This window comes from Anomaloglossus baeobatrachus, chromosome 4 (assembly GCF_048569485.1).
Source record: "Anomaloglossus baeobatrachus isolate aAnoBae1 chromosome 4, aAnoBae1.hap1, whole genome shotgun sequence".
Taxonomy (NCBI): domain Eukaryota; kingdom Metazoa; phylum Chordata; class Amphibia; order Anura; family Aromobatidae; genus Anomaloglossus; species Anomaloglossus baeobatrachus.
In genome coordinates, this window is record NC_134356.1 from 572,664,290 (window position 1) to 572,931,880 (window position 267,591).

The following is a 267,591-nucleotide window of genomic DNA, read 5'->3' on the forward strand; positions in this document are numbered from 1 at the left end:
GTCTCCAGCGTTGCTGGCGACCTTCAACTTGGTGAAGGACTCCTCCCCCTTCCCTTACCACTCCATGTCTGCATTAGTCTCTGTGATCCCCAAGCCAGGGAAAGACCCCAAGCTGTGTGCAAGTTACCGACCAATCTCTCTTCTAAACATCGACCTGAAGATGTATGCCAAGATGTTAGCGAAATGATTAAACCCCCTGCTCCCCAAATTAATCCACCCGAATCAAGCCGACTTCATCACTGGCAGAGAGGCCCCAATACCACCATTAAAACTATAGATATCATTAACTACGTGAATATCAATAAGTCGCCCCTTATGGTGTTGTCGCTGGACGCAGAGAAGGCCTTGAATGGGATTTCCTGGCCCTCCATCTCTCAAACTCTGCGTAACATTGGACTGGGCCCCGGATTTTCCTCAAAAGTGCTGGCCTTGTATCGCTCCTCCTCGGCCAAAATAAAGGTCAATGGTACACGGACTCCTTCTTCATTGGTGACGGAACGCGTCAGGACTGCCCGTTCTCCCCCCTCCTCTATGTGTTAGTAATGGAACACCTGCTGCACGCGATCCGTGAGGGTCTGGCTGTTATTGGCATCAGGGTGGCGAGAGTAGAATACAAATGTTCGGCTTTCGCTGATGACCTATTGGTTTAGATCTCCAGCCCGCTTGCTTCCCAGCCGCCCCTGATGTCCATTATCCAGCGATTCTAGGATTGGTCCAATTTTAAGCTCAGCTTGGATAAATCTGAGGCTTTAAGCATAGCCCTCCCTCAATAGGTAATAGGGCTGGTGCAATCGGCTTTCCCCTTGCACTGGCCCCTCAACAAGGTTATATGGTATTTAGGTACCCACATTCCGTGTGACCTCGCAAGACTGTTCATACTAAACTTCCATCTGCGGTTGCTAAGGCTTGAGGGGAGCTTGGCAGCCTGGGATAGGACAGAATTTGCCTGGTTCGGTAGAATCAGTATCCTCAAGATGACGGTTCTTCCCAGACAGCTTTACCTCCTACAGACTATCCCGTTGTATATTCCCGCCCCCTTTTGGACTAAAATGCAGCGTGCCCTTAGGGGCTTTTTGTGGGCTTCTAAGAAGCCTAGACTTCGTCTTGAGGTACTGACTCGACCGAAAATGGACGGCGGAACTGGATTACCTCATTGTAGATGCTGCTACTTTGCGACAGCACATACAAGTCTGTTAGACTTAACTCATTGCCAGGCCTCCAAGTTGTGGGTGGTTAGCCTATGATACATGTCCCTTATCGGTAGTCACAATCCCATGGACTTGGCCCTCCCTTGCTCGGAAAAACATCCCCTTATTTTCAGTTAAGCAAACTTTACAAATCATTCACACTCCATCAGTCAGGGAAGTTCTGGTGGACCCTAATGGGCCTTTACAACCTCTGGTGGACTCCTGTCGTTTTCCACTGGGTATCTCCATACGCTCGTTCTTATTTACCTTGAAAAGAACCCCGCTCCGCGTGCATCGGATTGCTCCAAAAACTGCGCTTCTCCCTTTGTAGTCCATCATAGGGAACCGCCTGGCCTTATCTCGGCACACCCTCAAATATATGCAACTTCAACATTACTTTCAAACAATCGCAGATAAATCTGCCCTTGGGCACCCCCTCACATGATTCGAGGAGCTCTGTGTTGCCCCCTCAGTGCTTCCTCATACTATTTCAGTCCTCTACGCCAGGTTGCCAGCGGAGGGGCTGGGGACACCCCCATCTTTCTGTAGGGCTTGGGAACACAAACTCAATACCACGTTCACAAAAGAGCAGTGGGACAGGTGTTTCTTCCTGTCCCACAAATCTATAATAGAGACGAAAGCTCAAGCGACGAGTTTCAAGATAGTCTCAAGATGATATCGTGTTCCTGCGGCCCTGAATGGATGGTTTCCAGCGGTGTCTAATTTGTGTTGGCGCTGTGGAATGGGGGACGGGACTATGACCCATATTTGGTGGTCATGTCCGATATTGGGAGCCTTCTGGGAGGGGGTGCTCAAGGTGGTCAAGGCTGTCTTGGATGTTTCTGTGCCAGTTTCTCCCGAAGCGATGCTTCTGTTCATGTTCGCATTGTCTAAGACTGCTTATAAAAAAAAATCTTTACTGTGACATTTACTTCAAGCAGCTAAAACAATAATTCCCTGTCACTGGAGATCAATGGACCCTCCTCTCTTGAGAAGTGGTTTGCCGAGGTATCTTTTATGCCATCGAATGTAGATCTTGATGGCCCAGTCTCATATGGAGCAACAGTCGGTGGCAACCAAATGGTTTCATTGGGAGGCTGTTCTCTCCTCCCACTGTTCCAAACAGTTTTGAGATAGGTTTTGGTGTGGGAAGCGCCCCTGTGTGCTTAGGCTCCCCGTACATACTCCTCTCGGGGGACTTGTTTTCAGAGCCCTAATAATCCGCTTTGCTCTTCTTTTACTGTATCTAGTGGGAATGCCCTTCTTTCTTTTACTGCTTTCCGTACCTCTTATAACCACTATAGTGACCTACTTGGCTTTTCTTTTCTCACATCTCTTTTAACAATGTATAAGCTGGCACTCAAATTTGCACGTTGAATGATTTACAATGAGTTCTTGTTTGGAGTTGTCCTGCTAAACTTTGAAAACCAATAAAAATGGAATAGTCAAAGCACTTGTTACAGTGTGAAACGGCCGTCGTCCGCTTGCCGCTCCCCTGTCCCCCACATGCTGTAATGCACATTCTTTGAACAAAGCTGAAAAACCTCATGGTGAGATGCTGCCTTTCTTCCTTTACTTGGATTCTTCAGAGCAGTGACTGCGCTGCAGGCTGAGCACCACCTGGAGTTGCTAATCTAATCCATTGACGGCTATATACCAGGTCTGTAAGTACGGCTCCACTCCACAGCCTTTGCGCTGCAGCGCCCGATTTTTTTTCTTCCTTTTTTTGTGTAATAAAAATGTTTTGGGGGGAAAAAGAAACAAAAAAAAAACAAAATGATCATACATTATCCTCTAATTTTGTTCTGCAGTGTGAGTAATCTACTGTAGAGACAGGAGAATGAGAAAGGCTGTACTTCACAAATCTATGACGTTTTTCAACATGGGTAATATAGCCCATCCAAAAGTTAACAAAATTTGTTTAGTGGCTCTAACCTCTGGGCAGTTAAGGGAATCTGTCGCCACGTTTTGCCACCTAATCTGAAAGGAGCATAATGTAGGGACAGAAACTCTGATTCCAGCAATGAGTCACTTGCTGCAGTTTTGATAAAATCACTTTTATTAGTAAGAAACCTCTAGAGGACTAGTAAACCTGCCGCCATGTAGTCCTCCATAATAATGAGCGCTGTATAAGCCACCAAGAACCACTGATTGGCAGCTTTCTGTCTACATTCTGCATAGGCAGAAAGCTGCCAATCAGTGACATGGGTGTAGTTATACAGAGAACTGAAAGATCTACAGTTTAAAAAAAAAAAAAAAATCCACAAAAACAGCCCAGTAAGTGACACACCGCTAGAATCAGGATCTCTGCCCCTACGGTATGCTGCTCGCAGATTAGGTGGCAAAAACCTGGTGACAGATTTCCTTTAAGGGCTAGGACACACGGCAAGTAAAACGGACCGAGTCAAATGTGATTTTTAAAAATCACATTCCACCTGGACCCATACTACTCTATGGGGCAGTTCCCATCTGTGATTATTTTCTCGGCTCTAATTGAACCGGAGAAAACAGTCACAGCATGTTGTTGGTGGAATCCGATTCATACACAGCACGCTGCGGGTGGAATCCGATCCGTATTCACTCGCACCCATGCAAGTCTATGAGTGCAAGTGAAACATCGGACTGCACTCGGATGACACCGGAGTGCAGTGCGATAATTGCATCAGCTGGCAAATCACTCTCTCCCTTTCCTCTGCAGCGGTGATCTGATAGCAGGGTCGGATCACAGTGGCATGAGACTCTGCTTACACTCGCAGCACAGTGGGATCTAGCATATCTCATCCGATGTACTCACACTGGATACCATACCCTCATATGTTCCCAGCCTAAAAAGGCATAAAATTCCATAGTATAATGTTCTTAGAATTTCTCCCATCACACAACAGTGGTTGCAGGTGATTATTTATGTTGTCCGTCACGACTCCTGTGCAACTAATCAGGGAGTAAGAAGATTTTGAGACATAGATCGGTATTAATTTATAAAACCACACGTTTTAAAGAAGCAGTTTTCTCAATAGTGAAGTAGCAACACACTTGGCACACAATATACACACAGACTAGAATTATAGTTGAACAACTCTATAAAAAACAACTTTATTGAAAATTAGCAGTGACAAACAGACAGAAGTTGTATTGTCTTGGTTTCCTGACAAGGGGGAAGCCGCTATCATTTGCTAGTGGATTATAATACAGCTGGGTCACCTGAATCTAAACCAAATCAGATTAGTATGGACTCCTCGGACACAGACAGAACCTCACTGGGTCGGAACACACACAACACAAAGAGTTCAGTGATTGAAGAAAGAAAGTTACCATCATGCAGCAATTGTGTGGAAAGTCATTGGAAAAAAATATCATCATTTCCTAGTGGTTGTACAGAATACGAGATTCATGGATAAATATACGCACTGCTCCAAGTTATCTGCCTAGAATCATTTATTTAGAAATTCATGTTCATCAACGATATAAACTGTTCCCTTTACTATAAAAGTACTAGCGAGGAGCAAGGCCCCTTTCACATTGTGTTTCAGTGGCTCCGTTGGGGCATCCGTCCGAAATCCCACCCCTCCCCCCACAAAACGTGTTTCGGACGTATGTGCCGAGCAAGAGCGCAACAGAGCAAGCTGATGTTCTGTCTTGCACCATTTTCAGGTGTATATGCCTTCTACAGACTACGTTCGGGTGTCCGCCTCCAAAAAAGCATATACACCCAAAGATGGTGCAAGACAGAGCATACGCGTGCGCTGTCTGCTCCATTATACTCAATGGCCCTGTCAGCGCATACGTCCGAAACACGTTTTGTGGGGGGAGGGGTGGGATTTCGGACGGATGCCCCGACGAAGCCACTGAAACGCAATGTGAAAGGAGCCTAAGAAGAACTAAAAACATGCCCGTCCGGCTTCCACTTTATTGTTTATCTTCTCCACCATAGAGCTCTTGATTAAAGGGCAGATCTGTCACGTGGCCAAAAAGGGAAAACCTACTGTATAACACCATCTCCGGCAGCAAGTGTGCGTTATACATACAGGCCAGCCATCATACTAAACCCGTCTGCCCAATAACGCTGCTCAGATCTCAAATACAAGAAGTGAGACCAGAGGGTCTGCCCGATGGGCACATGATTGATTCTGCAGGAAAATAGGGTGGGCACTGGCTACCAATTTCAGCCGCATTGGATGGATTCACCCTAAGGGTATGTTCACACAATACTGCAATTTTATGAAATTGTGATAAAATCATGCATCTTTTTGCAGCGATTTTGGAAAATTGCATGGAAACCCCCGCTCCCCCGACAAACATTATGTGAACATACCCCGGCTCTTCACTTGCTGACCCATATATAACAACGCTTGACAGGTCCTATTGTAACTGGGTAATTTTAGGCTGCTTTCATACTGAGTGTTGTCCCCTGTTCAGTGGTCCTATGGGGGCTTACGTCCGAACCCCCTAAAAATGGGATTCGGATGTACGCACCGAAGGGGCCATTGACTATAATGGTGCAGACTGAGTGCTCTGTTATACACTACTTTCGTGCATATACATCTACTGGAGTATGTGCTGGACGCAGTCTACTACAGCTGGGTGCCGACCTCCAGTAGGTATATACACCCGAAAATGGTGCATAACAGCACACAGCAACTCAGTCTGCACCAACATAGTCAATGGCCCAGTCCAAATCCGGTTACAGAGTTACATAAGTTGAAAAAAGCCCTAGGTCCATCTAGTTGAACCTTCCTCCACCAATTATACATTTTGTCACTAAATCATTTATAACAATATGACAATGTTGTGTACTGAGGAAATCATCCAGCCCTTTTTTAAAAGCTGTTATAGTATCTGCCATTACTACCTCTTGTGGTAGGGCATTCCACAGTCTGACTGCTCTAACTGTAAAGAACCCTTTTCTATTTCGCTGCCAGAATCGCTTTTCTTCCACTCATAGTGAATGCCCCCTGGTGCTTAGTATTGGAAGGAATAAGTCATGTGCAAGTCCTTTATATTGACCACACATGTATTTATACATATAAATGAGATCTCCTCTGAGACGCCTTTTTTCTAAGCTAAACATATCTAACTTTTCCAACCTCTCATCATATGTGAGGCCTCCATTCCTTGTAATAGTCTAGTTACCCGCCTTTGAACTGACTCTAACTTCTGAATGTCCTTTTTAAAATGTGGAGTCCAAAACTGAATCCCATATTCCAGATGTGGCCTTACAAGTGATTTATAGAGAGGTAACAATACGTCGGGATCATGGGATCTAATGTCTCTTTTCATACACCCTAAAATCTTGTTTGCTTTTGCAGCTGCTGCCTGACATTTTTGCAGCCATAAGCCCCGACAGGACCACTGAATAGGGAACAGAGCGCAGCGTGAAAGCACCCTCACTGAACTTACCTGTAAGGGTCTTAATGTTATGGCTGATCAGCATATGCACAGATTTTGTCCCATCATATTGCGTTTGCAGTCACGGAATTAGATGTATACAACAGCTTGTGCCTGATGTATCAATACACTATAATGCTAATATCACTATTATAGCACATGTTCTGAAGTCATTAAGAAATCAATGCATCGTACTAGTCATTTAAAGGCACTACTATATAAGAAAAGTGTTGTATTCGGGCGTTCCTAGATACAGTAGGGCTGCATTCACATGAGTGCACTGGATAGATAAGGAATTGGGAAATGTTAAAGGGAACCTGTCACCAGTTTTTTCCCTATTAAACCAAAAGGGTCACCTTCTGCAGCTCCTGGGCTGCATTCTATGAAGGTGCACCTTGTTGCTGGCCCCCCTTGCAGACCCCAATAAAATCTCACCATTTCCTATGCAAATGACTTGTGTTGGCCAGATGGGTGGGCTCATTTTCGGCTAGTGTCCTTCCCTCTGGCCTTGCTCGCCCTCCCAGTCATGATTTACATTGATGACGACGCCCCAGTCCTCGTCCACGCTGCTGGCGAAATCTTGCGCAGGCGCAGTTCGCTGTGCCCCTATCGCGGGCCTGAGCAGAAGGTTTCCCTCGCGCACACCGGTGATGTATTTGCGCAGGCGCGAGATCATGGGTGGCGCTGTGCATAACCTCACCAGCGTCATCCTCATACCCGCCCATAATCTCACGCCTGCTCAAATACATCCGAGACTTCGCCAGCAGCGTGAAAACGACAGGTGCATCGTCACCCATGTAAATCATGACAGGGGGACGGCGAGCAAGGCCAGAGGGAAGGACACGAGCCCGAAATGAGCCCGCCCATTTAGCCAACACAAGTCATTTGCATAGGAAACTGTGAGATTTTATAAAGTTCTTTTTGGGGTCTGCAAGGGGGGCCAGCAACAAGGTGCACCTTCATAGAATGCAGCCCAGGAGCTGCAGAAGGTGACACTTTTGGTTTCATAGCGAAAAAACTGGTGACAGGTTCCCTTTAATATCTACTTCTCCAGTGATTTTCATCAGTTTCTCACTTCTAACATTCACAGTCCAAGTCCAAACCGGCCACCAGTCTCTTGACCTGGACTCAACAACCTCAAAAGGCACCTATGACGATGGAGAGTTCGGGTCGGGACCCCACAGCCGGTCCAGATCCATCACTTGGACTGTGAACGTTAGACATGTGAAACCCGCCTTACTTGGCGGATAATACAGAACAAATAATGGTGTAAATGTAGATAAAAAAAATGAAAACGGAAGCATTTGTGGCATACTTGTCTGGAAACCAAATGAGCTGTATGGATACAAAGGTATAGACTGCATTTTAAAGGGGGCTTCCTTAGCAAAAGTCATCAATATCTGAGCTTTGGAGATGTGACCACCAGGACTCTAATCTTTATCCAGGGATTGCATAGCTTTTCATACATACATACAGCTGTGCCGGCCGCCCTATCCAAGCCCTGCCGATCAGGGCCAAATCTCAAAGAGGGGCTATTAATGGCAATACAAATATAAAACAAAAACAGGCCAATGTAAATAGTTTCCTACACTAACAATCGTTCTGTGCTATAAGGGACATGACATGCTCATGTGAATGAGGCCCATCAGGAACAGTAATGCAAATGACGGAGAAGAATTAGCATACATGACATGTATTCAATAGGTTGCCTGTTTTAGACAAGCCCCTTCTATAAGTCCTAATATGCAGGGGCTCTTCTGTATTAGCTACATCTGCAGATCTCCCCGCTGGGAACCTGTGGGGGTTCAACCCACCCACTAACCCTAAGAGGAGTCTTTTCTGCAAAGTGCAGACAGTCTGCCCCATTGTGGAGGCTCGATCTTAGGGATCAGCAGCAATATTCATACAGACGCTTATTACTGCACTAATGTCTGGATTTCTGCACAGTTTTCCAGAATGTACAGTGACTATAATGAGAACTCCTCCCCTTGAAGTTTTTCGCGCACCAGCACTGAATCGCAACGCATTTTATAGACTGATCTATATGGATTTTTTGCATTTGTTGGTCAAACGACTACTATGTCTTTCCTTTTTTAGGTTTAGAAAGTCATCTTTGCATATATTTATATATATTTCATTTATTTATTTATAAATATTTAGCCTTCGTGATTTTTTTTTTTGTTAGAAACATTTACCTTTCATTTAGTGAAAAATATTAAAAATATTGCTTTCATTTTAAACACTTAGCTACAAAAAAATCCTATAAATACAACCTATATTTTTCTCTGCCACCGTCCCCCACATATTAATGGGGGACATAAAAATGCATTTTTTATATTTAACTTTTTTTATGGCATGTTCTCCAAAGATCAGAAAAACATTTGGAGGATATTCATTTTTTTCTCTCATTTTAAAATTTTTACAACATAGATTAACCCTGTAACCCTGGAGAGGCCACTGGAGCCCCAGTTACAGAGGATAACAGCCATGATTATGTGACAAATGTCACAATTAGGACTTTCTAGGTGTAGTTTAAAGGGAACCGGACACCAGGTTTTGCCCGTATAAAGTATGGTCTCCACCAATAAGACCTCTTTATCCGTATTCTAGAATGCAGAAAAGAAAACAACAAAAAGTCCCCAATCCCCTTTGTTGATCCCAAAAAAATATTTTTTTTATTATACCTACAGATGGTGTGGTGTGATTCGATGGACGTCACTGGTCTTAATCCGGCGTCTATTCTCTTCTTATGATGCCCGCAGATGATGTGTTCTACATTATCCACACGTGTCCCCCAATAGTGGTCCTGGGCAAGCGCACTTCTATGAGTCCTGTCGAGGGCAGTGCAAAGTACTGCATGGCTTCACAAAGGCCAAAGAGCGCCGATGACCTAGAATTAAGGCTTGACGCATGGGCATTAAAGTACTTTGTTCTGACCTTATCAGATCAGAAAGAAGTGCGTTTGAGCAGGACTGTGATTAGGGGACACTATGTGAATGACAAGCTGAGGACGGCCATCGTAAGAAGAGGGGAGGCACCGGAATAAGACCAAACACCCTCATTGGACCGGACCATGCCATCTGTAGGTGTAATTTTTATTTATATAGCGCCAATATATTCCACAGCACTTTACAATTTACAGGGAATATATACAGACAATATGAGACATATCAGAATAACACAATTCAACAGATACCAAGAGGGGTGAGGTCCCTGCTCGCAAGCTTACAACCTATGACTAATAAAAGCTATTTTTGGGGATCTGCAAAGAGGATTAAGATCTTTTTATTACAACACACTAGTCTGCTACAAAAGAGGCCTTCATGGTGGTGGCCGTGCTTTGTATTGGGAAAACCTGGTGACAAGGTCCCTTTAAGCCATCCGACATTCACAGTCCAAATGCAAACCACGATATTCTGACCTGCCGGGGTCTACAGTCTACAACTCAACAGCCACATAAATGTCTACGAAGCTGTCAAGTTCAGGTTAGGAGACCCGTGGCAGGTCTGGTCTGAACAAAGCAGTCCGTACTTGGAGGACCATGAATGTTGGACTTGGGGAACCAGTCTTCGACCTGGAGTAGAAGCACAATCTAGAGTAAATAACGTAATCGGAGGCAACTGACGGGTAACAAAGTCATATGGTTACCACATCACTACAGAAAAGGAAGTGAGTAGTTATAGTCACTGTATATGACTGGAGAACCCCTTTAAGGTCAACTCCTGGTCCTCAAATATTAACAGTCTCAAATAAGAGTTCCTCTTTTTGCTTGCAGTTGCACATTAAAAAAATGGTTAATGTGCATGGGTCTCATTTTTTATTCTTAGACAGGTTTGATATTTGAGGTCCACTGTAACTGTTTTTTTTTTTTTAAAAGGCAGCTAAAAAAGGGACACAGTAAAGAGAAGATCTAAAAAACATAAAAATACAAGAATAACCAATTAGCAATGGGCATTGGAAAAACTGGGGCTGTATTGAAGTAAGTGCTAAAAACACAAAATAAAACTTATAATTAGAAAAACTTGCAAGAACAGTAGTAAAAATACCAAGCATGACTCTTCTTGTGTGGTATCTGTCCAGCACACGGCAACCTTACAATCTGGAGATAAAAGTCAGGGAAATTCAAGGTAAAAACAGTCAAAAGTACAACAGCTTTTTCAAAAAGGTTCTTGGGGGTTCAGTCCTCTATGTCAGTCACAAGGCTCGCTCCACATCTACCTTGTCCTGCAGGTTAATCATCCTCTTCTCCTTCATCTTCAAGGTCTCGTTTTCTTTTTTGACCTTTTTCTGCTTTGAGACGAGAAAGGGACATGAGTGGATCACAGACTACAGGCATGGGCTTCCAATCTCGAATTGAAGAGGACCCATCACCATTGGCCAGTTTTTGCTCTTATTTTTTCCTCACTTTTCCCCTAAGTATTTAAATTTTTTGCTTTTTATTCATAAATCATAAGTTTTAGAGATAATGGTCTAATTTTTATGATCTTTAAAAGGGGGCTTGGCTCACAGAGTAATTATACAAAGCAGCAAAGAGATATGCCCAAAAACAATCTTGCGAGACACAACCGCTTAGTAAAGACCATACAAATTAGAACTAAATGGAAAAAGACCAGATCTCTGAAAATACGAAAAAAAAAAAACAACACACAAGAAAACACGAACATCAAAACACAAAAATATCAACAATATATCCTCTTTAAAGCGACTGTGTAAGCAAAGGAAATAAAAAAGTAAAAAAAAAAAAAAAAAAAAGCCTGCATGGTCCGTGTTCATTATTGTAGTTCAGCTCTATTAATCTGCATGTTCCCAGTGAGAACAGGGGTTTGGGGAGGGGAGAAGACCATGTTTTTTTTCAACCTCTTACAGCCCATTAAAGATTCCATAAGGCTTATTAAATGCTCCATATTAAAAAATTTGGAGCAAATGTGCCCCTAACAGTTTTTGGCGTTTCTTATTTTTTTTTATTTTTATAGCTCAAATGATTTAAAAAAATAAATAAAAAATAAATAATAATAATAATAATATTATTTATTTTTCTTATTATTATTACATTATTATGAAAAATAAATATATATATATATATATATATATATATATATATATATATATATATATATATATATATATATATATATATATATATATATATTAGCAGGTTTATTATTATTTTATAAACGTGTAATCATAGTATCATAGTATCATAGTTTTTAAGGTTGAAGGGAGACTCTAAGTCCATCTAGTTCAACCCGTAGCCTAACATGTTGATCCAGAGGAAGGCAAAAAAAACCCAATGTGGCAAACAAGTTCCAATGGGGAAAAAATTTCCTTCCTGACTCCACATCCGGCAATCAGACTAGTTCCCTGGATCAATACCCTGTCATAAAATCTAATATACATAACTGGTTATATTAAATTTTTCAAGAAAGGCGTCCAGGCTCTGCTTAAATGTTAGTAGTGAATCACTCATTACAACATCATGCGGCAGAGAGTTCCACAGTCTCACTGCTCGTACAGTAAAGAATCCTCGTCTGTGGTTATGATTAAACCTTCTTTCCTCAAGACGTAGCAGATGCCCCCGTGTTCCAGTCGCAGGCCTAGGTGTAAATAGATCTTTGGAAAGGTCTCTGTACTGTCCCCTCATATATTTATACATTGTGATTAGATCTCCCCTAAGCCTTCGTTTTTCCAGACTAAATAACCCCAAGTTTAATAACCTGTCTTCGTATTGCAGCCCCCCCATCATAATCATAATAAATAATAATAATAAATAATAATAAACCTGCCACAATTAGGTCAATGAATTACAAGCACTACAGAAAAAGAAAAAAAAAAATACTGCCTATACCATCTGTAACTGAGGGATTAGCCACATACCATCCTGGTCAGCTTCATCCTCTTCTTCTCTAGAAGCTTCCTCATCCTCCTTTAGGAGAAAAAAAACAAAAAAAAACACAGATTAATGCTGGATTTCTGGGCTTTTTCAATAATGTTTAACCCCTAAAACGTGTGTGCGTTGAAAATGCAACTAACTGAAAGCACTGGGGGCAAAGCTCATGTATGTCAGTGTAATTCTCATGGTATTGTGAGGAAGACTGTAGAAGAGAACATTATTGCAGTGCTACACTAGTGTGCCAAATATGTATTACAGCAATGCTGACCAAACCCGCAGGATCAGCAGACAGTATAATCACTACGAAGGCCTCCCCATACAGATTGTGGCGGGAAAGAGGGAAGAGAAAAAGAGGGGGAAAGCAAGCAGGAGCAGCGGGGGGGAAAGCAAGCAGGAGCAGCGGGGGGGGGGGGGAAGCAAGCAGGAGCAGCGAGGGGGGGGGGAAGCAAGCAGGAGCAGCGAGGGGGGGAAAGCAAGCAGGAGCAGCGAGGGGGGGAAAGCAAGCAGGAGCAGCGAGGGGGGGAAAGCAAGCAGGAGCAGCGAGGGGGGGAAAGCAAGCAGGAGCAGCGAGGGGGGGAAAGCAAGCAGGAGCAGCGAGGGGGGGAAAGCAAGCAGGAGCAGCGAGGGGGGGAAAGCAAGCAGGAGCAGCGAGAGGGGGAAAGCAAGCAGGAGCAGCGAGGGGGGGAAAGCAAGCAGGAGCAGCGAGGGGGGGAAAGCAAGCAGGAGCAGCGAGGGGGGGGAAGGCAAGCAGGAGCAGCGAGGGGGGGAAGGCAAGCAGGAGCAGCGAGGGGGGGAAAGCAAGCAGGAGCAGCGAGGGGGGGAAAGCAAGCAGGAGCAGCGAGGGGGGGGAAAGCAAGCAGGAGCAGCGAGGGGGGGAAAGCAAGCAGGAGCAGCGAGGGGGGGAAAGCAAGCAGGAGCAGCGAGGGGGGGAAAGCAAGCAGGAGCAGTGAGGGGGGGAAAGCAAGCAGGAGCAGCGAGGGGGGGAAAGCAAGCAGGAGCAGCGAGGGGGGGAAAGCAAGCAGGAGCAGCGAGGGGGGGAAAGCAAGCAGGAGCAGCGAGGGGGGGAAAGCAAGCAGGAGCAGCGAGGGGGAAAGAGGAGACAGATAACAGTGTGTTCTGTTTGAAGAGAGCTCCTTGCTGATTCTTCACTATTCTTTTATTTTTAGGCAGCAGTATTGAGAATTATCAGGCAAAAACACAGATTGCTGAAGTCTGTGACGTTTGTTGTAAAACATTATTAATAATAATAAATATTATGAAAACGGTAATATCACAGCAAGAAGGATATAAATTTAAAGTAGCACCTCCTCTTCGCCGCTCACGTCCTCTTCTTCTGCCTCCTCTTCATCGTCCTCTTCCTCACCCTCTTCACCCGGGGGAGCGTCGTCATCATAGTCTTCCTCTGTGTGAGGGGGGGCAGCCTCAGTCACCAACAGACTGGAGATGTGTGCAATATTGTCTCCAGTCTGTGAGCCACAGACAGAGGAGTAACAAAACATCAGCCAATACAGGGCATGTGATGGGCGTCTATGACGTGACGACATCACGTACATTACAGGCTTTAGGTCCATGGGAAAGCTGATGACTAAAAATATATGCAGTAATGAGACTGATGATGGGTCGGGTTAGTGCTCAGCAGAGTACAGGAGTCGCTTACAGCAGTCTGTATTCTGTGATGACACGGTCGTCACAATGTAACTGGCTCCGCTCATTCAGAGCACACAAACTACTGTAATTGGCGCCTGTATCTGGGTAGGAGCCTGGAGGTGGATTTCATTTCCCTAATTCGCTCTATATTTCTAGAGTATAACAATTTGTCCTGGCCACACAGGTGTATGGTGGGCGACAGCCGCAGCACAGACATCAGAGCGTGCACCAAATCCCGGCACCTCTGCGTCCATCACACGAGCAGGACACAGTTATACACCTAGCAAATAAATCATCCTAATGACTGTGAACTTGAAAACTGAAGAACGCAAAGAAAAATTGTTCAACTGTTACTAAACAAAGAAAAATTATTTGCTAAAACTAGACTAGTTTATTAACTGCCCTGCTACACACACCGCAGACACAGGCCGCTCCGCCACACAAGGACACACACACACACACACACACACACACACACACACAGGCCGCCCCGCCACAGAAGGAGACACACACACACACACAGGCCACTCCGCTACAAACACGCATACCCCCCCACTGGTCGCCTCGCCACATAAACAGGCAGACAAGCACACAATGGCTGCCCTGCTACACACACTGCAGACACAGGCCGCCCCGCCACACAAGGACACACACACACACACACACACACACACACACACACACACACGGGCCGCCCCACCACACACACACAGGAGACACAAGCCGCCCTGCCACAGAAGGAGACACACACCCACACACACACACACACAGGCCGCCCCGCAAACAGGTAGACACACAGAAAAAGGCTGCCCTGAAAACACACGGGCTGCCCCGCCCCACACCCACAGGCCGACCAGTCCCACACACACGGGCTATCCCACCACACAGACACAGGATGCCCGGCCCCACACAAACGGAGAGACACAGGCCACCACGCCGCACACATGGGCTGCCCTGCCATACACAGGGGCAGACACACAAACCCCAGGGGTGGGCCGCCTGCCACACACACACACACACACACACACACACACACACACACACACACACACACACACACACACACATCCCTCCACCACCATACGCTTTTTAATCCACATTTACTTTCATTGCCAACTACCTATTTTTTTTTTTTTTTGTGTCATCCTGAAGATTACTAAATTGTGGCACACCCTATGAACTATGTGGCAGAGGGGTAGGTGAGAAGTCTGGGTTTTTATAGGTTTCTTGTTGTATATGGAAGGCATTTTGTCATGATTTCCTAATTTCACAGGCGTGATGGTACAACTATGTTAAACATTGAATACAAAATAGTTTTAATACTTTCTATATAATTGTGATCTAATAGGAGAAACCACCAAATTACAAAGAGAATCGCAAGATAAAAAAAATAACATGTTAAATAAGAATACGGCGAGCGTAATGATGGTTTCCAAGGGAACTGGTAAAATGTGAGAATATTTTTATACCAACACACTATAGGGGCTGTCAAGATACAGTTGGATCGCCTTCACGACTCCCCCGCAGACTATTATATTATCTGCATCGCCTTTAATAATGCATCTTCCCCTGCCATCATGTGCACTCCCATATCATACGCACTCAGTCAATTACTCCCTCAGTACTAGCTAACTAGTCACTTCCGCCATCACTAAATACACCTCTGAACATCACTAATGGTAAGATCACTCTGCAATTGTTTTTAGATTTTTGCTGCCAAGATTAATATCTATGATGAGAGCTCTATAGTCAGCAGATCCCGCCCCGGTCAGGAGCGACTGCATATAACCCAAATATATCTCTCCAGATCACCCCGACTGCGGCTGAGAACCTGAAAGTATCAATAATTAGTGAGGCCCTCCCAGGGGATGACAAGTGATCAGTGGGAATCTCCTGATGGCATTCACCAGTGTCCACTAGCGCTCCAGTATGGGGACCGGACCAAAAACATCTAAGGGAACATGTCATCAGAAAATGACCTATTGTTTATATCAGGTTCTTAAGCGTAGCTTTTTTTTTTTTTAATCATGATTACTATTGTAACAAAAAAATATAAAATATACTATTATATCCTTTTATAGGACAACACTGAAGATCTGACACAGATACAATGTAAGGTAGTTGGTGTACAGCTTGTGTAATAGTGTACATTTGGTGTGCTCTCTAAAGATCTCAACACACAGTCATCATTAATGTCTACACTGTTGGCAACAAAAGTGAGTACACCCCTAAGTGAAATTGGCCAAATTGTGCCCAATTAGCCATGTTCTCTCACCGGTATCATGTGACTCGTTAGGGTATGTGCCCACGATCAGCGGGTCCTGATCAGTCCAGTCGGGGGCGCACATCTCCTCCGCAGGAGAAAGCAGGAGACCGCAGCAGGGTTCTGTGCGCTGCAGTCTCCTGCTTGTGTTCTCTTTACGGAGGACGCAGGCAATTCCGCAGAAAACAATTGACATGCTGCTGTCGGGAAAGCCGCTCCGCAGGTCAGTGTTTGCTTCGGAAAAAACAAGCATAGTGGGCACGAGATTGATAGAAATCCCGTCCACTGTGCTTGTACTGTAGACCACAGCGGTTCGGACACAGCTGACGTATGCTGCATCCAAAACGCTGCAAATACTGATCGTGGGCACGCACCCTTAAGCTATGTGCCCACGGGAGCTTGCTTCTGCGGATTTATCTGGATTTTCCAGATAAATCCGCAGGTTTCAGCAAGTACAGACATTCCCCATGTTATCCTATGGGACATGGGGAGTGCTGTGTCCACGCTGCGGAATGTGCGGCTGCGGAATATGCTGCGGATGTCCCGCAGCCGCACGTAACTGCATGTCAATTATTCCTGCGGAATTACCTGAGGAAATCCCGGCCCTCCACTATGGAGATAGAGGCCGGAAAGTCCGCAGGTAAATCGCATGAAAGTCTGCAGGTTTACCGCACCTATTCCGCTGTACTACTGCAGCTAAACATAGCTGCGGATGCCGGCGGGCAGCTGCGGTAAACCTGTGGGCGTACCTGCGGATACATCCGCAGGTACGAGCTCCCGTGGGCACATAGCCTTAGTGTTACAAGGTCTCAGGTAGAATGGGGAGCAGATGTGTTACATTTGGTGTTATCGCTCGCACACTCTCTCATACTGGTCACTGGAAGTTCAACATGGCTCCTCATGGCAAATAATTCTCTGAGGGTCTGAATAAAAAGAATTGTTGCTCTACTGTCTGTCGGAAAGACTGTTGTGGTCTTACCGGGAGATGCAGGGTCTTGCCATGCCTGTGTACCCGATTCTCGGGGAACCGCCTCAGATCTTGATGTGGTTGGGACGCAGGACACAGTCACTGCAGGCACTGATGGTATTCTGGGGTCCCCGGGACACCAGGTCCCTAGTCAGCTGTTGCCAGGAGACATGGGACAATGTGTCTCCTGGTTCATGTATGTGGTGGTAGGAACTTTCCTCTTTGCCCTTTTCGCCCCTCCTTCTGTCTCTGAGTAGAGTGTGGAGATTGGCCATTACGTCAGCGGTGTCAGGTGAGCCATGACAGGATGTTAACACCTGCCATATCCTCTTGTTCAGCACTGATTATTCAGTTGTCCTTCAGTGGTACGGGGTGTGTGTATGTGTGTGTGTGTGTGTGTGTATGTGTGTATGTGTGTATGTGTGTATGTGTGTATGTGTGTATGTGTGTATGTGTGTATGTGTGTGTGTGTGTGTGTGTGTGTGTGTGTGTGTGTGTGTGTGTGTGTGTGTGTGTGTGTGTGTGTGTGTGTGTGTGTGTGTGTGTGTGTGTGTGTGTGTGTTTAATCTCTGTCTCTGGTTAACTGTGCCTCTGGTTCTAGGTCCACGACTTTTGCTCCCTAACCTTCCTTGTTTATTAGTTAGATTCTCCACTGCTTTACCTTTATAGTTTACGGGTGTGTCTTACCCAACTCCCAACTGTGGCCAGTGTACCCAGTAACCCTGCTATTGGCATTTGGGAAGGGCTCCGCAAAAGTCCACCAACATTTAGTGGGGGAGGCGAAAAGTACTCTGGGCCTCTAGGCTGTGCTTAAGCGTGACAGCTTACACCAAGTGTTTCTGGCATACTGCTGTTGCTGGCCTACAGTCCGGTCATCTCATCACTACTCAAGCGTCACATCTACATAATCATTGGAGAGGCTATAAGAAGATTGCCAACACCCTGAAACTGAGCTGCAGCACGGTAACCAAGACCATACAGCGGTTTAACAAGACCACTCAGAACAGGCCTTGCCATGGCCGACCAAAGAAGTTGAGTGCAGGTCCTCAGAGTCATATCCAGAGGCTATCTTTTTAGAATTAACATATGAGTGCTCCCTGCATCGCTAGTGCTCGGACCATACACCACACACTGCATCAAATTGGTCTGCATCTCTGTTGTCCCAGAAGAAAGCCTGTTCTAAAGATGAAGCACAGGAAAGCTCACAGTTTGTTGAAGACAGGTAGACTATGCCATGGAATAGAGGAATAATCTTATTTATTTCAGATGGTGTCAAGCGTGTGTGGCAGCAATCAGGTGAGGAGTACACAGAAAAGTGTGCCTTGTCTACAGTAAACCATGGTGGTGGGAGTGTCATGGTTTGGGGCTGCACGAGTGCTGTGGGGAGCTACAGTTCATTAAGGGAACCATGAATGCCAACACATACTGTGACCTACTGAAGCAGAGCATGAACTCCTTCCTTTGGACCTGGGCCGCGGGGCATTATTCCAACAGATTGACCTCAAACACAGCTCCAAGATATCCACTACCATGCAGAAACAGACTAAATATGTTGGACTGGCCAAGAATGTCTCCAGACCTAAACCCTATTGGCCATCTGTGGGGCCTCCTCAAACAGAAGGTGGAGGAGCACAAGGTCCCTAACATCCACCAGCTCTGTGATGTCATCATGGAAGATGAAGAAGATCCAGCGGCTCATGTGAAGCTCTGGGGAACTCCAAGCCCAAGAGAGTTAAGACAGTGCTTGAAAATAATGGAGGCCACACAATATATTGGCACTTGGGCACAATTTGGCCATTTACACTTAGGGGTGTACTCATTTTTGTTATCAATGGTATAGACATTAATTGCTGTGTGTTGAGTCACTTAAAGGACACACCAAATTTACACTGTTATACAAGCTGTACACTGACTACTGGACATTGTATCAGTGTCAGATCTTCAGTGTTATCCCATGAAAAGATATAATAAAATATTTCTAAAAATGTGAGGGGTGTACTCACTTTTGTGAGATACTATGTGTCTGACTATAATGTAGATGACAGGTGATGTCACAGCTCCTCCTTGTTTCACAATGACATTTACACTGGCTACAATGCAATGGCCTAGGGTCTGAGTCAGTGTAGTGCTGCTAATATTCATGTGAATTTCCTGAAAGAAAGATCAAGAATAATGAACCTAGACTAGCCCCAGTGGGGAAAATTGCACATTTTTACTTTAACTTCAGATTGTGATTATGAAGGGGAAAAAAAAATAAATATATAATATATACACACACTATAATAAATATATTATATATATATATATATATATATATATATATATATATACACATACATATACACACACATATACATATATATACACGTATACATACATACATACATACACACACACACACACACACACATACATACATACATACACATATATATATATACACATATAAAAAAAAAAAAAAAAGACAAAATATGTGTTCCTAAGGGCTAACAGGCGGGTAGTTGCTGCCTACCTGCCTGTTGTGCCCAGCGCTGTTTTTCCGGCACAGAGTGGTAACAGAGCGTTCATTCCGGTGATACAGTGGCTTCATCAGCAGAGCGGCAGCTTCTTTTCTGCTCTGCTCTATAGATGGGGCGAGACTGCCAACCTTATACTGATTGACAGCCCGCTCCCCACTGCCTAAGTGGGGGAGCCACCTGTCAGTCAGCATGACGTCGGCAGTCCCACCCAGTCTACAGAGCAGAGTGGAAGAGAAGCTGCCGCTCTGTTGACGTGACATCAGAGGAAGCAGCTCAATTGCCAGTAGGAGCCGTCTGTGATGGCAAAGAACGGCACCGGGCCCAACAGGCAGGTAGCCAACTACCTGTTAGTGCTTGAGCAAATTTCTGGATATACCCTTTAAACATTAGGTTATTTTCTAATGACAGATTCCCTTGAATAGCTCAACTATCCAGATCCTTGTAAAATAAGGGCAGCTTTGAGGATGCGGAGTAATAAAGGAGTGATCCAGCACTTCTCACTGCTGCGTTGAGGTGAGAGGCGCTGCCGTCATGTGGTTGAAGGCCACCTGAACCTGACCAATATTAGCAGGTCTCCCGTATGGCTGGCAGTCATCAGGCCCCTTTCCCATTAATTAAACTCAGACTTGTACACAATACATTCTGATTATTAGGAATCATCCACTGATGCCATGTCAGAGGAGTATCCAGATACTGAAGACACAGGCCCTGGACAAGGTGCCTAATCAGCAGTCCTTATAATGGGTCTTATATTACCAGTGGAAAGCCAAGAGATAAAATACATTTACATAAAGACTTGGGCAAGAGGAATTCCCCATTACTCACCATCCTCATCATCATCATCTTCATCATCTAGATCCTCCACGTAGGCTTCTGCATCAGAGTCGGGCGCTTCTTTCTCATCGCGGTCATACCCATCTAAATACGTGAGCTGGGGTAGGAGCTTGAAGACATTTTCTCGGTAGTCACAGAGGTTGGTGACTTCGCAGTTAAACAGGTCTAGGCTCTTGAGGGTCTCTAATTTTTTCTGCAAATGAAAACAACTGTCAGCGAAGAGGATCTGGCTCCAAGAAATGTTCTTATAACGCAACGTGAGGCGATCAGAGCGGCTCTGGATCCATGGACTCACCAGCGGCTCTATTGTGCTCAGGTCCTTTATTCTGTTCCCGCTTAGGTTGAGGTGTGTGAGGTTTGGACACTTTTCGGACAGGATTTCCAGTCCACCAGAGATGTTGTTATCACTCAATTCCAACTACAGATAGAAGAAATCAAGGTTCGGTCAGCTTCACAGGAAGCCATGGAGAAGACGACTAGCAGAATGTTCTAAAGACTACGCCATCTTCTCAACTACTACCATTCATTCCTATGTGCAAGCAGTAAAAATGGAGAGCAGAATTTCTTGTGGCCGTCCTGCTAATATCATATATCTCCAGTGATCGGAGAGACTACAGGGTGTTCTGCAAATTATCGGAGTAGAAGTGAAGACTATTCTGCTGGTGGCCTCCAGAGGGCAGCAGAGGGGAAGACGTTACTAGCGCTGTCAAGACAGTACGAGACTTAAAGCTTCAAGAAACACCAGTCTGTGGCTTCAGGCTTCTGCGCTGAGGGAATGTTCCCACGGGACCTTTCTGCCGAGGAATCTGACTAGAAATGGTGCGGATGTGCAAAAGTGTAAAATCTGAAGTGACGTCCACAGCACTAATGGAAAATGCTGCAGATTTCAGAGGCAGAAGTCTCATTCACTGCGATTACTGGAATGTGCACAGCGGTGAACGGCATATTCACAATGTGGGCATGTACTCGAAGATATGCATCTACTGTGGAATGTCTGCTGTGAAACATTGTGCAGAAGTGTGGAAAGGATGCAGCGTCGGCAAACATTTCACCTTTGGCATTGCGAGTGCGACATCAATGCATAGTAGTAGTCGTGTGAGAATACAGATTTTATTAAATGTTTTTCACAATTTTTTTTAACCCCTTAACGACCGCGGGCAGTAAAATTATGTCCTTGCGGTCATAATGTTACTGCCCGCGGTCCTCCGGCAGCAGCATGCCGCGACCGGCGCACATCTCAGCTGATTTTCACAGCTGAGATGTGTGCCTGCTAGGCACGAGCAGAATCGTTATCTGCTCGTGCCGATTAACCCCTTAAATGGTGCTGTCAATATGTGACAGCGCCATTATAAGCACGATCGCGGTAAAGTTTTACTTACCGCCCGATACCGGAAGTCACGTGACGCTATCACGTGACTTCCGATAGTTGTCATGGTAGCACAGGGTCATGTGATGACTCCTGTACTACACATGACTTGCTTTCACTTTCACTGTGCCAGCGGCACAGCAAAAGAGAAAGAGAGCGTATCTGCTGTTTACAGCCTTGTAGCTGTGATTAGCAGATACAGCAGAGCGATCGGATTGCTGATCGCAATAGCCCCCTAGGGGGACTAGTAAAATAAAAGTTAAAAAAAAAGTTTTAAAAAATTAAAAAAAAAAAAAAAACCTAAAAGTTCAAATCACCCCCCATTCGCCCCATTGAAAATTAAAGGGTTAAAAAAAATAAAAAAATATACACACTTTTGGTATCGCCGCGTTCAGAAACGCCCGATCTATCAAAATATAAAATCAATTAATCTGGTCAGTATACGGCGTAGCGGTAAAAAAATTCCAAACGCCAAAATGACGTTTTTTTGTCGCCACAACTTTTGCGTAAAATGCAATAAGAGGCGATCAAAACATAGCATCTGCGCAAACATGGTACTGATAAAAACGTCAGCTCGAGACGCAAAAAAATAAGCCGTCACTGAGCCATAGATCCCGAAAAATGAGAACGCTACGGGTCATGGAATATGGCGTAAAACGTGCGCCACTTTTTTCGGACAAACTTCCGATTTTTTTTTAACCCCTTATATAAAAGTAAACCTATACATGTTTGGTGTCTATGAACTCGCACTGACCTGAGGCATCACACCCACACATCTGTTTTACCATATAGTGAACACAGTGAATAAAATATCTCAAAAACCATAGTGCTATCGCACTTTTTTTGCAATTTTTCTGCATTTGGAATTTTTTTGCCGTTTTTCAGTACACTATATGGTAAAACTGATGGTTTCATTTAAAATTACAGCTCATTCCGCAAAAAATGAGCCCTCACATGACCATATTGACTGAAAAATAAAAAAAACTTACGTCTCTCAGAAAAAGAATGGCGAAAAAAAACGGAAAGCGAAAAATCGGCCGGTCGTGAAGGGGTTAAACTCAATTTTAATATATTTGTTTTAATTTCAGAATTCAATAAAATACATGAAAATAAGCAACTTTGTAATATACATTATCAGAGATATCTGCTTCTTTCTCTGCCAGGACAGGTCATTATTAGTTATGAGCGGGCACTACCATGCTCGGGTGCACTGCAGTCGGACGCTCGGATAGGTGCGACTCCTGCACGGAGTATGATGGAAGTCAGTGGAGAACTCAAGCATTTTTCAGGAAGATATTCCAGAAAAATGCTCATGTTTCCCATTGGCTTCCATAATACTCAGGTACTCGAATCGCACCCATCTGAGCGTCCGACTGCTCGTTCCGAGTACAGAGCACCAGAGCATGGTAGTGCCCGCTCATCACTAGTCATTATCAATTCATGGCTAACATCTGTATCGAGTGCAGACAGATTTTGCCATAAATGACGGTTGCTGCCCATAACATTACAATGGAGGGTTAGGAGGAGAATCTAGAAGCAGACACTAACAAGTTCTCCTGAAAAGGCATATATATGTAAACACTTTATTTTAAAGGGAACCTGTCCGGTGTGATACCAATGTGATATGACTGAAGAATGTGTGATTAGATAGGGATCATAATCATAAGATAGGAGTGATCCCAGATATTATTTGATCCATCAATAATTCAGTATCAAAGAAGATGTCCTTTGGAGGGCCAAAATGATGACCAAGGAATACATGTCTTGAAGCAGTTGAAGATAAAGGAAGTAACATTTACAGTTCCACTTACAGGAAACTTGTGGTTAGCTAAAGACAGGTTGAAGGAAGCTTGCATATGAAATTTACGGCTCATTGCAATATTTCGCTAACACTTTGGCTGACCACAGTTGACCAGTTGACCACTGGCTAAATGTGCAGGAAATGTGCAGGAAGCTACTGGTGCCCACAGCAGCTTGTGGTCAAGTTACATGAACATGACTCAGCTGTCATATGCTGGTGACCATGTAAACCCAACCTACAATATTTTCCTATAAAAAATACACCGAACTCGCTTAATGTTAGGGAAATACCTTCCAGGACATTGAAGTGTACGTACGCACTGTTCCTGTGATGCCATGCCATGTTGATTCCTTATCATTAACTCGAGTCCCTCCGATGTGAAAGGATTGCTACAACATAACGGTAATGTTGATGCATATTTCTGTTATTGTATAAGTTTCTATGACTATAGTTCTTATGCCTATGTACCATTGACTATATATATATTCATGTGCTATTAAAATAAATAGTATCTTGCTATAAAGAATATTAGTATTCGTGCCTGATTAGGATATCAGTGAGCGCTTCGTAAGTACGGGCTTTCAGCCCCCTTTTTTAGTAGAATTTAGCAAGACATAAATTGGCGTAGTCGGCAGGATTACTTCTATAAGAAGTAATTAATGAATTTTTGTAATTTAGAAATTAAAAACATATATTTGGCAAATTTCCAGATATATTTTTTCAATCTTTTTGCATAGTGTCAAAATGTTCAGAAAACGTAAGGATAATGTTAAGGAGGTTGTTGTGGAGATCCCGAGCTGGATTGAGGCTCCCTACAATCTTATAGCACATGAATTGGTCAATTGTGGATTGGCAGAACAATGGCAGAATAAGCATAAGGGTTGTGTACCTACTGATGTTGTGAATGTACTCAGTAGTGCCCCTGTGAAAACAGGTGATGTAGTGTCTTGTGGATTGGTAGAACAATGGCAGGACAAGCTTATGGGTAGTGAAGCTACTGATGTTGTGAATGTACTCAGTGGTGCCCCTGTGAAAACAGGTGATGTAGTGTCTTTAGCACGGCACAAACAATGGCAGGACAAGCTTAAGGGTAGTGAAGCTACTGATGTTGTGAATGTACTCAGTGGTGCCCCTGTGAAAACAGGTGATGTAGTGTCTTTAGCACGGCACAAACAATGGCAGGATAAGCTTAAGGGTAGTGAAGCTACTGATGTTGTGAATGTATTCGGTGGTGTCCCTGTGAAAGCAGGTGATGTAGTGTCTTTAGGACGGCGCATCTGGATTTTGGCAAGTGCATATAGTGTAATGCATGAGCGTAATCTAAAGATGCAGAAGAAAAGTTCCCAGATGGAACAAAAGATGATAGAATTAGGTTGCCTGAAAACAGTTCGGGAATGTAATACCAGACTGTTGAAGGATAAATTGGAACATTATCAGAATGTGGCACAAAAAGCTGCCATAAAAATTGCTCAAAATAAGTACAAGAAAAGAAGAGGAAAGGTAAATAAAACCAAAGTACATAAAAGTATCGTCTCAGCTTCTATAAACTGGGATCCCGATACTTGGGATGGGGATGTGTGGGATTCATCTTCATCATCTGATGAGGAGGATTACCATAAAGGGAAGATTCAGGCTAACCCAGTAAGGAGGCGCCTAGAGAGGACAGAGAATGAGATCATCCGGGAACATGTCCGGGATGGTCAGGGGAATCTGCAATATGACGAAGATGGTAATGCCATCATAAATGAGAGAACGATTCCTCATGTAAAAAATCGAGTAACCATTGAAGATTACTCTCAGGGAGAAGTTGATAGCATTTTAACACAGTTTAGACAAAAACCAGGAGAAGGAGAAATTCCCTGGTTGGTCAGGGTGCACGATCTCGGAGGAGGTGGAGTGCACTTTGACGCCGGAGACGTGGCAAAATTTGTCACCATGTCTCGTGACCCAGTAATTCAGAGATCAATAAAAAATTATTTTGTTGATCATAATGAGCATGGTACTCAAAACTTAATCATGATCTTAGCCCATGCTTTTCTGGACAAATATCCATCAGAAGCAGACTTTCCTATCAATGATAAACCTTGGTATACCTTAAAAGATGGTATGGAAAGGCTGAAGGAAGAAGCAATGAGGAATGCTCTTCCTCTTTTGGGAATGGATGATGATTATCTCCAGTACCCATTGACAGCCAGCATAAGAAATAGGCTGGTTAAACATGCCCCTCCAGCATACAAAAAGCCAAACAATCCTGATTGTAAAGAGAAATCAGTAGGAGAGGCCCCATGGGTGTCTCACAAAGACATGTTCCAGGCTTTGCTTAAAGCCGGGATCAATAAGGAAAGGATTGATGGAAAGGAGACAGGAGAATTATGGAAGTTGTACAAACACAAAGTTCTATCCACAAAGAAAGTGACCACTACAAATGTGGAAGGGGGTTCAAAAACCCCCAAGGTAAAGAAATCAGAGGGAAAAGGGGAAAAACCCCCAAAGAACGTGTCTTGGGAAGATTTTCAGTCAGCTTATCCATGGGAAGAACTGGCTGCAGCCGTGGCCACAAAGGTCACGGAAGGAAGGGCTAATACACAGACTGAAGTCTGTGTAAATGAAAGTTCAGAAGGAAGTGATTTACCATAGGTAGCCAGCCAAGCCCCCCTAATGATAAAAAGGGACGAACGTCCCTACGTCAATCTTAGCATACATTGGAAAGGGGGAAATGTTCAAAGAGTCCCAGCTTTGATTGACACGGGGGCGGAGGCTACATTAATTCATGGAAACCCAGAAAAAATAAAAGGACCTCGAGTAAAAATTGCTGGACTAGGTGGTCAAGTGATCACTGGGGTTCAGACACAGGTAGCTTTGAAGATAGGTAATTTACCTATCAAGGAGTATACGGTACTGGTAGTACCTATACCAGAATATATTTTGGGAATTGATATCCTAAAATGGATGACTCTTAATCTAACCGAAGGAAAATTCTCCTTTGGGGTTATGTCTTGTCATAAGGAAATGCAGATCTCACATTATATCAATGATATAATGATACAAGGACAAGATGAGCAAAGTGTGAAAGATCAATTGACAAAACTGGTTGCTCATATGTGGAGTAAAGGATGGGAAATCAGTGATGCCAAGGTTCAAGGACCGTCTCAGGTGGTTACATGTCTAGGGATTCAGTGGAACAAGGGGCACAGAGAGATCTTGCCCAATGCCAGACAGAAAATTATTAATTTTCCGGTCCCTAAATCCAAACAGGAGACTCAGTCTTGTATTGGATTGTTTGATTTTTGGAGACAACATATCCCTCATTTGGGACAAATGTTGGCTCATTTGTACAAAGTAATGAGGAAAAAATATGAGTTCCCATGGGGAGAGGAACAGCAAAATGTGTCTGAGATGGTCAGGGAAGTGTGGAAAGACATTGAAGGGATTATTCAATCTACCAAGACCACTGTATTTCATGTCGATGCTCATGTCCCTACTAACTCACTTGAACGTTTGTTTAATTCAGAAGCAGATAAAGCAGCAGCCATCAGACAAGTCAGTCCAACAGTTGACAAGGCAAGGTACAGCTGTTTGGGCACACCAGAAAGAGCGACACCTTATTCAGCAGGTTTAGACCTCAGCACATTGGAAACGGTCGTGGTACCCCCAGGTAAGGTAAAACCAATTTCAACAGGATTGGGTTGCCATACACCAAAGGATCATTATGGTCAAATAGCCACTCGTTCTAGCTTAGCGTTAAAAGGAGCCATAGTGGTGGGAGGGGTAATAGAGGCAGATCATCAGGGAGAAATCAAGGTACTGATGTTAAATGTGGGAAATGAACCTTTGATATTGATGAAACACCAGAGGGTGGCTCAGATGTTGATAATTCCAATAAACTTGTCTGAGATAAGAGAAGGAACTGCCCCAGCAGAATTAACAATACGGGGTACTAAAGGTTTTGGATCCTCTAATATTACAAATGTAGGAGCAAAAATATGGATTCAAAACCTCCAAGGACCGCCCTCAGAGACAGCGGTAATAGCGGTCAGAAAAGATCGTACTCTCCTGATAATGAGACCAGGAGTGGGGAAGTGGGAATATGTCCCACAAGAAAAATGTTATTTACGAGAATAATAGTGTATCTTTATTTGCAGATGGTGTTGTAAATAAGCGGAATCCATGGTATCGGTTACTGGGAAGAGCTCGATAGTGAGGAGATGGAGAAATTCCTGTGTCTGATGTTTGCCTCTTTGGTCGTTGGATGGACAAGTCTACATCAGGAGGAACCTGTGGCGAATAAATTTCTGATGCACCATCACATTTTCAACACACAGATTGCTGGATCTGTACACATTCTTCGGTTACAGCCACCAGTATCCCTCATCTGGATGTCCCGGTATCGATGGAGGAAATCTTAAAGTAGAAAAGTTGTTCTGATCATCTTGCTGATAAAGACACTCGAAGTGTTCGTCTATAGAATACTACAGTACCCATTTCCATAGTGGGATGGATCAATCTTCCATGGTGGCAAGGCAATTTGAATGCAACAGTCACCAATTTGCAATATCTGGCTTTTAAGGGAGGAATTTGGGTACCAAGAAATAAGACTGGACTGACTAACCTGGGATTCATCCCTATAGAGAATATAAAAATAAGTTTTGGGACAGCTATAAATACTGTAGATGCTTTTAAACCCAGCTTAGTGGAAAGGACAATTCATGATATGTTATGGCCTTATGCCAATATGTTCATAAATGGGTCTAGTGAAACTTGTAGTAACATATCGGGAAATGTAATGTGTAATGATTCCTTTGAATATCGAGCAAATGCCAAAACACATGATATTCAAGGGAGCTTTTCAGATAATATTGCTTTTAGTTTTAATATACATAGTAGTGAAAGTGATTTATATTTGTGATTCAACGTTTATCTAAACAAACCAAGAAAACAAAATTTGTGGGAAACAATATTTCTTGATCATGGTATGGTATATTCTGAGTGATCTTCTTCTAGTGGAATACTGATGATGGAAAATAATCCCTGGGATCAAGGACCGATTGTGATACCAATGTGATATGACTGAAGAATGTGTGATTAGATAGGGATCATAATCATAAGATAGGAGTGATCCCAGATATTATTTGATCCATCAATAATTCAGTATCAAAGAAGATGTCCTTTGGAGGGCCAAAATGATGACCAAGGAATACATGTCTTGAAGCAGTTGAAGATAAAGGAAGTAACATTTACAGTTCCACTTACAGGAAACTTGTGGTTAGCTAAAGACAGGTTGAAGGAAGCTTGCATATGAAATTTACGGCTCATTGCAATATTTCGCTAACACTTTGGCTGACCACAGTTGACCAGTTGACCACTGGCTAAATGTGCAGGAAATGTGCAGGAAGCTACTGGTGCCCACAGCAGCTTGTGGTCAAGTTACATGAACATGACTCAGCTGTCATATGCTGGTGACCATGTAAACCCAACCTACAATATTTTCCTATAAAAAATACACCGAACTCGCTTAATGTTAGGGAAATACCTTCCAGGACATTGAAGTGTACGTACGCACTGTTCCTGTGATGCCATGCCATGTTGATTCCTTATCATTAACTCGAGTCCCTCCGATGTGAAAGGATTGCTACAACATAACGGTAATGTTGATGCATATTTCTGTTATTGTATAAGTTTCTATGACTATAGTTCTTATGCCTATGTACCATTGACTATATATATATTCATGTGCTATTAAAATAAATAGTATCTTGCTATAAAGAATATTAGTATTCGTGCCTGATTAGGATATCAGTGAGCGCTTCGTAAGTACGGGCTTTCAGCCCCCTTTTTTAGTAGAATTTAGCAAGACATCCGGTCCAATATGCACCCGGAACCACGAGCAGTTCTGGGTGCATATTGCTAATCCAGACGCCACACATACCGCACTCTTGATGGTGGTCGGAGGAGGATGGATGTGCACTGCGCATAACTGGGAGTCCCAGGACTTCTGATCATGCGCACTAAACTGATGCCGGGTGTAAGCGTCCCGCCTACAGTGCGCATTATCGGAAGTGGCGGGGACTCTGGATCATGCCCAGTGCGCATCCATCCTCCGCCGGCCACCATCAAGAGTGAGGTATGTGCGGCATCGCTGAGCATTCATTAGCATGTTAGTATGCCCAGAGTGTCTGCTTAATGGGAATGTGTCACCAGGCACCCCCCCCAGACAGAACTGCTCAGTTGTGGAGCTGCACAGCTCCATCACCAGAATACTGGCTGCAGCTGAGTACTGCACATTTGTACCTATTGATTAGAATAAAGGACACATATGCAGTAACCAGCCATGGAAACTATAGAATTGATGAAGTTGTGCCCCACAATAGAGTAGTTCTGGCCGGCGGTGACACCAGGTACAGCTGATCGGTGGGAGACTGTGTGTCATACCTCCGCCGTTCAAATGTTCATGACCCACCCACCCATTATTTTATATATATATATATATATATATATATATATATATATATATATATATATATATATATATATATATATATATATATATACACACACATACATACATACATACATACATACATACATACATACATACATACGAAACACGCTCTTCGCTTTGGTGACGTGAACACCCAGCCTATAACCGCGCATCAATATACAAATAGGAAACACACAAAGCACATTCTACTTTTACCTTTTTCAATTTGATTAACTTTGGTAAATTTGCGACAGAGCTGAGGCAGACATTGATTGTGCTCAGAAATTCCAGTTCTTCAAATTCATCAGTCAAACCCTCGATTTTTCCATCTTTTGACCGGCAGTTATCCAGAACAAGCTCCTTTACCTGGAGAAAAACAAAGTCGTGGGGGTTACACTGCCGTCTGCGAGGACAGGGTGCATGCTACAGGCCAGTCCAACCCACACCCTGCAAAGCAGGACAAGCAATGGCCCACGGGGGAAAATATATGCAAAAAGTATGAGAAGTGATGGATCCCAGTGCCAGCTATAGCTAAGCTATATGTCCGTGTGAGAATTTATAGGAATTTTTCTGGCTTATGATATTGATGACTTATCTAAAGGATGGGTGTCCATATCAGATTGATGGGTGAGCCGGGTCTCCGATCCTACCAATCAGCTGTTGGCACCTCCTGCGCTACCAGATCTAAACAGTGTTTGCTGCTGGAACAGCACGGCTCCGTACACTGAGCGGGGGCCATCCTCTGGGGCTGCAGCCCGGCTGCTATGCAAGTGAGTAGGAGCAGAGCCGGTACATTGTAAGATCCTAACTTGCAGATAGACAGCACCAAACGTCTCCCAATGGCACACGCTGTGTGATAGATGTGGTGCATCCCTATAGACATGTTAGGCCACTTTCTCCTCTTTCTTATTTCCCCTCCAGTGATAAATCTGGCACACTTTACTATTCCTATGTATTTTTTCACACCATCTAGTAGGGTAGGAAAAACAAAACACTTAAAGGGAACCTGTCAGGTGCAATATGCACTAAGAACCACGAGCAGTTCTGGGTGCATATTGCTAATCCCTGCCTAACCGTCCCTGTATACACTAGCATAGATAAAAAGATCTTTAGAAAAAGTATTTCTAAAGATCTTTTATGATATGCGAATGAGCGCAGGGACTAGTCACAAGGGTGTTAGTTCCTGCACTCATTTTGCTTTCTTAGCATGGTAGCATGCAGCATCATTAGTGGTTCGCTGTGACCACTAATCAGAAGTTCCGGCAGTTCGGGTCATGCGCAGTAGGCCTCTCTGAAGCCGGGACATGTACACCCAGCTTTATAGTGATCATGACTGGAAGTGCCAGGACTTCTGATCAGCAGTAACAGTGAACACAGGCACACATGCCACCACTGCTGATGCTGCATTGAATAGCATGTGGGTGTGCTACCATGCTAATAGGGTGGGACGAGCGCAGAAACTAGTCCCTGGCCTCATTAGCATATCATAAAGGATCTTTAGAAATACTTTTTCTAAAGAGCTCTTTATGTATGCTACTATATACAGGGACAGTTAGGCAGGGATTAGTAATATGCACCAAGAACTGCTCGTAGCTCTATGTGCATATTGCACCTGACATGTTCCCTTTAATAGAATTGATGTACACTATGTTGAATTCTCGTGCCTCCTCTTTAGGCCTAAGACACATGGCATGAAAATCGGACCGAGTGGAGTGAGATAAAACATCACATTCCACTCAGACCAATATTAGCCTGTGTGTCAGCACACATGAGCGATTATTTTCTCAGCCCTAATGGGACCGAGAAAACAATTGCAGAATGCTGCGGGTGTAATGCGATCATTGCTTCTCTCGCACCCATTCAAGTCTACGGGGCGAGAGAAAGATCATACTGCACTCACAGTACACCGGTGTACCATAAGTGCAGAGCGAGAATGGCAATAGCCGGCTACGGAGGAGAGAGGGAGAGAAATCCCTCAATCGCCTCCGCAGCACCAGCCCGCCCCCCGCAACTGAGGTCTGCTCGCACAGTCGGACCTCAGTCGCAGTGACACTCGGCTGCTGCTGTGCTGCTAGCATGAGCCGAGTGTCATGTGAGGATCGCATTAGTCCCCGCGTGGCCCCGGCCTTATTGTCGTCCGTTGTGTTATTCCCAGCATGGTGCTTTAGGGAGGATCCTTGACCCAGAGATTTTACCTTTCGAGTGGAATCTGCATGTTATGACCCAATGCACTTGACATAACTAGTGATGAGTGAGCACTACAATGCTTGGGGGGGGTCGGTACTCATAACGAGCTGTCAGACGCTTGGATAGGTGCGACTCGTGTACCGAGTATAATGGAAGTCTATGGGAAGATTTTCCAGAAAAATGCTTGAGTTCCCCATTCTGTTCCATTATACTTAGATACATGAGTGACATGCATCCAACTGCTGGTTGCTAGTACCGAGCACCCGAGCATGGTAGTGCCCGCTCATCACTAATAAGGTATCAGTCTGTCCCAGATTGCTCTTCTCAGGTTCTGTTCACTAGATGCAGATGTGAATGCAGCCAACAGATCACAATCCAGTCCCAAATCCACAGGTTACGCACTCGGCCCTGCTCCTTCGTGCACACCGCCATAATCTGGACTGTGGACCTTTACGTCAGAAACACAAGCACATGTCCCGGCAGCACGCTGCGCTCCCCTGATTAGACGGAAAATGCATCCTAAAATATTAAACAGCCTCATCTGTAAGCAGAGTGCCCCAGAGAAACCCACATGAGCGCTCTCTTATCAATGTCAAGACGCTGCAGGAGAAAAACATCATGGCGTCCAAAAGGAATCCAGAAAACTGCTCAAAAGACAATTCCCTTGTGTGGCATGATTACCAGAATAAGTCCCTAGTCTCAGGAGCGGAGGAGACAGCAGCGGCAGCGCTGGGAATGTCATACACAACAGCGCAGCACGAAGAAATAATTGCATTACCAGGGTGCGGTTGGTCTCACGTGGCCTAAGTGCCACACAACAACTGCTGCACCATTTTTCCTTTTTTTTTTCTACAATTGTGCGGCCAATGTCTAATAGTCACACTTGACTTATACCAAAAATGTATCCTGGAAAGTGTCCGACGAGCTGGGTCATCGGTAACAGTGGTGCCATGGAGGCATCATGTCACCTGTAGTGACGGCCACATACATCATGGCAATGAAGCAAGGTGAAACTGTGATCCTGGCGCCATCGTGTAGCCCCAGCCTCACCCATCACAATCCTACCCTTATAAGTGAATTTCATGAAGTTTTCTATTGTAGTCCAATTATTTGGCAGTAGTCAGGTCACTGCGATGTCAGATTATAATAGTCATTGTAAAGCATAAGAGGATTAGTGTCATATATAAGACCCCGGGGAGCGGCCATGCCCTGTACCGAAATGCAGAACGCCCCCCCCCCCCACCCACACACACACATACACACACACAGCCCAGAAGGCCCCCCCACACACACACAGCCCGGGAGGCCGCCCCCCCCCGCACACACACACACAGCCCGGGAGGCCGCCCCCCCCCCCCACACACACACAGCCCGGGAGGCCGCCCCCCCCCCCCGCACACACACACACAGCCCGGGAGGCCGCCCCCCCCCCCCACACACACACAGCCCGGGAGGCCGCCCCCCCCGCGCACACACACACACACACAGCCGGGGAGGCCGGCCGCCCCCCCTTCCCCCACACACACAGCCCGGGAGGCCGCCCCCCCCGCGCACACACACACACACACAGCCGGGGAGGCCGGCCGCCCCCCCTTCCCCCACACACACAGCCCGGGAGGCCGCCCCCCCCCCCCCCCCCACACACACACAGCCCGGGAGGCCCCCCCACACACACACACACACACACACACACAGCCCGGGAGGCCGCCCCCCCCACACACACAGCCCGGGAGGCCGCCCCCCCCCACACACACACACACACAGCCCGGGAGGTTGCACCCCCCCCCCCTCCCCACACACACACACACACACACACACACACACACACACAGCCCGGGAGACACCATACAGTGCCACATTAGCTGTGGGATAGATATGATCAGTGCCTGTCAGACCGTCCTGGTGCCCAGCACTTTGATGGGAAGAATATAAATACGCCCAGCACTACTGTCCTGTTCTAACAGATTTTAGAAAGAAGGATCCAAACAAAATCCCCCAGCAGTAAAGTGAGAGGCGCCCGACAGTCAGATAGTGGCATCACCTTTTTGGTCACCACTAGTGATGAGCGGGCACTACCATACTCGGGTGCTCTGCACTGTTAACGAACAGATAAGCGCGACTCCTGCACAGAGTATAATGGAAGTCAATGGGGAACTCAAGTATTTTTCAAGTTCCTCATTAACTTCCATTATATTCGATATAGGAATTGTGGCCGTCTGACTGCTGATTACGAGTACCGAGCACCCGAACATGGCAGTGCCCGCTCATCACTAGTTATGAATAAATTGAATCCAAAAATGGTAGTGTCCGCTCATCACTAGTTACGTATACAGAGCACCCGAGCATGGCAGTGCCCGCTCATCACTAGTTACGTATACAGAGCACCCGAGCATGGTAGTGCCCGCTCATCACTAGTTACGTATACAGAGCACCCGAGCATGGTAGTGCCCGCTCATCACTAGTTACGTATACAGAGCACCCGAACAAGGTAATGCCCGCTCATCACTAGTTACGTATACAGAGCACCCGAGCATGGTAGTGCCCGCTCATCACTAGTTACGTATACAGAGCACCCGAGCATGGTAGTGCCCGCTCATCACTAGTTACGTATACAGAGCACCCGAGCATGGTAGTGCCCGCTCATCACTAGTTACGTATACAGAGCACCCGAGCATGGTAGTGCCCGCTCATCACTAGTTACGTATACAGAGCACCCGAGCATGGTAGTGCCCGCTCATCACTAGTTACGTATACAGAGCACCCGAGCATGGTAGTGCCCGCTCATCACTAGTTACGTATACAGAGCACCCGAGCATGGTAGTGCCCGGTCATCACTAGTTACGTATACAGAGCACCCGAGCATGGTAGTGCCCGGTCATCACTAGTTACGTATACAGAGCACCCGAGCATGGTAGTGCCCGGTCATCACTAGTTACGTATACAGAGCACCCGAGCATGGTAGTGCCCGGTCATCACTAGTTACGTATACAGAGCACCCGAGCATGGTAGTGCCCGGTCATCACTAGTTACGTATACAGAGCACCCGAGCATGGTAGTGCTCGCTCATCACTAGTTACGTATACAGAGCACCCGAGCATGGTAGTGCCCGGTCATCACTAGTTACGTATACAGAGCACCTGAGCATGGTAGTGCCCGCTCATCACTAGTTACAAATACAGAGCACTTGAGCAGCTCATCACTGGTCACCACATCTGCAGGGCACATTTACATTGTATGAACCAGTCAGAGGACCATCAATCCGGCCCTGGACCAGAGGAGCGTCATTATAAAATGCAATTATCTCAGCAGTATAAAAAAAAAAAAAAAAAAAAGACACCTAGGTTGAGTGCCCTCCACCACCACCTACCAAGGTGGGGTGCAGACATCTGTGAAACAAGGGGCGATCTCGCCCAGCCGCCCGGTTACTGAGTGAACCGCTTCAGTAAATAAGGCCCTAACTCCGGTCAGAGGATGTCTGCCTCCCGATGTGAGATCGGTCCTTGTTTATCTGTTGTGTGAGACCGGACTGACAGCAATAGAGGGGTGGGACTGAACTATAGGAAAAGAACATCACTCTTCTGCCCCCCCCCCCCCAAATGCCCAAACCCCTGCCCTCTTCCCTCTCACTCTGGCATCTGCCCCCACCCCAGGCCTCACCCTGCCCACCCCTACCCCTCACACCCATGCTTTCCCCAACCCTGCCCTCACACCCCGACCCCTACTCCCACCCTCACACCCCTGCCCCCGCACTCCCATGTGCCCCACACACCCCTGCCCCCGCACTCCCATGTGCCCCACACACCCCTGCCCCCGCACTCCCATGTGCCCCACACACCCCTGCCCCCGCACTCCCATGTGCCCCACACACCCCTGCCCCCCGCACATGGCGCCCTATACGGCGGTGCAGGTAGGTTCTCATTAGGAGCTCATCTTTCTCTTTGATGTATAAAGTCCCTGTAATCCGCCGGTAGTGTCTGTGTCCTCGGTGCCTGCACCACAATAACCATCGAGCACATCCGGACAGAGAGCTGCCCCTACAAGCCGATCTTATCGTCTACGAGCAGATATCGGCCGATCACCACAACGATGAGCGTGAAGGAGCAATAAACGACCAGCGCGGTGTAGCAGCCGATGTGCTCGCACAGCCCCGCAGGGCCCGGACACTGTGTGCAGCCGGCGGTGGTCCCAGTCCCGGGGCCTGCGCTCCGCCCCCGCCCGCTCCCCCCGGCGGCGCCCTTACATCGGCCGGGGTCCGGTTCCGCAGCTCCAGATGAATCCGCTTCTTCATGTCCATTTTTGCGGCCGCTGCTGCTTTGTCTTCAATGGAGTTGCTCCCGTCCTGGTGACGTCAGAGTCACGTGTTATCGAGTGGTCACCTGACTTCCTTGCTCCACCCTCGTTCCCATTCAGTCAGTGAGGTCGTGCTGGGCTTGTACAGTGTAATGGAGCCGGGGAGGAAGGAGTGCCGCGGCTGGAGCCGACCTCATCGTGTAGCAATGATAGGGGACTGCGGCTAGAGCAGAATTTACTGTACAGGACAGAAGAGGAGATGGCTTACGCCAATAGCGTACCTGGTTTTGCTACGCTGTTTCCGTAAGTCCTTATGTTCTATAGGACTTACGCAAATACCGTAGCGCCTGTGTACTTGGCTGTTTTCGCATCCCTCCTCTGGTGAATAGAAGCGGTTATTCCGGTCCCGGCCATGACAGACAGAGAATGCGAGATATAGCTGTGCGGGCCGCCAGAGGGCGCTCTCTACACATTTACACAAGCGGCACTGACTAATGGCAGCTGCAGAGCGGCTCCCCCTGGTGGCGCCTTCAGGTAAACACTACAGTGCGGGGCCATTATGTTATCGGAGGGAGAGAGGAGTGATTGTGACCCACATCTCTGCAATGCTCCACATTTCCACCATATCCTCTTCTCCAGAGAGTGCGGCTGCTCTGCTCTCCATGTACGGCCCTGGTCACCTATCCAGGCATTGTCAGTAATGTTAGGCTGCTTTCACACATCCGGTTTTTCCTGTGCGGCACAATCCGGCGCTTTGCAGAAAAACCGCAACCGTTTTTTTTTGCCGCCGGTTGCGTTTTTTTTGCATAGACTTGCATTAGTGCCGTATTGTGCCGCATGGGCTTGCGTTCGGTCCGGTTTTTGCCGCATGCGGCAGATTTAGCCGATGCGGCGGCCGGATGGAACGTTGCCTGGCACGGTTTTTTGTCCGGCAAAAAAAAACGCATCACACCGCATCCGGCCGATGCGGCGCGATTTGCAATGCATGCCTATGGATGCCGCATGCGTTTTTTCCCACTGCGCATGCTCAGTAGCCTGCTGCAAGCGGCAAAAACCGGACTGGCCGCATGTAAAAAAACTCATGCAAAGGATGCGGTATTGTCGCCGCATCCGTTGCATAGGTTTTAGAGCCGGATTGGCCGACTCTGCTAAAACCGGAGGTGTGAAAGTAGCCTTAGGAATATACACACGGAATAAGTTATCGCATCAGTTATGGAAATGGGACAAGGGCTGCACTGATTATAATGAGGCCGTCTGTAGGGATGGCATGGCGGACAAACTGGGCAATTACACTGGGCCCCCACCCAAAAAGGGTCCCCTGCTTCTGCAGCCCCTCCATGAAGTGCACAGTGTATAATGCTGCGCATGCTCTGTAGTCCTGGCCGGCCTGTCTCTCTTCTGTCTCATATAAACTGGAGGGTACAGACAGAAAAGGACCCTGGGCAAGAATACTATATGGGCCTTTTGTAATCCAATATCTCATCATAATTAACAATCACACCTACATTGGAAGTGGAAATGGGCCCCTTTACTTCTTGGGCTCCTGTGCGGCTGTACAGGTTGCACCAATTACGTGTCCGCCCCTGCTCATATATATTAAAGGAAACCAATCAGGATTTTTTGTATATAACCTAAAGCCAGTGCTATACTGGCACTAGCAGGCTGATTCTATACATACCTGTAGTGGTCAGGTCGGATGTTTAGGCTTTCAAATCCAAGAAAGTAAAGTTTATAAAACTGTCAGCTTCTTGAGTGACAGCAGCTGCAATGGAACAGATAATATATGGGTGGGTATTCATATGGATTCCGCTCCCCAGCCTGTTGTTCCTCCCTCTCTGTTCTCTATGCTAATGTTACTCTTCATCTTTTTCGTCACTAAGATGGCGTCGGAGTTAGCGCCTGCGCATAACGCTTATCTCCAGCGCCATCTTTGTGAAGATCATGTTACCCCGTTATTCCAGTCTTACGGCTGATAGGGTGGCGTATGCTTCTTTAGCTCTCCTTGTGACCGCGGGAGTGTGCGCAGTCACAACAGGAGTGGAGAACAGCTAATCGTAGCGATTAGCTGGAGAAGAGAACACCGGGCGGCCCCAGGAATCAGGATCTTCACAAAGATGGCGCCGGAGATAAGCGCTATGTGTAGGCGCAAACTCCGACGCCATCTTAGTTATGAAAATGATGAATAGCAACAGCATAGAGAACAGAGAGAGTGAGGAACAACTGGCAGGGGGCGGGAATCCATGTGAATACCCCCCCAGATATTATCTGATCAGTTGCAATTGCCACTCAAGAAGCTGGTGATTTTTTTAAAGTTTACTTTCTTGGATTTGAAAGCCTAAACATCCGAGCTGACCACTACAGGTACAGTTAGGTCCAGAAATATTTGGACAGTGACACAATTTTCACGAGTTGGGCTCTGCATGCCACCACATTGGATTTGAAATGAAACCTCTACAACAGAATTCAAGTGCAGATTGTAACGTTTAATTTGAAGGTTTGAACAAAAATATCTGATAGAAATTGTAGGAATTGTACACATTTATTTACAAAACACTCCACATTTTAGGAGGTCAAAAGTAATTGGACAAATAAACCAAACCCAAACAAAATATTTTTATTCTCAATATTTTGTTGCGAATCCTTTGGAGGCAATCACTGCCTTAAAGGCTACTTTACACACTGCGATATCGGTCCCGATATTGCTAGTGTGGGTACCCGCCCCCATCTGTTGCGCGACACGGGCAAATCAATGCCCGTGTCGCACAACAGCCGTCACACATACATACCTGTCCGGCGACGTCGCTGTGACGGGCGAACCGCCTCCTTTCTAAGGGGGCGGTCCGTGCGGCGTCACAGCGACGTCACTGAACCGCCGCCCAATAGCAGCGGAGGGGCGGAGCTGAGCGGGACGTAACATCCCGCCCACCTCCTTCCTTCTTCATAGCGGCCGGGAGGCAGGTAAGGGGAGCTTCCTCGTTCCTGCGGCGTCACACGCAGCGATGTGTGCTGCCGCAGGAACGAGGAACAACCTCGTTACTGCTGCAGTAACGAGATTTGAGAATGGACCCCCATGTCGCCGATTAGCGATTTTGCACGTTTTTGCAACGATGCAAAATCGCTTATCGGTGTCACACGCAACGGCATCGCTAATGCGGCCGGATGTGCGTCACGAATTCCGTGACCCCAACGACTCCGCATTAGCGATGTCGCAGCGTGTAAAGCCCGCTTAAGTCTGGAACCCATGGACATCACCAAACGCTGGGTTTCCTCCTTCTTAATGCTTTGCCAGGCCTTTACAGCCGCAGCTTTCAGGTCTTGCTTGTTTGTGGGTCTTTCCGTCTTAAGTCTGGATTTGAGCAAGTGAAATGCATGCTCAATTGGGTTAAGATCTGGTGATTGACTTGGCCATTGCAGAATGTGCCACTTTTTTGCACTCATGAACTCCTGGGTAGCTTTGGCTGTATGCCTTGGGGTCATTGTCCATCTGTACTATGAAGCGCCGTCCGATCAACTTTGCGGCATTTGGCTGAATCTGGGCTGAAAGTATATCCCGGTACACTTCAGAATTCATCCGGCTACTCTTGTCTGCTGTTATGTCATCAATAAACACAAGTGAGCCAGTGCTATTGAAAGCCATGCATGCCCATGCCATCACGTTGCCTCCACCATGTTTTACAGAGGATGTGGTGTGCCTTGGATCATGTGCCGTTCCCTTTCTTCTCCAAACTTTTTTCTTCCCATCATTCTGGTACAGGTTGATCTTTGTCTCATCTGTCCATAGAATACTTTTCCAGAACTAAGCTGGCTTCATGAGGTGTTTTTCAGCAAATTTAACTCTGGCCTGTCTATTTTTGGAATTGATGAATGGTTTGCATCTAGATGTGAACCCTTTGTATTTACTTTCATGGAGTCTTCTCTTTACTGTTGACTTAGAGACAGATACACCTACTTCACTGAGAGTGTTCTGGACTTCAGTTGATGTTGTGAACGGGTTCTTCTTCACCAAAGAAAGTATGCGGCGATCATCCACCACTGTTGTCATCCGTGGACGTCCAGGCCTTTTTGAGTTCCCAAGCTCACCAATAAAATTCATTTTTCAGAATGTACCCGACTGTTGATTTTGCTACTCCAAGCATGTCTGCTATCTCTCTGATGGATTTTTTCTTTTTTTTCAGCTTCAGGATGTTCTGCTTCACCTCAATTGAGAGTTCCTTAGACCGCATGTTGTCTGGTCACAGCAACAGCTTCCAAATGCAAAACCACACACCTGTAATCAACCCCAGACCTTTTAACTACTTCATTGATTACAGGTTAACGAGGGAGACGCCTTCAGAGTTAATTGCAGCCCTTAAGCCCACTTTACACGCTTCAATATATCTCACAATCCGTCGTTGGGGTCAAGTTGTAAGTGACGCACATCCGGCATCGTTTGTGAGGTATCTGCGTGTGACATCTACGTGCGATCAGGATTGAACGCAAAACCGTTGATCGCAAACACATCGTATCTTTGTCTAGAATTGAGCGTTTTGTTGCACGAACCTAGTGAATTGTAACGTGTGGACATCCCTCATACGATTTTGGTGTCTGATGCTATGTGCGCAGGTGTGCGCTCTGCACCGCAGCTTAAAAAAGGTCCGCTTCAGAGCGCAGCTGAAAAGCTGCGTTCTGAAGCGCCTCACAATGTCTGTCATTCACTAATCTCTGTCAGTCGGTCACTATCTCTGTCCCTCACTCTCTGTCCATGTCAGTCTATCCCCCTCTCTCATACTCACCGATCCCCGGCTCTGCACGGCGTTCACACTGTTCCGGCGGCTTTTACTGTTTTGAAAAAGCCGGCCGCCCATTAAACAATCTCGTATTCCCTGCTTTCCCCGCCCACCGGCGCCTATGATTGGTTACAGTGAGACACGTCCCCCACGCTGAGTGACAGGTGTCACACTGCACCCAATCACAGCAGCCGGTGGGCGTGTCTATACTGTGTAGTGAAATAAATAATTAAAAAAAACGGCGTGCGGTCCCCCCCAATTTTAAAACCAGCCAGATAAAGCCATACAGCTGAAGGCTGGTATTCTCAGGATGGGGAGCTCCACGTTATGGGGAGCCCCCCAGCCTAACAATATCAGCCAGCAGCCGCCCAGAATTGTCGCATACATTAGATGCGACAGTTCTGGGACTGTACCCGGCTCTTCCCGATTTGCCCTGGTGCGTTGCAAATCGGGGTAATAAGGAGTTATTGGCAGCCCATAGCTGCCAATAAGTCCTAGATTAATCATGTCAGGCGTCTCCCCGAGATACCTTCCATGATTAATCTGTAAATTACAGTAAATAAACACACACACCCGAAAAAATCATTTATTAGAAATAAAAAACACAAACATATACCCTGGTTAACCACTTTAATCAGCCCCAAAAAGCCCTCCATGTCCGGCGTAATCCAGGATGCTCCAGCGTCGCTTCCAGCGCTGCTGCATGGAGGTGACCGGAGCTGCAGCAGACACCGCCGCTCCCGGTCACCTCCACACAGCTAATGAAGACAGCCGTGCGATCAGCTGAGCTGTCACTGAGGTTACCCGCTGTCACTGGATCCAGCGGTGGCCGCGGGTAACCTCAGTGACAGCTCAGCTGATCGCGCTACTCACCTCAGTTGCTGCGTGGAGGTGAGAGGAGCGGCGGTGAGTAGCGCGATCAGCTGAGCTGTCACTGAGGTTACCCGCGGCCACCGCTGGATCCAGTGACAGCGGGTAACCTCAGTGACAGCTCAGCTGATCGCGCGGCTGTCTTCAGTTGCTGTGTGGAGGTGACCGGAGCGGTGGTGTATTCTGCAGCTCCGGTCACCTCCATGCAGCAGCGCTGGAAGCGACGCTGGAGCTTCCTGGATTACGCCGGACATGGAGGGCTTTTTGGGGCTGATTAAAGTGGTTAACCAGGGTATATGTTTGTGTTTTTTATTTCTAATAAGGATTTTTTTCCGGTGTGTGTGTGTTTATTTACTGTAATTTACAGATTAATCATGGAGGGTATCTCATAGACGCCTAACATGATTAATCTAGGACTTATTGGCAGCTATGGGCTGCCAATAACTCCTTATTACCCCGATTTGCCAACGCACCAGGGCAAATCGGGAAGAGCCGGGTACAGTCCCAGAACTGTCGCATCTAATGTATGCGGCAATTCTGGGCGGCTGCTGGCTGATATTGTTAGGCTGGGGGGCTCCCCATAACGTGGAGCTCCCCATCCTGAGACTACCAGCCTTCAGCCGTATGGCTTTATCTGGCTGGTATTAAAATTGGGGGGGACCGCACGCCGTTTTTTTTAATTATTTAATTATTTATTTCACTATACAGTATAGACACGCCCACCGGCTGCTGTGATTGGGTGCAGTGTGATACCTGTCACTCAGCGTGGGGGTGTGTCTCACTGTAACCAATCATAGGCGCCGGTGGGCGGGGAAAGCAGGGAATACGAGATTGTTTAATGGGCGGCCGGCTTTTTCAAAACAGTAAAAGCCGCCGGAGCAGTGTGAATGCCGTGCAGCGCCGGGGATCGGGGATCGGTGAGTATGAGAGACGGCTGCTAACTTCAGTCACTTAGGAGATTAGCGGTCACCGGTGAGTCCTTCACAGGTGACCGCTAATCAGGGCGCGACACAGACAGAGCCGCAGCATGACAATGAAGTCGGGTGAAGTTCACCCGAGTTCATTCTGACAGTGCGGCTCTGTCTGTGTCTGCTGTCATCTGCCATTCAGCTCTGCTACATGGCTGTCTGTGTCTGCTGTCAGCGGCCATGTAGCAGAGTTGAATGGCAGATGACATAGTAAAAACGCATCCCTACACATTACACACGCTTGGCAAGTCAATAAATAAAAAAAAAAAAAAGGTGCCCAATGCATACGTCACAGAACACATGATCTAAAGGATCGCACACAAAATTGATCAATTTAACATAGACTACTAACGCACGTGTGACAGCAAATGAACGACCTACGTGTGATCTCATAAGATCCCGTACGCAACCTGGGCGTGTCACATCGCAAATGCGATTGTACAACTAATTGCAACGTGTAAAGCAGCCCTTAGAGTCCCTTGTCCAATTACTTTTGGTCCCTTGAAAAAGAGGAGTCTATGCATTACAGAGCTATGATTCCTAAACCCTTTCTCCGATTTGGATGTGAAAACTCTCATATTGTAGCTGGGAGTGTGCACTTTCAGCCAATATTATATATATAATTGTATTTCTGAACATGTTTTTGTAAACAGCTAAAATAACAAAACTTGTGTCACTGTCCAAATATTTCTGGACCTAACTGTATGTATAGAATCAGCCTGATAGTGCCAGTATAGCCCTGGCTTTAGTTTATTTACGAAAATCCTGGTGATTGGTTCCCTTTAAGTATGTATGTACATAATACATATAATCCATACAATATATACTGCTCAAAAAAATAAAGGGAACACCAAAATACAAAATCCTTCTTTGAGGGCTCATGCGCACATAACTGCAGAATATTCTGCAGCGATTTGACAGTACATGTGCGCTTCAAATCACTGCAGAAACACTGCATAATAGATGCAGTGTTTCAGCAGAATAAATCCCAATTTCATGCTCTATGGCTGCTGCCCCCACCATAGACAGAGTGGGAGCTGCATCCAAAACTCACAAATAATTGACATGCTGCTTTTATGAACGCACGGATTTGGGTCAAAATTTTAGCACCCAAATCTCTGCGTTCAAAAAAAGCAACGTGCGGACGTCTCATGCACAATCTACATAGATCGTGCAGGGGACGCAGGACGTATGCATTTACGCTGCAGTGCAATACGCAGCGTAAATGCATGAAATTACGCAACGTGCGAATGAGCCCTAAGTGTTCCCTTTATTTTTTTGAGCAGTATACATTGAGGGTGTGGATATATATTTATATTTATATATATATATATATATATGACATATAGTTATACATACTGAGTGTATATACAGTACAGACCAAAAGTTTGGACACCGTCTCATTCAAAGAGTTTTCTTTATTTTCAGGACTCTGAAAATTGTAGATTCACATTGTAGGCATCAAAACTATGAATTAACACATGTGGAATTAAATACTTAAAAATGTGTGAAACAACTGAAAATATGTCTTATATTCTAGGTTCTTCAAAGTAGTCACCTTTTGCTTTGATTACTGCTTTGCACACTCTTGGCATTCTCTTGATGAGCTTCCAAAGGTAGTCACCGGAAATGGTTTTCCAACAGTCTTGAAGGAGTTCCCAGAGATGCTTAGCACTTGTTGGTCCTTTTGCCTTCACTCTGCGGTCCTGCTCACCCCAAACCATCTCGATTGGGTTCAGGTCTGGTGACTGTGGAGACCGGGTCATCTGGCGTAGCACCCCATCACTCTCCTTCTTAGTCAAATCAAATAGCCCTTACACAGCCTGGAGGTGTTTGGGGTCATTGTCCTGTTGAAAAATAAATGATGGTCCAACTAAACGCAAACCGGATGGAATAGCATGCCGCTGCAAGATGCTGTGGTAGCCATGCTGGTTCAGTGTGCCTTCAATTTTGAATAAATCCCCAACTGTGTCACCAGCAAAGCACCCCACACCATCACACCTCCTCCTCCATGTTCCACGGTGGGAACCAGGCATGTAGAATCCATCCGTTCACCTTTTCTACAAAGACACGGTGGTTGGATCTAAAGATCTAAAATTTGGACTCATCAGACCAAAGCACAGATTTCCACTGGTCTAATGTCCATTCCTTGTGTTCTTTAGCCCAAACAAGTCTCTTCTGCTTGTTGCCTGTCCTTAGCAGTGGTTTCCTAGCAGTTATTTTACCATGAAGGCCTCCTGCGCAAAGTCTCCTCTTAATAGTTGTTCTAGAGATGAGAAGTTGTGTCCAAACTTTTGGTCTGTATTATATATTCACTGTATATAGTCTGTGTGTATACATGTATACTCTATGTATGCAGTATATTGTAATTATATGTTTAAACTGTTATGTGTGTGTGTATATATATATATATATACTGTATGTGTACGTGTATACAGTAAATAGTGTGTTTATGTACAAAATATACATAAAATGTGTGTGCATGTATAGTGTATATATGTTTTTGTCCAATATATAGTACTGTAATTATAGTGTCACTATTAAGGCCCAACTGAAAATATGTGTTTTACATTCGGGCCAGTCCACACTGTTCCTATAGTTCTGCCTGAGGAGCCATAGACTGCAATGGCAGGAATGAGCTCCATTTGTGTTTTTTGTCTTTTTTTTTCTGAATGTGTCCCTCTGTTTTGACAGCCACAGAAACATGGTCTGCTATATGTCTGTGGCCATCTGAACAGACGGACAATTTCAGAAGAAAAAACACAAATTGAGACTTTAAGGCTGCTTTCACACATCCGGTTTTTGCTCTGCGGCACAACACGGCACTCTGCAGAAAAACCGCAACCGTTTTTTTGCCGCCGGTTGCGTTTTTTTTTGCATAGACTTACATTAGTGCCGTATTGTGCCGCATGGGCTTGCGTTCGGTCCGTTTTTTGCCGCATGCGGCTGATTTAGCCGATGCCGCGGCCGGATGGAACGTTGCCTGCAACGTTTTTTGCTCCGGAAAAAAAAAACGCATCCGGCCGCTGCGGCGCATTTTCAATGCATGCCTATGGACGCCGGATGCGGAAAAAAAAAAGCATCCGGCCTCCGCATGCGGTTTCTTCCACTGCGCATGCTCAGTAGCGTGCCGCAACCGGAAAAAAACGGACCGGCCGCATGTAAAAACTTCTGCAAAGGATGCGGTGTTTTCGCTGCATCCGTTGCATAGGTTTCACAGCCGGATTGAGCCGCAGTGCTCAAACCGGATGTGTGAAAGTAGCCTAAGAAAAAAAAAATAACAGATGGTGAATTTCAGGAGAAAAAAAATCAACACAAATGGAAATCATTTGAACCCATTTGTATCATTGCAGTCTGTCGCTGTCGGGGATTTGTTGGAATTCGATTTAAGGGGGATTCAGCCAGAACCCCCGGACGCATTGCAGAAGCACAGTGTGAACAGCGCTTTATATACTATTGTATGGAATAGTGCAGTCTAATATATTAATACAAAGTATACCAGCCAGTCGCAAACCCCGATGAGAAGACACATTTTTTTTAATCCATTACATGTCACTTTCATCTGCCTTTTTGCCGTAGGTTTTTCCTATTGAAATGAACAGGAATCAAAAACGCAGGTGACATATTTTTTTTAAAAAAACCTAAAGAAACACATAAAAAACGTGCATACTGTGCGCAGCATTTTTCTTGCTAACACTCTGGTTTTTTATGTAGAACACTCCACAGCAAAGTGGTGCATCTAAACAGACCATAGAAATGATAAATCCCCCGCGGCTCCAGCTCCGATGCTCTGGGAGTCTCTGGCACTTGGCTGCAGGGATCTTGTGGCTGCGTCTTCTGTTATAGCTGCAGTGAATAATGACCGGCAGTGACAGCGGAGCATCGGCACTGAAGCCGCAGGGGATATAGCAGGTGAGTTTGGGGGACATATAGGACTTTTTTTTACAACCCTTTACTCTGCTGAACAAAAAGATGTCAATTCTGTTAATGTTTTCTATTCTTTGATTATAAGGCTATGTGCACACGTTGCAGACATTCTACAACCAAATCTGCATCCACAGACAGTAAAAACGCTGCTACAAAAGTGCACATTTTTTCCACAATTTGCCGTTTTTGATGTGGGTTTTTTTAATGCTTTTTTTTCCATTGCTTTCAATAGTAAAAACACGAAACAATTGAAATGCTGTAGATTTTTTCTCCAACGAAATCTGCAAGGAAAAAATCCTGAACATGTGCACAGCAAGTCAGCATTCTTATAGACATTACTGGCATAAGGATTTCCTTGCAGATTTGTGAAAATCTGCAAGAAAGCACGTGGCAAAAATGCACCGTGTGCATACAGTCTTAAGGCCGCTTTACCGTTACCGATATCGCTAGTGTGCGTACCCGCCCCCATCGGTTGTGCGACACGGGCAAATCGCTGCCCGTGGCGCACAACATCGCTCAGATCCGTCACACTACTTACCTGCCTAGTGACGTCGCTGTGACCGGCGAACCACCTCCCTTCTAAGGGTGAGGTTCGTTCGGCATCACAGCGACGTCACTAAGTGGACGCCCAATAGAAGCGGAAGGGCGGAGATGAGCAGGACGTAACATCCCGCCCACCTCCTTCCTTCCGCATTGCAGGCGGCCGCAGGTAAGGAGATGTTTCTCGTTCCTGCGGTGTCACACATAGCGATGTGTGCTGCCGCAGGAACAACGAACTACATCGTACCTGCAGCAGCAACAATAATTGAGCATAGGGGGTGATGTCACCGATTAGCAATTTTGCATGTTTTTGCGACGATGCAAAATCGCTCATAGGTGTCACACGCAACAACATCGCTAAAGCGGCCAGATGTGCGTCACAAATTCCGTGACCCCAACGAGATCGCTTGAGCGATGTTGTAGCATGTAAAGCGGCCTTTAGTGTTGTTCGTGGAATATTTCAGGATTTGGGACCCTACATTTCACCCATGATTCTTCCAATGTGTCTAAACCCAGCCCTGGCCATCTGGGTGCTATTTGTAGGACAAAAAAAAGTTCTGTATAATAATCAGTAGGACCGTCTGGTTCTGTTTTCATATTGGATGCAGCCAATCACTTATTCAGTTTGTTTTTAAAGGGACTCTGTCACCAGGTTTTTGTTATCTAATCTGAGTTAAGCATAATGTGGAGGCAGAGATCAGTGTAGTTTTGAGAAAATTACTGTTTCATCAGCAGTAGATTATCATTAGAGGACTACTTGGCGTACTGCTAGGTAGTCCAGCATATTCATGAGCTCTGTATAACTGCTACCTTGTCTTTCCAAAAATAAGGCACTGAATTATACTTTTTTTTGCCTCGAAAAAAGCTCTAGGGCTTATTTTTGGAGTAAAGGCCGCTTTACACGCTGCGACATCGCTCAAGTGAACTCGTTGGGGTTACGGAATTTGTGACGCACATCCGCTCGCTTTAGCGATGCCGTTGCGTGTAACACCTTTGAGCAATTTTGCATCGTTGCAAAAACGTGCAAAATCGCTCATCGGTGACATGGGGGTCCATTCTTGAATATCGTTGCTGCAGCAGTAACGATGTTGTTCCTCGTTCCTGCAGCAGCACACATCGCTATGTGTGACACCGCAGGAACGAGGAACCTCTCCTTACCTGCCTCCCGCCCGCAATGCGGAAGGAAGAAGGTGGGCGGGATGTTCGTCCCGCTCATCTCTGCCCCTCCGCTTTTATTGGGCGGAGGTTCAGTGACGCAGCTGTGACGTCGCTGTGACGCTAAACGAACTGCCCCCCTTAGAAAGGAGGCGGGTCGCCGGTCACAGCGACGTCGCAGGGCAGGTAAGTAGTGTGACGGGTCTGGGCGATGTTGTGCACCACGGGCAGCGATTTGCCCATGTCGCACAACAGATGGGGGCGGGTACCCACACTAGCGATATCGGTCACGATATCGCAGTGTGTAAAGCGGCCTTTAGACTAATTCTTGGAGAAACATGGTTGGGGTTAAGTTTATCCCCCCAAAAAAGCAGACCTCCTCCCCCACACCCTTCCAAGGAGGGTCATACTTACCAGATCCCGGACGTCTGAGTGCTCCTAGGTCCTCCCTGTGATCTCCGGCGGGTGCTCCCCGCAGGTATGCTGCACGATGTTCTCCACTTCTTCTGGTCGACACACATCAGATCGCTCACACACACTTATACACACACATCAGATATTACACACTGACTCACCACATCCAGTGATCCAGAATGCCTCAGGGAAAGATGGGAGGAAGTCACGTGTCGTAGGTCCTGTAAGCTTTCCATCCGCAGGACCTTGCGCTCCACCACACTGCGTCTCAGGATCGGTATCACTGGATGTGGTGAGTGTGTGTGCGAGCTGATGTTTGTGTGTATGTGAGATCTGATGTGTGTGGGTGTGCGTTCCACTGCCGGCTCTCCCGCTCATTGTCTGGTGAGCTTGATTGCAGGATCTTCTTTCTTCTCTCTTTTGGGGGTGTCCGCTGTTTATAATGAAGTGGCCTGCAGTATTCTTTAACTTTTTTAGCTGCACGGACACTTCATTATTGAACCGTGACTAGGGCTTATTTTCGGGGTAGGGCTTATATTTAACCCCTTTAACCTCAGACGATTTTCCGTTTTTTCGCTCCCCTTTCGAGAGCTGTAACATTTTTTTATGTTTCTGTCAATCTTGCCATACGAGGGCTTATTTTTTGCGGGGCAAGTTCTATTTTTAAATGAAACCATACATTTTACCAAATATGTACTGGAAAATGGCACACTTTTTGCACCATTTTCCGTGATCCGTAGCGTTCTCATTTTTCGGCATTTATGGCTCAGTGATGGCTTTTTGCATCTTGAACTGACGTTTTTAATGGTACCATTTTGGCACTGATGCTACATTTTGATCGCCTGTTATCGCATTTTGCGGAAAATTTGCAGCGACCAAAATACATAGTTTTGCCGTTTGGAATTTTTTTGCTGCTACACCGTTTACCGATCAGATTAATTGATTTTATATTTTGATAGATTGGGCATTTCTGAACGCGGCGATACCAAATATATGTATATTTTTTTATTTTTTTAACCCTTTAATTTTCAGTGAGTCGAATGGGGGATGAACGTTTTGGTTGTTTTTTTTAAACTTTTTTTTTAAGTTGTTTTTTTATAATTTTACTAGTACCCCTAGGGGACTATAAGGATCAGCAGTCTGATCGCTCATTCTTTCTTGTCGATCAGAGCAGTATTGCTCTGATCTGCACAAAAGCAGCTCTCCTCTCACACACGGCCTACTGCCGGCTGTAAGAGGAACTTACTCATGATAGCTACAGGAGTCATCACATGACCCTGTGCTAGCATAGCAACCATCGGATCCACATGATCACATCACGTGACTTCCGATGGAGCCGGGTAAGTGAATGCTTACCGTGGCCCGCTGTTACATCGCAACATTTTCACAGCTCGCTGTAAGGGGTTAACAGGCACAAGTGGGTAGTGAATCCACTCATGCCTGATAGCTGTACATGTCAGCTCTTCAAATCAGCTGACATGTGCAGAGATGGCTGCCGGTGGTAGCAGGTGGGGATTAACCTGACACGATCCATGACATACCCAGTATGTCATGTGTCGTGAAGAGGTTCAGCCTGCTCAGAAAAGCAAAGAACAGGCGTTTTTAATTACCAAGAGACTGCAAAGAGGGCTTCTACCTTTCTTGCTCTCAGTCCACACACTGGGAGATTGTATAAAGGGAGTGTACAGCTCCTTTCAGGGTGTGCTGGTGCTGTGTGGTGGCCATTGTTATGGTGGTTCTGTGTCAGTGGGGCTTTGGGGCCTGAAGCCATGGGGGCTTTGCCTTGCAGCATGGTGTTGAGGCACCAGGTCACCTGCCTTGCTGGTGCATCACCACTGCAGCAGTGGTTGGAGCATGGCGCCGCACCTTTAAGGCATAGATTAGAGATCCATTCAGAGGTTCGCCGTGACATGGCAGTGGCTGTATATAGTCTAATCAGAATGTTAAACCAAGAACCTCATGTTCTTAATAATAAACCATTACCTCAATTGCCACAGCACCTGGGCAATCTGGATGAGCTTGTTTCAGCGCCAGAATTGGTGCATCTAATGGATGTGCCAATTCTGGGGCTATGAGCTGCTAATTTTAGGCTGGGAAGGGCCAAGCAACCATGGACCTTCACACCCTAATAATACCAGCCCCCAGCTGTATGCTGTATGCTGTACCTTGGCGGGTTATGAAGAAAATGAAGGATACCACGCCGCGTTTTATTTTTTTTATTTACATAATTTTTTAAAATATAGCATTTTTAATGCCCAAGCAAGGTAAAGCTGACAGCTGAGGGTTGTAGCCTGCAGCTGCTGCTTTACATGTGATGGAAATGAAAATTAGGGTAGGAGCCCACAATTTTTTCCTTTATTTATTTATTTGGCTAAATAGCTGTACATCCTATCTGTCTATCTAGCGTATATCTATTTATATATCATTCTACCATCTATGTATCCTATTTCCATATTTCTATTTTTTCACATCTTACACATAAAATGATATTATTTTCAGTATCATCCGTTTTTTTCCTCATACATGTCACGTGGATGCCATCCTTGTGCTGTCCGTATTTGATCCGTGCTGCCAGTAAAACAGAACTTGACTGTATCATACAGACATGCACGTGTTTCACATGGACATGGAGGTGTGAAGATCCCTTTTGATTCTAATTAGTATGCACGTGAACATGTCTCCAGTACATGTGAAAGCGGACACCACACGTACCGGAGACATGGACCTATGAAGGGGGTCTTATACAGCAAATTAATGCTATAAAAATAAACGTCCAAAAAGAGTGACAGAATTGCAGATTATTTTTTCACTATTTCTGCTTGCTTGATTTTATTCTCTCCATTTCTCAGTACAATATGTATAAAATGAATTATGTCAATAAAAACTTCAATTTGTCCCACAAGCCCTCATATGGCTATGTCAATGGAAAAATAAAGTTACGACTCCTTGAAGAACAGGAAAAAATGTACGGTAAGTGCAAAAATTAAAATTGTCATTAAGGAGTAAAAAATCATGCACCATTTTCCTTCTATAGCCTCACACATCCCACATGTCCATGTGCTCCACACTAAGACATGTTCGTATTTCTCCAGCAGCACGGATGTCACACGGCCCGCACACTGATATGATCCATATGACATCAGTGTGACACCTACCGGAGAAAACACGTTTCTTTGAAATACAATGATTTTTTGTATACTCACCTGTCTTCAGCGCTGCTGTCACCTGCTTCCAGGCCCTCTCATTATGATCATGCGTATTCACTGCAGATCCGGAAGCAGCAGCGGAGACAATAGCATTGGAGACAGTATGGTTCCTGCTGTCCGTGTGCTATGCGGATGTCACACAGCTAGCACACACGGACACACACATACTCACCCACACCACGGACCATGCAAAACGTGTGTGTTTTGCATGGAATTGTGAAAAAAGCCTAAGGCTATGTGCACACAGTGAGATTTTTGTGCAGTTTATTGCCCAAATCTGCATGCCTATCTTTATGTCAGCAAAGGTAAAGTTTCCTTGCAAATTTGATGCAGAAAATAATCTGCAGCATGTCAATTGTGGGTGCGTTTTATTCCTGTGTTTCTTTGTCGCTCCTAATTGGGAGACCCAGACAATTGGGTGTATAGCTACTGCCTCCGGAGGCCACACAAAGCACTACACTTAAAAGTGTAAAGCCCCTCCCCTTCTGCCTATACACCCCCCGTGGGATCACGGGCTCCTCAGTTTTCATGCTTTGTGCGAAGGAGGTCAGACATCCACGCATAGCTCCACTGTTTAGTCAGCAGCAGCTGCTGACTATGTCGGATGGAAGAAAAGAGGGCCCATACTAGGGCCCCCAGCATGCTCCCTTCTCACCCCACTTTTGTCGGCGGTGTTTGTTAAGGTTGAGGTACCCATTGCGGGTACGGAGGCTGGAGCCCACATGCTGTTTCCTTCCCCATCCCCCTTAGGGCTCTGGGTGAAGTGGGATTTTACCGGTCTCCAGGCACTGAGACCGTGCTCCATCCACAGCCCCTGGGGATTCTGCTGGATATGGAGCTGAGTATCGTCAGGGACAGGGCCCTGCTACGTCAAGGTACTCTGTGTCCCCGTACAGACCGCGCGCAGACACACTGCAGCATTGCTGGGTGTGTTAGTGCGCCGGGGACAACAGCGCTGCGCGCTTGTGCCATTACTAGCTACAGCTCTGCTGAGAGAGTCAATGTATTGGGAACTGCCGCGCCGGCCGCTGCTGTCAGTTCACGCTGCGGCGCGGCTGGGACTTGTGGTGCGCCGGGGACTTCCGCGCTGGCCGTGCATATATGACGGCCGCGCTTATTACTCGAGTCCCCGGCTTTTGCGGCCTAGTTTCGTTTCGTTCCCGCCCCCAGGCCTGCCAGTCAGGGGAAGGGCGGGACGCTGTACAGAACGTCAGCGCCGAGGGCTGGAGTCTACTTTACATACTCCAGCCCTCACACTGGGCACAGTGGGACGCCAGTTTCCCGCACTTTGTCTGAGGCACGCCCACGGTCCGCCCCTCTTCACAGAACGCCGGCAGCCATTCCTGTGTGCAGTCTGAGCTGGAGAGGGGAGACAAGTTCTGGGAGACCCAGACACGGGATTCTGGCGACCACACACCCGCGTTTGAGCGGGCGGTAAGCGGCACCTCGGGTGCTGACCCCACTAGTGCCGAAGTGTACATTTGTATTTTTATGCTTACATGCTATACATTGCACTGTACGGTCGCTGGTGTTTTTGGCTATATACCCTCCTAGATTGCTCAGAGGAGACAATAGCATGTCATCCGCAAAAAGCAAGGGTGCCAAGGCACAGGCTTTCTATGCTGCTTGTACCGCATGTGAGGCTACTCTACCGGCAGGTTCCACTGACCCCCATTGTGTGCAGTGCTCGACCCCTGTGGCACTTGCTCGGCCGGGGCCTCTGCTAGAGGTGACCCAGGGAGAACCACCTGTGAATACTGTCCAGGTGACGGGGACGGAGTTTGCAGTTTTTGCTGATAGATTGTCTGTGACTATGACTAAAATTCTAGAAACTTTGCAGTCTAGACCAGTAACTCAGACCATGGGCACTGTTGAATCATTGCTCCCTGGTCCCCCTCGGTTGGAACAGCTCCGGGCTCCGGGGGTGTCCCATACATCCCAGGGTGAAGGCTCTGACACGGACGACAGTCCCAGACAGCCTAAGCGAGCTCGCTATGAGCGGCCCTCGACTTCATCACACTGGTCAGGGTCCCAGCAGGAGGACTCTCTGTATGATGAGGCGGAGGTAGCTGATCAGGATTCTGATCCTGAGACCGCTCTCAATCTGGATACTCCTGATGGTGACGCCATAGTGAATGATCTTATAGCGTCCATCAATAGAATGTTGGATATTTCTCCCCCAGCTCCTCCAGTGGAGGAGTCAGCTTCACAGCAGGATAAATTCCATTTCAGGTATCCCAAGCGTAAATTAAGTACTTTTCTGGACCACTCTGACTTTAGAGAGGCAGTCCAGAAACACCACGCTTATCCAGATAAGCGTTTCTCCAAACGGCTTAAGGATACACGTTATCCCTTTCCCCCTGACGTGGTCAAGGGCTGGACCCAGTGTCCCAAGGTGGATCCTCCAATCTCCAGGCTTGCGGCTAGATCCATAGTTGCAGTGGAAGATGGGGCTGCACTTAAAGATGCCACTGACAGACAGATGGAGCTCTGGTTGAAATCCATCTATGAAGCTATCGGCGCGTCGTTTGCTCCAGCATTCGCAGCCGTATGGGCACTCCAAGCTATTTCAGCTGGTCTTACACAGATTGACACGGTCACACGTACATCTGTTCCGCAGGTGGCATCCTTAACCTCTCAAATGTCTGCATTTGCGTCTTACGCGATTAATGCTGTCCTGGACTCTACGAGCCGTACAGCAGTGGCGTCCGCCAACTCCGTGGTTTTACGCAGAGCCTTGTGGTTAAGGGAATGGAAGGCAGATTCTGCTTCCAAAAAGTGCTTAACCAGTTTGCCATTTTCTGGTGACCGACTGTTTGGTGAGCGTTTGGATGAAATCATTAAACAGTCCAAGGGTAAGGATTCATCCTTACCTCAGCCCAGACAAAACAAACCCCAACAGAGGAGGGGACAGTCGGGGTTTCGGTCCTTTCGAGGCTCGGGCAGGTCCCAATTCTCCTCGTCCAAAAGGACTCAAAAGGATCAGAGGAGCTCAGATTCTTGGCGGGCTCAGTCACACCCAAAAAAGACAGCCGGAAGACCCGCTACCAAGGGGGCTTCCTCATGACTTTCGGCCTCCTCTCTCCGCATCCTCGGTCGGTGGCAGGCTCTCCCGCTTTGGCGACATTTGGCTGCCACAGGTCAAAGACCGTTGGGTGAGAGACATTCTGTCTCACGGGTACAGGATAGAGTTCAGTTCTCGTCCTCCAACTCGATTCTTCAGAACTTCACCTCCCGACCGAGCCGATGCTCTTCTGCAAGCGGTGTGCACTCTAAAGGCAGAAGGAGTGGTGACCCCTGTTCCTCTTCAGGAGCAAGGTCATGGTTTTTACTCCAATTTGTTTGTGGTGCCAAAAAAGGACGGGTCTTTCCGTCCCGTTCTGGATCTAAAACTGCTCAACAAGCACGTGAAAACCAGGCGGTTCCGGATGGAATCCCTCCGCTCCGTCATCGCCTCAATGTCTCAAGGAGATTTCCTAGCATCAATAGACATCAAGGATGCTTATCTCCACGTGCCGATTGCTCCAGAGCACCAGCGTTTTCTACGCTTCGTTATAGGAGACGAACACCTTCAGTTCGTAGCTCTGCCTTTCGGGCTGGCGACAGCCCCACGGGTCTTCACCAAGGTCATGGCAGCAGTAGTAGCAGTCCTGCACTCTCAAGGTCACTCTGTGATCCCGTATTTGGACGATCTACTTGTCAAGGCACCCTCTCAAGAGGCATGCCAACACAGCCTGAACGTTGCGCTGGAGACTCTCCAGAGTTTCGGGTGGATCATCAACTTTTCAAAGTCAAATCTGACCCCGACCCAATCGCTAACATACCTTGGCATGGAGTTTCATACTCTCTCAGCGATAGTGAAGCTTCTGCTGGACAAACAGCGTTCATTACAGACAGGGGTGCAATCTCTCCTTCAAGGCCAGTCACACCCCTTGAGACGCCTCATGCACTTCCTAGGGAAGATGGTAGCAACAATGGAGGCAGTCCCTTTCGCGCAGTTTCATCTGCGTCCACTACAATGGGACATTCTCCGCCAATGGGACGGGAAGTCGACGTCCCTCGACAGGAACGTCTCCCTTTCTCAGGCGGCCAAGGAATCTCTTCGGTGGTGGCTTCTTCCCACCTCATTGTCAAAAGGAAAGACCTTTCTACCCCCATCCTGGGCGGTGGTTACGACAGACGCGAGTCTTTCAGGGTGGGGAGCAGTTTTTCTCCACCACAGGGCTCAAGGTACGTGGACTCAGCAAGAGTCCACCCTTCAGATCAATGTTCTGGAAATCAGAGCAGTGTATCTTGCCCTACAAGCCTTCCAGCAGTGGCTGGAAGGCAAGCAGATCCGAATTCAGTCGGACAACTCCACAGCGGTGGCATACATCAACCACCAAGGAGGAACACGCAGTCGGCAAGCCTTCTGGGAAGTCCGGCGGATTCTGACGTGGGTGGAAGACATGGCATCCACCATATCCGCAGTTCACATCCCAGGCGTGGAAAACTGGGAAGCAGACTTCCTCAGTCGCCAGGGTATGGACGCAGGGGAATGGTCTCTTCACCCGGACGTGTTTCAGGAGATCTGTCGCCGCTGGGGGATGCCGGACGTCGACCTAATGGCGTCCCGGCACAACAACAAGGTCCCGGCTTTCATGGCACGGTCTCACGATCACCGAGCTCTGGCGGCGGACGCCTTAGTTCAAGATTGGTCGCAGTTCCGGCTACCTTATGTGTTCCCACCTCTGGCACTGTTGCCCAGAGTGCTGCGCAAGATCAGGTCCGACTGCCGCCGCGCCATCCTCGTCGCTCCAGACTGGCCGAGGAGGTCGTGGTACCCGGATCTGTGGCACCTCACGGTAGGCCAACCGTGGGCACTACCAGACCGACCAGACTTGTTGTCCCAAGGGCCGTTTTTCCATCGGAATTCTGCGGCCCTGAACCTGACTGTGGCCATTGAGTCCTGGATCCTAGCGTCTTCAGGATTATCTCAAGAGGTCATTGCCACCATGAGACAGGCTAGAAAACCATCCTCCGCCAAGATCTACCACAGGACGTGGAAGATATTCTTATCTTGGTGCTCTGCTCAGGGAGTTTCTCCCTGGCCATTTGCATTGCCTACTCTTCTTTCCTTCCTGCAATCCGGTTTGGAAAAGGTTTGTCGCTAGGCTCCCTTAAAGGACAAGTCTCAGCGCTATCTGTATTTTTTCAGAAACGCCTAGCACGACTTCCTCAGGTACGCACGTTCCTGCAAGGGGTTTGTCATATCGTCCCTCCTTACAAGCGGCCGTTAGAGCCCTGGGATCTGAACAGGGTTCTAATTGCTCTCCAGAAGCCGCCTTTCGAGCCTATGAGGGATGTTTCCCTTTCTCGCCTTTCACAGAAAGTGGCCTTTCTAGTAGCGGTCACGTCTCTTCGGAGAGTGTCCGAGCTAGCAGCGCTTTCATGCAAATCTCCCTTCCTGGTGTTTCACCAGGACAAGGTGGTTCTGCGCCCGATTCCGGAGTTTCTCCCTAAGGTGGTATCCCCCTTTCATCTCAATCAGGATATCGTCTTACCTTCTTTGTGTCCTCATCCAGTTCATCAATGTGAAAAGGATTTGCATTTGTTGGATCTGGTGAGAGCACTCAGAATCTACATTTCCCGCACGGCGCCTCTGCGCCGCTCGGATGCACTCTTTGTCCTTGTCGCTGGTCAGCGTAAAGGGTCGCAAGCTTCCAAACCCACCCTGGCTCGGTGGATCAAGGAACCAATTCTTGAAGCCTACCGTTCTGCTGGGATTCCGGTTCCCTCAGGGCTGAAGGCCCATTCTACCAGAGCCGTGGGTGCATCCTGGGCATTACGGCACCAGGCTACGGCTCAGCAGGTGTGCCAGGCGGCTACCTGGTCGAGTCTGCACACTTTTACCAAGCATTATCAGGTGCATACCTACGCTTCGGCGGACGCCAGCCTAGGTAGACAAGTCCTTCAGGCGGCGGTTGCCCACCTGTAGGAAAGGGCTGTTTTTACGGCCCTATCACGAGGTGTTATTTTACCCACCCAGGGACTGCTTTTGGACGTCCCAATTGTCTGGGTCTCCCAATTAGGAGCGACAAAGAAGAAGGGAATTTTATTTACTTACCGTAAATTCCTTTTCTTCTAGCTCCAATTGGGAGACCCAGCTCCCGCCCTGTTTTCTTAGGGATTTTTGTTTTTTCGGGTACACATGTTGTTCATGTTGAATGGTTTCAGTTCTCCGATGTTTCTTCGGATCGAATTTGTTTTTAAACCAGTTATTGGCTTTCCTCCTTCTTGCTCTTGCACTAAAACTGAGGAGCCCGTGATCCCACGGGGGGTGTATAGGCAGAAGGGGAGGGGCTTTACACTTTTAAGTGTAGTGCTTTGTGTGGCCTCCGGAGGCAGTAGCTATACACCCAATTGTCTGGGTCTCCCAATTGGAGCTAGAAGAAAAGGAATTTACGGTAAGTAAACAAAATTCCCTTCTTTTTAGCCCTTCCACCAATTGACTTCATTTAGAAAAACACATTCATTTTTTGGTGTGTTTTTCTGACAGAAGGTGCAGAAAATGTCTGCATCAAATCTGCAACGTGCATATATAGCCTAAAGGGTACTTTACATGCTGCGACATCGCTAGCGATCTCGTTAGCAATGTGAAATTCTAGATCGCAAGTGCGATCTTTCGAGGTCGCACATAGGTCATTTTACGCATGTGCGATCTCTAGAATTTCACATCGCTAACATGATCGCTAGCGATGTCGCAGCGTGTAAAGTACCCTTAAGGCTGCTTTCACACATCCGGTTTTAGCAGTGCGGCTAAATCCGGCTCTAAAACCTATGCAACGGATGCGGCGAAAAAAACGCATCCTTTGCATAAGTTTTTACATGTGGCCCGTCCGTTTTTTGCCGGTTGCAGCACGCTACTGAGCATGCACAGTGCAAAAACCCGCATGCGATGGTCAGACGCGTTTTTTGCCGCATCTGGCGTCCATAGGCATGCATTGGAAAAAGCACTGCATCGGCAGGATGCGGCGCAATGCTTTTTTTTTTTTTTGCCGGACAAAAAAAACGTGCCAGGCAACGTTCCATCCGGCCGCCGCATGGGCTAAATATGCCGCATCCGGCAAAACCCGGACCGAACGCAAGGCCATGCGGCACAATCTGGCACTAATGAAAGTCTATGCGGAAAAAAACGCAAACGGCGTAAAAAAAAAAAAGTTTTTGTTTTTTCTGCAAAGAGCCGGATTGTGCCGCACAGCAAAAACCGGATGTGTGAAAGCAGCCTACGACTGCATTCACGCATCATACGTCACTGACTGTTCGCGGGTCTTCATACCTGAACTCAACAGCCTCATAGGCATATACCAGGCTATCAGTTTCGGATCAGTAGACCCCTATCAATCTGTGTATTGACACGGATGTATGAATCCGGCCACATGGACAGATTTTTCTTACTTTTCATACTTTGCGGGTTTTTGCCTGTCTTTTGGTTGTACAGTAAATGCGCTATAGTTTGTTGGTGCTATACTATGAGGCTGCAGATTGTCAGCAGCTTTTGTTAGATCCTAAATATTTTTTTAATGGAACCTGTCAGGTGACTCACGCCCAACCCAAGAGCAGCATGGTTCGCGGCCTGCCTGCGCAGAGCGTTTCAGAGAAAACATACGGTACTTTGAAATTCTGGTCATAGCAGGAGATGAGGCTAGTCCAACGCCACCCTGGACGGCTCTTCACAGCTCTGCTGGAGGTGATGGACAGGTCTGTATACACATGGGGGAGAGACCTGTCAATCACATACAGCAGCGCTGAGAAGGGCCAGCCGGGGAAACGCCGGACTAGTCTGGATCCTCAAAGTACATTTACTCTGGAACGCAATAATGCAGCCAGGCTGCTGCAGTTTGGGAGGAATGAATCACCTGACAGGTTCTCTTTAAATGTCCAAATATTCTTTATTTAGTGTGGTAAATGAACTTTTGGTCTCAGGATTCGTTGGGTGTTTTGCTGTCATGGCCAGACTTCTTGTGCGCATTCATCAGCTTGTCATGCACACAATCATTGCATTGTCCTCCAGTAATTAATTATGGAGATTACTCCTATATAACAGAATCCCCGTCACCTCCAAGCATATACTCCCAATTGCACAGGAGACAGAGGAGAGGGACGCCATTTCTTTTGTGAGTGATTTTATTCTTCACTAATTTGAGGTCAGTTTTAGTCATACGGTAATAGCAATATGTCAACTTACGAGAGTTAATCAGAATTTGAAATATTTGTATATCTGGTAGCTGGTTCTATACCAACGGGTTTGGTACTTATGCAGCCACACAGGGGGCATCAGCCAACCCTCTTGGTGTATGCTACAGCTGCAGGCTTATGCTGTTGAAACTGTTCTGTTTTCAGATGGCGTTGTGTTAATTATTAGAGCTTGTTAATATGTATGGTTCCTCTTTAGTCTGTGCTGTGTGTGAACTCTCTCTTTTGTTTGTTACATAGTTACATAGGTTGAAAAAAGACCTAGGTCCATCTAGTTTAGCCTTCCTCCATCAATTCTATATTTTGTCCCTAAAGGGGGCTTTACACGCAACGACATCGCTAATGCGAAGTCGTTGGGGTCACGGAATTCGTGATGCACATCCGGCCGCATTAGCGATGCCGTTGCGTGTGACACCTATGAGCGATTTTGCATCGTCGCAAAAACGTGCAAAATCGCTTATCGGTGACATGGGGGTCCATTCTCAATTATCGTTACTGCAGCAGTAACGAAGTTGTTCCTCGCTCCTGCGGCAGCACACATCGCTCCGTGTGACGCCGCAGGAACGAGGAAGCTCTCCTTACCTGCCTCCCGGCCGCTATGCGGAAAGAAGGAGGTGGGCGGGATGTTACGTCCCGCTCATCTCCGCCCCTCCACTTCTATTGGGCGGCGGTTCAGTGACGTCGCTGTGACGCTAAACGAACCGCCCCCTTAGAAAGGAGGCGGTTTGCCGGTTACAGCGACGTCGAAGGGCAGGTAAGTATGTGACAGGTCTGGGCGATGTTGTTCGGCACGGGCAGCGATTTGCCCGTGTCGCCCAACAGATGGGGCGGGTACCCACGCTAGCCATATCGGTACCGATATCGCAGCGTGTAAAGCGGCCTTAAGTCACTTATAACCAACAATGTTGTGTGTACTGAGGAAATCATCCAGCCCTTTTTTAAAAGCTGCTATAGTATCTGCCATTACTACCTCTTGTGGTAGGGCATTCCACAGTCTGACCGCTCTAACTGTAAAGAACCCTTTCCTATTTAGCTGCTGGAATCGCTTTTCTTCCACTCGCAGTCAGTGCCCCCTGGTCCTTAGTATTGTCTTTGGAAGAAATAAGTCATGTGCCAGTCCTTTATATTGACCACACATGTATTTATACATATAAATGATATCTCCTCTGAGACGTCTTTTTTCTAAGCTAAACATATCTAACTTTTTCAGCCTCTCATCATCATTGTCTCAGAGTACTTTCCTTTAATCCTCAATGTTTTGAAGATGCAGATAATGGTTGCTGTATGTCCCAAGTATAACAATTTACTCTCTCACAATGTCAGTGCTGATGATTCTGCTGAAAGCTGAAATCTGCAACAGATATATGACCAGCACAACAATAATTATATAGCGTAGTAGTTTCATTTAGACATTGTGAAGCTCCTTAGGCATGGACCTGTTATTTGGTTGTGTTAACCCCTTCCTGATGTTGGACATACCATGTATGCCCTGTTGGTCAGTCAGTGTATTCCCGACCAAGGAAGTAAGGGGTAATCATGTGGGCACAGGAGCTGTGCCTGTCTGCTTAACCTCCTAAATGCTGCGATTGATATGTCCCCTCCGATCGGTGCCCCTGCGATGTGATCATAAGGGTCCTATGGTTTCCATGGTGACCTCAGGTGGTCATGATGACCTCAGGTTGTCATGATGACCTCAAAGTCAACAAGCTACAGAAAGCCTCTGGGATCATGCCAAGAGCATGATCCCAGATGCTTTTGTCAGTGCTGCACCAACAGTATAATGATGCATTGTGTGCTGCCCCTGCAGCAGTCGAACTGCTCGTATCCGGGGTTGCAGTGGCTCGAGGGTCTCCGGACCCGGAGGCCTGCGGCCACTTCAAATGTAAAGGGGGGTTATTTACAAGGGATAGTTCGTGACGTCACCCGTGGTTTGCTGTAAGGGGAGTATCGCTGCTGCCGGAGGGAGTACCCAGGGGAGATGGATTGGGGCAGCCAGATGGTGATCCCTCCACGGGTAGGGAGACCCCGGGACTCTGGAGATAGGTGGCGGATAGCATTGTGCAGGCTATGCAGGCAGGCAGGATGCAAGGTGTGCAGTGTACCCACTCAGGTTGTGTAGACGTTGGTGCAATCATTAAGCAGACTCTGACACATAAGTAAACCAAGTCTCTGGGTGCCGCTGCCACTCGGGGAGCTCGTCCGAGTATCCGTCCCCACTGGTACTGCTTAGTGGTCCGGAGCCTGCCTCCATGCACAAATATGTAGATTTTCCTAAGTGACCCTTTTGCTTGAAGCTGTCAGGGTCCCGCTCCCTATAGTGCTATAGTGGAGCTGTGCTTTCGATGGCTGACACTTGGGATTTCTGTAGGCCGCATAAGCTGGAAGGCCCTACCCCCCGTGTTGTGTTGGTGCCTTCGATCTCTGAGCTCTTGGGGAAAGTTCATAAAGAGACTATCCTCCACAGGTGAATTATCAGGTTGCGTGAAGCTACTCCCTGATCTAGGGTCCTGTACCCCGCCGTGCTCGGTACCGGTCCGGTTACTGGACTTTCCGGTGCCGACCATTCTCCAAAACTAAGTCCGTACACCCTTTTAAAATACCCTGCGACTGGGTCTCCGACTCCTCTGGTCCCAGACCACCGTCTGCGACCCAACCAAGGTCACACAGGGAGCTACAACTCCCTCAGCTCCTCACTCTCAGAGGGCTACTCTAAACTGACTTCCTCGCTCCCACCAGTCTGCCTGACCCCTAGGCGGGTGGCCCTTTTCCAGCTAGACCACCCACTGGTGTGTCTGACAGGGTGTGGTGTGAGGTGTGGTTAGGATTTGAGTGCTGAAGGAAGCAATACCAGTGTGTAGGAACCAAGAACCATGGAGGGTGAGTTCTGCACCATAAGAGACAGGGGTGCAGTTCCCTGTGACACCCTGATGAAGTCAGGAGTGTCACATTGCAATACGTTATAGCTACTATCATGGGAATAAAAGATAAACTAAACTACAACTAAATGAAAAAAAAAAGGAAAAAAACAAACAAAACAGTAAAAGTATATTAAAAAAAAAAACCCAGAAAATTAAGAGCAAAAAAATTAGAAAAAAAATTAGACCAATAAATATGTATGTTTATGTAAAGGAAAAACAACAAAACACATATTTGGTATCGCTACGCCCCGAACGACCCGATCTATAAAATTGTCACACTAGTTAACCCCATCAGTGAACACTGTAAGCAAAACAAAAAAAAAACACCCAGCAAAAACTGCATTTTTCATCATATAGCTGACAAAAAAAAGAGTAGAATAAAATGCGAATAAAAAGGCATATATAAATAAAAATGGCACAGCTGAAAACATCATCTTGTCCTGCAAGAAAAAAGCCCCCATACAGCTCCATGAGCGAAAAAATAAAAAAGCTATAGCTCTCAATACAGCAATGCAAAAAAAAAAATCTATTTTTTTTCTATAAAATTGTTTTTATGGTGTAAGAGCGGCAAAACGTAAAAAAAGCTCTATATAAATGTGATATCGCTGTATTCGTACTGTCCCGAAGAATAAAACTGGCTTAGCACTTTTATGTCACGGTGAACGGCATAAAAAAACAAACAAACAAAAAAATGACTGAAATGGTGTTTCTTTTTGATTCTGCCTCACAAAAAAATGGAATAGAAAGCGATCAAAAAATATGTCCCGAACATGGTACCAATAAAAACTCCAACTCATCCCACTAAAAACAATCCCTGGCATGACTGTCTGCAGGGAAAAAAAAACTATAGCTAAAAATAAGTGTTTTTTTAATGTGATAGTAGCCAATCCTAAAAAAAAGATATAAATCTGGTATGTCTGTAATCGTACTGACCTGAGGAATAAAAAAACCTAATCACTTATACTGCAAGGTGTATGGCGTAAAAAATAAATAAAGCCAATTCTGCAACTGTTGAGTTGTGCATTCTGCCTCCCAAAGATCGCAGTACAGTGCAGTTCACATTTATGCAGCGCTCTACGCTAAGCGCTTATAACAAGGACAATGTGTAAATCTCAGAAAAACGTGATTAAGACAAAATTACCAACATAAAATTCACTGTAATTAAGCAGAGGGAGTCACTTTGAACTCCCATCTGGCCTGAGCACCAGAGGTGTCCGTCTTTTTATCCGTATTATTAGGCGCACACAAAAGTGCAGTTGTCAATAGTATTGTGCACTTTTGAAAAGATGGACACTGCTGAGCAGAGGCCAAACAGAATCTGGAGTAACTCTGCTGCCTTATTATAGTAAATGGATATGTTGGGGGGTTTCAAGTGATGGCAAGGAGATGACAAGTCAATGAGAGCCTTGTTCTTGCTCTGATAGACCTGTATTGAGAACTTGTGATATAAATTTTGACCTCCGGCCAGTCAGAAGTTGCAGTCAAAAGAAAGTACTGCAGGACCAGAGCGACGCCGAAAAAGACTGAATATTCCAGAGGGTGAGTATAAGACTAGGGACACAGATCCTAGATTAAAAGCACCACTCCAGTGGTAAAAAAAAAACAAAAAAAACCCGCTGGAGTGGTGCTTTAAGGGTCTGACTCGCCCACTGAAAAATCCTCCGGATCTCCTTCATGGGCACTCATAGTGGCAGAATTAGCAGCCGCTATGAAGCCTGTGAATGCAGGAGAACCCGATGCTGAACAGCAGCCCAACAAGACATTGATGTTGCCACTGTCAGGATTTTAACATTATCTGTATCCTGGCGAAATTTCTAGAAATTTTGAGCGCAGATTTGGCAGGAATGGATTACTGCAGGCGCTATGTTGCTTGTCAAAAGCAATGGTCACAAACGGCAGAAACCCCGTACATGACCACATTTTGGAAAGTTCACCTCTTGAGTAATGATGGGCGGACCCAGACTGTAAAGCTCCAGATCTGCACAGTTTCAAACATACCTGACTGCTGGGCCCAGACCTGGAATTCTCAGGGAATTACGGCTAATGATGATCAAGGTACGGCACTTGGGAAATAAAAAAAAAATATTTAAAAACTAAAGAAAATAAGAATGAAGCAAGTGCTTCATACTAACCGAGGCTCTGGCACGGCTGTACCTGCTTCCTGGCCACTGATTCACTTCTGGGCACACTCAATACCTTCCTTACATATGCATTGCTTTCACTGCCCACCGGTGTCTGGTTGCAGTTAGATGCGCCCCCACCCTGAGTGATAGTGTGTCTGACGCTTCCAATCACAGACGCTGTGTGCGTCTATATCATACAGTAAAAATAAATAAAAAAATTTGGCATAGGATCCCACCATATTACGATGCCTAGCACAGATAAAGCATATGACTAGAGGATGCAGCCCGCAGCTCTGTACTTATCTTGGCTGTGTATCAAAATAAGAGGAACCACATGCAACTTTTATTTATTATTATTATTATTTAAATAAATAATTTAAAAATCGGCATGCGGTCCCCCAATTTTGATACCCAGCCAAGATAAAGCCCGACAGCTGGGGGCTGTTATTGTCAGGCTGAGGAGACTCATGCTTCTTGGGTTCCCCCAGCCTAAAAATAGCAGCCTGCAGCCGCCCAAGATTCCCGCATCCATTAGATACAAAAATCCCAACACTTTACCCAGCACTTCCAGATTGCCCTGGTGCAGTGGCAAACGGGGTATTAAGGGGTTAATGTCAGCTCACAGCTTCCACCAAGTCCTACATTAGTGATGGCAGGCGTCTATGAGACACCCCTGTAAGTGAAAGTAAATAAACAAACACCGAAAAAATCCTTTATTTGAAATAAAATACAAAGATCCACCCTCATTCACCACATTATTAACCCCAAAACACCCCTGAGGATCCGACATAATCCACACGAGGTCCCACTTCGATTCCAGCTCTGCTACACCTGAAGACATAGCGCGCGATCATGGAACATGACCGCGTGCTGCGGACTTCAGCCAGAGACTCAGTAACAGCGATGAGCGGTGACATCACTCAGGTTAGTTGCGGGCAAACTGGAGGTTCCCACGGCCCTCCACCTATGACCACAGGTAACTTGACCCTAGGTGACCTCACCTCAGGTGGGTTCACTGAGTTTAATGAAGTCACCTGAGGTCATGTTACCTGAGGTATTTATTGGAATAATATATTTTTTAAAACTTATTTTCTTTATTTTGCGATTTTATTTTTATTTTTTTTTATTAATAGAAAACCAGATATCCCTGACTTTTTGTGAGTAATGTATCATCGAGGTTGGTAGCCTCAGTAATGTAAGCCTTGAAGCAGGCTCCAGCATGTATAGTGCTGAGAGAGTTAACAGGTCGTGTCAGGGCTTACGAGCAGTCAGAAAAATGGGTGGGACTGGCTGCTCACATATCCCCACCCTGGGGCGTGGAACGGCAGGTAAAATGGAGACAACTTGTGCATTCAGGGTTTGTGTGGGGAGGTGTGCAGATTCCAGAGTTGCTTTTCCTTGCTAAGGAAGGAGAGCTGGACATTTATCTGAGAGGCTGAACCCACACTTTTGTGCGAACAATTTGCTTTATATTTTCACTTTGCGCCGAAAAAGGTTGTTTTTGGTTTCGTTATCCTGAATGGTTTATTAAGTCTTAAGGCCACTTCACACATAATGAGATCGCTAACGACATCGTTGCTACGTCACAGTTTCTGTGACGAAACAACAACTTCACCAGCGATCTCGTTATGATTGACACGTACCAACGATCCGCCCCCTGCTGTGAGATCGTTGGTCGTTGCTGAATCTCCCGGGCCATTTTTGGCTCGTTGGAGTCCTGCTGGGCAGGATGGATCTGTTTGTTTGACACCCACCAACAATCTTGTTAACGACCTAGAAGAGAACTTATTATTAAAGTGTGACACGTAGGCATGTCGTTGCGTCACCTTTTCCGCGTCCCCCCCCCTCCCCCCCGCTGCATCGTTACTAAAGTCGTTGGGAAAATGACTGAGTGACATCTCACCAACGATCTCACCAACGACTTAACAACGACCCGGAAACTGTGACGTAGTAACGATCTCGTTATGTGTGACTGGACCTTTAAAATAAACGCCCTGACATTTACTGAAACTGCTCCCTGTGCTTACCTCAAACCGCAACCGAGTGAGCACTTACACTACAACAACTTATTACCTAGGTGACCGACGGTATAGCAACAGTGACCGAATATGCATAATGTTTACGAGTCTCTTTTTTTTATTGATCTTGTAAGCACTGCTTGGAAGCTGACTGGATCATTCTAGTGCACAGTTATCTCTTAATCCCAACCAGTTTCAGTGTAGTACTTACAAGTTAGACAGCAGTGGTGGTCGGTCTCCTAGGCAGCAAGCTGGGAACTATAAAAAACAAAAACGGTTACTATCTCAAGAATGGCTACAAGGCATAATAAAGAGAAAATTGCAAAAGTGCATGTCTTTACAAGGACTATCCATCAACACTCTTCTATGGAGTTGGGAATAACCCTTTAAAGGGGAATTGTTAACTTAAACATTTATGGTATGTCTGAAAGATCCAACACCTATGTCCAGAATGGGGGTCCCATGTTTGCTTAAGGCTATGTGCGCGCGCTGATTTTTTTGTTGCAGAAATTTTTTGCACCAAAAGCTGCACTTTGTGGCAGAAAAACACATGGGATTTTGGTGCATTTCTTGGTGCGTTTTTGTACTATGCGTTTTTTTTAGTGACATCATTGGCTGGAAGAGCTAAAAATCAAACCAACAATTGACATGCTGTTTCTTTTTTCTGCACCCAAAACTGAAAAAAAAGAAGCAACGTGCGCACAGCAGTTCAGAATTATTGTTGACTTTGCTGGGATAAGGATCGACGCAACAAAATGCACCCAAAAAAAAACGCATACAAAAACTCTGCTTGCGCACAAGGCCTAATTGTTTGCATAAAAGTGAAGGAAGACAGCCGCACACATGCCTGGCAGACTTTTTATTTATCCTCTGGCTATACTGTTTGTGGCTGCTGGATGTGAAAGATTTGGGGACCCTTCTTTTGGAGGTAGGGATGAACTCAGGGATAAGGCCACGATTTATCAGAAATTTTTGGTATATCATGTGACCATGCAACAAATGTCTAATGTGGAAATATTATACAAGGATAAGGCTGCACATCAAACTTAGATAATGGTATAATGCCTCAAGCATATGGAAAAATATTGGAAGATACAATGAAAAATGCTACCTGCTAACTTGAACATGTGAATAATGAATTGCATACCTGCCATGAATATTAGGAAAAAGGAGATATTTAGCAATTGCATTGATCAATGTAACTGAGCCCCAAAACCTCGTCAAGGTATATCTCTATATTGGGGTCCCTAGCTCTGTGACCCTAACTGTGTGTCATCTCATTGCAATTAAAAACTGCTGTGGGTGGAGAGGGGTAACCAAGGAGTGTCTTATATAGGAGATGGAAAAAACATGGCCGAAAGGGGCGGAGCTGTGTTCACATTCAGAAAAAAAACTACATATAACTGAATAGGATAACTGAAGTGAGCACTAATATATATATTCTGAGTGCAAGCCAAAAAATACATACTATACAAGGATAAGGCTGCACATCAAACTTAGATAATGGTATAATGCCTCAAGCATATGGATTTTTCCATCTCCTATATAAGACAGTCCTTGGTTACCCCTCTCCACCCACAGCAGTTTTTAATTGCAATGAGATGACACACAGTTAGGGTCACAGAGCTAGGGACCCCAATATAGAGATATACCTTGACAAGGTTTTGGGGCTCAGTTACATTGATCAATGCGATTGCTAAATATCTCCTTTTTCCTAATATTCATGGCAGGTATGCAATTCATTATTCACATGTTCAAGTTAGCAAGTAGCATTTTTCATTGTATCTTCCAATATTTTTCCATATGCTTGAGGCATTGTACCATTATCTAAGTTTGATGTGCAGCCTTATCCTTGTATAGTATGTAATTTTTTGGCTTGCACTCACAATATATATATTAGTGCTCACTTCAGTTATCCTATTCAGTTATAATGTGGAAATATATCTTTAAATGGAAATAGTCAGCTGTTTCATGTTGCCCAAACCTCAGGCAGCATGAATCAGAACCTGGCTCCACAATTACAACCAGGTAATTTTTTCTTTGAAATGCGCTGGCGTTTCAGAGAAGATATAATTTACAGATCCAGTAAGACACTAGTCTAGCACCAACCCCCGTAGACCTATCTCCACACTGCTCTGGGTAATTGACAGGTCTCTCCCATGTGTGTACATAGGACCACATCCAATTTTGAGATCAAAATTGTTAATTCAAATTAATGGGTGAGAGGGAGAACAAACCGCACCCAGATTCATGTTGCACCTTAGTGTTCTCGCTTTTCACTTACAGGTCGCTTGAAGAAACTTGAGAAACCGCCATTTATTTTTCTGCATACAAGACAAAAGGATGACACATGGAAAATAACATTGAACACATTGAGCAAAGAACGAATGAAAATTCAATCCAGAACACTGGTGAAACCGTCTGCTAATATTCATCCCATGAAGTGTGTTACTGTTTAGAGTTCAGCAAAGTGGTGTTAATGCTATTATTAATTCCTTAAACCACAATTTTCTCTGTAGCAATACACGATATAGTTTTCCTTACAAATAGGAGCAGACGTGGCACTTTCTTACCATATGAAATATCTGGGTTTTTGTTCAGACGTGGGATGTGATTGTCATATGCACAACACAGCCAAGTATGCAAGTAACATGCTGACTGCATCCGGGAAGGCAGCTGTCTCTACAAACCGCAGACACGACGGTCTCTATTGTTTTAGTGACTATGCTTCTCTATGAGGACTGTCACAACCAGAGGACACTCAGCTCAATCCACAGATGTAACTGACAAGAGATACAACATGTTCTGCTGAATCTCTGCTACCAATAGCAATAATATATATAATAAGTAGTGATGCGCGAACCTGCAGATATTCGGGATCGGTGGGTCCAACAGAATTTAAAAAAAAAAACCCGGTTTGGGACCAGAATTACTCCTAGATATCTGTCCGGAGGCTGATCCCCATATACAGTCATATGAAAAAGTTTGTGCACCCCTATTAATGTTAACCTTTTTTCTTTATAACAATTTGGTTTTTGCAACAGCTATTTCAGTTTCATATATCTAATAACTGATGGACTGAGTAATATTTCTGGATTGAAATGAGGTTTATTGTACTAACAGAAAATGTGCAATCCGCATTTAAACAAAATTTGACCGGTGCAAAAGTATGGGCACCCTTATCAATTACTTGATTTGAACACTCCTGACTACTTTTTACTGACTTAATAAACCACTAAATTGGTTTTGTAACCTCATTGAGCTTTGAACTTCATAGGCAGGTGTCATGAGAAAAGGTATTTAAGGTGGCCACTTGCAAGTTGTTCTATTTGAATCTCCTATGAAGAGTGGCATCATGGGCTCCTCAAAACAACTCTCAAATGATCTGAAAACAAAGATTATTCAACATAGTTGTTCAGGGGAAGGATACAAAAAGTTGTCTCAGAGATTTAAAGTCTCAATTTCCACTGTGAGGAACATAGTAAGGAAATGGAAGAACACAGGTACAGTTCTTGTTAAGCCCAGAAGTGGCAGGCCAAGAAAAATATGAAAAAGGCAAACAAGAAGAATGGTGAGAACAGTCAAGGACAATCCACAGACCACCTCCAAAGACCTGCAGCATCATATTGCTGCAGATGGTGTCAATGTGCATCGGTTAACAATACAGCGCACGTTGCACAAGGAGAAAAGCTGTATGGGAGAGTGATGCGAAAGAAGCCATTTCTGCAAGCACGCCACAAACAGAGTCGCCTGAGGTATGCAAAAGCATATTTGGACAAGCCAGTTACATTTTGGAAGAAGGTCCTGTGGACTGATGAAACAAAGATTGAGTTGTTTGGTCATACAAAAAGGTGTTGTGCATGGAGGCAAAAAACCACGGCATTCCAAGAAAAGCACTTGCTACCCACAGTAAAATTTGGTGGAGGTTCCATCATGCTTTGGGGCTGTGTGGCCAATGCCGGCACCGGGAATCTTGTTAAAGTTGAGGGTCGCATGGATTCAACTCAGTATCAGCAGATTCTTGACAATAATGTGCAAAAATCAGTGACGAAGTTGAAGTTACGCAGGGGATTGATATTTCAGCAAGACAATGATCCAAAACACCGCTCCAAATCTACTCAGGCATTTATGCAGAGGAACAATTACAATGTTCTGGAATGGCCATCCCAGTCCCCAGACCTGAATATCATTGAAAATCTGTGGGATGATTTGAAGCGTGTTGTCCATGCTCGGCGACCATCAAACTTAACTGAACTGGAATTGTTTTGTAAACAGGAATGGTCAAATATACCTTCATCCAGGATCCAGGAACTCATTAAAAGCTACAGGAAGCGACTAGAGGCTGTTATTTTTGCAAAAGGAGGATCTACAAAATATTAATGTCACTTTTATGTTGAGGTGCCCATACTTTTGCACCGGTCAAATTTTGTTTAAATGCGGATTGCACATTTTCTGTTAGTACAATAAACCTCATTTCAATCCAGAAATATTACTCAGTCCATCAGTTATTAGATATATGAAACTGAAATCGCTGTTGCAAAAACCCAAATTGTTATAAAGAAAAACGTTAACATTAATAGGGGTGCCCAAACTTTTTCATATGACTGTAAGTCTATGGGGACCCGAATATTGTGCTTTAAAATAGTGGTAGAAAGAACTAGGGGGTTAGAGCAGACACGTTATACTTACCGAGTCTCCCATGCGGCAGTAACACTACTTCCGGGGCCGTGCAGGAGACTCGGTAAGTATAACATTCCTGCTCTAATCCCCTTACCTCTTTCTACCACCATTTTAAAGAACCATATTTGGGTCCACATGGACTTATAAGGGGATAGGCTTCCGGGCAGATATCCAGGATTAATTCCGGTCCCGGGGTAAGCCTGAACTTACTGTAATGACTGGTGGGTCTGCATCCACTGTGTCATGGGCCAGGCTTACCCTGGAGGGGCATAATGAAGTGCTACCTGGTGAGTATAGACTTGAGCCACAGGTAGTCACCAGGTGCTATTCGAGGTCAGTCACCGGGCCTGCAGCAGCTGACCAGTCACACGGGGTGCAAGAGATGTACAAGGCAAAACCCAGAGACATAGAGAGTCCAAGGATGGGACAAACAGCACAGGTACTGGAAACATAGGTGAGAACCGGAGAGGTGAGGACAAACGGGAGACAAGCCAGGAGAGGTCAGGATAAAAAAGAAGCAAGTCAGGGCACAAAAAGGAGAGACAAAATGATGAGATCAAACAGACAGAGCCCTGAGGAGAATACACAAAGACCTACTTGTTATGCTCGTAGGGTGAGCAGGGAAGTTAGCAGACCCACTGGGCCACATCACGCAGAAAACCCAGATTGCGGAAACACACCTGGTTTTCACCAGAGCGTCTAATGGTGAGGGTGTTATGCTGCAGATGTGAGACTAGGTGCCATTCGGGAAGACTGGTGCTGCGGCAGCTGGCCCCAGGGGTACGGGAGGGACAGTCTCTGGTGATGGGTAACAGCAGTAGCCGGTGTCAAGGTTGCAGCTGGGATGAATGGATGCGGCAGCAGCAGCTGGTAAGGATACTTTCTGGCAGCAGATATCGTGGTTGGCGGCCAAGTGTGGCAGCTTTTAGCAGCAGCGGCAGACTTGGGATAACAGCAGTAGTGTATCAGCAGTACACTAAAACACAAACACAAATCAGCAGCAGCATATAGCACACCAGCATCAGTGCTAAGGATCTGAGAATTAGCACCATATCTGACTCGTTGCCAAGGCACCTCCCTGGTGTCTTAAGTACCTGCAACCTCTCAGCTGACCTGAGAGGCACTTCCGGGTTAGGTTATGCTGGCCCTTTAAGAAAAGGGGTGTGGCCAAACATGCACTGTTTGGGTGGAACCAGGAAGCCTGTGAGGTGCACACAGGCTCTAGGAGGCAGCAGCATAGACCGGGGATGGGACAGCCACCGTAGGACATCCGAATAGGTGAGGTAACCGATGTCCCCACCTAGGGAGGAAGGCAGGACTGCGCAGGGATGCCAGTATCAGCGTTACACTACTTAAGATCAGGCACCTGTGAGGAGGGAGGAACTGTCTGATATATCGAGTCCTGGAAGGGGATAGGCCAGGGAATAAACACTCTGCAAGACACAGGGAACACAAATTCCTGCAGAGTTTTGACGTGCCTCACTATACCCAGGAGACTCACCAGCAACAGGTGGATGCAACAGAGATGGGAGAGTTGCATGAGTGTTATGGTTGCCGAGGGGCGGCGAGCATCCGGAGGTGGACCCACTGGGCCATGCAACAGACTCCCCCAAAGGAGAAACTAGCAGCAAACTAATATACAGAGATTGTGTGGCGCTCCAACAGATTACTTACAGCAAGATGGGCTGCAGTGTGTACATCGCCCAAGCCAAAAACTAGTACTCTACCAGGATACAGCTAAACCCCCACTAAAGTGGAAGCATCACAGGTGCAGGAGGAGCAAATCACACAGACACATCTCCATGGAATGGAGGGGCGCGATTGCTAGATGATAAAACTGCACACTAGTGGCTTGCATAGAGCGCTGTTCACACATGCAGATAACACAGTCAGAAACCCACAGCCTATTAGGTGACGCCCATACTATTAGATCAGGCATGCATGGACAGATACTCTACAATGCAAGGCACTAGTGTGCAGTTTTATCATCTACCAATAGCGCCCCTCCATTCCATGGAGGTGTGTGTGTGTATGATTTGCTCCTCCTGCACCTGTGATGCTTCCACTTTAGTGGGGGTTTAGCTCTATCCTAGTAGAGTACTATTTTTTGGCCTGGGCGATGTACACACTGCAGCCCATCTTGCTGTAAGTAATACTTAATTTATCGAGAATATTTTCCTCTTTTTGTTGCTATTTTTATATTTTACGCTCCAACAGATGGCCTAAATGCACGACTGCCAGTGACCTGTGGAGATAGTCTCTTACGAACTGGTACAGTCTTTAAAGTCCGAAGCTAGTGTTCTCTGATTCAGCAGCACGGGGATGACAGCACAGACGTAGGATTAGAAGAATCCAGGCCATCAATAAACAAAGAGATAGTGAGGGAATACTTAGCTAACATTAATGAATTCAAATCCCCAGGTCCAGATGAATTACACCCCAGAGTACTGAAGGAGTTAGCAGAGGAAATATTAGAACCACTCTTCATAATTTTTGAAAATTCTTGGAGAACAGGAGAAGTTCCAGAAGACTGGAGAAGAGCAAATGTTGTCCCTATCTTCAAAAAGGGGAAGAAGGTGGACCCAGGGAACTACAGGCCTGTGAGCCTGACTTCCATACCAGGAAAGATCTTTGAACAAATTATTAAACAACATTTATGCAAGTACCTGGATGAGAATGAAGTGAAATCATTGATAAAGATGTTGAACAACACTGGGCCAAGGACAGAGCCCTGTGGTACACCACTTGAGACAGTCTTCCAACTGGATGTGCAGTCATTTATGACCACTCTTTGACTGCTATCACTAAGCCAGTTACGAATCCATCTAACAGTTGCCTTGTCCATTCCACACTTGGTCATTTTTTTCAATAAGGATTGTATGAGATACTTTGTCAAATGCTTTACTGAAGTCAAGATATACTATATCTACTGTATTTCCCTGATCCACCCAGTCAGTGATTTTGTCATAGAAGGAAATTAAGATAGTCTGACATGACTTATTAGTTACAAACCCATGCTGGCTCTGGTTAATAGATCAGGGGTCTCAAACTCAGCTGGGTGTATGGGCCGCACACAGAAAAAAAATAATTTGAGGGGCCGCATTCTTTTCAGGACAAAGTGACATTGGTAGTGGTACTATATATATATATATATATATATATATATATATATAACGCACACATTTTTTTTGTAAGTAATACAGTTTTATTTACAATAAGCACTGCATAGTAATTTTGGCCAACATCTTGTAGTAATGTGCCCCATCCTGTTCCCCATTCTGTAAAAATGTGCGCATCCTTGCCCCCTTGTAGCAATTTGCCCCATGCAGGTCCCCTTCTTATAATAATGTGCCCCCATGCAGGTCCCCTTCTTGTGGTAATGTGCCCCCATATGCAGGTCCCCTTCCTATAGTAATGTGCTTCATGCAGGTCCCTTTCTTGTATTAATGTGCCCCATTCATGTCTTCTTGTAGTAATCACACACACACACACACACACAAACCCTGTGCAGCCTCAGCTAACACACACACACACACACACACACAAACCCTGTGCAGCCTCAGCTAACACACACACACACACACCCTGTGCAGCCTCAGCTAACACACACACACACACACCCTGTGCAGCCTCAGCTAACACACACACACACACCCTGTGCAGCCTCAGCTAACAGACACACACACACACACACACCCTGTGCAGCCTCAGCTAACAGACACACACACACACCCTGTGCAGCCTCAGCTAACAGACACACACACACACACACCCTGTGCAGCCTCAGCTAACAGATACACACACCCAAACCCTGTGCAGCCTGAGCTAACAGACACACACAAACCCTGTTGAGCCTCAGCTAACAGATACACACACCCAAACCCTGTGCAGCCTCAGCTAACAGACACACACACACCCTGTGCAGCCTCAGCTAACAGACACACACACACACACCCTGTGCAGCCTCAGCTAACAGACACACACACACACACCCTGTGCAGCCTCAGCTAACAGACACACACACACCCTGTGCAGCCTCAGCTAACACACACAAACCCTGTGCAGCCTCAGCTAACAGACACAGACACACACACACACCCTGTGCAGCCTCAGCTAACACACACACACACACACCCTGTGCAGCCTCAGCTAAGACACACACACACACCCTGTGCAGCCTCAGCTAACAGACACACACACACACAAACCCTGTGCAGCCTCAGCTAACAGACACACACACAAACCCTGTGCAGCCTCAGCTAACAGACACACACACCCTGTGCAGCCTCAGCTAACAGACACACACACACCCTGTGCAGCCTCAGCTAACAGACACACACACACACCCTGTGCAGCCTCAGCTAACAGACACACACACCCTGTGCAGCCTCAGCTGACACACACACACAAACCCTGTGCAGCCTCAGCTAACAGACACACACACACACACCCTGTGCAGCCTCAGCTAACAGACACACACACACCCTGTGCAGCCTCAGCTAACAGACACACACACACACACCCTGTGCAGCCTCAGCTAACAGACACACACACACACCCTGTGCAGCCTCAGCTAACAGACACACACACACACCCTGTGCAGCCTCAGCTGACACACACACACACACCCTGTGCAGCCTCAGCTGACACACACACACACACCCTGTGCAGCCTCAGCTAACAGACACACACACACACACACACAAACCCTGTGCAGCCTCAGCTAACAGACACACACACACACACCCTGTGCAGCCTCAGCCAACAGACACACACACACACAAACCCTGTGCAGCCTCAGCTAACAGACACACACACCCTGTGCAGCCTCAGCTAACAGACACACACACACCCTGTGCAGCCTCAGCTAACAGACACACACACACACACACCCTGTGCAGCCTCAGCTAACACACACACACACACACACCCTGTGCATCCTCAGCCAGCAGCAGAAACACACACACACACACACCCCCTGTGCAGCCTCAGCTGACACACACACACACACACACCCTGTGCAGCCTCAGCCAGCAGCAGAAACACACACACACACACACACACCCTGTGCAGCCTCAGCGGACACACACACACACACACACACCCTGTGCAGCCTCAGCCAGCAGCAGAAACACACACACACACCCTGTGCAGCCTCAGCTGACACACACACACACACACACACACACACACCCTGTGCAGGCTCAGCCAGCGGCAGAAACACACAAAAACATTCTGCTCACCTATCCTCCGTCGGCTCAGCAGCACGCAGGCATGTGGACCCGATAATGATCACAGCTCCTGCCTGTCACTGCTGAACTTTCTGCCGGCGCGTGCAGAGCACTCAGAGCAGTTTTCACTGCACAACAGCCACTGGCCAATCACAGGTAAGCATCTGAGGTCATATGGAGCAGGTGCTTGCCTCTGATTGGCAGGCGGCTGTTATTGTGTTCTGCAGCGAGAACTTTACTGTGCCCGGCAAAGGCAAAACTGTAAACTGAAATAGATAGCTGGAGGCTGCGGCCTCTTGCACCGGTCGCCATCTTTACCGGGTCCACGGGCCAGCGGGCCGCAAGAAGCCACCTGAAGGGCCGCATGCGGCCCGCGGGCCGCGTGTTTGAGACCCCTGATTTAGATGAAGGTATTAAGGGTAAACTGATTAAATTTGCTGATCACAAAGCTAGGAGAAATAGCTAATACTAGAGAAGAGACAGAGAGGATTCAACAAGATCTAAACAAGCTGGAACAATGGGCAGCAACTAATAGAATGGTTTTTAACAGGGAGAAATGCAAAGTCATACATCTTGGCAAGAATAATGAAAAGAGCATATACAGCATGGGAGGAATAGAGCTATCCAACAGCATGTGTGAAAAAGACTTAGGTATACTAATAGATCACATACTGAACATGAGTCAACAGTGTGATGCAGCAGCAAAAAAGGCAAACACCATTCTAGGATGTATTAATAGAAGCATACAGTCTAGATCACGTGAAGTCATTATCCCCTTTTACTCCTCTTTGGTCAGACCTCATCTGGAATATTGTGTACAGTTCTGGGCACCACAATTTAAAAAAGACATCAACAAACTGGAGCAAGTTCAGAGAAGAGTGACCAGAATGGTGACTGGTCTGCAAACCATGTCCTATGAGGAGCGGTTACAGGATTTAGGATTGTTTAGCTTGCAAAAGAGAATACTGAAGCCTGCTTTACATGTTGCAATTTCGCATACGATATCGTATGCGATTTGCAACGCCCCCATCGTATGTGCGGCACGTTCAATTTGTTGAACGTGCCGCACGTACGATTAACCCCCGTCACACGTACTTACCCGTCCATACGACCTCGATGTGGGCGGCGAACGTCCACTTCCTGGAGTGGGAGGGACGTTCGGCGTCACATCGACGTCACGCGGCAGCCGGCCAATAGAAGCGGAGGGGCGGAGCTGAGTGGGACGTAAATATCCCGCCCACCTCCTTCCTTCCGCATTGTGGGCCGGGAGCCGCAGGACACTGGTAAGAGCTGTTCATCGTTCCCGGGGTGTCACACACTGCGATGTGCGCTACCCCGGGTACGATGAACAACCTGACGTTCAATCCATGAGGAATGAACGACGTGCGTGCGATGAACATTTTCCCGTTCAATCGCAATCACACGTACCTGTCACACACTGCAATGTAACTTACAATGCCGGATGTGTGTCACTTACGACGTGACCCCGCCGACACATTGTAATATATATTGCAGCGTGTAAAGCGGGCTTGAAAGGAGACTTAATAGCTGTCTACAAATATCTTAAAGGCTGTCACAATGTAGAGGGATCAGTTTTATTCTCACTTTCACAAGGAAAGACTAGAAGCAATGGGATGAAACTGATGGGGAGGAGACACGGATTAGATATTGGAAAAAACTTTTTGACAGTGAGAGTGATCAATCTGTGGAACAGGCTGCAACGAGAGGTTGAGAGTTCTCCTTCAATGGAAGTCTTTAAAAAGAGTTTGGACGGACTTCTTTCTGGGATGATTTAGTGAATCCTGCTTTGAGCAGGGGGTTGGACTAGATGACCCAGGAGGTCCATTCCAACTCTAATATTCTATGATTCTATGATGGTTCAAATGTGATGGCCCAGATGTGTCAGCACAAAGGAGATGGCGCAGATGTGGCATCACAGCAGTGATGGTTCCGATGGTGGCACAGCAGTGGTGATAGAGAGCAGGGTCTAAGACGAGACAGAGATTAGGAAAACGAGACTGGTGCAAGAATACAACAGTAGGACTAGACTCAGTAACGCACTGGGACCTGAGAACTAGCTACACACTATAGGCAATGTTGCTCAGGTGCCTCCTGTCAGGTGAGGCGGCCTTAAATACCTTTAATGTAACAGATGACCTCAGGAATAGCTTCCCAGTAATGGAACGCAAGCCCTTTAAGAAAGGGGGCGTGGCCACGTGCTCACCCTACGGGCACTCACTGAAGCATTGCGTGCAGCCTGGAAGTAGAAGGAGGCCACAGCGGACTCTGGGGCAGGAGATGAATGGAGCCACCGGGAAAAAGAGAGAGGGAGGACACTGGAGCCAGTGAGCGGGAGCGTGCGGGAATACCATGCTGGGACAGAGCAGATGAGAGAGAGGGGGCGTGGGAGCGGGGACGTGTGAAGATACTTCGCTGGGGCCAGGATCAGGCACTGTAATGTGAAAAGTCAGCAAGCTGTTCAGGCACAGTGTGGTGGCTGCAGTGAGTATGACAGCGCATACAAGTCTTGTGAGTTACACTTGTGACAACCAGTTTATGGTGAAATGATTTTCTTTCCACTTCCAGATTATGGTCCCAACAGTGGTCACTGGAACCTTTAGTAGTTTAGAAATTCTTCTGTAACCAATGCCATCAGTACCGTAATTGAACCAAAGTGGCAGGATTGCTTTCTAATTACTGAGAGATTTCAGCTGGTTTCATGACTATCCATGGCTTTTGGCACTTCTCTTCCTTCATGTGTTCAATACTTTTTCCCTGTATCATTTCTCATTATTGCATATAACTTAATTTATAACATCTATGGTATGATTTCTTTGCCTGTGTGGATCGGATGAGTTTCCAACAATATTTGGTTGAAAATTCATGTCAATAGCACCTTTAGAAATATATTTATTTATAAAATGGATGACATGTTCAAATTTTCTTTCACCTGCTGTATTTAATTTTATTTTAACAGAAACGTATCACATCACATAAGCAGTTTGGTCCACCAGAATGTTATAGAGTAGAAGAAGCTGGAATCATTGATATATAGGTTGGGAAAAAATTCAATGGGTGGTCCTAATCAGTGATTGACAGTTATCTATATATATAATTGCCTTATTCTGTGTGTCTGTCTGTCTTGCTCCAATATGACATCATTACAGTGACAACCGGCGCCACACCGCGCGTGCTAAAGAGCCTGCGACCAACGGCTCAGCTAACTGAACAGCCCGAACTACGGGCCGACAGGACGACGCCCGACACTTTTCCCCGCACCCACACGGAGCCCCGACTCCCTGGTGAGTGATGCACCCCCGGGAGCCCACACCGGCAACCCAGCCGACACATACCCACCGCTCGCCTCCGCCCCCCCGCACACATTACCCCACTCGGCTGGAACCCCCCGCACTCCGCCCTCCGCATGTATACACTTAACACGCACGCACGCACGCACACACACACACCTGGATAGTCACCTGTCTCCAGCCATGCAGTCCCCGGCACTGACATCCTCAGCGCCATGGCCCCGCTCGGCTCCGCCCCCCCGCACTCCGCCCCCGTACACATTACCCCGCAGGATGGGGGCACATGTCAGGATGGTGGCTGCACCACGATGGGGGCACATACCAGCATTGGGCCACATCACAGCATCAGCATATTTTTACTTAACTTTACACTGTTCATGGCCTTCTTTCATTACAAGCCATGGACATCATTAAACATTAGACTCATCTATTAAAACTGTTCCTTCTGTTGTTTATCATTTTAAAACCAATAAACAATTATAAGAATACTAAATTAAACCTAACCCATACATGACCTTATTATTCAATCTGCTAACCTACATACACATTCTAGACTACCCGATACGTTAAAATCGGGCCACCTTCTAGTATACTGTATAACTGATCAGCTCCTCCTGCTCTATAACATGCTGCACATAGTTTGCACTGCATTGGTAACAGATTTCCATAATTTAGTCCTTTCAGGTATACTGTTGTTACATTTCATTTCTTATCCTAGAATCATGAGCACAGACGAGGATGCAAAGTGGCTAGAATGGGTAACTAAACAGTTTGAGACCATTGCTGGAGATGACAAAGAAATTGACCTTGAAGAATTCAAGACAGCTTTGAAAGTTAAAGAGGTTAGTCTGGACCTTTTCAGCTAACGTTATTATTAATTCAGAAATGAGATATAAGATATTTTAACATTAGTTTAAAATATATTCTTCATAAAAAGCAGTGGTCGGATTGCTGGGCACTATATGTGATGTTTGCTCCATGATTTTAGGAAAAATAAGCAATCATTCTGCATTTCTGTCTTTGATAAAAAACAAAAGTTAATGTAGCGCCCCTGAGACTGGGTGCTACAGGGTATTGTGTTGTATGTATTTTTATGTATTTTATAATGCCCGTTCACCCTGGGCAAGAGAAGGTTAAAAGTCTGGTAGGTTTTGTTTTTTGCACCACACAGCCTCACACACAGAGACAGAGGGAACATTCCTTAGGTGGGGCATGTGCAGGAGGGACTTGTAGAGCAATGAGCTTGGTTTCACTTTACTTCAGAATGCTTGGGAGACCAGTGAGAGAGGACACGCAGTGACCAGCCCGCCGGGAGCTCTCTCTCTCAAGGAGGCAGAGCAGAGGAGCCACCAGGTCCAGACCAGTTATACACCCTTTCCTTACCTGAGACCTGGCGCGCGGATGGCTGAGGACCCCTAACCTGAGAAAGCAGATAGCACCAGATAAGAGGCTCCAGGTCCATTAGCCGGCAGAGACTTGGAATGGGAGAGGTGGCTGGCCGGGAAGGAGTTGAGAGCCTGGTACCGGTAGTCGTGTGGCATGGAGGAGAAGAGGGTAACAGAGGGGAGGATTTCGTTGCCCCCTTGGAACCAACGCAGCTTCAGGTGGCAGAGTAGCGGGTCCCAAGAGCTCCAGAAACTAGAAGGGGATCACCACACAAGCGCACAAAAGGAGAAAGCCCACAGGTTGTCTTAAGGTGGTGTCACACACAGCGACGACGACAACGACGTCGCTGCTACGTCACCATTTTCCGTGACGTTGCAGCGACGTCCCGTCGCTGTCACTGTGTGTGACATCCAGCAATGAGCTGGCCCCTGCTGTGAGGTCGTTGCTCGTTGCTGAATGTCCTGCTTCATTTTTTCGTCATCGCTCTCCCGCTGTGAAGCACACATCGCTGTGTGTGACAGCGAGAGAGCGACGAAATGAAGCAAGCAGGAGCCGGCGTCTGGCAGCTGCGGAAAGCTGTAACCACTGTAAACATCGGGTAACCAAGGGAAGACCTTTCCCTGGTTACCCGATATTTACCTTCGTTACCAGCCTCCGCCGCTCTTGCTGCTAGTGCCGGCTCCTGCTCTGTGCACATGTAGCTGCAGTACGCATCGGTTAATTAACCCGATGTGTACTGTAGCTAGGAGAGCAAGGAGCCAGTGCTAAGCAGTGTGCGCGGCTCCCTGCTCTCTGCACTGTGACATGTAGCTGCAGTACACATCGGGTTAATTAACCCGATGTGTACTGTAGCTAGGAGAGCAAGGAGCCAGCGCTAAGCAGTGTGCACGGCTCCCTGCTCTCTGCACTGTGACATGTAGCTGCAGTACACATCGGGTTAATTAACCCGATGTGTACTGTAGCTAGGAGAGCAAGGAGCCAGCGCTAAGCAGTGTGCGCGGCTCCCTGCTCTCTGCACATGTAGCGACGTTATGATCGCTGCTGCGTCGCTGTGTTTGACAGCTAAGCAGCGATCATAACAGCGACTTACAAGGTCGCTGGTACGTCACAGAAAATGGTGACGTAACAGCGATGTCGTTGTCGCTATGTGTGAACCCAGCTTTACCAGACTTTGACCTCTGCCCTGCCTGGGAACGACCGGAGTCAGCACAGTAAAGACCAGCATCCTGGGTGCGACACCAAGACTTGTAAGTAAATAAACCTGAAACCCGCAACCCAGTGACTCTGACTCTGCTTGTCATCGCTTTGTGATCCAGCGATTCCCAGTCCCCCGTTCTCCCTCCCGTGGACCACTCCGCCTGTGGGGAGCGATATCATCCCGGCTGCACCCCGACATCTTCCCTGGCGAGGTACCCTGCAGCGACGGCCTTATCCCTGGCCGCACACCACAGGTGGCGTAGTCGACATCATCCGTTCCACTCCTGGAGGGGGAAAGGTCGGAGGAAGGGTCTGCAGCGGAGGAGGCCGGGACCCGAGTCACCACTGTAACCGGTGACGTCCTCTCCAGGAACAATCCTTGCTAACCCTCTTTTACTGTGCACCTTGGGCCACGGAACCAGGTTAGGCCACGACTTCTACAAACCACTGACCCGGCTGATTTTATATTCATACCCGGAAGGTATGAATATTAAATCATATCTTTCATACATCTACTAAATTAATATAATCTATGAGCAAAATTATTAAGATTTACATTTATTCATCTATTATTTGATTTATACGGAATTTAACCCCTTCAGCCCCCAGCCTGTTTTCACCTTAAAGACCCGGCCATTTTTTGCAATTTTGACCAGTGTCACTTTGACAGGTTATAACTCTGGAACACTTCAACGGATCCTGGCGATTCTGAGATTGTTTTTTCGTGACATATTGTACTTCATGTCAGTGGTAAATTTAGGCCGATATGTTTTGCGTTTATTTGTGAAAATTTCGGAAATTTGGCGAAAATTTTGAAAATTTTGCAATTTTCAAAATTTGAAATTTTATGCCCATAAATCTGAGAGATATGTCACACAAAAAAGTTACTAAATAACATTTCCCACATGTCTACTTTACACCAGCGCAATTTTTGAAAAAAAAAAAAAATTCCGTTAGGAAGTTAGAAGGGTTCAAAGTTCATCACCAATTTCTCATTTTTCCAACAAAATTTACAAAAAAAAATTTTTTAGGTACCACATCACATTTGGAGTGATTTGAGAAACCTAGGCGACAGAAAATACCCAAAAGTGACCCAATTCTAAAATCTGCACCCCTCACTCTGCTCAAAACCACATCCAAGAAGTTTATTAACCCTTTAGGAGCTTCACAGCAACCAAAGCAATGTAGACAAAAAAATGAAAATTTTACTTTTTTAACACAAAAATGTTACTTTAGCCATAAAAATTAGTATTTTCACAAGGGTATCAGGAAAAATGCATCATAAAATGTATCGTGCATTTTCTCCTGAGTACGCAGATACCCCATATGTGGTGGAAATCAAATGTTTGGGCACACAGCAGGACTCGGAAGGCAAGGAGCGCCATTTGAATTTTTGAGTGCAAAATTAGCTGCACTCATTAGCGGACGCCATGTCGGGTTTGAAGACTCCCCGAGGTGCCTAAACAATGGAGCTCCCCCATAAGTTACCCCATTTTGGAAACTAGAGCCCTCAAATATTTTTTCTAGATGTTTTATGTGCACTTTGAACCCCTGGGGGCTTCACAGAAGTTTATAACGTTGAGCCGTGAAAAGAAAAATTTTTTTTTTTACCACAAAACTGTTGCTTCAACCAGGTAGCTTTTTTTATCACAAGGGTATCAGGAAAAAATGCACCATAAAATGTATTGTGCATTTTCTCCTGAGTACGCAGATACCCCATATGTGGTGGAAATCAAATGTTTGGGCGCACGGCAGGACTCGGAAGGCAAGGAGCGCCATTTCACAGCAAAATTGGTTGGAATTATTAGCGGACGCTATGTTGCCTTTGGAGACCCCCTGAAGTGCCTAAACAATGGAGCTCCCCCACAATTGACCCCATTTTGGAAACTAGACCCCTCATGGAATTTATCTAGCTGTTTAGGGAGCACTTTGAACCCCTGGAGGCTTCACAAACGTTTGTAATGTTGAGCCGTGAAAATATTTTATTTTTTTTACCACAAAATTGTTTTTTCAAACAGGTAGCTTTTTTTCCACAAGGGTATCAGGAAAAAATGCACCATAAAATGTATTGTGCAATTTCTCCTGAGTACGACGATACCTCATATGTGGTGGAAATCAATTGTTTGGGCGTACGGCGGGGCTCAGAAGAGAAGGAGCGCCATTTCACAGTAAAATTGATTGGAATTATTAGCAGACGCCATGTTTCATTTGGAGACCCCCTGAGGTGCCTAAACAATGGAGCTCCCCCACATGTGATCCCATTTTGGAAACTAGACCCCCCCCCATACAAAAAAAATTAGTTTGGCGAAATAAAAAATACAGACATCAGTAGAAAAAAAAAAAAAAAATGAGCGCCTGCCAAGACCAGTGCCAAACGTGAGAGCAATGCACGAGTCTCGCATCGCATCATCCACTGCAGTCTGGAAGCGAGCAACTGCGCTGGATAATGCGATGCGAGAGGGCGGGGCGGCAGATGAGAAAGGGCGCAGCGGATGGAGGAGCGGCAGAGGATGGGAAAGGGCGCAGCGGATGGATGATGGGAAATGGCGCAGCGGATGGATGGGAAATGGCGCAGCGGATGGAGGAGCGGCAGAGGATGGGGGGGGGGGTGAGATGGGGATACCTACCTTACAGGATGGATCTAGGCAGCAGGATCACAGCAGACAGAAGAGGCAGCAGACAGAAGAGGCAGCAGATGAAGGAGGCAACAGATCGAGGAGGGTGAGAGGGGGCAGTAGATGGAAAATGGGAGAGAGCAGGCAGCAGATCGGGGAGGGGGGCAGAGTCTGATGGGAGAGAGAGATGGCACATGTAGGGGAAGGGAGGGGGGCTTGCAGCACATGTAGGGGGAGGGAGGGGGGCTTGCAGCACATGTAGGGGGAGGGAGGGGGGCTTGCAGCACATGTAGGGGGAGGGAGGGGGGCTTGCAGCACATGTAGGGGGAGGGAGGGGGGCTTGCAGCACATGTAGGGGGAGGGTGGCTGGCTTGCAGCACATGTAGGGGGAGGGTGGCTTGCAGCACATGTGCTGCAAGCCAGCCACCCTCCCCCCACATGTGCTGCAAGCCAGCCACCCTCCCCCCACATGTGCTGCAAGCCCCCCTCCCTCCCCCTACATGTGCTGCAAGCCCCCCTCCCTCCCCCTACATGTGCTGCAAGCCCCCCTCCCTCCCCCTACATGTGCTGCAAGCCCCCCTCCCTCCCCCCACATGTGCTGCAAGCCAGCCACCCTCCCCCCACATGTGCTGCAAGCCAGCCACCCTCCCCCCACATGTGCTGCAAGCCCCCCTCCCTCCCCCTACATGTGCTGCAAGCCCCCCTCCCTCCCCCTACATGTGCTGCAAGCCCCCCTCCCTCCCCCTACATGTGCTGCAAGCCCCCCTCCCTCCCCCTACATGTGCTGCAAGCCCCCCTCCCTCCCCCTACATGTGCTGCAAGCCCCCCTCCCTCCCCCCACATGTGCTGCAAGCCAGCCACCCTCCCCCCACATGTGCTGCAAGCCAGCCACCCTCCCCCCACATGTGCTGCAAGCCCCCCTCCCTCCCCCTACATGTGCTGCAAGCCCCCCTCCCTCCCCCTACATGTGCTGCAAGCCCCCCTCCCTCCCCCTACATGTGCTGCAAGCCCCCCTCCCTCCCCCCACATGTGCTGCAAGCCAGCCACCCTCCCCCCACATGTGCTGCAAGCCAGCCACCCTCCCCCCACATGTGCTGCAAGCCCCCCTCCCTCCCCCTACATGTGCTGCAAGCCCCCCTCCCTCCCCCTACATGTGCTGCAAGCCCCCCTCCCTCCCCCTACATGTGCTGCAAGCCCCCCTCCCTCCCCCCACATGTGCTGCAAGCCCCCCTCCCTCCCCCCACATGTGCTGCAAGCCCCCCTCCCTCCCCCCACATGTGCTGCAAGCCAGCCACCCTCCCCCCACATGTGCTGCAAGCCAGCCACCCTCCCCCCACGTGGGGGGAGGGTGGCTTGCAGCACATGGAGGGATAGGTGGTGTGGCGATGGAGAAGGGGCAGCCGATGAAGGAGGCGGCGGCCGCCGCCGATCGGGGGCAGCAGCGGCTGAAAAAGGTGGGTGCGACGGCGGCGGGGACAGTGGCGAGCATGGCGGCGGGGACGGCGGTGGATCGGGAGCGGCGGCGGGGACGGCGGTGGATCGGGAGCGGCGGCGGGGACGGCGGTGGATCGGGAGCATGGCGGCGGTGGATCGGGAGCATGGCGGCGGGGACGGCGGTGGATCGGGAGCGGCGGCGGAGACAGCGGTGCAGCGGGAGCATGGCGGCGGGGACGGCGGTGGATCGGGAGCGGCGGCGGAGACAGCGGTGCAGCGGGAGCATGGCGGCGGGGACGTCGGTGGATCGGGAGCGGCGGCGGAGACAGCGGTGCAGCGGGAGCATGGCGGCGGGGACGTCGGTGGATCGGGAGCGGCGGCGGAGACAGCGGTGCAGCGGGAGCATGGCGGTGGGGACGGCGGTGGATCGGGAGCGGCGGCGGAGACAGCGGTGCAGCGGGAGCATGGCGGCGGGGACGGCGGTGCAGCGGGAGCATGGCGGCGGGGACGGCGGTGCAGCGGGAGCATGGCGGCGGGGACGGCGGTGGATCGGGAGCGGCGGCGGAGACAGCGGTGCAGCGGGAGCATGGCGGCGGGGACGGCGGTGGATCGGGAGCGGCGGCGGAGACAGCGGTGCAGCGGGAGCATGGCGGCGGGGACGGCGGTGGAGCGGGAGCATGGCGGCGGAGACAGCGGTGCATCGGGAGCATGGCGGCGGGGACAGCGGTGAAGCGGCAGCAGCGGCGGGGCGATCGGAGACAGCGGCGGGGACAGCGGTGAAGCGGGAGCAGCGGCGGGGGCGATCGGAGACAGCGGCGGTGAAGCGGGAGCAGCGGCGGGGCGATCGGAGACAGCGGCGGTGAAGCGGGAGCAGCGGCGGGGACAGGGGCGGGCGGCGGGGCGATCGGGGACAGGGGCGGGCGGCGGGGACAACAACTTACCGCTCTCCTCGGCTTCCAGGGACGGTCACAGGCCGCAGATCCACATTGATTGGAGAGAGCGGTCACAAGACCGGTCTCTCCAATCAGAGCTGGGGGCGGGTGAAGCATCGATCACCCAGCTCCAGCCAATGGCCAGTGCTACAGCAGCACTGATCAGGGCTGGATTTCAATGTTCCAGCCATTTTCAATGGCTGGAACATTACAGTGGCTGTAATTGGCTGAGCGGCGTTCGTCAGCCAATCACAGCCTCTGTAGGTTCGGGGAGGAGGCACCACCCCTCCTGACGTCAGGCAGAGGTCCCCTCCTTCCCGAATCCACCGTTTAAGTAAATAAATTTCACTCCCCGGGGCTCCGGGACCGCGATTTCGCCAGGACGTACTGAGTACGTCATGGGTCCTTTAGCACCATGTCACCATGACGTACTCAGTACGTCCAAGGTCGTTAAGGGGTTAATCCTTATCTACTGTGGGATTTTTTTATACACAGGTTTATCTAGTTCTATATATTGTTCTAATTTTTGTTATATTACTGCTGTTATTCCCATTAGTTTAATTTAAGTAATTTGAATTCGTCTTATTTTCATTTTTTTTTTCTTCTCTTTCAATTGAATACCCATTACATACTAAAGTGAAACCCACATGCATGTTAATCATTCTAATTAGTATGTCACTTCCTTGTTTGGATTTCCTGTTCATTAGTTTAAAGGGGTTTCTCATTTTGATTACTACATTCTATGAGTAAGGACTTATTAGTCTGAAACGCGTAAGCGAATCACCCATGGACTGCTTGGTTTTAACCCCTTGTCATTTTTAATAGATTTCAAATAAATTTCTACTATTTTATTATACACCAGATGAGCTGCTGGATTTCCTTTGCTTGTGTTTATATGGGGAGCAGTATCTGGCCAAATACCAGCCCTCCGAACGTTTGTTGCTGTTTTCTATGTGTCTGTGCATTATATGTGTCTGTGTGTGAGTGTGATATGTGTGTATTTTCTCTCTGCTCTATTTCCTCTTTCTCTCCTAGTGACATCACTTCCTTGCAAAATGCAGGGTAGTGATGAACATTATGTTCCAAAAAACGCAAAATACCGTGGGAATAACACAGGAAAACGCAATGAAACGCACATATTTTGCTACCTGCGTTATTCCCTGCGGTATTTCATGATTACATTACAGTCAATGGGGTAAAATACCGCAGGTACTTGCGGAAAAGAAGGTTTTTCTGGGGAAGGACTGCAGCAAGGTTATGAACATTTTCTGCAGCAAAACATGCAGCAAAACCGCGGTAAAAACCACAGCGTGCGCACAGGGCCTTAAGGGGGCTTTACACGCTACGATATCGTTAATGTTTTATCGTCGGGGTCACATTAGTGACGCACATCCGGCGTCATTAACGATATCGCAGCTTGTGACACTTACCAGCGTCCTTAAAAGACCTCAAAAATGGTGAAAATCGTTCACCATGGAGAGGTCGTCCCAAACTCAAAAATCGGTAAGGGTTGTTTATCCATGTTGTTCATCGCTCATGCGGCAGCATACATCGCTGTGTGTGACACCGCAAGAGCGAGGAACGTCTCCTTACCTGCCGCAGGCCGCAATGCGGAAGGAAGGTGGTGGGCGGGATGTTACGTCCCGCTCATCTCCGCCCCTCCGCTTTGATTGGCCAGCCGCTTAGTGACGTTGCGGTGACGTCGCGGTGACGCCGAACGTCCCTCCCCCTTAAGGGAGGGATTGTTCGGCAGTCACAGCGACGACCAGGTAAGTGCATGTGACGCTGCCGTAGCGATAATGTTCGCTTCGGCAGCGATCACACGATATTGCATGTGCGACGGGGGTGGGTACTTACACGCTCGATATCGGTAGAAATTGCTAGCGATATCGTAGCGTGTAGAGCCCGCTTTAGGCCCAAAGGACGCTTTACACGCAACAACATCGCTAACGAGATATCGCTGGAGTCACGGAATTCGTGACGCACATCTGGCCTCGTTAGCGACGTCATTGCGTGTGACACCTACGAGCGACCGCTAACGATCAGAAATACTCACCAAATCGTTGATTGTTGACACGTCGTTCCTTTTCCAAATATCGTTGCTCATTTTGGACGCAGGTTGTTCGTCGTTCCTAAGACAGCACACATCGCTACGTGTGACACCCCGAGAACGAAGAACAACAGCGTACATGCGTCCTCCGGAAACGAGGTGGGAGTGACGTGAATGTGGCTGCTCTCCGCCCCTCTGCTTCTATTGGTGGCCCGCTGATTGATGTCGCTCTGACGCTGCACGAACTGCCCCCTTAAAAAAGAGGTTGTTCGCCACCCACAGAGACGTCGCTAGGAAGGTAAGTCCGTTTGACGCGTCCTAGCGATATTGTTCGCCACAGGCAGCGATTTGCCGGTGACACACAAACGACAGGGGCGGGTGCGATCGCTAACAACATCGCTAGTGATGTCGCAGCCTCTAAAGCGGCCTCTAGAGATGGAATTGGGCTCTTTACCTCTTAGGCCCCTGTGCCATTGTTTGAACTATGTATCCTGTTTTCCTGCTCTGAAAGGCCGTTCGTTTTCTGTATTGGCAGCATGCTTTATGGAATTTTAATAAAGCAGCCTGGACATTATTTAAATTGCCTCCTTCCTAAATGCATCTGAGCAAGTGGAGATCTTTATACCACGTATTGAAAGAGTTGTCTAAGATTAGAAAAAATGGTCTCTTTTCATTTTTAAGAAACAACTTCATTCTTGTTCTTGGCCTGAGTCTGGTGCTGCAGTTTTAAAGGGAACCTGTCACCACTTTTTTGGCATATAAGCTGCGGCCACCACCACTGGGCTCTTATATACAGCATTCTAACAAGCTGTATATAAGAGCCCAGGCCACTGTGAGAACATAAAAAACACTTTATAAATCTTACCTAACGGTCGCTCGGTTGGCCAGATGGATGTCTCCGTTGTCCGCTGCCGGCACGGCCTCTTTCAGCCATCTTCGTCCTCCTTCTGACTCCTGTGTGCATGACGCGTCCTACGTCATGCACACTCGCCGATCCTGCGCAGGCGAACTACAATACTTTGATCTGCCCTGCTCAGGGCAGATCAAAGTGCGCCCGCTCAGGACCTGAATGCCAACGAGTGTGGATGACGTCGGATGCGTCATGCACCGCGGCTAGAGAAGAAGGAGGACGAAGATGGCCAAAAGAGGCGGAGCCGGCACCGGAGAATGGAGATGCCCATCTGGCCAGCCGAGCAACTGTTAGGTAAGTATTATAAAGTGTTTTTTATGTACTCACAGCGGCCTGGGCTCTTATATACAGCATGTTAGAATGCTGTATATTAGAGCCTAGTGGTGGTGGCCGCAGCTTATACGCCAAGAAAGTGGTGACATTTCCCTTTAAGAGGTGAGGAGTCACACAAGTCATAGCCCATAAACAAAAGTGCCACGTTTCTAAAAGATCACTGTTGTCCTTTTTGTCAAAGTCGTTAAAGGGAATAAGAGGAAGCATAAAGGCTGCTTTACACACGATATCGCTAGTGATCTCGTTAGCGATGTGACACGCCCAGATCGTTGTTAGGATTTGCCGAGATCGCTCATAGGTCGTTTTGTAGCGGTCACACGTACACATCTCACAAACGACGCTACATTGTTCAGCGATATATTGTTTGACCAAGGCGGTCGTGTGGATGTTGTTTGTCATTGGCAGGGTGTCAAACGTAGCAATATGTCTGCTGCGTTCCAAACGACGAACAATATTTTGAAACTGAACAACATGTCAACGATCAACGATTTTCACCCTATTTGTGATTGTTCAGAGTCGCACGTAGGTGTCACACGCAATGACGTCGCTAACGATGACGGAAGTGCATCATGAAAACCGTGCCCCCGACGACATATCGTCACATAAATTGTAGCGTGTAATGCAGCCTTAAGTCAGACCCTGGCTGCATGATTACCACCAAGTACATTTGTCTCTGAGGCAGAGATACCGATAACACTCCACTGCAAATGATTGACAGGTCTCTTGCTTTATACCAAAAGTGGAACTATTTTAACCTCTTCACCCCCGGGTGATTTTCCGTTTTTGTTTTTGCTCCCCTTCTTCTGAGAGCCGAAACTTTTTTTTATTTTTCCGTAAATCTTGCCATATAAGGGCTTATTTTTTGCGGGACGAGTTATACTTTTAAATAAAACCATGAGTTTTACCATACAGTGTACTGGAAAATGGCAAAAAAATTCCAAGTGTGTAAAAATTGCAAAAAAAGTGCGATTTCACAATTGTTTTTAGATATTTTATTCACTGTTTTCACTATATGGTAAAACTGATGTATCGGTGTGATGCTTCAAGTCAGTACGAGTTCGTAGACACCAAACATGTATAGGTTTACTATTATCTACGGGGTTAAAAAAAAAATCCACAAGTTTGTCAAAAAAACGTGGCACACTTTTTGCATCATTTTCCGAAACCCCATAGCTTTTTCATTTTTCAGGATCTGGGGCTCAGTGATGGATTATATTTGCATCTTGAGCTGACGTTTTTAACTGTACTATTTTTGCGTAGATGCTACGTTTTGATCAGTAGAAAAAGCAGAAAGGATACAGCTCCATGTGCTCAGTAAAATTTCCAAGGCTTTATTACAAAAATCAATAAAATCCAAAAAGGCAGACTTACAAAGGTAATATAAAAAACCTCAAGGCGGGCAAATGATCATAGAATCCAGCCAAGGGCAACGGTGGACTAGTCTGGTGTCCGGCTATGGGTCGGACTATTAATTCTATTTTCTCTGAAACGCCAGAGCGTCTCAGTTAAAAATTACATGGCTTCAATCATTTCAAAATATAACGGACTCGAGTCGGTATCAAATTATGCATATTTTTATTATTTTATTCATCAATAATATACAGAATATATTTATATATTGCTTTTCCAAAGAATATTATAAAATATTGTGCTCAATATTATAGTAGATTGATCCCAGTCAAAAAACAGTAAACACAGAACAAAGGCTAGTCCATGGGGTCCATTTTGAGAACTGTTCAAAACATAAATGCATATAAGTGAACACAAGGGATATCACATATGGAGCTCCCAGCACTTCCTAGATCAAACAATGGTGGCAATGAAAGAAATACCGTAGATTTTAAATCTCCAATTGTTATTTTTAGTATGAAATCATATGATTGCCCACATCACTGGTATTGAAACATTCACAGCGCCCTTGAGAAAGCGGACTGCGAAACACGTGTCGGGGAGCTGTCCGGGTGGTCCATCCCCACTATGGGTAACTAAACAAACTTATCAAACTTAATCTATTCAACTGTTTAATCGGTTTTTGCATATAAGTATTATTGTATACTGATCGAATTAATGACCTGGCTTAGGCTGTGTGTGTTGTGCACCTAAACACCTTGGAAATAGAGGTTCTCCTTGATTCCATTCCCATTTACATCTGGGACTTGAGGTGATGTGTGCACAGCACGCAAGCCATTGTTCAGGATATAAACAGCAGGGGATTAGAGCTTTAATCTGAACATTCCTGTTCATTCACTGGCGCTGTGAATGTTTCAATACCAGTGATGTGGGCAATCATATGATTTCATACTAAAAATAACAATTGTAGATTTAAAATCTACGGTATTTCTTTCATTGCCACCATTGTTTGATCTAGGAAGTGCTGGGAGCTCCATATGTGATATCCCTTGTGTTCACTTATATGCATTTATGTTTTGAACAGTTCTCAAAATGGACCCCATGGACTAGCCTTTGTTCTGTGTTTACTGTTTTTTGACTGGGATCAATCTACTATAATATTGAGCACAATATTTTATAATATTCTTTGGAAAAGCAATATATAAATATATTCTGTATATTATTGATGAATAAAATAATAAAAATATGCATAATTTGATACCGACTCGAGTCCGTTATATTTTGAAGTTGTTGTTGGAGTCATAAAGGTATCCTAAAAAGATGGGTTTATTGAACTTTTGTATTGTATGGCTTCAATCATGCAGCCAGGATCTGATTTATGTTGCCTACTTATCTACTCAATCTCCACCCACCTAACCCATTGACAACTCCTTAGTGTCCCTACTACTTGCTGAGATCTCACACTGCTCTGTATAAACAGCAGCTGTCACTGAGGCTGGGTAGGTTTGTGAATTTTGAATAAACTTGGACTCAGGGGCAGAGATTGACTGTTAAAGGCCCCTGTCCAGGACTTGTCCATACTCTTTTGAAGTTTCATGCACCAATATGTGACTCCAAGGTAAAGATAACTTGTTCTTGATCCCCTGTCAGCCTATCATAGATGTGCTCATAATGTGGAGTCTGTGATTGCCTGACAGTGGAAGAGACCCCAGTGTGTACAGTATCTGTTATTGTATAAGGGGCTTATCCTGACTCCTTCAGTGGCTGTGGGGCCACTAAGCCCAGTTTTATTTTCCTCTCTGCTTCTTCTGCAGGGGGCAAGATGGTCTGTGTGCTCTGGATAGAAGTCTAAACACTCCTCTCATCTTGATCTGCGCAAAGGCAGTAAAAGATTACCCCTCAGACTCCTCCCACGTGGATCCAGATGAGAGGAGTGCGCAGATCGTGAAGGCTTCTATCCACAGCACACAGAACAGTCCGTCCCCTGCAGGCCGCGCAGAAGGAGCAGAGAAGGAATCACGACTGTCAGGCTGGACATGAGCGACTCCCTCCCCCTGCGATGCCGTGTTATTTGCATCACAGATCCAGTGGCAGCATCATGAACTAAGGAAAGAAGATGGAGGCCCCTTCCAGCAACGTTTGCAGAGCACATCAGAGTGGGCCCGCCTGTTCTGTGTGCAAATGACTCGGGTATGGCCCCTTCCTCTCCTCTTAGTGTTGATTCTGCCGCTGGCACAATGATAGAGGGTGGCACGGTGGCTCAGTGGTTAGCACTGCAGCCTTGCAGTGCTGGGGTCCTGGGTTCGAATCCCACCAAGGACACCATTTGCAAGGAGTTTGTATGTTCTCCCCGTGTTTGCGTGGGTTTCCTCCGGGTTCTCCGGTTTCCTCCCACACTCCAAAGACATACAGATAGGGACTCTAGATTGTGAGCCCCAATGGGGACAGTGTTGCCAATGTATGTAAAGCGCTGTGGAATTAATAGCGCTATATAAATGAATAAAATTATTATTAAAATTATAGACAAGATGTTTCAGTAGCTCAACATACTCTCCTCCCCTTTGGGGCCCTGGTGCAATTGCAACAGCTGCACCCACGGTGTGTCCGCCCCTGTTTGGACTCGTCATGAACTATTTTACGCTTTAGCCTGACTAGTTCATACAGCCATTCTCTTATGGATTTTCAGAGTAATTCCATCAGATCTATTTAGTAATGAATGCAGTTTGTAATGTGAAATTTGTTGACAGATAATCTTAAAACCAGAAGATGGCAGCATTGTCACAATGTGATCCTCAATGGTAACTGAAGCAACATCTGTAACTGTCTCCAACTCAGCTTTAGTCACAGATTAGGGTGCAAGGCCCTGATATAACTTCACATGAATGTATGATGAGCTTTGTTAGCATTCAACATGAGCACGGCGAAAAGGTCTACACTAAATATTAACTTCACACACTATTTTGTCCCATCTTGAATACATGCAGCAGTCACATGTCTACATACACTGTGTGCACAATTATTAGGTGAGTATTCTGACCATATCATCATTTTTATGCAGATTTTTCTACTCCAAGCTGTATAAACCTGAATGCCTAATGGATGAAGTAGAGCATTCCCGGGATGCAGCACAAAGAGGAGAAAGACACAGTGATGACTCACACTATATTTATTATTACACAAACTGGGATAGGGCTAATACAGGGAATCATTATCACAGGAAAAATTAATCACAGTCTATTCAGATTACACATGCAATAAACATGACATTTGTTTATACACATCTAGTTTAGCTGGCCCCAGACAGAACACTACACTACTTAACAATTATAATTGTTAATAATTAACCCAATTCAACCACCATGAAGGAAGTACATATGTCGGAGCCACTGTCTATAGTCAAAACAGTAATATACCCTAAGTCCCTGGACAAGAGTCAATAAATTGTATATCGCATTAAATCTGAGACATTGTGATTATAGTCCCCGCATTAGGTACCGCATGGCCAAGCAGGATGCCACAGCCCGGTACACTCAGGTCCCCCTGTAAGGGGTGGACGGACCCCTGAAGATGCCCCACAATGGGGTGGTCAGCGATGTAATGTTATGTGTGGTTATAGTGATAACCGGGGTCCCCATTAGGTACAGGGTGGAGGGTGGTCCCCATGGGAACAGTGACAGGAGAAGGAGGAGCAGGACAGCCTAGGTGGAGGGTTAGAGGACTCTGTAGCAGAGTGAGAGTAGAACAAGAGAGAGAGTCTGTTGGTGCTGAGAGAAGAAGCAACGGGGCAGAGTGTGGGAGCGACCGTGGCAGATAGCCAAAGAGAGAAAGAGAAAAGTGCCTTGATCAAGAACCAGCAGTGTACGAGTAAGACCCGAAGAAGCATAGATAGAGAAGCAGAAGTTTATGGGCAAAGCCTGTAGTAGCCGGAGTATCAGAATAGTTGAGGAAACCAAAGTAGCCGGGTAACGCCCGCTGAAGAGAGATAAGAGAAGTCCCTCCGGCGAGAATTGTGATTTGGAAACTGCAAGATTTGTGTATCAAGACTGTATAGAAGTTATGTGCAATAAAATGCCTTTTGGTTCATCTGATGCCTGTTTGCGGTGTTTACCTGAGTCTGGCAAAATGCCTCTGCCATCCACACTCTGCCCCACAAACAACACCCCTGTCTCAATAGTGACGGCCGGGCCGGGGGTTAGCCTGATACATGAAGCGGCCATCACAGCAACCCCCAAGGCACCCCCTGCCCCCCGTTACAAACTGGCGCTGCGAGCAGGGTCCAGCCTGTCTGCAAAGAACCCCGACACAAGACTGTGAGGAAGAACAAGTGGTGCCTAATGTATTGGACAGGGCACACGATGGCGGCAAGATGGCCGCCGTCTTCATAGACAGAGTAAAGGCGCGGAAGATTGGCGCCAAACGCAAAACACTGAGCTGGCCGGTGAAGAAGAAGAAGTGCAGAGTGCGCCGCCCAAAGAGGGGAGGTACTTGCCCCAAGATGCTGCAGAAGACTAGAGACGTGGGCGGCGTTACAGGAAAGAAAAGGCGCCACCTAGGCTGGGTCGACTTGGTGAGTGAGGCCAGGGGTGGAGTGTCTGCAAGAGCGGGAAAAGAAGCTCTGCCTCCACCTTTCTCGGCGCCATTACAGACAGAGTTACGAGAGACGGCAACAAAACGGCCTGCGCTAAACAACATGGAGACATCGACAGGCAAAAGAGCTGAAGCAGGCATGCTGATGACAACTGGCCTAGGAAGAGGACGCCCGAGGCGGAGTGTAGTAGAAGAGGCACCTACCATAACGCTGCCGGCTGTAACCGGAGAACCGGGGAGGCCCGCCAAGATCACGTGGGTCACCTCATGGGATGCTGGTACCGGAGAGACGACCACAGAAGTCCGGGCCACCTACACGACCCAACTGACGCTGGGAAGCGGGACACTCGGAGCACCCCTTCAGAGTCCGGAGGCGGCTGCGGCGGTCAAGGTAGGGCCTCTGCCCCCCACAGAAGTCCAGGCTCCGGACTGGCAAAACACCACAAAGTTGGAGGAGGATGAGTGAGGGTTTTTCTGGGAGCCAGTGAAGCCGTCGTCCATAACCCGGCGACAGTCCCCACCGCCTGAGATAAATCCGGTGCAAGAACGGCTTCTGGCCGAGACCGTGGCAAGAGAAATGATGGCCGGGTCCAACAGTGAAGAATTTGACCGGCAGTGTAGCATTGGCACCGTAGTAAAGTTTAATCAGGCCGAGGGATACGGGTTTATAGAGGACGATGAGACCGGAGAACACTTCTTCTATAATCGGGTCAATCTGGACACTGAAGGGTTACCACAACGTCTCCATACCCTGTACCCGGGTGAGAAAGTAAAGTTCCGAAGAGAAGTGGGTTGCCGGGGCCTGTTTGCAGTAGGAGTGACCCGTATGCCCACTGTTCAGGAGGCCGCGCAGTGGCAACAGGAGATAGAGTGGGAAGAATGTCAGTACCGGAGATGCACGCAGCAGAGACCGGTGATTGCTGATGTTTGTCGGCCAAGAAGCACTCCGGCGGCATCGCCAGAGGCAGTAGCTGAGCCGGCAGAAGGGGATCAGGCAAAGGAAACACCGGCGATCTTGGCGATTCGCCAGAGCATGGTGTCGCATCCGGTGGTTGTTGTCGGCAGCCCACAGCCGTCCCGTCCAGCTACCCCATCACCCCCGCCGGGGGCTGAGGGGCCAAAACCAGAGGCCGGAGAACCAGAGTTGCAGCCAAACTATGAACCGTTTCAAAGGCTGCGCCGCTTACCCGGCCAATCCCTCTCTGATTATGTGAGGGCCCAGCGGGCTGAATGGCTACGCGCTTACCACCCTGCGTGAGATACCAGTAAACAGGAGTGATGGACATAGATGTTTTCAAGAACCGGTACTGTTCCAAGCTGGGGACTGTTTCCAGTTGCAGCAACGTTCAAGGTATTGAGCCCGGGAGGAGCCCGATGCCGGACTGTGCAGGGACTCCCTCCGTGTCTGTTAAAGAAAATCTTATTGTTTGTTATTTGTCTGCCTACGGAAGACCGGGAGCGCTTGGGAATAGCCTCCGGGCAGAAGACCAGCTAAGACCGGGAGCGCCTGAGGAGGGCCTCCGGGCAGATGTTCAACTAAGACCGGGAGCTCCCTTGGAGGGACTCCGGGCACCGGACTTGTGTGCCCATTTTTTGTGTGTTTATGTGATGGTTTTAAAGTTTGATTAGATAAAGAGAAAGATTGCTTTGCAACCAGGCGTGTGGGTTTGTTTGATTTTTGTCTTGCAGGTACGAACCTTGCCGGGAGGCTGAGGTTAAAGAGGGGAGGTATGTAAGGGGTGGACGAACCCCTGTTGGTGAAAAGGACGTTTTCCCCCTGAAGATGCCCCACAATGGGGTGGTCAGCGATGTAATGTTATGTGTGGCTATAGTGATAACCGGGGTCCCCATTAGGTACAGGGTGGAGGGTGGTCCCCATGGGAACAGTGACAGGAGAAGGAGGAGCAGGACAGCCTAGGGGGAGGGTTAGAGGACTCTGTAGCAGAGTGAGAGTAGAACAAGAGAGAGAGTCTGTTGGTGCTGAGAGAAGAAGCAACGGGGCAGAGTGTGGGAGCGACCGTGGCAGATAGCCAAAGAGAGAAAGAGAAAAGTGCCTTGATCAAGAACCAGCAGTGTACGGGTAAGACCCGAAGAAGCATAGATAGAGAAGCAGAAGTTTATGGGCAAAGCCTGTAGTAGCCGTAGTATGAAAATAGTTGAGGAAACCAAAGTAGCCGGGTAACGCCCGCTGAAGAGAGATAAGAGAAGTCCCCCCGGCGAGAATTGTGATTTGGAAACTGCAAGATTTGTGTATCAAGACTGTATAGAAGTTATGTGCAATAAAATGCCTTTTGGTTCATCTGATGCCTGTCTGCGGTGTTTACCTGAGTCTGGCAAAATGCCTCTGCCATCCACACTCTGCCCCACAAACAACACCCCTGTCTCAATAGTGACGGCCGGGCCGGGGGTTAGCCTGATACATGAAGCGGCCATCACAGCAACCCCCAAGGCACCCCCTGCCCCCCGTTACACCCCACAGACGGCAATCTTGACAGGCGATGTCTGTGGCTTGACCATGTAGTCTGGATTGGGGGTCTTCACAGGCGATGTCTGTGGCTTGACCATGCAGTCTGGACAGAGGGTCTTGATAGGCGTCGTCTCTGGCTTGCCTCGCAGACTGAGCTCGGAGTCTTGACAAGCGTCATCGGTGGCTTGACCACACAGTCTGGGCTAGGGATAATCTTCTGGCACACTACCTGGCATGGACTGTTTGGGAGTAATGATTTGGCCACTCGACTCTTCTGCAGGGAGGCAACCTTCCTCACCCCTGCGTGAACGTCTCTCTGCTTCTCTCCCTTGGCGCCAAAACTCCCCTTCTTGTCACCTCTTGTATGTTTTTAGATGACTAAATACTTATTTTCCACCATAAAAAAAATCTTGCCAAATCAGACAAGGTGATTTTCTGGATTTGTTTTCTCATTTTGTCTCTCATAGTTGTGGTCTACCTATGATGTCAATTTCAGGCCTCTCATCTTTATAAGTGGGAGAACTTGCACAATTGGAGGCTGAGTAAATACTTTTTTTCCCCACTGTCAATTTGACTTGCAACTCCTTAGCATATGATTAGCTATGCAGATGCTTGTCATGTTTTGCTCCTAACAATCTAAATTTAAATTTTTATTAATTTGTTAGTATTTTGTAAATCCACCTTTGGTTTTCAACACTGCCTGAATCCTTCTGTAGTTGAGTGAAGCCATTTATGGTCAAACTACTTGAACTTTGAAGAAACGGTACACTTTACTTCAAAGCATACTCCTACTGCAGACTGATCCATGGTTCCTGGTACTACTGCTGTTGTATAAATGTCTTCCTCCTCACTATCTGACACCACGGTTACACTCAATAAAACCACAGAGCCCCACATGGCCATGGTCGCATCCCACCCACAGGCATCCGATACTATAACAGTTTCGACCACCGTTGGACAAAGATCATCTATTGGACGTGCTGTGTCGATCTGTTCACCCAAGTTTATGCCAGACCTTTGATCTAGGACAATTATTGCTGGAGTCAGTCAATACCTGGAAACACTCGGGTTCGGGTCTAATTTTTTTGTTTACCTGCAATGTTAGTATAAGCCTCTTATCTTTATCATTAGTTGGGTCGACATGTGAGCTCTAGTCCGACTCTGCCCCTTTTGTGATTAGCAGCTTATGTCTATGGAAATGTACACTGAAATCGTGGTGTGGACAGGGATATGCTACATACAAAATCTAAAATCTATCACTGTGTCAGAACGGCTGCAGCCACTAATCTAAGTGATATATTGTTGAACTCAGGGCCTCTTTGCCTACATCATGCTGCTCTTAGATGTGGTAGCAAAAAGCTGCTGACAGAATCCCTTTAAGTAAATAAACTAACATGGAACCTGTATGCTGCAGCTGGTGCCTCCTGTGGTACTTCTCGCAGCACTTAACGCTTGCTGTCTCACTGTCTCTGTCGCTTGGCAACACCTAACCACCTCACTAGTAAGCAGTACCTAAAACCTGGCCACTAGATAGCCACATTTAGAGATTACACATAACCACATTATATGTATAACAGAATATACAGAATTATTCTATAACGATGATCGGTGTATTCAGGACAAGGCACACGGGCCTAGCACCATCTTACATATCCACCGAAATCTGATCCCAGGTCTCTTCTAGATGTTCCCATTTGTAACACCGGCATTCCTGCGCTGTCTCTCTTCACTCGGGAGGGACACCAGTGCATTCACATCTGTGCAGCGCAGCCCTGCCCCGTTTCCTCCGCCGTGTCTTCTGGCTCCCACGTCCTGCACCCGCCATGCAGGTCTCCTGGGAGCGTGCATGCTCCCTGCATCTTAAAGGGGCAACATGCTTAATCTGGAAAGGCCTATCGCTGATGGGCACTAGGTACTTAAGGTATCCTCCCCCTTAGGGAGGTGCCTGAGCAACATTGTTCCTAGTTTGTCCTGCACCTACTAGTTCCTTGTTAGGTCCCTGTACCTGTATCTCACCTGTTCCCGTACCTTTCCTGCCTGGCTGAACCTATCCAGTATGAAACTGAACCTGTCTTGCCTGCCTATACCCGTACCTGTCCTGCCTGAACCTGAACCAAACCAGTCTGAACCAGAACCTGTCTGTTCCTTTATTTCCAATCCTGCCTGATTGCCTGTACCCAAGTCCACTCCTGAACTCATCTTGTCTGATTCTGCCGTCTAGTCTGAAGCAAACGTTCCCTCCATACTAGTGTTCACCATGCCTGTGACAGTTATCTAGTCCTGCCTATTACCGCAAGCCTTGATACCTGCGTCCATGACTGCTGGGGTCAGCGGCTGCAGTACCGGGGACTACCCTAGAATGGTGGGTAGCTTCCAGCACAAGCCTAACCTCATCATGACAGGATCTAATGAAGATGAGGTCCAAGGTAAGCCCAGTCCCGTGATACAGTGGGTACACAACCACCAGCATGACACCAATGTTCATGCATTCTGGTCAACTCACTTCGGTATGTATACAGCTTCTTCAACTTTACCCTCAACTTTTTGATTGGGTTGAGGTCAGGGGACTGTGGGGCCAATCCACCACATCTATTTCATTGTCATTAAACCATCTCTTTGCCAATCTTGACGTATGCTTTGGTTCCATGTCTTGCTGGAACACTATGTTGTCCTTTTCAAACTTATAGTACTTGAGTACATATAGCTCAGCATTAAGACCACCATCGATCCAATCAAGTATCCAATCCTTTTGGCTGTGAAACAATCCTATATCATCAGGCTTTCTCCACTGAACTCGACAATTCCTTCAATTTCTTGATTCGTTAGCTCCTTTATCCCTTGTGTCTTCCAGATCCAATTGCACCAATCAGAGTCCAGTCTATTGACTTTCATGTCATTGCTCCAAATCTATTTCAAAGACATTTTTTCTGTGTGTATGGTATCCAATCTAAGATTTGTTAATTTTCCATACACACTACTTCAGTTTATTTTGCAAACACAAGATTATTCTAGTGATTGCTCCAAATCACCCATTTCCAATCTTCTGCTATCCACTTTTCGTTCTTTTTTGCAAACTGAAGCCGATGTTTCTTATGATGATATTGAAGTTGAGGCTTCTTTTTTCGGGCCACCACTCCAGACTTGTGTAGCATGTGTCGCACTGTGCTTGCATGGACGTCTGAGATCTCACTATTACGAAGCATAGGAGCCACCTCTAGTGCTGTGTTTGTTGCGCTAGAACTAATGACCTGGTGATGAGTCAACTTTTTGACTCCGATATTTTGCCTGGGCATCCACCTCTTGGTTTTTGAATGGATGGACAGATTTAATTTCGTCTTCTTCCATCTGTCATGGCACTCACATTTTGGCAATTTTCTTGGCCGAGATGTAATATCGCGCGAGGTGGTAGTTGTGGGCGAGGTAATCGTTTGTCGCACCCCAGCACACTACATGAAAATGGAGGTCCTGGCTGGGTGTGTGGTGTTGCTCTCCAGAGGCGATACGCCATTGCAGGCGACATGTTGTCAATGGTTTTGGCCTACCAAGATCAGATGGTAGACAATTCATTAAAGGAGATCACAAGTTTATAAAAAAACAGTTTTACTGAGCATAAACTTGGCAACAACAATGTACATTAGATAACGGACACAAATCTTACATGTTTCAATGTCACAGAGGATAATTAAACACACATTCTTCACTTCAGTTGTTCCAACCTTCATAAGTCCTTTTCTTCCCAACACTACTCAGCCTAATATTACATTACAGTCTTCGGAAGTCATTCTCCTCCTCAAGCAGTTCCACATCTATTCCCTGTTAGAGGGATGTTGCCAATATGGCTGGACTGAGCTAGAAGCTACTGAAGATTCCTAGGGGACACTCGCTCAAGACACTCATTTCGTTCCTTGTCCTGCTCCGTCTTGCACCAGGACCCATCTCTCTAAGTCACTCATTACTTCAGTCAGTGCTCAGAACTGGCTCCACTAGATCATTCCGTGTCATGGTTACCTCCTCTCTCAGTTGATCCCTCTTTTCCTAGGTCACACTATCCTATGTAAGAGTCTTCCTCTCTTCAGGTCCCCCATAGCATGCAGCTCTGCTGCTACTTAGGCCTGAGGTATGTTTCTGTCAGAGGCTGGGCCCTAACTGATGTTACCACAGATGCAGTTTCTCTCCCCCAGCACTAGCTGCTTCTCTGTACGCAAATCCCAACTGTCAACTGTCTGTTGCTGGGCAGATACATACCAATAACACTTTTAATACCTTGTTAAGCATCCTACAGTATATACTATATAACATTACATCTTATACCTATACCCATACACTACATCATCAATACTGTTACACCTCTACATAGTAATATTTTAAACTCTGCTACAACTTATACATTACAATACCGTACACTATTGTGAAGTTGAACGAAATGTATTGCTTATTTTAAACTTTTATAAAAAATAAAATGAAAAATGGGGTGTGCAATATTATTTGACCCCTTTAAGTTAATACTTTGTAGAGCGACCTTTTGCTGCGATTACAGCTGCAAGTCGCTTGGGGTATGTCTCTATTAGTTTTCCACATCGGGAGACTGAAATTCTTGCCCATTCTTCCTTTGCAAAGAGCTCAAGCTGAGTGAGGTTGGATGGAGAGCGTTTGTGAACAGCAGTTTTCAGCTCTTTCCACAGATTTTCGATTGGATTCAGGTCTGGACTTTGACTTGGCCATTCTAACACCTGGATACGTTTATTTGTGATCCATTCCATTGTGGATTTTGCTTTATGTTTAGGATCATTGTCTTGTTGAAAGACAAATCTCCGTCCCAGTCTCCGGTCTTTTGCAGACTCCAACAGGTTTTCTTCAAGAATGGTCCTGTATTTGGCTCCATCCATCTTCCCATCAATTTTAACCATCTTCCCTGTCGCTGCTGAAGAAAAGCAAGCCCAAACCATGATGCTGCCACCACCATATTTGACAGTGGGGATGGTGTGTTCAGGGTGATGAGCTGTGTTGCTTTTACGCCAAACATATTGTTTGGCATTGTGCCCAAAAAGTTTGATTTTAGTTTCATCTGAGCAGAGCACCTTCTTCCATATGTTTGGTGTGTCTCCCAGGTGGCTTGTGGCAAACTTTAAACAACACTTTTTATGGATATCTTTGAGAAATGGCTTTAAAGTAAGGTAAGAAAGCAATTAGAAAATAATAATTGTGAAGTTGCTTTAGTCCAAGTCAGGCCTTATGCAAATATAAAAATCTAATATATAAAGCTGAATGTGTGTGTGTGTGTGTGTGTGTGTGTGTGTGTGTGTGTGTGTGTGTGTACGCTCAAGGAATCTGCACTGTTGCATTTACAATCATAAAATTTTGCACAGTCACCCTATTTGACTCAGGGAACATCATAGACTATGTTTTTAGGGGAAAATTTAACCCTGCGCTTTATAGTTATTCTCCAAAAAAACTGCTTCCATTAAAGTCAATGGAGCTGGGAGCTACAGGTCATTAATAGGAGCTGTGATTGGTTTCTATAGGTAACAAACGACATTCTTAGAATAAGAAACTTATGTGTTAGTTAATATGATTTTGGTGTAGAGATGGATAGAGAGAGACAGACAGAGAGAGAGGCAGACAGAGAAAGACTTATAGAGAGAGACAAAGAGAGAGAGAGAGATGGATAGAGAGGGAGAGACTTATAGAGAGAGAGACACAGACAGAGAGATGGAGAGATAGACAGATATACAGAGAGATAGAGAGAGACAGTCAGAGAGAGATACAGAGAAAGAGAGAGAGACAGAGAGAGAGAGAGAGACAGACAGATATACAGAGAGACATAGAGAGAGACAGCCAAAGAGAGATACAGAGAAACAGACAGAGAGATTGAGAGAGAGAGACACAGAAACAGACAGATAGAGACAGAGAGACAGACAGAGAAGGAGACAGAGAAACAGAATGAGAGAGTGGGAGAGAGACAGAGAGACACTTAGTTACTATCCTGGGCATCGACGGGTACTACAGCTAATACGCCTATAAAATATAAAATACCATATTTTTCGATTTATAAGACGCACCGGATTATAAGACGTACCCCAAATTCAGAGAAAAAAAAAGTTAAAAAAGAAAAAAATATATGGGGTCTGTTTTATAATCCGTTGGTGTCTTACCGCTGTGCTGGGGCTGCAGGCTCTGCTCCACGCTGGCTCTGCTGTGTGCTGCTCTGTTCTTTCCTGGCTCTGCTCCGTGCTCTGCTCTGCTCTGCCCCATACTGGCTCTGCTCTGCCCCTTCGTGGTTCTACTTTCTGCAGGGTCTGCCCCTTGCTGGCTCTGTTCTGTGAGGGGGCGATGAGGCACGGGTTATTTTGAACATGTTGGCGGTGAGGGCTTTAAACAAATGGCGCCCGGAGGCAGCGCATGCGCAGAAGGAGCTCTTGAGCCAAGAGCTCCATCTGCGCACGTGCGGACTCTGGGCACCATTATTTGAAGTCCTTACCACTGACATTGTCAGAATGGCTTGTACCTCGCTGACCGCCGCCGAGCACAGGAGCTTCGCCGGCCACCGCCTACCACAGAAGGTGCCCCAGCTACCTCCGACCACAGTAGTTTCGCCGGCCGTCGCCGACCACAGCAGCTGCGCCGGCCGCCGCCTGACCACAGCAGGTCCCCTGCTTCTCCGCCGGCCACCGCACAGAGCTCCTGCCTCCTGTGACCCCTCTCAATCACCACCTTTTAAGCTACATTTGGATTTTAAGACGCACCCTCATTTTCCTCCCAAATTTTTGGGAGGAAAAGGGCGTCTCATAAACCGAAAAATACGGTACATAAAAAAGGAGCTCATTAACTTCAGCGTCTAATGGACTGATGAAAATTGCTGAGGACAAGGCTCAGCTATATCAATCAGTCTCACAAACATAAATAGAAAGACTGACATCATTCATATGCGATCATGCAACATCACTCAATCCCAGAACTGAGAATGAGGGTCTTCTAAATCCTGACAAGAACCTGAGTGTGTGAACATCGTCTTATGATGATTCACAATTCAACATATTAAGAGGAACATACACATACATGGCATCATGTGGATAGATAAGCATACATTGTTACTACATGTTGTGGTCCTGATGTAATATTCGCAGAACAGTTCTATTTGGATTTAGCACACATGGCTCATAATGTATATGACTTTCTACAACAGTATAACATTACACATCAATAGCTTTCATCTAATTCAATTTTTGCTTCAGTCTTTCTTCGCAGAGCGCTTCTTCGCCTTATTTGATTCAGATGGCAGTGGCTCCATTAGCCTGGATGAGTTACTAAAGGCTTTTAACCTCCTAATACATGGAAGTGATACCGACAAACTGCGATTCCTATTCCAAGTGTATGACGTTGATGGTAATTGTATGGGGCTTTTGGATTCCAGTCAGTGTCAACAACGTACTGTGATCACAACTGAATATAACAAGATCTGTGCACTTGATTCTATGGACCTCATTTATCAAAACTAGAACCGTTCTCTCCTCCCAGAGGTGCAGAGTTTTTTCAATGTAGCTTAGAAATTAAATCATAAATAGGGCTGAGAGGACCCAGACTGAAAAAGTCCGGATCCGCACGATTTCAAAGATGCCCAGGTGCCGGACCCGGGCCCTTGATTCCGGGTGCACGATCCTGATTCGGCACTGGGCAAATTAAACAGAAAATAAAGAAAACAATACTTACGGAGACTTGGTGTCATGGCGGCAAACTACTTCCGGGTCGCGCATTCACTTCCTGTACTGCGCAATAGGCTCAACGCATACACACAGCTTTTCATGCTTTCTCCACCCACCGGCCTTCCTGTCGTCTGTGATTGGTTGCAGTCAGACGCACCCCCACCCTGTGACAGTGTCAGCCTGCAGTCATTGCTCATCGAGGCTCAGTCATAGTCTACACTCACAGCCAGCGGTCGTATTCTGTGGCCGCTCACTGTGAGATGTAGCAGAGCTGAAAGCAGCATGGTATCTCGTGTGGAATACTTCGGACCTGGAGGGATGTTTGGGGTTAATAAAGTGGTGAAGGAAGGTAAGTTTTTGTATTTTATTCCAAATAAAGGATTTTTTCTCTGTGTTTGTACTCATTTACTGTCACTTACAGGAATGCGATGCAGTTATCTCATAGACGCCTGTGCCATCTCTAACCTAGGGTTTAGTAGCAGCTGTGCGCTGTTATTAACCCCTACTATTACCCCGATTGCCATCGCACTAGGGTAACGGGAGAGATGGTAAAGCACCGGGATTGTCACATCTAATGGATGTGGATTACCGGGTGGCTGCGGGCTGAGAATACCAGCATAACGGCATGTGGCACATAACCACAGAATGTAACCGGCAATAGTTTCTCACCCTTCCGCTGGCTCAACAGGAATTAGAATGTCCGTGCCTCAGAGCTTCCAGGGCTACTTACTCCAAACCAGCAGCACCCCGCTTTCTGCGGGCACCCACCAGGAATGGAATAATGCCGGTTTTAATAAGCTGGGTGACGACCGCAAAGCCTGCAGTCAGGTGACTGGATTGTCCCAAGCTGGATTCCTTCCTTAGGTAGTCCTTGATATCTTAGCCAAATCCTTGCATTCGATGCTGAAGTCCATGTAGTATTATAATCCAGATTCGGTTATGGCTTGCCAATCGGATCCGCAAATCCTAGATTAGTATCATGTAGCAAGAGTCTACCTGGGCAATGGACAGTCCTCCTTCTTATACCCCTGAGCTCTCCATTCAGACCATTGGGGTCTTCACGATTGGTGGATAAGACTGGGCTCCTATTGGCTAGATTTCAAGCCATATACAAAATATCCCTAGTAGTAATGGTCTCTGGCAGAGACGAGGGAGACACAGCTAAGGGTACCGTCACACTTTAGCGACGCAGCAGCGATCCCACCAGCGATCTGACCTGGTCAGGATCGCTGCTGCGTCGCTACATGGTCGCTGGTGAGCTGTCAAACAGGCAGATCTCACCAGCGACCAGTGACCAGCCCCCAGCCAGCAGCGACGTGCAAGCGATGCTGCGCTTGCACGGAGCCGGCGTCTGGAAGCTGCGGACACTGGTAACTAAGGTAAACATCGGGTATGGTTACCCGATGTTTACCTTAGTTACCAGCGCACACCGCTTAGCTTAGCATGTGCAGGGAGCAGGAGCCGGCACTGACAGTGTGAGAGCTGCGGAGGCAGGTAACAAAGGAAAATATCGGGTAACCACCTTGGTTACCCGATGTTTACCTTGGTTACAGCTTACCGCAGGCTGTCAGACGCCGGCTCCTGCTCCCTGCACATTCAGGATTGTTGCTCTCTCGCTGTCACACACAGCGATGTGTGCTTATCAGCGGGAGAGCAACAATAAAAAAACAACCAGGGCTGTGTGTAACGAGCAGCGATCTCACAGCAGGGGCCAGATCGCTGCTCAGTGTCACACACAGCGAGATCGCTAATGAGGTCACTGCTGCGTCACAAAAACCGTGACTCAGCAGTTATCTCAGTAGCGATCTCACTGTGTGTGAAGTACCCCTAAGTTACATCACATCTAGCAATACAAATAGTAATACAATGGGAGGTTCACATAATTGATTTGTCTGTGTAACTGACCTTTACTGGCCAAGGCAATTTCATGAGTGAACAAGAACTTTTACACTAGACTATAGGGATCGCAGGTAAGTCGCTGGGAGGTCGCAGGTGAGATGTCACACAGTCAGATCTTACCAGCGATGCAGGAACAATACAGGTCGCAGTAGCTATGGAACGCTCTACCTCAGCACATCAGACTCTCCACTACCGTGGAAAGCTTCAAGAGGAACCTCAAGACCCACCTCTTCCAACAAGCCTACAACCTACAATAGCCCACAGCCCTGTAGACCACTGCGCAACAAGCTCTGTCCTCACCTATTGTACCATCACCCATTCCCTGTAGACTGTGAGCCCTCGCGGGCAGGGTCCTCTCTCCTCCTATACCAGTCTGTCTTGTACTGTTAATGATTGTTGTACGTATACCCTCTTTCACTTGTAAAGCGCCATGGAATAAATGGCGCTATAATAATAAATAATAATAATAATAAGTATAACGATCTCAGCAGTCACTGGGACTCTGTCACACAGTGTCAAACACAGCGATATGTCCTGCCCAGCAGGACATCGCCTTTGAAGAAAATGGAATGGACCATTCTGCAACGACTAGAGATCTCACAGCAGAGGCCTGATCGCTGGTAGGTGTCACACATAACAAGATCGCTAACGGGATCGCTACTGCGTCACGGAAACCGTGACTCAGCTGCGATCTCGCTAGCGATCTCGTTATGTGTGACGGTACCTTTAGAGTCTTGTAGAAACAATGAGGGGCTTATCCTCCGTTTATAAACAAACTATCATCATGTCTGGCTGAATTTTAAGAAACTTAACCCATTCTAGGCACTGACAGAGTCCATGTCGTCACAGGCGCGTCTAACTGCAACCAATTACACGCGCCGGTGGGCAGGCAAAGCAGTGAATATTCAATTGTCGGCTCCGTAAGGGAAAGCGTAGCCCGAAAGGAGTATGCAGCCATGACACAGACTCAGTGAGTAGACTGCGCAAGCCCCTATCCCCCTATCCCTTCCACCAATGTTTTTAATTTCTGGATTCTGGTCCCCGTAGACTTATATGGGTAACATTCCGGAGCAGATCGGGGGTTTTTTTGTTTTGTTTTTTTTAATCTAGAAGGGACCCTGTGGTCTCGTTTTTTTGCGAGTCTAATCATAAAGAATGATTGCTGACTATCGGCCATAAATATTTTTTTGTAAGATCGGTTTACAGCATAAGGCCGGTTTCAGACATCAGTGTTTAATCAGGTACCAGTCACACGCATGGTTATGGTCATACGTGTGTCACGCATGTAACATCCGTGTTTGCATATGTGTGACAAGTACCGGAGAAAACTCGTGTCTGTGAAATAAAAAGATTTTCCACATTTACCGGTTTTCTTCGGCTCTGCTGCCTCCAGCTCCTGACCCCCGCTCATTATATTCATTGATTATTCACCGCACTCAGACCTGGAAGTCGGAGTATCGCTGGGGACAGAGCTGGGTACAGCACCGCCGAGGACAGCACCGCGGGGAGAGGTGAGTATTCAGCAAGCACAGTGATATCCAGGAGGTCAATGGAGTTCCCAATGAACTCTGATGACATCCTGATGACACCCACACAATACCCGTGCTTCAGCTTTACGGGTTCATGAGCGTTAAGTGGAAACTGTGATGAGTCCCCGATGCTGTCCCCGCGATACTCCAGCTTTCAGCTTCTCACTACACACACACACACACACACATTTATACACTGAGGACATATACACACATATGGATACACACAAAGCAGACACACATGGATACATCGAGCACATACATAGCGCACATGCATGTATACAGAGAACACACACATACACTCTACTGTATACTCACCCAGCGATGCGGTCCACCCAGCGCTGCTCCAGCTTCCAACTCCTCAGTGGAGTAAACATTCAGTGAGTATAATGAGCAGGGGTCAGGAGCGGGAGGAAGCAGAGCCGGAGACAGCATCGCTGGATACAGGTGAATATAGAAAATATTTTTATTAAAAAGACCCGTGTTTTATCTGCTGTGTCACACTGTTGTCACACCGATCACATGAATGTGCGATCCGTGTGACACCCATGCTGCCGGAGAATAAACGGACATGCCTGCATGTATGCGTGCGGGGTCATGAGAGGTCACACGGTCCGTGTCCGTGTGAGTAACAGCAAATAATAACATGGGATGTCACACGTACCTGAAACACGGACGTCTGAAACCAGCCTAAGGCATTTTGCTCGAGCTGACCATCTATGTCCAAATGCCAAATGTCCAACTGCTGTGACTCTAGTAGTGGGTCTCTGGGGAAAGTGGGACCAAAGTAGAAAGGTGTTTTCTAGGGCCACCGACCGCAGAAGTCGGCCCATCCCCAGGTGAATGGAATTAGCAAGCGATATTTCAATAATGTCCATCTTGAGTCAACTCCTTCAACACTTGTAATGCGCCCTATATATTAAATTAAAACAAACAAACCAAAGTTGTTTAAACAAATTATAGACCCTCTTTAAGTGTTGTAATAAAACTCATAGTTGTAGTGATAATTTTTTTAAAATCAATACGACTGTCTCCCCAAAGCAGTAACATAGGCTTCTTTTTCAATCAGGCAGTGGTTCCATTGACCCAGATGAGCTGCGCACAGTACTGAAGTCATGCTTGCTGGAAAATGCTATCTCATTGCCAGAAGAGAAGTTGGATGATTTAACTCTTGTACTTTTCCAGTCCGCCGACAAGGACAACAGTGGATCCATCACTTTTCAAGAACTAAAGGAAGAACTGGAGCGTTTCCCAGAAGTCATGGAAAATCTTACAATCAGGTAGTTGGATTTGGAATCAGCAATTTACCTTCATGCTTCTTCTAAATTAAAAGGGACTTATAATAAATGTAGCCAAAAGCAAGAAATGGGTTTAATAAAATCCCTATACTTATCTCTTCTATTCCATCATCACACTCGTCACCCCAGTGGTCCCATCACACTCACCACCCCAATGGTCCCATCACACTCACCGCCCCAATGGTCCCATCACACTCACCGCCCCAGTGGTCCCAGGTAAGACGCTTCTGGCATTGTCTATTGGTCATGAGTGGCTTGACATAAGGATTGCGACAGTTGTAGCCCATGACCTGGATACGTCTGTGTGGTGGCTCTTAAAGCACTAACTCCAGCAGCTGTCCACTCCTTGTGAATCTCCCCCAAATTTTTGAATGGCCTTTTCTTAAAAATCCTATCAAGGCTGCAGTTATCCCGGTTGCTTGTTGTTATTATTATATTATTATTGTGCACCTTTTTTTACCACACTTTTTCTTTCCACTCAACATTCCATTAATATGCTTGGATACAGCACTCTGTGAACAGCCAGCTTCTTTAGCAATGACCTTTTGTGGCTTACCCTCTTTCTGGATGTCTGTCAAGTCAACAGTCTTCCCCATGATTGTGTAGCCTACTGAACCAGACTAAGGGACCATTTTAAACGCTTATAAGCCTTTGCAGCTGTTTTGTGGTAATTGTTATAATTTTCTGAGATAATGACTTTTTGGTTTTCATTGGCTGTAAACCATAATCATCAACATTAACAAATAAACACTTGAAACAAATCACTCTGTCCCATCACACTCACCACCCCATTGGTCCCGTCCACTCTCTGCTTACTTTCTGCAGCAATTCTGTGCCACACATCATTTATTTGACCTCTGATGCCAGTGACTTTCTACATGAACAATGCAGGCAGCAGTAAATCTAAAAAGCCCTACTTTAGTTTGAGTATTATTGGATTGTTGAACCATGGCTCCTGCAGTGTCCCAATGCCACACATACCATAACATAGCTCATTGTAGGAACGACTTGTCAATTATAATATTGTTCTCTATTTCTTCATCCATTTCAGTGCTGCTAACTGGCTGAAGCCTCCAACACTAAAAAAGAAGACTCACACCCCCCGCTACCTGACCCGAGCTTACTGGCACAACAATCGCAGCAAGGTTCTCTTCATGTTTTCCTATGGCTGTGTTAACATACTGCTCTTCACACTGGCAGCTGTCAATCATTCCAGTCTTGGAGGCTGGATCATGGTGGCCAAGGGCTGTGGTCAATGCCTAAACTTTAACTGCACATTTATTGTGGTAGGTAGTTAAATCAGAATTATTCAATTTTTGCTCCTAGTTCAGTACCCAGTTCTCCTGTTTCCTCCCTCTCCTAACCTTTCCAAACCCAATATTACCATTTCTTTGTGTGGTTCTGTGACGCCCTGGCCTATCAGGTCGTCACAGGGTATTGTGCAATCTGCCCTTCCGTGCAATATCCATCTCCTCCTTGGTTACGGGTCCCTAATAGTGATGAGCGAGCATGCTTGTCACTACTCGGTACTCGCACGAGTATCGCTGTACTCGGGCTGCTCGGCGGGGACCGAGTAATCTCGCGATACTCGTGCTGTACTCGTGGTCTTCATTTCTGCATGTTGGCGCTCTTTTGAGAGCCAGCCCTCATGCAGGGATTGGCTGGCAGACCACTGCAATGCCACAGCCCTGTTAGTTGTGGAATTGCAGTGATTGGCCGGCCTGCACAGCGTGACCGAGCCTTTATATCGGCCGGCGCGCTGTGCTCTGCTCACAGCTATTCAGACATTCAGTGTAGGGAGAGTGTCGCTGATTCAGGGAAAGCTTTGCGGCCCTTTATAGTTAGTTCCGGAGCAGGGCTGCAAACAGTGTGACCAGAAGTCCTTCTCAGGACTATTCTAGTTGTATACAGGCAGGCAGGGTATAGCCAGGTCGGAGTACAGTAGCAGAGTCCTTCTCAGGACTATTGTTGCTATATACAGGCAGGGTATAGCCAGGTCGGAATACAGGCTAGTGACCAGAAGAGTCCTTGTCAGGACTATTGTAGCAGTATACAGGCAGGCAGGCAGGGTATATAGCCATTCCTAGTGGTGACCGTATACCAGCCTTCATCATATCTGGGGCTGGTGTACACAGTCTAAAACAGTCCAGATAGTGTCAGACTTCTCAGTAATTGTCGCTCCTAAAAACCAGTTAGGTTCTTATTGCGTCCGTGCTTGCATTTAAAAACAGCACGTGTGTGGCAGTCGGTGGCAGGGTACAGGTGCGCGTTTTGCACAAACTATTATATAACGCACAAGTCTAGTGTATAATACACGTCAGTCAGCAGTGTCTGATAGTGTCAGACTTCTCAGTAATTGTCGCTCCTAAAAACCAGTTAGGTTCTTATTGCGTCCGTGCTTGCATTTAAAAACAGCACGTGTGTGGCAGTCGGTGGCAGCGTACAGGTGCACGTTTTGCACAAACTATTATATAACGCACAAGTCTAGTGTATAATACACGTCAGTCAGCAGTGTCTGATAGTGTCAGACTTCTCAGTAATTGTCGCTCCTAAAAACCAGTTAGGTTCTTATTGCGTCCGTGCTTGCATTTAAAAACAGCACGTGTGTGGCAGTCGGTGGCAGGGTACAGGTGCGCGTTTTGCACAAACTATTATATAACGCACAAGTCTAGTGTATAATACACGTCAGTCAGCAGTGTCTGATAGTGTCAGACTTCTCAGTAATTGTCGCTCCTAGAAACCAGTTAGGTTCTTATTGCGTCCGTGCTTGCATTTAAAAACAGCACGTGTGTGGCAGTCGGTGGCAGCGTACAGGTGCGCGTTTTGCACAAACTATTATATAACGCACAAGTCTAGTGTATAATACACGTCAGTCAGCAGTGTCTGATAGTGTCAGACTTCTCAGTAATTGTCGCTCCTAAAAACCAGTTAGGTTCTTATTGCGTCCGTGCTTGCATTTAAAAACAGCACGTGTGTGGCAGTCGGTGGCAGCGTACAGGTGCGCGTTTTGCACAAACTATTATATAACGCACAAGTCTAGTGTATAATACACGTCAGTCAGCAGTGTCTGATAGTGTCAGACTTCTCAGTAATTGTCGCTCCTAAAAACCAGTTAGGTTCTTATTGCGTCCGTGCTTGCATTTAAAAACAGCACGTGTGTGGCAGTCGGTGGCAGGGTACAGGTGCGCGTTTTGCACAAACTATTATATAACGCACAAGTCTAGTGTATAATACACGTCAGTCAGCAGTGTCTGATAGTGTCAGACTTCTCAGTAATTGTCGCTCCTAAAAACCAGTTAGGTTCTTATTGCGTCCGTGCTTGCATTTAAAAACAGCACGTGTGTGGCAGTCGGTGGCAGGGTACAGGTGCGCGTTTTGCACAAACTATTATATAACGCACAAGTCTAGTGTATAATACACGTCAGTCAGCAGTGTCTGATAGTGTCAGACTTCTCAGTAATTGTCGCTCCTAAAAACCAGTTAGGTTCTTATTGCGTCCGTGCTTGCATTTAAAAACAGCACGTGTGTGGCAGTCGGTGGCAGCGTACAGGTGCGCGTTTTGCACAAACTATTATATAACGCACAAGTCTAGTGTATAATACACGTCAGTCAGCAGTGTCTGATAGTGTCAGACTTCTCAGTAATTGTCGCTCCTAAAAACCAGTTAGGTTCTTATTGCGTCCGTGCTTGCATTTAAAAACAGCACGTGTGTGGCAGTCGGTGGCAGCGTACAGGTGCGCGTTTTGCACAAACTATTATATAACGCACAAGTCTAGTGTATAATACACGTCAGTCAGCAGTGTCTGATAGTGTCAGACTTCTCAGTAATTGTCGCTCCTAAAAACCAGTTAGGTTCTTATTGCGTCCGTGCTTGCATTTAAAAACAGCACGTGTGTGGCAGTCGGTGGCAGCGTCAGGCTCCATATTGTCCCTGGATAGAGACGTGCATGATGGCCTGTAAACATGAAGTGCCCATTGTAAGGAAGTGGGTCTATTGTAGTATAGCCCTTAGGCAGGGCAGCCAAAAATTGGGAGGCTCCATATTGTCCCTGGATAGAGACGTGCATGATGGCCTGTAAACATGAAGTGCCCATTGGAAGGAAGTGGGTCTATTGTAGTATAGCCCTTAGGCAGGGCAGCCAAAAATTGGGAGGCTCCACATTGTCCCTGGATAGAGATGTGCATGAGGGCCTCAAAACATTGTTCCCATTGCAAAGGAGCGGGTCTCCTGTCGTTGTAATGCCCATTCAGAAAGAATGGGCGAAAAAATTTACCACTGGGGGTATACCTGAAACAACGGCTTAACTATTGTAACGGTCACCATGATGGCGCATGAGGAGAAGGAGGAGCAGTCCAGCGATTAGCCAAAGTCCAGAAGTGTGTTACCATGGGTGAGTGGAGGTACATGGCAAATTCCCGTTACAAACTTTAAATTCCGCTGTAATTTGCTGTTGGTGTGTGTGGTGAAGTCTGGCCAAATCCAACCCTTGTTCATCTTGATCAGAGTCAGCCTGTCAGCATTTACAGTTGACAGGCGGGTGCGTTTATCTGTAATGATTCCACCTGCGGCACTAAAAACACGCTCTGACAAAACGCTAGCAGCAGGGCAGGCCAGGACTTCCAAGGCGTAGAGAGCCAATTCATGCCACGTGTCCAGCTTGGATACCCAATAATTGTAAGGCACAGAGGAATGTCGGAGTACAGTTGTTCGATCTGCAAGGTACTCCTTCAGCATCTGGGCAAACTTAGGATTTCTTGTGGCACTACCCCGCACCTCAGGGGCTGTGGTACGTGAGGGGCTGAGAAAACTGTCCCACATCTTAAAGACTGTTCCCCTACCTCTGGCGGATTGGACTTGTGCCTCTCTCGGCTGTACGCCTCGGTTGTCCACTGATTCATGACCTATGCCGCTAGCGTTTTGTGAGGGGAATGCTTTGCCTACTTCCGTGACTATGGCCTTCTGGAACTGCTGCATTTTGCCTGACCTCTCCGCCTCGGGAATAAGAGACATAAAGTTCTCCTTTTAGCGTGGGTCTAACAGTGTTACCAACCAGTAATGATTGTCGGCCAAGATGTTCTTAACGCGAGGGTCACGAGACAGGCAGCTTACCATAAAGTCAGCCATGTGTGCCAGACTCTTAACAGCCATCACTTCAGTATCCTGACCAACACGATGACTGAACATGCTGTCCTCCTCCTCCTCCTCCTCATCATCTACCCTGTCCTCTGGCCAGCCACGCTGAACCGAGGATATGACTGCATGTCATATCCTCAATTTGGCCAGAGAGTTGCTCCATGTCTTCATCCTCCTCCTCGTCATAGTCCTCCACTGCACGTTGTGATGAGACGAGGCTGGGCTGTGTGTTATCATCACCCACACCCACTACTGTTTCTTGCTCAAACTCATCGCGCTCCGCCTGCAATGCATCATGGTTGTTTTTTGAGCAGAGACCATTTTAGAAGGCAGAGAAGCGGTATGGTGACGCTAATAATGTCGTCATCGCCGCTCACCATCTTGGTGGAGTCCTCAAAGTTTTGGCGGATGGTGCATAGGTCGGACATCCATCTCCACTCCTCAGGTGTTATGTGTGGAGTTTGACCCATTTCCCGACGGCTTAGGTGATGCAGGTACTCAACAACTGCCCTCTTCTGCTCACATATCCTGACCAACTTGTGCAGAGTTGAATTCCAACGCGTGGGGACATCACACACCAGTCTGTGTGCCGGAAGATGCAAACGGCGTCTTAAGCCGGCAAGGCCGGCTGAAGCAGTAGGTGACTTTCGAAAATGTGCAGACAGGCGGCGAACTTTTACCAGCAGATCAGACAGCTCTGAGTATGACTTTAGAAACCGCTGAACCACGAGGTTGAGCACATGGGCCACGCATGGAACATGTGTCAGCTGGCCTCGCCTCAAAGCCGCCACCAGGTTCCGGCCATTGTCACACACGACCTTTCCTGGCTTTAGGTTCAGAGTTGTGAGCCAGTGATCTGCCTGCTGTTTCAGAGCTGTCCACACCTCTTCTGCATTGTGGGGTTTGTCACCTATGCAGATTAGCTTCAGCACTGCCTGTTGCCGCTTCGCCGAGGCAGTGCTGCAGTGCTTCTGTGTCGCCCTGGACAAGCCAGGGGCCACAGAGCACAACACTTAATACCCCACACTCCCTGCAGGCATATCATAGTCAAAACACAAAATCCTTGTTGCCTTCCCCAGGGGCTGTTGTCCACACCAGGGTGTGGAGCCAGGCGGTTGGTCTCCACCCACCGAGGAGGAGGGAAAACACAGGCAGTGAGAGTTAAGCTAAGGAAGTGGAAGGAGGAAAGTAGTAGAGAGGAGAAAAGTGACAGCAAAGAGCCTGAAGTTGGTCCGGGTGTGTGGCCCGGACAGGACAGCAAGGTTGGCAGGATGTGGTGACCGTCTGCAGTGGAGGCCGATTGGAGTCTGCCGTAAGGACCGTGGACGGGTGGTGACCCGGCCGTACCGGACCGGTATACAAAGAGAAGCCAGCACCATTGGCAGAGGACTTTCGGATCCCGGCAAGGCTTGGTGTCGCCGTGAATTTGACAAATCCGTTAGTGAAGGGAACCTCAGGGTTTCCAAACAGCCAAGTCCAGATAGAAGGCAACCGTACAACCGTGAAGGGGAGACACAGCCACCGCCAAGGGCAACCGTCTCCCAGGGCCAGCGCCTGTGGGCAAAAGGGGCTCCTCCGGCCCATATCCAGGTCGGGGAGCGGGTTACCGTTGGGAAACCATCACTACCAACACTTAACTTAGGTGCAGGGAGAGACAGTCATCACTAACCTGCAGGGAGGAACAACCGCAGCCGTCCGAGTGACCCGTCCATCCAGCCACTTGTTTAACCGTGAACTGTGTCATCATCATTGGGCTGAGTGAGTACCTCCGTGCCGTGCGGCACAGCGCTGCCCCTGCGACCCTGCACCTCATCAGGCCCCGCAACCCGCCTGTCATCCATGTCTACCCCATCACCAGGCCCCGGGACAACCAACCCCCCTACCCACGGAGGGGAGAAATAACAACAAAGCTGCTCCCTGTCACAGGCTCCCGGGATCCCCGTCCAGAGCAGCGGTGGTGTCCACACAATCACCACAACCGTGGGTGGCGTCACGGACAATATCCCCAAAACCCAAACCACCCCTTTTCACTCACGGGCGAGTAGCGCCGCTCGAGTCCCCGGGATCCGGCCATCGCTCGAGCCAACGAGCAGCAGCAGCCATAGAGCAGCGTCAGCCGGACCCGAGCAGTGGGAGAGCGCACCGTCCCCTCCTCCGCCCGCGACACTTCCAGCTTGGGACTGGTGTGGAGGGTAAAGTGGATCAGGATGCGCAGGAGGAGGAGGAGGCTGAGGAGCATGACATTCCGGAGCTGTAGAGTGTGTGTGAAACCCTGACTGAGGTAGGGCCTGCAAAACTTGGTGTGTGAAGGACGTGTTCCGTCCCTCGCTCAGACTGGGTCCCAGCTTGCACAATATTAACCCAGTGTGACGTCAACGAGATGTAGCGGCCTTGCCCACATGCACTTGTCCACGTGTCTGTGGTTAGGTGGACTTTGGCTGAAACAGCGTTGTTCAGGGCACGTGTGATGTTTTGTGACACGTGGTTATGCAATGCGGGGACGGCACACCGGGAGAAATAGTGGCGGCTGTGGACCGAGTAACGTGGGACAGCTGCCACCATCAGGTCGCGGAATGCTTCTGTCTCAACCAGCCTAAAAGGCAACATTTCCAGCGCAAGCAGTCGCGAAATGTTAGCATTTAGAACTGTGGCATGTGGGGTGTTGGCAGTGTATTTGCGCCTGCGTTCAAAGGTTTGCTGAATGGATAACTGAACGTTGCGCTGGGACAAGGACGTGCTTGATGATGGTGTTCTTTCTGCGTAGGCAACTGCAGGTGCAGGAGTGGAGGAGGCTTGTTCGCAGGCAGCATGGACAGGGGATTGGCTCGCATGCACAACCAGCGAAGACGTAGCAGTGACATCAGCAAGCACTGCTCCTCGACTCTGTTGTACTTCCCACAAAGTCGGGTGCTTGGCTGACATGTGCCTGATCATGCTGGTGGTGGTCAGGCTGCTAGTTTTGGTACCCCTGCTGATGCTGGCATGGCAGGTGTTGCAAATGGCCTTTTTAGAATCATCTGGAGCCAACTTAAAAAACTGCCAGTGTCAGAGTTCCGGGTTTTCCAGTTTTCTTTTGAAAGAGCTTGCCCTTTGTTAACATGGAGTTTTCTGTTCTGTTGCCCTACTTCCTGTCCATCTGTTTAAAAGCCGCCCCTAAAGCTTAGTCCAGTGCCTGAGTATACTGCTTCCTGTGTGCTCCTGCCCTGCTGCTTTTGGTTCCTGATTGTTATTCGGATCCTCTTGGAAAACAACCGACACCGACTCTGGACTTCATCTGGTATCATCTAGCTGTGCCCGGACTCCGTTTGCCGTCTTTGGTCGGCACTTCTGCCCGGTTCCTTCCGTTTAATACCACTCTGGACTCACATCACGTACGGACATTTTTGGACTTACCTATTGCCCTTTTGTGTCCCGGCTGCTGCGCATTTAGGGCTTCTGGGGTGATTGCCAGACAGTCCCTGTATAGGGGTTCGCTCTTGGTGGTCTCCCTGGGGGAGTCCGGTGCGCGGTCCCGGGAATTCCCTTTCGCTCCGTCCCTGGAAGGTATTTCCTGTATTTATGTTCTACTGTGTTTTTGTTCCGTTTATGTACATATTTGCTGGTTGCATATTATAAACGTCTTGCACCAAGAACTCGTCTCTGGTTGTCATTGCCCTAACGCAATCGAAATCCTCAATACATACAATAGTATTACAGCCAGACTCGGGAAGACCTAACATTTGTACAGGCACCTTGTGTCGTGTTGTTCCGGGGAACAGTTGCCTGACGTCTGCCTGGGGCCACCACTCTGCTTCTTACTGCCTGTTGTGATGCTACGCCTCCCTCCCCCTGTGCACTGCTGTCCTCGCTCTGCATATCCTCCTGCCTGGTTGGGTCAGTTACTGGATCATCCACCACGTCGTCTTCCTCTTCCGCACCCTGCTCCTCCTCCTGACTTCCTGACAATTGTGTCTCATCATCGTCCACCCCTTGTTGAGACACGTTGCCAACTTCGTGAGAACGTGGCTGCTCAAATATTTGGGCATCTGTACATACAATCTCGTCATGGCCCACTTCAACAGGAGCTGGCGAGAGGCCAGAATTTGTGAATGGAAACGTGAACGAACAGCTCTTCCGAGTGTACAAGTGTGGGATCAGTAATGTCCGTGGACGTGTACTCGGCCTGGTGGTAGGAAGGAGGATCAGGTTCTGAAATGTGCGGTGCAGTATCACGGCTACTGACACTTGACCGTGTGGAAGACAGAGTGTTTATGGTGGTGCCAATCTGACTAGAAGCATTATCCGCTATCCAACTAACAACCTGTTGACACTGGTCTTGGTTCAAGAGCGGTGTACTGCTGCGGTCCCCAAGAATTTGGGACAGGACGTGCGAGCGACTAGATGTGGCCCTTTGTTGTGGCGAAATTAGACCTTGCACACAACCTCGGTCTCTGCCTGCACCACCATCACGTCCACTTCCTTGTTCGTTGACAACGCCCTTGCGCATTTTGCAATGCTGTGCTGATGTGTATTATTCACTAGACTTGTGCGTTATATCCAAGTTTTTGCAAAACTCACACAAATGCAGCGGAAAGCTGCCACCAACAGGCACACACGTGCGTTTTTTAAATGCAAGCACGGAGGCTCTAAGAACCTAACAGGTCTCTATCCAGGGACAACGTGGAGCCTCCCAATTTTTGGCTGCCCTGCCTAAGGGCTATACTATAATACACCCACTTCCTTCCAATGGGCACTTCAGGTTTACAGGCCCTCATGCACGTCTCTATCCAGGGACAACGTGGAGCCTCCCAATTTTTGGCTGCCCTGCCTAAGGGCTATACTACAATAGACCCACTTCCTTCCAATGGGCACTTCAGGTTTACAGGCCCTCATGCACGTCTCTATCCAGGGACAACGTGGAGCCTCCCAATTTTTGGCTGCCCTGCCTAAGGGCTATACTATAATACACCCACTTCCTTCCAATGGGCACTTCAGGTTTACAGGCCCTCATGCACGTCTCTATCCAGGGACAACGTGGAGCCTCCCAATTTTTGGCTGCCCTGCCTAAGGGCTATACTACAATAGACCCACTTCCTTCCAATGGGCACTTCAGGTTTACAGGCCCTCATGCACGTCTCTATCCAGGGACAACGTGGAGCCTCCCAATTTTTGGCTGCCCTGCCTAAGGGCTATACTACAATAGACCCACTTCCTTCCAATGGGCACTTCAGGTTTACAGGCCCTCATGCACGTCTCTATCCAGGGACAACGTGGAGCCTCCCAATTTTTGGCTGCCCTGCCTAAGGGCTATACTACAATAGACCCACTTCCTTCCAATGGGCACTTCAGGTTTACAGGCCCTCATGCACGTCTCTATCCAGGGACAACGTGGAGCCTCCCAATTTTTGGCTGCCCTGCCTAAGGGCTATACTATAATACACCCACTTCCTTCCAATGGGCACTTCAGGTTTACAGGCCCTCATGCACGTCTCTATCCAGGGACAACGTGGAGCCTCCCAATTTTTGGCTGCCCTGCCTAAGGGCTATACTACAATACACCCACTTCCTTCCAATGGGCACTTCAGGTTTACAGGCCCTCATGCACGTCTCTATCCAGGGACAACGTGGAGCCTCCCAATTTTTGGCTGCCCTGCCTAAGGGCTATACTACAATAGACCCACTTCCTTCCAATGGGCACTTCAGGTTTACAGGCCCTCATGCACGTCTCTATCCAGGGACAACGTGGAGCCTCCCAATTTTTGGCTGCCCTGCCTAAGGGCTATACTACAATAGACCCACTTCCTTCCAATGGGCACTTCAGGTTTACAGGCCCTCATGCACGTCTCTATCCAGGGACAACGTGGAGCCTCCCAATTTTTGGCTGCCCTGCCTAAGGGCTATACTATAATACACCCACTTCCTTCCAATGGGCACTTCAGGTTTACAGGCCTTCATGCACGTCTCTATCCAGGGACAACGTGGAGCCTCCCAATTTTTGGCTGCCCTGCCTAAGGGCTATACTACAATACACCCACTTCCTTCCAATGGGCACTTCAGGTTTACAGGCCCTCATGCACGTCTCTATCCAGGGACAACGTGGAGCCTCCCAATTTTTGGCTGCCCTGCCTAAGGGCTATACTACAATAGACCCACTTCCTTCCAATGGGCACTTCAGGTTTACAGGCCCTCATGCACGTCTCTATCCAGGGACAACGTGGAGCCTCCCAATTTTTGGCTGCCCTGCCTAAGGGCTATACTATAATACACCCACTTCCTTCCAATGGGCACTTCAGGTTTACAGGCCCTCATGCACGTCTCTATCCAGGGACAACGTGGAGCCTCCCAATTTTTGGCTGCCCTGCCTAAGGGCTATACTACAATAGACCCACTTCCTTCTAATGGGCACTTCAGGTTTACAGGCCCTCATGCACGTCTGTATGCAAGGGCATTGGTGAACCTCACAATTTTGGACTGCCCTGGCAAAGGAAAATACTACAAAGACTCACTTCCTCAAAATGGGCACATTAGACTCAAGAGGCCTTCATGTACGTCTCTTCTCAGGGACATCGGAGTGCCACACAATGTTTTCACGTAAAATCTTTCATGTATTAATCTCAAAAAGTAACATACACCAGCTCTATCTCACTATTGCGTATGTGCCCTTAACATTTCTGCCATGAAAAATCATTTTGGGGTCATTTTGGAAGGTTTTCTGGTGAGTCCGTAAAAATGGCGTAAAACGCGGACAAAATTGTTCACAGCTGTGACTTTTCAGTGATAAATGCTTCAAGGGGTCTTCCCCATGCTGTTGCCATGTCATTTGAGCACTCTTCTGAGACTTTTGTGACATTTTTAGGGTTTCTCCATGCTGCCGGGGGGTCATTTCACAAAAATACTCGGGTCTCCCATAGGATAACATTGGGCTCGTTGCTCGGCCCGAGTACACGAGTATCTTGGGATGCTCGGCCCGAGCTTCGAGCACCCGAGCTTTTTAGTACTCGCTCATCACTAGTCCCTAACTTTTGGTGTTGCCATAACCAGCTAATCAAAATCCTAGGAACACTCTGCACCACACCCACCAGATACACCAGTGGACGGCCTGAGTGGAATAGGGTCGCTTACTTGGGGGGTTGGTAAGGGGAGGTCAGGAGTGTCAGGAGGAGGCCAGTGTAGTGTTGGAGGTGAAGGAGTGAGGAGGTCAGGAGCCGGGCTCCTTGGAAGTAACCAGGTGGCAGACGGTGGTCTGGGCCTATTAGGAGCTGGACCCCTGGTCGCAGGGGATCGTGAAAAGGGGCACGGTATTGTCGTAGAGGACAGCCGGCGGCCTTGTACCATCACCGGGCTGGGACCAGGGCACAACAGGGTACGTGGACCCTAGGTCAGGGAGTAGTTTCAGGCAACCTGACAATTCACCCCACGAGAACAGAGCCTTCAAGATCCGCTCTCTACCCGTTCCAGAATCTGGGTACTAGCGCAACGAGGGGATAGGACTTTCCACTAAAATGGTCCAGGAAATCCTAAGCGTGAACCCTGAGAGCAAGCTCCCTCAGTTAGCCATACTGGGGAGCCGGACTTGACTAGGTTCAAGCTACTGGGGCCAACTAAGAAGCAGACTAAGTGCCAGGGAAAAGGTCACAGATCATCAGGCAACACCACTGGGGACGGGACCCAAACGTGCTCCCCTAAGCAGCAGCAGTGTCCAGAACTTTGGGTTACAAAGTTGTTGGTGTCAGCTTTATGGACTGAGTGAGTACGCAATTGACCCTTTCACCCCCAACGGCACTTCCCAACTCCAACACCGAGGCCTGGGGCATCCCCCTACCCGTGGAGGGTCACAGCACCTGGCTGCCCCCTGTCATCACCCCGGGTACTCCCCAACGGTAACGGTGGTACTCCAACCTTAGCACACACCACGGGTGACATCACAAACTGTAGATACACCATCCCCTGTAAATATCCCCTTCATTCCTTCATTTGAATGGCCGCACGACCCCCGGGTCCGGACGCCCCTCAAGCCACCGCGGATCCTGATCCGAGCAGCTCTGCTGCTGATGTGGGGGCGGCACAGTTCTACCATTACTCCACAGCAACACGCCTGCGGTCTTGAGGTTATATTTGACTCCGATCTCTCCTTCACTCTCCACATTCGTTCACTCGCTCGCTCATGTCACCTCCACCTCAAAAACATCTCTAAGATTCCACCTTTTCTTACCATTGACTTTGCAAAAACTCTAAGGCTATGTTCACACTAGAAAAATGATTTTTCTTAAGAAAATTTCTTAAGAAATTTCTTAAGAGTGAAGGATAGTGCACCTGCGTTAAAAAACGCACCAAAAACGCACCTGCGTTTTTGCCGCGTTTTCGGTGCGTTTTTGGTGCGTTTTCGGTGCGTTTTTGGTGCGTTTTTACTGCTAGTTGCCCTGCGTTATTGTGCCAATTATCTATGGCAAATAACGCAGTTAGCTGCAGAAAAGAAGTGACATGCTCATTCTTTTTCTTAAGAAAATCTACTGAAAGAATTTTCTTAAGAAAAAAACGCAGTGTGCGCACAGCTAATTTTTTTTGCCATAGGTTTTGCTGGGGAATGTAAAGCGCTGTGGTATATGTTGGCGCTATATAAATAAAATGTATTATTATATATTATTATTAGTACCCCTAGTGTTCATAGCAGTCCTAAGACCTTATGCAAACCCTTTTTCCGCTGTCAGGTATTGATGCTCCGTCGCTGTCTGACATGGCTACGTGCCACCTTCGTTGTGAATTTCCTTCCATTGGATCAGAATGTTATTCTTCATGAAATGGTTGGATATACCGTAGTCATTCTTACTGTGGTTCACACAGCCGCCCATATTATCAATTTCAGTAAGTGGAAAGCTTACAGGGAGAGGTAAGGAAGTTGTTCTTAGTCCTGTAATTAACACCTCTGTCTTCCTGTAGTAAACAAGGCCATAAACCCAGGCTTGTATACATTCTGGGAATATTTCCTCACCCTGCGGCCTGGGATTGGCTGGGTATATGGCAGTGCCTCCATCACTGGAATCTTGCTACAGCTTCTCATCTGCCTCATGCAGGTCTGCTCCAGCAGCTTTGTAAGGAAAGGAGGACACTTTGAAGTGAGTATTATATTTCAAGAAAGTAGTCTAATGTGAAAATGATTTCATCTGAAGACTGCCATACAATAGAAAAATGTGCTGGGCATTGAGCTCCTTTATAGCAACATCTCATAGGTTTGTACAGAAGACTGTATTGGCATGAGATCTGAATCACCCTATGTGCTATCATTTCATTTCTTATTTGACGTCTTTTCCTAGTACGAACATTCATCCTTCACAGTTTCCAAATGTGTTGTATCTTGGCCCACGTTGTGTTGCCTAAAGCCCTCCATACACGTGAAGTGACCAGCCAGGGAGGCCTCTGGCTGTGTAGTCGTGGCAGCACTGCATTCAAGGCACATCCCTGGCTTCATCACTTCTTTAATGTTGAGAGAGTGTGTGTCGGTTTCTTCATCGGCCGATGCACAAAGAGTCTGCAGTCCAAAGTCCAGATGCAATAAAAACGACATTTATTCACAAAAGAAAAACACTCCGGTCAGCAGATTCCGGCGGTATTAGTGGAGCTGGGGACAACCTGCCCAAACGCACCCTCTGGTGGGGATATGCCCTGGATACTCCACTTCTCCGGGCTCCCACCCTACGGCCAAGCACACACTGGACCCACACCAGCGGAATAGGCCCTGAGGTTGCGTCCACCTCCTTTTCTCCGGTGTCCCTTGATGGTACGCTCACACACACACTTGCCGCCGCAGATGCTCACTGTCTGCTGTCCCGGATCCTCTCTCTCACACACAAAACAGACTCAGCCTAGATATCCGGCCGACTCCTCCTCCCCGGTGGCAACAGCCGTCCCACCCGGCCACTAGGGGGTGCCCTAACACATCACATGAAAATATAAAATTCAACACTTTTAATAATCACAATGCCGGGTAACTATGCTAAACTAGTAGGGGGTAGGCCCACCCACTACATGCCTCCCCTCTTAAAATCCGAGCCTCCCGGCAAGGCTCTAAAACTTTAAACATATTAGCACATAAAAACCTTCTGGGTCAGTCCTCAACAGCGGCACCAGTTCAGCGGCGCTCCCGATCTTTAGGGACGCTTAATGGCGCAGCAGCGCTCCCGGTCTCTGGATAGCGCCCGGAGGCTCAACAGCGCTCCCGGTCTTAGATGTGCGCCCGGAGGCTTCAATAGCGCTCCCGGTCTTTGCTGAAGGTGCCCGGAGGCTTCAAGAGCGCTCCCGGTCTTTGCTGGAGGGCAACAGGCCCGTAAAACTTTTCAACAACAAGGGAACTTTCTGCCGGTCTGGAACAACACCGGTCTTTGAAGGTGTTGAAGTCAACAACTTACTCCGGGGGCCAGGCTTTCTTCCATTCCTCCGCTTGAGCCTGGATATAGGCCCCCAGAGTTTGTCCCGGCTGCCGGCGGATTCGCCTAAAAGACACAGGGGCGAAAGGCGGCTCCGCCGGTGTAGCTGCTGCAGCTCCTCTTGGGGGTGATGGCGTCTCTGCCCGAGGTGGTGGTGGTGCGTCCAGCATGATGACCGGCTTGTTTGTAACATTTTGCGTTACCGCTACCACGGTTGGAACCTTCTCCGGGTCAGGGGCCGATGCAGTCGCTGTTTCCGGGACAGCAGCCACGACACGCCGGGGCTGAGAGGACGCAGGCGGGAGCGGTCTGGCATGGCTCCGGCGCCGCTCTTGCTGTTCCTCCCACTCAATCTCCTCCTGCCACTGCTCCGCTTCCCGGGTGGTTGGCATGCGGGAGACACAAACCGCAAACAGTCCACGGCTACCTGCGTCCGGCAAGAACTGGACTTTCTCGCCCGGCCATAAAGTATGGAGTCGCTTGGGCAGTCCTTCCACGTCGAGATGGACCCTGTTATAAAAGTAATCATCCCCGGTCTCGACTTCTCGGATGAATCCATATCCGTCCTGCTGGTTGAACTTAACAACCACCCCGGTCACAAACTGCTGTGCCAGCTCCTCGCCACCAGAACCGGACAGCATTTCCCGGACGATGGTCTCGGCCAGGAGACGTTCCTGGACGGGGTCAGGCTTCGGGGTCGGGACACTGGGGCGCGACTCCACAGGCGGGGCGCTGACTGGATCCCAGAAGAAGCCCAGGTGATCTTTCTCCAAGTGCTCAGCGAACTCCTCAGCCGGCTCCGGCACAAATGGGGAAGCGGCGGCGTTAAGCTGCGGGGTCTCCCATGGGAAAACTGCAACCCCCGGACGATTTGGCATGGGTGGGGTGGCATAGGTCGCCTTCACCTCTGTGATGGTGCTCCCGGTTTGAGCATCCCATGAGGTCTTCCAGGAAACTTTGTCTGGCCTGGTGGAACCTCCCGGTCCAATGGGAAGGTCCGCCAACGCGGCCTCACTAGCAGGGGCGAACCGGGGTCGACCTCGACAGAGGCTGATTAGGGCCATGGTCGTTGCCAACTCCGCGGGTTGCCCAAAGGTCTCCATCTCGGTCTCCGACAGAATTGCTGGTAATGGCGGTGATGTCGACGCTGAGACTGGGAAGAGTGGAGGCGGGTCTTCGTTTCCCGCTCTTAAACGGACCCCACCCCCAGCCTCACGCATCATCTTGACTCCTCCGCTGAGGTACTTCTTTTTCTTCTTCTTCCATGCCCTGGAGCTGGCGCCTCCCCTCTTTGGGCGGAGTACTCCATGCTTTCTCTTCGGCACCGGCCAGCCCCAGGCTCTTCTTTCGGCGCCAATTTTCCGCGCCTTTTCTTCCTCACAGATAACGGCCTCCTTGCCGCCATCTTGTACCCGGTCCAACGCTACGGGTACTGTGTTTTCTTCCCACCAGGGGACTGGAAACCTTGCATCCTGGTCCGGGTCCTGTGTTCCAGGCACGACCTGATCTCCAGCTTTTTGGGTTCCTGGCAGGGGAATCGCATCCTGCCGACTACGCCACATGAAGTGACCAGCCAGGGAGGCCTCTGGCTGTGTAGTCGTGGCAGCACTGCATTCAAGGCACATCCCTGGCTTCATCACTTCTTTAATGTTGAGAGAGTGTGTGTCGGTTTCTTCATCGGCCGATGCACAAAGAGTCTGCAGTCCAAAGTCCAGATGCAATAAAAACGACATTTATTCACAAAAGAAAAACACTCCGGTCAGCAGATTCCGGCGGTATTAGTGGAGCTGGGGACAACCTGCCCAAACGCACCCTCTGGTGGGGATATGCCCTGGATACTCCACTTCTCCGGGCTCCCACCCTACGGCCAAGCACACACTGGACCCACACCAGCGGAATAGGCCCTGAGGTTGCGTCCACCTCCTTTTCTCCGGTGTCCCTTGATGGTACGCTCACACACACACTTGCCGCCGCAGATGCTCACTGTCTGCTGTCCCGGATCCTCTCTCTCACACACAAAACAGACTCAGCCTAGATATCCGGCCGACTCCTCCTCCCCGGTGGCAACAGCCGTCCCACCCGGCCACTAGGGGGTGCCCTAACACATCACATGAAAATATAAAATTCAACACTTTTAATAATCACAATGCCGGGTAACTATGCTAAACTAGTAGGGGGTAGGCCCACCCACTACACACGTTTGATAGCTGATGGCTGAACGTTGATTCGGCTAATGGTTTGGGGCACAGCAATCTTGTGTGACTCTCCCATACACAGGAGCCCAGGCTAATTTCACACAGCAGTTTTTGGCATCAGGCACAATCCGGCGTGTGCCTAATGCAACGGATCCGGCGCAGAATATGCAAAAACTGATGTGCCTGATCCTTTTTTTTGACGGTTCCAATATACCTGATCCATCAAAAAACGGATCCGGCGCATCCGTTTTTGCATCCTTTTCGTCTGTTTTTTTTGCTGGATCCGTTTTTTTCAATACATGTATTTCAATTCAATACATTAGAGCATGCTCAGTTTAAAAACACGGATCTGGCGGCCGCATCCGTTTTTTTCCACATTACGCCGGATCCGGCGTCCATAGGCTTCCACTGTAAAACACGCCGTATCGCGCCGGATCCAGCGCTATGCGTTTTTTTTGCCGGACAAAAAAATGTTACAAGATACGTTCCCTCCGGCCGCCGCTTTAGGCAATTATGACGGATCCGGCAAAAGCCGGATGCAACGCAAGGCCATCAGGCACAATCTGGCGCTAATACAAATCAATGGGGATAAAACGGATCCGGCGCCGGATCCGTTTTACCCGTTTTGTTTCCGGATTGTGCCTGATGGAAAAAAACTGATGTGTGAAATTAGCCTTAGGCTACTTTCACACATCCGGCTTGAGCCCTGCGGCTCAATCCGGCTGTGCAAGCTATGCAACGGATGCGGTGAAAACACCGCATCCTTTGCATAAGTTTTTCCCATGCGGCCCGCCCGGTTTTTGCCGCTTGCGGCATGCTACTGAGCATGCGCAGTGGCAAAAACCGCATGCGGCGGCCGGATGCGGTATTTGCCGCATCGCGCCGCATCCGGCCGCCATAGGCATGCATTGAGAGATGCGCCGCATCGGCCGAATGCGGCGCGATGCGGTTTTTTTTGCCGCACGAAAAAACGTGCCAGGCAACGTTCCATCCGGCCGCCGCATCGGCTAAATCTGCCGCATGCGGCAAAAACCGGATGGAACGCAAGGCCATGCGGCACTAATTAAAGTCTATGCAGGAAAATCGCAACCGTCAGCAAAAAAAACCGGTTGCGATTTTCCTGCAAAGTGCCGGATTGTGCCGCAGAAGAAAAACCGGAGGTGTGAAAGTACCCTTACTCTGCTGAGTACTCCTTTAGTTTCTACGAGAGCCCCACTGCCAGAGATCTCTGCAGTATCTATGTGGTGCCCTGGTCTAGCCATGTCGTCACAGGTAACACACACACCCCCACCCCCCCAGACAGTTACATTAGCCAAACACAAAACCCTTGTTGCCTCCCTCCAGGGTCTGATGTCCACACCAGGTGGGGCGGAGCCAGGCGGTTGGCCTCACCCACCGAGGAGTTCACAGGCCTGGAGGCGGGAAAAGGAGCAGAGGAGTTCAGGAGGTTGAAGTGAGAGGAGTAAAGTGGAGTGTGTCTGGGTTTGTGGCCCAGGCACTGACAACAAGGTTGGCAGAAGGTGGTGGCCGTCTGCAGGAGTGGTGGATCAACGCGGAACCGTAGGACCGGGGTTGGGCGGTGGCCCGCCGGTACCGACCGGGGAGCGAAGTGAAGCTAGCACACACAGGCAGGGACATTGGACCCCGACTAGGCTTGGAGCCACCGTCAACAGTCAAATCCGAGTGTGACAGGAACCCCAGGGGTTTCCTAACTACCCAAGACCCGTTAGAAGGCAACCGTCCGCACCGTTAGGGTATACAGCCATCGCCAACGGCTAGAGACCCAAGGGCCGGCGCCTGTGGGCAAAACGGGCTCCTACGGTATCCATACACCGGGGAGCAGACTACCGTTGGGGACCCATCGTAGTCAAGACAGTACACAAAGGTGCAGGGAAAGACACCCGCCATCACCTGTCCGGGGAGAGACACTGCAGCCGACTGCGGGACCCGTCCATCCAGCCGTTTGGTTTACCGGAGACTTTGTGCATCCATTGCTGAGTGAGTACACCCGTGCCATCCGGCACCGCGCCGCGCTGTCCCTGCAACCCTGCACCTCACCAACCCTGCCTCCCCGTCACACCACCGGGCCCCGGTACCACCAACCCCTACCCACGGAGGGGGGAAAACAACATCCCAGCTGCTCCCTACCATCGCTCCCGGGATCCCCGTTACCAGCAGCGGTGGTGCCCATCTTCACCACAACCCGTGGGTGGCGTCATGGACTAAATCCCTTTTCACTCACGGGCGAGAAGCGCCGCTCGAGTCCCCGGATCCGACCCACTGCTCGAGCCACCGAGCAGCAGCAGCACAGGACCCGAGCGTTAGCGAGCGCAGCGCCCCGCCGCCCGCGACATCTATAGGTAACAAAAAGATCAGCAGTCCAAAATCAGACATGGATTCTTAACTCCACCAACTGTCATCTGTCAGGGGCCCACCTACACATTAGGCCAGTTTCAGACGTCCGTGTTTAATCAGGTACAAGTCACACGCATGGTTATGGTCATATGTGTGTCATACATGTGTCATACGTGTGTGGGGCGTATGTCAGGCGTGTGTCACGCGTATGTCCCACGTGTGACATCTGTGTTTGCATACGTGTGACAGGTACCGGAGTAAACATGTGTCTGTCAAATAAAAAGATTTTCTATATTTACCTGTATCCAGCAATGCAGTCTTCAGCTCTGCTGCCTCCTGCTTCTGACCCCCGCTCATTATATTCATTGATTATTCACTGCACTGAGGACCTGGAAGCCGGAGCATCGCAGAGACAGTGCTGGGTACAGTACCGCTGAGGAGAGGACAGCATCGCGGGGACAGGTGACTATTCACAAAACAGTGTGTATGCAAGTGACGTACATGAGGTCATTGGAGTTCCCAATGAACTCTAATGACCTCCTGATGACAACCCTGCACTACAGCTTCACGGGTTCATCAGAGTTCATTGGGAACTCTGATGAGTTCCCGATGCTGTCCCCACGATTTTCTGGCTTCCAGGTCCTCACCACACACACACACACACACTGCTGTTTACTCACCTGTCCCCAGCGATGTGGTCCCCGACACTGAAGTCTCCGGCGCTGCTCCAGATTCCAGATCCTCAGTGCAGTGAATAATCAATGAATATAATAAGCGTCTGTCAGAAGCAGGAGGCAGCAGAGCTGAAGACAGCTTCGCTGGATACAGGTGAGTATAGAAAATCTTTTTATTTAAAAGACATGTGTTTTCTCCGGTACGTGTCACACTGATGTCACAGAGATCACATCAGTGTGCGATCCGTGTGACACCTGTGCTGCCGGAGAAAAAACAGACATGTCTCCGTGTGTGCGTGCGGGGCCACGAATGGTCACACGGTCCTTGTGAAAACATGGACGTGTGAGTAACAGCATATAATAACATGGGTACGTGAGTCATCCGTGTTAAAAACGGATGTCACACATACCTGAAACACGGACATCTGAAATCGGCCTTATAGTGTCAGATGAACCCATTAATAACGGTGTGTTTGGCTGACATTGCTACAAAGTGTATTGGTGCCTTAAAGGGAACCAACCACCAGGATTCTACTATATAAAGTAAAGGCAGTGCCATATAGGCACTAGGATGCTGAGTCCAGGCATACCTGTTGTAGAAAGATCTGATGCTTGGTTGCTGAAATATCTTTAATCAAAGTTGCAGAAATGCGCTGCAGTTTAATTGACGTATGTATCGGGGACGGACCTCTGTGGGTTAGGTCTTCTGTTTATATTCCTCCTCCTGCATCTTATATTGAATTGCATGCCCCCTTTTCTTTATTTAAATATGGCACCAAGCCGCTAGTGCTGCTGTTGGCAGCGTGTGCACATTATCACAGTAATTATGTCTTCATTAATATGGCACTGGAGTCTGTACTGCAATCTCTGGCACCATTTTATTGAAGATACTGCAGAGAAGACTGTGAGCAGCATGAGCAAGTGCAAAGATTTTATTTTTTTTACATCTGCGAACACTTCCTGCCACTTGTAGTCTTCACAGCAATGTCTTCAATAAAATGACGTCGGAGATAAAGACATAATTACTGTGGCACTACGCACGCACTGCCAACAGCAGCAATGGTGGTGTAGCACAATATTTAAATAAAAGAAAAAGGGGGCATGCAATACAAGACGTAGGAGGAAGAATATACAATGTGGATGCAACCCACAAAGGCCCGCCCCAGATTCACATGTCAATCAAAGTGCAGTGCATTTCTGCAATTTTGATTAACGATATTTCAACAATCCAGTATCCGATCTTTCAACAAAAGGTATGCCTGGATTCAGCATCCTAGTGCCCGTATGGTACTGCCTTTACTTTATATTGAAAAATCCTGGTGGTTGGTTCCCTTTAAGAGCTTGTTTATATTTTATGACTTGCGGAAATAAAAGACCACCATTTGGATATATATTTGTGAATCAGCAGACATTTAATAGCCTGTTTAAACAAGCAGACTGCCTCTCCCTGTGGACACAACGAACAATAATACATCAGTAACTTATCAGTAATAGATCTTTCTGTGTACATAAGCTATCATTGTATACTTACTACATTTGCTGCCAAGAATGCTGATTTTTTTTTTTAGCCAGCCAAAAGATCAGTCCACCTGATGAACAAGCGTTTTACACATTTGTCAGGTAATCAGCAGCCTGTTTACACTGTGCAATTGTTAGGAAACAAATGTTTCTATCAACCCTAATTCCCAATAATTGTGCACTGTTAATGCACCCTAAGTCATACAGTCATGGGCGAAAGTGTTGACACCTTTAAAATTGTTCCATAAAATGAAGTATTTCTCCCAGAAAATTATTGCAATTACACATATTGTAATACACATGTTTATGACCTTTATGTGTACTAGAGTAACACAAGAAAACAGAGGGAAAAAAGGCAAATTGGACATAATTTCATACAAAGCCCCTAAAGTGGGCCAGACGAAATTGTTGGCACCCTTTCCAAAATTCTAGATAAATAACTTTGTCTAAAACATGTGATACTCATTTAAACTTACATATGGCAAGTAACAGTGTGGGCAATATGAAAATCACACCTGAAACCAGATAAAAAGAGGAGAACTTGACTCAGTCTTTGCATTGTGTGTCTGTGTGTGCCACACTAAGCATGGAGAAAAGAAAGAGGAGACGAAAACTACAGTGGGAAAATAAAGTATTTAGTCAGCCACCAATTGTGCAAGTTTTCCCACTTACAAAGATGAGAAAAGCCTGTAATTGACATCATGGGTAGACCACAACTATGAGAGACAAAATGAGAAAATAAATCAAGAAAATCACCTTGTCTGATTTGGCAAGATTTTTTTTTTTGCAAATTATGGTGGAAAATAAGTATTTAGTCATCTAAAAACATGCAAGATTTCTGTCTCTCACAGACCTGTAACTTCTTCTTTAAGAGGCTCCTCTGTCCTCCACACATTACCTGTAGTAATGGCACCTGTTTGAACTTGTTATCAGTATAAAAGACACCTGTCCACAACCTCAAACAGTCACAATCCAAACGCCACTATGGGGAAGACCAATGAGCTGTCGAAGGACACCAGAAACAATAAATTGTACCCCTGCACCAGGCTGGGAAGACTGAATCTGCAATAGGCAAGCAGCTTGGTGTGATTAAATCAATTGTGGAAGCAATAATAAGAAAATGGAAGACATACAAGGCCACTGATAATTTCCCTCGATCTGGGGCTCCACGCAAGATTTCACCCCACGGGATAAAAATGATCACGAAAACAATGCGCAAAAATCCCAGAACTACACGCGGGGACCTAGTGAATGACCTGCATAGAGCTGGGACGACCGTAACAAAGGCTACCATCAGTAACACACTACGCCGCCAGGGACTCAGATCTTGCAGTGCCAGACGTGTCCCCCTGCTTATGCCAATACATGTCCGGGCCCATCTGAAGTTTATTAGAGAGCATTTGGATTATCCAGAAGAGTATTCGGAGAATCTCATATGGTCTGATGAAACCAAAGTAGAACTGTTTGGTAGAAACACAACTCATCGTGTTTGGAGGAGACAGAATGAGTTTCAGCCAAAGAAGACCATACCTACTGTGAAGCATGGAGGTGGCAACATCATGCTTTGGGGCTGTTTCTCTGCAAAGGGACCAGGATGACTGATCCATGTACATGAAAGAATGAATGGGCCATGTATCGTGAGATTTTGAGTGCAAACTTCCTTCCATCAGCAGGGGCATTTAGGATGAAACGTGGCTGGGTCTTTCTGCATGATAATGATCCCAAGCACACCACCAGGTCAACAAAGGAGTGGCTTCGTAAGAAGCATATGAAGGTCCTGGAGTGGCCTAGCCAGTTTCCAGATTTCAACCACATAGAAAACCTTTGGCGGCAGTTGAAAGTCTGTGTTGCCCAGCAACAGGCCCAAAACATCACTGCTCTAGAAAAGATCTGCATGGAGGAATGGGCCAACATACCACCAACAGTGTGTGCCAACCTTGAGAAGACTTACAGAAAACGTTTGACCTCTGTCATTGCTAACATAGGATATATAACAAAATATTGAGATCTCGCTGGCCTTCGCACTAGTCAGGGTGAGTTCAAGTCCATCCAGAGCCTAGGCACGTGATGGCACACAGGGGGAAGGACCTGTCTAGGGATGTTAGGGAGTGCAGGGATCAGCCTCAGCTAAGTGTTAGGAGGTGACTCCACCCCCTCTCCCTAGTGCCAGGGCTATCTGGTGTATTGTTTCGGATGGAGTAGCCTCTGTTGCTTTTAATCCGGGGTCCTTTCATCCCTGGCGTGACACATAAATGTTTTAATGATATGAGTGAAGTACAAGTTAGAACAGAGACATTAGTGGGGAATTGCTATGGGATAGTGGTCTGTAGAAAATGTAATGACTGCATGAACAGTTAGGTTAGGACTACACAGCAAGGTGAAGCTGTGCTCTACAAGGTTGCAACGTTGAACTGCTAAATTGCAACTATTGATAGTAAATATGCTTGCATTTCAACTTGCAAATTGTCACAACTCGTTTGGCAAAAATTTAAACCCTGCAGCATCTGTTCACTGTGAGCCTGAACTGTATGCACTTCAATGCTGCTATATAAGGCTGCCTTGATCTGTAGCATACAAAATCCAGTGAGACTGAATGGCCAGGAATAGGAACTGCACTATCCAGAAATCTTAAGCTAGCCCCAGTGCAGAGACTACAATATAAGCATTGTACTTGTCATGTTTGTCCACTGCTGGGGATCCTGAGTTGAGTCCTTGGAGTGGCTGCTGGCCAGTGAAGCGGGTTTGCAGAAGATGGTCCGAAAGCCAGGTCAATACAAAGAGGTTAGGATAGGAATAATGTCATCGGGCAGTAGAATAGTCAAAACATGAGGTGAGGTTAGTAATGAGAAAAAAACTAACAGGGAACAGAATAACAAGTGTGAGCCAGGGTACGTAGACTTTATAAATGGCAATAACACATGGGAGATAGGAGATTAAATTGTATAAAGTAAAGCCCAAAGCTCAAACCATGGCGTTAACCCACAAGCTCACTGCCTGGACAATACCGCAAGTCCCTGAATGCTAAACAGAACTGTTGCATTGACGCCCCACATCTTCTGGTAAAGCGTGGCGACATAAGTAGACACTGAAGGAACGAGTACAGGCATGAATGATACAATTACTAATCTATGCAATTCTTGTGGCAATACAGTATGGTGCATGCCTACTGTGGTCATGAAAAAATAGATATTAATGCTGTTGGTATCTAGAAATAGAGATTTAGTATATTTACTCACCTACAGAAACTTTTACCGGCTATTTTATGTCTCTCCGAGACCCACATGGTCAGGGATAATGTTCATTGGCTGAGGAAGGGATGAATCGCGCATGAATATCATTCCACATACTCGACCCATGCACGGGGTGTGAGTGTGTTGGTGCACAAATCCATCCCGTTCTCATGTACCAAATCAGTGATTGACCCGGGGGGCAGATTTGTATGTTTGCTTTGCACGCTGTATGGTATACAATTTATTCTGGTTGCGATATATATCCCTCCACCATATTCAGTCGAACCGGTAAAAAGGATATTGTCTATTTTAGATTCCCTTCCATCTGTGCCGACGCTTTTGATAGGGGATTTTAATAATTACTTACATCCCTATCTAGATAAATTACACTCGGGAAACATATCGGAGAACGCCGCCCCGACTTCATTTGCTAGAGCGCTCACAGAGCTGGGTTTTGTAGATCTTTGGCGTGCCCAACACCCCACAGCCAAACAATTCTCATGTTACTCTAGCTCCCACCACACCATGTCCCGGATAGACCTGGCTATTGGAAACGCACTTATGGCCTCATATACACAAAAGGTGGCCTACCTATCTAGAAGTGTATCTGATCACTCACCATTACATGTTACGCTTGCATGGGGAAACCCCCTCGCTCTGCCCAGGCCTATCTGGAAACTTAATCCCTTCTGGATCCAGCTTATTGTGGGATCTTTATATGATAACATTCTGGAATACTTTCATCTTAATGAGTGCTCTGCACCCCCACACATAGTTTGGGACTCTATGAAAGCTGTGGTAAGGGGCATATATATTAGAGAAATATGCATACGCAAAAATCAAACCAAATGTTGCACGCAGAGTCTGATTCAGGAGGTATCTGATGCGGAGGCTGCGGTGGTGCTCAACCCGACAGTAGAAACTAAAAACACTCTAGAGAAGGCACAGATGTCACTCAAAGAAAATCTCATGTCGGTGGCAGAAAATAAACGCTATTTCCTTAAACAAAATTATTTTATAGCGGGGGAGGGCGTGGGGCACCTACTGGCCACAGTCATTAGAGCACAGGAAGGATCTTCCTATATAAATAGGTTAAAGACGGAATCAGGTGACTTTGTAACAGCAAGCGAGGATATAATAAGAGAAATAAAGAGGTATTATATGCGGCTATACACATCAGACTGTGACCTCACGGAGACTGAGATTGAGCAGTATTTGGATGCTCTCTCTCTTCCTACACTGAGTGATGTTAACAGGGAATTGCTGGACCGGGACATCTCATTGGAAGAACTGGAGGAAGCGCTTGGCCAGACACAAAATGAAAAAGCTCCGGGAACAGATGGCCTGCCTGAGAGTTTTATAAAACGTATGCACCCTTACTGCTACCCAAACTACTTAAGGTATTTGAAGAATCTGAAAGGCAGAGGGTCCTCCCGCCCTCTATGAGGGAAGCCTTAATAGTCTTAATATTAAAACCCGGAAAAGATCCAGAGATCCCGGATTCGTATCGCCCAATTTCTCTCCTGCAAACAGACATTAAATTGCTGGCCAAGGTGCTCGCCAATAGGATGTCCCGAGTCATCTCATCTATAGTGCAGAGTGATCAGACAGGATTCATTCCATGCAGAGCCACATCTATGAATCTCAGGAAATTATATTTGGGAATTCAACATAGTTCTGAGGTACCGGGGGAAAGGGCAATTTTATCTTTAGACGCCGCTAAGGCGTTCGATAGCCTTGAATGGGAATATATGTGGGCTGTACTTCGGAAAATGGGCTTTGGACATAGATTCATAAATTGGGTAAAACTGCTATATGACTCACCGGTGGCGAAGGTTAGGGTTAATGGCAGGGTCTCCGAGTCTTTTCCTCTTGGAAGAGGTACTAGACAGGGATGCCCGCTTTCACCCTTGCTATTCGCGACTGCAGTGGAGCCGTTGGCAGTGGCAATACGGAAATCCAGGGAGGTAGCGGGATTTCGGTGTGGAGCCGTGGAACAAAAGATATCATTATACGCAGACGATCTACTCTTATATTTAGACAGGGTACGTTCCTCGATTTTGCCGGCAATGAATATCATTCGGGAATTTGGACAGAGGTCTGGTCTACGAATCAACTGGTCCAAGTCGGCTTTAATGCCGTTGGACCCCCTTCCGGGGGACTTTTCGGACTTACAGATTCCAGTTCCTGTGGTCCGGGAGTTTAAATATCTGGGAGTAATTGTCAGCCCAATCCCGAAGGATTTCCAGGCCCTAAATCTGGAACCCCTGTTACAGCGATTCAGAGCAAAAGTGCATACCTGGTGCCGTTTGCCGCTATCAAATATTGGCAGATCCAATTTAATTAAAATGGTAATGATGCCACAATTACTATACCTTATACATAATTCTCCAGTGTGCATATGTAGGGAATTTTTTGTAAAAATTAATACAATATTCCGGGAACTTATTTGGAAGAAAAATCAAGCTAGGATTCGACTGGAAGTGCTACAGCGGGGAAAGGAGGAGGGAGGACTGGCGGTACCAAACCCATATATATACTATATAGCCTCCCAGATGCAACATCTGAGGGGTTGGGGCAAAGAAGGAGGGTATGATACCAGTGGTGATATAGTGAGAGAGGGATCAGTATGGAAGTACCCAGGTTGCCGGTTGGATGTGGGACAAAGACAGATAAATGGGGCACGATATCCCACACTGGCTATGATATTCCGGGTGTGGGACAGGGGTAAGTCTCTTTTGGGGATAAGCGGACCTACAGAGCTCTGGCCACTGTGGCAGAACCCCGACTTGCCAGAAATTAAAAAATTAGTAGGGTTCAGAGGATGGGAAGATAAAGGGATCCATTTAGTGTCACAAGTACTACAAAATAATACTCTTAAAAGCTTTGAACAACTGAGAACGGAGTTTCACCTTCCGCATGTCTTCTTTTATCAGTATTTGCAGCTGAGACACGCACTGGAAAGACAGGGGAGGACAAACCCGGTAACAGTGACACATAATCAAACATTACATAGGCTGCTTACATCTGAGTCCTCTAAGGGTCTTATTTCGGAATTATATAAAAAATTACTACCTGCCCATCTGGAAACACATCCATTGATTGTTAAAAGCAAATGGGAACGAGACGTCGGTCCCCTGACGGAAGGCCAGTGGTCTGATATATTTGAACAAGTTGCTAAACTGGCGGTATCGGAGTGCCAAAAGCTGTCTCAAATATATCTCATCAACAGGGTATATAAAACTCCCAGTCTACTATTTAAGATGGGACTCAGACCAAACACACAGTGTGTTAGGTGTGGACAGGATGATGCCCATTTGATGCATTTTATGTGGGAGTGTGGACACATTGGTGATTTCTGGAACCAAACCCTGGGACTTATAGATCAAATATATCATATCACAATACAACCGTCGCCCCGCCTGTGCCTGTTGAGTCTGTGGGAAGGAGAAGTGGATCCGGATTCTCCAACAGCCCTGGGAATAGCACGTATCTTGTACCAAGCAAGAAAGCTACTTGCATATCACTGGTTAGACCAGACCTGGGCAAGGGGTGGCCCGCGGGCCACATCCGGCCCGCCTACTCTCTGTGACCGGCTCGCCTGGCTCAGGGCGTCCTTGCTGGCCGGTCACTGATGAGGGCAATCTGACCTGTTGTCCGGAGCTCCAGGTTTCGGGAGGTGCGTGGTCAGATTGCCCTCATCAATGCCCGGGCAAATGCCGGGGCCCTGGAGAGCCGGGGGGGCTCACTCGGCCTCGTCAGTTCTGGTGCCCCTTGGCCGGGGCCCACTCGCCTTAGTTCTGCTGCCCCCGGGCCGAGTTCCGGGGACCGCAGTCCTCGGCAGGAATCTGCAGCGCCATCCCTTTAGGGAGCAAAGACTTCCTGGTTGAACTTCATCTGTGGGCGGAGCTACCGGCCGGCGTCCTGCTCATCCCACAGATGAGAGTTGCAGTGCCAGCCAGCGACCCCCAGCACAGTGCTTCTTTCCGGCTCTGTGTGGGCCCCCTCTCCACCGTGACCTGAGCGGTATGTGCCCTCCCCACCCCCCGATTTATGGGCCCTGGTGAGCTGTATGGGCTCTTCTCCCCCCCCCCCCGTAGGTGTATGCCCTGCCCTGCCCCCCCCCGTGCCGTATGTGCTGGGCCCCAGAGCCGCGTGTGTGTCTGTCTGTATGTATATATGTAGCAGAGCTATGTGTGTATGTATGTATATATGTAGCAGAGCTATGTGTGTATGTATGTAGAAGAGCTATGTGTGTATGTAGCAGAGCTATGTGTATGTATGTATATATGTAGCAGAGCTATGTGTGTCTGTATGTAGCAGAGCTATGTGTGTATGTAGCAGAGCTATGTGTGTCTGTATGTAGCAGAGCTATGTGTGTATGTAGCAGAGCTATGTGTGTCTGTATGTAGCAGAGCTATGTGTGTCTGTATGTAGCAGAGCTATGTGTGTCTGTATGTAGCAGTGCTATGTGTGTATGTAGCAGTGCTATGTGTGTATGTATGTAGCAGAGTTATGTGTGTCTGTATGTAGCAGTGCTGTGTGTATGTAGCAGAGCTATGTGTGTATGTATGTAGCAGAGCTATGTGTGTCTGTATGTAGCAGAGCTATGTGTGTATGTATGTAGCAGAGCTATGTGTGTCTGTATGTAGCAGAGCTATGTGTGTATGTATGTAGCAGAGCTATGTGTGTCTGTATGTAGCAGAGCTATGTGTGTCTGTATGTAGCAGAGCTATGTGTGTCTGTATGTAGCAGAGCTATGTGTGTCTGTATATAGCAGAGCTATGTGTGTCTGTATGTAGCAGAGCTATGTGTGTCTGTATGTAGCAGAGCTATGTGTGTCTGTATGTAGCAGAGCTATGTGTGTCTGTATGTAGCAGAGCTATGTGTGTCTGTATGTAGCAGAGTTATGTGTGTCTGTATGTAGCAGAGCTATGTGTGTCTGTATGTAGCAGAGCTATGTGTGTCTGTATGTAGCACAGCTATGTGTGTCTGTATGTAGGATAGCTATGTATGTAGCAGAGCTACGTGTGTCTGTATGTAGCAGAGCTATGTGTATGTATGTAGCAGAGCTATGTATGTAGCAGAGCTATGTGTGTATGTATGTAGCAGAGCTATGTATGTACCATAGCTATGTGTGTATGTATGTAGCAGAGCTATGTATGTAGCAGAGCTATGTGTGTATGTATGTAGCAGAGCTATGTGTGTATGTATGTAGCAGAGCTATGTATTTATGTAGCAGAGCTATGTATGTATGTATGTAGCAGAGCTATGTGTGTCTGTAGCAGAGCTATGTGTGTCTGTAGCAGAGCTATGTGTGTCTGTAGCAGAGCTATGTGTCTGTAGCAGAGCTATGTGTGTCTGTAGCAGAGCTATGTGTGTCTGTATGTATGCAGCAGAGCTGTGTGTCTGTAGGCATGTATAATGTGTATCTATGTATGTCAGTGTATATGGCTGTATAGATGTGTCCGTTCTATATGTATTTTTGTGAGTTTGTCTTTAAATATGTATGTGTACGTATGTGTGTCTGCGTGTTGATGGGGCCCACTGGGACTCTTCCGCCCGGGGCCCACAAAAACCTGGAGCCGGCCCTGACCCTCATCACACGCTGCGTGTCGGGCAGGAAACAGAGGACAGATCCTGAAGCTCCGCACAGTGTAGGCAGCGGAACGCAGGAATCTCTCCTCTGTTCCTTGCCCGACACTTTTCTCTGTGACACACGCGCGCCCTGATATCGTCAGTACGGCGCGCGTGTGTCATTTGAAAAGTTCCCGCCCGGCAGGAGAAGCTGCAGAGGCGGGGGCCGTATGGAGAGAGGCAGCGGCGGGGGCTCCTAGGAATACAGTGTCGGCGCAGCCTGGCCATGTGAAGGAGAAGCAGCTCAGCGGGGGGCTCGTACGGAGGTGTCTGAGGACGGGAACGATAAGAAGAGAGGTGAGTGGTTACTAGTAACCTGCGGGGACAATGGGGGCGGGCAGGCGGGGGGCTGGGGGAGAGGGGTAACTTTTGACAAATATTTGGGGTGTAGTGGTTTAGTATATGGGAATGTAGTTTTACAGGTGTGGTATATGGGGGGGTGTAGTGGTGTAGTTTTATAGGTGTGTAGTGGTGTAGTATAATACAGGTGTATATAGGAGTGTAGTATAATACTACACCCCTATATACACCTGTATTATACTACACCACTACACCCCTATATACACCTGTAATATACTACACCCCTATATACACCTGTATTATACTACACCCCTATATACACCTGTATTATACTACACCACTACACCCCTATATACACCTGTATTATACTACACCCTTATATACACCTGTATTATACTACACCCCTATATACACCTGTATTATACTACACCACTACACCCCTATATACACCTGTATTATACAGGTGTATATCGGGGTGTAGTATAATACAGGTGTATATAGGGGTGTAGTATATTACAGGTGTATATAGGGGTGTAGTGGTGTAGTATATTACAGGTGTATATAAGGGTGTAGTGGTGTAGTATATTACAGGTGTATATAAGTGTGTAGTGGTGTAGTATATTACAGGTGTATATGGGGTGTAGTGGTGTAGTATATTACAGGTGTAGTGGTGTAGTATAATACAGGTGTTTATAGGGGTGTAGTGGTGTAGTATAATACAGGTGTAGTATATAGGAGTGTAGTATAATACAAGTGTAGTATATAGGGGTGTAGTGATGTAGTATAATACAAGTGTAGTATATAGGGGTGTAGTGATGTAGTATAATACAAGTGTAGTATATAGGGGTGTAGTGATGTAGTATAATACAAGTGTAGTATATAGGGGTGTAGTGATGTAGGTTATCACAGGTGTAGTATATAGTGATGTGCTGCAGTTTATTACAGGTGTAGTATATAGTGATGTAGTATATTACAGGTGTATATAGGGGTGTAGTGATGTAATATATAGTGGTATAGTATATAGAGGTGTAGTTTATTACAGGTGTAGTGTATACTGATGTATATTACAGGTGTAGTATGTGGCGGGTGTAGTGATGTAGTATATGGGGATTGTGTGTGTATGTATACATTGTGTGTATGTGTATATATATTATACACGCACAGTATATATGCGTGTTTGTGTGTATATATATATATATATATATATATATATATATATATATATATATATATATATATATATATATATATATATATATATATATATATATATATATATGTAGAACCGAGTTAATTATATTAGTCCGGCCCTCTAAAACCATCCCAATTTCTCATGCGGCCCCATGGGAAAATTAATTGCCCACCCCTGGGTTAGACCCTATACCACCAACATTACCAGAGCTCAAAAACAAATGAGATAACGTCATAAGATTGGAAAGGGGAGTTTATTTAAAAAGAAAAACATTGAAAAAGTTTTACAGCATTTGGCGGCCATGGATGGAGTTGCCGGGCCTACCCTCTAGTGCACTGGTTCGGGATGCAATGCTGGACCGGTTACTGTTGTGCCTGCAGTGATGACATGTGTGAGGAAGGGAATTAAAACTAGTTTTTTCTGTGACGAAGTGGACTTTGAATGAAGAGGTGAGAGAGGACTGGAACGGTTTCATGGATGACTGCACGGAGAGGGAGGGGCGGGAGAGTATAGCAATATGATGTGGAGCGACACGGCTGATGGAGGAGGTGTTCCTGTTAGTCTGAGGCATTATTGCATAATTTAAGTTTTGTTTATTTGTAGAGCCACGAGGTTTGTAGGCTCAAGCTATATAATATAATTATGATTTGAGAACTCTATTATATTTACATATATGCAGAGAAAGAACCTGATTTATAAATCACATGTGTTTATCTGTTTATTGTTATCAGTTATATGAAAAGTGAAATACTCTCTGTATTGATCCCTAATGATTTAATAAAAAAAGATCGGATTTAAAAAAGAAATAGAGATTTAGCCTCCATAAGGTCACCATCTGACTCCATCAGTTCTGGAGATTTTACCATTGATGAATATCATAAGGATTTCTACTTTAGGTATTTTACTGGACACACCTGTCGTACATCTGGATCTGGATTCTGTTATTCCTCCATACTCCCAAATTTTGGAAATGGTTTCTGGTCCCAGGATTCCTATTTGTGATGGAGAAAGTATTTGGAATGGCGGCGTCACGTATGGGTGGCCTGTACATTGAAGAAGTGAACTTGTTACCCTCAAAGGTACTTTGTACTTGAGTATTTTTACTTTGCTGAATCATTTACACTGCGCATCATTCAGTCATTCTTTGTTCTAAATGCAGGTGACACATCTGGTTGTTAAGAGGCCACCATCCTTTCAGTACAAGCCTGGTGACTACATATACCTGAATATACCCCTTATCGCCAAGTATGAATGGCACCCATTCACCATTAGCAGTGCCCCTGAGCAGGAAGGTAAGATACCTCAATAAGCCACACATTGGCGTCTATGGATATGGTGCATTGGACCACTGAATGTTTTAGTACTTTTGTGACTAATATCTTCTTTACTTCATCAATATACCAATATGCACAATTTGATATCCTTTTAAAAGGGAATCTTCAGTGCTGGAGAGGGAGAACGGGTTAATGCCGCGCTGCTGCAAAATGAATAAACTGTTGATTTATTATAATTCTTCTTTATTTCATAGGTCTACGCGTTTCAGGTATCAAGGTCCCCTTTTTCAGGACAAAGGAAGAAATCAACATTGATTTGTTCCTTAGTCCTGAAGAAAGGGACTTTGATCCCTGAAACGCGTAGACCTATGAAATAAAGAAGAATTATAATAAATCAACAGTTTATTAATTTCGCAGCAGCGCGGCATTAACCTCGTATTCGCTCTCCAGCACTAAGCTTAACCCACATGGGGCTGCGGCAGCCGCCATTATTTCACGCTTTCATAGGGGTTGTGTGACTTCCACAACCCCAATACGTGAGTGTTATTTTATGTACATTTAACTTTAATACCTGATAAGACCCTATTTTGACCTTTTTATCTTCAGCTTTAATATTTAAAGGGAATCTGTCAGCAGGTTTTTTTACTACCTCATCTGAGAGAAGCATAATCTAGGGAAAGAGATTATGAATCCAACGGTGTATTACTTAGGCCCCTTTCACACATCAGTTTTTTGCCATCAGTCACAATCCATTTTCTCAACGGATCCATCTTAGATTATGGCTAAATTGATGCGACTGAATTTGACTAGATGGGGGATAAATAATAATTGGAACATGCTCAGTTATAGAAAACGGAATCCGTCGCCGGATTCCATCATTTGACAGATTACGACGGATCCTGGACCCATAGGCTTCCATTCTACCAAACGACGGACGGCGAGAGATCTGTCGCTGTCCGTTTTTTTGACATAGACAAAAACCGTTACTTTGGCCGTTGTCTCCATCCGACAGACAAACAATTTTCTACAGATCCATCGAACGACAGATGAAACGTGAGGCCATCCATTGCAATCTGTTGACAATACAAGTCAATGAGAAAAAAAAAACGGATCCAGCGGCATCAGTCCCCGAATCCATTTTTTTCAAAATTCGACGGATTGTGACTGACGACAAAAAACTTATGTATGAAAGGGGCCTTACTGGGTGCAGCTGTTCTGACAAAAGCAAAGATTTTAGTTTTAGCACACCAGAGCTTAACAAGCTACCCCCGCCCGCACCAGGCTTTCAGTGTATATTTCTAAAGACAGAAGCTGCTAATCACAGAGAGAAGCAGAGTTGGACTTGAGCTCATGCACTGCTGAGTCCACTAATGATAAAGCAAGGAAGCTTAAACTAACATTGCAGGTACACAAAAACACACTTTATGATAAGAGAAGCCTGGCTGTAATCTGTATGTTAACCCTTGCAGCATGTTGTCTTCAGATTACATAGCAAAAACCTGCTGACAGATTCCTTTTAATTACCCTGGGTCTTAATTATAATACAATTAATTGTTAGGTTTCTTTTTTTTTTTTTTTTCGTGTTTTCCTTCTATTTTTTTCCCTGCAGAAACTCTATGGCTACATATCCGTTCTCTGGGTCAATGGACAAACAGTTTGTATGACTACTTCTATTCCCCAGAGTCTGCAAAGAGACATAATACTAAAAGACTGACCCAAAATGTAAAGAAGAAAAAACATCAAAGCCAGGTACAATCAACTACTTTATTAAAATAATAGCAATTTATATCACACGGGATGTCTAGATATACTAAAGGATAAACCATATCAATACAGGATTGTCTTTTTCCAGTGATATTTTTTGATTCTAGTACCACTAATAAGGGCCATTCTCTATCTATATACCGCATACCCTGTGAATAACTATTTTCAGTTACTCATTATAGCATTGTTATCATTGTTATCATTGCACAACATAGAAAAAAAAACAAAACAGATCATCAATAAAAGTCACAGAAACTATTTCTAAGCCTATGTTCAAATTGAGTTCTTTCAAAAATATGTGCAAGTAAAGTTCCAGCAATGCACTGCTATTTGATTGACAGGTGCAACAGGGGGTGCTATCTATTCCCTCTCCTGTCTGCTGCCTGTGCTGGAATTAATGTCTATGACGGTGACAAGGGGAGGAAGGTTAGGCAGGCAGACAGGCGAGAATAGATAAGAAGATCCGACCCACATATTCCCTTCCTGTTGCACCTGCCAATCAAATAGCAGTGCATTGCTGGAACTTTACTTGCACATATTTCTGAAATAAAACATCCAATCTCTGAACAAAAGCGATGCTTACATTCAGCGTCCTAGAGTCAGTATAGCACTGGCTTTACTTTATATATGAAAATTCTGCTGGTTGGTTCCCTGTAAAAAACCTAACTAGCTTCACTACCTATTGACTGGACTTGTATGGGATTACAGCTCTACGCAATTAACTCTAATGGAGCTAAGCTGCAAAACCAAACATAACTGTGATTGGGTTTTTGCACTTCAGAAGCCAATCTGTCAGGTTAATATGCTCTGCTTTACAAGAGCGGAACATTACAGGTGCAGGTCAGTTTTACTAATGTTTGAAATGGTACAAAACAAGAACATTTTCATTTGGCTGCTCACAGCGCTGGAAGAATATACAGGACTCTCAGTTTGAATCCAGCTTTATTCATGATACAATTGCTGCTTTGCTCCTGAAAGCGGTGATTGACAGGCCACTGTGTATGCACTACAGGGGGAGCACTCTGATCATGTACACTTCTGGAATCACACTGCGTCTGGTGTGTGCATTCAGCGTATTTTTTGTGCAGTTTTTGCCTACTACTAGTACAGCCCTGCACTTGTAATATGCTCTACTTACATAGGACTGTACAATGACACATTTGCTATAAAAATAGAAAGTTCAAAAACCTGTATGGCCCCCATAATTACTACTTTTTCTGGGGTGATTTCTATAATACAAAAAGTACAATTTACTTAGTCTGTGTATTGTTAATTTTACTGGGTATGAGCCCTTGTAAAGGAAAGGAAAGGCTGCCCACACCCCCTTAATTTTTTATGGTTATATAATGTATTGCCTGGTTGTTTTAGCTGGTTTGTATTCTGCAATAGTGGGTTTGCTGCAAACAGGGTTAAAGGGAACCTGTCAGGTCCACTCTGCAGCCAAGACCACGAGCAGTTTTGGGTACTTATTGCTAATCTCTGCCTAACCGTCCCTGTATACACTAGCATAGATAAAGGGATCTTTAGAAAAATAAATATCTTTTATTTTATGCTAATGATAGTGTGACGCCCTGGACTAGCCAGGTAGTCACATACATACCAACATACACACCCCCCACCCTAGACAGTAACAACAGTCAACCAAAAACCCTTGTTGCCTCCCTCCAGGGTCTGATGTCCACAGCAGGTGGGGCGGAGCCAGGCAGTTGGCCCCACCCACCGGTGAGTTCACAGGCCTGGAGGCGGGAAAAGCAGTAGATGAGTTCTGAAGGTGAAAGTGAGAGGTCAGAAAACTGCAAGTGTCTGGGTCGGAGCCCAGGCACTGACAGCAAGGTTGGCAGACGGTGGTGGCCGTCTGCAGAAGTTAGTGGAACTCTGCAGAGCCGTAGGACCTGGGTCGGGCGGTGGCCCACCGGTACCGAACCGGGGAGCGGAGTGAAGCTAAGCACACAGGAAGTGCCATCGGACCCCGACTAGGCTTGGAGCCGCCGACAATAGTCAAATCCGAGTGTGACAGGAACCCCAGGGGTTTCCCAACAACCAAGACCCGACAGAAGGCAAAAGTCCACACCGTGAGGATATACAGCCACCGCCACAGGCTAGAGATCCAAGGGCCAGCGCCTGCGGGCAAAACGGGCTCCTACGGCACCTATACGCCGGGGAGCGGACTACCGGTGGGCAACCACAGGAGTCAGAACATTCTAAAAGGTGCAGGGAAAGACAGCCACCATCAGCCGTCCGGGGAGAGCACAACAACACTGCAGCCGGCTGCGGGACCCGTCCATCCGGCCGTTTTGGTTTACCAGAGACTCTGTCATTGATTGTCTGAGTGAGTACACCAGTGCTGTCCGGCACCGCGCCGCGCTGTCCCTGCAACCCTGCACCCCAGCCATCCAGCCTCCCCGTTACACCACCAGGCCCCAGGATCACCAACCCCCTACCCACGGAGGAGACAACATCCCCGCTGCTCCCTACCATCTCTCCCGGGATCCCCGTCACCAGCAGCGGTGGTGCCATCATCACCACGTCCCGTGGGTGGCGTCACGAACTCTCTCCCCAAACAAACCACCCCTTTTCACTCCCAGGTGAGGAGCGCTGCTCGAATCCCCGGGTCCGACTCAGCGCTCGAGCCACCGAGCAGCAGCAGCAGAAGCCCCGGACCCAAGCGTGGCGAGCGCGTCCCCTCTGCCTGCGACAATAGCAGGGACTATTCCCAACTGCGTTATATCCCCCGACTAGTCCTCTCTCTTAGCATGTTAGTACGCCAACAGGGGTGTATTAACATGCTTTCAGTGCAGCGTCACCAGCGGTGCAGCGCATACCTGTGTTTGCTGTGACCGCACTTCTGAATGCCAGGCACTTCCGGTCATGCACAGTATGAAGCCGGGTGTACGTGTCTCGGCTTCAGAGAGGTCTACTGCGCATGACTGGAAGTGCCCGGCATTCAGAAGCGCGAACACAGGTATGCGCTGCACCACTGGTGACACTGCATTGAATAGCATGTTAGTATGCCCCTGTGGGCGTGCTAACATGCTAACAGAGCGGACTAATCAGGGACTAGTCCCCGCGCTCATTAGTATAAGATAAAAGATCTTTAGAAATACTTTTTCTAAAGATCTGTTTACAGTATTTATGCTAGTGTATACAGGGACGGTTAGGCAGGGATTAGTAATATGCACCCAGAACTGCTCGTGGTTCTGGGTGCATATTACACCTGACCGGTTCCCTTTAACTATTGGGACCATCACAGGGTAGAAGGAGTTACATGGACACAAGAAAGCAGTTTCCTGTTTGTTAGCTGCCATAGATAGGGAGAATTATTGAGAAGTGAACAGACCTATGGTCCTGTAGCTTCCAGATGTACATCAAAACAGGTGTTTGTGTGCCAAGAAGGGGGATACCATATTGGCTAGCGTGTTCTAAGGAAGCATAAGGACGAAGTGAAGAAGGGATTACTTAACTCAGGCAAGGGGGCCTAAGGGTACCGTCAAACTTTAGCGACGCTCCAGCGATCCCACCAGCGAGCTGACCTGGTCAGGATCGCTGGTGCATCGCTACATGGTCGCTGGTGAGCTGTCAATCAGGCAGATCTCACCAGCGACCAGTGACCAGCCCCCAGCCACCAGCGACGCGTGGAAGCGATGCTGTGCTTGGTAACTAAGGTAAATATCGGGTAACCAAGCAAAGCACTTCGCTTGGATACCTGATATTTACCTTGGTTACCAGCGCACACCGCTTAGCGCTGGCTCCCTGCACTCCTAGCCAGAATACACATCGGGTTAATAAGCAAACCACTTTGCTTATTTACCAGATGTGTACTCCGCCTACGTGTGCAGGGAGCAGGGAGCCGGCACTGGCAGCCTGAGAGCGGCGTACGCTAGTAACCAAGGTAAATATCGGGTAACCAAGCAAAGCGCTTCGCTTGGTTACCCGATATTTACCTTGGTTACAGCTTACCGCAGGCTGCCAGAAACCGGCTCCCAGCTCCCTGCACATTCAGATCGTTGCTCTCTCGCTGTCAAACACAGCGATGTGTGCTTCACAGCGGGAGAGCAACGTCCAACAAATGAACCAGCACTGTGTGTAACGAGCAGCAATTTCACAGCAGGGGCCAGATCGCTGCTCAGTGTCACACTCAGCGAGATCGCTAATGAGGTCACTGGTGCGTCACAAAAACCGTGACTCAGCAGCGATCTCGCTAGCAATCTTGCTATATGAGAAGTACTCCTAAAGCAAGAGCTAAGTGGCAGAAGGATCTGTTATCTCAGAGCCTGCAGCAAACAGTATTTGGAATAGATAAGAAGTGGAGCAGTTACAAGCAACCTTTATCTGTTATTTCATCTAGGAACATCTCTTCAGCCTCAGTGGAGCAATTGCTAATAACATCGATGACCAGATTGAACTGACGTCATATAGACCTCGTAGGAGCCAGCCAGTAGATGACATCTGCATCAGCTTAGAGAAACGTGAAAGTACCCAGGGTCGAAATGTAAGATTATCTGATGCCCAATACATGCTACCATGGTTCACAAAGCACATATTGAGTACACACCTGATATTATATGATTTATAATCCTCGTACTACCTAAGGAACAATGCTAATTTTACATTTCTTTAGCATATGAAGTAAAATATGTATATCGGGACATAAGTCTGGTTTCGCTGACTTTCAGGCATCAGATTTTGGGACACAGTCTAACCAGTGTTGTAGTGAAAAAGTAGACTAATGTACAGAAGTGATGGGATAGTTGTAGCAGATCTTCAGGAAGGAAATTATTTCAGGGGTTCCTTCATAATAAAAAGATTGAGGATTGCTGGTATAGATGATAACAGGACACCCCTTTGTAGATACAGATATCACCAATACCGACATCCACATGTCTCTTCCAACGAGAGTGTATAAGATAAATACTAAAATGTGTATTTATACCTGAGTTTGGATTTAGCAGTGTGTATAATGTCTGTAATTCCTTTTCAGGGTGGAGAAAATCATCAGATATGTAACATTAAGGTAAGCATCATAAAATTACCAATTTTATACCACCATGCTTGAACAATACTTGCTGGTGTGAATGCCTGGGTGTATACCACATGGGTCCTCCATGTTGCCGTTCTATAAATCTATCATACTAACATAAGGGCGGCTTTGCACGTTGCAACATCGCACGTGCGATGTCGGTGGGGTCAAATCGAAAGTGACGCACATCCGGCGTCACTTTCGACATCGTAGTGTGTAAAGCCTAGATGATACGATTAACGAGCGCAAAAGCGTCGTTATCGTATCATCGGTGCAGGCTCCGACTTTTTCTTAATTACACTGCCGCGACAGGTACGATGTTGTTCCTCGTTCCTGCGGCAGCACACATCGCTGTGTGTGAAGCCGCAGGAGCAAGGAACATCACCTTACCTGCCTCCCGACTGCAATGAGAAGGAAGGAGGTGGGCGGGATGTTTACGTCCCGCTCATCTCCGCCCCTCCGCTCCTATTGGCCGCCTGCCGTGTGACGTCGCTATGATGCCGCACGACCCGCCCCCTTAGGAAGGAGGCGGGTCGCCGGCCAGAGCGACGGTCGCAGGGCAGGTGAGTACATGTGAAGCTGGCGTAGTGATAATGTTCGCTACGCCAGCTATCACAAGATATCGCTGCTGCGACGGGGGCGGGGACTATCGCGTGCGACATCGCAGCATCGGCTTTCGATGTCGCAACGTGCAAAGCCCGCCTAAGACTATGTCCAATTCCATCCATTTTTTCACATTGTGCACATCATTCTTTCTTTGGATTTCCAGCTTTCTTACTGGATTTAATACTAAAGCACACTATATTTCTATGACCATTATAAAGTACTGAAAACTGAACAGAGAATTAATAATGGAAGAGTGAAGAAGATAACTTAAACCGTAAGGTTGAACGTGTCCATGTCCTAAACATTTTACTTTTAGTTTGTTTTGTGTTTTATTTTTATTTTTCTCCCCTCTCCTCCTTCATGAATTCCATGTTCAATTTAAGCTACTGGTGGGCTATTATGTAGTAGAGGGGTCTTAGGATCTCTGCACATACCATGAGCAAGACACAACTAACCCCACAACTCTTATTGATCTGCCCCAATTTAAAAACACTGAAATCGTAGGTTTATCAGTAATAATTTAGAAAAGTTTTAATTAGGTCCCTCATATTTGTTGTGTCCAATGATTACATTCATATTAGTTCTGTTTGGTGTTATACAAATGATAAACCATTTTTATGTAAATATGTATATGTTACTTACTTAATTTTGATTCCACAATTCTGGTGAAAACTGATGAATTGGGGTCAATTGTCAAGCTAGGTATAGGGAAATACCAAGCAAATGGAGAAAAGTGAGGGAATGAAAGAGAGCAAAATCCTGTCTGTAGGGAAGGGAAAGACTGTGACCCCTGATAAAACCTTCCGCTGGCCCCTGACTCCCCTGACATCTCTAGATGGGTTCCGCACCTATGCACTTAGCAGGATACCTAGGCCCTAGCTGAGCCTGAAAAAAGCCCTAGGCAGTGACTGAAGGGGATGAGCACTAGTCAACCCCACTAGGTCCTAAAGAACACACAGAGAAAACAAACAGGGGAATGCAAATGGACAACTTATATCCAGGATAACTTCAAGAGAAAATACAGCATCATAGAACGTGTCTCCATAGGTGATTCCAAGCCAACTTCTTGCAATCTGGACAGCATAGGAGTAAGGCTATGTGCGCACGTTGCGCAAATACATGCAGTTACGCTGCGCTTTGTAGCGCAGCATAACTGCATGCGTCCTGCGTCCCCTGCACAGTCTATGGAGATTGTGCAGGGGCCGTGCGCACGTGGCGTTTTAGAGCGCAGCGCTTCGGCTACTGCCGAAGCGCTGCGTAAAAAGAAGTGACATGTCACTTCTTTCCTGCGCTTTGCCGGAAGCTCCTGCTCTGTCTATGGCAGGAGCTGCAGGCAGAGCGCATGGAATCGGCGCTCACTACGGACATTTCTGCAGCGATTTAAAGCGCACATGTGCTCTTCAGATCGCTGCAGAAATTTCTGCAGTGAACTGTACGCAACGTGCGCACATAGCCTAAAACTCTATAACCAGCAACAAACCAAGGAGAAATACAGGTATATATGGACAAAAGAAATCTCAAACAATGAGCCATAAAGATAATCACGGGGCCAGCCTATATATGGCTGAGCCAGTGTCTGCACTACTCAAAAATACATCAAAAGCAAGAGGAAACTGAGTAATAGTGCGAAAAAGTACAATTTTTTATTAGAATTCACAAACAGTGATTAAAAGTGATATCAAGGATACATTAAAAACAACTACAAGAGACATGGGAGATGCCGAAATAAATGGAGAGAGACTGACAGGGTCCCCTATTAAGTATATGTAATACGTATCTGGCCCCCACCGCCCTAAACATATGCAAAATATTATGTTTAGAATAAGAAATTGCAGATCCCAAGCAAAACATCATAATTTAAAGACTGTGGGTAAACATAGATAGCATGTTAGTGCCGTAAAGGGCCAAGATTACCTAAAGTGCAAGTGTAGAGGAACCAATGCAAGAGCATATTATCACAGCATCACAGAGCCCCAGGAATGGATCTAAAGACCGCTGACACGCGTTTCGCGAGGGTACTATTGCTTCTTCAAAGAGGGAAGATCCTAGTGACATGGCATGCCCCATGTCTCTTGTAGTTGTTTTTAATGTAGCCTTGATTTTAATCAGTTTGTGAGGTATATATGGACATAGAGGAGAGTGGAGATAAGGATTTGCAGCTGAACTGCCAAGATATCAGCAGGGTCCTAAAGAGGAAAGAGTTAACCTTATAGATACATGGACCTCAATACACACCAGAGAAAAAAGAATCAAGGAACAATTTGTGCAGCCAAATGCAGTGACCTTCTGCAGCCGGACACCACAGGGTTGTCTGTCAACCGTGACACCAATGTTATGTATTATGGATCTACCAGTACTTGTGCATTGACCAGGCATATATATATATATGTGTGTGTGTTATATCATAAAATCTGTTTAGTATATGGTCTCATATTTTTTATGTTTTGCAGTGTTACATTGATGGTCCATTTGGTACTCCGAGCCGTAGGATCTTCACCTCAGACCATGCGGTGCTGATTGGGGCGGGGATAGGCATAACTCCGTTTGCTTCAATTCTACAAAGCATCATGTACAGGTTCATATGCAATAAAGTGTCAAGGACTCGTTTATGTATGTCAAAATAATTGGATACAGCTTATTATATGGTATAACGCCACTACTAATTATGGATATGGTATTTTATCCATAATTCACCGAAGAAAATGTATTTTGAGGTAATAAGATCATTCTCAGATAACGAAATATTAATGGGAAGCACTCGCCGCATATGAGGCCCGTGAACTGCAGCCATTGCTTTGTATATAATTAAAGGTTTGACTTTTACTTTCTAAAATGTCACCTTAAATGGGTTGTCCAGTGAAAACAAGTTATCACCTATGCACCGTCAAAGCAGGGAATTTCTACCCCCAACTGGGAACTCTTATCCTTGGTACTAAATCACAAGGCCAGTTGGAAGCACAGAAAAATCTGAGCACAGCTCTCAGCAGCCCCGTAGATAATGAATGGTACGACGGTTGAACATGTGTAGCTGTGACTTAGGAACCATCTCTGTGCAGGATTCAATTACGGTACTCAAGTCGAGATTACAGAACCAAGGTTAGGTTTATTAGCAGACATAAATTAAACGTTATGTAGTATAACATGGGACGCTATACTAGTGGCAACAGTTAAGCTTTGACACACAGAAACTCCTAGCTGGGGCGCCCCAACAGTATGTCGCCCCAGCTATTACAAAAACTACTACAATAACAAACTTAAAAGGCACAATAGATTACTAACTACCATGCAATAGTGACCTAGCTGGCTTTCGCTACTCGGGCCATGTGGATAGCATGCCCTTGCCACAGAGGCCTACTGTCACGCTTGCCGGGTGTAGCAAACATGGCAATGTGCGTTCAGACCAATATGCGTCTGATGCACAACAAAAAAACACAAGAAAAGGGAGCATCGTCGACACAAAAACAACAGGAGGCCCTGGAACTAGTGAGAGGGTAGATGGACCCCTCCTAATTTCACCTGAGCTGTTCCTCCTCTCCTTAAGAGTCCCAATACCGTCTCCACAACTGTCGCCGAACAGGAACCCGAGACCTCGGAAGACCCTATGGTAACCCTGACTAGTGATGGGCAGGTAGGGTTTACTAGACCTCACCGCTGCACTAACAACAATCCAGGGAAATAAAGACAAACGGGGAAAAAAACAACCAAAAGGATATAGCCTGAGCACAGGAATCTTCTACTGCAGAACCTTCCTTCAATGTGGCCAGAGACCTAATTACATTGTATAGTCAGCAAAGCTTGCTAGGAGACTTAGCTATTTAACCACAAGGGGGTGTGTCTACCAAGCAGATTCAGATGACATAAACTGCAGGAGAGGTGTCAGCAGAAAAACTGACATTTTAGCTCCTTCAGTACAAAATGAAAATAAACAACATTTAAATGCAGAGTCCCAGATAGAGATAAGGGGCTCCAGTCCTCAAGTTGCCACTAGTCTCCACAAACAAGGAGACAACCGTGACACCTACACTATGCCCTACAAAGTGCACACAATGATACAGACTCACGGTCCAGTCAAGAGAGAACCGGTCCACTTACGGGGTTTGATACTGTGATCCTTGTCGGTGCGCACTTCTCCTTACAGGGCCAGGGGGGAGCTCTTCTTCGGAATCACCATCCTCAGGAACGGCTCAATCCGATTACTTGCTCGTCGTTCTTCAGGGCTTGCTCACAGTAGATCTTGCAGCCGGCACCATACCTCTTCCCAAACCACCGTTCTTGGACAAAACACAAGGAACATTCTTTTCCATCATACAAGCAACCTGACTGCTCCAGTTCCCACCTCTTCTCCCGCTCTTCTCTCTCTTCCCGCACTTTTGCACTGGGACTAGTTCACAGTTCAGAAAGTGAGTGCCAGCTGAGCCAGCCAGTGCATAACATGAGGAAAAGGGCAGCACAGTATCTTAAAATCCTAGTACCTTTCAAACATCTCATAAGGGCTACATATGTACATTGCTGTTCCATTTTAATAAGGATAAATGTTTCTCATTCTGCTGAACAGTGCAGGTCCCAGTATTGAGACCCCCAAAGATCAATATTAATAATAATAATAATAATAATAATAGATGATAATCTATCCTATTGAGAGGTGATAACTTGTTTTAAATCGGACAACCTTTTTAAGTATAAAGGATGAAATAAAGTTAGAAAGAAGCAACCACTGCTTGTAAATTGTCATGTGGGCGGTCCTTGAGTCAGGAGGCGTTTTCCAAGTCAAGTACCATCAGCATGTGGCACATCTGTAGTGAAACAAGATGTACTGGCCTAGGCTTCATCTTTAAACTGCGACAGTTGCTGCTGGAGCTTCCTTGCAAGCAAGGACTGCACGACTACTCCTGGACTGCTCACATGACTATTCACAAGTATCACATGCTACTTACTTTACAACTCTATGATGGCATATTAGGGGATTCCTATGCAATTGACTTCCATTATACTCGGTACTCAAGTCTAGCATGTCCGACCTGCTAGTTTCAAGTATCGAGCACCTGAGCATTGTAGTGCTCGCTCATCACTATACGGATTAACAGATTTCCTTTCATTTGGATGTGAAAGTGTAAACTTAATTATTTTTTTTTCCATTTTAATTTTCTACAATTGTGGTAACCTAAGTCCAGATTATTAAAATCCTACTTTTTGCGGCCCATTGGTGAAAAGAGCCATTGAATACGGAGTGTCTATATGATATCCATTTAAGAAAACAGACTTGTAAATTAGGCCTTATGCCTAATAGTGACACTATTTTTTTATTTTTATTTGTAAAGCTTAATGGGGAAACACACTGAGCGGTAATTTTTTTTATTCTGTCACCATTTTGCCACAGTATCTCGTGCATCTGAAGAAGATCAAAGTGACCGAAACGTTATGCATAATCTGGAAGATACTACTTCATAATAAATCATCATTATTATTCATCTACTACGAGTGCCAAATTCCCATTTCTTTTGAACTTTGATTTGTGGCTCTAATATTTCATCTTTTTTTTTCTTTTATATATATATATATATATATATATATATATATGGCAGATACCGAATGAGGAAACAGAATTGTCCCAATTGCATGTACTCCTGGTGTGAGACACTGAAAGACAATGATATGAAGCTCAGAAAGGTGGGCGTCCATATAGAATATACAGCAACTGCCATGTAAATTTTGTTAAACATATACAATATATTGGACTACCCCGGTCCATTTATCCTATATACAAAACACATACAGCTGCATGCTAAAATGCTATCATTAAATAGGGGAACTCTGGTATTGCATTACTGCTATAGGAATATTTGAAAAAAGATATTTAGCTTATGTATTGGCCAATGCATGTGGGCCCAGTAACCAGCGGCAGGGTAATTGCTATATACCAGGAACCTAACTAAAATGCCTTTATCTGGGTTAAAAACCTACATGTCTGAGCAGCTAGGATCCAGCAATAAAGGGGAATGAACACAGCCTGGTTACAGAGCGGAGTGCTTAATTAGAAAGAAATGCAGTACTAATATATCAAAAACCCAGATAGAGGCATTTGAGTTAGGTTCCCGGTATATAGAGATTACCTTGCCGCTGGGTACTGGGCTCACATGCATTTGTCAATACATAAGCTAAATATCTTTTTTTTTCTTTTTTTTCAAATATTCCTATAGCAGTACTGCAATACCAGAGTTCCTTTATTCATTGTTAGCATTTTAGTGTGCAGCTGTATGTGTTTTGTAGTTATAATATGTTTTCAGCTAGCACCTGTTCACACCTGATGTGCGGGCAGTGTCGGACTGGCTACTGGAGGAACCGCCAGTAATACCAGGCCTGGCTACAGTTACTTGCATTAAACTCCGGAGCTCTCACCTGAGCTTCAGAGTGTAGCCCAGCCTGTCCACAGCTGTGACATGAACTGAACCGCAATCGCCAGGAAATCAGTCGGTGCTCTCGGTTCAGTCCTGCAAACCGTGAGTTCATTCCAGGCTGCACTCCGGAGCTCAGGTGAGAGTTCTGGAGTTCAATGCAGGTAACCGCCGCCAGGCCTGGTATCACTGGAGATTCCTCTAGTAGCCAGTCTAACACTGTGTGCGGGTCAGTCTTTTTGATACATTTAGGCTGTGTGCGCACGTTGCGTCCAGTACCTTGCAGAAATGAACGCATCCTCTGGCAGAAATTGTCTGTCAAATTTTGTTTTGACCACAAAAACGCTAAAAATACGCATGCGTTTTACCCGCGTTTTGACCGTGTTTTTACCGCGATTTACATGCTTTTTCATTGCTTAAAGTCAGATGCATTTTCAATACAAATACACTACTAAATAAAGTTTAAACATTCTAACACTAAGAAAAAAAAGGAAAAAAATGATAACAAATATCATGATTAAAATCATACACAAAATAGCTAATTTTATTCAAATGATAACTGTGATCTAATATTTATGTTTAATACTAGAAGGTGGCCCGATTCTACGCATCGGGTATTCTAGAATTTACGTATTGTGTAGTTCATGTATGATTTTTGTTATAGATATAGATATAGATATATATATATATATATATATATATATATATATATATATATAGATAGATGTTGTTGTGTGTAGTTACCAAGTGTTTGTGTAGGGCGCTGTACATGTTCTGGGTGTTGTCTGGGTGTGGCGGGGGGTGAGAGCGGTGTTGTATGTGTGTTGCGTTGTTTGTGGAGCGCTGTGTGTCTGTCGCGTTGTGTGTGTGTGTGTTGCGCGGTTTGTGTGGGTGTGGTGTGTTTTGGGGGGAGGTATGTTTTGTGCAATGTGTGTGTTGTGCGGTATGTGCGTATCTTTATGTATGCCGCGGTGTTTGGGTGTTGGGTGTTGTGTGTGTGCAGCGTTGTCTGTGTGTGTGGGTGTCTGTGTATGGCGGTGTTTGTGGTTCCCTGTGTGTGTGTGTGTGTGTGTGTGTGTGTGTGTGTTGGGGGGAGGTGTGCACCTCCCATCGTGCTCCATCCCCCATGCTGCGCACCCCCCATCATGCCCCATCCCCTATGCTGCGCATTCCCCATCGTGCTCCATCCCCCATGCTGCGCACCCCCCATCGTGCTACATCCCCCATGCTATAATAGTTCTCCTATTATACTCAGAGAGGAGTATAATAGGAGGACTGTAATAAGAGGAGTAGTCCTGGGGGGAGAGGAGTATAATGCCGGCTCCCTGCACATGTGTACCGGGAGCCGGTGTACACTGGTAACTATGATACACATCGGGTAACTAAGGGACCTTAGTTACCCGATGTGTATAATGGTTACCAGCGTTCACGGGCTCCGTCAAGATCCCAGCATCGCAAGGTTATGTCTGGCGCTGCTGGGATCGTGACGGAGCCGGTGTAGAAGCAAGCGATATCCCAGGATGTTGTGAGTGTGTGGATGTGATGTGTGAGGTGTGTGTGAGAGTGAGTGTGATCTGATGTGTGTGTGTGTGTACTCACCTGGGAGTCGGAGCTCCGTGTCAGTTGGGCCAGAGCGAGCGTGCATTGCGTGAGGGGGGCGGGGCCTGCAGAGAGTCGGGGCGAGAGGCCAATCCGTGTGGGGGGGCGGGGCCATGGCGAGCCCAGCGGCCAATCAGCTTTGTGTCACCGTAAGGACACAATTTTGGAGCATGACAGACAGACAGACAGAATAAGGCAATTATATATATAGATAACGTTAAATTATTGTTTTTCATTAATTTAATTGTCGGACTATGTGTGTGTGTAAAGGGACACATCTTAATCAATTAAATGACACAAACGCATGCGTTTATTTTGTCTAAAATGCATGCTTATTGCATCAAAAAAGCATGTAAAACGCTGGGATTTTGATTTAGGATGCGTTTTGAAAGTTCTCATTGACTCTAATGTTAGCAAAATGCTGCCAAAATAGCAAAAACTATTGACATGCTGCTTCTTTAAACACAGAGATTTTGCCGAAATTTCTGCAACTGAAACGCTGCGTTTTTAACAGCATTGTGCCCACAAGAAAGCCCTATTTCTCATAGACTTTGCCTGAAAATCAAAACACATGCATTTTTGCATTAAAACGCTGCAGTTGAAAACGCTGCGGAAACGCATGAAAAAACGCAACGTGCGCACACAGCCTTATCCTATAAAGGCATATACAGTGAACAAAACTATAAATGCAGGACTTTTGTTTTTGTTCCCATTTTTCATGAGCTGAACAAAAAGATCTTAAACTTTTTCTATACATAGAAAAGGCCTTTTTCTCTCCTATATTATTCACAAATTTGTCTAAATCTGTGTTTGTGAGCATTTCTCCTTTTACCGACATAATCCATCCACCTCACAGGTGTGGCATATCAAGATGCTGATTACACAGCATGATTCTTGTACATGTGTGCCTTAGGCTGGCCACAATAAAAGGCCATTCTAAAATGTGCAGTTTTATCACACAGCACAGTGCCACAAATATTTAAAGTTTTGAGGGAGTGTGCATGCAATTGGCTTGGTAACTGAGGAATGTCCACCATAGCTGTTGCTCGTGAATTGAATATTAATTTCTCTACGCATTATAGCAAAGTTGGACAAACGCATCTATTTTAGCGGGACTGGATGATCATCTGATGTACAGTATATGGGGGCCTCCCGTTTATCAAGGAGAGAAGAATGGAAGCTGGTATTTCAACATCTGATTTTTTTATTTTCAGGGGAGATAAACCACTGTCTGTCCGATGGTGCAATTCTTCTCTTTTTGAGACCACAAATGGTCAGTCATGCACTCGTGTATGGAGGAGTACGGAGAGATAGCTGTCAGATGAATGTTCTGCCTTTAATATAAAAGTCATGGAAAATCCCTTTAACATACAATCCACACTTATGTACAACAGAAAAGCAGACCAACTCTACACTGCACATTAGTAAATATCATGTCATCTTTGATAGGTGGATTTCATTTGGATTAACAGGGACCAGAAATTTTTTGAATGGTTTGTCAGTCTGCTAACCAAATTGGAACTGGACCAAGCTGATGAGGAACCCGAGGGTAAGTCGTTTCTCTAGGACTGGATAGATTAGTTCTGTAATAAAGACCTAGATCACTTATGTTGTGCAAATTGAGATATGATATAACACATAGCTGTCATTCTATGTTTCTTAATGGTGAGTTGAGACCTCTATGACCTCCTGGGTAGCAATGGGCGAACCCGAACTGTAAAGTTTGGGGTCCGTAGCAGATACCTAGTGTCCGTGCATGGACCCCGAACACGGAGTTCTCAAGGAATTCCGTGTAACTGTTCAGATTCAGACACCCGGATAATTAAAACAAAGGAACAAGAAAGAAACTAGGGAATTAAGCAGGACTGTCATACTTGCCTATAGAGTAAAAATAAATAAATATATTGTCTTAGGCGGGCTTTGTACGTTGCGACATCGGTAACAATGTGTTACCGATGCTGCAGCGATAGTCCCGCCCCCGTCGCACGTGCGATATCTAGTAAAAGCTGCCGTAGCGATTATTATCGCTACGGCAGCTTCACATGCACATACCTGCCGTGCGACGTCCCTCTGGCAAAATAAAAGGGACCCTATGCAGCTTTTTTTTTTTTTAATTATTTAAATAAATAAATAATTTGAAATGGCATGCAGTCCCCGCCACCCAATTTTTATACCCAGCTAAGATAAAACCAACACCTGGGGGCTGGTATTCTTAGGATTTTTTCGGTATTTGTGTCTATTTACTTTCACATACAGTATTAGTAATGGGGGGGTCTCCTGGACACCTTCCATTACTAATCTAGGGCTTAGTGGCAGCTGTGAGCTATCATTAACACCTTATATTACTCCGATTGCCACTGCAATTGGGATGTGCTGGGTAAAGTGCCAGGATTGTTACATCTAATGGATGCAACAATTCTGCACGGCTGCAGGCTGCTATTTTTAGGCTGAGGGGTGGACAAATAACCATGATCCTTGCCAGCCTGAGAATAGCAGCCCCCAGCTGTCAGCTTTATGATGGCTGAGTTCCAAAATTTGGGGGACCACATACCATTTTTTTAAATTATTTTTTAATTTTTTTTTTTCATAAAAAGCCACATAGAGGCAACTCTTAATTTGATACACATCCATGATAAGCACACAGCTGGAGGCTGCAGCCTGTAGCCATATGCTTTATCTGTGCTGGGTATCATAATGTGATGCCCTGGCAAAACCAGGTAGTCACAGTTAGTCCCTTGCATAACACCTTCCATCATTAGGCAACACACAGCTGACCTGAAACATTGGTCACCCTCCCCTTAGGGAAAGATAGACACACCAGTGGGCGTGACCAGGCGGTTGGAATACGCCCACCGAGGGGTCTCGAGAGCCCAGGGCGGGAAAACAAGTAGAGTGTTGAAGTTCAGTTTGGAGAGGAGTGTGGGCTGGAGCTAAGTGTAGTTCCAGCAGGAGAAGTCCAGATTGAACGGTACCAGGGTAAGAGCCCTGGTGCCACTGACTAGGTGGCAGACGGTGGTCTCCATCAGCAGGAGATGGGAAGACGGCTCGGCAGAACTGAGGTGAACCGGGACAGGGTTGTAGCCCGCCGTTACCGACACGGGGAACCGACCCAGAAACCGTAGCACAAAGGGGGTACTCGGACCCTGAAGCCAGAAACCGGAACCAAGCGGACTGGTTAATTAACCGATTGAGGCCAGGACTAGAGGTCCTGTCCCACCCAAAGTCCCTCATAGAAGACAACATCCCACCGATTAGGTATAAGAGGTCACCGCCAGGGCCCATAGATCCCACGGGCCAGCGTATGCGGGCACGGCTCCTTAGTCCACATCCAGCCGGGAGCGGACTCCTACGTTTCAAACTGGGAAGTCATTTCTACTTAAAACTTTGCAGAGGACAGAGATAGAGACCACCAGCTGGGTGGGGGACCCTGAATGCAACCGGCTGCGGCACCGGCCACCATCACCTTTGTTTACCAGAGACTCGTGTGTTTTACTAACAGTGAGTACATCAGCACCTCGTGTGGTCGCTATCCCCCGCACCGAACCACCGGGCCCCGGGGCCACCATCCCTGCCCACGGAGGGGTTAACAACTTGCTGCACAACATCTCCCCCGGGCGCCCCATAACTGCAGCGGTGGTGTTCCAACTCACCACACACCGTGGGTGGCGTCACAAACTTATTACGGCCTAGCCCGTACATATATGTCTCCCCTTTTATTCGGCGTGTCCACGAGACCCCCGGGTCCGGAGTCCCTCGAGCCACCACCCCTGAAGGTCCGGACCCGAGCAGCGCCGGCTGCTGGCACGGGGGTGGCACAATAATATGCATAATACTGCAATTTATTTATTTTTACACTATAGCTACACAGCGAGGGGATTTCAACTAATCACAGAGGGTGGGGGCGAGGTCTGAGTGCAACAAATCACAGACGCCAGGACTACTGGCGGTTGGGCAAGGGGGAGCAGTGCATATGCATGAGGGTTAATGAGCGGACCTAGAAGTAGTGGTACAGTCACACAGGAGACTCGGTAAGTATAATGGTCCTGCTCTAATGCCCCCTGGCCCTTTCAAATACGGTCCCAGACCAGATTTTTTTAAAAAAATCTGGCTGGACCCATCAAACCCAAATATATGCGGGGTCGCTCATCTCTACTCCTGGGTAAAAGTGTTCATGAGTTTCTTATCATTTGACTTTAATTTCCATGCTTCATTCATTTAAAGGAGTTTTCCGGTTCTTCCATTGTATATTCCAAAAATCTTGCCATCTTTAAAATAAAACAAAAAAAAACAAAACCAAAAACTATAATAAATATTTTCCTGTTGTCAGTGTTCACTCTGTAGCCACAGTTAGGAGATGCATACTGCATGGATTGCTATTCTCCCCTTGGAACAAAGGCAGAGCTGTTGCAAATTGCCATCATTTTATTATGTGACCAGATTGTGGGAAACAGGTATTTCATAACAGAAATAAAAAAGCTCTGAACTACCGTAAATATAAATTATGCAATTTCACTGGACCCTAGGGCAGTGCCATATTATCTCTTGGTCAGTTAGCAAAACTTTATTTTCATCACCCTACATCTTAGCGTTTGTAGATGGCTCACTGCTGCATTTTATGCCAACTAGGGTCAATCCCTTTTATTTTGCTTGGCACCAGAGGTGAGGAGGATAATTTTGGTCCCAAAAACAGACATGACATGGTGCTATAGTGCCATAATTCAAGAATAAAATGTTCAGCAATACACATGTATGTTTTTCACAATGGCTGCATTCCATTTACAGATCCCTTCCCAACCCCATACTGATCAAGTGTAAGCATGCATATCTAAGACAAAAGAGGCATGAAAATCTTTCTACAAATAGTGTGTCACACCATTGTATATGTGCCAGTCAGTTACACAGCAACGAGATACACAGAAAACATGGAGCAGAGAATGCTATGTATAACGTAGCCATGAAATTACAGAATACAAATCAATCAAGCTTTTCTACCTCAGTTTTGTTGGCATCTATACAATGTCATGCATAATAATGCACACAGAAATAGATCTATTATTACTATTAAGTGCCTTGAAAAAGTATTTTTACCCGTCAACGTTTCCATATTTTGTCACCTTAAGGCCGCTTTACACACTGCGATATCGGTACCGATATCGCCAGCGTGCGTACCCGCCCCCATCGGTTGTGCGTCATGGGCCAATCGCTGCCCGTGTCGCACAACATCGCCCGGACCCGTCACACGGACTTACCTTCCCTGCGACGTCGCTGTGACCGGCAAACCGCCTCCTTTCTAAGGGGGCGGTTCATTCAGCGTCACAGCGACGTCACAGCAGTGTCACTGAACCACCGCCCAATAGAAACGGAGGGGCGGAGATGAGCGGGACGTAACATCCCACCCACCTCCTTCCTTCCTCATTGTGGCCGGGACGCAGGTAAGGTGAGGTTCTTCGTTCCTGCGGTGTCACACGGAGCGATGTGTGCTGCCGCAGGAATGAGGAACAACTTTGTTACTGCTGCAGTAACGATATTTGAGAATGGACCCCCATGTCACCGATGAGCGATTTTTCACGTTTTTGCGACGATGAAAAATCGCTCATAGGTGTCACACGCAACGGCATCGCTAAAGCGACCGGATGTGTGTCACAAATTCCGTGACCCCAACGAGATCACTTGAGCAATGTCGTAGCGTGTAAAGCCCGCTTTACTCCCAAAACCTAAAGTGTATTTTATTAAGATTTTATGTGATATACCAACACTTTGTGCGGTTTAAAGGAAATGACACACAGTTTTCTAAATATTTTTAAAAATATAAATCTGAAAACTGTGACTTGCATTTGTATTGCCCCACCCCTTTCTCCACACACACATGTTGAGTTAATATTTTGTAGGGCCACCTTTTGCTGCAATTACTGCTGCAAATCTTTTGGGGTCTGTCTCTACCAGATCTAGAAGCTGAATGTTTACCCATTCTTATCACCATTAGTTCAGTGAGATTGGATTGAGTGTGTCTGTGAACAACAATTTTCATGTCTTGCCAAAACTTCTCAATGGTATTAAGGTCTGGACTTTGACCATTTGACAAGAGCACCTTCTTCCAAATGCCATGTAGGGTACGCAGCTAGCATGTGGAGGAAGATTCTCTGTTCTGGTAAGACAAAACTAAAACAATTTCGGCTAAATGCAAAGCTCTATGTGCGACACAAAATTAACACTGCACACCACCCTGAAAACACCATCCCCACCATCAAACATGGTGGTTCCAGCATCAATGCTGTGAGGAGGATTTTCTTCAGTAGGGACTGAGAAGTTAGTTAGAGTTGATGGAAAGATGAATGAATCTAAATACAAGGCAATACTGGAGGGAAAAAAATTTAGAGGCTCCAAAAGACATGAAACTGGGGCATAGGTTCACCTTCAAGAAGGACAATGACCCTAAATATATTGCTAGAGTTAAAATGGAATGGTTTAGATAAAAGCATATTCATGTGTGTGAATGGCCCAGTCACAGTCCAGACCTAAATCCCATTGAGAATCTGTGAAAATACTTGAAAATTTCTGTTCACAGATGCCTACATCCAATCTCACTTAGCTAGAGCTATTTTGCAAAGAAGAAAGGGCAAAATATTCAGCCTCTAGATGTGCAAAACTGGTAGAGACATCCTCCAAAAGACTTGCAGCAGTAATTGCAGCAATAGGTGGTCTTTGACCATTTGACAAGAGCATCTTCTTCCAAATGCCATGTAGAATACGCAGCTAGCATGTGGAGGAAGATTCTCTGGTCTGGTAGGACAAAACTAAAACAATTTCGGCTAAATGCAAAACTCTATGTGCGGCAGATAACTAACACTGCACACCACCCTGAAAACACCATCCCCACCATCAAACGTGGTGGCAGCATCAATGCTATGAGGAGGATTTTATTAAGTAGGGACTGAGAAGTAAGTTAGAGTTGATGGGAAGATGAATAGATCTAAATACAAGGCAATCCTGGAGGAAAACAAATTTAGAGGCTCCAAAAGACATGAAACTGGGGCATAGGTTCACCTTCAAGAAAGACAATGACCGTAAATATTCTGCCAGAGTTATGGTTTAGAATGGAATGGTTTAGATCAAAGCATATTCAGGTGTGTGAATGGCCCAGTCACAGTCCAGACCTAAATCCCATTGAGAATCTGTGAAAATACTTGAACATTTCTGTTCACAGATGCCTCCATCCAAGCTCACTTAGCTAGAGTTATTTTGCAAAGATGAAAGGGCAAAATGTTCAGCCTCTAGATGTGCAAAGATGGTAGAGACATCCTCCAAAAGACTTGCAGCAGTAATTGCAGCAATAGGTGGTCCTACAAAGTATTGACTCAGATTCATAGTTTTAAAATGTTTAGGAAACTATGTATCATTTCCTTTACACTTTACAAAAACTTGCTACCTTGTGTTGGTATATCACAAAAAAATCAAAATAAAATACATTTAAGGGACAGTCATAAAATGGCACCGCAGGGCTGGAGTGGCACTAAAAAAGCATGAAAACAATGGAGGGTGAGTATAATACCAGGGGTAGGAGACGTATATTTAAAGCACCAATCCAGCTCTGAAACCCTCCCCCCCCCAAAAGAAAATGCTGGAATGATGCTTTCAGTTTATGAGTAGAATGTAGAAAAACTGTGAAAAATTTCATGGGAATGAATACCTTTTCAAGAGACAATAGTACTGCAGGACTGTCTTGCTGGAGTTGGACTTGGTTTTCTGCCTGATTGCTAAAATGTCTTACACAATAGCTAATACTAAATCTGAGCTGTAATTTAGAAAACAAGCACCCATTTCTTTCTCCCAGGCAGATTTCTCGAGATGCATATGTACATGACGTCAGCTCTCGGCAAGAATGACATGAAAGCCATTGGACTACAGATGGCTCTGGACCTTCTCGCTAAAAAAGAAGAGAGAGACTCTATTACAGGGCTTAAGACTCGAACCCAGCCAGGGCGTCCAGACTGGAATAAGGTCATATTAACATTTTGCCTTGCTCTATGGCCTCTTGTCCTTCTTATTATAATAAATATGTTTTATTTTAGGTTTTCCAGAAAATAGAGGAAGAAAATAAAGGGAAAGTGCAGGTCTTCTTCTGTGGATCACCCGCCCTGGCTAAAGTGATCAAGGCTCATTGTGAACAGTTCAACTTCAAATTTTTTAAAGAAAATTTCTAGCACTTTGTTTTCTTTGCCTTGTTATATGACCCTACATAAATGAGGGATTATGGTCACTGTATGGTTAGTGTGTTCTCATGAAATGTAAATTTGTGCTAGGTGGGCTGATAATATAGGTGGAATTTCGGGAGTGAATAAATAAAGCTGAAACGACTGGTCTTTGCCAAGTGTTGATCTTATGGCAATGTAGAATTTAAATATGGGGCGCTATTGAGGTATTCCATATCCTTTGAAAATATCTGGAATATGGAGGAAAGTTGGGTTTATGCCGCGCTAACACCAGGATGCAAAGATCATCATTGTTCATTTTCTCTTGATTGTCCTGATAAAGGGGATGGACATCTCTGAAACGCGTAGACATGTACAAGAATAAAAAGAGATGAATTCATCAACTTTGCATCCTGGTGTTAGCACGCCATAAACCCAACTTTCCTCCATATTCCATATATTGCCTCCATTCGGGGCTGCGGCTGTGTGCCATATCTGCTATGAGATTACAGATGTTGTGACTACCACAACCCTCTTAGGTGAGTCCATTACCTTTGAATAACCTGGTGTATACCCAGGTAAGACCCTAATTGCGCTTCCTTTCCCCAGTTTCTGTTATATCTTTTGAAAAGACACATATAAACATCTGCCAGGTACCACAGATGTGTCTACTTCCATATTCTGAAAAATATCAACAATCTCAATGTTGCAAGTCCATCTCTAGACATCTTGATGTTCCTTTGTCCACAGTGCATAACATAATCAGGGGATTTACAACTCATGGCATTGTAGCTAATCTTACTGGACATGAACGGCAGAGACAAAATTGATGAAAGGTTGCAATGCAGGATAGTCTGGATGGTTGATAAGCAGCCCCAATCAGGTTCCAAAGAAATTCAAGCTGTCCTGCAGGCTCAGGGGACATCAGTGTCAGTGTGAACTATCCGTTAACATTTTAATGAAATTAAACGCTATGACAGGAGACCCAGGAGGACCCCACTGCTGACACAGAGACATAATAAAACTAGACTGCAGTTTTCCAAAATGTATGTGAGTAACCAACAATCCTTGTGGACAGATAAGGCTAGGTTCACATTTCCGTTGTTTTGCATCAGTCACAATCCGCCGCTCTGATAAATAACGCAATCCATTTGGCGGATTCCGTTGTTTCCCATAGACTTATATGAGCGGCGGATTGTGACTGATGCTCTTGCGTTGCATCCTCCGCCCGACTGATCAGTCGTGGAACGACTGACCGTCGGGCGGCAGCAACGCAGAGTGTAACGTTTTTTGAGCAGCAGAATCCTTAGCATCTCGCTGCGCATGCTCTCTCTTGGCGGCCGAAGGATCAGCTGATCGCCCGGTGGCCGCCTTCTGTGAGCGATCAGCTGATCACCCGGCGGCCGGCTGTTGTGAGCGACCAGCTGATCACCCGGCGGCCGGCTGCTGTGAGCGATCAGCTGATCACCCGGCGGACGGCTGCTGTGAGCAATCAGCTGATCACCCGGTGGCCAGCTAATGACAGCGATCAGCTGTTCGCTCTCATTAGCCGGCCGCTGGGAGATCATCTGTTTGCTCTCAAAAGCCGGCGGCCGGCTATTGTGAATGATCAGCTAATCGTTCTCTCTCTCAAGTTTTACAACGGAGTCCGACAATGAATTCTTATTCTTGTCATCCATTGTACAACGCATCAGTCACAAGTGTCAAGCAACGCATTTGACTGATGCAAAACAACGGAAATGTGAACATAGCCTTAGAAGTACATCATTGTACTGTTTACCAAAAAAGGAATGATGCCTACAAAGGACACAGTACCTACATTTAAATATGGTGGAGGTTCAAAGATGTTTTGGGATTGTCTTGTTACCTCTGGCACTGGGTGCCTTGACTGTTTGCAAGGTATCATAAAATCTGAATAGTACCAAATTATTTTGGGTTGCAATATAGTGCCCAGAGTGAGAAAGCTGAGTTTGCATCTTAGGTCATGGAACAGCAGGACAATGACCCTAAACATACTTCTGCGATGTCCTATCACCATGTCCCTCCTCTTTCTTGCATGGCCATCCTCGTACTGCACGCTTTTCTGCTTAACTGCATGGCCGTCCACAAAAAGCATGGTCCTCGGCTCGCCTCCCCCCGTGGCCACACACGTGCCACGTGGTCCTCTGCATCCCTTCATTGCCGTCCACATATAGTGTCGTCCCCGGCTTGTCCCCCCTGCAGATGCCCACATGTGTGTTTGTCCTTGGCTCCTGCCTAGGCCCCAGCCAATTCCTGGTCTCCAGCCTAGGGAATGCGCATGTATGCTTCCTGTCTCTTTATGAGGAAGCATGCGCCCTGGTGAAGAGAGGGTTTGGCTGGGCCCAGGGTAATTACCTAGCTTTGTTAAGCCCTGGGCCCTGGTCGGCCCTCCCTCTTCACCAGGCCCCAGTCACAACCGCAGCTGAGGGGCCCGGTGGTGTCGCTTCGGCCACTACAACACATCGCTAAGTTGCAGGCTAAGTTGCAGAGATGTCATGAAATCGCCGTCCTCGGTCTGAAGACGCTGCTGATCTGTGCGGATTTGGTGTTTTTTTTTTCTTTATAATCTTCAGGATTCACATCTGCACAAAACGTATCAAATAAGGGGACAATGCATAAAAAATTCCGCAAACACACAATAATCAGAGAAGAATGTTATTGCGCTCGTGGTGCGGACACCTGCAGAAAAAATGCAGCATTTACTCTACGTGTGAACACGGCCTCAGTGATACATTTTTTATGGCTTTTAATAAAGAAAAATAATAAATTGCGCCATTTTTTCCCACCATTTACCGATCCCCATAAATAACCTGATCGCTCTGTTGTTCGGGTCGTTACGATTACAGGGACACCAAATATGTCCATGGTATTTGATGATTTGTGATGTTTATTATTTTATAAAAAAAAGTAATAAAATTACATTATTCTATTTTTTTTTATTATTTTTAGTAATTTTATTAGAAGAAAAAAAAAAGTCTTTTCTTCTTCCTCTAGAATACAGGGACGCTGCTCACTACAATGGAGCTCTGTGTCCTGTGTAATCTACTGTGTAATCAGAGGCTGCATTATAGGTTTATTCATATGAAATCCTTTGTCTTACATCATCAATTCCTAGTGGCTCAACCGCTAGAGCAGCTAGGAAAGCTAGGAGGCTGCTGGACACATGTTTGAAAGTTGCTGGTTTGAATCCAAGGTGGTGAAAAAAAAAAGTATTTGTATTTTTTTCCTCATTTCTTTATAATAGTTTTATGGGAAGAAATGAATCTGACTTTCCTTCACCTACAAAGAGCTGCTGTATTTATCTATCTATCCCTCTATCCTCTATCTACCCTCTATCTCCTATCCTATCTAATCTATCCTCTATCCTTCATCCTCTATCCTTCTATCTAATCTATCATCTATCCTCTATCTTCTGTCCTTCCATCTAATCTATCCTCTATCCTTCATCCTCTATCTATCCTCTATCTATCTATCTATCCTCTATCTAATCTATCCTCTATCCTATATCCTCTATCCTTCTATCTAATCTATCCTCTATCCTTCCATCTAATCTATCCTCTATATTCTATCCTATCTAATCTATCCTCTATCCTTCATCCTCTATCCTTCTATCTAATCTATCCTCTATCCTATATCCTTCTATCTAATCTATCATCTTTCTTCTATCCTTCTATCTAATCTATCCTTCTATCTAATCTATCTTTCTATCTAATCTATCCATCTATCTAATCTATCCTCTATCCTTCATCCTCTATCCTTCATCCTCTATCCTTCTATCCTCTATCTTCTATTCTATCTAATCTATCCTCTATCCATCCATCCAATCTATCATCCATCCATCCATCCATCTATCTAATCTATCATCCATCCATCCATCCAATCTATCCATCCATCCATCCATCCATCCATCCAATCTATCCATCCATCCAATCTATCCATCCATCCAATCTATCCATCCATCCATCCATCCATCCATCCATCCATCCATCCATCCATCCATCCATCCCTCTTTGCAGCTAGATAATCTGCTTCTGATTTCTCTATTGCAATATAGAGGTCAAGATTACCAAATTTTCCTGTTTTTCAATATGGGCAGTGGCTCAGTGGTAAGAGCTGCTGCTTAAGAAACAATGAGCTTTCACACTTCACGGGTTCGAGTCCCAGCCGCCCCGATAATCCCAACCCGATGAGAATTTAATTTATTCACTTATACATAGTATAAGTATATCTGTACATAAATAGTATATATAGTATGCGCCTCTGTATGTTTGTGTGTGTGTGCCTCTGGGTATATATAGTATATGTGCTTGTGTGTATACAGTATGTATGTGTCATATAGTATATGTATCTCCGTGCATAAATAGTAGTCGTATATATGTGCATTTGTGTGTCTATATAGTATATGTATCTCTGTGCATAAATACTATGTGTATATGTACCTGTGTGTGTATATAGTATGTGTGCTTGTGTGTGCATATATAGTTGTGTGTGTGTGTTCATACAATATACCGTTTAAATATGTGTATATGTGCCTGTGTGTATATATATTTTCTGTTGTAATTTTTTTTTAATGCCTTTAGTCTTGTGCTAGGGAAAAGCAATACATTCAGGGTCCCTTATCCTCTACTACTGCTCTGGTCTATGTTTGCAGCCGTTATGTAATGACTAAAACATGTGACTACTGTAGCCAGTTACTGAGCACAGCGTCAGTTACAGAGCCCTGTGATTAGCTAAAGTGGTAACGTGTGACTATCACTGCAGTCTGTAAATATAGATGGAACAGCAGCAGAGAGACATCACTGGACCAGGTGAAAATGAATAACTTTTTTTAATTTTATTTCCCAGCGCAAGATGATGAGCACAATAAAACTTAAATGGTAAAATGATAAGATCCCAAGAGGCGGGGGAAGGTCAATTCTTGCACAGGGTCCTTTGCTCCCACTGTCCACCCCTGCTGCAACCTCATCACACACTGCTGCAGGCAACAGAGCCGCGGAGGTAGCGAGGATGCGAGCACGGTGGCTCAGTGGTTAGCAATGCAGTCTTGCAGCGCTGGTGTCCTAGGTTTAAATCCCACCAAGGACACTATCTGCAAGGAGTTTGTGGGTTTTCTCCGGGTTCTCCGGTTTCCTCCCACACTCCAAAGACATACAGATAGGGACTCTAGATTGTGAGCCCCAATGGGGACAGTGTTGCCAATGTATGTACAGTGCTGTGGAATTAATAGCGCTATATAAATGAATAAAATTATTATATTATTATAAAGAAGAGTACATACATACCAGGAAAAGGACATATATACCAAGAGTCACCCAAGATGGGGTTTACACCAGGAGGGGAACATATTTTTTTTTATATATATATATATATATATATATATATATATATATATATATATATATATAATATATATATATACACATATATATATTTACTGTATATATCTATATATGGCTTTTATTGATACAAAACGTATAAGGCAAAATAAAGGTTGAAATCCTACCCTGTATTGACTTACTGCCACATTTACCTTTAAGGTGAGGCTCTACAACCAGGTACTGAGTGTTTTGGGATTATATTATTAATCTGCAGACACTTGTTTATATACTTATTGTGCATTCTATTATCTGTGCCCTGATACTTCATTGGGGATAAGTACAGGATTATTATGTTCATCCCCTTATTTCATCCATTATTTTTCTCTTGTCAATCATGCTTTTAACCCTTGTGTTTGTCAGCCTTATATGTTTTGCATTAATAAAAGTTATGTTTATGTATAAATAGCTGGGTGTGCACATTTTTACTATGCAGCTTTTTTGCTCTCATGTTACAATTCATTTTTTGCATAGTTTTTGTTAGCCCCCCTCCCTTTCTTTATATTTATTACACTGTGGTGCCAACTACTTATTTCTTATCAAAGTGTTGTACGGAGCAGTGTGTTTGTGTGTGGGGGATATTATACAGAGGGGCAATGTGTGTATGGGAGGAAATTATATAGTGGGGCAGTGTGTGGGGGGAATGCTATACAGAGGGGTAGCAAGTTGGGTATTATACAGAGGGGCAGTGTGTATGGGAGGATATTATAAAGAGAGGCAGATTGTGTGGGGGGATAGTATACAGAGGGGCAGCGTAGGTGAGGGATATCATACAGAGGGGCAGTGTTAGTGTGGGATATTATACAGAGAGGCAGTGTGTGGGGGGATATACAGAAAGGCAGTGTGTTTAGAGGATATACAGAGAGGCAGTGTGTGTGTGGGAGAGATTATTCAGAGGGGCAGTGTTAGTGGGGGATATTATACAGAGGGACAGTGTGTGGGGGGGATATTATACAGAAAAGCAGTGTGTGTAGGGGATATTATACAGAGAGGCAGTGTGTGGGAGAGATATTATATAGAGAGGCAGTGTGTGGGAGAGATATTATACAGAAAGGCAGTGTGTGGGAGAGATATACAGAGGGGCAGTGTTAGTGTGGGATATTATACAGAGGGGCAGTGTGTGTGGGATAGATATACAGAGGGGCAGTCTGTGGGGGATATTATACAGAGAAGCAGTGTGCAGAAGGGAATTATACAGAGGAGCAGTGTGTGGGGGGGGGGATATTATACAGAGGGGCACTTTGTAGGGGATATACAGATGAGTACTGTGTGGGTGATATACAGAGGGGCAGTGTGTGCGTGGATATTATACATAGGGGCAGTGTGTGTGGGATATTATACAAGGAGGCAGTGTGTGTGGGAGAGATATACAGAGGGGCATTGTGTGAGGGTATATTGTACAGAACGGCAATGTGTGTATGGAGAGGGCGGTGTAGAAGGTGTATTGTGTAGAGGGTGTATTATGGAAAGGGGCGGTGTAGGGGGTGTATTATTAGTTTTCTGAGGGGAAACACTTAATTTTCTGGAATAACTTCAAGGGTGCTAACATTTTTGGCCGTGACTCTGTGTGTGTGTGTATGCTGTGATGTAGCGACTGGCAATGTTGTGAATGGCCGGTATGTGCCGCAGAGGCGGAGGGCTTCTGCGATCTGAACCTGGAATATTCTCTGGGACTTGTAGTTCCATGAGGCTTGCAGGATGTATTCAGGGCTGGGTTCATGAGATGGTCAGAGGTGATGGGCGGGACTGACCATCCACATGCCTCCCATACATGGGTGTGTCTAACGGGTTTTAATCAGGCTGTGAGTAGGTGGGAGCCATCTTGCTGAAAGCACATGGTCAGGAGATCATGTGCATGCTGAGACAGCAAAAGGTTGTGAGAGTACAGGGAGTTGCAGAGTCTACTGGGGCTCTGGCCTGACAGCAGGTGCCGTCGAATGGAGCTGGTCCGATGACCGGGTTAGTGAGCCCAGTGAGAGAGTCTCCCTGGAGGTCGAGCCTACATAGAAACCTGCAAAGCGACTGACAGGTAACCCTGAGAAAAAGGGATGTGGACTGGTTGATACCAGAGAATGAACTGTATGGACACTCGGCGGTTGAAACCGACAGTGAGACATTGTTGTCCTGCAGGGAGAGTGGCTGTGGCCCGTTATACGGAGTGGTTTATGAGGATCTGAATAAATCACCTAGATTGTTTAAGTGACAAAGTGTTCCTGTGTGCCTCTGTACTGCCCCGTGCTCGACAGCCGAGACGCTCGGATCCGGACCTTCAGTGGGTGGATCGAGGGTCTCTGGACCCGGGGGTCTCACGGTCACTTCAACTGAAAAGGGGGGTTGTGGTTTGGGGACGTAGATGTACGGCCAGAGCCGTGTTAAATTCATGATGCCACCGACGGGATGTGTCGAAGGTGGACACCACCGCTGCAGTTACGGGGCACCCGGGGGAGATGTTACGCAGCAAGTTGTTAACCCCTCCGTAGGCAGGGATGGTGGCCCCGGGACCCGTTGGGGGGGATGTTTGGCGGTGCAGGGAGATGGGCGACCGGAGGGTGATGTTGTACTCACTATTAGTAAACACACGAGTCTCTGATAAACCAAGGTGATGGTGGTCGGTGCCCGCACCTGGCTGCAGTCTGGTCCCCCACCCGGCTGGTGATCTCTGTCTTTCTCCCGCACCTGTGTTGGATGGTGGGCTGCCTGTGCTTGCAACTTCAGGAGTCCGATCCCGGCTTGTTGTTGCCTAAGGAGCCCTTTGCCCGCAGACGCTGGACCGTGGGATCTCTGACCCGTGGCAGTTTATCCCCCTCGTTGGGCTGTTGCCTTCAGTCGGGACTTTAGGTGGGACAGGACCTCTAGTCCTGGCCGCAATCAGTTAATTAGCTAGGCCCCAGTAGCTTCTGGACCTAGCTTCAGGGTCTGAGTACCCCCCTTTTTGCTCCGGTTTCCAAGTCGGTTCCCCGGGTCGGTAGGGCGGGCTACAACCCTGTTCTGGTCCACCTCAGTTCCACCGAGCCGTCTTCCCGGCTCCTGCAGACGGAGACCACCGTCTGCCTCCTAGCCAAAGGTACCAGGGCTCCTACCCCAGCACCTGCTCAAATTGGTTTCTCTCCTCTGCTGGAGCTGCACACAGCTCCAGCCCACACACCTCTCCAACTTGAACTCTGAAACTGTACTGTTTACTTTCCCGCCCCAGGCTGTCTGAACTCCTCGGTGGGCGTCTTCCAACCGCCTGGTTCCGCCCTCTGGTGTGTCCATCAAGCCCTGAGGGTTGGTGACTAGGGTTTAAATGTTTGGTTGTATGTTACCTATGAGGGACAGGTGTAATGTGGGGCCCTATCTGTGACTACCTGGCCTGGCCAGTGCATCACACCTCAATCCCGCTACCTGACGCATGGTTCCCCACACGCTCGGAGCCCACATCATCACAATGTGTATAGCGTGTGTCCACCCATATCATCCATATCCTGTCCACCGCCAATAACTTGAGACCGGCGGCAGCTATAGGACTAGAAGTGGTGTCTAGATATAGTAAAGTAGTCATGCGCTACGCAATGAAACCACCTATAGCGCCACCTGGTGGAAAACAACGGACTTAGCATTTTAGCCATTTTCCACAACCCGTAGCGTTCTTATTTTTCAGGATCTATGGCTCAGTGATGGCTTATTTTTTGCGTCTCGAGCTGACATTTTTAATTATTCCATTTTTGCGCAGATGATACTTTTTGATCGCCTGTTATTGCTTTTTGCGCAAAATTTGCGGTGACCAAAAAGCATAACTTTGGCATTTGGAATTTTTTTGCCACTACACAGTTTACCAAATCACATTCCTTGATCTTATATTTTGATAGATTGGACATTTCTGAACGCGGCGATACCAAATGTGTTTATATTTTTTTATTTTTTAAACTTTACGTTTGCATGGGGCAAAAAAGGAATGATTTGAACTTCTAGGTATTTTTTTTTTTTTTTTAATTTTTTAAAACTTTTTTGTTCCTTTTTTTATTTTACTAGTCCCCCTAGGGGACTATAAGGATCAGCAATCTGATCCCTCATTTATTTCTGTTGATCACAGCTACACAGCTGAGATCTGCAGAAAAGCTCATGTATTGTAACAGAGGCAGCTCTTCCGAGGGTTACAGGCAGTGAGTCATGATAGCTACAGGAGTCATCACATGACCCTGTGCAACCATGACAACCATCGGCTCATAGTGATCACGTCACGGCACTGCCAATGGAGTCGGGTGGGTGAAGATTTAATGCAGCGAGCATTTAAATTGCGTTGTCACATTTTGACAACGCCATTTTAAAAGGTTAACAGGCGCAGGTAGATCGCAGATCCAATTGCGCCAGAGAGGCACACATGTCAGCTGTGAAAATCAGCTGACATGTGCAGAAATCACCGGCGAGTGCCCGCAGCAGCCACTGGTGATTACAACTATACGGCTTAGTACGTACCAGTACAGCCCGCGGTCGTTAAGGGGTTAAGTTGAGGGTGCCAACAATTTCATCCAGCCCACTTTTTGGAGTTTTATGTGAAATTATGTCCAATTTGTTTTTTAACTCTGCATTTTTGTGTTGTTACAATGTACACAAAGTAAATAAATATGTGTATGAGAACACATGTGCAATTGCAATAATTTTCTGGGAGAAAAATTTCATTTTCTGAAACAATTTAAAGGATGCCAACACTTCCAGCCATGACTGTAATTAAATATATAAATTGTATAAACATCAATAGAAAAAAGCCAGGTTATCATTAAAGTTGTCTCCAAAGTAAGGATCACAGGCCCTGGATGTTCGCTCGGATGAGGGTGGGAGCTCACCGCACCAAAGGAAATTAGGTAAATGGAGGAAAAAGGATATTCACATAAATATGAAGACCATGATGAAGGCATAAGTGCTGAAACGCGTAGTCTGAATATGGCTGCTTTCTGATATTGCCATGTTACTGTCTAACAGATTTTTATTTTGACAAAATAAAAGTAACTTTTTAAGAAACTTATTCTCAGCCCGCTCGCTGGATTCTTTTTCCTCCATGTACCTCATTACATATATATATATATATATATATATATATATATATATATATATATATAAAATGTATGTATGGTATATAGATTACACAAATATCTACTCAAAATATGCATTCATTATTCAAAGCCCACAATAATTATAGATTATACAGGCCTGTAAGTTCAAAACATTCATAGCATAAATCGTATCCCCATCAGTAGTCCAAAATGGGTAAGAAAGAGAAATAAATCCTATATCAATGAAGCCGCAACCTGAACTCTACTGGTTCCTGTACAGACTTGTATCCCTGCAGCACAGTCCCTAATGGATCCTCCACAGGCTGGAATATCCTTACCTGCAACATTAGAAACCCACAACTTAAACCTGTCTACCTAAAAGGCCATTAAGTCATTCTTTGTACTGCCTGAGGAATCAGAGGGGAGGTTGCTATGCACTGTAAAAGATAGGTGTAGGAAATACAAGTGAGAAAACAACACTGGTTTCTGGCTAAATACATTAGCTGCAGGGCTGAAACTCCTTAGCAGTATCCACACAAAAATGTAGCCAGCAAAGAAGATTAGTATCAGTATAAGTAGTCCCACCCGGGATGTAATAGGACAGAGAAAATGAGCAAGTGAGAACACCTTATAACCACAAACCAAAAGGATAGACGCAAAGGTAAAAGACAATCAGCATTTGGACAGGGACTGACCAGGCTGTGGTTTAGCAGGCAAGGAAACTGACCACAAAACAGAAGGTCACTGGATCAAGGACCAAACTCGAGGCATGACAATAAATAGCAAAAGGAGTAAAATGATCAAATATATGATGGAAAAGTTTATAGAATGATAAACAGAATTCAATATGACCTCTAAATAAATAACAACAAGGCCAAAACAGAGTTCTTATTTAATGTGAGGAAATATTAATATTGTAAGTATCATTTATCAGGGCAGAAAAATATTGATGAATGCTTGCAATTGTGGCTAGTTCACATGGTGGATAAGCAGCTACAATGAAATTCAAAAATAATTCAAGCTGTCCTGCAGGCTCAGGGTGCATCAGTGTCAGGGCAAATTATCCGTCAACATTTGAATGAAATGAAATGCCATGGCAGGAGACCCAGGAGGACCCCACTGCTGACAGACAGACATAAAAAAGCTGGACTGTAGTTTGCCAAAATGTACACGTGATTTCCCAAAATTCTTCTGGGAAAGTGTCTTGTGGACAGATGAGACCAATATAGAGCTTTTTGGTAAAGAACATCATTCTGCTATTTACAAAAAAAACAGAATGAGGCCTACAAAGAAAAGAACACAGTGCCTACAGTCATATATGGTGGAGGTTCAAAGATATTATGGGGTTGTTTTGCTGCCTCTGGCACTGGGTGTCTTGACTGTGTGCAAGGCATCATGTAATCTGAAGATTACCAAACAATTTTGTATTGCAATGTAATGCCCATTGTCAGAAATCTGGGTTTCCATCTTAGGTCAAGGGTGTTCTAGCAGGCCAATGACCCCAAACATACTTCAAGAAGCACCGATAAATTGATGGAAACAAAGCACTGGAGCGTTCTGAAGTGGCAGCAATGAGTCCAGATCTAAATCCATTGAACACCTGTGGAGAGATCTAAAAATTGCTGACACCCTTCAAATATGAGACCTGGTGCAGTTTGCAAAAGAAGAGTCCAAAATTCCAGTTGAGAGAAGTAAGAAGCTTACTGATGGTTACATGAAGCGATTGATTGCAGCTATTTATTCCAAAGGATATGCAACCAAATATTAAGTTGAGGGTGCCAACAACTTTTTCCGGCCCATTATTGGAGTTTCATGTGAAATTATGTCCAATTTGCCTTTTTTTTTCCCTCCGTTTTTTTTTTTGGGTGTTGTTCCAATATACACAAAGGAAACAAACATGTCTATACCAAAACATGTGTAATTGCAATAATTTGGGGGTAAAGCTTCATTATCTCGAACAATGCCTCTTTTTTTTTTCCTGTAAACTCTATGTTGATGGCTTTTCCCAAAAAGCTCTACTTTTGGCCCATCTGACCAGAGAACATTCTTCCAAAACGTTTTAGGCTTTCTCAGGTAAGTTTTGACAAACTCCAGCCTGGCTTTTTTAAGTCTCGGGGTAAGAAGTGGGGTCTTCCTGGGTACCCTACCATACAGTCCCTTTTCATTCAGACGCCGATGGATAGTACGGGTTGACACTGTTGTACCCCCGGACTGCAGGGCAGCTTGAACTTGTTTGGATGTTAGTCGAGGTTTTTTATCCACCATGTGCACAATCTTGCATTGAAATCTCTCGTCAATTTTTCTTTTCCTTCCACATCTAGGGAGGTTAGCCACAGTGCCATGGGCTTTAAACTTCTTGATGACACTGCGCACCGTAGACACAGGAACTTTCAGGTCTGGAGATTGTTCATGCTTCCTCACAATTTGGATTCTCAAGTTCTCAGACAGTTCTTTGGTCTTCTTTCTTTTCTCCATGCTCAATGTGGTACACACAAGGACACAGGACAGAGGTTGAGTCAACTTTAATCCATGTCAACTGGCTGCAAGTGTGATTTAGTTATTGCCAACACCTGTTAGGTGCCACAGGTAAGTTACAGGTGCTGTTAATTACACAAATTAGAGAAGCATCACATGATTTTTCAAACAGTGCCAATACTTTTGTCCACCCCCTTTTTTATGTTTGGTGTGGAGTTATATCCAATTTTTTTTTTTCATTGAAGACAAATTAAATGAAGATAATAATACCAAAGAATTTGTGATTGCAGTCATTTTCAAGAAGAAACTGAGTATTATCTGACAGAATTGCAGGGGTGCCAATACTTTTGGCCAGCACAGTATAAAGCAGGTGAAATATGTATTGAACACGTCACCATTTTTCTAAGTAAATATATTTCTAAAAGTACTATTGACATGAATTTCACACCAAATGTTGGTATCAATTGATCCAATCCAGACAGGTAAATAAATCAAACCACAGATTTTCATAAATTATGTGTAATAACGAGAAATGACACAGGAAAAAAGTATTGAACACACATATTGAAACTTAAAAGGGTGGTTCACCCATATTTTTTATTGTCTAGATCGATATTATGTTGAGAAACAATGTTTCTCTCAAATACCTTGTGTTGGCAATAGTTCCTGTGAGAGGCGCTATTGCAGACCGCTGCTCCCCGTCCAGTGACGTCACATCAAGTGCTGTACACGTCACATCCGTGCAGCCGGCTGCAGTCTTCCTCACTCACTGAGCTGTGAGCGGTGTTTCACCGCTGACACAGCCCATCTGCTCCCTCCTCCCTCACAGCACACGGCGTCTCCTGCTTGCAGCGTTCTGCTGTGAGGGACGAGGGAGCAGATGGGCTGTGACAGTGGTGAAACATCGCTCACAGCTCAGTGAGTGAGGAAGACTGCAGCCGGCTGCACGGATGTGACGTGTATGGCACTTGACGTGACATCACTGGATCGGGGAACAGCGGTCTGCAATAGTGCCTCTCACAGGCACTATTGCCAACACAAGGTATTTGAGAGAAACATTGTTTCTCAATATAATATCGATCTAGACAATAAAAAATATGGGTGAACCACCCTTTAATACTTACTAAGTACAAAAGACTTTGTTTGTGATGACAACTTCCTGTATGGAGAAATTAGTGGCATACATTACTCAGGTGTAATTTTAGCCCATTCTTCCACACAAACACTTTTCAGATCCTGAAGGCTCCTTGGGCTTCCCCTATGAACTCTGAGGTTTAGTGCCGTCCAGAAATGTTCTATTGGATTCAGGTCAGGTGATTGCTTGGACTTAGTAGCTTTATTTTCTTTCTCTGAAACCAATTGAGAGTTTCCTTGGCTGTGTGATTGGGATCATTGTCTTGCTAAAATGTCCACCCTCATTTCATCTTTATCATCCTGGTAGATGGCAGCACATTTTTGTCAAGAGTGTCTCAGTACATTTGTCCATTCATCCTTCCTTCGTTTATATGAAATTTTTCATTGCCATATTTGAAATACAGCCCCACACCATGATGCTCTTACTTCCAAACGTCACTGTTGGTATGGTGTTAAGGCCTCCAAACATGGTGTCTGTTATAGATTATATTCTTCCAGCATTTCACAGGCTTGTCAAAAAGTTGTTCAGCAAACTTTAAACGCACTTGAACATGCTTTTTGTTCAGCAATGGAGTCTTGCTTGGTGAGCGTTCATGCAGGCCATGGAAGTTGAGTGCATTACTTATTGTTTTGTTTGAAACAATTGTAGCTCCTGATTCCGGGTCTTCATGTATCTCTCCACAGGTGGTTCTTGGCTCTTGGACAACTCTTCTGATAATTTTTTTCACTCTTCTGTCTGAAATCTTGCAGTGAGCACCTGGTTGTGGCTATGTTATGGTGAAATTATGCTCTTTCTAATTCAGGATTATGGCCCCAACAGTGCTCATTGGAACCTTCAGTAATGTAGAAATGAATCTGTAACCAGAAACCAGGAACCAGAGGGATATTGCTGGGCACCATAACCCAGAATAGGGGAAAGCATGCAGGAATAGTTAAGGACCCAAAATGTGGAAACATTAAACACGTGCAATAGTGAAAAAAGGTGGAGTAGCTACTGCAATTAAGAATAGCCTCCTACAACCTAACTATAAACAGGACAAAAGAGTAGATTTGAAAAAAGGAATATCCCAAGTTGGTCTCTATCTGACAGGCAAAAATCACTGGCAGTGGAGCTGGAACTCCTTAGCAGGATCCACATAGAAATACAACCAGCAGAGAAGATGAGCCTGAGGAATGTATAAATAGCCCCACCAGAAATGGGATAGGACAGACCAAATGAACAAATGAAAACATCTGCTGACCGCAAACCAAAAAGAATGGAAACAAATGTAAAAGATAAAAAGCACTTGAACAGGGATTGACCATGCTGTGACTCAGCGGAGAAGGAAACCGATCACACAACACATGGTCACCGGATTGAATTCTGAGGCATGACAAGTAACAATGCAGTTAAATTACAAGAATCTGAATAACTAATCATATGCTAAATAATTGCAAGTCAAATTTATGTATGAGATAGCCAAGATGATTGTCTATAAAAAAAAAGGGAGTCTCACGCTCAAGACTGTAGTGGATGGTGAGATATATAGCCTGTAAGTCAAAAGTTCAAAAACATGGTTACCCTTTTGCTTGTCAATGTATACTTCTGTACTGACTACACAACTCTGCCTCCATGTAAACTACTTGTGTACTTAATATTATTGGCAGTTTTCACCATAATCCAGTAAGCTTTTTAATTGCTGATCCCCTTTTTTGCGTGATATCTGAATTATTATTGTAATGTGCTGTCCATGAATCCTCTATGGCTGTAGCTGCTACTGCTCATTGCTTGCCCATTGGCAGATCAGCCAGTATACACTCTGGTGAATGAGCAGGGAAAACCTGAGTGTCCCGACAATTGCTTATGTCTTTCACTCTTGTCTTCCCAGCGGTCCCTTTCAATGTCTTGATTTAGACAGAAGAATAACAAGTTACTGCTAACAATCCAATTTACAAAGCATGACTCGTCATTTCATGTGTTCCTTATCTGCTCGCGCAGGCTCTCCGGATTGCAAATCTGTCTCTCAGGGGCGTCCATAACCAAGACGGTTTTGTTTATATTAGACAAAAACGTAATGTTAAATGGGAAGCCATTTATAAAGACATTTAAATCTCCATAAAGCAAACTCAGGCTTACAGTTAAAGGGGCATTCCAACAATGACTAAGACTACTTTTAATGGGCTGCTTGATTTAGAAAATAATACCCTTATTAGGGAGTTACAGGTGTTGTTCACTACTCTTATATTGATGACATAATATTAATATAAATCATTAATATAAGAAAATCCAATCATGGAGGGCCACATCAGCAACTAAAGACGGAACAAGACATTTTGGTGCCCTAAGCAGATGAAGCCAATGGCACCATACCCCCCCACCCCCAGCCCTTGCCCCCAAGAAAAAGAGGGGATCAGAGACTAAGGTAATAAAACCCCTAACTCATCCTTCTCCTCTGATGGGTCATAACAAGAACTGACAACCGCTTCCACTAGAATTGTTAACTTTTCCACTCAAAAATGCCAAGCAAATTTAAAAATGCGGTATACTTTAGAGGTGTGACTTAATAGTGAGTGTAATTTCAAGGTTAGATATGGGATCTTTCATTATTTGCCGACTATTTACAGTGGGGAAATAATTATTTGATACACTGCCAATTCTGCAAGTTATCCCACCTACAAAGAATGGAGAGGTCTGTAATTTATATTGTATGTACACGTCAACTGTGACAGACAGAATCCCACTAAAAGATCCAGAAAATCACATTGTATGATTTTTAAATAATTAATTAATTTGCATTTTATTGCATGAAATAAGTATTTGATCATCAGCTAGAATTCTGGCTCTCATAGACCTGTTATTTTCTTTTTAGAAGCCTTCCTACTGTGCACTCATTGCCGGTATTAATTGCACCTGTTTGAACTCATTACCTGTATAAAAGACACCTGTCCACACAATCAATCACACTCCAAGCTCTCCACAATGGCCAAAACCAAACATTGTCTAAGGACACCAGAGACTAAATTGTAGACCTGCACAAAGCATGCAAAAGAAGGCAAATACTGTTGACACAATTATTAGAAAATGGAAGAAAGACAAGATGACTGTCACTCTTACTCAGTCTGGGGTTCCATGCAAGATCTCTCCTCATGGCATAATGATGATTCTGAGAAAGGTCAGAAGTCAGCCCAGAATGGAAGACAGCTGGGACCACAGTCTCAAAAATTACCATTAGCAAGGTCCCCCTGCTCACGCCAGCACGTGTCTAGACCCGTTTGAAGTTTACCAGTGACAATTTGGATGATCCAGAGGAGGCATGGGATTAGATCATATGGTCAGATGAGACCAAAATAGAACTTTTTGGTATCAACTTCACTTGCCATGTTTGGAGGAAGAAGAAGGATGAGTACAACCCCAAGAACACTGTCCCAACTGTGAAGCATGAGAGTGGAAACATCATACTTTGGAGGCGCATTTCAGCAAAGGGAACTGGACGACTGCACTGTATTGAAGGAAGGATGGAGGAGGTCATGTATTGCAAGATTTTGGCCAACAACTTCCTTCCCTCAGTAAGAGCATTGAAGATGGGTAGTGGCTGGATCTTCCAGCATGAAAATCACCCAACACACATAGCCAGGGCAACTAAGGAGTGGCTCTGTAAGAAGCATTTCAAGGCCCTGGAGTGGCCTAGCCAGTCTCCAGACCTGGACCCAATAGACAATCTTCGGAGGGAGCTGAAATTCAATGTTGCCCAGTAACAGCCCCAAAACCTGAAAGATATGGAGAGGATCCGTATGGAGGAGTGTACCAAATTCCCTGCTGCACTGTGTGCAAATGTGATGCCCTCGCCTATCAGGTCGTCACAGGGTATTGTGCAATCTGCCCTTCTGTACAATATCCACCTCCTCCTTGGTAACGGGTCCCTAACCTTTGGTGTTACCAAGAATAAGCTAATCAAAATCCTAGGAACACTCTGCACCACACCCACCAGACACACCAGTGGCCAATCTGAGTGGAATAGGGTCGCCCACTTGGGGGGGTTGGTAAGGGGGGGTCAGGAGTGTTATGAGACAGTCAGTTGAGCAGTGACTCTCAAGAGGAGAGGTCACAAAGGGAGTTAAGCAGTGACTCTCGAGAGGAGAGGTCAGGAGCTGGGCTCCTTGAGACTACTAGGTAGCAGACGTTGGTCTGGGCCTGGTAGGAGCTGGACCCCGGTCGCAGGGGATCGTGACAAGGGGCACGGACTGTCGAGGAGGACACCCAGTGGCCTTGTGCCATCACCAGGCAGGGGCCAGGGCACGACGGGATACGTGGACCCTAGGTCAGGAAGAAGCTTCATGCGTCCTGACAATTTACCCGACGAGGATGGAGCCTTCAAGATCCGTTCTCCACCCGCTCCAAAATCGGGGTACTAGCGCAACGAGGGGGATAGGACTTTCCCACTACACGGTCCAGAAAATCCCAAGCGTGAACCCTGAGAGCAAGCTCACCCAGTTAGCCATACTGGTGAGCGGGACCCGATTAGTTTTATACTAGAGGACTAGGTGCCAAGGCAAAGGTCACAGACTAACAGGCAACACCAACGGACATGGGATCCAGGCGTGCTCCCTTCAAGCGGCAGCGATGTCCAGAACTTGTGTGTTCTGTGTCGTATTTCTATACTGATGGTAGTTCTGGTGATCTATTCATGTACTGATGGTGTTCTGGTGTCATATTTCTGTACTGATGGTAGTTCTGGTGATGTATTCATGTACTGATATTGGTTCTGGGGATGTATTTATATACTTATAAGGGTTCTTGTATTGTATTTATGAACTGATATTGGTTCTGGTGACATATTTATGTACTGTTAGCCATTCTGCTGATGTATTTATTTGCATGTTCCTAACTAAAAAGTTAATTTACCTTGTCTATGACCTGTAGATGCCCTGATCAAGCTCTGACTAACCTCAAGTTGCAAAGACACTTGTCATTAGCAATGCTGAACTTCTCTTTAGATTGTGACATTAGTTTTTGCATAGTTTATATTAAAGCAATTTTCCCACTTTAGCATATTTATGAATATCATGGGCTGACATCTTATTAGGAGAATGGAGGTCCCATGACTAGTTCTACAACCCAAAAAATAAACGCCATAACAGTAGTACTTAGAGGAAGAAGAGACAACATGGAGTTGGTTGGTGTTGCTATGACAACATGGCAATATAGAGCCTGCTGGCAGGCATGGGACGATGGCCATGGCTGGGTTCAGCTTCATGATTATTGGAAAATATTTTATGTGTTAAAGCGGCCCTCCATCTCGGAACTTAAAAGTAATTATGCACTTCTGATGTACACTCACCCTCCCTGATGCCCTCCATTTACCTCCTATTGCATCCTCCGCTAAGACCTGCGTTCTAGTGGAAGATGGTCATCTCAGTGGCATGTAGAGTGCAGTGGTAAATGTGAGCCGCCAAGCCACATGTAAGGCACAGAAAGCATGGTTGAGACTTATCACTGTTCCCCACATACCACTGGAACTGCTACCTTGAATACATGAGGACCGCAACACCGATCTCAGCAAAGGTGGCAGTGAGAGAAAAATGGAGGTCAGTAGGAAGGGTGACTATAGATGCCAATTAGATAAATTGTATAGTTACTTCAGTTCCAGGTTGGAGGGTCACATTAAATGTAATGCTTTTGTCGCGGGCGGGGAAGGACGCCGCTGCGCTCGCTAACGCTCGGGTCCGGCGCTGCTGCGATGGCTGCTCGGTGGCTCGAACGGTGGGCCGGATCCGGGGCTCGAGCGGCGCTCCTCGCCCGTGAGTGAAAGGGGGTAGTTTGGTTTGGGGATTTGGTCTGTGACGCCACCCACGGGTTGTGGTGAGGTTGGGCACCACCGCTGCTGGTGACGGGGATCCCGGGAGCGATGGCAGGGAGCAGCTGGGATGTTGTTTTCCCCCTCCGTGGGTAGGGGTTGGTGGTCCCGGGGACCGGTGAGATGACAGGGAGGCAGGGTCGGGAAGGTGCAGGGTCGCTTGGACTGCGCAGCGTGGTGCCGGACGGCACGGTAGAAGTTGACTCACCCACCCCAGGGCTATGCGACACCCGGTGCCGGACCGGACTAGTCCAGGGGTCGTCAGTGGTGGCGGGGCCCGACTCCGTACCCTGGTGGGGTCAATTAAATATGGCTTCAGTGGGGTTAATTAAAGTTTGTATTTTCGTGACGCCACCTGTGGTTTGCGGCTATTAAGCCGCCGCTGCTGTATGAGGCCTCCGGGGCTGGTGGTATGGCAGCTTGGATGGTCCTGCTCCCCACAGGTGGAGCGGTACCCCGGGGCAACAGTTGGTGCTCGTGAGAGTCTATGGTGTGATGGAAGTCTATGCAGGCGGCAATAACTGAGACAACACCAGAGGGTGCAATTCCAAGGTCTTTACTCACATTTCCTGGGCTGCAGCACACTGGTGCCTCTGGGCGGCTGGAACCCACTGTCAGGGACCTCCGCCAATCCTGGGTAGATCTTGGAATGAAAGCCGGTACCCTCTTCTAAAGTGTCTATGTCTTCAGCTGTCTCCTTAAACCTTGGCCTTGCTGGATGAACCTGGCTCGGCCTCCACTACAGCCTCCGGGCCGGGGGCTCACCTGTCGGATGTTTTACCCCCTTTCTAGAGGTTCTGCTGTGGGCTGTGGCCCGGGGAGTTTGCAACTTTCCCTGGGCCTCGGTTTTTACTGTTGGAGATTATTTTTCACTCCTCCGGTTTCTAGGGACCGTCCCCTGCTGCAGCTTGATCCCTCCACCGATGTTCCTGTGGAACAGGCCACCAGCTCAAGAGCTATCTGTGGCCCTGGAATCCCTTCTCTTCCTCTGCTTGGTGTCACCTGAACCCTCTGAGTCCCAGGTTCTTCACCAGGAAGCGTCACTTTCTTCTCTTAGCTCCTGTCTGACTAGAGCTTTCTTTCTGCTTCTCCTTCTCGTCTGCCTCCCGCAGACCTCCTCCTCCTTCCTCCCTCTCCAACTTCAACTCTCTACACTTGACCTTCCTTTTTCTGTCTGGCCTCTGGTGGCTCCTCCCACCTCCCCAGTTGCTAAGCTGTACCCTATAGGAGCAGGGATGGGTCTTACGGCCCCTCCCAGCATGCAGCATGGGAGGGTTGCTGCCAGTGTCCCTGGTCCCAGTGTGTACCTAACAATGGGTGTAGTGTAGATTTGCCTGAGTACCGGCGTTCACTCCTTTCCTTACCCTGAATGGGACATCACACCGCTGGCTGGGGTGCAATGTTCCTGTGGCGACGGAAGCCTCAGGGGCGCCACACTCCCCCACAGCGAATCCCAGCACATCCTCGGGCTGAAAAACAACAGAAAATTGTGGAAGGAATTGCAAAATTTTTGTTATGCATAACTGTAAAACTGTAGAACTTTTCTTCCCTTTATGGGAGGCACAGATACTTTAACATTGCAAACATTCTTATAAAGAAAAAACTCTAAGTGTGCACTTCCAGTCCATTGCACGGTTTGGCACTTCTACCATAATTCTGGTAGGGGGCACAACAGGTGCAACTAATTACATTTCGATCTTCTGACCACACATAGTCCAGTGGCCCAAAACGTCTTTTCAACATTAAAGGGGGGAAAAGGCAAAGACAAAACCAGCCACTAAGTCCAGTGGCCTGGTAACACAGGACACATATACATTCATCGGGGACCACATTCCAGTCCGGTGGCCCGGTAACATATAAACAAAAGGGGGGGTGACATCTTCAAAAAGTACAAGGGGCAGTAAGGCAGGAAAGGGTGTCGTCTTCAAAAAGAACATTAGGGCAATACAAAAAGGACGTCTTCACAAAGGGATGAGGGGCAGACAGGGTCTATATACAGTTTAGTTCTTCTTTCTTTTCATTCTTACATTTCTGTGCTGGAGTCCCGACGTGGCAGGGCCCTAGGCAGCATATAAACCATGGAGATCCTGGTCTGCGTCTCCTGTGTGGTGGTAGTAGGCCTGCTGCAAGGTTCTGCGGCCCGGGTCTGCTCTGCAGTGGGGCTGCTTGCTGAGGCGGTGCTGCACGCTGGCATGGTGCTGCTGGCTTGTAAGGGGTTACTGGCTGGCGCGGGGCTGCTGGCTTGCAAGGGGTTACCGGCGGTACGGCGCCACTCTGGCCCCTCCAGTGATGTTTCTTCCCGCACGATATGGGCGCCCAGGGCATACCAACCACGGCTCCCCATCAGCCTAGTGTACTCTAACACATCACCCGGCTTCACATCACGCCCTGGGTGACCTTTAGTGAGGTGCTCCTCTATGTCGCGGCGTGCAATAAAGACGTCCTTTCCTAGGCCCGGCTCCCTGATGAACCCCCAGCCTTCCTTCAGTTTAAATTCAAGCACCTGGCCCCTCCGCACTGGGCCCTGGTGTTCCTTGCGGCTCCGCCTGATCCGAGCCTTAGCAGCCAGGTTGGATTCCTCCTCTGCACGGCGTCTCTCCTCCCGGCTCTCCCGCTCCCGCTGGTATTCCTCCAGCCTCCTCTGGCAGGCCACTCCAGTAGCCATCTTAGTCTCCTTGGGGCGCAGCGGCTGCTGCAGTCTCCCGCTGTCAATGGGTGCAGCGTCCCAATTCACCCCCAGTGATGTTGCTCCCAGGAGGTTAACAGGGGGACTTGGAAGGGGGCCCACTAACTGTTCGGGGTCCACCCCACCCCAGGCACCATCTTCGGGGACCTCCGGCAGGCCTCCGGTGCCCCACAGAGCGTCAGCGGGGCTGGCGGGGGAATCTAGCGGGACTGTGGAGGGACTGGGCGGTGGCGCTTGGTAGGGCCGTGGGTCCGGACGGGTCAGGATAGTATATCGCTCACCCGGGCGCTGCTCGGCGGCCTCCATCCAGTGGCCCATGTCCTCAGGCGCCATCCGGTTCTCTCTCCGCCGGTCCACCTCCGTCTGCATGGTGCTCAGCCTCCGGGCCAGGATCTTCATTTCCTCCCGGAGCAGGTCCAGCTCGGGATCCATTTCCCGGGTCCCTGGTGTGCACTTCTGCGGCTCCTCCTCCATGCTGCTGACCTGGGGAACGTTCGCTGCTACACTGCTCGGGTGCTCGACCACGCCACTCGGCTGCACCCTTTCCCCTCTAGGAGGCGGGGCCGGAGGCTGCACCAGCATCTGGCGCCAGACTGGCGCCCAGCCCATCACGGCCGGCACCGCTCCGTTTACAATCAGGTACATTCTTGCTCTTGTCTGGTCTGGCATTTAGACTCGTTCTGCCAGCCAGCCAGCTTTTCTAGGCGCCATCTCTTCTTCTTCCGCTCTCCATGCCGGGCACTGCTTTGCGCTCTTTTTTTGCAAGACCAAGGGGGCGGGGCTTCTTTTCGCACTCTTTCTGCAGGCACGCCCCCCTTCTTCCCGCACTCAGTGGCTTCAATGGCGGCAGTTTCTCACGGTAAAACACAGGCTATTTCCCGATTCTTTAAGGCACAGAGTACCCGGTGGGACCGGGCACGTTATCCTGTTCGTGACGCCAAAGTTGACTCGCCCACCCCAGGGCTATGGGACACCCGGTGCCGGACCGGACTAGTCCGGGGGTTGTCAGTGGTGGCGGGGCCCGACTCCGTACACTGGTGGGGTCAATTAAATATGGCTTCAGTGGGGTTGATTAAAGTTTGTATTTTCGTGACGCCACCTGTGGTTTGCGGCTATTAAGCCGCCGCTGCTGTATGAGGCCTCCGGGGCTGGTGGTATGGCAGCTTGGATGGTCCTGCTCCCCACAGGTGGAGCGGTACCCCGGGGCAACAGTTGGTGCTCGTGAGAGTCTATGGTGTGATGGAAGTCTATGCAGGCGGCAATAACTGAGACCACACCAGAGGGTGCAATTCCAAGGTCTTTACTCACATTTCCTGGGCTGCAGCACACTGGTGCCTCTGGGCGGCTGGAACCCACTGTCAGGGACCTCCGCCAATCCTGGGTAGATCTTGGAATGAAAGCCGGTACCCTCTTCTAAAGTGTCTCTGTCTTCAGCTGTCTCCTTAAACCTTGCCCTTGCTGGATGAACCTGGCTTGGCCTCCACTACAGCCTCCGGGCCGGGGGCTCACCTGTCGGATGTTTTACCCCCTTTATAGAGGTTCTGCTGTGGGCTGTGGCCCGGGGAGTTTGCAACTTTCCCTGGGCCTCGGTTTTTACTGTTGGAGATGATTTTTCACTACTCCGGTTTCTAGGGACCGTCCCCTGTTGCAGCTTGATCCCTCCACCGATGTTCCTGTGGAACAGGCCACCAGCTCAAGAGCTATCTGTGGCCCTGGAATCCCTTCTCTTCCTCTGCTTGGTGTCACCTGAACCCTCTGAGTCCCAGGTTCTTCACCAGGAAGCGTCACTTTCTTCTCTTAGCTCCTGTCTGACTAGAGCTTTCTTTCTGCTTCTCCTTCTCGTCTGCCTCCCGCAGACCTCCTCCTCCTTCCTCCCTCTCCAACTTCAACTCTCTACACTTGACCTTCCTTTTTCTGTCTGGCCTCTGGGGGCTCCTCCCACCTCCCCAATTGCTAAGCTGTACCCTATAGGAGCAGGGATGGGTCTTACGGCCCCTCACAGCATGCAGCATGGGAGGGTTGCTGCCACTGTCCCTGGTCCCAGTGTGTACCTAACAATGGGTGTAGTGTAGATTTGCCTGAGTACCGGCGTTCACTCCTTTCCTTACCCAGAATGGGACATCACACCGCTGGCTGGGGTGCAATGTTCCTGTGGCGATGGAAGCCTCAGGGGCGCCACATACTCACTCAGCCACAAATGTACGCAAAGTCTCTGGTAAACCAAACGGCTGGATGGACGGGTCCCGCAGCCGGCTGCTGTGGCTTCTCCTGGACGATTAGTGGTGGCTGCCTTTCCCTGCACCTTTGTGTATGTTCGGTCCCGATGGATTCCCACCGGTAACCCACTCCCCAGCGTGTATATGTGCCGGAGGAGCCCTATTGTCTGCAGACTCTGGCCCTTGGAACTCTAGCTGTGGCGCTAGCTGTATTTCCTTTTGCTGGTCGGACGGTTGCCTTCAATCGGGTCTTGGCTGTTAGGAAATCCCTGGGGTTCCGGTCACTGACGGATTTGACATCTAATGGCGACTCCAAGCCTGGTCGGGGTCCGTAGGCCCTGCCTGTGTGTGCTGAGCTTCACTTCGCTCACCGGTTCGGTACCGGCGGGCCACCGCCCGTTCCGTTCCCGGTCCTACAGTTCCGCGTTGATCTGCCTCTTCTGCAGACGGCCACCACCGTCTTCCAACCTTGCTCTTGGTCCACGCACCCGGACACGGTCAGTTCGCTCCTCCACTACTACTTCACTCCTTTCCTTCCCTAACTCCACTCAACTGACTTCCCTTTTCCCGCCTCCAGGACTGTGAACTCCTCAGTGGGTGGGGCCAACCGCCTGGCTCCACCCCACCTGGTGTGGACATCAGCACCTGGAGGGAGGCAACAAGGATTTTGTGTCTGGCTGATGTGCCTGTCTCAGGGTGGGGGTGTATGTTGTAGTACCTGTGACGACCTGGCTAGTCCAGGGCGCCACACTTTATCAATCTGTATCTTGTAGCATGATAGGTTATTAATAGTGATGAGCAAGTGTGCTTGGCACTAGTCAAAACTCGATTGAGTGTCAGGGTGCTCAAAACGCTTGGTACTCAATTGAGTATTGTGCTGGTGCTCGACTTCCCGCCAGCATATACTTTCTTTCTCATTTTTCCGGAAGCCCCTAAGAGGAAGGCCAGGGAAGAGAGATAGACAGATTACATCCCCAGTCTTCTTATTGCGGGGGTTCCGGAAAAATGCTAGTTTCCCATTGACTTCCATTATGCCCCTTACTGGAGTCGAGCCCATCCGAGCATCCGACCTGCTTGGATTTGAGTACCCAGCACTCCAGCATTTTAGTGCTCGCTCAACACTAGCTATTAACCTTATCTAGGGTCGTTACTGCATTGAAACAACTCCCAAAGCTGTGCAGAACAGCAAATGACAAATCATTACTGACTCAGCTAATGTCCAGAACTTTTTCAGATTCACCGACCCTGCTTGTAGCATAAATTACCCAGTGACAAAGTAAAGAATTACAGCATGAACTAAGTTTGGGTCACAGTCACATATCACTGCAAACATGGGCCAGGGGGGAAAATCAGCAAGACAGAAAGCAAGGTCAATGCTCCAGTGTAATGTAGTCCTAATGATATAAATGCACAGCAATACAATTCAGAAAACCTCTGGGATTCTTTACACAATAACCTTCATGGTGAAGTCTCTTGTTTTCTTATCAATTGATCTACAGGGAACAATTGTTTAAAGGAAATGTTCCCCTACAGGCTCTGATTTACAATGGCTGTATGAGCTAATGCAGCAGGGTTCATCTGTAATTAACCCTTCTCATCCAGAGGCTATAATATTTATGACCCTGAGTCAAGCATCTACATATCTGCCAACGTCTCTCTTGGAATGTTTGGCAGTGAAATAACACTGGCAGTATAAAAGCGACGATTATTATCAGCATTAATAAGATCAACCTTCCTGGCTAGAACTGTTTGCAGGTTAGATATTCGGGCAAAAGCTATCCTGATCTAAGCGAAGTGTTTATATGAACAGGTACAACGCTCTACAGCCTACGGTACTTCCACATACATTTTTGGTACGTGGCTACCTCTATGTTATCCCCCATAAATTTACAAGCAAGACAACAATGGTTTGGGTTTATACACCTGGGCAACAAAAGATCAGAGTGGGTGAACCCCAATTTAAATAAGTATGGTCAGAAATAAAACAGCATTCCTGGCCGATGAGGGTGGCCTATGTATGCAATGGTGACTCATTTGTCTACTATACCCTCCAAGACCAACATAATATTATTCCAAATAAATGTCACAGCACAACAGGACCAAAGCAATATCATTCACATCTGGGATAAATACAAGATTTAGAGAATTTGCTCCGTGGCAGATTTACAGTTAGACAATGTAAGTGTGACGTCTGCCCAGGACCCCAGACCGCCCAGGAGGGCAGTCACAGACAGACTAGAGGCAAACTGCCCACTCAGCAGGATCCCGAGGGCCCCTAAACCCTTTAACCCCTGTACAAGGATCTGGAATTACTACAGGGCCCATGAGGTCGCTGCCCATAGAAGGCTGCAATCCGGAGAAGAGTAGTCACCAGGCAGGATCAAAGCCAGGAGATACAAAAGGGACAATGTCGGCAGGCAAAAGAGTGGTCAGGTAATCAGGCTAAGGTCAAACCGGAGATGGCAGCGAAGTACAAAAACAGCAGGCAGGAGAGTGGCCAGAGAACAGGCAGAGGTCAAACAAGGGAATCAATAGTACAAAAGCAGGATGTGAACCATGCAGCACCAGTAATTTACAAGACTATATCTGGCCGCTACCAGCAGACTGGAGGAGGAATAAGAAGGGTGTGGTGCCTTCCCCATTGGTCCTGGCTGAAAGTTGGTGACTTCAGCTGGAAGGCACACGCTACCACAGTCAGACAGTGGTACTGCAGGTCCCAGCAAAACCCAGCTTAATGGATGAGCAGAGTCTGTACCCATCAGAGCCACTGACACCTCCCCCATCACCAGCACGGGGAACAGCAAGAATACGGTGGTGTCTGGTGATCGAACAGAAGTCGCAGGAATGGACTCTGGTGGAGATGTGACAGTAAGGTACTTTGCACACTACAACATCGCAAGCCGATGGTAGCGATGCCGAGTGCGATAGTCCCCGCCCCCGTCGCAGCTGCGATATCTTGTGACAGCTGCCGTAGCGAACATTATCGCTACGGCAACTTCACATGCACTTACCTGCCCTGCGACGTCGCTCTGACCGGGGAACCGCCTCCTTCCTAAGGGGGCGGATCGTGCATTGTCACAGCGACATCACACGGCAGGCGGCCAATAGAAGCAGGGGGGCGGAACGCAGGTAAGGCGATGTTCCTCGCTCCTGCGGCTTCACACACAGCGATGTATGCTGCCGCAGGAACGAGGAACAACATCGTAACATTGGTCCTTCCGAAATTATGGAAATGACCGACGCTACACCGATCATACGATTTCGACGCTTTTGTGCTCGTTAATCGTAGTAAAAACGATTTACACACTACGATGTCGACAGCAACGCCGGATGTGCATCACGTTTGATTTGACCCCACCGACATCACAGCTGCGGTGTTGTAGTGTGCAAAGTACCCCTTAGTCTTAAAAAGTGAACCTGTCAGGTGCAATATGCACCCAGAACCACGAGCAGTTCTGGGTGCATATTGCTAATCTCTGTCTAAACGTCCCTGCATCTAGTAGCAAAAATAAAGAGATCTTTAGAAAAAGTATTTCTAAAGATCTTTTATCTTATGCTAATGAGCGCAGGGACTAGTCCCGAGGGTCCTACATTGTAAGAGGATGGCGAATAGTGCCCTCTCCTATAAAGATGGTGTTAATAAGTATTGTATGTATAACAGTAAAGATAAGATCTAGCAGAGCCGAATGGGCACGTCGTTTGGCACCACTCAGCGGTCACCGCTGGTATGGATTAAGTAGTGAGGAATATGTATGTGTTTATATGTTTTAAATGTAGCTCCCCTGAACCCCTCAGGGTGCTACAAGGTTCTGCATACCCACAAGGATGCAGGGCCTACCCCCTTAGGGACCCAGAACCCCAGTGCCGGTAACACCAAAAACTCAGGTAATCCCAGTTTCCCCAACAATCCCCCATACAATGTTACTTAGTTAGGGTGGGACCATGGATGGCTTCCTAGAGGTGGAGCCACTCCAGTCCAATAGTTGACCAGGTGGGAGGGGTAGACTGTGAACATAGGAAGTCAGAAGTGAGAAGAGAGACTGCAGTGAGACAGAGCAGTCGGTAGTGAGTCTAAGTCTGAACTGCAGTGACTGTAAAGGTGGAAGTAAAATGACTCCCTGACTCGGGTTGATGGTGATCTGGTACACAGGAGAGGTAGTTACCGGTGGAGTACTCCTGGAACTACGCACCGACGGCGTACAGGACCCTAGGACAGGATAGAGCTTCAAGCCAACCTGTTAACACATGCACAGCAAGGGGACCATCAAGGACCTTGCTGACCCTAAAGAATCCGAAGACTCAGTAGCAAAGGGAGAACCGGGGACAGGACCAGAGACTTCAACCCCACAGGGTTCACGCTACTGTCAGGCGGACAGAAGTGGACAAACCACAGACTGGGGACCCCCAGTGTTCCATACCACGGGGACCCACTTACCAGAGACAGGTGCAGGGGAAGAAGGTACCAGAGAACCAGACTGGCATTGGGACGAAGGGGACCTGGAGGCGAAACCAGCCGGCCTCGGGCAACCAGTTAACATCTAAAGTGAGTAAACCAGTTGCACTGAATACCTGTCTGGACTTCTTCTTCCGACCCACACCACACCATTCACCCGCTGGGGCAATACCCTACTTGTGGAGGGATTACCATACTAGCTGCTAATACCATCAGCCCCAGTAGAGACATTTTGCAGCGGCAGCTCCCTACACTTAGCCACAACACCGCAAGTGGCATCACGAATAACCTTTGTTCACCAATCCCCTGTAAATATCCCCATTACAAAAAGGGCCCAGGGTACGGAACCGGGTAATGGCCACCATCGTGATATTCCCAATAGAGACACTGCACAGAACAGAGTACCCCATATCCCTGGGTGCTATAAATATTGTGTATAACATGTACTGGTCCCTCGTGCTGTGTTTGGCAGGAGATGTAGTACAGGGCCAGGTATAGAAGTAGGGTCTTGGGAAGGACACTCGTCCCTGGGCTGGTGTCAGTTTGGGATATCACAGCAGCCTGGCCTGATTCCGTGACCCCGTCAGTGTCAATAAAGATGGGAATGGGGATGTTATAGTTATTCGTGACGCCACCTGTGGTATGCGGCCAATATGGGAGCCGCCGCTGTGGATGCTTTCTCTAGGGCGGATGATGACGCAGCTCAGATGGTACAGCTCTCCACAGGTAGAGCTCGGACCAAGGGAGGATGGTGGGTGTGTTAGTCACCTATGGCACAGGGGCGCGATGATGGGAGCGCCAGCAATGATGGGACGACACAGAGGGTGCAGTTGAAGTTCTTTACTCACTGAAGTCACCACCTTTGGACTGCCGGACTCCACTGTGATGGGCTCCAGCCGATCCCGGATAGTTTAGAGGTCAAGGCCGGTGATTCCTTCTGTGTGTCCTTTCCTGTGGTCTTCCCTCCACCCCAGCTCCTGGGCCGTGGAACGGGTCACGGGTGCCTGCTTTACTTCCCGCGAACTCTGGGATCCCCTTTCTTGCTCAGAGCCAGGGTCGAGCCTCCAGCTCCTGACCACGGGCACTTTTCTGTTCAGTGTCTTGTTACGTCTCCTCCTGAGTCCGACCTGGCGCTTGCTGTGCCTGGAGCTAACTGCTGTATGAGATGGTTCACCACATCCCCTCAGGTGCCCCGCCTCCCGGGTTGCTGAACTAGTGGGCAAGAGGTCCCATACCTCATGATGGCTACCCCTGGCACCTACCCTGGCCCAGTCCCAGTGACAGAGCTCCCGAGTTGTGTGTTGGATGTGTTGTGGTAGTAGTTTATTGTGATGACCTCATCCGTATCTGAGATGAATACTGCACCTCAGGTGAGGTGCAGTACCCTCTGGCACCTGAAGCTGCAGGGGCACCACAGTAAGGATAGGTGTAGTAGTAGTAATAAGATAGGAATAAGTTGTAACCTAGGGAACAAGCTGTAGGAGTGAGGAAGACAGTGGTAATTAAATAGTTAATAGGTTAGAAGAGGGACACAGGAAAGAGCAGACAGATGGTTACCAGGGAAACTGAGATAGGTGGGAGGAGTAAGCAAGGGGTTACAGCATGTGTGCAGAAAGAATCTAGTCAGTCGAGCGGCAGGAATTGTGCTAGGCCAGACTCCATGTTAGGGTCTGCCTAAGCCGGAGGGAATCCCTCCATATGGCAGATCAACCTCAGACCGGTGGAACACTGGGACTCGGAGACCCCAGTGGGACCTCATACTGACCAAGAGAGGCTGCGCATTCTGGACGCAGGTAGGAGTGAGACACGGAAGCTGCAAAGGAATGTATACTGGGGGAAGATAAAGTATACATGACTTAGCTACTGGAGGAACGTGCCCAGGGCAAGTTAGCAGAGGTTTTCCCCAAGGACGAAGGACACAGCATGGGGGTTCTAGAGACCAGAAGTATGGATAATGAACGTGCCAGAATAAAGAGGTTTCAGTTACTTTTATTAAGATTGTCGTGTGGTCATTTCTGCCTCCACCCCGTCTAAGATGAAGATTCAAAGGTATCGACACACACCCGCTCATTCACATATACAGAAGTCAGGGGAAGCAAGGCTGGCCATCACACGGCTCCCCTCTTGAAGTGGTGCTGCGAGCAGGGTAAGCCTACATATCCTGGCCCTATGGGCTTAAAGAAGATATAGTAGCAAGCTGCAGATCGTCTGAGGCTGAAGTTAAAGAAAATGGCCACTACCGCATACTGAACTTCCACCCAATCCCCTTCGGCTTAAGAGAGACCCGCTGGGTATGGGTATGTGCCCGTGCACGCGGACGACGTGCGTGGGAAGAGAATCTGCAGGAGACTGAAGAGTTTTCCCGCCATTCAGAAGGTTTACTACAGTGGCAACCACCTCCTGCTTTGCCTGAGGTGATAAAGCGAGCGGATGACTCTGGCCCAATTTAAACCAGTGAGCTGGAGCTGAAACCCATTAGCCTAGTGACACTGTGCGGACAGGGAGAGAAGCTCGGACAGAGACTGGCAGAGTACCAGGCTCGGATCTGGGCCGCAGCAGCTGCATCCTCCGACTCACATTGGGAGGAGAAGGTGACCACCCCAGAACCACCCAATGATGTTCCAAAACTAAAACGTCAGTCTCCAGCCCCCCACCAAGCCCCCGTGCAGAACCCCGTGACGGAACCTCCAGCAATGATTTGGGGAGCAGTTGCTCAGGAGGAACCATACAACAGGCCTCCATCCGGTACCACCAGACCCGCACAGCCAGTCCCTGTCTTTCATGCGGCCCAAGGGGCTCATTCTGCAGTTTATGTGCGGATGGGGAAGTCTAAGTGAAGAAACCTAGCACCTGGGTTTGTTGAAATGCCTGTTACATTATAGTTTATAAGAAGATGCCAGTTGCGTCAACAGGAGTTATACAGACTGAATGTGTTCCGGGACTGTCCTCCTTTAAGGAGGGAAGCAGAGGAGTATGAACCCCGAACTGTTGACGTATGGGGAGCACTGGGAAGCGGTGCTGCCCCAAGCACGGTTTCTGTGAGAACTGTGTTTTGGTCATTGGACCTGGAGAAGAACCATTTTAAGGACAGTTTCCGCGTGGACTGTTTTTGTTTTTTTGCAGGTCATTGGATCGGAGCCAAAGTGCTTTAGGCCAGGTCATGTTGGCTCAGATACAGAAAGTGCCTAAGTGAGCTATCCCGGAAAAACCCGGGTATGTGCGGTGCCCGTACCATTGTTAAAAGAAAAGTGACGGCGGTTGCGTCTGTGGAATGAAAAAGGATTGTTTGTGTCGGGACTGTCTTTCTTCAAGGAGGGAGGCAGAAAAATCCCATACTGTGTTGGTAAAAAAAAGGGGACACCGACAGCGGTGTCGGCCCCAAGAGTCGTGCTGAAACGGACTCTCATTGTGTTGACAGTCGTGTGACCAGAATACTTTTTCTCCATCTGGGCTATGTTAGTCCATATACCCAGGATGTATAATAAAAGTGTTGATGTTGGAAAAATAATAGTGTTGGGGTATTATGAGTCTTTAGTGAGCCCCAGGTCCCGTGGTAGCCTGAAGCCTACCCAGTAAGAGGGATAATAGAAAAATAAGTATTGTAAAGTGTAAGAATGTAAAAATGTGTATTGTAAAGTAAAAGAATGTAAAATGTGTTGCTAAAGAAAAAAACAGGATGCAGAGAAAAATCGTCAGAGGACAGCCAACCTTAAAGGAGGGAGGTGTGTAGGAGGATGGCGAATAGCGCCCTCTCCTATGAAGATGGTGTAAATAAGTATTGTATGTATAACAGTAAAGATAAGATGTAGCAGAGCGCTTCATATGGCTCTACTCAGCGGTCACTGCTGGTATGGTTTAAGTAGTGAAGAAAATGTATGTTTTTATATGTTTTAAATATTATGTATAAAGAAGTTCCACTTACTTTTATTAAGACTGCCTTGTGGTCATTGCTGCCTCCACCCTGTCTAAGACGAGGATTCCAGCACAGAGAGATGAGCACGATCTCAAAGGGAAAGACTCACACCTGCTCATTCACATATACAGAAGTCAAGGGAAGCAAAGTTGGCCATCACACGGCTCCCCTCTTAAACATCCCCAACTAGTCCACCCTCTAAGCTTGCCAGTATGCCCACAGGGGTGTACTAACATGCTATTCAATTCAGCATCACCAGCGGTGATGCGCGTACCTGTGTTTGTTGTGACCAGGCTTGTGAATGCCGGGCACTTCCGATCATGTGCAGTTTGAAGCCAAGTGTATGTGTCCCGGCTTCAGAGAGGTCTACTGCGCATGACTGGAGGTGCCCGGAATTCAGAACAGCGTTGACAGTGAACACAGGTACGTGCTGCACCGCTGGTGATGCTGCATTGAATAGCATATTAGCACGCCCCTGTGGGTGTCCTAACATGCTAAGAGGGTGGCTAGTCGGGGATATAACGCCATTGGGACTAGTCCCTGTGCTCGTTAGCATAAGATAAAAGATCTTTAGAAATATTTTTTTTAAAGATCTCTATCTATGCTAGTGTATATAGGGATGGTTAGGCAGGGATTAGCAAAATGCACTCAGAACTGCTCGTGGTTCTGGGTGCATATTGCTCCAGACAGGTTCACTTTAAAATGAACCAAATTTATAAAAATGAATCATGCTGTATGAGAAATCTGGTGAATTTTTTTACAGTCTAATTATGGGTTTACATGTCAATCATGGCTGTTAAACGATGATCAGATCGATGCAAGCAAATCGATGGTTGTTTAATGGCCTGTTTAGACTGGTCTACCAGAATTCTATGTGCACAGAACAATCGCTCTGTGCACATAGAATATCATTGTTCTTGGCAGCGCACTTCCTTTTTACACAGAACACAGTGATGTTGTGACCAAAAAGTTTTAAAAAGAACTAATCAAATGATTCCTGCTGCCAAACCGCGGTCAGCATGGACGTTAGCCTGCATGCTTGCAGCCAAGTATATTAGTCTCTGAATTGCTTCAGTGTTTCAAAGAAAATATACTTTAAAAATCTGGTTGGGACCATTATCGAAGACCAGACAAGTCCAGCTCTGCCCCGGGCCAGTTCTTCCTAGCACTGCAGCAGGTGATTGACAGGTTTCTTCCCATGTAATCACTAGGGAGTGACCTGTCAGTCATCTGCCCAGTGTAGGAAGAGTCAGCAACGCTGAACATCGTTCCCAGCCGTATCTTCAAAGTACATGTCCTCTGAAATGCCAAAGTGTATCAGTGATTAACATACCTGGTTGCAATCGTGCAGCCAGGCTGAGATTCATGTTGCCTGTATTATGGGCAGCATAGTTCATCTGTCAGGTTCCCGTTAAGACAACTAAAAAATCATGGCCCACAATGAATGACGTGAGTGGTCTGTTACATGAGTGTTCCTAGGAATGTTAATTCCCCAATTATCAGCACCCATGTAAAAACAGAATATGTTCACACTACCTATAAGTCGGCTAACTTTTAGACCACTCTTATGAAAATAAAATAAAAAAAAAAAGCTGGGGCTCTCCATTAGAAAATCTGACGTATTTTATAAACACATTTCTTTACAAGAGATGAGCGAACCTAAGGTTCAATGTTCGGAGTTTGGGCACAGACTTCCTAAAAAAATAAAGTTCAGGTTCGAAGTTCGAGTGACTTACAAGTGCAAACCACTCAATTGAGCAATGCTGTGCTTGGGTATGATTGATGCTCAGCCTTGTGCAAGCCGCATGCAGTGTGTGAACGGCTCGCAGTTGGGGTAAAATCAGCATGATCAAATGTAGTGTGCACAAACAAACAAAAAAGTCACCCACACTCCCCCTGGAACTGTTGTGTTTATGACTGTCAGCATGTGGGTGGAGCCATAAACTCAGTGCCGGCGTCAGCACCCGGAGCACGCGGGCAAGTGCCAGGGCCCTGGACCACCGGGGGAGCCCACTCGCAGTCAGCAGGGGCCAGTGGCATACCGCCAATGGCAGCAGGCCACGTGACTGCTATGGAGCCCGTTTGTCATGGGGGCCCAGTGTCAATGCTGCCACCGGACCACCCCTCCAAGAATCGCACTTTCAATTGTATCGGCATTGCAGTTGCTGTTACAATTGACACTAATGATGACAGAGGGAGTGGCGCACTCCCTACCTTATCATTTTCCCACTGTGTCTGTGCTCTGAAAGCTCAGCACAGCGGAGCATGATAAAGTTACTACTGCGCACCTGCTGTGCTGAAATGTGCAGAACAGTGGACACACTGAGGAGACCAGCGGGGGAATGAGAAGAATGTATTTAATCACGGTGGCCAGAGGACTATGGGAATGCATTAAATTATATGGGGGCTGCATACTACATAATAATAAATGGGGCTGCATAGTGCTATATGGTAGCTGCATAATGCTATATGTGGGCTGCATAATGCAATATGGTGGCTGCATAATGCAATATGGTGGCTGCATAATGCAATATGGTGGCTGCATAATGCAATATGGGGGCTGCATAATGCAATATGGGGGCTACATAATGCAATATGGGGGCTGCATAATGCAATATGGGGGCTGCATAATGCTATATGGGGGCTGCATAATGCTATATGGGGGCTGCATAGTACTATATGAGGCTGCATAAAGCTTAATGGGGGCTGCATAGTGCTATATGGGGGCTGCATAACACTATGAATATGAGGCTGCATTATATTATGTGGAGCAATATGGGTTGCATTATACTATATGAAGGAATATGTGGGCTTCATAACACTATATGGAGGAATATATAGGCTGCATACTATATCGAGTAATATAAGGCTGCATGATATTATGTGGAGCAGTATGGGGTGCATTATATTATATGGAGGAATATTGGGTGCATTATACTATATGGAGTAATATGGGGGCTGCATAACACTATATGGAGCAATATGGGGCTGCATACTACTATACCTCTCAGAGTTGTATGTCCCTTCCACCCTAGTGCTGTATACCCCCCAGAGCTATATGTCCCCCCACCCCTAGTGCTGTATACCCCCTCAGAGCTGTATGCTGCCTCACCCCAGTGCTGTAAGCCCCCAGAACTGTATAGCCTCTCAGACCTGTATGTCCCCCCACCCCAGTGCTATATACCCCCAGAGCTGTATGCCCCGCTGCACCCAGAGCTGTGTGTTCCCCCAAGAGCTGCATGGTCCCCCCACCCCAGAGCCCAATGACCCCCCTCTAGAGCTGTATACCCCTCTCTGGAGCGGTATGCCCCCATTGCTGTATACCCCCTCCTCAATAATGTGTATGCCCTACAGTAATGTGTATGTGTGGCACCCTGGACAAGCCAGGTCGTCACAGGTACTACATCAATAATAGAAGGGGAGGGTAGGGATGCACAGCCAAAATGAAAGCATACGAGTGCAGCCCTATGTGTGAAATAGCATAATGGATAAAAGGGAGAGAAAAGCACACATAATGTGGGCGCACATCAAACAATCAGGAATTTAATACACAATCATTGTGTATTAAATTCCTGATTGTTTGATGTGCGCCCACATTATGTGTGCTTTTCTCTTCCTTTTATCCAGGTACTATATCAACACACCCTACACCCCGGCTAGGCACACCGAAGTCAAACACAAACCCTTGTTGCCTTCCTCCAGGGGCTGATGTCCACACCTGCGGGTGGGCCAGGCGGTTGGTCCCGCCCACCGAGGAGTTCACAGTCCTGGAGGCAGGAAAAGTAGTCAGATAAGTTTTGGAGAGTGAAGTGGTAGGAGAGCAGCCTGACCGTGTCCGGGTGTGTGGCCCGGGCACCCAGCAAGGTTGGCAGACGGTGGTGACCGTCTGCAGGAGAGGCTAATTGGAGCGAACCGTAAGGGACCGTGGATGGGTGGTGGCCCGACGGTACCGGATCGGAGAGCAAAGAGAAGCCAGCACCATCTGTGACGCCCTGGGCAAGCCAGGGGTCACAGGTCACAACACCACACGCACCCCACATTCTCTGCAGGTACACACAAAGTCAAAACAGAAATCCTTGTTGCCTTCCTCCAGGAGCTGGTGTCCACACCAGGGGGTGGGCCAGGCGGTTGGCTCCACCCACCGAGGAGTTCACGGCTCTGGAGGCGGGAAAACCCGGCAGTCCAGCTAGGGCAGTGAAAGTGAAAGGAAGTGAAGTGAAGCTGGTGAAGTGGTAAAGGAAAAAAGTGAGAAAAGTGACAGATAGAAGCCTGAAGTTAGTCCGGGTGTGTGCCCCGGACTGAGACAGCAAGGTTGGCAGACGGCGGTGACCGTCTGCAGGCGAGACTGATTGGAGGTTGCCAAAAGGACCGTGGACGGGTGGTGACCCGGCGGTACCGGAGCGGTATACGAAGATTAGTCAGCACCAGGGCAGGGGCCTTTCGGATCCCGGCAAGGCTAGGAGTCGCCATAATTTGCCAAATCCGTCAGTGAAGGGGACGACTGTCTCCCAACAACCAAGTCCCGATTGAAGGCAACAGTCCGACCGTTAAGGGGAGACACCGCCACCGCCAAGGCACCAGTTTCCCAGGGCCAGCGCCTGCGGGCAAGAGTGGAGCTCCTCCGGCTCATATCTAAGCTGGGGAGCGGGTTACCGGTGGGAACCCATCGCTACCAAACAACAACACAACAACAACACATAGGTGCAAGGAAGAGACCGTCACCGTCAACTGCAGGGGATATCAGCAGCGCAACCATCTGAGGGACCCGTCCAACCAGCCGTTTGTTTACCGAGAACTGTGTCGTGTTTACTGGCTGAGTGAGTACCTCCGTGCCGTGCGGCACAGCGCTGCCCCTGCGCCTCCACAGGCCCCATAGCCTGCCTGTCCACCATCCAACACCACATCACTGGGCCCCGGGATCACCAACCCCTACCCACGGAGGGGCAAAACAACAACTGGCTGCTCCATACCATCACTCCCGGGATCCCCAGCCAGAGCAGCGGTGGTGTACACATAATCACCACAACCGTGGGTGGCGTCACGGACAATAAACAATCCCCACAACCAAACCCCTTTCACTCACGGGCGAGGAGCGCCGCTAGAGTCCCCGGGATCCGGCCCATCGCTCGAGCCACCGAGCAGCAGCAGGCCGCAGCAGCCGCGGCAGCCGGACCCGAGCAGTGGGAGAGCGCGGCGTCCCCTCCTCCGCCCGCGACACATCCAGCAGGGCTTACGGACCCCGACCAGCTAGGAGTCGCCGTAAAACCGGTCAAATGCGTTAGCGAAGGGAACCTCCGGGGTTTCCCAGCAGTCAAGACCCGATTGAAGGCAACAGCTCACACCGTAGAGGGAAACACAGTCACCGCCAAGGCTACAGTTCCCAGGGCCAGAGCCTGCGGGCAAAAGGGGCTCCCTCAGCATCCATCCAAGCTGGGGAGCGGGTTACCGGTGGGAACCCATTGGAACCGTAAACACAACACAGGTGCAGGGAAAGGCAGTCACCATCAACCTACGGGGAGGAGAACAACCGCAGCCGCCTGTAGGACCCGTCCATCCAGCCGTTTGTTTGACCAGAGACTCTGTGTGAATTACTGGCTGAGTGAGTACCACCATGCCATGCGGCACAGCGCTGCCCCCGCGACCCTGCACCTCACCAGGCCCCGTCACCCTCCTGCAATCCCTAAAACCCTCACCGGGGCCCCGGGACAACCAACCCCCTACCCACGAAGGGGAGAACCAACACCCAAGCTGCTCCCTGTCATCGCTCCTGGGATCCCCGTCCAGAGCAGCGGTGGTGTCACAACTTCACCACAACCATGGGTGGCGTCACGGACAATATCCCTAAACCCAAACCACCCCCTTTCACTCACGGGCGAGGAACGCCGCTCGAGTCCCCGGGATCCGGCCCACCGCTCGAGCCACCACCGAGCAGCAGCAGCAGCCGGATCCGAGCAGTGGGTGAGCGCAGCGTCCCCTCCTCCGCCCGCGACATATGTCCCTAGCCTCTCCTGTGATGTATATGTGTCACCAGGGGTACTCAGATCCGGGCCACAGAGTCACTTCTGTGGGTATCACGGTGGCGTGACCCAGTCTGTGATCCCAGGCTCCACAGTGAAAAGGGGATTGGTAAGGGAGATAGTTTATTGTCCGTGACGCCACCCACGGTTGTGGTGATGGTGTGGACACCACCACTGCTCTGGACGGGGATCCCGGGAGTGATGATATGGAGCAGCTAGATGTTATTTCTCCCCTCCGTGGGTAGGGGGTTGGTTGTCCCGGGGCCCGGTGATGGGGTAAGCAGGGAGCAGGGCGCAGTGCTGCGGTGCGGTGCCCGAGGGCACGGGCGTACTCACAAGTATTTCACACAGAGTCACTGGTAACTAGGAATTACCGGTGTCCGCAGCCTTCGGTACGGGGGTGTTAGTGTCCCACACACGGTGCAGCAGCTCCTGTTCTTTCCCTGCAGCAGGTGCCTTTCTCTCCACTCTCTTCCTCTTTCTCCTCAGCCGGGAACGGGGAATCCACTCCCCTGCAGTGATCCGGGTCACCCTAGGTACCGAGGGGCCACCGCCCTGCTCCGGCTACCTCTGGTCCCTTCCTCACTCACAGCCTGTCCCGGCCCTCTCGGAGCACGCTTTGCTATCAGCCTGGGAGCTACAACTCCAGACTCCTCTTCTGTCTGCCTCTCCAAACACTCTGCTCCAGCCCCTCCCCTCTGCTCTGCTTTTCTCTTACACTGGGGGCTGTGGTTTGTCCTGCTGCACCGGGTGTGAGATCAGATTACCAAGGAGGATTAACTCTTTCTGTGACAACCTGGCTTTGCCAGGGCGTCACATATATCCAGCAGTGCCAGTGTGTGGCCATGTCTGTTAGTGCGCCCACTAATCAGCGCAGCACAGCCACATACCTGGGAGGCGCTGGATAGAAGACAACCAGGGGAGGTGAGTGAGGCTACTGCCGGCTTTTTCATATTATAAATATCTCTAATATGTCTGTGCATGCATGTATGATGTGTGTATCTCTGTATGTTAGTGTATATGACTGTGTATAGATTTATATCTATTTACATGTGTTTTTCTGAATTTCTCTTTAGATATGTATATGTACGTATGCCTGTATGTCTGCGTATCTGTGTATGTGTGTGTCTACGTGGACAATTTGGAGCTGGCCCTGCACAAACTGCCCAATTACTGACTTACATTGAGTTTCAGAGGGACTTTTTTAAGGTTCGAATGTACCTGGCAAACCGAACTTCCAAAGATCACTCATCTCTACTCTTTAAACTTGCTATTACAGACACTTTCTAAAAGTGTCTGGTGTACCGCAAAAATTAACCAAAACCCTTAGCAAATGTTGCACATGACAGATGTCCACCCCAGTGGGTGTTTTCAGATGGCATTTATGCGGGCTTCGCACGGTACGATCTACCGTGCGATTGCACGAGCGATCGTACCCGCCCCCGTCATTTGTGCGTCACGGGCAATTAGTTGCCAGTGGCGCACAAAGTCGTTTAACCCCCGTCACACGTACTTACCTGCTGAGCGACCTCGCTGTGGGCGGCGAACATTCACTTCCTGAAGGGAGAGGGACGTTCGGCGTCACAGCGACGTCACACAGCGGCCGTCCAATAGAAGCGGAGTAAACATCCCGCCCACCTCCTTCCTTCCGCATAGCCGGCGGGTGCCGCGGGACGCAGGTAAGCTGTGTTCATCGTCCCCGGGGTGTCACACGGAGCGATGTGTGCTGCCCCGGGTACGATGAACAACCGGCGCCATTAAAAATAAACAATTTTTTAAAAATAAGCGACGAGTACACGACTCACGATTTGTGAGCAATTCTGCGTCGCTCGGAGGTGTCACACGAAACGACGTTGCAAGCGATGCTGGATGTGAGTCACGAAAACCGTGACCCCGAGGATGCATCACGCGATAGCTCGTCTCATGTGACGCCCACATAAGGCAGCTCTGCGTGCCAGAAATATAATTTGTGGCAACAATGAGATCAGATATGGCTCTCGTCACTTAAGATAGCTGTCGAGCGAAACCCTCATACTACTGACATCCCGCAAGCTTGGTTCATCTGAGCATGCATGTGTTCTCAGTATAAATGTAAGATGTATCTCACTAAAATGATTGGAAAGTTGAATTCCACCTAATGGTGGACAGTCGGGAGACCCCATACACATCAATCTAATGTGTAGGAAGGGCCTTTATTATTAACATTTTTATAAAAAAAACTTTACATGTCATTTTAATAAATATGTCAAAGACCTAAATCAAATTAGTGCCAGTTTTTGCACAGGGCCGTGCTTCTATGATAGTATTAACACATTTTCTACAAGACTGGCGGTTTGGGGAGAGGATGCCATAAGCTGTCAGCAGTTGGCGCTTTGGAAGTAATACAACAAAATAGTGAGTAATATCTCCCCCATCTGTTTGTTTCTTCTGAATTCTTGTAACATATGAATCTATCATTTAGGTGTGAAAACTATCAATTTATGGCAGAACCTGCTGTATAATTCTAGATATAACTGAGGTGTATTTATGCATGGTATTTAGGGAGATCTTGTTATATAAAATGTGTTGTGACAATATACATAAACACTGATACGATTATGGAAACGTTGTGCATCTATACTTATACAGCACACATCACTTCGAGAATTACGGCAGAGGATCCTGCCATGATATTAAAGTACCTCTCAGTCCAGGGGTATTTTCAAAATAAGCCATCATCTGTGGATTTGAGTAATAAGGTTAACAACAAACATGGCAGCTATCAGGTGGCAAAGACTCAGCCTAGACCCTCATATGGATGGGTATCTGTTGTCATTAGTCATTGAAACAACAACAGACAGAAGGAGCAGAAACCATCACAGAAGAAATTAAAGAGGTGGTCAACTAGAAAGCATAGTGGTCGTATTGGTGTAAAGCTGTGACAGTAGGCTTTTTTTAAAACCTTTTGTTGTCCATTCTGCCTGTGACCACCGCTATTGCAGTCCGCTCATCCCCATCACGTCACCATCGACTGCAGTGACCTCTGATGTCCGATGATGTCACGTCAACTTCCAGAATTAGAAACTGACCCGACATCACCGAAGCGGGACCCAGTTTCCGTGAGTGACTGAACTGTGGGCGGCGTTTCATCACACATCACAGCCCATCATCTCGTGCAATCCCTCCTTCGCTGCCACAAGAAAGAGCGATGATGGGCTGGGATATGCCATGAAACTCTGCCCACAGCCCAATCACTCTGGAAGACTGGGTCCCATCTCGGTTATGTTGGGTCAAATTCCAATTTTTTTTTTATGTGACATAATCGGACAGTATAGGTCACTGCAGCTCGGGTCAGATGATGGGGGATGAGCGGACAGCGATAGCGCGGCTCACAGGCACAATGGACAACAGAAGGTATTAGAAAATGCCTTCTGTCACAGCCAGGGCTGTATTTTGCCTTCGTGCTGCCCTAGGCACTTTAAGTGGTCGCGCCCCTTAGTGACAACGTAAAACTGAGTTTTCGCACACGACATCTGTTTAAGGCAGATCTACTCTGTAGCACACTTTAAAAAGTATCAATAAGAAACGAACCCCCCCCCCCCAATGGGAATCACCACAGGCACATCAAAACATAGCATGAGTATAAAATATTCCCACCACACCGTCCCCACTTATATACTGTGACTGTGACACTGCCCTAATAAACACCACACTGCCCTCCCTTATAAACTACTGTATATCCACCACACCTTCCTCGATTATGAAATATGATCTGTACATTGTGAGGAGGGAGCAGCATGATGTGAGGACAATGTCCCATGCATGCTGCCCCCTCCTCACAATATCCCATGCATGCTGCCCCCTCCTCACAATGTCCCATGCATGCTGCCCCCTCCTCACAATGTCCCATGCATGCTGCCCCCTCCTCACAATGTCCCATGCATACTGCCCCCTCCTCACAATGTCCCATGCATGCTGCTCCCTCGTCACAATGTCCCATGCATGCTGCTCCCTCCTCACAATGTCCCATGCTTGCTGCCCCCTCCTCACAATGTCCCATGCATGCTGCCCCCTCCTCACAATGTCCCATGAATGCTGCCCCCTCCTCACAATGTCCCTTGCATGCTGCCCCCTCCTCACAATGTCCCATGCATGCTGCCCCCTCCTCACAATGTCCCATGCATGCTGCTCCCTCCTCACAATGTCCCTTGCATGCTGCCCCCTCCTCACAATGTCCCTTGCATGCTGCCCCCTCCTCACAATGTCTTATGCATGCTGCCCCCTCCTCACAATGTCCCATGCATGCTGCCCCCTCCTCACAATGTCCCATGCATGCTGCCCCCTCCTCACAATGTCCCATGCATGCTGCTCTCTCCTCACAATGTCCCATGCATGCTGCCCCCTCTTCACAATGTCCCATGCATGCTGCTCCCTCCTCACAATGTCCCATGCATGCTGCCCCTCCTCACAATGTCCCATGCATGCTGCTCCCTCCTCACAATGTCCCATGAATGCTGCTCCCTCCTCACAATGTCTCATGCATGCTGCCCCCTCCTCACAATGTCTCATGTATGCTGCTCCCGCCTCACAATGTCCCATGCATGCTGCTCCCTCCTCACAATGTCCCATGAATGCTGCTCCCTCCTCACAATGTCTCATGCATGCTGCCCCCTCCTCACAATGTCTCATGTATGCTGCTCTCGCCTCACAATGTCCCATGCATGCTGCTCCCTCCTCACAATGTCCCATGCATGCTGCTCCCTCCTCACAATGTCCCATGAATGCTGCTCCCTCCGCACAATGTCTCATGCTTGATGCTCCCTCCTCACAATGTCCCATGCATGCTGCTCCTTCCTCACAATGCCCCATGCATGCTGCTCCCTCCTCACAATGTCTCATGCATGCTGCCCCCTCCTCAGTGTCCCATGCATGCTGCCCCCTTCTCACAATGTCTCATGCATGCTGCCCCCTCCTCAGTGTCCCATGCATGCTGCCCCCTTCTCACAATGTCCCATGCATGCTGTCCCTCTCCATGAGCTCCTAATGCTGCCTTCCTCTTTTCCATAATGAGACCTTCATGTTGCCCCACTCATGCTAAGACCACCACACTAACGCTTATGCTGAGACCCCCCCCCACACACACTACCCCACTCTTGATATTGACTCCCCTACATTGCTCCACTCCATACTGATCCCACACATGCTGCCCCTTCTTCACAATGAGCTCCCAATGCTGCCCCCTCTTATTCTGAGTCCTTACACTCCCCCCACCCAATCGATTTTGTCATTGCACTATCCCTCATCCCTTGTCCTCTGTCTCTAGCATTAGCCCCTCTCTCCCACTCCCCCAGCATCAGCCTCTCTCCCCCAGCATCAGCCTCTATCTTCCCTCAGCATCAGCCTCTCTTCCCCAGTCTCAGCCTTTGCCTCCCCCCAGCCTCAGCCTGCCCCAGTCTCCGCCTCAGCCTCCCTCCAGCCTCCCTCCAGTCTCAGCCTCAGCCTCCCTCCAGTCTCAGCCTCAGCCTCCCTCCAGCCTCCCCCCAGTCTCTGCCTCTGCCTCCCTCCAGCCTCCCCCCAGTCTGTGCCTCCCTCCAGCCTCACCCCAGTCTCAGCCTCAGCCTCCCTTCAGTCTCAGCCTCAGCCTCCCTCCAGCCTCCCCCCAGTCTCAGCCTCAGTCTCCCTCCAGCCTCCCCCCAGTCTCAGCCTCCCTCCAGTCTCAGCCTCTGCCTCCCTCCAGCCTCCCCCCAGTCTCTGCCTCTGCCTCCCTCCAGCCTGCCCCCAGTCTCTGACTCTGCCTCCCTCCAGCCTCCCCCCAGTCTCTGCCTCTGCCTCCCTCCAGCCTCCCCCCCAGTCTCTGCCTCTGCCTCCCTCCAGCCTCCCCCCAGTCTCTGCCTCTGCCTCCCTCCAGCTTCCCCCCAGTCTCAGCCTCTGCCTCTCTCCAGCCTCCCCCCAGTCTCAGCCTCTGCCTCCCTCCAGCCTCCCCCCAGTCTCTGCCTCTGCCTCCCTCCAGCCTCCCCCCAGTCTCTGCCTCAGTCTCCCTCCAGCCTCCCCCCAGTCTCAGCCTCTGCCTCCCTCCAGCCTCCCCACAGTCTCAGCCTCTGCCTCCCTCCAGCCTCCCCCCAGTCTCAGCCTCTGCCTCCCTCCAGCCTCCCCCCAGTCTCTGCCTCTGCCTCCCTCCAGCCTCCCCCCAGTCTCTGCCTCTGCCTCCCTCCAGCCTCCCCCCAGTCTCAGCCTCTGCCTCTCTCCAGCCTCCCCCCAGTCTCAGCCTCTGCCTCCCTCCAGCCTCCCCCCAGTCTCTGCCTCTGCCTCCCTCCAGCCTCCCCCCAGTCTCTGCCTCTGCCTCCCTCCAGCCTCCCCCAGTCTCAGCCTCTGCCTCCCTCCAGCCTCCCCACAGTCTCAGCCTCTGCCTCCCTCCAGTCTCAGCCTCTGCCTCCCTCCAACCTCCCCCCAGTCTCAGCCTCTGCCTCCCTCCAGCCTCCCCCCAGTCTCAGCCTCTGCCTCCCTCCAGCCTCCCCCCAGTCTCTTCCTCTGCCTCCCTCCAGCCTCCCCCCAGTCTCTGCCTCTGCCTCCCTCCAGCCTCCCCCCAGTCTCTGCCTCTGCCTCCCTCCAGCCTCCCCCCAGTCTCTGCCTCTGCCTCCCTCCAGCCTCCCCCCAGTCTCTGCCTCTGCCTCCCTCCAGCCTCCCCCAGTCTCAGCCTCTGCCTCTCTCCAGCCTCCCCCCAGTCTCAGCCTCTGCCTCCCTCCAGCCTCTTCCCAGTCTCTGCCTCCCTCCAGCCTCCCCCCAGTCTCTGCCTCTGCCTCCCTCCAGCCTCCCCCAGTCTCAGCCTCTGCCTCCCTCCAGCCTCCCCACAGTCTCAGCCTCTGCCTCCCTCCAGTCTCAGCCTCTGCCTCCCTCCAACCTCCCCCCAGTCTCAGCCTCTGCCTCTCTCCAGTCTCAGCCTCTGCCTCCCTCCAGCCTCCCCCCGGTCTCAGCCTCTGCCTCTCTCCAGTCTCAGCCTCTGCCTCCCTCCAGTCTCAGCCTCAGCCTCCCTCCAGCCTCCCCCCAGTCTCTGCCTCCCTCCAGCCTCCCCCCAGTCTCTGCCTCCCTCCAGCCTCCCCCCAGTCTCAGCCTCAGCCTCCCTCCAGTCTCAGCCTCAGCCTCCCTCCAGCCTCCCCCCAGTCTCAGCCTCAGTCTCCCTCCAGCCTCCCCCCAGTCTCAGCCTCCCTCCAGTCTCAGCCTCTGCCTCCCTCCAGCCTCCCCCCAGTCTCTGACTCTGCCTCCCTCCAGCCTGCCCCCAGTCTCTGACTCTGCCTCCCTCCAGCCTCCCCCCAGTCTCAGCCTCTGCCTCTCTCCAGCCTCCCCCAGTCTCAGCCTCTGCCTCCCTCCAGCCTCCCCCCAGTCTCTGCCTCTGCCTCCCTCCAGCCCCCCCCCAGTCTCTGCCTCTGCCTCCCTCCAGCCTCCCCCAGTCTCAGCCTCTGCCTCCCTCCAGCCTCCCCACAGTCTCAGCCTCTGCCTCCCTCCAGTCTCAGCCTCTGCCTCCCTCCAGCCTCCCCCCAGTCTCAGCCTCTGCCTCTCTCCAGTCTCAGCCTCTGCCTCCCTCCAGCCTCCCCCCAGTCTCAGCCACTGCCTCCCTCCAGTCTCAGCCTCTGCCTCCCTCCAGCCTCCCCCCAGTCTCAGCCTCTGCCTCCCTCCAGCCTCCCCCCAGTCTCAGCCTCTGCCTCCCTCCAGCCTCCCCCCAGTCTCAGCCTCTGCCTCCCTCCAGTATCTGCCTTTGCCGCCTCCCCCCCCGCATGCGCAGATCTCTGGTCTGCATTAGAGACACTCCCACGCTCCTTATGAATCCACTTACCTGCTCCAGTGCCCGCCGCCATCTTCCTGGCTCACGTGAGTATCCTCTTCTGACACCGGCTTCCATCACGGCGTCCTCCGCTGCGTCCTGCTGTGAGCTCTGCATGTGACGTCCACACAGCAGTGGACGCAGCACAGAGGAAGGAGCTGATTGGCGCGCGCCTGTGACCCCGGAAGTGCATACGCCGGCAGTTCCGGGGTCAATCAGCTCCCTGTGCTCGGCGGCCACAAAAAAAAAAAAAATGTAAAAAAAAAAAAAAAAAAAAAATTTTTTTTTTTTTTTTTTTTTTGCTGCCAGAAGGTGCCGCCCCTCACAATCTGCCGCCCTAGGCACCGGACCACGGGTGCCTAATGGTAAATACGGCCCTGGTCACAGCTTTACACTGATGTGGCCACTATGCTTTGTAGTGGAACACCCCTTTAGAATGCTACAAAAAAAAATAAATAAAAAAAATCTGACCATTTTTATATACTTTCCCACTGATTGTTCCATACCTGGTTTAGTCTTACAAATACTGAGGTCAAAACCTCACCAAGTACTCAATGTGTGCACGTGGCCTATCTAAACTCGTTTGACAAATTTATCTCCTCATTGTAAAATGATGTGTGCTGAATGATGGCACATTTAGACAAGCCAAAAATTGCATACAAGCTCATTTCTGTTGCCCATCTACACAAGCCAGCAACAACCCAACAAACTAGAAAAACACTTGTGTGTTGAATGTGATGATTTTTATGTCAGCAAAACCATCGTCCTAGGCAGCACACCATCCTGTGCAAATAGGTGATGTGCTGCCAGTAACAAGATTTTCTAGGAGCACAGAAGAATCATATTAATTACCGTCCTGTGCGCGAAGAATTCTCGCAAAGTCGACTAGGTCTTGCTGCCTGCTTCATCTAGGTGTATATGTCGCGGGCAGAGGAGGGGACGCTGCGCTCTCCCACTGCTCGGGTCCGGCTGCCGTTGCTGCTGCTGCTGCGGCTGCTGCTGCTCGGTGGTGGCTCGAGAGGTGGGCCGGATCCCGGGGACTCGAGCGGCGTTCCTCGCCCGTGAGTGAAAAGGGGATTTTGATTGTGGGGGTTTTGATTATTGTCCGTGACGCCACCCACGGTTGTGGTGATATTGGTGACACCACCGCTGCTCTGGACGGGGATCCCGGGAGCGGTGACAGGGAGCAGCTTTGTTGTTAATTCTCCCCTCCGTGGGTAGGGGGTTGGTTGTCCCGGGGCCCGGTGATGGGGTAGGGATGAATGGCAGGCAGGTTACGGGGCCTGGTGAGGGGCAGGGTCACGGGGGCAGCGCTGTGCCGCACGGCACGGTGGTACTCACTCAGCCAATGATGAAGACACAGTTCTCGGTAAAACACACGGCTGGATGGACGGGTCCCACAGACGTCTGCGGTTGTTTCTCCTGGCAGGTTGATGGTGACTGCCTTTCCCTACACCTAGATATGGTAGATGGTTCCAATGGGTTCCCACCGGTAACCCACTCCCCGGCTTGGATATAGGCCGGAGGAGCCCCTCTTGCCCGCAGGCGCTGGCCCTGAGAAACGGTTGCCTTGGCGGTGGCGGTGTCTCCCTCACTTGGTTGGACTGTTGCCTTCTGTCGGGACTTGGCTGTTGGGAAACCCAGGAGTTTCCCTTTACTAACGAATTCGGCAAATTCACGGCGACTCCTAGCCTTGCCGGGGTCCGTAAGCCCCTGCCAGATAGTGCTGGCTTCTCTTCGCGTACCGGTCCGGTACCGCCGGGCCACCGCCTTTCCACGGTCCTTACGGTAGACTCCAATCGGCCACTCCTGCAGACGGTCACCACCGTCTGCCAACCTTGCTGATCTGTCCGGGCCGCACTCCCGGACCAACTTCTGTCTGCTCCTTTACTACTTTCCTCCTTTCACTTCTCCAACTGTCCTCACTCCTCTCCAAAACTAAAACTGTTTACTTTTCCCGCCTCCAGGACTGTGAACTCCTCGGTGGGCGGGACCAACCGCCTGGCCCACCCCCTGGTGTGGACATCAGCCCTTGGAGGAAGGCAACAAGGATTTTGTGTCTGACTTCGGTGTGCCTGCTGGGAGTGTGGGGTGTGTTGGTGTTGTTCTCTGTGGCCCCTGGCTTGTCCAGGGCGCCACATTCCCCCTTAGTTAAATGCAGACCGTCCGCGGGCTGCCCGTCCATCACCGGTTTTATTTTCACCAACTGAAAAAGATAGAAAAACGGTAACACACATACAATTATAATAACTTCTTCCCACATCGGGAGGTACTCTTACTTAAACGTTACGGTTACGGCTTCCGCTCTCTCCCACCCAAGCAACCTGGCCCTGATGCTGCCCCTAAGGAAACAGGCAGCACCCCTGGACCCCAGTCCTGCACAAGTTGCCCGAGCAGGTTCTGTCCTTTCCAGGGGACCCACGTCCATGGGGAACCCCTGACACCCCCAGAGGATTGCCACCGGTTCCGGTGGCGGCTGGGCCCTAGCCTGCTCCACTGCGGGCCCTTCCTCCAATCTGCCTCTCCTCTCTTGTGGTTGCCCTGCTAGTTCTCGGGCCTGTTCATAAGGAGTTCCTTATGCAAAATGGTGAAGGGGGGGTCCCAACGGGGACCAGTTGCCGGCAACGACCGGTGCAAATCACGTTAACAATCAGGTGACATCTCGGTAGATTATTCACTTATCATTCATTCTCAAACTTTTCAAACTGCATTTTTAACACACAATGTTCTCCCCCCTCTAAATAGTAGTTTCCCTGTACCTAAGTGGGGGTCTACCTAGGTTGGGGCGAATGGACCTCCGGGGTCCGGTGTCAGTGGTGACAGGCAGCGGGGGAGAGGGAATAATCAGTTCCTCTTCCCTGTTATCGTGTGGGGCAGGCGGAGGCATAGGGGAGCGGGGCACAGGTTCATCCCTGGGCACTGGCACTGGATCACGGTTGACCGCCTCCATCACTTCTTCATCCACGGGTTGTGGGAACAGTATCACTGGAAGAATCACCGCGCCGTTTTGTGTAGGCCAGTCCGCTGGGAAGTCACCCATCACGGTGTGGATTACCTCTTTTGCCTCTTCCGCTGGTGGAGGAACCGGAACTTCAGCCGCTGCCCTCAATGCTGGTGGGCACCTCTTTAGATGGTCCTGGGAAACCGTGGCCAAAGTGCCCCCTTGGTCACGACTGATCTGGTAGGCCTTCCCATCTTCCCATCCTGTGGGCTGTATGACGTATGGGGTTTGTTCCCATTGATCATCCAGCTTGTGGGTCCTCCTCTTCCACTTCAGCACTACATCTCCAGGCTGGAAAGGGCCAGCAGACGCCCTCTGGTTGAAGCGCTGCTCCTGCTGTTCCCGACTCCGACTCAAGTTCTTTTCCACATATTCCTGAATCTGTCGGTATTGCACCCTCCGCCGAGTTTCCCATTCAGCTGTCGAAGGGAGTGCTTCTGGGGCTTCCAATCCCATGTTCAGATCCACCGGTAGCCGGCCGGGGCGAGCCCTCATCAGGTATGCTGGGGTGCACTTCGTTGAGCTGGAAGGAATATTGTTGTACATATCGACCAAGTCAGGTAGCTTCTCCGGCCACAGGTTCTGCTCTTCTAGCGGCAACGTCTTGAGGAGGCCCAGGACCAAGTGGTTCATCTTCTCACACATGCCGTTGGTCTGGGCATGGTAAGGTGTGGTCCGGATCTTCTTGCAGCCGTACAACTGACAAAACTCATGGAACACCTCCGCTTCAAAGGCCGGGCCTTGGTCAGTAAGCACCTTCTCAGGGTATCCATGTGGTCGACAGAAATAAGCCTGGAACGCTCTAGCGGCGGTATGGCCGGTTAGGTCTTTGACTGGGACAACCACCATGAACCTTGAATAGTGGTCTACTATGGTTAGAGCGTAGGTGTACCCACTTCGGCTGGGGGTGAGCTTTACATGGTCCAGGGCGATCAGCTCCAGCGGTTGATGTGTAACGATCGGGTGTAGGGGCGCCTTCTGGCTGGCCTCGTCCTTCTCAGGGTGCAAGGGCTGCACTCTCGGCACCAGGCCTCTATAGACTCCTGCATCCCGCTCCAATAGAACCGCTCTCTCAACAGCATTTCCAGCTTCTTCCATCCGAAGTGTCCGGCACCATCATGGTACGCTTGTAGAACGGTGGGCACATTAGCTTGGGGAATCACCAACTGGCGGATTTTCTCATGAGTCTTCGGGTTAATCAGCTCACGGTACAACTTCCCCTGGTGTAGATACAGCCGGGTCCGTTCTCGCCACAGGCGTTGGGCTTCAGCTGGAGCGGCAGGGTCTATTCCAGCAGTGCCTTGCTCCACTAGGATCTTGACTAGGCAGACAGCGGGCGCCTGGTTCTGAGCTTCCTGCCACTCCTGACTGGGCAGCGGGTCCAGGTTCACCCGTTGTTGGTGGACATGCACCTTCTCAGTTGGTGGCTGGTGGAATGCAGGCAACTCGATCTCTTCGAGGTCGTCATCCTCGCACCCTTCTTCCGACAAGTGGGGCATCTGAGAGAGTGCATCAGCATTAACGTTGGCATGACCGGCCCTGTATTTGATGGTGAAATCGTAGTTGGCTAGCCGGGCCACCCACCGCTGTTCCAACGCGCCCAACTTAGCCTTGTCCAGGTGGGTCAACGGATTGTTATCCGTGAAAGCGGTGAACTTTGCTGCGGCCAGGTAATGGTGGAACCGCTCGGTGATAGCCCACACCAGCGCCAGGAGCTCGAGCTTGAAAGAGCTGTAGTTCTCAGGTTTCCTTTCAGTCGGTCGGAGCTTTCGGCTAGCATAAGCAATCACTTTTTCCTTCCCGTCTTGGACCTGGGATAAGACTGCCCCTAAGCCTACATTGCTGGCATCGGTGTAGAGGATGAACGGGTGGCTGTAATCAGGATACGCTAGGATCTCCTCTCCGATCAAGGCCGCTTTCAGCTGGCGGAAGGATTCCTCATGCCTCTCTTCCCACACCAGTGGGGCTCCGAGGGGTCTACCACCTTTGGTCTGTCCCACGAGGAGGTCTTGCATGGGGGCAGCCATCTTTGTGTACCCCTTGATGAAGCGACGGTAGTACCCCACCAGACCCAGAAACTGCCTTACTTCCCTCACTGTGGTTGGTCTCGGCCAGTCTTGGATGGCAGTGATCTTCTCGGGGTCGGGGGCGACACCTTCTGCACCCACCACATGCCCTAGGTACTGCACTCTGGGTTTCAGCAGATGACACTTGGAGGGCTTCAACTTCATCCCGTATTTGGCAAGGGACGCGAACACCTCGGCCAGGTGCTCCAGGTGGGCTTCATATGTCTGGGAGTACACAATCACATCATCCAAGTATAACAGGACGGTCTCGAAATTTAGATGCCCCAGACAGCATTCCATCAGCCGTTGGAAGGTTCCAGGGGCGTTGCACAGCCCGAACGGCATACTATTGAATTCACAGAGCCCCATTGGGGTGGTGAAGGCAGTTTTCTCCCGGTCCTCGGGTGCCACGGCCACTTGCCAGTACCCGCTGGTGAGGTCAAGGGTAGAGAAGTAGTTCGCGGTTCTCAGCGGGCGGAGGAGGGGACGCTGCGCTCTCCCACTGCTCGGGTCCGGCTGCCGCTGCTGCGGCTGCTGCTGCTCGGTGGTGGCTCGAGCGGTGGGCCGGATCCCGGGGACTCGAGCGGCGTTACTCGCCCGTGAGTGAAAAGGGGATTTTGATTGTGGGGGTTTTGATTATTGTCCGTGACGCCACCCACGGTTGTGGTGATATTGGTGACACAACCGCTGCTCTGGACGGGGATCCCGGGAGCGGTGACAGAGAGCAGCTTTGTTGTTAATTCTCCCCTCCGTGGGTAGGGGGTTGGTGGTCCTGGGGCCCGGTGATGGGGTAGGGATGAATGGCAGGCAGGTTACGGGGCCTGGTGAGGTGCAGGGTCATGGGGGCAGCGCTGTGCCGCACGGCACGGTGGTACTCACTCAGCCAATGATGAAGACACAGTTCTCGGTAAAACACACGGCTGGATGGACGGGTCCCACAGACGGCTGCGGTTGTTTCTCCCGGCAGGTTGATGGTGACTGCCTTTCCCTGCACCTAGATACGGTAGAAGGTTCCAATGGGTTCCCACCGGTAACCCGCTCCCCGGCTTGGATATAGGCCAGAGGAGCCCCTCTTGCCCGCAGGCGCTGGCCCTGAGAAACGGTTGCCTTGGCGGTGGCGGTGTCTCCCTCACTTGGTTGGACTGTTGCCTTCTGTCGGGACTTGGCTGTTGGGAAACCCAGGAGGTTCCCTTCACTAACGAATTTGGCAAATTCACGGCGACTCCTAGCCTTGCCGGGGTCCGTAAGCCCCTGCCAGATGGTGCTGGCTTCTCTTCGCGTACCGGTCCGGTACCGCCGGGCCACCGCCCGTCCACGGTCCTTACGGTAGACTCCAATCGGCCACTCCTGCAGACGGTCCCCACCGTCTGCCAACCTTGCTGATCTGTCCGGGCCGCACACCCGGACCAACTTCAGGCTGCTCCTTTACTACTTTCCTACTTCCACTTTCACTTCTCCAACTGTCCTCACTCCTTTCCAAAACTAAAACTGTTTACTTTTCCCGCCTCCAGGACTGTGAACTCCTCGGTGGGTGGGACCAACCGCCTGGCCCACCCCCTGGTGTGGACATCAGCCTCTGGAGGAAGGCAACAAGGATTTTGTGTCTGACTTCGGTGTGCCTGCTGGGAGTGTGGGGTGTGTTGGTGTTGTTCTCTGTGGCCCCTGGCTTGTCCAGGGCGCCACATATATACCCGAAAATTGTGCACGACAGAGCTCGCTGTGACTCCATCTGCATTATTATAGTCAATGGCCCCTTTGGCACATACGTCCAAATCCTGTTTTGTGGTGGTTCAGACATAAGACCTGACAAAGCCCTGAATGTAGGAGCAAAAGTGATGTGAACCCTTCCTGAACAACCATTTGCCTTTTGACAGCCTGGGTCGGGTCATATAAAAAAGCTATTAGGTGGATGATGAAGGGATTAATTCAACCACGAAATGTTTAGTCTGAAGTGCATGGCAATGCAATGGTAAGTCTTTTCATATCACTTTAAGTCACAGTCGTCTTCCTACTGTTTTGAGACTAGTGATAGCCTTTGGACTGGAGCCTCCCATCTCCATCTAGACTCCTCAATTAAATGAAGTTTCCTTTCCTATGACATCTCTGAGTTAATTTCTGTTATTGTTGCCAGCAGCTCTGGCAGGGCATGTCAGCTGTAGCTGCTTTGAGCCCACGCCCATTTAGGTTTAACTACTGGAACTTTCCCAGCAGTCCTTGCTGCTCTTCGAATTCATTTCTACTCTGGCTAGGCTGGTGGAAGGAGCTGCTGAGGAATTGTCCTCTGCCCATCCATCTGTTACTTTAGAGTCTCTCTGCTGCTGTGAAGTCTCTTGTTTGTATCTATCTGTTTATTCCCCCATTTATCGTTCCTTTCCCTCCGTGTTTATTAGTGTAGTTGTGAATCTAGTGAACTCGTCGGCCAACTCACTAGGCAGGGTGAGTTTAGGGCCAGCTGACAGTCCAAGGTATCCTGCTCCCGCCAGGTTGAAAGAACCTGTATAGGGATGCTAGGGATTTCAGGAGTCAGCTTGAGGTGAGTTCAGGAGGTGCCCCCCTAACCCTTCTCCCTAGCGGCAGGGACCTCCGTTGTATCGTGACCCAGTGTTTCCCCCTTTTTGTTTGTGGTGTTTTTGTAGTGCGTCACACGCCCGTCGGTCTGAATGCGTGTGTCACGCATTATATACAGACATCTCCTACTCCATGTGTGACACTTTACAATAATTCACAGTTTACAGTGGTAGTACTGAAGGTATTGCTCTGTGGGGGGCTATAGTTAGAAGGCATCAAGTTCTATTCATCGTTTTGCTAAAGCCTCATGTAGAAGGGCATGTTACATCCATGTTTAAGTCTTGCTTGCCTGGAATGTCCGTTACTCTCCGAGAAAAGGGTAACACCTCCTGGAATATGAAAAGTTGGCAAATTTTCCAAGCGCCGCTTAATACTTTCAAAACTGACAGAAAACCAGTGCTTCTGGAAGGTGTCTTCTGCGTTATGTTAGGATGCCTTCTCACGAGCAGGAGTCCTGGCTTCTGTGACGCCCTGGCGCCGCCAGGTGGTCACAGAGAAACAGTACACCCCACACAACACCATCCCACATCAGGTACCATCTGTCACAAAACCCTAGCCACCCCCCTCAGGGTAGGAAAGACACACCAGTGGGCGGGACCAGGTAGATTGTGAGCGCCCACCTAGGGGTCTTGAGGATCCGGGGGAGGGAACGAGTCAGTTCAAGTTAGAGTTCAAGTCGAGTGGAGTCAAGTCTGAGCCAAGTGAAGGGTAGCCAGGGTAGTGGCCCTGGTCTACTGGCTAGGTGGCAAGCAGTGGACCGTGTCCAAAGGCGACGGGAGTCTGGTCGCGGGAAATCCAAAGTGGACTGGGGCAGGGTTGGAGCTCGCCGGTACAGACAGCGGAGATCCAGTCCGGACACCGTGCACAGGCAGGGTAGCTGTACCCTAGTTAAAAGACGGTTGCAAGGCCCTTCTCTAATTAACCAGGCCGGGGACAAGGTTCCAGACGTTGTTCCAGTGTGTTAGCCCAGATAGAGCGAAACGGCAGCCCAACGCGGGGGATATGGTATCCACAACAACCCATTGAGATCCCACGGGTCAGTTTTCGCGGGCACATCTCCCAACCAAAACAGAACCGGGAGAGGACTTCCCCATTTCACACAAGGTTGTCCGAAGGACAAGAAAAGTACATAGTGCCGGAGGAAGGGACATTGGTACACCAGCCTGGTGTGGGACCTGTATACACCCGGACGCGGCAGCCGACCACTGACACCTTGGTTTATCAGCGGACTTGTGTGCAATCATTTAATTGTGAGTACACCAACACCCCCCGATCCGGCCCGGCGCACCATCACAGGCAGCCATCACCTCCCATGCTCTATACACTGAGTCTGGACACTGAGCCCCGGGGCATCCACCCCTACCCATGGAGGGGTCCAACACCTAGCTGCCACTCCATCGCCCCCGGGTGCTCCCCAACAGCAGCGGTGGTACTCCACCTTACCACACACTGTGGGTGGCGTCACGAACTATCTACAACAATCCCCTGTACATACTACATCCCCATTTTATTTGAGTGTCCGCACGACCCTCGGGTCCGGAGACCCCTCGAGCCACTGCAGATCCGGACCCGAGCAGCCCGGCTGCTGACGTAGGCGCGGCACACTTCCAATTCAGGGAACAAGTTGTAAGGGAATAGATTGTAAGGGTACGTACCCACGATCAGGACCTGCTGTGTCCTGGATGTGGGGCCGCGTATCTCCTCCACAGGGGACTGCAGCTGCCTGTGCCCATGATCGGGGTTCGGGCAGGTGTGGTCTCTTTCTTCAGTTCTCCCCATGGAGAACACTTGTGTGGCGCGCCTGAGGCTCAAGTCGCCACAGAGTATTGCACTTTATTTAAGGTGCGATATTCGCCTCGAGTAAGGAAGGGGTTAATCACCCGTATTCCACATTCACGCTTGAAATATAGCTTAGGAGCCTTCTCCCAGTCGGGGTTGTCTCAGGGTAGGCAGGGGGTGGCCATCACGAGGCATGGGACTTCCCCAGTCACTGAAGCCAGACACCTGGGGGGCGGGTTCCACTTGGGGTAGAAGTAGGAGCAAACTCACACAATCTTCAGTCAGCCTACTTGGGAAACCAGTTCTGGGATACGACACCCTCACCTCTTTCTTCTCTTCTCTTCACAGGGCCTGGGGCTTGGAGCAGAGCGATCAGCCCAGGTTCCTCACGGCTAGAAGGGCAACTCTGACAAAGGACTTTCTTCTTTCAAACACCGGTGACGGCTTCTAACTTATCCGAAGTCGACGGGGCACATCACAGCGAGTGACCAGTACTATCCGGGCGAGCTGCTCAAAGAGTGAGTAAAGACACCTGGAACCGCAGCATTTGACTTGGACTTTTATTACCATCACCGCCGCCCTGCGCCTCGGCGCGAAAAGCCATCACCATCAATGCTACCCTCATCCTTTCCAGAGCTCACGCCGCCTGTGGGGACCGATACAATCTTCGGCTTGTATTACCATCCGCCCCGTGGGACAGCAAAAGCAGCGGCGGCTAATCTCTGGCCGTGTACCACAGGTGGCGTCATGACAATCATCCTATTACAACCACCATCATCCTCCCTCCTTATTGGTGTACACATCAGGGCACAAAGCCGGGCAGGCCACCGCGACATCCCAGACCACCACACTGGCCCGATGACGAGTAACTCAGGTACGAGGCCCCATGCCTGACCACCCCCTGCCCCCTGGGTGCTACACTTGCGACTCTGCAGCAAACAATTGACATGCTGCAGTTTGGAGACCGCACCGCAGGTCAGTTTACGCTGCGGGCCGTACACGCACAGTGGGCATGAGATTTTTATAAATCCCATCCACTGTGCTTGTACTGTACAATGCAGCATTTTGGACGCAGCTGAAATATACTGTGTCCAAAACGCTGTGAACATTGATCATGGGCACGCACCCTAAAAATTTGACTACATGCTGCCCACAGAAAGTTGCAAGAAATTCATTTATTCTTGTAACTTATGTCGCACCCAGGGATATGGGGGCCCTTTTTGTAATGGGAGTGTATTTACAGGGGATTAGGTTAGCGTTCAAACGTGGTGCCGCTGCACAATCTCATTACTGGGGCTGGTGTTAATTGCAGCCTGGATGGTAGGCCCTCCGCAAGCAGGGCTGGGCCCCAGAGGTTAGCTGTTGTGACAGGCGTCGGAAGAAGGTAGTCCACACAGAAGTTCAGTGCAACTGGTCTTTACTCACTTTTGCTGGTGGTAACTGGCTCCCCGAGGCCTTTGTCCTAGTGCCAGTGTAGTAATCTGGTACCTTCTTCCCCTGCACCTGTCTCTGGTTAGTGGATTCCCGTGGCATAGAGCAACTTGGGGTCCCTGACCGCTGGTGTTTCTTTCCACTTCTGTCCGTATGATGGTAACGTGAACCCTGTGGGGATGGAGTCTCTGGTCCTGTCCCCGGCTTTCCCTTTGTTACGGAGTCTCAGATTTTTTGGGTCAGCGAGGTCTTTGATGGTCCCCTCGCTATGCAGGTGTTAACAGGTCAGCTTAGAGCTCTTGCCTGTCCTAGGGTCCTGCACCCCATTGGTGCGTAGTTTCGGGAGTACTCCACCGGCAACTACTATCCTGGGTACCAGGTTACTGTTAACCCCGTGTCAGTGCGTCTCCTCACGTCCACCTTCACTCCTGGTGAGGATGCAGAACCTTGTAGCTCCCTGATTGCTTCAGGGGCGCTACACTTACAGCACATGCTTTTCTTGGGCATAAAAAAGAAATACCCCAAATAGAACAGTAATTCATCTTTTATCCATTACAGGGTTATACTTAATTAGAAAACGACAAACACAGCAGCCTGAATAGGTGTCGTTCTTAGAAGAACGGTTGTATTAGGATGTGTATCTCTTCTTCTACGTGAACAATATAGATGGCGTGAGCGTAACCTGCCCCGAGCCTGGCTGCAGTGATACTCTACATGACAGCTGTGGGGGCGGATGATCCTGACTCTCAGGATCTCAGATCTCAGCAGCTTGGGAAGCTGCCACTTTCAGCATAGACGGACATAGTAATTATAACCCATGTGCTGGCACAGAAGACCTGCTTATTAATCTGTCAGGTCTGAGAGTGCAAGCGAGAAGACATGTACATGTTTCCATGGAGACGTGACCTAAACATCGCGCAGGTATCCTGCCAACAGCTCCAGTGTATGGAGAGATACAGCTGAGCATTCATTTATACACAAGGAACAATTAATAAATGTCTACAAATACATGGCCACCGCATTCTGGTAAAGTCTATTATTTTCTGTAACTTATCTATGCATCGTAATAATTTCTTCGCAGGTTGCTGATCTTTACAGATCTATACATCCAGACAATCTCAAGGACAGTACGATAGCTATGTTTGCAGTCTGCAGTCATTTATTGGCCTGTACTATATACACACAGACCGATAAAGTAATAGATCATTCTCTGCATATAGGCTGTCATTCTTCTTGCAGCACTTGATCTGTCTACACATGGTGATGTGCTGCTGAGATAGATGACCTTTTATGCAAACCATAAGATCATTTCACCCGACGAACAGCCGTTCATGAAGGGCAGCTTATTTATACTACACCGTTATCCTGGAAAAACTCTTTCCTGATAATTGTACACTGAAAATGCACCTGTAAGGCTGCTTTCACACTACGCCTTTTTAACATGCGTCCTGAACGTTTTTTTAACGCAGAAACGGATCCAGTGCAAATGCGTTTTCATTTCAATGCATTTGCAATGGACTTGCGTTCACCTGCGTTTCCGTGCGTTATAGTGAGGATCCAGCGACTTGCAGTTTTTTAACATCTTTCAAAAACGCTACTTGTAGCGTTTTTGAGCTGCGTCCAACTTCTGCAAATTGCTGGATCCTGACTAAACAGCACGCAAACGCATGTGAACGCTGGCGTGCTGATAAGCAGGATCCTGCTTGCTCTACTGAGCATGCACAGAAGCCAGCCTGGCATGATCAGTCTATCTCTCTCTCCTCCCTCTGTCTCTCTCCCCCTCTCTCTCCTCCTCCCTCTCCCCCACCTGAGAGCTGCGGACACTCGTAACCAAGGTAAATATCGGGTAACCACTTATCTTAGTTACCCGATGTTTACGTTGGTAACGTGTGCAGGCAGCCCTGCTCCTAGCAGCTGCAGACGCTTGTAACCAAAGTAAATATCGGGTATCCAAGCAAGTATACCCGATGTTTACCTTGGTTACGAGCCTCGCAGCTGTCAGATGCCGGCTCCCAGTCTGGCACGTTTAGTTCCCTTCACTCCCGATCACATGACTCCAATGCCCGCCCCTAAACATCCAGTGACAGGATCCTGCAAAATAAGACATGCGTTTGCATGCGTTTTTTGCTGTAAAAGCAGGATCCGCTTTTGCAGCAAAAAAACGTTCAGGACGTATGTTAAAAAGACGTAGTGTGAAAGCAGCCTAAGAGAAACATCTCCGTCCTCAGGACCACTGCTGTATCCGTGTAGAGTGGCTAGGGGATGCAGTAGTAGTTGTGCGTACAGGGTCTGCAAGGCCGCAGTCCAGCCTTTGGATAACCTCTTGCGTCCCGGTCATCACTCCACTGCAGGGATGCTTTCGCCACAGTTCATTCATCCAGTGAGACAATGCATCCGACACAGATCCACTTCTTTTAAACAGCAGAACTTAACTTGCATTCACCAAATGGGTACTTTCCGATTGCATTACATGGGTACTGCTTCTGACCCTGAGTAGGTGCCCTCCGAGCTCCATATCATCGTTAAATTTACCGGCCGACCGCTTTCCTCACACCTGAGCTCCTTCGAATGCTACTAGGCCCCTCATTCTCCTGTCTGACGTCATACTGCACTGGCTAATTCAAAAAGTCCTTTATCCTCTCCGTCCCACCCTCAGGGATTTAGTTTGCGCTATTGAAGGGGCTTATTCTGACAACACTCCTCTGCCCGTGCTTCTGGCCAGGAACTACTCTTCTCCTTTAAAAGCCCACTAACCTTCTGTCTCGCAGGGGGCGATCGTTGGGTATTCTATCCAGGAAAAACGGATGCCACCTCGATCGTTCAGACTCAACTCCTCTCCTAGGGACGCAATTACAACCAGTTCTCTAATGAAAAATGGCTGTTACTATTATTCTTATGACTGATGGTGCGTATGTGTCGAGGACAGCAGACCTGAGACTTCTGTGTGATGGCTAATTTTGCTGAACCATTTACACATCTGCTGCCTTAATGACGGCTAGATGTGTTGACTTTGCGGCAGCCGCCATACTGAAGTGCTCATAAATTGGTCTGCTTCCCTGTACCCATGCACCGCTTTTCATCCTGTCATTCTTTCTTCAAATCAATTGGCTTTCTCCAGGGCGCATGCGTGGGTGTTTGCGGTGCTGCTCATGGGCGGCAGGTTAGTGCACAGCAAGTTGAGATTGGGACGCATGCGCAGGAGAAAAGATTTGTGCCGCTCTGAAGTGGATATACTAAGTCCTCACGATGGGATTGTGATTTAGTGTCAGGAAATTAGATGAACCGTTGTGGTCATGTGACTGCACTTGTGACGATGTAGATGCGTCTCCGCCCTGTGATTATGACAGGCTGATTGGCTGCTTAGCAGAGACACAGCAGACTTCATGTCTTTGAAGAGGAAATATATATGTTGCTTGGTAACAGCTTGTGTTGTGATCCAGTGACTGAGGAGGATCAGAAAAAGAGCAATAACTCGGAAACCCAGAAAATAACCAGTGGCTGGAACCTTAACGGACTGCAGACCTAATACTGACATACAACTAGAAGTAGCCGTAAAAACACTAATAAATACCAGCACACCTGACATGGAAAAATACTGAGCCTAAATAGGCTCTCCCCCGCTATATCAGTATTCTGGTGTTACTGGGATCCAAGAAAAACATTTATATAGAGAGGAGACTGAATATTGTACCAAGCATGACAAAACACAATACATAACAGAACATGGAGCAAGGTAACAGATACTCCCAGCAGGGAATAATCCAATTCCACCAGGAACTCCACATCGGCAAAATCAGAATAAAGTGAAAAACCATAAGCAAAGGTACAAGACCACCTTATCTGAGAGGAGTTCTGGTAGACACAGAGAACAGGTCTGGTTTCAGGACTTCCTTAGAACACAGGAAATACAATTGAGCACTGGCAAGAAACAAAGGAAGCTACATAGTTATATAGGCCCAAACCAAATGGCCTGATTGCAAATCCTACTCAGCTGTCCAGTTTCCACTCAGCAAGTCAACTGCATTACCAGCACTGACCACAAGAGGGAGCCTTAAACTTGAATCTAATTCAAATGTATTCACATCAGTACCCCCCCTTGAGGACGGGTCACCGAACACTCACCAGAACCCCCGGGTTTGTCAGGTTGAGCTCGGTGAAAAGCACGGATCAAGCATTCAGCATGTATTTTGGAAGCAACCACCCAAGAATTATCCTCCTGACCATAACCTTTCCACTTGACCAGGTACTGGAGCTTCCGTCTGGAAATATGGGAATACAAAATCTTCTCCACTACATATTCCTGATTCCCCTCGACCAACACAGGATCAGGAGGTGCAGCCATGGGAACTACCGGTTCAACATACTTTTTCAACAAAGACTTATGAAAGACATTGTGAATCTTGAAAGTCTCTGGGAGAGGCAAATGGAAAGCAACAGGATTAATAATCTTCAAAATCTTATGAGGTCCAATAAACCTTGGCTTAAATTTCGGAGAAGAAACTGTCATAGGAACATGTCTGCAAGACAACCAGACCAAGTCTCCGATCTTAAACCGGGGACCCACACTCCTACGCCGGTTGGCAAACCGTTGGGTATTTTTCTGGGAGTGGAACAATTATCCACCACCTGATCCCAAATTTGCTGCATTTTCTCTACTGCAGAATCAACACCCGGGCAGGCTGAAGCCTCCATCTGCCCTGAAGTAACCCGGGGATGAAACGCGAAATTGCAAAAGAAGGACACATCAAAGTGGCCGAACTAGCTCTATTATTAAGAGCAAACTCAGCCAAAGACAAAAAAGAAACCCAGTCATCCTGATCAGCCGACATAAAACATCTCAAATAGGTTTCCAAAGTCTGATTTGTCCTCTCAGTTTGTCCATTAGTCTGAGGATGAAACGCGGAAGAGAAGGACAACTCAATTTCCAGCCTAGAACAAAAAGCTCTCCAAAATCTAGACACAAACTGGACTCCCCTGTCGGACACAATGTCTCAGGAATACCATGCAAAAGAACCACCTCACGAAGAAACAAAGGCACCAACTCCAAAGCTGATGGCAACTTAGGCAGCGGCACCAAATGAATCATTTTGGAAAATCTATCACAGATTACCCAAATAACCGACATCCCCTGAGAAACAAGGAGATCAGAAATAAAATCCATTGAGATGTGAGTCCATGGTCTCTTGGGCACAGGCAATGGCAATAACAGTCCACTAGAACGAGAACAACAAGGCTTGGATCTTGAACAGATCCCACAGGATTGCACAAAACTCCTCACGTCACGAGATAGAGAAGGCGACCAAAAGGACCTACTCGCCAAATCCCTGGTGCCAAAAATCACAGGATGACCAGCCAACACAGAACAATGAATTTCAGACATCACTTCACTCCTCCATTGGTCAGGAACATACAATTTCCCCACAGGACATCTTTCAGGTTTGTTCTCCTGAAATTCCTCAAGAGCAAGTCTCAAATCAGGTGAAATCGCGGAGAGAATCACTCCCTCATGCAGGATGGTAGCAGGCTCAGTCACAACCAGAGAATCAGCAAAGAAACTGCTAGAAAGGGCATGCTCTTTAATATTCTTAGTCCACGGAATATAAGAGACCAGAAAATTAAAACGCGTGAAAAACAAGGCCCATCTAGCCTGCCTGGGATTCAACCTCCTGGCAGATTCAAGATAGATCAAATTCTTATGATTAGTGAGTACAACAATTTGATGTCTCGCCCCCTCCAGCCAATGTCTCCATTCCTCAAAGCCCCACTGCCCACTTCATAACCAACAATTCCCGATTTCCCACATCATAATTTCGTTCTGGTGGAGAAAATTTCTGGGAAAAGAAAGCACAGGGTCTAAGTTTAGAAGTCACGGGGTCTCTTTGAGACAAGACAGCCCCTGCACCGATCTCTGACGCATCGATCTCCACCTGGAATGGAAGAGACACATCAGGTTGCTGCAAGACTGGAGCAGAAGTAAACCTCATTTTCAGCTCCTGAAAGGCCAAGACTGCCTCTGGAGATCAATTGACAACATCAGCTCCCTTTTTGGTCAAATCAGTCAACGGCTTGACAATACTGGAAAAATTGCCAATAAATTTACAATAAAAATTAGCAAAACCCCAAAACTTCTGAACAGCTTTCAAAGAAGTAGTCTGAACCCAATCATGAATGGCCTGGACCTTGACCGGATCCATCTCAATAAAAGATGGGGACAAAATAAACCCCAAGTAGTCACAGACAAAGATGTCCAATCCAAAACAGGATTATAGGTTTGCAACCAAGGGAATCCCAGTACCAAAATGTCATGCAAATTATGTAATACCAAAAACTTACAAACCTCCTGATGGTCAGGCTCGACCCAATCGTCACCTGGGTCCAAAACTGGGGCTTCTTTTCAGCTAAAGGAGTAGCATCAATACCCCTCAAAGGAATAGGAGTTTGCAAAGGTATTATAGGGAAACCACAACACTCAGCAAACCCAAAATCCATCAAGATCAGGGCCGCTCCTGAATCAATAAAAGCCATAGCCGAACATGACGACAGGGAACAGATCAAAGAAACTGACAAAAGAAACTTAAGGGCACTTTACACGCTGCGATATTGGTATCAATATCACTAGCGAGCGTACCCACCCCCTTCGGTTATGTGACACGGGCAAATCGCTGCTCGTGGCGCACAACATCGCTTACACCCGTCACACAGACTTACCTTCCCTGCGACATCGCTGTGGCCGGCGAACCGCCTCCTTTCTAAGGGGGCGGTTCGTGCGGCGTCACAGCAACGTCACACGGCAGCCGTCCAATAGAAGCGGAGGGGCGGAGATGAGCGGAACGTAACATCCCGCCCACCTCCTTCCTTCCTCATTGCCGGTGGATGCAGGTAGGAGATGTTCGTCGTTCCTGCGGTGTTACACATAGCGATGTGTGGTGCCACAGGAGCGACGAACAACATCGTACCTGCAGCAGCAACGATATTAAGGAAAGGAGTGACGTGTCAACGATCACCGATTTTGGACGTTTTTGCGATTGTTGAGCGTTGGTGTCACACACTGCGATGTCGCTAACGGCGCCGGATGTGCGGCACTAATGACGTGTCCCCAACAATATATCGTTAGCGATGTTGCACCGTGTAAAGCACCCTTTAGATTATACATTGCCCAAAGTAAACGAACGGGCTTAGGGCAGACAGAAATAGTATGAGAGGCGTCGCCACAGAAAAAACATCGCTTATTACACCATCTAAAATCCTGCCGTTCCAGCCTAAAAAGGACCCTATCACACTGCATAGGCTCCGGAGACTGCTCTGAGAACGACACCTCTGCTCTCATTGTATTACGTTCCCGTAAACGTCTATCAATCTGAATGGCCAATGACATAGAGGCATCAAGACCAGAAGGGACAGGAAAGCCCTCCATAACATCCTTAAAAGGCTCTGCCAACCTCTTCCAAAAGACAGCCGCAAGAGCTGCATCATTCCATTCAGTTAGGACCGCCCACTTACGAACTTTCTGACAGTATATCTCTGCAGGTTGCTGACCCTGGATCAAAGTCAATAAAGATTTCTCGGCTTGATCAACAGCATTAGGTTCATCATACAACAACCCCAGAGCCTGGAAAAAAAAAATCCACATCAGCAACAGCAGGATCTTCAGGCGCCAGGGAAAAGGCCCATTCCTGGGGGTCACCACACAGCAGGGAGATAACAATCTGAACTTGCTGCCTGGAAGACCCTGAGGACTTAGCTTTCAAAGCAAAACATAACCTACAATTGTTCTTGAAGTTCAAAAATTTAGACCGATCCCCAGAGAACAAATCCATCACAGGTATCTTAGGTTCTACAGCAGGTGTCTGGGCAAGATAATCGGAAATATCCTTAACCTGAGACGTAAGCTAATTGACTCACCCAGCTAATTGTGTAACATCCATTGCAGCACAAGATCCACCACGGCACCGAGAGATAAAGAGGAAAAAACACACACACACACACACACACACACACACACACACACAAAGAAAAAAATTCTGACACCTTTTTTTTTTTTTTTCCTTCTTTAGAGTACCCTAGAATCTTAGGTCTGGCCGGTGCTACTGTTGTGATCCAGTGACCGAGGAGGATCAGAAAAAGAGCAATAACTCGGAAACCCAGAAAATAACCAGAGTGGCTGGAACCTTAACGGACTGCAGACCTAATACTGACATACAACTAGAAGTAGCCACAAAAACACTAATAAATACCAGCACACCTGACATGGAAAAATACTGAACCTAAACAGGCTCTCCCCCGCTATATCAGTACTCTGGTGTTACTGGGATCCAAGAAAAATATTGATATAGAGAGGGGACTGAATATTGTACCAAGCATGACAAAACACAATACATAACAGAACATGGAGCAAGGTACACAGATACTCCCAGCAGGGAATAATCCAATTCCACCAGGAACTCCACACAGGCAAAATCACAAGAAAGTGAAAAACCATAAGCAAAGGTACAAGACTAACTTATCTGAGAGGAGTTCTGGTAGATACGGAGAAAAGGTCTGGTTTCAGGAAGTCCTTAGAACACAGGAAATACAATTGAGCACCGGCAAGGAACAAAGGGAGCTACATAGTTATATAGGCCCAAACCAAATGGCCTGATTGCAACTCCTACTCAGCTGTCCAGTTCCCACTCAGCAAGTCAACTGCATTACCAGTACTTTACCAACATTTTCCATTTTCACAAGGGTATCAGGAAAAAATGTGTGTCACCCAGGGAAGGGGGTACTCGGTCCCAGGCGGTAACAACTGGGAATGTCACTCTGGTGGCCGTTGCCCAGTCACGTGCCCTGGGCCCCTTTTTGAAAGGGGGGGATATTTACAGGGGTGAATAGAGTTAATGTGATGTGACGCCACCTGCGGGTTGCGGTTAAGGATGGAGATCTGCCACTGCTAAATGTGGGTACTCCCAGAGCTGATGGTGATTGCAGCAATGGTGTCAGGCCCTCCGCAAGTAGGGCCGTGCCTGGGAGATGATGAGGGATAATAACGGAGACCACACCAGGTTGTCTTTAACTGTCTCTACTCACTTGGACCCAGGAGTTGCTGGTTTAGGTCCCTTGGAGTATCAGTGCCAATGTAGTGACCTAGGTTGCTCTTTCCCCGGCACTCTCTGTTGGTTGGGTCCCCGTAGCATGGAGAATTTGGGGCCCGACTGTCCCTTTTGGGAGTACAGTCTCCTTCTCCGTACACCAGGCAGTGCAGACTCTGTGAGGAGGTAAGTGTCCGAACCCCGATCCTAGTTTACTACTGATGCCCCCGGATTATTTGGTTCGGTGAAGTCCGTGAAGGTGTCCTCACCGGGCAGGTATTTATCAAGCCATGTAGAACTGGCGCCTGATCTAGGGCTCTGTGCCCCGTGCGTGCTTCGGTCCCAGTGGTATCTCCGGTACCCGACCTGGTGTCTTCTCTCCTGTGCCCCTCCCTAGGTCACCGCTGCACGGACTCAGCTCAGGCACGTCTGCACACCTCTCCTGGGTGCCACACTTCTCTAGACTCTCTACTGACTGCTGACCTTTCCCACTAGGCTGGCTAATCCCAGGGACTTGTTCCTTTCCATGGCGACCATCCCTTTACATGGTTAACCCTCTATGCCCGGTGTAGAGTGGAGAAATTTTTGCTTCAACTAGGTTCACAAGGGTATCAGTAAAAAATGCACCATAAAATGTATTGTTCAATTTCTCCTGAGTACGCAGATACCTCATATGTGGGGGAAATCAATTGTTTGGGCGCATGCCAGGGCTCGAAAAGGGAAAGAGTGCTATTTGAATTTTTGAAAGCAAAGTAAGCTGGAATCATTAGCAGACGACATTTTTTCAGGTGCAGTTTTGGTACCAAAACTGCATGTATTTCCCTCACCAGCAAAGTCTATGAGATTTAATTTTTGCTGTGCTCACATTGCAGTTTTTTTTTGCTGCATCTTTGTATTGACCACAAAGATGCAGCATGTCCATTATTTTTGCGTTTTGTCCCTGCATTTCGGAAGACTGACAGATCAATCCCCCGCTGACTTGGGGTCTGCGGGGGATTCATCCCTGGTATCTGGGTGAGAGCCTCTCCTCCCAGATAGGACATAAAAAAAACACTTTGGCTCGGTCTGAGTTGAACTGGTGAGGCAGGAGTTCAAAGTGCAGCATGCACTGGTTGACGAACCCCAGCATAGTTTAGGGCCTCAGTCAAATCCTTTTGGGCTGTAGAGAAGTGTACCGGCTCCGGATGTGAAAGTTGCTGGCTGAGTAATAGCAGCCGAAATAGCTGCAGCATGGGCTGGTGAAGTAGAAACAGCTGGGGGCAGGACATTCAAATGGACATTCAACAACTGCAGGAAGGTTATAGCAAGATTTAATCCTGCTGTTCGCATTGGCTGGATATCTGGATATGAATAACTCCCAAATAGTGTTGGGGTTTTGGAGTCAGCAGGCCTGACCAAACTGTTACGCTAGCGGATGTGGACCTGTGACACCTGACACCCTGGCAAAACCAGGTTGTCACAGAGCCTGCACAAATCCACCAAAATGTAGGCCATTCTCCTCTTTGGGACCAACACAGTCCCCACACAGATATACACCAGCCAATCAGGCCCTAGTCACCACCATCTTCCCCATGACAATGGGAGGGAACAAGACAGGACAGTGAAGTGGAGGAGGAGAACAGAGCAGTCTGTGTCAGGGAGAGGAAGAGAGAGGAGTGGAGAGCTGACAGGAGGGAGTTGGAGCTCCTGGAGAGGGTGGTAGTCGGGGTTGGAGCCCCGGACCACCGGACGATTGGACTAGCAACGCTGACTAGGTGGCAGTGAGGGCCACAGGCGACGGAGATCCGGTCGCGGGGGAACCTGAGGTAGACCGGGGCAGAGTTGTAGCCCGCCAGTGCCGAGAGAAGGGATCCGGTCCGGAGGCCGTTTCAAGCGGACTAGTCCAGACAAGAGGGAGACAGACAGAAAGTGCAGGAGAAAGGGCCCCAGGCTGTATATCTGCGTGCGGGATCCAGTACAGCCCTCCAGAAGCTCCTGGCATCCGGCCTTGGTTTACAATAAGGACTCTGTGTGTTTACTGACTTTCCAAATCATCAGCAGCTCATCCAGCACCACGACAACCGAACTGTGAGTTTCCTTCTCCCTGCAATCCCTCACCGTTCCCTGGGCCCCGGGACTACACCTCCCCTACCCGTGGAGGGGATCCCACCTTGCTGCCCCGATCCATCAGCCCCGGGCACCCACCTACAAGGCAGCGGCGGTGTCACCATCCCTCACCGCAAGCCATGGGTGGCGTCACTGACAAAGACTCTATCTCCTGTAAATACCCCCTTTTCACTAGTGGGCGACGGACAGCTGCGCGAGCCCTGGATCCGGCTGCCACTCGAGCCAAAGCCACCGCCCGGATCCGAGCGCCTCGAACGGCCCCCATTGTGGTCTGTTCCCCACCCGTAACAGACCCACTGCGCCATAGACCGGGCTTACCCCAGAGGGGCATGAATAATTGCCTACTGGGTTTTCACCAGAACCTCTGATGGTGAGGATGGGCTGGGCTGCCGTAGACACCAGGTACCACTATATGGAAGTCCCTGCTGCTGCAGCATCTGACCCAAAAGTCATGGACACAGGTACGGAGCAGCTACAGGAGACGCACTGGACAAACAGGTACAAGAGACAGGCGGGTCAGTGTCAGGTTTAGGAGACAGGTGGGTCAGGTTCAAGTTGAGGAGACAGGTGGTTCAGGTTCAGGAGAGACTGGCAGACCAGTACTGGAGCAATCACAGAGGAGACGGAACCAGAGACTGACAGGATGGGATACAGACTAGAGTACTGACTGGAACAGGAACCCTAGGAACCTAATTACTCAGGCATCTTCATACAGGGGAAGGCACCTTAAATACTCTGTGCCTCCCAGCCATAAAATGGGGAATATTACTGCCCCTTTAAGAGGTGCGGAGAGCATGCTCTTGCACCCTGAAGACATGCACAGGCCCTGGAGTGGAGCGTGGGCAAAGTAGAAGGAGCAGGGGAGTGAGCTGGCCGGCCGTGGTGGTAAGTATGTCATCGTCCCTGGCAGGGAAGGAAGGCGGGACAGTGCAGGGATACCGTCGTTAGATTTGCATAGACGAAACAAGAAATTAATATTGTTTAAGTCCATAAAACAGTTAAGTGGTCTTTACACGCAACGACATCACTAACGAGATGTCGTTGGGGTCATGGAATTCGTGACGCACATCTGGCCTCGTTAGCGACGTCGTTCCATGTGAAACGCAGGAACGACCTGTTAACGATCAAAATTACTTACCAAATCGTTGATCGTTGTCCAGTCGTTCCTATCCCGATTATCGTTGCTGTTGCAGGACACAGGTTATTCGTCGTTCCTGCGGCAGCACACATCGCTATGTGTGACACCGCAGGAACGAGGAACTACATCGTACCTGCGGCCGCCGCCAATGAGGAAGAAAGGAGGTGGGCGGGATGTTCGGCCCGTTCATCTCCGCCCCTCCGCTTCTATTGGGCAGCTGCTTAGTGACGTCGCTGTGACGCCGAACGAACCGCCCAAGGCCGGCGTCAGCACTCGGCATACCCGGGCAAATGCCGGGGCCCTGGAGAGCTGGGGGGGCCCACTTGGCCTCGTCACTTCAGCTGCCCCTGGGCCCTGCCCACTCTCCTTCAGTTCTCCTGCCCCCGGGCCGAGTTCCGGGGACCACAGTCCCCGGCAGGAAACTGTGGCTGCCGTCCCTTAGCTAGTTTCACACTTGCGTTGCAAAAAGTGGCCACGTTTTGTTGTTTTCTTTAGCCGAGAGAGCCCTCATCATCCCCGCACACATCCCGACATTACCGCACACATCCCGACATCACCGCACACATCCCGACATTCCCGCACACATCCCGACATCACCGCACACATCCCGACATCACCAGAGCAGAGCAGTGTTTGTGTCTCTGTATGTATGTGTGACGCCCTGGGCAAGCCAGGGGTCACAGGTCACAACACCACCACACCCTACATCCCAGTTAGGAACACCAAAGCTACTAAAATCCTTGTTGCCTTCCTCCAGGGGCTGATGATCACACCAGGGGGTGGGCCAGGCGGTTGGCTCCGCCCACCGAGGAGTTCACAGCCCTGGAGGCGGGAAAACCAGGCAGTCAAGTGAGGGAAGTTAAAGTGAGAGGAAGCAAGATAGAGTTTAGAACAGTTCAGAGAGGAGTGAAGAGAGTCGAGTGGAGAGGGGAGAAGCTAAGTGAAAGTGAAGTAGTAGTGGAGCAAAGAAGAAAAGAGTAAAAGTGAGCGTAGAAAGACCGGAAGTTGGTCCGGCTAAGTGCAGGACAGTGTCAGCAAGGTCAGCAACAGCGGTGATTGTCTGGAGGGGGACTGCTCGGAGGTTGCTGGAAGGACCGCGGACGGGTAGTGGCCCGGCGGTCTGGAGCAGTATACGAAGGACAGTCAGCACCAGGGCAGGGGCCTCTCGGACCCCGGCAAGGCTAGGAGTCGCCATAATTTGCCAAATCCGTCAGTGAAGGGGACGTCTGTCTCCCAACAACCAAGTCCCGATTGAAGGCAACAGTCCAACCATTAAGGAGGAACACCGCCACCGCCAGGGCACCAGTTCCTCGGGGCCAGCGTCTGCGGGCAAAGTAGGGCTTCTCCGGCCCATACCCAAGCCGGGGAGCGGGTTACCGGTGGGAACCCATCGCTACCAACACAAGAACATTAGGTGCAGGACAAAGGGACATCACTGTTCCCTACTGGGAGAGCAAGTGCAGCCGTCCGTGGGAACCGTCTTTCCAGCCGTGTGTTATACCGAGAACTGTGTCACCGTCTCAGGCTGAGTGAGTACCACAGTGCCGGAAGGCACAGCGCTGCCCCCCGCGTCCCTGCGCCCACCAGGCCCTGCATCTCCCACCTCCCCCCTGAGCCCCGGGATCACCAACCCCTACCCACGGAGGGGCTACACAACAACTGGCTGCTCCACATCATCACTCCCGGGGTCCCCATATCGAGCAGCGGTGGTGCTAACAAATCACCACAACCGTGGGTGGCGTCACGGACAATAAACTCAATCCCCACACCCAAAAAACCCCCTTTCACTCACGGGCGAGGAGCGCCGCTAGAGTCCCCGGGATCCGGCCCAACGCTCGAGCCACCGAGCAGCAGCAGGCCGCAGCAGCCGTGGCAGCCGGACCCGAGCAGTGGGAGAGCGCGGCGTCCCCTCCTCCGCCCGCGACAACTTGGCGTCATGAACAGGATCTTACCGCTCTGCCGTTGGGTAGAGGTGCGCCTTGTGACCGCCGGAGGTATCCGGCTGAAAATTTCCAGAAGTCGCCATCTTTGGCGCGAAAAGTTCCCGCTCGAGCGTCTTCTCGAGTAGCAGAGGCGCGAAGGCCAAAACTCCGCCCCAATAGAGGAGTGGCCGGAAAGAAGCTAAGGGGGACGCGATGGCGGCTGGCTGCATGTAACCGCAGCTATAAAAGCAGGGACGCAAGGACTCTGCAGTCACCCTGTTCCTGGAAGGAGTTACCAGCAGCATGTGGATGCCGTCCCGCGACACCGTAGCCCCCGCGCCTGGAACCGTGGCGTGGGTGGAAATCCGGACCGCGCAGCTCTATCAACGGCTGCAGGTCAGGATGCAGCTCCTCATGGAGGAGTGGGAGACCGACATGGCGGACGTTATAGCCACCGTGCGGAGACGCGAGGAGGAGGCGGAGGAAGGGAGGGTGAGTGACCCACGCCCCTATGTCCCCGAGGGACCGGTCGCTGAGGCTGAGGGACCCGGTCCAAGCCCTCTCCCCCCGCTGCCTCCCTCACCACCCGTCTCGGAGGCCGTGACCCCGCCACTAGGCCCGCTACCACCGCAACCGGTAGCGATACCCAGCATCCCCGCCCAGGCGGGCCGACCTGTAGCCGGAGCCCGTAGTCGACCGGAGGTGTTGCCATGGAAGGCCCCGAAGTCCGCACCGGAGACGTTGTCCGAGAAAGTCCCCGAGCCGGAGCCGATGACCCGCTCCAAGCCGGAGGCCCAGCTGCGGAAAGCCCCTGTGCCCATCCCCCAAACCTCGGCTGAGGTGGCGCCGGGTTGTCGCTGTAAGGCGGCGCCCAAGGCCAAGACACCGCGGGACCTGCCGCCCAGAGCCCTGACAGTGGGCAACGTCCAGGATGTCCCGCGGGGCCTGATCCGTGCGCCGGAGCTCGCAGCAGCCCCGTATTGGGATAGGGAGCCGGTACCGCTGGGCCTGGAGATCGGTGAAAGGGAGAGGAAGAAGGCCGAGCTGGTGGCCCGAGCAATAAGGGAGAAGGAAAGTCTCCGCCAGGCCACGTTCCATGTCCGGGGCCCGCTGTACGAGGGGCAGGTGAGGCGGTTTGATGTCCGCCGGGGCTATGGGTTTATTTATGAACCGGGCCTGGAGGCCGAAGTGTTTGTAGCCCGGCGGGATGTAAATGCCCACCTGCCTGAGGAGCATCCCGGCCGCAACCTAATGCCGGGTGACATTGTCCAGTATACCCGGCACTGTGGAGAGAGGGGGTGGTTCGCCCTGGATGCCAAACTGAGGGGCAGCCAAGAGAGCAGAGTGAGTCCTGCACCCCCTCCCTCAGATGAAGCCGAAGGCCCGGAGTAGGGCAGCGGATGCCCGCTGCAGCAGTCCCCGTTGGGACCACCACTAAGTTTTGTGTTTGATTACAAGTTTGAAAATAATGAAAAATGATAAGCAAAATGATTACCGAACAGTAACCAGATTATCTACCGTGATTTGCAACCGGCCGGAGCCGGCACCGTTGTCCCCGTGGGGACCGCTTAAAAAGTTGGCATGGGAACTATCCATGGACAAGCCCGTGAACTTGCAGGGCAACCACAAACGTTAGTGGCATGTAAATAGTTGTTTTACCGTACCGTTTCCGCAGATGCCGCCTCCGGAGAGGCAGGTTGGAGGGAGGGCCCTCAGCAGAGCAGGCTGGGGCCCAGCCACCACAGGAACCGGTGGCTACCCTCTGGAGGGGAAGGACAGATCCCGCTCGGGTAACTTGTGCTGGACTTGGGTAAAGGGGTGCTGCCTGGGCTTTAGGGGCAGCATCAGGGCCAGGTTGCTTGGGTGGGAGAGAGCGGAAACCGTACCCGTAAAACCGTTTAGTAACGTTTAAGAAATGAACCTCCCGTTGTGGGATGATGTTATTATTTATATGTTACCGTTTACTTTTATATATTTTCAGAAAAATAAAACCGGTGTTGGACAGGCAGCCCGCGGACGGTCTGCATTTTGCTAAGGGGGAATGTGACGCCCTGGGCAAGCCAGGGGTCACAGGTCACAACACCACCACACCCTACATCCCAGTTAGGAACACCAAAGCTACTAAAATCCTTGTTGCCTTCCTACAGGGGCTGCTGTTCACACCAGGGGGTGGGCCAGGCGGTTGGCTCCGCCCACCATGGAGTTCACAGCCCTGGAGGCGGGAAAACCAGGCAGTCAAGTGAGGGAAGTGAAAGTGAGAGGAAGCAAGATAGAGTTTAGAACAGTTCAGAGAGGAGTGAAGAGAGTCGAGTGGAGAGGGGAGAAGCTAAGTGAAAGTGAAGTAGTAGTGGAGCAAAGAAGAAAAGAGTAAAAGTGAGCGTAGAAAGACCGGAAGTTGGTCCGGCTAAGTGCAGGACAGTGTCAGCAAGGTCAGCAACAGCGGTGATTGTCTGGAGGGGGACTGCTCGGAGGTTGCTGGAAGGACCGCGGACGGGTAGTGGCCCGGCGGTCTGGAGCAGTATACGAAGGACAGTCAGCACCAGGGCAGGGGCCTCTCGGACCCCGGCAAGGCTAGGAGTCGCCATAATTTGCCAAATCCGTCAGTGAAGGGGACGTCTGTCTCCCAACAACCAAGTCCCGATTGAAGGCAACAGTCCAACCATTAAGGAGGAACACCGCCACCGCCAGGGCACCAGTTCCTCGGGGCCAGCATCTGCGGGCAAAGTAGGGCTCCTCCGGCCCATACCCAAGCCGGGGAGCGGGTTACCGGTGGGAACCCATCGCTACCAACACAAGAACATTAGGTGCAGGACACAGGGACATCACTGTTCCCTACTGGGAGAGCAAGTGCAGCCGTCCGTGGGAACCGTCTTTCCAGCCGTGTGTTTTACCGAGAACTGTGTCACCGTCTCAGGCTGAGTGAGTACCACAGTGCCGGAAGGCACAGCGCTGCCCCCCGCGTCCCTGCGCCCACCAGGCCCTGCATCTCCCACCTCCCCCCTGAGCCCCAGGATCACCAACCCCTACCCACGGAGGGGCAACACAACAACTGGCTGCTCCACATCATCACTCCCGGGGTCCCCATATCGAGCAGCGGTGGTGCTAACAAATCACCACAACCGTGGGTGGCGTCACGGACAATAAACTCAATCCCCACACCCAAAAAACCCCCTTTCACTCACGGGCGAGGAGCGCCGCTAGAGTCCCCGGGATCCGGCCCAACGCTCGAGCCACCGAGCAGCAGCAGGCCGCAGCAGCCGCGGCAGCCGGACCCGAGCAGTGGGAGAGCGCGGCGTCCCCTCCTCCGCCCGCGACATATGCAGCAGAGCAGTGTGTGTGTCTGTATGCAGCAAAGCTGTGTGTGTCTGTCTGTAGGCATGTATGATGTGTATCTATGTATGTCAGTGTATATGACTGTATAGATTTGTCTGTTTATATGTATTTTGTGAGTTTGTCTTTAAATATGTATATGTACGTATCTGTGTGTGTGTGTCTGCGTGTTTATGGGGCCCACTGGGACTCTTCCGCCCGGGGCCCACAAAAACCTGGAGCCGGCCCTGGAACCGCCCACTTAGAAAGAGATGGTTCGCTGGCCACAGCGACGTCCCTAGGCAGGTAAGTATAGTGTGACTGTTCCTAGCGATGTTGTGCGCCACGGGCAGCGATTTGCCCATGACGCACAACCGACGGGGGCGGGTGATTTCACCAGCGACATCGCTAGCGATGTCGCTGTGTGTAAAGCCCGCTTAAGCCTCATATATGTTGCATGACCCAGAGTTTCACCCATCTGGATTTGTAGAGAGCATGAACAGAGGCACCAGATATTACGCAGGGAGCCCAATTCGACACAATTTCTCAAAGAGAAATCAAGGTGTTGAGGAGAGCCATAAGATGAAATACTTAATTAACTTCTTGACAAGGGATTGTGGGAAATATGTCGATTTGCCTTACGTAATTCAGGTTTCAGATCATATACATGACAGAGATATAAAGATGGCTGCTATTGCCTGTTTCTCCACACCTTGCCTGGAATGCAAGGAATGTCCAGGTGTAAGAAGATACCATATAAAGGTGGTCAAGCTAGAAGACATCACGGACCAAACGATCAGCATGGACGCACCAGATGACGTCCCTCCCATCACCATGGTTTCATCCGCTGAAGTCAGACGCATCCATCAACAGCAACACGGATCTCCCCATTGGCTAGCTCATGAACTGTCCCACTAAATGTGCAAATCGCTGCCCGTGCCGCACAACATCGCCCAGAGCTGTCACACATACTTACCTGTCCGGCGACGTCGCTGTGACCGGCGAACCGCCTCCTTTCTAAGGGGGCGGTCCGTGTAGCGTCACTGAAGCGTCACTGAACCGCCGCCCAATAGCAGCGGAGGGGCGGAGATGAGCGGGACGTAACATCCCGCTCACCTCCTTCCTTCTGCATAGCAGCCGGGAGGCAGGTAAGGGGAGCTTCCTCGTTCCTGCGGCGTCACACGCAGCGATGTGTGCTGCCGCAGGAACGAGGAACAACTTTGTTACTGCTGCAGTAACGATTTTTAAGAATGGACCCCCATGTCGCCGATTAGCGATTTTGCACGTTTTTGAAACGATGCAAAATCGCTTATCGGTGTCACACGCAACGTCATCGCTAATGCGGCCGGATGTGCGTCACAAATTCCGTGACCCCAACGACTCCGCATTAGCGATGTCGCAGCGTGTAAAACCCCCTTTAGGGTTAAGGAGATCTACATGCCCTAACCTAGGTCAGCCACAACTCAGACAGAGGGAATGAGTGAAGCCTGTATGCCTAGGTAAATAGTAATGTGTAAGCAAATATTAATGCCAATTAACTGCGTACTTCACCTGATTTACAGTTGTTATGAAAATTGTTTTACCCCTGGTTTAATAGTTAAAACATGGACCATGGTGTCCGGACTGGCGACACCGCCCCAAAAACTTTCTTGGGTCATGTAAATAACCCCCCATCTACCTTCTTGTTACCCACTGCCAGGAGGAGGCACCCGCTGGAGAGGAAGATTGGAGGAAGGGCATGCGGTGGAGTCGGCCGAGGCCCAGTCGCCACGAAAACCGGTGACTACCCTCCAAGCCAAAGGGTTCCGGTCCAAGGGACCCTTTGGGGTGACAATGGGTGCAGAACTTTGACCCGGACACCAACAAAGATACCCACCAAAACCCAGGATGGTGTGACACCTGACTAGCAGTGGCACCAACGAAGGGTACAGGTGTTTTGGGTGGGGAAAAAGGGTAGATGGCAACAGTTACGTAACGTTTAAGATTTGTGCCTCCCATAAAGGGAAGAAATGTTTTTATATGTTTTAAATATTGTTTTTTTTACCCTTTTTTCCAGTTCCGAAAAAAATAAATACCGGTGCAGGACAGCCCGCGGATGGGCTGTGTTTTACCAAGGGGGAGTGTGACGCCCTGGCAAAACCAGGTAGTCACAGATGACTGTACCCCCCGCCAAGGGTACAGAAATCGCCTCCTCCTTGGGAATTTACACCACATGGCACCACACACCCCACACACGGGAACACCAGCCACAAATCCTAGTTGCCCACCCTTGACACACAGGACACACCAGTGGGCGGGACCAGGCAGATGGGAACGCCCACCTAGGGGTCTTGAGATGACAGGGGGTGGGAACCAGTTCAGTTGAGTGAGGAGTTCAGTTGAGTGAGGAGTTCAGTTCAGTCTGGAGTTCAGTGAGGAGTGAAGTGGAGAGTTGGAGTTGGAGCTGAGGAGAGTCGGAGTGCAGAGTGGTCAGGGTTGGAGCCCTTGGACCCCGGGAGGATCAACTAGGGGGCAGACGGCTCTGTAGGGCCACAGGAGACGGCGACTCAGTCGCGGGAGACCCGAAGTGGAGCGGGGCAGGGTTGTAGCCCGCCAGTACCAACAGAGGGAATCCGGTCCAGAGGCCGTGACGGGCGGGGTACCTGGACCCTAGGACGAGACAAGCTTCAAGCCCCTTGTTAATTAACCAGTGGGACAAGGTACCAGGCCTTGTTCCCGAAGAGAGAAGCCCAGATAGAGCAGACTGGCAGCCCAACGCGAGGGACAAGGTGTCCGCCAAGAAACCATTGAAGTCCTACAGGTCAGCGTCTGCGGGCAACGGCTCCTTCTGCGTTCAAAACAGCAGGGGAGCGGATTTCACGAGTGCAGGAGGAAGGGCCCCTACACTGCGAACCCGTGTGCGGGACCAGAACACCCCTCCAGAGGTAACCAGCATCTGGCCTTGGTTTACAATACGGACTTGGTGCGATTTCTTCCTAATTGTGAGTACACCGGTCCAACCTGCCGACAGCGCCCCAGCCCTGCTCCTCACCTACACCTGGACCCCAGGACAACACCTCTCCCCTACCCGTGGAGGGGATACCACCTTGCTGCCTCAACGTCATCGGTTCCGGATGCCGGCCCCTAGAGGCAGCGGCGGTGCCACCATCCCATCACCGCAACCCACGGGTGGCGTCACATACAATCTCCCCTGTAAATACCCCCCTCTTTCACTGTGTGCGTGGACGTGCGGTTGCGCGAGCCCCGGGTCTGGTCACCACTCGAGCCCCAGACACTATCCCGGACCCGAGCGTCACTCGAGCAGCCCCAGTTGCCGCAGCAGTAGGCGGCACCCGTCCGCGACAGAAATCTATCAGCAGGTTGAAAGAGACCCTGATTCCAATGAAGTATCATGTCGTTTACTGAGTGCATCAGTTGTGAATCAATTAGTTTTCTCTACTGTAGAGGGTGCAGTACTCAGAATGCTGACCCCGCCCACACCACTGATTAGCAGCATTCTATGAGCATTATATATTTACCAGAAGGAAATAGTTGGAGTTTCTGTCCTGCTAAAGAAGATCCCAAAGAATTCCCAGGCGATGAGATGGATTATTGCGGTTTATTGCTAACGCATTTCAAAGTAATCTAACTTCTTCATCAGGGACAAATCACATGATTATGTGCTGAGCATGAGGTTTCTCCTGATGAAGAACTCAGAGGACTTTTGAAACGCATTGACAACAAACTGCAGTAATCCATCTTGTCTCCTGACAATTCTTTGGGATCTCCTTCAGTAGGGCAGAAAGTCCACCTGTTTCCTTCTGGCATATCTGCCATTTTTTTTTTGTTCCAACTTTTTATTTTTCAAAAAGAGGTTTTTTTTTAACATGGTATACAACAAATGAAAATATACATTTACATACGTAAAAGAAACATTTCGCAGGTATGTGTACAATTAAGCTGTATTAAAAACATACTAAAAGTCTATTGAAGGGCGAGCAGGATTCGGTCATCAGATAAACCCGGAGAAGGGTGAGACTAGAGCCAGACCTAAAAGGACCCGGTGGAGCCTTCGCACAGCTCCTCAAATTTTAGTATAGGGGGAGTACGTTTTGTCTTAAGGCCTTTTTCGTCCTCAAATTTGGTAGGTGTCCCCAAGCGCATCCCAATTAGACCATGTCGCTACAAACCCATCCATGGTATTATGGAGCTGGGCTGTCAGTTTTTCCATATTTCTAACATCTTTTATTCGGGCATACAGATCAGAGACAGACGGAGGGGCCGCCCTCTTCCAGAATAGTGAGACTAAGCATTTGGCCGCTGTGAGGACATGAAGTAGGAGTTTTAAATCCGGCTTGCTTAGGGACGACGGGAGGGCATGGGTCTCTGGACACACTTCTACCAACCAATCTGCCCATCAGTAGCTCTACCTCCTCCCAGAAACATCTGCCATTTTTTAACCCATAGAGTGCAGCAGCTGATAATTGCTCTTCATTCTTTGTTGTGTTGCACACAACTTCACCAGGTGAGCACCTCCGTGCACCTTTGTGTCCCTCTCTACTGGATAGGACTCTACTGGGATTATTGTTCCCTAGCAGATTTCTATGTACATTGTATATTGACAATAAGCTGGCGTTCAGAGGACATAGTGCTGCTGCTTGGACAATCAGACGCGGAACTGTGTGAAGAAAAAAATATTTTCACAAACTGTTTTGTGATGCTAGACTGGGTTGACGTGAAACAAATCAGCACAATGGAGACAGGAACAACCGGTCGAGAACTGAAGGAAGTGTGTCTATACGAGAAGTTGTGTGTCCGCTATCTTGTATACATAGTTGGCAATAAAGCACTGTTAAATACAAAATACTGCGTTGTTTTTAAAGAACTGGTGGTCTCTTTACTTGAACTGGTTAACATCTGGTCCTGGCCAGCAAAAGCCATCAGCATCATGTGGCCTGCAAGGGCATATTGCCTCACTAGTGAAAGTCCACACACCCAGCCAGAACCTTATCTTCAATGTTCTGTTCCGGGGTGAGAGAGAACAGCACCTCACCCACGACCACTGTCCTATGCCACGCTACACCATCACACACCTCTGTACCATGAGACTACAATTACGATATTTTGCAATATGAGAACATGCAATTATATTTTTTAGAGACCTGTTTTGAAAATACCGACCAACGTTCATCCATTAGAACGGTGCAGGATAACAGACGTACAAGTACATTTCAATAAATTAGAACAGTGTTTCTCAACTCCAGTCCTCAAGACCCACCAACAGATCATGTTTTTAGGTTCTCCTCAACATTAGACAGGGGATAATTCCATCACCTGTGCACCATTAAGGAAATCCTGAAAACCTGATTGAGGAAAACCTGAAAACATGATCTGTTGGTGTGTCTTGAGGACTGGAGTTGAGAAAAACTGAATTAGAATATCATCAAAAAGTGAATTTATTTCAGTAATTCAATACAAAAAGGGAAACTCATATATTATATAGAATCATTACACACAGTGATCTATATCTAGTGTATATCTAGTGTATATCTGATTGCCGGATGTGGAGTCAGGAAGGAAATTTTTTCCCCATTGGAACTTGTTTGCCACATTGGGGTTTTTTTGCCTTCCTCTGGATCAACATGTTAGGCTACGGGTTGAACTAGATGGACTTAGAGTCTCCCTTCAACCTTAAAAACTATGAACTATGAACTATGAACTAATGTTGATGATTATGGCTTACAGCCAATGAAAACCCAAAAGTCATTGTGACGCCCTGGGCAAGCCAGGGGTCACAGGTCATCACACCACCACACCCTACATCCCAGTTAGGAACACCAAAGCTACTAAAATCCTTGTTGCCTTCCTCCAGGGGCTGATGTTCACACCAGGGAGTGGGCCAGGCGGTTGGCTCCGCCCACCGAGGAGTGCACAGTCCTGGAGGCGGGAGGAACCAGGCAGATAGAGAAAGGAGGAAGAAGTGGAAAGAACGGAGTTAAGCTAAGTGAAGTGAAAGCTGAAGTAAAGTGGCAAGAAAGAGTAGAAAAGCCTGAAGTTGGTCCGGTTGTGTGCAGGACAGAGTCAGCAAGGTCAGCAACGGCGGTGACAGTCTGGAGGGGGGCTGCTTGGAGGCTGCTGCAAGGACCGCGGACGGGTAGTGGCCTGGCGGTCTGGAGCAGTATACAAAGAACAGTCAGCACCAGGGCAGGGGCCTCTCGGACCCCGGCAAGGCTAGGAGTCGCCGTAAATTTGCCAAATCCGTCAGTGAAGGGGACGTCTGTCTCCAAACAACCAAGTCCCGATTGAAGGCAACAGTCCGACCGTTACAGAGAGACACCGCCACCGCCAGGGCACCAGTTTCTCAGGGCCAGCGCCTGCGGGCAAAGTAGGGCTCCTCCGGCCCATATCCAAGCCGGGGAGCGGGTTACCGGTGGGAACCCATCGCTACCAACACAGAAACATTAGGTGCAGGACAAAGGGATATCACCGTCACCTACTGGGAGAGCAAGTGCAGCCGTCCGTGGGAACCGTCTTTCCAGCCGTGTGGTTTACCGAAAAACTGTGTCAACGTCTCAGGCTGAGTGAGTACCACAGTGCCGCAAGGCCCAGCGCTGCCCCCGCGTCCCTGCACCCCACCAAGCCCTACATCACCCACCTCATCACTGGGCCCCGGGATCACCAACCCCTACCCACGGAGGGGCAACACAACAACTGGCTGCTCCATACCATCCTTCCCGGGATCCCCATACAGAGCAGCGGTGGTGTCAACAAATCACCACAACCGTGGGTGGCGTCACGGACAATAACCAATCCCTATACCCAAAACCCCCTTTCACTCACGGGCGAGGAGCGCCGCTAGAGTCCCCGGGATCCGGCCCATCGCTCGAGCCACCGAGCAGCAGCAGGCCGCAGCAGCCGCGGCAGCCGGACCCGAGCAGCAGTGGGAGAGCGCGGCGTCCCCTCCTCCGCCCGCGACATCATTATCTCAGAAAATTAGAAAAAAAGATTTTAAACTCAGAAATGTTGGTATCTACTGATAAGTCTGTGCAGTAAATGCACTCAATACTTGGTCGGGACTCCTTTTGTATGAATTACTGCATCAGTGAAGTGTGGCATGGAGGCGATCAGCCTGTGGCACTGCTGAGGTGTTATGGAAGCCCAGATTGCTTTGATAGCAGTCTTCAGCTCATCTGTATTGTTGGGTCTGGTGTCTCTCATCTTCCTATTGACAACACCTCATAGATTCTCTATGGGGTTTAGGTCAGGTGACTTTGCTGGCCAATCAAACTCAGTGATAATGTGGTTATTAACCCCTTAACGACCGAGGACGTACTGGTACATCCTAAATCATGAAGGGGTAATCACTTCCGGTTGCTGCGGTTGCGGTGAGCCGGCAGTGATTCCTGCACATGTCAGCTGATTTGAATAGCTGACATATGAGCCTATTGTGTCTGTTAACCCTTTAAATCGTACTGTCAAAATATGACAGCACGATTTAAATGCCCGCAGCTGTTAATGTGCACTTATCCGCCGCTATTGGAAGCCCCGTGACTAGATCATGGAGAGCCGATGGTTACCATGGTAGCACAGTGTCATGTGATGATTCCTGTAGCTATCATGACTCACTTCCTGTAACAGCCGATAGATCAGCCGTTGTTAAGAGATGAGCATTTCTGGTGATCTGAGCTATGTAGCTGTCATCAACAGAAATGAAAGAGTGATCAGACTGCTGATCTTTATAGTCTCCTAGGGGGACCAGTAAAATAAAAAAAAACTTTTAAAAAATGTAAAAAAAAAAAACAGAACATAAAATCCAGAAAATTACATTGTATAAATTATATAAATTTATTTGCAGTTTGTAGAGAGAAATAAGTATTTGATCTCTCTGGAAAAAAAGACTTAATACTTGGTGGCAAAACCCTTGTTGGTAAGCACAGCAGTCAAGACATTTTTTGTAGTTGATGATGAGGTTTGCGCACATGTCAGGAAAAATTTTGGTCCATTCCTCTTTGTAAGGCTATGTGCGTACGTTGCGTATTTGCATGCAGTTACGCTGCGATCTGCACCGCAGCGTAACTGCATGCATCCTGCGTCCCCAGCATAATCTATGAAGATTATGCAGGAGACGTGCGCATGTGGCGTATTAGAGCACAGCGCTTCGGCTGCTGCCTGAAGCGCGCGTTCTAAGAAGTGACATGTCACTTATTCCGTGCACGATGCATGCAATCCCCGCTCTGTCTATGGGAGGGGCTACACTCAGAGCGCATGGAATCGGCTTTTTTTTTTCATTACGGACTCTTTCTGCAGCGATTTGAAGCGCACGTTCAAATCGCTGCAGAAATTTCTGCAGGGACAGAACGCTACATGCGCACATAGCCTAAATCATCTCTAAATCATTAAGATTTTGTTGCTGTTGCTTGGAAACTGGGAGCTTCAGCTCCCTCCATAATTTCTCTATGGGATTAAGGTCTGAAGACTGGCTAGGCCACTCCATGACCTTAATGTGCTTCTTTTTGAGCCACTCTTTTGTTGCCTTGGCTGTATGTTTTGGGTCATTGTTGTGCTGGAAGACCCAGCTGTAGCAATATGTATATGCTGTATGGCCTCTAGGGGCCTCTAAGGGTCTCAATACTTGTTTGTGTTCACCACAAGCAAGTGGGTACTCACTGGTACTACAGACAGAGTGCAGGCAGCAGAGAGAGATGTAATGGCTGACAATACCACCTAATAAAGAGCCTGAAGATCTCCACTGCAAACAGAACACCAGCCATGACCCATTTTTAAAGGGAAGGATGTTGTCACACAGGATTTTACGGTACATGGCTCTATCCCTTGTCCCATTGATGTGGTGAAGTAGTACTGTACCCTGAGCAGAGAAACATCCCCAAAACATAATGTTTCCACCTCCATGCTTGACAATTGGGAAGGTGTTCTTTGGGTCATAGGCAGCATTTCTCTTCCTCCAAACAGGCCGAGTTGAGTTAAGGCAAAGAGCTCAATTTTTGTCTCATCTGACCACAGCACCTTCTCCCAATCACTCTCAGAATCATCCAGGTGTTCATTGACAAACTTCAGACGGGCCTGCACATGTGCCTTCTTGAGCAGTGGGATATTGCGGGCACTGCAGAATTTTAAAGGGAACCAATCACCAGGTTTTTTGCATATAACCTAAAGCCAGTGCTATACTGGCACTATCAGGCTGATTCTATACATACCTGTAGTGGTCAGCTCGGATGTTTAGGTTTTGAAATCCAAGAAAGTGAAGTTTGTAAAATGAGCAGCTTCTTGAGTGACAGTTGCACTGGAGCAGATCATATATTCATAGTTCTCCCCTCCCTCTGTTAGAATTAGCATAAGTATTATACAAATGACTCACTTTGTCTAGCAGGACCTGTGGTGAGGTCATACTCATATTTTATCTCTCACTGTTAAAATTAGATTACTCTTAAAATTATGGACTGTTCATGTCTTTGTCAGTGAGCAAACTTACAAAATCAGCAAGGGATCAAATACTTATTGTCTTCACTGTACTTTTAGCAGTGTGGACAGGTGCCAAGTCATGCTGGGAAATGATGACCATCTGCAAAAAGCCTGTTGGTAGAGGGAAATGTGACGCCCTGGCCGGGCCAGGTAGTCACAGATAGGGCCCCGCATTACACCAGTCCCCTAACAAGGTGACAGCAGCCAACCATTTAAACCCTAGTCACCCCCCTCAGTGCTTGATGGACACACCAGGGGGCGGAGCCAGGCAGTTGGACATGCCCACCGAGGAGTTCGGATGGCCTGAGGCGGGAAAAGAAGAGAGATCAGTCTGAGAGTTCAGTGCAGGAGGTCAGGCCTGTGTGACAGGTCTGTAGCAGTCTGACAGGTGCCAGGGTAGGAGCCCGGGTACCTTTGGCTAGGAGGCAGATGGAGGCCTCTGTCTGCAGGAGCTGGGAAGACAGCTCGGTGGAACCGAGGTGGACCGGGACAGGGTAGTGGCCCGCCGGTACCGACCCAGGGAACCGACTCGGAAACCGGAGTACAAAGTGGGGTACTCAGACCCTGAAGCTAGGTCCAGAAGCTACTGGGGGCTAGCTAATTAACTGATTGCGGCCAGGACTATAGGTCCTGTCCCACCCAAAGTCCCGACTGAAGGCAACAGCCTAACGAGGGGGATAGAAAGCCACCGCCATGTTAGAGAGATCCCACGGGCCAGCGTCTGCAGGCAAAGGGCTCCTCAGGCAACCACAAGCCGGGGAGCGGACTCCTGAAGTTGCAAGCGCACGTAGTCCACCATCACAAAACAGGTGCAGGAGAAAGGCAGAGACCACCAACCGGGTGGGGGACCAGACTGCAGCCGGCTGCGGGCACCGACCACCATCACCTTGGTTTACCAGAGACTCGTATGTGTTTACTAATAGTGAGTACATCGGTGCCCTCCGGCCGCCCATCTCCCTGCACCGCCCAACTCTCCCCAAATGGGTCCCGGGGCCACCATCTCTATCCACAGAGGGGTTGACAACTTGCTGCGCAATATCTTCCCTGGGTGCCCTGTAACTGCAGCGGTGGTATCTACCTTCACCACATCCCATGGGTGGCGTCACGAACTTAAACACAGCTCCGGCCGTACACCTACGTCCCCAAAAACCGCCAACCCCTTTTTGATCGGAGTGACCGCAGGGCCCCCGGGTCCGGAGACCCTCGAGCCACCCACTGAAGGTCCGGACCCGAGCGGCTCGTCTTCCAAGCACGGGGCGGCACAGAAACATGAAGTGCTCTAAAATTTCCTGATGACTTTGGTCTTGATAAAACACAGTGGACCTACACAAGCAGATGATATGTCTTCCCAAACCATCACTGATTGTGGAAACGTCACACTAGACCTCAAGCAGCTTGGATTGTGGCCTCTCCACTCTTCCTCCAGACTCTGGGACCTTGATTTCCAAATGAAATGCAAAATTTACTTTCATCTAAAAAACACCACGTTGGACCACAGAGCAACAGTCCAGATCTTTTTCTCCTTGGCCCAGGTAAGATGCTTCTAGCATTATCTATTGGTCATGAGTGGCTTGACACAAGGAATGCGACAGTTGTAGCCCATGTTCTGGATACGTCTGTGTGTGGTGGCTCTTCAAGCACTGACTCCAGCAGCAGTCCACTCCTTGTGAATCTACCCCAAATTTTTGAATGGCCTTTTCTTAACAATCCTAGCAAGTTTACAGATATCCCGGTTGCTTGTGCACCTTTTTCTACCCTAGTTTTTCCTTCCACTCAACCCTCCATTAAGATGATTGGATACAGCACTCTGAACAGCCAACTTCTTTAGCAATGACCTTTTGTGGCTTACTCTCTTTGTGGAGTGTGTCAATGACTGCCTTCTGGACATCTATCCAAAAAAGAAAAGTCCACAGCACCTTAGTTAAAAACATAAGTACCTGTGCAACAGCACAATCAGTACCTTAGGAGCGCATGTCCATGATCAAGGCATCACTTGAAATAACATACCAATAGTAAGGATGACAGCGTGCTTGACAAAAACCACAAGGTTGAAACGTTGCTGTTACACAACTGATGGAATAAAGAATTGCATGTTTTTTCACCCGGAGGAACGCTGTCATCCTTACTATTGCCTTCTGGACATCTGTCAAGTCAGCAGTCTTCCCCATGATTGTGTAGCGTACTAAACCAGACTTAAGCCCGCTACACACGCTTCAATATATCTCACAATCCGTCGTTGGGGTCAAGTTGTAAGTGACGCACATCCGGCATCGTTTGTGAGGTATCTGCGTGTGACAGCTACGTGCGATCAGGATGGAACGCAAAACCGTTGATCGCAAACACATCGTATCTTTCTCTAGAATTGAACGTTTTGTTGCACGAACCTAGTCAATTGTAACGTGTGACATCCCTCATACGATTTTGGTGTCTGATGCTATGTGCGCAGATGTGCGCTCTGCACCGCAGCTTAAAAAAGGTCCGCTTCAGAGCGCAGCTGAAAAGCTGCGTTCTGAAGCGCCTCACAATGTCTGTCATTCACTAATCTCTGTCAGTCGGTCACTATCTCTGTCCCTCACTCTCTGTCCATGTCAGTCTATCCCCCTCTCTCATATACTCACCGATCCCCGATCCCCGGCGCTGCACAGCATTTACACTGCTCCGGCGGCTTTTACTGTTTTGAAAAAGCCGGCCGCCCATTAAACAATCTCGTATTCCCTGCTTTCCCCGCCCACCGGCGCCTATGATTGGTTACAGTGAGACACGCCCCCACGCTGAGTGACAGGTGTCACACTGCACCCAATCACAGTAGCCGGTGGGCGTGTCTATACTGTGTAGTGAAATAAATAATTAAATAATTTAAAAAAACGGCGTGCGGTTCCCCCCCCAATTTTAAAACCAGCCAGATAAAGCCATACGGCTGAAGGCTGGTATTCTCAGGATGGGGAGCTCCACGTTATGGGGAGCCTCCCAGCCTAACAATATCAGCCAACAGCCGCCCAGAATTGCCGCATACATTATATGCGACAGTTCTGGGACTGTACCCGGCTCTTCCCGATTTACCCTGGTGCGTTGGCAAATCGGGGTAATAAGGAGTTATTGGCAGCCCATAGCTGCCAATAAGTCCTAGATTAATCATGTCAGGCGTCTATGAGACACCTTCCATGATTAATCTGTAAATTACAGTAAATAAACATACACACCCGAAAAAAATCCTTTATTAGAAATAAAAAACACAAACATATACCCTGGTTCACCACTTTAATCAGCCCCAAAAAGCCCTCCATGTCCGGCGTAATCCAGGATGCTCCAGCGTAGCTTCCAGCGCTGCTGCATGGAGGTGACCGGAGCTGCAGCAGACACCGCCGCTCCGGTCACCTCCACACAGCAAATGAAGACAGCCGCGCGATCAGCTGAGCTGTCAGTGAGGTTACCCGCTGTCACTGGATCCAGCGGTGGCCGCGGGTAACCTCAGTGACAGCTCAGCTGATCGCGCTACTCACCGCCGCTTTTATCACCTCCACGCAGCAACTGAGGTGAGTAGCGCGATCAGCTGAGCTGTCACTGAGGTTACCCGCGGCCACCGCTGGATCCAGTGACAGCGGGTAACCTCACTGACAGCTCAGCTGATCGCGCGGCTGTCTTCATTAGCTGTGTGGAGGTGACCGGAGCGGCGGTGTGTGCTGCAGCTCCGGTCACCTCCATGCATCAGCGCTGGAAGCGACGCTGCATCATCCTGGATTACGCCGGACATGGAGGGCTTTTTGGGGCTGATTAAAGTGGTTAACCAGGGTATATGTTTGTGTTTTTTATTTCTAATAAAGGATTTTTCGGGTGTGTGAGTTTATTTACTGTTTATTTACAGATTAATCATGGAAGGTGTCTCATAGACGCCTGACATGATTAATCTAGGACTTATTGGCAGCTATGGGCTGCCATTAACTCCTTATTACCCCGATTTGCCAACGCACCAGGGCAAATCGGGAAGAGCCGGGTACTGTCCCAGAACTGTCGCATATAATGTATGCGGCAATTCTGGGCGGCTGTTGGCTGATATTGTTAGGCCGGGGGGCTCCCCATAACGTGGAGCTCCCCATCCTGAGAATACCAGCCTTCAGCCGTATGGCTTTATCTGGCTGGTTTTAAAATTGGGGGGGACCACACGCCGTTTTTTTTTGATTATTTAATTATTTATTTCACTACACAGTATAGACACGCCCACCGGCTGCTGTGATTGGGTGCAGTGTGACACATGTCACTCAGCGTGGGGGCGTGTCTCACTGCAACCAATCATAGGCGCCCTTGGGCGGGGAAAGCAGGGAATACGAGATTGTTTAATGGGCGGCCGGCTTTTTCAAAACAGTAAAAGTCGCCGGAGCAGTGTGAATGCCGTGCAGTGCCGGGGATCGGGGATCGGTGAGTATGAGAGAGGGCTGCTAACTTCAGTTACTTAGGAGATTAGCGGTCACCGGTGAGCCCTTCACAGATGACCGCTAATCAGGGCGCGACACAGAGCCGCAGCATGACAATGAAGTCGGGTGAGGTTCACCCGAGTTCATTCTGACAGTGCGGCTCTGTCTGTGTCTGCTGTCATCTGCCATTCAGCTCTGCTACATGGCTGTCTGTGTCTGCTGTCAGCGGCCATGTAGCAGAGCTGAATGGCAGATGACATAGTAAAAACGCATCCCTACACATTACACACGCTTGGCAAGTCAATAAATAAAAAAAAAAAAGGGTGCCCAATGCATACGTCACAGAACACATGATCTAAAGGATCGCACACAAAATTGATCAATTTAACATAGGCTACTAACGCACGTGTGACAGCAAATGACCGACCAACGTGCAATCTCATAAGATCCCGTATGCAACCTGGGCGTGTCACATCGCAAATGCGATTGTACAACTAATTACAACGTGTAAAGTGGGCTTTAGGGACCATTTTAAATGCTTAGGAAGCCTTTGCAGGTGTTTTGTAGCAATTATTCTAATTTTCTGAGATAATGACTTTTGGGTTTTCATTGGCTGAAATAACAGAAATAAACACTTGAAATAGATCACTCTGTGTGTAATGACTATTTAATATACCCGTTTCCCTTTTTGAATTGAATTACTGAAATAAAGTAACTTTTTGATGATATTCTAATTTATTGAGATGCACTTGTATGAATATCAGAGTCACTATAGCAAACACTTTTCCTAGGAGACTTTCTGGTATCTGGTATACAGAAAATAAAAGGAGTATTGTCAAGCAGAAACTGTATATAGGGGGAATTCTGGATGATGCCCTCTTGGTATTGTGTATGGTGATAGATACAACATTGAGGTAAGATGCACTGCTCATTTATCTAACAGTTATTCTCCTAAACCAAGTATAAGATATAAATGCTTTATCGATGGTGCAAAAGTAAGTAAAGGTCCTTGTCTAGCACCCCTGAAGCCACCAGGGAGCTACAAAGTACTGCATCCCTCACCAGGATGCAGGGCCTACCCCCTAGGGACCCAGAAGACCAGTGTCGGTAACACACAAACACTCCAGGAAATCCCAGTTTTACCCAACATCCCCCATGGAATGGTACCAGGCTAGGGTTGGACTAATGGATGGCTGCCTAGAGGTGGAGCCAGTCCAGTTCACTAGTTGACCAAGTGGGAGGGGCAGACTGTGGACAGTCAGACAGTGGAGAATGAGGAGTTGAGCAGAGACTGTGAAAGTGAGCAGACGCACTGACCAGATTGAACAGTGACCTGAGGGTCCAGGCGGTTAGTTGCCGGTGGAATACGGTGGAGTACTCCCAGAACTACGCACCAATGGTGTACAGGACCCTAGGTCAGGCAGAAGCTCCAGGCAGGCCTGATAGCACCTGCACAGTGAGGGGACCATCAATGACCTCAGTGACCTTGAAGTTCGGGACTCAGTAGCAAAGGGAGAACTGGGGATAGGACCAGAGACTCCAACCCCACAGGGTTCACGCTACTGTCATACGGACTGCAGTAGAAAACCACCACGAGGGGACCCACAGCTGCTCTACACCACGAGGACCCACCAACCAAAAGACAGCTGCAGGGGAAGAAGCCACCAGGTTGCTAAACCGGCACTGTGACAAAGGGGACCTGAAGGTGAAACCAGTCAGCCTCGGGTGACCAGTTACCACCAGAAAGTGAGTAAAGAACCAGGTGCACTGAACCCTTGTGTGGCCTACCTTTTTCCGACATCCGTCACATCACCTACCCTCTGGGGCCCGGCCCTGCTTGCAGATGGCCTAACATCCAGGCTGTCATTAACACCAGCCCCAGTAGTGAACATTGTGCAGCGGTGGCTCCATCTACATAGCCGCAATACCGCAAGTGGCGTCACGGGTGAACATTATTCCAATCCCCTGTAAATATTCCCCTTTTCAAAAAGCACCCAGGGCACAGGACCAGGCAACGGACACCAAAGTGACATTCCCCAGCTATACATCGCCCGGGACCGAGTACCCCATAACCCTGGGCGACACACTTGTACACCTGTCAATGTTAGTAGGAACGCTCGTACCCATTATCTGCTGCTTTAAACTTGCTGTTTATCACCCGATGAACGAGCAAAATGTTCATATGTATAAACATTGTTATAGGAATAGGGCTGTGTCCATGTCTATTGGCATCTGTCTATATTCAACCTCATTCAGATGTCTGTTTTTTTTGTGTAGAAGAAAATATGGCCTGTTTTTCCTCAGTGTCAAAAATCCAATCTTAAACCATTTTTGGTCTGTGTCCATTTTTCTTTCAGTGTGGTGTCGATCGTACAAGTTTCTACTTAAAGGGAACCATGAGTAGTTCTAGGTGCATATTTTTAATCACTGCCTAACTGTCCGAAAAACGGATGCGTGAATGAGACCTAATTGTGAGCAGCCATCTTTCCATTGGTATGATGTCGGCAGTCACGTCCCGTCGAAAGCGCAGCCTGGAGAAGGAGGAGCAGCACTGTGCAAGGGCTATCAAAAGAAGCAGCAGATTCACCGGCAGGAACAGTCTGTGACCGCTCTGAGCCAGTGCCGGGCAGAACATGCAGGTAGCAACTATGTGCCTGTCAGTTTCACATGATAAAATACTCCTGGAAACCGCTTCAATTAAGGCTGCTTTCACACATCCGGTTTTTGCTGAGCGGCACAATACGGCGCTTTGCCGAAAAAACGCAACCATTTTTTTTTGCCGCCGGTTGCGTTTTTTCCACTTAGACTAGCATTAGCGCCGTATTGTGCCGCATGGCCTTGCGTTGCGTCCGGTTTTTGCCGGATGCGGCATATTTAGCCCATGCGGCGGCTGGATGGAACGTTGCCTGGCAAGTTTTTTGTGCGGCGAAAAAAACGCATCGCACCGGATCCAGCACGATGCGGCGCGATTTACAATGCAAGCCTATGGACGCCGGATGCGGCAACCTACGGCAAAAACCGCATCCGCATGCGCATGCTCAGTATCAAGCCGCATCCGTCAAAAAACGGACAAGCCGCATGGAAAAACGTATGCAACAGATCCGGTTTTTCAGCCGCATCCGTTGCATAGGGTTTTGAGCCGGATTGAGCCGCACTGCGAAAACCGGATGTGTGAAAGCAGCCTAAGTGAACCTGTCAGGTGCAATATACACCCAGAACCACGAGCAGTTCTGGGTACATATTGCTAATCCCTGCCTAACTGTCCCTGTATCTAGTAGCATAGATAAAGGGATCTTAATAAAAAGTATTTCTAAACATCCTTTATGATATGCTAATGAGCGCAGGGACTAGTTGCAAGGGTGTTGTTTCCCCAGACTAGTCCACCCTCTTAGCATGTTAGCACGCCCACAGATGACTTCAGTGACTTCACCTGAGGGGGGGACACTGAGTTCATTGAATGTCCCCTGAGGTCAGGTTACCTGTGGCCACAGGTGGAGGGCCATGGGAACCTTCAGCTGTGTGGACGCGTCTAACCTGAGTGACGTCAGCGCTGATCACGCAGCTCACTCAGTTTTTCTCAGTTTTTTCCCTGAACCTCTCAGCGTTTGGTCTTGTTCCATGATCGCTCACTGAGACTCAGATGTAGCAAAGCTAGAATTGTCGTGGAACCTCAGGTAGATTACGACAGACTTGCAGGGGTGTTTTGGGGGTTAATAAAGTGGTGAAAGAGGGTTTTTTTTGTATTTTATTTCAAATAAAGGATTTTTGGGGTGTTTGTGTTTATTTACTTTCACTTACAGATTAGTAATGGGGGGTCTCATAGACGGCTCCCATCACTAATAATATGGCTTAGCAGCAGCTGTGTGCTATGATTAACCCCTTATTACCCCGATTGCCACCGCACCAGGGAAAATTGTGAAGAGCCAGCTAAAGTGCTGGGATTGTTGCATCTAATGGATGCGGCAATTCTGGGCGGCTGCCTGCTGCCATTTTTCGGCTGGGCCCAATAAGAATGGGTCGCACCAGTCTGATATTACCAGCCCCCAGCTGTTGGGCTTTATCTTGGTTGGGTATCAAAATTGGGGGGGACCGCACGCTGTTTTTTTTAAATTATTTATTTAAATAATTTTAAAAAAAAAAGAAAGCTGCATGGGGCCCCTCTTATTTTTATACACAGCCAAGATAAATGCTTGGCTAGGTGCTGCAGCCTGTAGCCATGGCTTTATCTGCTGGTATCATATATGGGGGTGGGACCCTACGCCACATTTTTAATTTATTTTACTGTACAATATAGACCCGCCCACCGGCGTCTGTGATTGGAAGCGTCAAACAGGCTGTCACTCAGCGTGGGGGGCGGGTCTGACTGAACCTATCACAGAAGCCGGTTGGCGGGGAAACAGTGAATATGGACTGAAGGTAATGAGTGGCCCAGGAAGTGAATAGCGGCCGTGGGAGCAGTTACAGCCACGCCAGTGACTCGGTAAGTATTAAACGCTTGCTTCTACCCCCTTGCATCGGATTCTGCTCTGACGCGCCCACGGGGTCCCTGGGGTTATTTGTCACTGGGCAAGTGTCGGTATGGGATGCCACAGCGGCCTGGTTCCGTGACCCTGGCAGTGTCAATAAAGAAGGGGATGATGGGAGTTGTTATTCGTGACGCCACCTGTGGTGTGCGGCTAGTTATTAGCCGCCACTGCGCAATGTCGCTCTCTTCTGGGGCAGATGGTAACGCAGCTTGGGTGTCGCAGCTCTCTAAAGGTAGAGGTTGGGCCCCAGGGAGGATGTTGGGAGTAGTAGTCGCCTATGGCGCAGGTGTAGCACCCCACGGGGCAGGTGCGTTTTACCTACTCGCCGCTGGGCTGTCGACTGTCATGGTCACGGGTGGCCTAGCCTGGCTCCGTTGCCCCGAGGCGTACAGAAGATGGCAGGTTTAGAGATGTTGGGGGTAATAGTTATGAGGTGTTTGTCGTGACGCCACCTGTGGTATGCGGCCAGGAAATGGGCCGCCACTGCTGTCGCTCTCCTCCGGGGCAGATGGTAGTAGTAGCCAGGGATGGTATCGCTCTCCACAGGTAGAGCGGGCCCCGGGGAGGATGATGAGGGGAGTAGTAATGGCGACGGGGAGCAGCAATACTGGTAATAAAGAGTCAGAATCTATAGGTGCGGTTCCAGGTTGTTTTACCTTTTGTACGATGCCGCTCACCCAGGTAATACTGGTCACTTGCTATGATGGGCTCCCTCGAACCCGAATCCCTTTAGAGATAAGTCCGGTTTGGTGTTCGGTGGGTTTCTCCTTGTATCGCCTCTCTGTGGATCCCTTGGCTTGAAGATACAAGGGGACCCTGGGTTTCATTAGATGTACTCTTATCCCTATCTGCAGGTGCCAAGGTTCCGATCTGGGGTCCGGCTTGAAGCGAGGCCCTGGATCCTATATGGCACTGTGCTGTCGGGCGCTGTGTGGACAGGGAAGCTTGAAACTTTCCCTGTCCAGGCAGATTCTGGAAAACCAACATGAAGTATGATCTTCCCTAGGGTCCTGCTGCCCTGTGTGGCGTTGATTCCGTGGGGAGCAGGTTCACTCTCCCCACGTCAACCGTGTGAACTTTCTCCTCTTTCCCACCAGAGCACTTGTGAGGCAAGTCTTCTCCGCTGCTCTCCTGCTGGAGAACCCACTAACTGTTGTGTTGGCTCCTGACTCCCCTTGGTGGCTGCTCCTCCCCCCTCCCAGGTTTTAAGCTAGTGGGAATGGGGCCCCTGTTGAGGGCATCCTGTAAATGCCTATCTGTCGGCGACCCCTTTATTACCCTACCCTAGCTCAGTCCCCAGTGGGAACAGGGCAACTTGGTGTGTATTTGAGTGTGTAATGGGGTGAAACTGGGACTGACCTCTTCAGGAACCGGGTTTAGCATTACACCTAATGTTGGGTGCAATACTCTGTGGCGATAGAAGCCTCAAGGGCGCCACACAGGGGCACGAGGATGCGAGCACCGGCAATGATGGGACAACACAGAGGTTGCAGTCAAGGTTCTTTACTCACTGAGATGTCACCGCCTTTGGAATGCTGGTGTTTCACCGTGATGGGCTTTAGCCGAGCCCGGATAGTTCAGAGGTCAAGGTCAGTGTTTCCTCCCGTGTGTCCTTTCCAGTGGTCTTCCCTCTGTGGCACCCCTGAATACATCAGGGTGCCACAGGGTACTGCATCCTTACCCAGGGTGCAAGGCCCACCCCCCATGGTTCCAGGTGCCCAAGAAGCCGATGTCACTCCCATCTGCACCACAAAACCCAATCACCTCACAGCAGTCACTGCCAGGACACACCAACGGGGTGGACAAACTGGAAATGGGCCGGCCACTGGGGGACTGATCAGACTGTGAGAGGGAGACAGAGAGAAGTGAAGTAGGCTCCAAGAGAGAAGAGAAGGAGAAGAGAGGAGCTGGGAGAGTGAGCTCCTGGGGAGCTAGGGACACTGGTTGGGTTGCAAGCGGTGATCCGGGTCCAGAGGAGTCGGGGACCGGTAGCAGGGACATTGGACGAGGCTGGACGGACATAGTCTTGGAGGACTGTCGGCACCAGAAGGCCGAAAAGAACTGACCAGTACCGAGCACGATGGGGTACAGGACCCTAGGTCAGGAGCCGATTCAACATCCTGGCAATTCACCTGTAAGGGAGAGGACCTCCAAGGACTTCCCTACGAGCTCAGAGGTTGAGGGCATCAGCACAACGAGGAGGACAGGGGTGTATCCAGACACAGTAACCTACTAAAGTCCCACGTGCCAGCCCTCAAGAGCACAGCTACACTACAAATAGTGAGCAGGGCCCCCAACAGCTTCAAGCCACGGAGACCACTAACGGACCACAAATTGTGCACGGAGGCAGGCTCCGGATCACTAAGTGACATCGGTGGGGCTGGGTACTTGTGCGAACTCCCGGCAGCGGCAGCTGTACACAGAGACTTTGGTTTACCTGCAGTGTGTGTGTCTCCTTTCTAAACCTCATCCAGCACCACGACTACCCACAGTGAGTACCCTGGTTCCCTGCACCCTGTCCTCCCAAAGCACCAACACCCTGAGTCCGGGGCCTTCCCTACCTGCGGAGGGACTGACACCTTTCTGCCCAAGACCATCTGCCCTGGTACTCCTTCCAGCAGAGGCGGTACTCCCATTACCGCAACCCGCAGGTGGCGTCACAAACTAATCCCCTGTAAATACCCCCTTTCACGGATCAAAGTGTCCGCCAAGCCGGGTCTGGGCCCCTCGAGCCACCACGATCCCGGATCCGAGCAGCCCAACCAACACCGGGGCGGTACACCTCCATCCCCGGCTCCTGGGCCGTGGAACAGGTCACAGGTGCCTGCTGCACTCCCCGCGAACCATGGGATCCCCCTTCTTCCTAAGAACCCAGGTCGAGCCTCCAGTTCCGGACCACGGGTCCCTTTCTGTTCGGTGTCCTTTTCCTGTCGTATGTTCCTGATGCCTTCTCAATTCTTTGCCTGGGTGCCGATCTGGCGCTCTCTTCTGTGTGAGATGGCCCCTCACTTCCACTGCAGGTGCCCCGCCTCCCGGGTTGCTGAACTAGTGAGCAAGAGGTCCCAACCCTCGTGATGACCACCCCTGGCACCTACCCTGTCCCAGTGACAGAGCTCCCGTGTTATGTGTTGGATGAGCACGGTGGTTTAGGCTGCTTTCACACATCAGTTTTTTGCAATCGGGTGCTTTGCAGAAAAAACGCATCCGTTTTTTTTTGCCGCCGGATGCGTTTTTTCCTCATAGACTTGCATTAGCGCCGGATTGTGCCGCATGGCCTTGCGTCCGTTTTTTGCCGGATGCGGCGGCCGCATGGAACGTTGCTTGCAGCGTTTTTTGTCTGCAGCGAAAAACCGCATTGCGACGGATCCGGCGCGATTTACAATGCAAGCCTATGGACAATGGATGCGGCGTCCTGCGGCAAAAAACGCATCCGGTGGCCGGATGCGTTATTTTCAACTGCGCATGCTCAGTATCATACTGGATCCGTCAAAAAACGAACGGGCCGCATGGAAAAACTTATGCAA

At 48.2% G+C, this 267,591-nt stretch overlaps 2 protein-coding genes across 7 annotated transcripts; one reads left to right on the top strand and one right to left on the bottom strand.

The window, feature by feature from the left end:
- Positions 1-7,545: 7,545 nt before the first annotated feature.
- Positions 7,546-37,209, bottom strand: ANP32A (acidic nuclear phosphoprotein 32 family member A). 2 transcript variants are annotated; one of them, XM_075346084.1, is made up of 7 exons: positions 36,765-37,209; positions 30,554-30,703; positions 20,988-21,110; positions 20,684-20,885; positions 13,767-13,864; positions 12,447-12,495; positions 7,546-10,859 (listed from the first exon to the last, which is right to left on the bottom strand). In XM_075346084.1, the coding sequence occupies exons 1-7, from the start codon at positions 36,816-36,818 to the stop codon at positions 10,804-10,806; spliced, it is 732 nt and encodes a 243-aa protein (XP_075202199.1). In that variant the 5' UTR covers positions 36,819-37,209; the 3' UTR covers positions 7,546-10,803. The 2 variants fall into 2 exon arrangements, with proteins under 2 accessions (XP_075202199.1, XP_075202198.1); XM_075346083.1 differs by having other exon boundaries at positions 7,546-10,862.
- NOX5 (NADPH oxidase 5) lies at positions 37,201-170,618 on the top strand. Of its 5 annotated transcripts, none has more exons than XM_075346080.1 (17): positions 37,201-37,348; positions 81,892-82,015; positions 107,667-107,817; positions 112,632-112,842; positions 113,912-114,146; positions 126,682-126,835; positions 126,911-127,086; positions 146,392-146,574; positions 146,655-146,787; positions 148,379-148,518; positions 152,879-153,022; positions 153,512-153,544; positions 156,607-156,731; positions 159,739-159,823; positions 163,597-163,696; positions 169,979-170,145; positions 170,217-170,618. In XM_075346080.1, the coding sequence occupies exons 2-17, from the start codon at positions 81,896-81,898 to the stop codon at positions 170,346-170,348; spliced, it is 2,289 nt and encodes a 762-aa protein (XP_075202195.1). In that variant the 5' UTR covers positions 37,201-37,348; positions 81,892-81,895; the 3' UTR covers positions 170,349-170,618. The 5 variants fall into 5 exon arrangements, with proteins under 5 accessions (XP_075202195.1, XP_075202193.1, XP_075202196.1 ...); XM_075346078.1 differs by lacking the exon at positions 37,201-37,348 and adding an exon at positions 80,108-80,367; XM_075346079.1 differs by lacking the exon at positions 37,201-37,348 and adding an exon at positions 81,039-81,167.
- Positions 170,619-267,591: the final 96,973 nt, after the last annotated feature.

Coding starts and splice junctions, on each gene's coding strand:
- ANP32A (XM_075346083.1), bottom strand. CDS start 36,818: ATGGACATGAAGAAGCGGATTCATCTGGAGCTGCGGAACCGGACCCCG. Junction 21,111..30,553: donor AGTTAATCAAATTGAAAAAG/GTAAAAGTAGAA, acceptor TTCTATCTGTAG/TTGGAATTGAGTGATAACAA. Junction 12,496..13,766: donor ACGTGAGCGGCGAAGAGGAG/GTGCTACTTTAA, acceptor TTTCTCCTAAAG/GAGGATGAGGAAGCTTCTAG.
- NOX5 (XM_075346080.1), top strand. CDS start 81,896: ATGAGCACAGACGAGGATGCAAAGTGGCTAGAATGGGTAACTAAACAG. Junction 148,519..152,878: donor AGAAAAAACATCAAAGCCAG/GTACAATCAACT, acceptor TATTTCATCTAG/GAACATCTCTTCAGCCTCAG. Junction 153,023..153,511: donor AAAGTACCCAGGGTCGAAAT/GTAAGATTATCT, acceptor ATTCCTTTTCAG/GGTGGAGAAAATCATCAGAT.